This window comes from Diabrotica virgifera, chromosome 6 (genome assembly GCF_917563875.1).
Source record: "Diabrotica virgifera virgifera chromosome 6, PGI_DIABVI_V3a".
NCBI lineage: Eukaryota > Metazoa > Arthropoda > Insecta > Coleoptera > Chrysomelidae > Diabrotica > Diabrotica virgifera.
This window is the reverse complement of record NC_065448.1, coordinates 175794257-176002286: the sequence shown is the minus strand read 5'-3', so window position 1 is coordinate 176002286 and position 208030 is coordinate 175794257. Positions and strand designations below refer to the sequence as shown.

General features: G+C 33.5%; 2 protein-coding genes across 2 annotated transcripts; one reads left to right on the top strand and one right to left on the bottom strand.

Moving 5' to 3' along the window:
- Window positions 1–17289: 17289 nt before the first annotated feature.
- On the top strand, window positions 17290–18295 carry LOC126886243 (uncharacterized). Its single transcript, XM_050653108.1, has 2 exons — window positions 17290–18171; window positions 18284–18295. The coding sequence occupies exons 1-2, from the start codon at window positions 17290–17292 to the stop codon at window positions 18293–18295; spliced, it is 894 nt and encodes a 297-aa protein (XP_050509065.1).
- Window positions 18296–22060: 3765 nt separating this feature from the next.
- On the bottom strand, window positions 22061–197521 carry LOC126886442 (uncharacterized). Its single transcript, XM_050653380.1, has 8 exons — window positions 197216–197521; window positions 194786–195027; window positions 112527–112599; window positions 99352–99533; window positions 36635–37245; window positions 33204–33253; window positions 28997–29361; window positions 22061–22206 (listed from the first exon to the last, which is right to left on the bottom strand). The coding sequence occupies exons 1-8, from the start codon at window positions 197511–197513 to the stop codon at window positions 22144–22146; spliced, it is 1884 nt and encodes a 627-aa protein (XP_050509337.1). The 5' UTR covers window positions 197514–197521; the 3' UTR covers window positions 22061–22143.
- Window positions 197522–208030: the final 10509 nt, after the last annotated feature.

The window sequence follows — 208030 nt, the reverse complement described above, 5'->3', positions numbered from 1 at the left end:
ATATTTTGAATATTTGTCAAATTCACCACATATTTGTATAATATGGTGAAGTACGATTATGGAGACTTGGTAATAATATGAAAATTTATGTATGATTTACATTTTTAGGTATATTTTGAACCGTATTAAAAAGAAGCCATATCTCGACAAAAGGTGCCTTCTCGAAAAAATACAAAGAGGCAAAAATTTTTAAAAATACTGTGTTTAACTAATGGTACCACAGCAATATTTTAATTGGAACGTACACAAACATTTGGGGGTTTAAAAGAGCAAAACCCCCATAACATTTTTATGTAAACATATTAAAAAATAAGCCTCAACTCGATAAAAACTGCCTTATCGAAAAAATACTAAGAGGCAAAAAGTTTTAAGAATATTAAATTTAACTAATGGCACCACAATAATAATTTAATTGAGACGTACACAAAAGTTTGGGGGGGTTTAAGGGAACAAAACCCCCATAAAATTTTTATGGGGTGCACAAATTTCACTATAATTTTTCTTTAAGATGCTCCTGCCATAAAAATACCACATATCCATTTTCAATAAAAAATCTCTAATAGTTTTCGATATATTTGAAAAAATCGAGTTTCATTTTGTAACTTCAAAGGGCTATAACTTTTTTTATGTGCATATTTGTACTAAGGTAAGTTAGGTTCATTCGAACTATTTTTGGTCCCAGAATATGTTATTTAATTTATGACCTGTATTTTTGTTACACCCTGTATATTGTCTACTAGATATATAAATAATCATAAACATTTCAATATCCAATTAAATATCAAATGCCTTTATATTTCAATATCCATTTCAGTAGTTTATTTTACCGCATACTCTATGAATAATTTGGGTATGTATTCATAAAAATAATGATGAGCAAGATATCGATAGGAAAAAAAAATTAGAACAACATATTTTATTATTTAATCTTGTTTATAAAATTATCAATACATACATTATGATAAACAGAATAGAAAAATATAATACAGGACATCGTACAAATATATTTTTTTAATGTAAAACATATTTCATCCAATGTGATATTTGTCCATAAAACAGTTCAGTTCTTATTTTGTTGTTTTTGACAATAATCATGTATTTCGTACGCGCAACGCAGAATGAAAGATTGCATTATTACCGAGGGCCGAAAATCCCCAAAAACTTTTATAATGTTTGTTTTAATAAGTTACAGGGGCAAAAACAGAGAAAATTGAGTGCGATTTTTAATTTTAAATATCTCATTCAAAAGAAACTTTTTATTTATTGGAAGGGACTTTCGGCCCTCGGTAATAATGTAATCTTTCATTCTGCATTTAAATTTTTCAAAAATATTATTAGAACGCCTATATTATATTTAATATCTAATACACTTAAACTAAAAAGGGGTTAGTAAAAACTTAAAATAGTTAAACAAACTGGAACATGAAGTAAAAAGCACTTCTATGTAAAAGGTATATTTACTAAAAAATTTTAAAAATCCCAATGGATTCAATAAATTGTGTTCATCAGAACGTTTTCAAACCTATCGGTCCATCATCAGTGAATTTGAATACTTGCAAAATAGCCTCAGAACCAAACAATTGTTGTGATTTTAAATAAATCTACATTATGTTAAAATAAAATTAAAAAGGCTAAACGCCGATGTATAGGGATTAAACCTCTGGGAACATAGTGAAACTCTACCCGAGGACCCAATAAACCATCTTAGGTTAACGATGACTACTAAGTGTCAAAGCTGTGTAAGGAAATGCTTGATGTGACATTGACAGTTGAGGAAGAAGGTAGTCGATTTTCAATGGAATTTAAAAACAAAGTCATGATCTAAGACGAAGATATGGTAAAGATTTTAATATCTGAAAATGTCTATTATTTAAATCTATTGTTTTTAAAATTAAAAGAAAATGTGTTTTACAAAATAAAAATTATTTTAACTGTAGGTAACTACAAATTGACTGTATCAAATAAAATTAACCTGATCCAAATAATTAAAATGAAAAAGTGAGTTGATTAGTAGTAATGACAGAAATAAAAATAAATAAGTAGGTGGTGATATAGAAGAAGTTTTAAATTTTGAATTGGGATATTATTATATCAAGAAATTAATATGTCAACAGTATGTATATTGATATTGTATTGGTGGTTGTATAGGTAGAAGGGAAATTTTTATTTGAATGTAGGTGAAAATTAAAATTTTTTAAAATAAATTGGAGGTAAGATATAGTCAATCTGATAGTAGAAAGTATGATGTAGGAATGCAATTATTATGGAACAATTTTTTATAAAATTGAGAAAATTGATGAACACATTTTATTGAATCCATTGGGATTTTTAAAATTTTTTAGTAAATATACCTTTTACACAGAAGTGGTTTTCACTTCATGTTCCAGTTTGTTTAATACACTTAACTTATTTGCCCAATCGAACTTAAACGATCCTAACTTAAACAAATATATCAATCTATTCTAATAAGGCTTTTCATCGATTGTCATTTGTTTCGAGCTTCTGTCATGTCTCACATAATATTAATATATTTACGTCATACGTCTTCGGTTTGTATTATTGTAGATACAAATAAAGTATGTCGTAGATATATTAATATTATGTGACACATGACAGAAGCTCGAAACAAATGACTGTGAATGAAAAGCCCTATACTAGGGTGGTCCGATAAGTACTTAGCTTCTCCGCCATATGGCGCATTTGTCCCAAGAGAAATGTACCATCGTGTAATACATTCTTGTAGACGGCCTGTTCGCTCCGAGCGTTAACAAAGTGTCAAAGCAAAATCGACCGACTTGCTCATGGTGGCGGTTTTTTGAAATTTTATAAGGACGCTTTGTGTATGTTTAAATGAGACATTTAAAAAAATGTCGTGTCCCGCTAGTGATATTATGTATTAATATAAACAGAAAATAAAAACGCACTATAAATTCTTCACTTTCCAATATTGATTATCAGTTTGATTTTGTATGCGTAACCTCACTATCGCAGTTTATGTCAATAAATATTTATTAACGAAAAAGAAAATATTTTGTTGCACTATAAATTACAGTATAAATTAATAACTAATGAATTCTAACAATTGTATTCGGTTATTATCACTACAAAATAAAATATTCAAGTTTAACAAAATAATCCCATAAGACTCGATGTTAAAACGTCCTTACAAAATCTGACAGCGTATCACGTGACTGTACGTAGAGGGGAGACGCACGGAGCCAATGGAAAAATATCAGTCAAATCCGACTCGTAGTTTTGTTTTGACCGCGTGTATAAGCGGGCGTGTTTGGGGATTTTAGAAAAATGACAAAAGAGCAATATCAGTCGGTGATTCGACTCTTCTTTTTAGATGGGAAATCCCGCAGCCAAATGAAAAAGTGCTTGAATTCTGTAAACGGTAAATCTTTTCCTTCCATGCAAACCATCAAAAACGAGTTTCAACGTGGTGTTTCGTCGGTTTTTGATAAGTCACTCCCAGTTACCCCGAAAACGGCTACCACTGAGGATGACGTGAAAGAAGTCCACGATCTCGTATTGCTATACCGCCAACTCAAGCTTCGTGAGATAGCTGAGACAGTAGGCATCTCAAAAGATGTCGTTGGTCATATCCTGCATAAAATTTTGGGCATAAAAAAGCTGTCGGCGCCATGGCTGCCGCATTTTCTAACTCCGAACAATAAACGAAACCATGAGACCACTTCGGAGCAATGTCTTATGCTGTTTAAGCGTAATCAAAATGAGTTTCTATGTTGTTTCGTAACCGTCGACTAAACATGGTTCCACTGGTATACACCAGAGTCCAAGGAACAGTCGATACAGTGGACGTCACCCCGTGAACGTGCTCCGATAAGGGCGAACACTGTCCAATCGGCCGGAAAGGAGATGGCCACCATTATCTGAGATTCACAAAGTGTGATCTATACCCACTTCCTGAAAAAGGGCAAAATGATCTCAGGGCTTTACTATGCTGCATAATGGGCCCGATATCACGCTTAATTTCAGAAAAAAACAGTCCCAATTTTGAAAAAAAAACTCTTCCACCAAGACAACGTCCGGCTCACACCTCCGCCATCGCCATGGATACATTGGTCGAATTGGGCTACAAACTGCTGTTCCATCCAACATATTCTCCAGATTTGGGCCTGTACGACTTCTTTTTGTTCCCAAATTTAAAAAAGTCACTCGCAGGGCAGAAATTTAAATCGAATAAGGAGTTCATCACCGCCACGGCAGCCTACTTTGCAGACCTCGAGAAAAGCTATTCTTCAGGCGGGTTAAAGAAGGTGGAGCATCGCTGGTTCAAGTGTATCGAGCTAAAATGAGACTACGTTCAGAAATCAATCGCCACTTTTCAAAAACTTCCGTTTTTCTTTTGAAGGCTAAGGACTTATCGGACCACGTACATGTACATAAACCTAACCTATCATAATCGTTTTAAATCACTTTCTTCTGTTTGTTGGTTTTAGATTTGAGGTTTTTGGTTGCATTGATTTTGTGCACTTGACGTGCCTTTAAAATAAATTCCTCATAAATAATTGATTACATTAATATAGTATGTAATTCACACCTAGTGTGTCGAATCCAAAATTTTGATATTTGATGTTTTTATTTTATTAAAAGCATTGTAGAATTCTTCAGTTCCAGAATAGAGCTTTATGCGCCAAAACAGCTTAAAATTACTATTTAAAAGTGTATTGAAAGAATACATTTATTTCCAAAACGTCTCATCTCCCAAAATCATGGAGAAGATCGAAAGTAATACCCTCATTAAATCTAGGAAAGGACGCAGACAATCCCAGTAGCTATATACCTCATGTGATATTATTATACAGTATGGTGCAAACGTCTGGAATACATTCATTATTTCGGAAGCCAGCGACTTTAATGAAAAAATCCTGAAACAGGTCGATTTTTAATTTTAAATTATGATTGTTTGACATATATCGTCATCCATCTGGGAGTAATGACGCAATCGATGATTTTTTTTAAATAAGAATGGGGGTCGTGTGTTAGCTCACTTAAAAGGTTATTCAATTCTCTATTCAGTAATATAAACACTGACATAATTATTTATACCCAAGAAAAATTATTTTTCCACCTACCTCTACCGAAAGTATACTTTTCCGGACCTGATTGTAGGGAGCAAAGTTGTACTTTTCCTCCCTAGGGAGGAAAAGTAAAAGTGACGTCATGGTATTTCATTCATGAAATATAACTTATTGACGCCCTGTCAATATCTATTTTCTATTACGTAAGTATCTATACATTTTAACGTTTATTTATAAAACACCCTGTATTTTGCAGAATGATAAAAAACAGTAAATTATTATTTTGATTTAACAATGTTTACATTAATAATTTGACTTATATTTGACAGTTGACAGTTATATTGTACCTACTTCTTAGTTTTAGTTTTAATAAATTTTGTTGGTTAGTTACATAAATAAATTAAGTAATAAAAAAATGCGAAAAAAATTTTTTAGGAAACGCTTTTGTTAGTTACGAGTGACTAAAATTAAAAATATAAAAAAATTAACTAAAAAGCAAAAAATAAAAAAAATTGAAAAAATCTAACACATTCGTCAAAGAAAAGCGTGGCGCGTCTTCATCGAATAAACGGTTTTCGCACTACGCTTTTCTTTAACGAATGTGTTAGATTTTTTCAATTTTTTTTATTTTTTGCTTTTTAGTTGATTTTTTTATATTTTTAATTTTAGTCACTCGTTAAAAGCGTTTCCTAAACATTTTTTTTCGCATTTTTTTATTTTTTACTTTTTAGTCTTACACTTTTCAAACATTAAAATATATCGTCATGTTTTTTAAAATAACGAACGATCCACAATTATTGGGATCAAAAGCTATCCGTGAAAAAAATTACGTATGTCTTGTTTTAATCTGAAAGACCGTTGGAGTGTGACGTCGCGGCTAACTGCGGCTATAATCAGTGTTGTTATGATCACTTTTCTAAACAAAGAATAAAAATTGAAAACGCGTTGAAAAGATACCCAATCCGAAGACCTTTTAATTCGTATAAAGTTAAAATTTTGCTTATTCTGCTACTTTTTATTTTAATTATAAATAGTGTTCTTTAAGTTGACGTACGTACTACTGAGAATTATCTGTCAAAGTTGACGTAAACTTGAAAGTATATCTGAATTAATAATAGACATGCACTGTATAGCTATCTCTGTCGTTCAGAGCCACCTATGGTGACAATAATTTTGGATCACAGGTTATGTATAAAACATATGATGCACTAACATGAAAAGTAGTAGGAATCGTCAAAAAATTTGAAACTTTATTGTTTATTTATGAAGCATAACGTAAACAATTAACGTAAAAAGTGAAATTATGTATAGCTCATATCAGGCACGTAGCCAGGAAATGTGCTAGAGGGGGGTCCAAACACAACTCAAAGTTTTTGTTAGATTAGACGGTAAGGTACCTATTGAAAAAATATATTCAGACTAAATTTTAGATCGATATGCTAATTTAAAAAAAAACTATTTTAACCCTAGAATACTAATAAAATACTCGTAAAATATACGACGTTGAATTATTTGCAGCGAAATTTCTTAACAACGGAAAATCCCAGGAACTTAGTTCCGGGATTCCATAGTTCTTTAGCACTGGAGTACTTAATTGTTGGCGTATAAACGTCAGTTAAATTTTGTGCGGAAGTGTGTGAATTAGGTATCCTGTCATAAATATAGGGCTTTTCATCGATTGTCATTTGTTTCGAGCTTCTGTCATGTGTCAAATAATATTAATATATCTACGCCATACGTCTTTGGTTTGTATCATTGTTATATACCAATAACGTATGACGTAGATATATTAATATTATGTGACACATGACAGAAGCTCGAAACAAATGACTGTGAATGAAAAGCCCTATTACGACGCTTGAACGTGTTAACGATAGTAACATAAGCTAATATCTAAGTACAGCATAAAGATTGCTATGCTTTTCGATTAATTCTCCAAATTTATGACTGATGTCAGTCCCTATCTTGGCAAAAACACCGATACCGGAATATTACCTCTTACAAATTTTTATGTGAAGGAATTGACAAAATCGGTCCATGGTAGTAACCGTAACATTAACATTGATACTATGTATTTTTTATGGAATGATAAACATAAGTACTATCAATTCGTAGGTATGTGATATACTGCCATAATTCGCTCAAAATAAATAGGAAGCCAGTTTTCCACTCTTAGTTTATGATTTGGGCAAAAGCCTTGCTGAATCATAGATGCGCGATTAAACATATCAAAAGAAAAGAAAATATTAAACATATCTTTACGGAGAAATATTCTACAGGCTTATTAAACTTCATAACTATTAGAACTGGATCCCGCGTACCAAAAAAAGTTGATTAATAGCAAGCTGAAAATTTGTTAATAGCTTAACGGTGCCTAGCCGGACAAACTTTGATATACGGGAACATTGGTACAGGGAAATTTTTAATTGTGGAACAGTTTAAAAATTTGAAATGTCAGATTACGAAAACTTCCCATGTATTTTGTCGGACAGAACATCCAATTGATTTAATACCCTTTCATTAGACTCCCATGCAAAGATCAGACTGCTATTACTAACCAACATGATTCCTGTCATTTGACATATTCTTTGTGTTCCACTAATTCAAATGCCCAGTTGGTGATAAACGCCAGTCTGATTATTGCATGAGAGTTTAACGAAATGGTAACAAATCAATTGGAAGTTCTGTCCAACAAAATACATGGAACGTTTTCATAGTCTGACGTTCCAAATTTTTAACCTGTTCCACAATTAAAACTTCCCCTGTTCTAGTGTTCCCATACATCAAAGTTTGTCCGACTAGACACCGTTAAGCTATTAAAAAATTTTCAGCTTGCTATGAATCAACTTTTTTTGGTACGCGGGATCCAGCTCTATATGTGAGAATAAAAATTTTAGTTTTTTTTTAAATGTGTTTTAAATAATGTACATTTTACGATGTATTGGTATTAAAGGATATTCAAATCATAATAGTTCTCTAGGGTTAATATTTTAAAAATTACAATTTGTTGATATTTTCCCATTTCATTAAAAATATTTTGAAATTTAAAACATTTTAACCATGTAAAACTTACATTTTTAAACTTTTTCTAAATTACTTTTACAAAGTGCAAGACAGAATCTAAAAAGGGAAAATCCTATAATTCGTTAGTACTCACTACCATCATCAACGACGCTAAAATTATATTAAAGATACAATGGTGAAATTAGGTATTAAAAACAACTTACTAGGGTCAGGTATACCATCTACATATATGACGACAATCTCACCCTAGTAAGTTGTTTTGAATACCTAATTTCACCATTGTATATTTAATATCATTTTAGCGTCCCTGGTGATGTTAGTGATTACTAACGAAACATAGGATTCCGTAGAAAAGAGTACACCTGGTCTTCTATAAAAAGTAAAAGGCAAAATACTTGAAATACTGATATAATACTTTCGTTTTTGGTAAATCTGATTTTTAAATTATATATAATAATTTTCCGATATAATACTGAATAAAAACAGAAATAATCCTAGAAAAAAATAATAATTTCGTTCACTTTTTCAAAAAAATAATAAAAACTTGGGAATAAACTTGCTGCCTTGGTACCAAAGCCGAGACAGTTTTGGGAGGGGTCTGGACCCCATGGACCCCCTCCTTGGCTACGTGCCTGGCTCATATCATTAGCTATAATCCGTGAAAGTTTCAAGTTTTTACATTGTAAAAAACAAGAGAATTTAAGCATTTTCCATTAAAATCTTTTTTTTTATTTAAACAATTAATAAACATAAAAAAAATGTATTGGCTATTCGTGTATTGTTCCCGCGAATGCATATGTCTGCAAATTTTCATCCATTTGCATTGGAGAGAAGGCAGCAAAATTAACGTCAGAAGATTTGACGCAAACTATTGAACTAAATAAAAGCGTTTAAAAAATGAAAAATGACTTGCTATTAATTTGAGGAAGGTGGAAAAACCATATGTATAACATGGGAGTAAAGTGCCTTTCCCCCCCTTGAATGATTACTGCCCTCCGCTACGCGTCGGGCAGTAAACTTCATTCTCGGGAGGAAACGTAACACTTTCCTCCCTTGTTATACAAATAGCTATTGAATTAAATTAATTGACACAAAAAGAAAGAAATATGTAACTTATTTTTGAGTTAAATTAATAGACACAAAAACAAGGAAATATGTAATTTATTTAATTCAAAATACATTCTATTGATGTCAGAAAACAGAAAAAAAAATGTTTATTTCATAAACAAACATTGCTTTTCGCTTAAATTCAATCTTAAAACTGCTAAGAGGCAGATGGGTGGTAGCTTGAACATTGAAATTAAGCGAAAAGCAATGTTTATTTATCAAAAACTTTTCTTTTCTGTTTTCTGACAGCACTAAAGTGTATTTTGAATAAAATAAATTACATACCATCTTTTTGTGTCAATTAATTTAATTGAATTTTTTTTTCTTGGACACCCTGTCTAAATAATTTGTTACTTAATATTTATATCACCGAATAGAGAATTGAATAACCTGCTTTCACATGGGCTAGCACGCGAACCCTATTCTCATTTAAAAAAATCATCGAAAACGTCATCACTCCCAGATGGATGACGTCACTAGTATGGTATGAGTCGTATAATTCCAATATCCGCCAACTCCACTTTTTGCATATTTTGATCTTTTTTTGTTTTTAGATAGTCTGTGCAATTTTTTAAATGTTATTATGTTCATTTTGTACCTAAAACCGCCAACCAGCTCCCGACTAAATTTGACAGTAACGTTAAGAATTTTTTCCAAAACCCGCCAGTTCCTTTCCCGCCACTACTCTATTCTGAAGATTTCAATATGGTGTTACAGTTCAAAACTGTTTGAATATTGTTGTACGTAATTTGCATTTATTAATTAAAATAAGGGAAGAAATAACTAAACAAGTTGCAAAAGTATGACCTAATAAAAGAAGAAAAAGGAAAATTCGTTAAATTCATCTGTAGTTGTATCCAAAATCCGCTATTTCCACGCTAATAACTCCACTGGTTAGTTTCAAAACCTGCTAAATCCACATTTTTATACATAAATAAATTTTTATCTTTTGTTTTATTAATTAAATTACGTAAATCAGGGTTATCAACAAATTAGAATTATCCCTAATGGAATAATTTCAATTCATTTAGACAGGTGATCTGAAATAATAAATATAGTTTTTTGCTTTTACTGAAAATGTGTTGCGTGTGGAGTTAGCGGATATTGGAATTATAAATATAATATACATTATATTATGTCAAAAAATCATAATTTAAAATTAAAAATCCACCTGTTTCAGGATTTTTTCAAAGTCGCTGGCTTCCGAAATAATGAATTTATTCCAGACATTTGCACCATACTATATGATCTGTATAATAATGCACGTATAGTTGATGACATCATTAAGTCAATTTCTAAATATTCTTCCATATATTTATTTGTCTAAGGGCCGGTTGTTCGAACGCTAATTAACAATTACCCAAGTAGCAATTTTTCGACGCATTGGTTGTCAGTACAAACAAATGCACTGTATACAACGTTGCCTGAGAGCATTTTCAGTTGTTTCGGCCAACGTCCCCTACCCCGACTGACATTACGATGTTACAACCTTAGTTATACGGGCAACTAATTTATTACCATTGTGTCACAATGATTGTGACAACTACATAATATCACAGTTCAGTGTGGTTCAGTTTTTTCAACAATCACAACGAGTTAAAAATGTTATAATGCTAAACTAATTTACGCCCTGGCCGACTCTATAGTTGTAGTTGAGTAGTTATCTGTCACGTCACGACCCTTGTGTTGTTCTAGAGGTGTGACACGTTTGCGGCAACTAGGAGAAAAAGAATTTACTTTATAACCTTATTTTTTTCTTATTATTATATATTTTATTTTGATGGAAATTTTTGATTTATTTAACAACCTGTTTATTTGTTTTTTTAATAGCTGGTTTCCATTCCATTGTTTTATCAGTCAGTAGATTTGAGATTTGATAACCTAATCTTTGTATCAGCTTTCGTAGACAGGGTTGCCAGGTCAGTTTTTACTCTTTCAGTAGTTTTGTTTTCACAAAATCAGTAGATTCTAAATGTCCCAAGAGGAATTCCACAAAATTGGAAACCTAATTATTCCAAACCACCATTGGTATACAAAAATGGTAATTACCATTTTTTAGCTAAAATCTACTAAATCAAAAACTAAAATATACTTAAGGATTTTTGGGATATATTTGGGATTTTTTATACTAAAAACAACAGCTAACTTAAGGGGATAGGCGCAAAATCTCGTCTGTTAAAATGTTCAATGTATTTTAAATGTTTTCATTTTTTGCGAATCCTTAGAAAACTAATAAGTATTTTTGAAAAATTTAAAAGCACAAAGAAAGATTACGTTATTACCGAGGACCGAAAGTCCCTGAAAACTTCTATAATGTTTATTTTAATAAATTACAGGGGTGAAAAAAAGAAAAAATTTAGTGTGACTTTTAATTCCAAATATCTCGTTCAAAAGAAACGTTTTGGTTTTTCTAAATAATGCAGTCTTTCATTCTGCGTTTAAATTTTTCAAAAATAGTTATTATAGTTTCCTCATGATTCGAAAAAAATGGATCAAATTCTGTTGAAATATACCAAAAATCTACTAAAAAATATTGCCTACTAATGGTTTGTTTTTAACCAAGAGGAGTGATTCAAATTTACTGCGCTGTAATGCTTGTTTGTAATTGGTCCAACTGCAGGCAAGTTTACTCTTACTCCACTCTTATAAAATTTTGACATTAATGACATTTATCAAATTTTGACCCTAGTGGAATTTCATAGAGTTAAGATATACCGGCGATTTTTTGTGTTATCTGTGTTACTCCTTTAATTTTTAAATTGTTACGTCCGGTTTCATAATCAACTTAAAGTGAACATTAACTAAAGTTCATCTTAAAGTTGACATTTACCCATATGAATTGCATTGATAAAGGTACCAACTTAAAATTTAAAGTCCACTTTAACTGATTATGAAACCGGGCGTTAGTCTGCTTTTATATAAAAAGCAATCGTTTTTAGAACTCTTTAGCGACGTATTAATATAATATAATATTCATGAATTACCGTTGAGGGCCGACATGATCAACCAAAAAAGAAGATGTATTTGGTTATTATTCTAGTGACTTTCTTAGGCGTGAATCTGCCTTTTAAGTTTACTCCTCCTGGTTAAAAAATAAACTATAGAATTTTTTAAAAAAATATCAAAATCTACCAAAAAAGTAGAAATCTACTAAATGTGGCAACGCTGTTAATGAGAATGATACACTTTTGACACTGGTCACATGACCTCTGTCACCCAATAAGAGGGTGCGTTCTAAAATGGTTTTGATAGTCGGCGCAGCCGGGTTTGGTTGGCGATTGGATTTCTAAGTTGGCTTATCCGTCGTAAGGTTGGTGATAAGGTATTTTTTTAGTAATTTTGGTAATATTGTTTAATGCGCCATTTTGGTTTTACTTGAGATTTTTGGGATGTAAAGAAAATGAAAACACAGAATATAAAAAATGCAGGCATTTTCTGATATCTTTAAAAGCACCATAAATACATTAAATTTATACAGAACATCTTTAACATAAATTTTGAGTTTTATATTCAAATTTGATTTTTTAAATTTGCATATTTTTTGTCAAAAATGTCATAAAAAAAGGAGCGCGTGTGTTTTTTAAAGGTGAAATATCCATATTTGACGGTAATCTGAGATGCGTTTATAAATTTCACATCAGGTAATGTCTTTTATGTATTTATATAAATTTAAATACCGAATACGATGTCAAAACAGTTTACTTTTTGGTTTTCGCATTCACCAGACAGGTGTTAAAAATATAGGTAAAAAAACATAACTAGTCTGACTCCTTGAGCAACTTTTTATAGTCGCTACAGTTGTCTTATAGCCACTTTACACGATGCAAGTAATTGCGAAATTTATTGCACAAGTTCTTGCAGCAAGAACTTCTGCAATAAGTTGCAACTAGCTTTCTGCAATAAAGTAATTACACGGTGCAAGTAATTGCATAAACTGACATGAAATGGACAGAAACTTTGACATACCATAAATTTTAGGTTATGTTGTTTTTATAAATTAAAAATGTAATTTTTTGAGTAGAGTTATCAGATATATTAAATTAAAAATGTTAGATTAAAAAGGGTTCAAGGCAGGTTTTGTTTATATTCGATTCAGAGTTGGACTACCATCTCCATATAGCAACTATTTCAGCATCCTTATGCATCATCAGTGAAGATTGTGCAGTCACAACTCTGAAGGGAATATAAACATTCTGCCTCTTTTAAGGCAAAACATCGCGATGCAATGAACCCACCTTTTGAGACGCAAATCAGCGACATCTCTCGTATTACGAGGAAAACAACGAAAAGCCCCAGATACAAAGTTTACTACTTTTTAAACAATTAGAATAATTGAAATAAAAATATAATAAACAATATTTTAAAAAATGTTAGATTATAATTTGAGAAAATTATAATATGTATTATGTATAACAAAATCAATTAATACCTAATGCAAGTATACCTATAATACGACATTATTCATTTACAAAAGGAAACAAGTTGTTAAATACAAAAGAAATAGAAAATAGTTTCTTTAATCCCTATGTTGCATAATTAAAGTTATCCACCAGAATAATGTTATCTGTGAAGCGTGAAATTGGTAAAAAGTTCCTATAGTTTTGTCAAAAATTGTTTAGTTTGAAATTTACAATGACAGAATGTCAAAACAAACAGTGTAGCCTTAAAAGTTACTAAAAATATAACCAAATTGCAGAAAAAATTGCATGAAAAATAGGACATGTTCTATTTAGCTGCAACTACTTGCAGCAAGAAATTGCTGCAAGAAGTTGCAGCTTTTCTGTGCAATTCGCGTATGACACGATGCAATTTCTATTGCTGCAAGAAATTGTGCAATAAATTTCGCAATTACTTACATCGTGTAAAGTGGCTATTATGCAACGCGTAAGAAACGATGTTGCTTAAACAGGAGGTTGCCTAGGCAACGTTAAGACAACTCAAAAATCGTCCACCAAATCAGTGCAGAATAGGGTCGTCTTCTAGGCAATAACAACGTTGTAAGAAAACGTTGCCACGCGGTAGATAACGTTGTCGCGTCGACAAATTGCTAGTTGGGTATCATTATCAAATATTTAATTACTGTCACCAAACTGTCAATGTCAATTTTGTTTGGGTTGCTGAAAACATAATTAATTAAAATTATGAGATTTATTATCAATTATGTTAATAATTATTGTTATATTAATTGATTATAGTCTCAGAATTGTAATCAATTATGTTTTTAGCAACCCAACTGTAGAGTCAGCTCAGTATGCAACCACTTATACGTTTCCTTCAGAAACGTAGTCGGTACTTGAGACAGAACCTCTTCGGGGAGAACGACAGGATGTCAAGAAGGTAGTCATGCCCTGCGAACTCAATGGAAAAAATTGGTTCCATATATATAGTGAGCTTCCGGAATTAGAGATGGCGACACATAATGTGGATCGCTAATATATGTGGTACAAGGCTAATTGAAAAGAAGAAGAATATTTTTTGAGTTGGACAGTTGTGTTTATTTTGTAACAGCGTTGCCACATTGAGCAGATTTCTACTTTTTGGATAGATTTTTGATATATTTTTTTTTTAATTCTAGTAGGCAATATTTTTTAGTAGGTTTTTGGTATACAGTGATGAGCACGCTAATAACCGGCAAAAAAGCTCAAAAGATGGAAAACATAATACATTGCGAAACAAAAAGAGATGAAACTAGTGGAGGTGGAAATTATCGTTATAAACGTATTAATTAACATTACATTACATAGTTTTCCACCTGTAGACGTCTGTGACAGGAGTATTTTATAAAATTCTACTCTCACAGTGACAGTTGTCATACCTCTGATACGTCTAAAGGTGGGAAACTATGTAATGTAATGGTATTTTAGACGTTTATAACGATAATTTCCACCTCCACTAGTTTCATCTCTTATTGTTTCGCAATGTATTATGTTTTCCATCTTTTGAGCTATTTTGCCGGTTATTAGCGCGCTCATAACTGTATATCAACATTTTCTGTGCTATGCATTATGACTAAAATGAAATAGGGCTTTTCATCGATTGTCATTTGTTTCGAGCTTCTGTCATATGTTGTATAATCTGTGTACAATATTCATATACACGGATTATACGACATGTGACAGAAGCTCGAAACAAATTACTGTGAATGAAAAGCCCTATTAACTCTTTAATAGTATTTACATTTGACATTTTGTTACAATTTCCTAATGTCATTACCGAAAATAAGATTCAGGACGTAGGTATGAATACATAGAGATTAGAGAAATGAAACTGGAGTCTGATACCAAACTTTCTTGTTTCAAGCAGCAGTGCAGTAGTGTTTCGGGTAATATTTATATAACGAAGAGTTTTGACATTCGGTGAGGCTATTAAAATTAAGCTAACGACGGAAAATAAAATATGTATGTAAAATGTAACTTTGCAAAAATAATGTGTTTACCCGTTTCTATTAACGTAAAATGAGAAAGATTTTTTTCCGGTTTTAATCGTATTACAACTGATGATCGCAATAAACTTTTGAATAAATAGTTATTTATGATATAAGTGTTAAAAGTACACGTTTAAGGCACGCATGTGAAAGTTTGCAGAATGAGCGAAGCGAGTTCTGCAAATTCACATGAGTGCCTTAAACATGTACTTTTTAACACGCATATCATACAAAATTTTTTCTACAAACGTAATTACAGGACAATATCTACAAAAACTTTTACTTGAACTTGACGGAAATTCCATTTTTATATTTTTTTGACATTACATCAAATTGCCTATACGGTCAATACGAACTGCAGTGCCTTAAAATTTTTAAAGTACTAGTTCCTTGAAGTAGCATTTTTAACGCTCGTATGGAGTGCTAAAAATTGCATTTTTAACACGGTTGTAGAAAAAAATGTATTTTCATGATTATTTGTCAAAGAATGAGGTTGGGAATTGTACCAAATTTGATCCAGACATGCATATGTTAAAATCAATGGATGACAAAATATTATATAAAAATATTAAATATAAAACTGATAAAAATTAATTAAGTACCTAGGTCATTTTGTTTCCCTGTTAAACTGTAAAAAAAGTTTGTTTTTTTTTACATTCACGTTATACTTATTTATTTCCAGTTAAGTTAGCTGCTGTTTTTATTATAAAAAAACCTAAATTATATTCAAATAAGTTAATAAAGTTTCAATTCTTGATTTAGTAGATTTTAGCCAAACATGCAATATATTTCCTAAATAAAATACGGCAACGTTGTCTTGTATTGAATTGAGTGCGTCATTTTGTAATTGTTGTGTTGTGTATGCGTTTTATATCAATTTTATATTTGTGTATTAAGTTTTTATCCCGTACCCAAGTGATTAGTGAAGTGAATGTTTCATATTTTAGTTATTAATAGACATTTTTTCAGTGTATAAATTATTTTTCTTCCCTCAACTGTACCTAGTTGTTTTCAGGTAATGTTAATAATTCCTAAGGTAGAAAGACAATTATTTTACATTATATGTTATGCAAACAATGAATTCATGTCAAAATTTATATAAATAATAATTATTACTGTCATTTGTTGGTTTCATTATTGTTCTTACATACATACTTATCATTTTTTAAATATAATCGCTGCTCATGCTAAATTCTATGCTTGTGCATGTTATTAATTTTTTGTTTTTGCAATAATTATTTTTATTTTTATTGTTTCTGTAATAAAAATATTTTATTGCAAAAACTAAAAATTAATAACGTGCACATTATAGAATTTGGTATGCCTAGCGAAGCTTTCAAAACGGTACAGATATCTTCCAAAACGTTACAGAGATCTTCCAAATCGTTACAGAAATCTTCCAATTTAAAACGCTTAGTTGGCTTCCAAAAATATCGATGGTGTTGGAATACGGGACCAGTTCTGCCTATAGAGTTCCCTTTCTACCCCACCCACTCTTCTATGAAGGTAGTAGAAGTTAGGTTAATAATATGGATTGTCGCTTGGAAATATAATTGTAATAAAGTGCTAAATAAAGATTGTCTCAATAATTCTACATGGTGGCAGCGAACTTGCAAATACTCCGAGGAATATTTGGCAAGTAGAACCTTCTTCGAAGAGCAGAAATAGAGTTAAATAATTCCAGGGATGGCAGAGAATCAAGCAGGAAGCCATGTGCTTGCCAACATGGCAACAGTATCAGCTCCTTCTGAGTTTAATTTCTCCCTTCCAGGATCATGGAATCAGTGGAAAAAGAGGTTAGAAAGATATATGTCGGTTAGTGGTTTTATAAACAAACCAGAAGCTGAAAAAATTGATATGCTAGTGTATCTAATGGGGGCAGAAGCAGAGGAAATTATAACTCAATTTAATCTAACACCCGCACAGCAAGTATATAGTATTATTATCGAGAAGTTTGACGCTCATTTTATACCCCAAAAGAACGTAATATTTGAACGATTCAAGTTCAACACACGTAGTCAACAGCCAGGGGAGTCGGTGGATGCATATATCACTGCACTTCATAGCCTGGCAGAGCATTGTAGTTATGGGGCTCTAAAAGATGAGTTAATAAGAGACCGCATAGTAGTAGGAGTTTTAGATGTAAAAGTAAGTGAGAGGTTACAACTCCAAAAGAACCTAACATTAGGGGAAGCTGTATTAACAGTACGTCAAGCCGAGCTGCAGAATTCTCAAAACAGGATTCTTAGGCAAGAACGAGTACAAGAAGTAGCTACGGTCAATGCACACAGAGGTAACTACTGGTCACAATCACAAGCAGAACCAAATAAATATGGACAACAGAACACATGGGGGAAATCCAACAAAAACTACAAATGTACATACTGTAGTGTACCAAGCTGCAACAGCCGAGAAAGATGTCCAGCAAAAGATAGTCGTTGTCGATTATGTGGAAAGAAAGGACATTGGCAAGCTAGATGTAGATCCGGCAGGAATGTAAGAGTAGTTGAAGGTCAAAACTGTGCTGAAAGTGAGGTAGGAATAGAAAATGAAATGGAAAACTTACAGGTAAATAACTTTGATTTTCATCTAGGACACATTTACACTAATGATAAAGATCAGTGGTTTGCAAAAGTTTTAGTTGACAATAAATATGTTATGCCTTTTCTTGTTGATACAGGTGCTGATGTAAGTTGTGTCTCTAGAAATATGTTGTCTGATTTCTACAAAAATAAAATGTATGTTTGCCAGGAGTCCATAGGGGGCCCTGATAATAAAAAACTAGAAATTGAGGGTAAAATTGATGTTAATTTGACTTATAATGACAATATGTGTTCAGAATCTTTATATGTTGTAAAAAATCTAAAGGTGCCTATCCTTGGTCGGCCTGGAATTATAAAATTAAAAATGCTTAATATTAATAAAAATAGTTCACGTTATATTAATAACTTAGTATCTAAAAATATAAATGCATTTGGGGCAGAATCAGAGACCTACAGTGCTAGCAAGTACTCATTAGAAACGATAGCTGAGTCATTTCAAGGAATATTTGATGATATTGGGGAATTTAAAACAGAAATGAAACTTGAGCTAAAATCTAATGTTCAGCCATTTGCTCAGTCAGTACCACGAGTAGTTCCATTACCACTCATGCCCAAGTTAAAAGTTGAGTTAGACCGTCTACTTCAGTTGGGTATAATAAAACCAATTGAAGAACATACCAGGTGGGTAAGTCCTATTGTTTGTGTACCAAAGGGTGACTCTGTTAGGTTGTGCGGAGATTACACAAAACTTAACCAAAGTGTATTAAGAGCTTATTTCCCACTTCCAAAAACAGAGCATACTTTGGCTCAACTGAAAAATTCAATAATATTTTCTAAGCTCGACACAACTAGTGGTTACTTCCAAATTAAACTGAAACCAGAAAGCCAATTGCTAACTACATTCATCACACCATTTGGTCGATACTTTTTTACACGTCTTCCCTTTGGAATTTCATGTTCTCCAGAATATTTTGCACTTAGGTTTTCTAAGATTCTTTCAGGTATGAAAGGGGTAGTCTTTTATATGGATGATATTTTAATCCATGCTAGTTCAGTCAAAGAACATGACGAAATTTTAAACCAAGTTCTAATAAAATTACACAGTGAAGGTATAACCCTTAATAAAAACAAATGTGTCATTGCTGCTAAGTCAGTCAAGTACTTGGGGCATATCATCACTACTTCTGGGGTTAAAATAGATCCTGAACGGGTCAGAGCAATTAGAGAATTCCCAGAACCAGAAAATAAAACAGAACTTTTAAGATTATTAGGTATGATTAATTTTGCGGGTAAATATATTAAAAACAAATCTGAAATTTTAGAACCTTTAACATCTCTTCTAAAAAAGGACTCAGTATTCTTATGGGGACCTGCTCAAATTCAAGCTCTAAATACTCTAAAAAAATGTTTAGAAAGTTCCCCAAATTTATCATATTTTGATGCGAACAAAACTATTGTTGTAAATTCAGACTCTAGTTGTTTTGGCATAGGAACTTGTCTGATGCAAGAAAATCTAGATAAATCTCGCGAAATAGTGGCATTTTCATCTCGATTATTAAGTCAAGTAGAGGGTCGATACGCGCAGATAGAAAAAGAAGCCCTGGCAATTACGTGGGCAGCTGAAAAGTTTGCTGATTATATAACAGGGGTCAAAGATTTGATTTTTGAAACAGACTCAAAACCCCTTGTTCAAATTTTACAGACGAAAAATGTGGATGAATTATCTCCTAGGTTGCAGCGGTTTCGGATGAGATTAATGCGTTACAATTATAAAGTAGTTTACATCCCAGGAAAACAGTTGGTTGTGTCAGACGCACTAAGTCGAAGTCCCATAAAAAAATCTGTACCTAGTAATGATGAGTTGACAGGTATTGAAGTCGAGGGGTATGTTAAATCGGTAATCCGTAATTTACCCATAAAAGATCGGTTTATAAAGCAAATAATCGAGGAACAAAGCAATGACCCTGTTTTACAAATAATAAAACAATATACGTTGACTTCATGGCCAGAAAAGTCTAAAATTCCTGTGCATGTTTTGCCATATTTTCAATTCAGATATGATATATCATTTTGTGAAAATTTGTTATTAAAAAGTTCTCGAATTATTATACCAGCAGCTTTACAACTTAAATGTCTAGAATATATTCACACAGGTCATCTGGGGGTAGTCAAGTGCAGGGACAGGGCTAAATCTACAGTGTGGTGGATCGGGCTGTCTTCTCAAATAGAAAAAATGATTAGAAATTGTCCCAATTGTGTGGAAAATCGTGAAAATAGAAAAGAAACTTTTTACAAAGAAGAATCATGTACACGACCTTGGGAAAAGATAGCGCTAGATCTTTTTAAACTGGATAAATGGTTCTTGATTGTCGTGGACTACTACTCCAGATATTTTGAAATATTTGAGCTCAGTTCCATGACTGAAATTGTTATTATAAATCACTTGAAAGGTTTATTCTCTAGATATGGTATTCCCAATATTGTGCGTAGTGACAATGGACCACAATTTTCAACATTATTTAAGAAATTTGCTTCAAATTATAATTTTATTCATGTAACTAGTAGCCCATACTTTGCACAGAGCAATGGATTAGTTGAACGGGCAGTTAAGACTGCTAAAGAACTAATCAAAAAGAATAGTGAAGATATATTTTTAGCGCTCTTAGCCTATAGGGCTACACCTTTAAGGTGTGGACTTTCACCAGCAGAGCTGTTTTTCTCTAGAAAATTAAGAACTAATCTACCACAGTTGTCATTAAATTTGGAACAATCGGTTGTTAAGGGGGGAGTGTCATTAAGAGAAAGGGAAAATAAGGAAAAACAAGCAGATAATTATAATAGTAGACACCGAGCCAAGGATATGCAACCTTTATATGTGGGCGATTCTGTCTGGATTATTGATATTAGGCAATATGGAAAGGTAATTGAAATTTGTGAAGAACCACGCTCTTATGTTGTTCAAACTAATAGTGGTCAATTCAGACGTAACAGATGGCATTTGGTCCAGGCACCTTACTATACTCCTGATACCAGTAACCAGTTAGTTCCTAAGAAATTTGTTGACGGCAGCGACTTAGCAACTCCAGGCTTCTCCCACAAAGAAAAGGAGAATGAGAATATAAATAATTCCTCTGATACTTTAGAGACTATACATGGGAGTCAGAGTTGTGGAGTCGATGCTTCACCAAATAAAAGTGATGTCCAAAGTGAACACTTACCTGTACAGGAACCTGATCTGTTATTGAGGCCTAAAAGGAACATTAAAAAGCCAATTTACTTGTCCGACTATAGTTGTTAAGTTATGTATATTATGTTATGTTATGTATTCATTCTATATTTGCTGGGGTCCTGGAATTCTCATAGAGAGCTCTGTGGCTTACCTCATTTAAAAAGAGGAGAATGTAGAGTCAGCTCAGTATGCAACCACTTATACGTTTCCTTCAGAAACGTAGTCGGTACTTGAGACAGAACCTCTTCGGGGAGAACGACAGGATGTCAAGAAGGTAGTAGAAGTTAGGTTAATAATATGGATTGTCGCTTGGAAATATAATTGTAATAAAGTGCTAAATAAAGATTGTCTCAATAATTCTACACCAACCAAAGTTGACATTGACAGTTTTGACAGTAATTAAATATTTGATAGTGATCATTGTTGATTAGCGTTCGAACAACCGGCCCTTAGTATGTATGCGAGTTGGTGTGTTATGAATAGGATCGTATCCAACTTGGTGTCTATGCATTTTGGAATTAGTTATCGTAGTTACGCATGACGTTGCAACCCTGACAGAAATAGTGGTGACATCTGGTGACTGTCTCAATTAGAATCAAACAAATTTATTCATTGCGTTGATCAACTATTAGGTACTGTGTAAACAATAATGATAATACTATTTTGCAAATTAAGAATAAATACACAATTTTCATTAAAATTATCCGATATTTGAGTTTGCTTTGGAATTATTGTTGCTGTTGAAATGGAATCTTGACTTATGGCAAATTATTGTCTTCGTGGATCTGGAAGTGGTCGTTGGCGTGGTAACTGCGGTGAATGCGCCGAAATCTAAAACAAGAAATACATAGTGAGTCATAAATAAGATACAACCGAACCCGAAAGTATTCCTATAATGGGGATATTCTAATAACCGATCATTGCTTGCGAGTATAAACGTTTCGGGACCTCAAATTTATATTCCTTAAACCGGGATATTCCTATAACCGGTATTCTAATAAGCAGGTTAGACTAAACTATTTTAAGCGGTTCAAACCGTGACCCGTCAAAATAGCCCGGTCAAAACAGCCCCGTTAAAAAAGCCCCGTCAAAATAGCCCGAACACAAAATAACCTCGACAAAATAGCCCACAAACAAAATAGCCCCGACAAAATAGATCGCACACAAAATAGCCCCGGTCAAAACAGCCCCGGCTAAAATAGCCCCGGCTAAAACAGCCTCTTATAAACAATTACATAATTGGTACAATTACAAACAAACAATTACATATAAATGGTTATTCATTTTTTAATTACATAAATATTCATACAAGGTGTCCAAAAACTTTCTTTTAATTTAAATTATTTGACAAAAAGGAAGAATGTATTTAATTTATTTAATTTAAAATGCATTTTACTGTTGCCCGAAAACAGAAAAAAAAATGTTTATATCATAAATAAACATTGATTTTCGCTTAACTTAAATGTTCAAACTTCCAAGAGGCAGGGAAGACAGGACTCGAGTTCTCTGAAAAGACCATTTTTATTTAGTGTGGTTAAGATAAACATCTTAATTGAGGATAATTACCATTTCCGAAAAAATGTATTTTTAAGGAATGATTTCATGATGAATTCTGAAGGGAGCTTTTTTGTCGGGGCTATTTTGTCAGCGGGCTATTATTCCGCGGCTATTTTGTCTACAGGCTATTTTGTCGGAACTATTTTGTGTGCGGGATATTATGTCGGGGCTATTTTGTCGGAGCTTTTTTGACGGGGCTATTTTGACGGGGTACCGGTTCAAACACCCTGCAGTTCATTATTATACACTGTATACAGGGTACAGGTGGATCATAAATTAAATCACATATTCTGTAAACCTAACTTCGTTCTTGTTTAGGTACCTTCTCCTCTAAGAAGGTTGGTAATCATCACAGCTATTTTCACTTTTGAGATTGCAGCTCTGAATAAGTCGACGGAACTGCAATTATACTTATATTTCTCAGATTGTTGAGCCAGGAGATGCGTCTTCTTCCAATAATTCGTTTTCCCTGTATTTTTCCTGCATTAAAGTTTGTAGCAACAAATATTTATCCCCTCTCATAACGTGACAGAGATATTGTAATTTTCTTATTTTAATCGTATTCATCATTTTCTTTTCCGTTCTCACCTTTCTTAGTAACATTTGTTAGTTAACATTTGTTATTGGGTAAAATAGTGGTTGAATGCCCGAGTATATGAGTTTTACGAAATACAGGGTGTTTGATTGGGAAACGGAAATACTTTAATTGTGAATAGAGGTCATCGAGGCGGTTCTAGGTACACTACATTTTTTGCCATACCGACTTTTATAACCGAGTTACAGGGTGTTTTATCGATTTTGCCAATTTCTTTCCTAAGCCATAACTTTAGAATCACCCTGTATATTTTTTTGATATTTGGTACACATGTGTCTCATTCAAAACCCAAACGACCGACATACTAATCATAAGAAAAATCCAGGTCCGGATTAACAAAAAATTATAAAGTAATTGTGACCTTAAAACAACACCATGTATATTGAAATTCTGAAAATCTGTTTGCATATTTGAAAAGAGCACAAAAAATTAAGTCTAATCGTTTGGTTCAATTTTTCGGCCAGACAATTTTATGACTTTAATTTTAAAATTATATTGAATTTTTTAAGAACTCTGACATTAAAAAGAAGGTATAATTAACTTTTAATTATAAATTATTAAAGCTATTGAATAAATACTTATTTTAAAATAAATCAATACTTATTGACTACATTGGAACGACCCAATTATTAATCACAAGAAAAAGCCAGGTTCGGGTTAACAAAAAAAAAAAATAAAGTAATTGTGATCTTGAAACAACACCCTGTATATTGAAGTTTTCAAAATTTGTTTGCACATTTGAAAAGACCACAAAAATATTTTATCGGTTTGCTTTAATTTTTCGTGAAGGAAATTTAATGACTTTAATTTTAAAATTAAATACATATATTGATAATTTTAAGAACACTGAAATTAAAAAGCAGAATTTTAAAGCACTTTTAGCAATAAATTATTAAAGTTATTAAATAAATATCCATTTTAAAAATAATCAATACTTATTTACGACATTCGAATGACCCACTTACAAATCACAACAAAAATCCAGGTCCGGATTAACAAAACAATATAAAGTAATTGTAACCTTGAAACAACACCCTGTATATTGAAATTTTTAAAATCCGTTTCCACATAGTTATGAAAAGAACACAAAAAACTAAGTTTAATCATTAGCTTACATTTTTTGGTCAGACAATTTAATGAATTTAATTTTGCAATTATGTCGAAATTTTTAAGAACTCTGGGAATTCATAATAACAATTTCGGTATAATTTCAAAAGTAATGTCATTAAATTTGTCTGCACAAAAAATTAAAGCGGACATTAAACTTAGTTTTTCGTGTTCTCTTCAGGTGTGCAAACGTATTTTAAAAATTTCAATATACAGCGTGTTTTTTCAAGGTCAGAATTACTTTAAGTATTTTGTTGTTAATGCGGACCTGGATTTTTCTTGTGATTAGTAAGTAAGTTCTTCTAAGGCTGTAAATAATAACTGATTATTTTTAATATTAGTATTTATTCATTAACTTGAATGATTTATTAATAAAAGTGCTTTAAAAACCTGCTTATTAATTTCAGGGTTCTTAAAAATTTGAATATATTTAATTTCAAAATTAAAGTTAATAAATTTTTGCACAAAAAATTAAAGTGAATCTATAAAATCGGATTTTTGTGGTCTTTTCAAATGTGCAAACAATTTTTGAAAATGGTAATATACATGGTGTTGTTTCAAGGTCACAATTACTTTATGCTTTTTTGTTAATCCGGACCTGGATTTTTCTTGTGATTAATAATTGGGTCTTTTTAATGTGGTAAATAAATATTGATTCATTTTAAAATGAATATTTCTTTAATAAATTTAATAATTTATAATTAAAAGTTAATAATACTTGCTTTTTAATGTGAAGTTCTTAAAAAAATTCAATACAATTTCAAAATGAAAGTCAAAAAATTGTCTGGCCGAAAAATCGTAGCAAACTATTAGACTTAGTTTTTTGTGGACTTTTCAAATATGTAAACAGATTTTCAAAATTTCAATATACAGGGTGTTGTTTTAAGGTCACAAATATTTCATAATTTTTTGTTAATACGGACCTGGATTTTTCTTGTGATTGGTATGTCGGTCGTTTGAATTTGGAATGAGAGATATGTGTACCAAATATTAAAAAAATATACAGGGTGGTTCTAAAGTTATGGCTTCGGAAAGAAATGAGCAAAATCGATAAAACTCGAATATAAAAGTCGATAGGGCAAAAAATTTAGTATACCTAGAACCACCTTGGTGACCTCTATTTACCATTAAAGTATTTCCGTTTCCCAATGAAACACCCTGTATAAGGCAGACATCGGCACTGAATTTTATTTAATCTTGCCCAAGTATATTTTCGGTCCTAGAGCATCTTCAAGGGCATTTCGTCAAGAAAAGGAAGGTATCCTCGAATGTCATGTATTGTCTGATTGGTGACAACTTAAATGAACATATATCTAACAAATACTTAACGTACACTACACGAAGGACAAAGAGATAGATTTGAGTGTCGGTAATTTTGGTACTTCTACTGTTCAATCTCAAAGTAATCCCTTAATTTGTAATCTCACATTTTTTCTTAACTTCCTAAACTTTTATAGTTTCACCATGTATAATTGAAACATTGGGAAACATCAAGTAATATTTTTAATAATTAGAGTCCATTCAACCTGCAAACTTAGTAAATTGCCAAATAATGTATTTTCCAATTGAACTTTAAGTTTTGCAATAGCTTCCTTTAAACTGTAGTTGCAACCTTTCAAAACGCAAGGTCCGTGGTTCGGTTGTCATGCAACTTATTGATGAATTGCATATTTTGACGAGATTATAAATTTACCAAGGGGACTATTTTGGGTTGCAGTCTATCATAGAAAGTTACCTGAACACCATCTATAGTGTAATTACGTAGCTGTCAATAAAACCATATTTTTACTCCACACTCACACATTTATTTACCATCGTCGATCGAGAAGAAGCGGACAAAGGGGCATTACTAAACAATTCGATCCTGAGATCTACGTCGAATTGTCCATCTACAATAAATGTTTACTGTGCATTCAAATTTATCTGTTTGTCCTTCGTGTAGTGTACCTACGTTAAGCATTTGTGAGATATATATTAATTAAGTCGCCACCAATCAGACAATAAACGACATTCGAGTATACCTTCTTTTTCTTGACGAAATGCCCCTGAAGATGCTCTAGGAGTGAAAGTATACTTGGGCAAGATTAAATTAATTCAGTGCTCGATATCGGCCTTTTATTTCGTAAAATTAATTTGTTATTCGGTCATACTGTATACACAGACATACTGTATAAGAATTTTCAAATTGCGATGCCATATTCGGATTCAGCATAATCAAAAACAAAATAGAAACATATTTGATCGCAGTAAAATGATGAATTCGACGATATTTCTAAAATTATTTATACAAAAATCTGTGAGTAGACCAGTAAGGATCTGCGAAAAAACGTCTATTTTTGGATGTGAGATGTGGCATTCGGATTTTTGCAGATCAAGTTAAGTGACACCTTCAGTAATAATAATTGACTTATGCTCCTTCTCAAATATGCCCGGAACAATAAAAAAATTAAAATATTTAAAAATTTCGAAATACATCGATTTTTTTCTGCATTCTTTGCTTATAACTTTAAAACGATTCATTTTAGAACAAAGTCGTACAGAAATTAAATAAAGATAATTGAATTTTGTATGATATACGACTGGTAAAAAATGTCTTAAGGTTTTACCTTTTCTGCAATATAGCAATAAATACAAAATAAAGGGGCAAAATAAGTCTGTTGTTATTCAATATTTTTTAACCACTTAGAACTTAGAACTAAGGTGGCACTTAGAACCTTAGTAATTCGCTTAGGAAATTCTTTGTAACATACTTAAATCGTGTACCAAATTTCATTAAAATCGGCATAATAAATTTTGCATAATAAATTTGCAATCTAAATGTTTTTAAAAAAGTTCAAATTTTTTAAAATCTCTCTGAACAAAAAGTAGACCATTTAGAAGTTGGCTTTTTTTACATATAAAGAGGTGCTCTACCTATCTAATACACTTTACAGAATTAAAATCTAATTATTTAAGGGGCCTCAGCAATGTTATAAATTTATAAACAATTTTTTGGCTTATAAACAAGTAGCTTTGCTTAATAATAAAAAAATAAATTTTTAGCAATGCAAATAATTAAAACCGGTAAAATTTGACTTAAACTTTCAAATGCTGTCAGCAGAATTGCTATTTTATTTTTTAATCAAACGTTATTCGCGTTCAAAAAAAAAATTGCAGTTTCTCGATTTTTTGAAAGTTCCACCGCGTTTATATCGAAAACTATGCATCCTACGAAAAAACTTGTAAGAACATTTTTTGCTTAGAATTACCCAAGAAATGCAAAAAAATATTTTATTTTGCGAAAAATCGATGTTATGTAATTCCTTCAATTCTTTGTTTATAACAATCTTATCGACATCCGGATCAACTGTTACCCAAAAAATTCGTGTTCTACGGGTCAAAATACATAAAAAAAACTTGGGTAAGTCCATCTATATAAAGGAGCCCGTAGCACCCCCTCCTGGCCACAGTACTAATTTGTTTATAAGCCAAAAAATTGTTTATAACTTTAAAACATTGCTGAGGCTGCTTAAATAATCCTATTTCAATTCTGTAAAGTGCATTAAATAGAAGGAGTACTTCTTTATAAATATGTAAAAAAATTGACAAATCTTTGTATGTTCTAGTTTTTGTTGGGCAAGATTTTAAAAAAATTTAATTTTTTAAAAAAAGTTTAGATTGCAAAATTATTATGCAAAATCTAGTACGTCAATTTTAATGAAATTTGGTGTACGGTTTTAACACATTACAAAAATTTTCTAAGCGAATTAGGAAGGTTCCAAGTGTAACCTAACTGATGGAAAATCATTGAATAAGGACAGGCTTGTTTTGCCCCCTTATTTTATATTTATTGATATTTTGAAGCAAGGGTGATAAATTAAGACATTTTTAACAAATCGCATCTGATAGAAAATTTAATTATCTTTGTTTTATTCCTATACGACTTTGTTCTAAAATTAATAATTTTTAAGTTATAAGCAAAAAAAGTAGAAAAAAAAACGAAATTTTTTGAAATTTTTAAATATTTTATTTTTTTCTTATTAATGTTCCGGTCATATTTGAGAAGGAGCATAAATCAATTATTATTAACGAAGTTATCACCTAACTTTATCCGCAAAAATCTGAATGCCACCTCTCACATCCACCTAAAAACAGATCCTTACTGGTCTAGAGTAGAACTTTTTACCTTGCCTTAACATGTATATAAACTAAAAAAAAAGAGTTTTGGAAAAATATAAGCTTGTTTGAATTTTTCTGAAACAATGCATGTTTTTGTTCTATATTGACTCCCGATATACTAATATGTATCTGGAAAACGTAGTAAGTTGGAAATATTTATAATACAATTTATATCACTATTTTATTCTGTCATTGTGTACTTACATCCCGCTTCCTCTGGAAACATTGACTAGTACCGGATTTATTATCAAATGTCTTTAACTCGATAGCTTCTACATTTCTGGGTCGTGATGAATTGCCGTGCCTTGATGTACTTGCGTGTCCTGATGTACTTGCCTGACCTGATGTGCTTGCCTGACCTGATGTACTTGCGTGACCTGATGTGCTTGCCTGGCCTGATGTGCTAGCCTGGCCTGATGTGCTAGCCTGGCCTGATGTGCTTGCCTGATCTGATGTGCTTGCCTGCCCTGGTCTGCTTGCCTGCCCTGATGTACCTGGTCTGCTGACGTCATCATTTGAAGTAGTAATTGGTGAAATATCGGCAAAAACATCCAAATATTCATTAGATTCTGCATAAAAATAATTGATAATAAAATCAGTCGTGGTTTAAAGTAAAAAATTCGTTTAATTTTATATGTTTAGAACACAAATGGAAACAACATTCAACATTTTTATCGAACATAAAATTGGAGCAATATTAAAGGAAATTAATTTAAAAGACAAGTAATTAAATTTAAAAGTATCTATGTGAGGTCCACTGTACATGGCTTAATCCCAATTCGGACATCTTTAACTGGTTTTCACGATACTACATATGCAACCTATGTTACATACCACATAAATATGTATGTAACTTCGAGGTGGTTAAAGAATTTACATAAATATCTAAGAGCAACAATCACCAATAGGGCTTTCCATCGATTGTCTTCTGTCATATGTTATACAGGGTGTTTCATTGGGAAACGGAAATACTTTAATGGTGAATAGAGGTCACCAAGGCGGTTCTAGATATACTAAATTTTTTGCCCTACCGACTTTTATATCCGAGTTACAGGGTGTTTTATCTATTTTGCTCATTTCTTTCCTAAGCCATAACTTTAGAAACACCCTGTATATTTTGTTAATATTTGGTACACATATCTCTCATTAAAAACCCAAACGATCGACTTACTAATCATAAGAAAAATCCAGGTCCGTATTAACAAAAAATTATAAAATAATTTTGACTTTAAAACAACACCCTGTATATTGAAATTTTGAAAATCTGTTTGCATAATTGAAAAGAGCACAAAAAACTAAGTCTAATAGTTCGCTTCGATTTTTCGGCCAGACAATTTTTTGACTTTAATTTTGAAATTATATTGAATTTTTTTTAAGAACTCCGCATTAAAAAGCAGGTATTATTAACTTTTAGTTATAAATTATTAAATTTATTGAATACTCATTTTAAAATGAATCAATATTTATTTACCACATTGGAAAGACCCAATTATTAATCACAAGAAAAATCCAGGTCCGGATTAACAAAAAAACATAAAGTAATTGTGACCTTGAAACAACACCCTGTGTATTGACATTTTCAAAAATTGTTTGCACAATTGAAAAGACCACAAAAATCCGAGTTCATAGATTCACTTTGATTTTTTGTGCAAAAATTTATTAACTTTAATTTTGAAATTAAATATATTCAAATTTTTAAGAACCCTGAAATTAATAAGCAGGTTGTTAAAGCACTTTTATTAATAAATCATTCAAGTTAATGAATAAATACTAATTTTAAAAATAATCAGTTATTGTTTACAGCATTAGAAGGACTTACTTACTAATCACAAGAAAAATCCAGGTCCCTATTAACAACAAAATACAATGTAATTCTGATCTTGAAAAAACACATTACTTAACTGTATATTGAAATTTTTAAAATACGTTAGCACACCTGATGAGAGCACGAAAAACTAAGTTTAATGCCCCGCTTTAATTTTTTGTGCAGACAATTTAATGACATTACTTTTGAAATGATATCGAAATTTTTATTATGAGTTCCCAGAGTTCTTAAAAATTTCGACATAATTTCAAAATTAAATTCATTAAATTGTCTGGCCAAAAAATTGAAGCTAACGAATAAACTTAGTTTTTTGTGCTCTTTTAATACCTATGTGCAAACGGATTTTGAAAATTTCAATATACAGGGTGTTGTTTCAAGGTTACAATTACTTTATATTGTTTTGTTAATCCGGACATGGATTTTTGTTGTAATTTGTAAGTGGGTCATTCGAATGTCGTAAATAAGTATTGATTATTTTTAAAATGGGTATTTATTTAATAACTTTAATAATTTATTGGTAAAAGTGCTTTAAAAATCTGCTTTTTAATTTCAGTGTTCTTAAAATTATCAATATATTTAATTTCAAAATTAAAGTCATTAAATTTCCTTCACGAAAAATTAAAGCAAACCCATAAACTTAGATTTTTGTGGTCTTTTAAAATGTGCAAACAAATTTTGAAAATTTCAATATACAGGGTGTTGTTTCAAGGTTACAATTACTTTATATTGTTTTGTTAATCCGGACCTGGATTTTTCTTGTGATTAATAATTGGGTCGTTCCAATGTGGTAAATAAGTATTGATTAATTTTAAAATAAGTATTTATTCAATAGCTTTAATAATTTATAATTAAAAGTTAATAATACCTTTTTTTTAATGTCAGAGTTCTTAAAACATTTTTGTTTTGGATGAGACACATGTGGACCAAATATCAAAAAAATATACAGGGTGGTTCTAAAGTTATGGTTTAGGAAAGAAATTGGCAAAATCGATAAAACACCCTGTAACTCGGTTATAAAAGTCGGTAGGCAAAAAATGTAGAACCGCCTCGGTGACCTCTATTCACAATTAAAGTATTTCCGTTTCCCAATGAAACACCCTGTATAATCTGTGTATAATATTAATATACACGGATTATACGAAATATGACAGAAGCTCGAAACAAATGACTGTGAATGAAAAGCCCTATGACAACAACATAAATCAAGAAGTTGAAATGAAACATCCAATGAAGTCAAAACTTTTCTCACGAGGTGCAAAAAATCCAGGTATATAAGACCATAATACGAGCAGCAGTTGCATATGGAAGCGAAACATCGACGATAACAAAAAGATTAGTAAATAAATTGCTGGTGTGAGACCGTAAAATCCATCGAATGATATATGGCCCTTGCTAGGGATGGCCACAAGCTCGAGCTTAGCTCGACTCATTTGACGAGCCGACCTTCGAGCTCAAGCCGGTTTGTTTCTTACGAGCCGACCTTCGAGCTGTATCAAATTCTTTTCGAGCTGAGCCGACCTTTGCGACTCACACTTTTGTTTGAGAATGAGTAATTTAGACTATAAATAGTTATTTTCAATATACAGTGTGCCCATAAATTACTACGAATGTTAGGTACGTTTTACATTCATTATTATGTTGTCGAGCTCAACTCGGCTTCCTTAACTGTGAATGAAGTTAACTGTGTATATAAATTAATGGCAAAATAAAATACACTTACCATAAAATTTCAAACTCTAATATAAAATTAGTTGTGAAAACAACTGTTTGTGTAATATAAATAAATTCTAAATGCAAAAATAGGACTCAAAACAGCAAAAATCCAACAAACTGACAGTGACAAGTAAACAAACCAGAAACGTGACAAATTGTACTTAAAATCTGAAAACGTATCCAAGCGTGTTTTTGTGCCTATCTCTTTTCGATGTACTGAGTCTAGAGCGTTAAGAAAAATAACATGTGTCTTTACTTAATAACAGGCGGTAGAGTCCTTTTCATGAGCATTTTTCAGCGCGTCACAGTTTTTCGATTTCTTTCTAACGCATTAAAGTGTATGTGACAGAAAAAAGGCACGTCTGTGATTACAGACATTTATAACATTTAGTTATTCTAGTTGTCGATAGATGGCGCTATAATAGAAGAAAAAATTATTTACGAATTTTTATATAATATATCTACGAATATAATCTGTACAATGTATAAGACTACAAATCAAAGAAAATACCATTTTATAAATGCAATAAACACAATTGTTTTGTTTTTATGCCAAATTGCAAATAAAATGTGACAACTGTCAGATTTAACTAAAATGTCATGTTAGAATAAATGTCATAAATGTGTATTATCACGGACTTACCTTTTTTTCTATCATTTGTAACGCACTAAAAGATGCTCACGAAAAGAAGCATACAAAGGACTTTAGCTGGTGTGTCTTTAGTTTCATGAGTGGAAGACAATAATGCTAGATAAAAAGTATAAATATATTTTATCGTGCCAGGTATTAATGACGCACTGTATATCAAGACCCAACTGTATATCAGGAAACAATAAAAACATTGAATTATATTTCATAAAATTTATACTTACGTCGCCGTCTCCATATATTTCGACAATTAGGATATTTCTTCACGAGATAACTGAAAAATTTAAATTTACTTTATTCAATTCATTTCAAAACCTTAGGTTTTTGTAGAAATAATAGTCCAGTTACTCACAGTTTTTGCTTCAAATTTTAAAGAACCGCTTGGATTGACATGGAATTTGACATACTAACATGTCACAGAAAAAAAAGTGATATTGTGCCGTTACCTATATGCTTTTACCCTGGGGGTGAGTTTCAGCCCTTCTTGGGGATGAAAAAACATACGTCTAAGTCCGGAAATGGATAAACTGATAAATTCTAAGCACCTTTTGTTCTATAGCGTGTTTTCAACAAGTCAATACTTTTCGAGTTATTTGTGAGTGAATATGTTCATTTTTCAACAAAAAACCACGTTTTTATACGGTTTTTCGCAAATAACTCAAAAAGTATGTTTTCGAAAAAACATTGTTAGCAAAAATATAGCTTAAAAAAACTAAAAAAAGTCTCTGAACCCAGTAGAAGCAGAATTGTAGCTAATGAAAAATAAATTCATATTCATCAAATTCCAAACCGAATATTTCAACGTGAAATAACTAAAAAAATTAAGCATTTTTTGTCGAAAACTCATTACAACTGATCAAACTTACTTCATACAAAATATTAAGTTTTGTTTTCCTAAAAAGTTTCGAGCATCAAAAGTAAGTAAGTTATGCTCAGAATAGAATCGGTCCCTTTTTTGTAAAAGAAGAATAGAGAAAAACACTTCGACTTGTATCTCAAATGAAATTCGTTACCGCGTCACAAGTTGCTTTACTTATGTATTATTTATAAGATCATATTATGTTGTTCTGAAGCTATTTCCTTGTGGCATTTTTATGATTAATTATTTATATGGGAAATAAGCCACAATTAAAATGAAAAAATAATTTTATTAACGTTTCGACGCCCAAATCGGGTGCCGTTGTCAAAATACAAAATATTCTGTATTTTGACAACGGCACCCGATTTGGGCGTCGAAACGTTAATAAAATTATTTTTTCATTTTAATTCTGGCTTATTTCCCATATAAATAATTAATCATATTATGATCTGTAAGTTTCATCACTTCAAAGTGCTTATTTTTGAAAATTTTGTTTTGAAAATAGAACTTTTCTAATTTTTATTTTTGAAAATAATGCCTTTTTTGTCAGAATAACTTAAAAATTATTAGTGATACCAAAAATCTCAAAGAGTAAAAAAAATGTAGCTATACTTTTCTGAAAATTATTTTTTTATAAGACAAAAATTGGTTAAGATATGGCTGTTCAAAATTTGCTTACACTCGTGATTTGTGACTTTTTCAAGCCGTTTCAACTACAGACCTTACAAAAATAAGCACTTTGCACCGATGAATCTTACAGATTATATAAATAACAGCAACTTGTGAAATTTTATTTGGGATGCTAATCAGGGGGTGATCATAATTGTAGTGAACATATTGATTGGAAAATTACTCAAATAGTATGAAGAAGTGAAAAAACGATATACAATAAAAGTTATTTAGAATTGGTCAGTTTATCCATTTCAGTACTTATTTTAAACGTATATTTTTTCACCCCCGTGCAGGGGTGAAACTTACACCCAGGGCAGAAGCACACATTGGCACAATATCACTTTTTTCTTTGACATGCTAGCTATGTGTATCCAAATTTCATGTCAATCCAAGTGGTTCTTTAAAATTTGGAGCTTTTGCAATATTTTACCGTGAGTGAATGGACTATAAGTGATGGATTTGACCACTCCTTGATGGAAGTTCATTTTATCTAACAATAAAACACTGAAAACATTTTTTTACAATACTTCCACACAATTTAACTCTACTCCCCTTTATCAAGCAGAACTACCAAAACCTACAAATCTGACTGTTCTACTATATTTCTTACTTACCTATACTATAACTTTGACTATCTTATTATGCTATTTCAGGGAATTCTCTTTAAAGACCTGATCGAGTATCTATCCCTAAGCTCTAAGCCCTATCATACTGATCGAGTAAAACATATTGAAATGATTGCCCTCCTTCAGCAGGAGGGAATTGATGATAAAACCTATGCATTATTAAAAAATCTTTGACATCAACTTGCAAAATCACGATTGGCCGGGACACTTCTGAAGAGTTTCAAATACGAAGAGGTGTAAGAAAGGCTGGATTTTGTCCCCACTAATATTTAACATCTATTCTTATTTTAGCTTGTTTTTAATAAAGCAGTGGATATTGTTCAATGTGGTATCAAAAAGAATTACGTCAATATTAATAATTTGAGATACGGAATGACACGGTGTTAATTGCAAGCAATTACTTAGAACTCCAACATCTGGTTAATGGGATTACCACAATGTGTGATGAATATGAACTCGAGCTAAACACCGCAAAGACAAAGGAGATGGTTGTAAGTAAGACGCCAATACAACCGGAAGTGGTAACAGCTTATGGTGAACAACTGGAGAGAACTAACAGTATCACCTAAGGGAGCGTTCAAGTATTACGTAACGCGATTTTTGAAGATTTTTTACCCCCCCCCCCATGTAACGCACTCTTATGGGAGTTTAACATAACATTGGCGTAACGCAATTTTTGAAGATTTTTAACCCCCCCCCTCAGCTGCGTTACGTAATACTTAAACGGTCCCTAACTTGGTTGTAATCTAAATGAGAACTGGGACATGAGCAAAGAAATTAGAATACCTATAGAGAAGGCCAGAGCAGCATTGTTTAAGATGAAAAAATCTTATGGGGAACCCATATTACTTTGAATTTGACAATTAGATTAGTGAGATGTTATGTGTTTTCTACTCTTTTATTTGGTGTCGAAGGTTGGACTTTAAACAGATACACTTCTCCAGAAACTGGAAGCCTTTGAATTCTGCTTCTATCGGGGAATCTTACGAATAAGTATGGTGGACAGAGTTCGTAACGAAGTTGTTTTGCATCGGATGGAAAAAGTAACGGAAGTAGTCAGAACAGTTAACAATTGAAAACTTGAATGTTTTGGCCATATTATGCCACATGCAGTGAGATATAATATAGTTCATTTAACAAGGCAAACTAGACGAAAGAAGCGGGCCAGGTCGAAGAAGAACGTCATGGCTTAAAACCTGAGAGAATGGTTTAGTTTAAGAGATCCTCTGCATCCCTTCTTCGAGCTGCCGTCAACAAAACTATTATGACCAATTTGATAGCCAACGCTCGATTATCGAGCACGGCAAATGAAGAAGCAAAATACGCCATACGGCATACCTAATAGTAGAAGCAGTTTTGCTTTTGTGGTTTTTATATGAAATGTCAATGTAATACTTTACTATTAACCGACTAATTTAGTTAGTTAAATTTAAGCAATAATAAACAAATATTTAAATAATTATATTGAACATATTTAAAAACAATTGTATGCACTTACCAAAAAAGACCAATATCGCAAAGTAGTAATAATGCAAGAACACCCCATAGAACATTCATTACAATATTTCTGGATCTTCCAGGAGTCACAATCTTTCTAGATCTTCCATGAGTAGGAATTTTCACAACGGGTAAAACTCGATCACCCTTGGTTCGTACAAATATTTTTTCCCTTGCCATTCGAGTTATATTATTACAGGTATTTGCTAGAACTACTGTTATAGTATAATTTGTTCCTGGATCCAAAGGAGAATTGATGGTACTATCATTTTTTCCAATAACAAAATTGATGGTTGAATTAATATTTAAAGATGTGTTCACCAATTTCAAATGATTTTCCGAAGCAAATTTATAAAAAAAGAGTTCTAATTCATCTACTTCATAGGGATTTAAAGTATAAATACTACAACTGTCTACTCTGCTTTTTTGTCGTATTTTAACTTCCAATGTTATTGTAGTATTGGTACTGTTCCTCACAATGCTTTCAATATTTTTCGGTAAGGATGGCGGTGTATCAACAGCAATAAATGAGAATTCGCCTTTATTATATATATTATGGGCTCGAACTTTCAGTCTTAAAGTGTTGCATTTCATAAATGGCGGAGAATCAATCTGCAAAAAAAGCATTATCTTAACATACAGAACAAAAGTTTGCTATGATTGTTCTCAGATTCTTATTTCATTGCCCCACGTCTGATATGTATAAGGTACATTCCTTGTCAAATCACTCGGATAAAAACTTTTGGATCTCCGATGTGTCTGAAACTTGCTGTATACCTTATGTTGAATGTAAAAATTAGCTCAAGCTGAAACATTTAATGCCGAACAATATTCTTCTTTTTTTTTTAGAAAATATCATTTTTAGCGATTTTACAGTGATTTTGTATTTATTTAAACAAAGTGTATTATATCATAAAGTACCAATGAAAAAAAAAATAATTTTTTAATAGAAGGGACTCAAAAATGCCATTATAAGGCGCTATAAGTTATTTTAATTCAAAAACAAGTTTTTGGTCAAATTTTAATGTAGAAAACGTGAAAATACCGTTTTTTATATTTTCCTTCTTTCCCAAAATACATCATCTTCAATTTGGCTGAAAATTTGCCCACATATAGCAAAAACACAGGACTTTAAGTGGTTAAAATTATTTTTATAGTTTTAGAATATAAAAAAAGTTGCATGCAATAATATCAGACTCTTACTCTAGTAAGGACTAAAATTGTTGAAAATACGATTTCCTATTATTTTTCTTTATTACAAATTATTTTGTGCTTGTCGATATTCTCCGAGAAGGGGGAAAATAGTGACAGAGCATAATTATTCTCCATAATCTCGTTTATTATGAATTTACTATGAAAATGTACACATACAAAAATGGAGAGAATTAAATTTTATACAATTTTGATCCCTGTCATTTTTTGCCAAAATCAATATTGAATCTAGTTCGTATGCGGTAAAGGCGCGAGCATAAGACCTGATTGGTTTTATAGCAGTTATTTTTGTTAAATATTTCCGCCATTTTCAACTTTTCTACAAAAATGGTAGGAACTGAAATTATTCCAGGTAAATTGTATTTACAATTATTACAATTTATTTTTAACACTTTTTGTCGTGAGGTGGATATTTTCCGAGGTGATTGTACTTAACAGTAGACGCCTACATTTTTGACTCTGATATTATTACATATAACTTTTTTTGTATTGTAAAACTACACAAATCCTTTTAACCACTCGAAGTTCCATCTTTTAGTTATTTGTGGGCAAATCTTCAGTCAAATCGAAGATTACGTATTTTGGGAATAGAGGAAAAATGTAAACAAGGTATTTTAATGTTTTCTATTCGCTCCGTGAGTGATTATGATGGGGATACACGAAACTATGCTTGCGTCCGTAGCGACGAAATATGACAATTTTGGCGAATTTTTGTAATGTCAGTGTCATTAAGTTCATTCACGGACCCCGTCGGTGACTCTTAGTCCACGACAACGCATGCGCATTTTAATTCCATATTATACTATTTATTTAATGTATTATCGTTTATTGACAAATATACCAGTACATATATTAATAATTAATAATTAATTAATAATTTTAATTAAAAATTAACTAAAACTTAACTAAATTAAAAATTAACTAAATTTAATTAAAAATTAACTAAATTAAAAATTAAAAATTAACTAACTTAAAAATAGTTTAAAATAATATTTTAAACCGTAATTACGTTATATTGATGTCCGGTGTGGGAGTGTAAATAAATTATATATATATATATTATTGTGTTTGCATTTTATCAATCAAAAGCAAAATAAAAATTAAATTAAATTTTTTTAATAACGCGGGCACATAAATTTGATACACCCTGTATATTGAGCTGTTTTAAAATTTATTAGAATTTAGTTAGGATGTAAATAGATTTCTTTTTTAACGAGCTTTCCGAGGAACCATTAAAGACTTTTGTGAATAATTAAAGTGAAGAGAACTATGTATTTAGATTTAAAATGGAAAAAAATTGTTTACTGTACAGGTAATTATCAATTTCTCGAAATTGATAATGGAAAAGAAAGTTGGAATTTTAATATCTTCATTTCAATACGAGTATATGTGGGAGAGTTTCTCCGAAAGTAATTAGGATTGTCGGAACAAATTTGAGGGTGACTGGTGTTTGTCAAATGGAAAAGTCAATGTTCTGATTCTTGGAATGTGGAAGGGGAAAAGATGGATTGGATGATTGAGAGAGGTTGAAAAATTAATTCATTATGTTGTTGGCAGCGAGAAAGAGCGGTTTTCGACGTGTTAAGTGCAGAGATAGTTAGCATATATCAGTGGCTGGTTGATAGTGGGGAATAGTGTTGAAAAGTGGAACGAGAGACAGATCAAATCGAGACGAAATACCTCTTTGATTCTGTATTATTGTGAGAAGGAGAGCAGAGAATTTTTGGAGTTTTGTTTGAATCGAGAATGTGTCAAAGAGACACGGTTTGTTGGAGAATTAGTGCTGGTATGCTGATAGTTTTGAAGCTGGACAACGGAGAGAGGCTTTGATGAGTAGCCTTTAACATAATCAACGAGGGAGAGCTGTTTGGGGTCACGAGAACACATCCGAGTGAGAGAAGCAAAAGGTCAGTCAATCTATGTGAAAGAGATTTTATGTTCGGGAAATAAATTTTTGAGTAAAAAGCATATGAATTAAAATTCCAATATTTCAAAATATAAATAGTAAATATAGGTAATCTTGCGAAGACATAAATTTGTTTGGTTTAGTTTGTTTTACCAAAATCATCGGGAACAAACCGATAAATTGTTTTTTTGTAACGATAATAAATTTAAGCGGTATAAATTTCATTCGGACATCTGTGTCCACAGGTTTTTAGATTCGATAGATTTCAGAGTATTAATTTAATAAATAAAAGACAATTCTGTATTTTTATTTTAATATTTTGCTTTATTTCTTTTCCCTATTTTATCCCGATTAGGATCAATTCAGAGATACTGAACCCACGAGAGAAGATAAGTATAACGTGAGATAATTTGGATTTTTTTTTAATAGTATAAAAAAGCACCCTGAGATTTTTTATTCAATTTTGATGTATGATTTGCGACAATTAAATAATTAATCAAATAAATAATAATTAATATAAAATAAATAAGAAGCAGATCACAACAACATGGCGAGCCAACGTTAGGGCATTAAAGTATCTCTGGTTGTGAATTTGAAGGGAATAGGAAACGGAAAAACAGGTGAAGGAAAATTTATTTGCCCGTCGGAAAAAGTTGATATATTTAAAATTTTTGAAATATTTGTGTGACATAATTTTTTATCTAGGTACAGTTTTTACATATTTATTTTATTTTTGATTGATTTGAGATTTGAAATATTTAAAAATTTGTGGGATAAATTGATTATATTTGGGGAGAGAAAAATTTTCGTCTCGTCAGCATACAAGGTATTTTCGAATTTCATATTAGGCGGGGATAAATTTTAACTACATGTCGATAACAACCAGAAGCAAAAGCAAAGAAAACAAAAAACAAGAAGAACATTTGGAACAAGAAGAACTTATAGAACAAGAAGACATTTTCGAAACAACAATCATGGCATCAGAAAATCAGGAATTATCAGGAATAGATAAACTATTACAACTGATGCAACTCCAGTCACAAAAACTGGATGACAATCAAAGAGAAACAAAACAAGCAATGGATGAAGCAAAAAGGACAATGGATAAAAATCAGGAGGAAACAAAACAAGCAATGGATGAAGCAAAAAGGACAATGGATAAAAATCAGGAAGAAACATCAAAGAAAATGGATAAAGTGGATCAAAAAATGGATGAAACACAACAAAAAATGGATGAAACACAACAAAAAATGAAACAAGCAATAGAAGAGAACAACAAGAAAATGGAGGAACGCATAGGAAAGTATGAAATGAAAATTAAAGATCACATGCAAGAACAAGAGATAGAGATTAAAGAAATCAAAATCAAAATGAAGGAGATAAACAATTGCCAGAAAAAGGAACTAGAGAATTTGGAAACCAAATTTGAAAACGCCTTACAAGAAGACAGGCGAGAAATAGAAAGACAAATGGAGGAAATCAAGAATCAACAGAATTTCGGAGAAAGAAGAGAAACGATTATCCATAGTACAGAGGATGTGAAAATAAGATTTGGCGGGGATGTAAAAAAATTACACCCAGTAATTTTCATAAACAATTTGAAAAAGAAAATACGACACATCGGTAACTTCGAGACAGCCAAAGAAACGATAAGGAACCATCTTAAAGATGAGGCAAGTTTATGGTTCGATAGCAAAGAAGAAGAATTGGACAATTGGCATAAATTCGAACAAAAGTTCCTGAGTTATTTCTGGGGAAAAATACAACAGCTAGAAATAAACAAGGAATTGCAAAATGGGAGGTACCATGATAGAATGGGTATTTCAGAGAAAACATATGCACTACAATTATATAATAATGCAAAACATCTACAGTACAATTATTCGTCCGAACAGCTAGTAGAACTGATAGCCAGACATTTTGAAGATACTTTAGAAGATCACATACCTTTACAAAACTACAAAGATATCGACAGTTTGTGCCAATTCTTACAAATACGAGAAGCAAAAATGAGAGAAAGAGAAATAAGAAGATCGCAAGATAATTATAGACAACGCGAAAATCGAGACTATAGAGATAGAAGACAGAACTTTAGGAGAGATTATACAAGAAGAGAAAACGAAAATAGAGACAACGGAAGAGGAAACTATGAACAAAGAAATCGGCAATGGAACGAAGACAGATATCGAGAAAACCAGAATAGAAATAACACCCGCACAAATCAAGAGGACAGAAATGATAATAGAAGGAATCAACAGGAAAATCGTGGAAACCGATACGGGTCCGACAGACAAAGAGAAAACAGAAGAGCGGTAAACAACACGCAAATATATGAATATGAGGATGAGAGACAAAGCGACGGAAGAAGAAGCGAAGAAGAACAGCAAGCGTCTTTTCACGAAAGCGCTCACTAAAAACAAAAGAGCAAACAGGAATTTTTTGTCACCCGAAGAAATTTATTAAATTAGCAGGAAATAATGATAAAGGAAGTGGATCTAATTTAAAATTGGTAGATGGTTTTATAAATGAGAAACCGATTAAAATTATGATTGATACTGGTTCAGAAATTACTTTGATTAACAGGAAAGTAATAGAAGAGGTTGATTTGACGAATTTGATTTACAAAATTCCCAGGGTAAATTTAGTGGGCGCAAATAAACGGACTTTGGCAACAATAAATGAAGGAATACGAATAAGGGTTCGATTGGGGAAGAAATTTTATGCACTACAATGTGTTATAATGCCAAACATGATGCATGATATGATCGTAGGAGTGGGTGAATTGTCAGAAAAACATGTGGTGATAGATTTCAAAAATAACACGATGAAAATCACAGATGGAAAAGAAGAAGAACCTAACATTCTGGAAATGGACAAGGAACATGAGAAAGGGAAAAGGATAATGCAGACAAAAAACAAACGGTGGAAATGAATTTGGCAATTAAGCAAGGACAGAAAAAGAAGAAAAGAAAGAAGGAGAAGATAAGTAAAAACAATGAAGCTCGGGATTCCTCAAAAGAAGAGATGAGCCCAACAGAAGAAAAAGAAGAAGAAAGATTGACACAAGAAAATGAACATTGGGATTCCTCGAAAAAAGAGATGAGCCCAGAAGAAAAAGAGATCAGATTAGAAAAAGAGGGTGAAAAAAATACCATGGAAACTGTGGTATTTGAAGAAGAAGTATGCAAAATGGAGGAGGCTGAATACACAATAAACATGTGTAAAGAATCGGAGGAGAAAGAAATAAAATTGATATGTGGAGAAGAAAAGGAGAAGGAACTGCGTGAAATATTGAGGGAGTATGAAAATTTAATAAATGAAGAAAACAGAGTAGCCAAAAAGTATGAACATTCATTTGAGGTGAAAGACTTAGGAAATTTTCGATCGAAAACTTACCCCATCCCATATAAGTACCGACAGGAGGTGAAAGGAGAAATCAATGAAATGTTAGAAAATCAAATCATAGAGAGATGTGACTCTCCGTATATCAACCCAATCGTGATTGTTAAAAAAAGCAGTGGAGAATTGAGACTATGTTTGGATGCCCGGAATATAAATCAACACACGGTATCTCAATATGAATCACCTCTCAACATCGAGGCTATTTTTGGGAGAATTACAGGATCACATATTTTTTCTAAAATTGACTTAAAACATAGTTTTTGGTTGATACCTTTAGCAGAAAAATGTAGAAACTACACCGCTTTTTCGATCGATGGTATTGTGTACCGATTTAAAGTAGTGCCTTGTGGGTTACAAAGTGCTTGTGCAGCACTGGTAAGAGCTCTGCATACAATATTAAACAGGTATGAAGATTTTATAGTACACTACATTGACGACTTACTAATATTTTCACCAGATAAATCGAGTCATTTAAAACACATAAAAATTATATTAGAAGAGCTGGACAAGGCCGGATTAAAATTGAATATTGAAAAATGTCAATTTTTTCAAAAAGAAGTGACATATTTGGGTTTTAAATTGGAAACAAAAACAGTTAGTTTAGCCGAGGACCGGATAAAACTCATAGATGAATACCCAAGGCCAACGAATTTAAAAACATTGAGAGGTTTTCTTGGTACGATCAACTATTTCAAAAAACTAATTCCTGATTTAAGCCAGAAGGAGATTCCATTGATAAAATTACTGAAAAAAGGTGTTAAATGGAATTGGAAAGAAGAACAAGAGAAATCTTTCCAAATATTAAAAGAAGAATTCTCGAAAGGAACTAAAATATATCATCCCATGTACAATTTACCTTTCATATTACGAACTGATGCGTCCATCCAAAAATTCGCGGGAGTTTTGTCGCAGATACAGAACAATCAAGAAGTGCCAATTTGTTTTATTTCCCGGGTGACAAAAACACACGAAAGAAAGTACAGTGTGACTGAATTAGAGTTTGCTAGCGTACTTTTTTGTGTAAATAAGTTAAGGTTTTATCTATTGGGAGCCAAATTTACAATTGAAACAGATCACGCAGCTTTAGTGCATATCATGAAAAATCGACTGGTTAACAATCGTATACATCGAGGAATTTTGTTGCTGCAGGAGTATGATTTTGAGTTTCGATACATAAAAGGAAAAGACAACATTATAGCCGACGCTCTCACACGTGATGAAGACACTGGAAAAAAGGAAGGAATTGTTTTTCAGGTGGGACTAAATATCTTGACACAAGAGGAAGGTTTATTTTCGTTAAACGAAATAAGAATAAATCAAGAAGAACTGGAGGAAAAAGAAAAAAAAAGAGCGGAGAGAGAAAATGACATATTCTTCAAAAGAATCGATGGAAAGGAACTATATTTGGTAACACAGACATTGGCAGAGAGGATCATACAAAAATTACACAATGACAATGGGCATATCGGTAGCAGGAAGGTATGGCTGGTTTTTCGAGAAAACTATATCTGTCGAAAGGATTACCGGATTGCCAAAGAAGTGACCCAAAAATGCGAAATATGTCAAAAATATAAAAGCAGAAATTTCAGAAATGAAAATATGGCTAAAAATATTGTATCCCGTCAAAAATTGGATATTCTGGCAATAGATATGTTAAGTGACCTGATAATGACCACGCAAAGGAACAAGCATATTTTGGTGATGGTTGATATTTTTTCAAAATACGTAAAGTTATACAGTTGCCGTACAACAAAGGGGGAAGAAATAATGAGAAAGGTTGACAATTTTATAGCCACCGTAGGAACACCAAGAAGAATTATTTTAGACAATGCGACGTATTTCCGGAGTGAGCGTTTCAAGGGACAGCTTCAAGACAGGGGAATAGGGACAAATTTCGTCAGTATCCGACATCCTCAAAGTAATCCTTCAGAGCGTTTTATGCAGGAGACTACGAAATTCCTTCGCATTGCTGCAAATGGACAACATAGACGATGGGACAGGAAAGTGGCAGAAATAGAAAACTACTTAAACACGATTCCAAGTACGGTGACAAAAGAGACTCCGAAATATATCATGAAGGGTGTTATGCCATGACGGCCATGGGAAGAACCTGAGCAGAGGGAATACCAACGAGTTTTGGAAATTGTGCAAAGGAGGCTGCAGCGCAGTAATGAAAAATACCTCCAAAGACAAAATCATAATAGGAGACGACGCCCAGTGACTTTTCAGAAGGGAGAAAAGGTGCTGGTAAGGGCATTACGAGTATCAAATCTCACTGGGGACGTTTGCGCAAAACTAATGCCTATTTTCGAGGGTCCATACATCGTGCACAATGAAAATGGAATAAACAGTTATGTCCTGAGGCATGTGGATTCAGAAAAGATACGAGGAGTTTACAATATCCATGATATGTACAAATACCACGAATAAAGACAAATGCATAAAATTTAAGGTAGGATAAGAGAATTAGGTTAGGATAATATGATAACAAGAGAAAAGTGTTGTTGTCGAGAGAAAATCAAATTTTTTTTGTTGCACTTAATAATACTGATTTTATCTCAAAACAAGGCGGGGATGTTATTGTGTTTGCATTTTATCAATCAAAAGCAAAATAAAAATTAAATTAAATTTTTTTAATAACGCGGGCACATAAATTTGATACACCCTGTATATTGAGCTGTTTTAAAATTTATTAGAATTTAGTTAGGATGTAAATAGATTTCTTTTTTAACGAGCTTTCCGAGGAACCATTAAAGACTTTTATGAATAATTAAAGTGAAAAGAACTATGTATTTAGATTTAAAATGGAAAAAAAATTGTTTACTGTACAGGTAATTATCAATTTCTCGAAATTGATAATTGAAAAGAAAGTTGGAATTTTAATATCTTCATTTTAATACGAGTATATGTGGGAGAGTTTCTCCGAAAGTAATTAGGATTGTCGGAACAAATTTGAGGGTGACTGGTGTTTGTCAAATGGAAAAGTCAATGTTCTGATTCTTGGAATGTGGAAGGGGAAAAGATGGATTGGATGATTGAGAGAGGTTGAAAAATTAATTCATTATGTTGTTGGCAGCGAGAAAGAGCGGTTTTCGACGTGTTAAGTGCAGAGATAGTTAGCATATATCAGTGGCTGGTTGATAGTGGAGAATAGTGTTGAAAAGTGGAACGAGAGACAGATCAAATCGAGACGAAATACCTCTTTGATTCTGTATTATTGTGAGAAGGAGAGCAGAGAATTTTTGGAGTTTTGTTTGAATCGAGAACGTGTCAAAGATACACGGTTTGTTGGAGAATTAGTGCTGGTATGCTGATAGTTTTGAAGCTGGACAACGGAGAGAGGCTTTGATGAGTAGCCTTTAACATAATCAACGAGGGAGAGCTGTTTGGGGTCACGAGAAGACATCCGAGTGAGAGAAGCGACAGGTCAGTCAATCTATGTGAAAGATATTTTATGTTCGGGAAATAAATTTTTGAGTAAAAAGCATATGAATTAAAATTCCAATATTTCAAAATATAAATAGTAAATATAGGTAATCTTGCGAAGACATAAATTTGTTTGGTTTAGTTTGTTTTACCAAAATCATCGGGAACAAACCGATAAATTGTTTTTTTGTAACGATAATAAATTTAAGTGGTACAAATTTCATTCGGACATCTGTGTCCACAGGTTTTTAGATTCGATAGATTTCAGAGTATTAATTTGATAAATAAAAGACAATTCTGTATTTTTATTTTAATATTTTGCTTTATTTCTTTTCCCTATTTTATCCCGATTAGGATCAATTCAGAGATACTGAACCCACGAGAGAAGATAAGTATAACGTGAGATAATTTGGATTTTTTTTTATAGTATAAAAAAGCACCCTGAGATTTTTTATTCAATTTTGATGTATGATTTGCGACAATTAAATAATTAATCAAATAAATAATAATTAATATAAAATAAATAGGAAGCAGATCACAACAATATATATATATATATATATATATATATATATATATATATATATATATATATATATATATATATATATATATATATATATACAAATAGTATCTTAATTTTGACTTATTAGGAAATACGAATTTCACTATTTTTGGGTATAGAAGTCAAACTGGGGCCTTAAAGTACACTATTATCCAATATTCAAGCTTTCGGAAATGTTTATTTCCTTTCTCAAGAATTTATACAATGCAATAAGATAAAATTTAGAAAATATGTATGAAAGAATAAAAAATATTAATGAGTAACTTACCAGAATTTAGATTATAAAAGAATGTTGATTACAATACATAATTAAAAATACTATTACTAAAACGGCTGTTAAACATTTAAAAAAAAAATAGAAACAATAAAAATTCTTCAGAAAACATTTTAGAAAAGATTAAAAAATTGATTAATTTTGAAGTTTTGATCTAATTTTGATTGACTTTTTAAAATTTATTTATAAATTCTAAATACATGGCTGACAAAGATTAAATGTAACTATGGTCATAGCATATCGGTGTCTACATCTACAAGGAATTGAAAACATTTTTTGATAATAAAAATAAGGAAATGTTTAAAGGCAAAAAAAAAATTAATTTTAAATATTGGTGATATTAATTAATTTTGTTAACATTTAATGCCAAATTATAAAGTGTAGATTAGAAAAAAATAATAATGATTTGATATAACTATGATTATTTTTCAAAAGAAAGGATGTAATTATAAATTTTGCTAAGATTGTCAATTTCAGATTTTTTGTTCATTGTGTTCGAACCTTTGCTGATATGAACCATCTCAAGAAAAGTACGTTTATGTTTATTGTTTTCAATATCTAATATTTTTGGATCATGAAAATTCATAATGTGGTTATTTTGAATAACGTGCTCTGCTAAGGCACAATTTAAGTGTGCCTTAGCAGAGCACGTTATTCAAAATAACCACATTATGAATTTTCATGATCCAAAAATATTAGATATTGAAAACAATAAACATAAACGTACTTTTCTTGAGATGGTTCATATCAGCAAAGGTTCGAACACAATGAACAAAAAATCTGAAATTGACAATCTTAGCAAAATTTATAATTACATCCTTTCTTTTGAAAAATAATCATAGTTATATCAAATCATTATTATTTTTTTCTAATCTACACTTTATAATTTGGCATTAAATGTTAACAAAATTAATTAATATCACCAATATTTAAAATTAATTTTTTTTTTGCCTTTAAACATTTCCTTATTTTTATTATCAAAAAATGTTTTCAATTCCTTGTAGATGTAGACACCGATATGCTATGACCATAGTTACATTTAATCTTTGTCAGCCATGTATTTAGAATTTATAAATAAATTTTAAAAAGTCAATCAAAATTAGATCAAAACTTCAAAATTAATCAATTTTTTAATCTTTTCTAAAATGTTTTCTGAAGAATTTTTATTGTTTCTATTTTTTTTTAAATGTTTAACAGCCGTTTTAGTAATAGTATTTTTAATTATGTATTGTAATCAACATTCTTTTATAATCTAAATTCTGGTAAGTTACTCATTAATATTTTTTATTCTTTCATACATATTTTCTAAATTTTATCTTATTGCATTGTAGAAATTCTTGAGAAAGGAAATAAACATTTCCGAAAGCTTGAATATTGGATAATAGTGTACTTTAAGGCCCCAGTTTGACTTCTATACCCAAAAATAGTGAAATTCGTATATATATATATATATATATATATATATATATATATATATATATATATATATATATATATATATATATATATATATATATATATATGAAAGGAAACGGCGATTGCATTTTATTTCACTTCGACCACCACCGATATTCTACACGACGTGTTTCGAGCTCATGTCAAGCTCTCGTCAGGAACATCTAGGTGGATGGTCGAGGTGTGACAAAATGCTTTTGGCCTTTCTGGTAATAATAAAATAATCAGACTTCAGTACACTTGGTACGACATGTATATGAATTAAACGAAAAGATTTCTCTGGTATACAGAAGAAATCTTTTCCGTAGCGGACGCGAAAATGTAAATTTCAAAGTCTTCATAAAAGACGATGAACGACAAAAGACACCTCTTTGTGTCACAGATTTGTCTACAAAGCCACGTTATTCGCTACACATTCGTCAATAACGGAGAAAATCCGTGATATGAAAGGAAACGGCGATTGCATTTTATTTCACTTCGACCACCACCGATATTCTACACGACGTGTTTCGAGCTCATGTCAAGCTCTCGTCAGGAACATCTAGGTGGATGGTCTAGACAAATCTGTGACACAAAGAGGTGTCTTTTGTCGTTCATCGTCTTTTATGAAGACTTTGAAATTTACATTTTCGCGTCCGCTACGGAAAAGATTTCTTCTGTATACCAGAGAAATCTTTTCGTTTAATTCATATAGATGTCGTACCAAGTGTACTGAAGTCTGGTTATTTTATTATTACCAGAAAGGCCAAAAGCATTTTGTCACACCTCGACCATCCACCTAGATGTTCCTGACGAGAGCTTGACATGAGCTCGAAACACGTCGTGTAGAATATCGGTGGTGGTCGAAGTGAAGTAAAATGCAATCGCCGTTTCCTTTCATATCACGGTTTTTCTCCGTTATTGACGAATGTGTAGCGAATAACGTGGCTTTGTAGACAAATCTGTGACACAAAGAGGTGTCTTTTGTCGTTCATCGTCTTTTATGAAGACTTTGAAATTTACATTTTCGCGTTCGCTACGGAAAAGATTTCTTCTGTATACCAGAGAAATCTTTTCGTTTACCTAATTCATATAGATGTCGTACCAAGTGTACTGAAGTCTGGTTATTTTATTATTACCAGAAAGGCCAAAAGCATTTTGTCACACCTCGACCATCCACCTAGATGTTCCTGACGAGAGCTTGACATGAGCTCGAAACACGTCGTGTAGAATATCGGTGGTGGTCGAAGTGAAATAAAATGCAATCGCTGTTTCCTTTCATATCACGGTTTTGAAGAGGGTAGGGGACAGGCAGCATCCCTGTCTTAGACCCTTGTTAACCTGAAAGTATTCTGAGTGTCCATCTCTCGTTTTTATATAACTACTGTTTCCTTGGTAAAAACTTTTCACCGCATTAATGTACTGTGGGTGTACATTGTTCTCTATTAGAGATTCCCAAAGTCTATTTACCGGTATACTGTCATAGGCTTTCCTCAAATCTATAAATACTAGATGTATATGTTTTACCTGTTTTATACAAAACAGGTTATCAATACACGATCTTCCTGCTCTAAAACCACTCTGCTCCTCCCAGTCCTCATATTGACTTTCTATTCTATCTCGTAGTATTCTGCCATACAGTCTACCTGCGGAAGCTATAACACTGAGTCCTCCGTAGTTTGTGCAGTCATGTTTATTCCCTTTCTTGTGTATGGAGCTTATGCTTGCAGTTTTCCATTCGGATGGTATCTTTTCTCCATTCAGGCATTTATTAAATATTTTCGTTAAGTTTTCCAATACTACATCCGGGGAAAATTTAAAGAGTTCCACAGGTATACCTCCGGGCCCAGGAGCTTTATTGTTTTTCATTTTCGATAATGCTTGTTTTATTTCCTTTAGTGTAAATGGATCACAGTTATTCTGAGTCATTTGGAAGTCGTAATTAACATTCTTAAATTTCTCTCTTTTCTCAGTTAGTAAGTCTGCATAATAGTTTTCCACGTTTCTTGTCCAATTGGGTCTATTGTTACTTTTTCGTTTCTATTAGTTTTGAGGGTTCTTACAGTTTTCCAGACTTCTCTAGATTTTGAGCTCCCTAATAATCTGTCGATCTCATGGCATTTTCTGTCCCAGAATTCGTTTTTTGTTTTTGCTACTTGCTTCTTGACCATATAGCAGTACCTTTTGTACATTTGTCGGTCTTCTAGGTCTTGTGAGGCTAGCCATTTATTATAAAGTTCTTTCTTTTGTTTTATAAGATCCTCTAGTTCCTCGTTCCACCAGTAGTTTTTCCGTGTTTCTACTAATGATTTTTCTCCTACAGCCTCATTTGCCGCTTCGTGTAGATACGTTTTAAGAGTGTTATACATTTCTTCAGGCGATCCTGTAGGTTCGTTTTTCATCTTTTCGGCTAGTCTTATTTTATACAAGAAGACTGTGGAGTCGTTGTAAAAACTATCTAGGTTATATATAGGTTGTCTAGATGGAAACTCAGGTCTTGATTTTTCCTCTTTTTGCGTTAAATGTTTGTATTTTATGAAGGTTACGGTTTTGAGTAAGTGGTGGTCTGATCCACAGACTGCACCTCGTTTCATAATGACGTCAATTATTTTTGTTTGTGATTGTTGTCTGGTTATACAGTAGTCAATGATAGATTTTAACCCCCTTGTTCTTTGTTCCCAAGTGAATTTGTGGATGTCTTTATGTCTAAAATATCCATTTTGTATTTTTAATGAATGTTGCTGACACAGTTCTATAAGACGTGTGCCATTGTCATTTAGCATATCTTCTCCGTAGTCTCCTATCACTGCACTATGTTTTTTCCTTCCAACTCGTCCATTAAAGTCCCCTAGTAGGAATATATCTTTCCGATTTCCAAAACTGCTTATTAATTCACTTAATTCTTTAAAGAAATTTTCTTTCGCGTCAGCAGTTGCGTCATCGTTTGGAGCGTATATACCTACTATTATTAGGTCTTGTTCTCCTAGTTTTAGTTCCATTGTGATTATTCTTTCGTTGATGGCAGACCAGTTCTTAATATTTTTCAAATACCGTTTCTTGATTGCTATGGAAACGCCCGCTTTTGCTCGTTTTTCTTTTTTGACTCCGCTGTAGAAATGTACATAATCTCCTTTTATTTCGTTACCTTCTCCTTTCTTCTTTGTTTCACTGAGAACTACGATATCCATGTTGTATGTTGATAGTTCTTTGAAAACTTCAGTATCCTTTGTTCGAATTCCTTGTACGTTCCAACAACCTAAATTCATGTACCTTTTTCTTTGCCGTGTTCGTTGTAAGTTTGTTTCAGTCCATATCCGAGGCTTGTTCGAATTTTTTGCAACTATAATTTTTCCGGAGAATGAGGAGCAAACCCATCGCTCCAACCCCCATTCTAGGAGGACCCGGAAGATTTCTGTAGGGGCCTTCTACCCTTAGCCGATATGTTCCAGTTTTATGGCGCCAGAAACTCGCCTATCACCCTCTCTCGTCTGCTACATACCGTACGCATCTAAACATTCCGAATATGTATTTGGACCATAGGAGTTTTCTATTGGTTCGTTGCAGCACGCGGTAATATTTTAACCAATAGGCGGCGAGGTTCCAGATGCATATACGGAATGTTAGTCGGTCCCAAATTCATATACGGAATGTTAAATATCGTACACCGAAAAAGATAAGTTTTTTTAGAGTCTTTTAAAATTAGATTGATTTTAAAATACTTGTTACTGTATTATTAAATAAAAATAAAACAATTATAGTATTTCGAATGTTATTTGGTGCGAAATTCATATGCGGAATGTTAATTATTCGTAGACCAAAATAAATATATAAACCAGAATAAATAATATTTAAAACACAACCGCAAACGTTATAACCAAGTTAACATTTATTTTCGTCTGATAGCACACAGCCCTAGCCCTAAACTTCAACAGAATTGAATTGAATAGCTGAAACAGATCTAAACATACTTAACAACACGTGCAAATCATTAAAAATTCTGAGAAAGCGAAACCTTAGTCAAATAAAGAAATATGTATTTCAAATCTATACCATCCCATTTATGAATTTCGCACCAAATAGGTACCTAATCATTGTTTTATTTTTCTTTAATAATACATCAATAAAATAGGTATTCTAAAATCAGTCTCCCTTAACTGATTAATAAAAAGCCCCATTTTTGGTCTACGAATAATTAATATTCCGCATATGAATTTCGCACCAAATAACATTCGAAATACTATAATTGTTTTATAAAGTAATAAGTATTTTAAAATCAATCTCCTTTTAAAAGACTCTAAAAAACTTAACTTTTTCGGTGCACGATATTTAACATTCCGTATATGAATTTGGGACCGACTAACATTCCGTATATGCATCTGGAACCTCGCCGCCTATTGGTTAAAATATTACCGCGTGCTGCAACGAACCAATAGAAAACTCCTATGGTCCAAATACATATACGGAATGTTTAGATGCATACCGTACACCCATTGTACGCCATGCACCCAGTGGTTACGCGACATAAATGTCTTCGTGGACGTGAGAGTAGGATTTGTTGGCAGAGCTGAGTTCTATTCCAAGAACCCCCAACTAAAGTCGGGAATCAGTGGGCATTTCTCAGAGTTTTATTGCAAAAGGATTATCGACAATCTCCTTTGCCTCCAAGACCCCTTACCAACCTTAAACCACTATAAATAAATTAAAAGTGAAAAAAAATACTTTTGAACTTTATTAGTCGGGAATAATCGGAGTGCGTTATTTGTTCGGTATTCGGAAAGACTTTTAAAAGACTTTTGAACTTTATTCGTCGGGAATAATTAAAGTGCGTTGATTGTTCGGTATTCGGAAAGACTTTTAAAAGACATTTTGGAAAGTACGTGTGTGCCGACCAAAGATGTTGCTACAAGAACTTTCCGTAAAATAGCTCCGTGATCAGCTAGAGGAACGGGATGAAGACAGCAGTGGGTGCAAGATAGTCCTACAAGCACGACTCAAGGATGTCCTCACGAAGAACGGAGACGACCCAGAGACGTTCCACTTCCAGTCAGCAGAACAAGCAGTCTTATCGAAATTAAAAACTGTTTCTGAAACGATCGATGATACTTCTAAGACAAATAATGAGAAATTAGAAACCATTTCTCAAAAGATCAATGAAACTTCTAGAAAGAACAATAAGAAACTTGAAGAAGTTTGTAAACAGAACAACGAGAAATTTGAAAGTGTTTCTCAAAAGATCGATGAAACTTCTAGAAAAAGCGACGAGAAATTTGAAAGTGTTTCTCAAGTAATTAAAGACGTTTGTAGACAGAACGATGAGAAAGGACCAGGCAACACTCCTTATGGAAAAGTGGTCCCGGTCAAATTTGATGAAAGTTTGGTCAATGATACTTCTTGATGTGTAGATTAAAAAAGTCCATGGCACCTGGGTCTGAATAACTACTATTCTCGAGTTACAGCCTTTTGAAGTTATTGGATTCGGGTGCTCGGTTTACGTTAAGTGCACTAATTTACGGTCAAGTGAACGAAAATATTTATTATTAGAAGAAGAGAAACTCATGTTCTTCATACATACTTGCGTGTTGTATATGAATTTGTGGTCAAAAATAGTTGGATCGTATTTTAGTCTTCAGAAAACCTCCGAAAAGTCTTCAGAAAACTAAAGAAGTGCGGTATAAAATGTGCTGCTAGATCGATATAAGCATTATCATGTTTTCATGAATGCTTCTCAGTTATGCAATACCAGCAAAACTGCAATTCGGCTTTATCTTTAGAAAACTACTGAACAGTGACGGATCTAGGGGGATAGGGTTAATTCCACCGGTAGCATGTTCCAGAATTAATGAAATAACTTTATTTAACAAAAATGAACGAGATGGAGCCATCAAAACACATTTATAACCAAAGAGCGGATAGTGTGACGAAAAGATGTAAGCCCAGAGCACGGGCGTCCATATAAAAATTTTTAGAGGGGTGGCAAACGTGAAGATGTTGCACATTATATTTTGTATACTTTGAATAACCATATATAATTCAAAGCACCCGAAAAGCTAGGGGGGTCACGGCCCCCCTGCCCATGGGTATGGGCGCCCATGGCCCAGAGTACGATTTGAGGACCAGAGAAGATGAGTTACGGGTGTTAAGAGTACGAAATTGGAAAATCAAGGCGGAGGATAGAATGGAATGGAAGCTGATTCTCGAACAGACCGATGTCCACCAGGAGTTCTACAGCCAATGGTGATGAGCTTTTTAATACAAAATATTATGGAGAATAATTTTGTAGGGTTATTTTTATAACAACTATAATATTCATACTTAGGTATAATCATATAGAAGAAATGGCCAATGGAGAGGGCTTCATAATCATGATTTTGCTAACTTTCCTGTTTTTTTAACTTAGACTACCTAAAAGACCTTACGATTGGGATATAGCAAATTAAACTGGCACCATCTTACATACAAGATAAAATAATAAGAGGAAATGACGAAGAGTTTCAAATTGATGAGAATATGGATAAACCAGGATTCATAAGAGTTCGAATATTTTCTAGGTTTCGGCAAGCTATAAAACACCAAGTATTCATTTCCTATACGATTGATGAAGATAATAATGAAGATGAGCCTGTAGAAGGACCGATTAACGGGTACTACTGTACCTGTCAATCTGGTGCGAGAACTGTAGGTACTTGTGCTCATATCACCAGTGTGTTATGGTTTTTATGCTTTGCAAGACATCAACCCAATGTTAAGTATCCTGACAGGTCGTTAGTTAACACGACGTATGATGCATCTAACCGAAATCAGCAAAATGTTAACATACGAATAGTCGAAGATGATTTAAACCCAATTTTTCCATAGATAATTGTAATTAATATTTAACATTTACAAACTACCATTTACTTTGTTTTTCTTTGTATTGAAATCAAGTCCATGTTCTTTACCTGTCTTATATCTGATAATCCGGGACAAGTTTCATGTCAATTAATGTATTTTTTTATGTTTCAACAATTTTTTCTTAAATTATTCTGGAACATGTTACCAGTGGAATTACCCCCATCTCCCCTAGATCCGCCACTGTTCAGTAGTTTTCTAAAGATAAGGCGGAACTGTAATTATGGAACATGAAAACATGATAATGCTTATATCGATCTAGCAGCACCTTTTATACCGCACTTCTTTAGTTTTCTGAAGATTTTCGGAGGTTTTCTGAAGACTAAAATACGATCCAACCATTTTTGACCACGAATTCATATACAACACGCAAGTATGTATGAAGAACATGAGTTTCTCTTCTTCTAATAATAAATATTTTCGTTCACTTGACCGTAAATTAGTGCACTTAAGAGGAAACAGTAGCGATCAACAGGTAGCGAAAACGCGTTCCAAGATTGCGGCTGTAATTTTGAATATTTTTTCGAGATATTTGGCACACGTACAGGGCCGCGTTTAGGTCAATTGCCGCCCTAGGCAATTCTCTAGTAGCCGCCCTTCAAACATGTACCATTTTTGCGAAAAAAAAAATGCAAGCAAAATTTTTTATTTAGGGAGCGTTCAAGTATTATGTAACGCGATTTTTGAAGATTTTTGAAGATTTTTGAGCCCCCCCCTCCCACCCCCTACGTAACGCAATTTTTGAAGATTTTTGACCCCACCTAACCTGCGTTACGTAATACTTGAACGGTCCCTTAAATAAGAAATGTATTGTTTGGAAATGTATTAAAATGAGGAACATAGAATTTATAAAAAATAATATTTTACACAAGTGAGAAGAACAAAAATCACACTGATCACAGTATGGTATGAATTCACTTTTGACCGGTGAAAATAAACACAGAATGTTTTACATAAAAATGAAAAATTATGATTATGTATAATTTGCAATTTGCACTAGTATAAGATAGGAATGTGTTGCGATAGCAGTAGCCGCTATTCTTTAACTGTTATTTCACTGAAGCTATTTCACACTGTTACATCATTTTCATAATAACTGAAATATTCAGGTAGCTGACTACTTTTTTAATTATTGTAGACCTATAGCAAGAAAACCTACCCGTGTCCTTTCTAGAGTTCACGTCCGTTTTTTTAATTATTAACAATTTAATTTGTATGTAATTTCTACATACATTACATATAATGCAATTTTATTATAAATGTATTAATTAATAAAGGGTCTACTTTGTTTAAACATTTATTGAAAATTTTTTTTTTTCCAAATACCTATTTTATTAATCATATCATTATAGTATGGTATAACTAGATCCAAACCCAGACATCCAAAGTGAAAGTTATTTTCCAGCACAAAATTGTTCTATATGGTCTACATAATGTTCAGAAAAAAGTCACACCATTTTGAGCGTCGGGTTTGGGGGGAGAGGGGGGAGAAATCGCTAAATTCGTAGTTTTTTAAGTTTTTCGTCAATATTTCTAAAACTATGCGGTTTAGCATGAACAACCTTCTATACAAAAATGTTCTACATTAAATTTGAAACAAAAAAGGTCCTCTGCATAATCCGTCTAAAATGAACGGTTCCAAAGTTATGGAGGTAGTATAGTATAATTGGTCCAAAAAAGGCCTAACCCAGACATTAAAAGTAAAAGTTTTCCTCCAACACCAACTTGTTCTATATGGTCCAGATATTATTCAGTAAAAAGTTACACCATTTTGAGCGTCCAGTTTGGGGGTAAATAGGGGAGAAATCGGTAAATTAGTAGTTTTTTATGTTTTTCGTCAATATATCTAAAAATATGCTTTAATGTTCTATACAAAAATGTTCTACATTAAATTTAAAACAAAAAAGGTCCTATACATAATTGTTATAAAATCAACGATTCCACAGTTACGGAGGGTGAAAAGTGGAGGTTTTCGATACTTTTTATATTTTTTGAGCAATTTATAATATTTTTACTGATTGAAAGAAATTTTCTTTAACAGGATTTGCTATTTCAGTGGCCGATGGTATGTTAGTGATAAGCCCTTGAAGAAACGTCAACCTCACCACCCAAAATCATCTTCAATTGCCCAAGAAATATAAAAAGTATCGAAAACCTCCACATTTCACCCTCCGTAACTCTGGAACCGTTGATTTTATAACAATTAAGGATAGGACCATTTTTGTTTTAAATTTTATGTAGAACGTTTTTGTATATAACATTGTTTACGCTTAAACATAGTTTTAGAAATATGTATTGACGAAAAACGTAAAGAAATAACTAATTTACCGACTTCTCCCCCATCTCCCCCCTAACCGGACGCTCAAAATGGTGTAACTTTTTACTGAACAATATGTGGATCATATAGAACATTTTGGTGTTGGAGGAAAACTTTTACATTGGATGTCTAGGTTAGGCCTTTTTTGGACCAATTATACTATACTACCTCCGTAACTTTGGAATCGTTCATTTTAGAAGGATTATGTATAGGGGCATTTTTTATTTAAAATTTATTGTAGAACATTTTTGTATAAAAGGTTGTTCATGCTAAACCTCATAGTTTTAGAAATATTGACGAAAAACTTAAAAACTACGAATTTACCGACTTCTCCCCCCTCTCCCCCCCCTAAACCCGACGCTCAAAAAGGTGTGACTTTTTTCTGAACATTATATGGACGATATAGAACAATTTTGTGTTGGAGGATAACTTTCACTTTGGATGTCTGGGTTATGTCATTTTTTTAATCAATTCATCATACTATTAATGATCATAGAAAAAGTTATAGTACCTATATTTTAATAAATAAATTATTTTTATTAAATAATAATTTATTGCACATAATTTATTCATTACAATATACCTTAACTTTTTCTATGATTAATAATGATAGTATCATTACAAAAAATGGATTTTTGAGAAAATATTATTTTTTCAAAAATTGTTTAAAAAATTAGACTGTTTATTAATTAATAAATGTCTAGACAAATTGCATATTTGTAATTTACACAAAAGTACATACAAATTAAAAGAAGAAATATCAAAATTCATTGAGTAGATCCCAAGATATAGAAAATGGTAGTAGTTTTAAGTTGCTTTTTTAGTTTTTGAACTCGGGCATTTTTCGGCTCCCGCCAGGTAGCTGACAACTGTTTTAATTGTTGACCTATAGGATGAAAACCTACATGTTTCCTGCCTAGAGTTCGCGTTCATTTTTTAATTATTAACAATTTAGTGCAATCAACGCAGAAGCTATCCCTTCACTTACTATGACTAATCATCATTTGAACTACATTTTTAAAAATTCGAGTAAAATATCATCTTTCCGAATACCTATGTAAGATGTTTTGTAAATGTTTATAAACTAGTATTTTTTACTATATTAGATAATTTTTTATCTTTTCTTAATACATTTTGATAGGATCACTTTTCTACTTTCATTTGGCATACACAGAATTGTCCTATCTTCATTATTTTCTGTCATTTGTTATTGCAAAACAAAGGTCTCTGGGATAAACAAATAGAATACCTAACTTTTAAACTAATTAATGGATCGGTCTCAAATTTTGGGAGTTTGTTATGTACCCCAATACCCAACTTTGAGTAAAGCGAAACACTACAGTTCTAAGTTAGTTTTAGGAAAAGTTATTAATAAATAACGATTTTCAGTTATTTTGCAGTTTACGAAGCAACAAATTAACTTTTTGACTTTCAAAAATCGTCATTGTGAAGGTTTTTCAATGTTCTAAAAAAATAAATTTTGTAATTTTATGTCAACTATTTAGCTTTTTAATTGAGTGCAAAAAATGGAAAAAATCGCATTGATTGCACCAAATTGTTAATAATTAAAAAACACGATCTCTAGGCAGGAAACATGAAGGTTTTCATCCTATAGGTCAAACCACAATAACTAAAAAAGTAGTCAGCTACCTTGATATTAATTTCATTGTCCCGAACATGGTCTATTTCTTGCTTATTTCCCTGGCTGGAGTATTATATCAGTGCGACGACACGAATGTTATCTCCTTGTAATAATATATATCAATCGGTTTTAAAACGTCTTGCGACGTTGTCCGATGCCTAATTTCCATGACACTCTATCAGCCTCCTTGTAATAATACAGTTTGAAAATCCCAACTCTAACTCGATTTCCTACTGGTAATCTTTAGTTTCTGCAATATGTGCAATATTGATGTTTTCACTCAATTCACCGTGTTTGCGGAGCTTCTGGCGGCCCAATAATCACTAAATTTATGACTTCCGTTCTTTTTGGATGAATAGTGTTAGGTTTAAGATAACAGAATGCTATGTTTGTTTTATTTTTGATATGAATGCCATTTCTTTTATTTAGAAACGAACGCCCACTTCTATTTCATTGATGGATGAATGATGAATATACATATTTGTTATTCGATTTTAATTTTTAAATACAAATATTTTTTTGTACAGTATTTTTGCCGCACCAGAGGCGTCATTTGATAGGGTTAGGGGAGGCAGTTGCCCCCTCCCCTGAAACTGAAAATGACTGAAATTTACAAAAAATACTTTCAGTTTTCATTATTACATCATATAATATAATGTATTGTATATTATATAATGCTTGCCCCCCCCAATCAAAATTTCAAGCCCCTGTGCCGCCCTCTCACAATTTGCCGCCCTAGGCAGCTGCCTATATTGCCTAATGGATAAAGCAGCCCTGCACACGTATTCGTAATATAATAAAGAATGGCGGTACAGAACCCAATTTGAAAAATATATTAATATATGGAAATTACTCTGTAATTAAATACAATATTAAAAAACGAGCCTGTACCACCATTAAGAAGAACAAAAAAATACACTTTCTTCAAATAAACTTTTTTATCCGATGCCTAGATTTTGTGTCATTTTGGAACTACTAATGAAATAAAAAATTTTAGTAGTTCCAAAATGACACAAAATCTAGGCATCGGATAAAAAAGCTTATTTAAAGAAAGTGTATTTTTTTGTTCTTCTTAATGGCGGTACAGGCTCGTTGTTTAATATTGTATTTAATTACAGAGTAATTTCCACATATTAATATATTTTTCAAATTGGGCTCTGTACCGCCATTCTTTATTACATTACGAATACGTGTGCCAAATATCTCGAAAAAATATTCAAAATTACAGCCGCAATCTTGGAACGCGTTTTTGCTACCTGTTGATAGCTACTGTTTCCTCTTAACGTAAACCGAGCACTCGAATCCAATAACTTCAGAAGGCTATAACTCGAGAATAGTAGTTATTCAGACCCAGGTGCCATGGACTTTTTTAATCTACACATCAAGAAGTATCATTGACCAAACTTTCATCAAATTTGACCGGGACCACTTTTCCATAAGGAGTGTTGCCTGGTCCTTTAAAGAAGTTTCTAGAACATTCGATAAGATACAGGAAAGTGTAGATGACAATAAAGAAATGTTCGAAGAGAAGATCAAACAACTAGAGACTATGGTAACCAATATGAAAGTTCTACCTTCAGTTAATGCAGTAGTTTTGGCCGTAGAAGAGAAGATCAAAGAATTAGAAAGCATGATAACCGGTACAAAAGTGCAACCGTCAGCTCATGCAGTAGCTTTAGATCCTGTAGTGAAAGATGAACTAGCGAGAGACGAAATGTCGCATAATATGAGATTCAAATTACCACCATTTGATGGAAAGTCCTCTTGGTCCATATACCTTAGACAATTCGAAGCTATTGCGACCGCCAATCATTGGACAGAACAAGAAAGGGCTATTTCCTTCACTGCTGCTTTACGAGGTGATGCTGCAGATATATTAAGATCAATTCCTAAGGGCCAAGAAAAATGTTACCAGACCTTGTTCACTCGTCTAGAAAAACGCTATGGAGATGCCCATCTACAACAAGTATACAAAGCACAGCTGCGAAGTAGAAGTCAACGAGCAAGTGAGAATCTGCAATAATTTGAAGCAGATGTGGCTCGTGTGGTGCGGTTGGCTTATCTGGAGGTGCCAGACAGCGTTTTAGAAGAAATTGTGGTAGATACCTTCGTCAATGGGCTGAAAGATAGTGAACTACAGAAAGCTTTACGACTAGCAAGACCGAAAGTTTTAGATGAAGCACTTGCTATGGCATTGGAACACGAAACGGCTAGTCAAACTTACCGAAGCCATAGAGTAAGAACCATTGAAGAAAAAGACGAACACAACGATGAACGTCTGGAGGAAAAGATACGGAGAGTATTTCGTAACGAGATGCCAAAGAGACGTGAGCCTAGATGTTGGAATTGCGGCGACGTAGGCCACATTCGTCGTAATTGTAAGAAGATCGTACAGCCGTCGGAAAACTAGAGCGGGTCGACACCAAGGGGCAACTGCCGACCTCGAGAACTAGAGCCCCCATAGCAACTGTCAACCTTACGTCCTCCGGTGGAATCCATAACTTATACATCGAAGGTCGTACCAATGATAGATGTAGATCGTTTTTGGTGGATACAGGTGCAACGAAAACTATCGCACGTCCAGACGTAGTATGAGGCCATCATAAGTTATCACCTGCAACAGTAAAGCTTAGAACAGCGACTGGTGAGCTAATTAATACATATGGCGAGGCTAGTATGTCCATATCCATTGGCCAGACCACAGTTGAACATCAAGTATTAATTGCCGAGATCTCCGACGAGTTCATATTGGGGATGGACGTACTAAGAAAAGTAAGGGCAATATTGGATGTTCAAAATGAGTTGCCCTTTCACGACGACAAAGAAGATGTCATCCGCTTACTAACTGCATGCGACGTAACCATACCCGGTAATAGTGAAAAAATTCTGATGACCATGCTTGATGGACACTGCCGAGAGGGAAATTTAAGGATGGTCGAAGATGTGGAAAATGTCGAGTTCCTAACGGCGAAAACTTTGGTAAGAGTTCGAGATGTCATCCCTGTAAGAGTTATGAATTTAAGGGAAACTGCTATCAAGTTAAGTAGAGGAGCTTTGATCGGACAGTGTATTCCCGTGGCTTCAATTTGCTCTATGAATACCAATGAGATATCATCGAAGTCAAAGTATCCAAAAGACCTTGTCGAGATGATCATTGAAAGATGCCAAGATCTTGATCATGAACGAACGAAAAAAGTGAGGTCTATGCTGATAGAGTATCAAGATGTTTTTGCTATTGATAAGAAGGATAAGGGCAAAACAAGCATAGTAACGCATAAAATAAATACCGGAGACGCTCAGCCAATCAGACAACGGCCTAGACGACTTCCATTTGCGAAAAGAGCTGAGGCCGAAGAGATTATCAAGGATATGGACAAACAAGGGGTAATTGAACCATCGAACAGTCCATGGACATCACCAGTAGTTCTGGTAAAGAAGAAAGATGGTTCAACGCGTTTTTGTATCGACTACCGCCAGCTCAATGCGGTAACAAAAAAAGATAGTTATCCTTTGCCCAGAATAGACGATACATTGGATACTCTCTCCGGTTCTCGTTGGTTTTCCACACTCGATTTAAAAAGTGGATATTGGCAAGTAGACATGGAGTCAGCTGATCGAGAGAAAACCGCATTTTTGATAGGATCAGGGCTTTGGCAGTTTACGGCTATGCCGTTTGGTTTATGTAATGCCCCTGCCACATTTGAAAGATTAATGGAGGCAGTTTTAAGAGGTCTAACATGGAAAACATGCCTGGTTTAGTTGGATGATGTAATTGTGGTTGGAAGGTCCTTTGATGAACATGACAATAATCTAATAGAAGTCTTTCAACGATTGAGGGCAGCGAACTTGAAGTTAAGTCCGAAGAAATGTCACATGTTTCGACGAGAAGTTAAGTACTTGGGACATATTGTATTGAGTAATGGTGTAACAGCTGATCCTGAAAAGATTGAAGCAATTAAAGATTGGCCAGTACCAAAAGATAAACATGAAATTAGAAGTTTCCTTGGCCTATGTACATATTACCGACGATTTGTCAAAGGATTTGCCAATATCTCCAAGCCCCTAACAAAGTTGACGGAAGAGGGCAAAGAATATACATGGAGTGAATAGTGCCAAAAAGCTTTCGAACAACTACAAAGGGCTCTGATCAGTGCAACGATATTAAGCTACCCGGGACGGGCAGGAAAATTTGTTTTGGATACCGATACACAACAGTGCCATAGGAGCTGTTCTCTCCCAAATCCAAGATGGGCAGGAAAAAGTCATCGCTTATTTCAGCAAAGTCTTGTCGAAACCAGAAAGAAACTATTGCGTTACCAGAAGAGAACTGCTGGGTGTAGTGAAGGTTTGCGAACATTTCCATAAATACTTGTATGGCAGAAAGTTCCTTCTTCGAACAGATCACGCTGCTCTAAAATGGCTCATACAATTCCGTAATCCAGAGGGCCAGATGGCAAGATGATTAGAACGATTACAAGAATATGATTACGAGATAGAACACAGGGCCGGAAGAGTTCATTCAAATGCTGATGCCCTTTCGAGACGACGATGCAGTGCAAATTGTAATCACTGTGCCAAATTAGAGGAACAATTTTGCCCCGTGAGACGAATCACCGTAATTAATGAGCAATGGCAGCCCCAACAGTTACAAGACGCCCAAGAAGATGATCCATGTATAAAAAGAGTATTGGATTAGATGCGGCAAGGTGAGAGACCTAGTTGGCAGAACATTAGTGCATGTAGTCCAGAAGTCAAGGCCTACTGGAGCCAATGGAATTGCCGGGTACTAAAAGATGATCTTCTGTACAGAACCTTTGAGAACAATGATGATACAGAATCTAAGCTTCAGTTGATTGTACCTAAAAGTAAAGTCAAGTATATTCAAATGGGAAATAAGCCACAATTTTACCAAAAAAATAATTTTATTAACGTTTCGACGCCCAAGTCGGGTGTCGTTGTCAAAATACAAAATAATACTAAATAAACAAAAATGTTGTTGCTTAGTAAAATATTCTTCTAATAATTTATTTAATCTGACTCATTTATATCGGCAATTCAGACACGTATTATACATTTTAAAGTAGACGACTTTAAAATGATATTGCCAATATTGATGAGTTGCGTTCCTGGGACGACTTTACTAAAAGATAGTTCATTCGATTACATGAAATCAATCCCAACTCAAGAATATCCGCCACAAAAAATCATAGCATGTGATCTGTCTTTAAAAAGACAACCAAATGCAACAGTGGCACTGAAATTCTCGCATCCCGATATCGTAAGTATTTGGGTTTACATTTAGTTTACTCTCAAAACTATGTAATACCAAATTCTGACTTGATATTTTCAATTTTAAATAAAACTAAAATACTAAATATGTACTAACTCTATATGTTACTGATTTACTAATTGTGGTATTTTCTTTCTATTGACTTCCTCCTTTAATATGGGTAACCACATCCTACTGCATTCTACAGAATGTACTGTGGTATTTTCTTTCTATTGACTTCCTCCTTTAATATGGGTAACCACATCCTACTGCATTCTACAGAGAGATGTGGTTACCCATATTAAAGGAGGAAGTCAATAGAAAGAAAATACCACAATTATTAAATCAGTAACATATAGAGTTAGTACATATTTAGTATTTTAGTATTATTTAAAATTGAAAATATCAAGTCAGAATTTGGTATTAGTTTTGAGAGTAAACTAAATGTAAACCCAAATACTTACGATGTCGGGATAGTATCACGAGGTTTTTCCTGGTTTTCCCTCGTGATTTACTATGGAATCTCTAGCGCGAGAATTTCAGTGCCACCGTTGCATTTGGTTGTCTTTTTAAAGACAGATCACATGCTATGATTTTTTGTGGCGGATATTCTTGAGTTGGGATTGATTTCATGTAATCGAATGAACTATTTTTTAGTAAAGTCGTCCCAGGAACGCAACTCATCAATATTGGCAATATCATTTTAAAGTCGTCTACTTTAAAATGTATAATACGTGTCTGAATTGCCGATATAAATGAGTCAGATTAAATAAATTATTAGAAGAATTTTTTACTAAGCAACAACATTTTTGTTTATTTAGTATTATTTTGTATTTTGACAACGACACCCGACTTGGGCGTCGAAACGTTAATAAAATCATTTTTTTGGTAAAATTGTGGCTTATTTCCCATTTGAATATACTTGATTATAAAAATGCCACAAGAAAATAGCTTCAGAACAACATTAAAAGTAAAGTGTCTAAAGTATTGCGTCAGTTGCATGACGGTACATCAGGTGGACACTTTGGTATTACGAAGACTCTGCAAAAGGTTCGAGAACGGTTCTATTGGGTGAACTGTAAAGATGATGTAAGAAGATGGTGCCGAAAATGTGAACTGTGTGCATCCGGTAATGGTCCAGTTGGTAAAAAGAGAGCACCCATGAGACAGTACAATGTTGGCAGTCCTATGGAAAGAGTAGCAATCGACATTGCAGGTCCATTTCCAGAAAGCTATGCTGGAAATAAATACATTCTGGTAGCCGTGGATTATTTTACGAAATGGACCGAGGCCTATGCATTGCCGAATCAAGAAGCTGCTACCGTTGCAGAGGTACTTGTTAAAGAATTCTTCAGCCGATTTGGTGTTCCCTTGGAGATCCACTCCGACCAAGGGCGAAACTTTGAGTCAGCTCTTTTCCAAAACGTTTGTAAACTGATTGGTGTCAATAAGACCAGAACAACACCCCTGCATCCTCAATCAGATGGGATGGTCGAGAGGATGAACCGAACGATGGGTAAACACTTGTCCAAAGTTGTATCTGAACATCAGCGAGATTGGGACCAACACATTCATTTATTCCTGATGGCCTACCGCTCGGCCGTGAATGAAACTACAGGTCAAACACCAAACTGCCTGATGTTGGGTCGTGAAGTTCGTTTGCCCTGCGACCTAGAGTTTGGCTGCAGACCTTTCGAGGAACATGTTGCAGGCGAAGAATACGTCGACCGCCTGAAGTTACGAATGAACAACATTCGTGAACTTGCCCGACAACACATCCAGATAGCCAGTGACAGAATGAAAGATCAATATGATTCTCGATGCAAGAATGAAAGCTTCGAAGTAGGTGATCTTGTCTGGCTTTATAATCCACAACGTCGTCAAGGGTTGTGCCCTAAACTGCAAAGACAATGGGAAGGTCCATATGAAGTTAAGAAGAGAATAAATGACGTAAAATACAGAATTAAGAAGTTGCCAAACGGTAAACCAAAAGGTATTCACATAAATCGTCTTGCACCATATGCTGGCTCAAATGAAACAGAAGAAGCCCGAGTCCTCCAACAGGAGATGAATGATGCCGCACCGCCAAGTTTTAATCAATTTATGTCAAATTATGCAGAGAGAAAGAGTGCTAGATTCGGCGTGACCACAGAAGTTCAGCAAGATCTGTTTGGTGTTCCAAAAAACGTCTCTCTAGCCCACTGTGTTGTCCAAGACCTCGAGATGACTAAAGGAATCTCGTCCGTATTCAATAGAAAGTTCGGCCGCCTGGACGAGTTAAGAAATCAGCACCCTAAAATTGGAAGAGTACTGCGATCGGAAGATGGTCCTCGATCTTTGCTGTATATGGTGACCAGGAAGTCTTATACGGACACGCCAAGCTACGAGAACATATGGCGTGCTCTAACTAATTTGAAGAAAATCGTGTGTAATTATGACATCAAAGATTTGACTTTACCAAAAATAGGCCATGCAGTAGAAAATCTGGATTGGAAGATTGTGAGAAGCATGCTTGAAAAGATCTTCAGAGAAACTGGCGTACGAATTACTGTGTGTTGCATGAACCCGAAGATGTCATACCCTTCAAACCAGTGGACTGTTACTTCTTTTCTAGGGGTGTATGCAGAGCTGGAGAATCCTGTAGATTCCTCCATCCTGGGCCATCTAGAGTTGCTGATCGGGACGCTCAGATCTTAAGAGGGGAGCAATGTAGCAAAACAATGAGTCACCGGCCGCAAGTAGCACCTCGAGACGGAAGCCGAGATAATTCTGGTCGAAGCACGATATACGTGGAATCTACGTGCGGTATGCGGAAGGTCACACGATAGTCAGAGAGCTGGCTTAGCCTGGAATGATCGAGAATTACGGCTAGAGTATATAAGGATACGAATTTTGTAAATAGAGTTAGTTGATAATATAAATTCGATCTGTAACTTGTGTAAATAAATGTATAAACGAACCGAGTGTATTATTTTAAACCGTAATTACGTTATAATATCATGTTATGTGTATATTATGTTTAACGTGAAATTGTGGTCGCCAAAAATGTCAGGCCACTACGCTAGGTGTCGCGGCATGCACGGAGCGAATACTAAAATTTATTCAAAAGCTTGTTTTTGAAACAAAATAACTTGTTATACTCGTAATGCCTTATAATCACATTTTTGAGTGCCTTCTATTAAACTATTGTTTTTTAACTGAGACACCTACTTTATGATAAAAATATACAAATTTGTTTAAATACAACATCAAATCACTGTAAAATCGCTAAAAATAATATTTTGGGAAAAAAGAAGAAGCCTGTTCGGGCTTGCATGGTTCAGCTCGGGCTTGTTTTTACTTTCCGCAGAAGCTATACACTATACACCAAGTTTCAGACTAATCGGATCCAAAAGTTTTTTTTAATCACAACTGAGTGGTTTGAAATAAATCACCCATAATATTTAGATATTAATATTGCAACGAAAATTAAAAAAGTTTCATTTCGAATGACCTCACGTAATAGTTACAACTCAACCATATTCACGCTTAACGTACGTGCACGTCTAAATTTTTCTTGACCAGTGGCGGCTCGTGATTTTTACAATAGGGGAGGCTAACCTAACTGTAAAATATCTAGACAAATTTGCACTAGCAAAAAAAATGCGCCAAAAAAATGTAATTTAGGGCCCCATTTTTTATTTACATTTCATAATGTCATCATAATTCATAATTTCATGATATCATATTTTAAAAATAGTTAGTCTAATTGTAAAAGTTTAATACCAAAGTTTGTGTTGTTTATTTGTTAACAATTCCATCTTTGTAAGTAGATATGCATATCAAAATAAATACAGATTTGAAGTTTTGCAGTCCATACAGGATGAAGCTTCACATTTTTTAAGATACTCAACTGAGTTTTTTAATTCTAAACGCGGCCTACTGCGAATTCAAAAACACGATAAATTACCGATATTTTGCTTTGCGTTACAGATATCGGAAAAGTTATTTGAACAAGTTGTTCAAAATATTAGTCTAACCCCACATACCAAATTTCATAACAAAATTCGCATTTTAGCTTTTTCATTATTTTTAGGCAGGACCCTTAAACTCGTTGTCCCGAGATACACGCAACCACGCAACGGAGCCGAGAAGCTACTCTGCCTTCCTTGGTATATCTCCGGGCAGCGTGTGATGGCACCGTAGGTGCCACTGTAAGGCCGCGTCTCCTTAAACGCCTGCTGCGCTGCGCGGTGCATCAGTTACGGAGGCTGCTTCGCTTCTCGGCTCCGTTCATGTATCTCGGGATAACCCAGGGTCTTGCCTACACCTACAATAATAATAAATAAAGTGAGACGCAATCATGCGTTCTAATGCTAATGCTCCCTGCGTATGGATATTTAGTGATAATATGGAATTTACACGTTGTATAATAGTGAGAGTGCTTGTTGTTTTCGCGATTCATGATAAACAAAACAGTGTAGCGTGTGTAAAAAATTTATGGGGAGGCTAAGCCTCCCTTGCCTCCTCTGACGAGCCGCCACTGTTCTTGACGCTACTAGAACCGGCTGGATGCAAGGTCATGAGATAAATAGAGTTGGCGAACCTTCTGGAAAATAACCTGTTTATTCACAAGCACAAACTTTAGAAGTAATTTAATAATCAAAATAAATTCGATTTGTGAACTTGTTAAAGTAAATAATATACATAAATATAAACAAACCGATAATTTTATTGCTACATTGGTGTTACGGTGTGTGAAGTAGTAATAGGTCTGGATCCAGCGTATGAAAAAAAGCTGATTAATAGCAAGCTGAAAATTTGTTAATAGCTTAAGGGTGTCTAGTCGGACAAACTTTGATATATGGGGATATATGAACTATGATATATGAACATTTGAACAGGGGAAGTTTTAATTGTGGAACAGGTTAAAAATTTGGAACGTCAGACCACGAAAACTTCACATGTATTTTGTCCGACAGAACTTCCAATTGATTTGTTACTCTTTCATTAAACTCTCATGCAAGAATCAGACTGCTATTTATCACCTGTCATAATTCCTGTCATTTGACATGTTTTACGTGTTCCACTCACTAAATGCCCATTTGGTGATAAATAGCAGATTTTTGCATGAGAGTTTAATAAGAGGGTAACACATCAATTGGAAGTTCTGTAGGACAAAATACATGTGACGTTTTCGTGGTCTGACGGACGTTCCAAATTGTTAACCTGTTCCACAATTAAAACTTCCCCTGTTCCAGTGTTCCCATATATCAAAGTTTGTCCGACTAGACACCCTTAAGCTATTAACAAATTTTCAGCTTGCTCTTAATCATCTTTTTTTTTCATACGCGTGATCCAGACCTATAAAATATGCTTGACTATGCTGCTAGTAGAACTTTCCGTACAACAGTTGCGTGAACAACAAAACTGCCCCAAGTGCCTCGTTTCCCTTCAGGAAGAGTGCCACGAATCAATTATTGTTTTAAGAGCTATCTCAACAATCTTTTTTAGATGTTTGTGGTGTAGACCAACAGTCAGGGATTGTCCCACTGCGGTCAAGAGGAATGATGTTGTGTTGATGATGTCCCAATCTTTTTGATTTTTTTTTGAATGCCCTCAAGAGGAGACGAGCCTCTGGAAGTAGTGTAGGGGACTCCGCACATCTGGTCTCTAAAACAACTCAGTTTGGCTCACACCCCAGTTCTTTAAACTGTTTTACCATGTTAATAAATATATAATTTTTTTTATTGAAAGGACAGGTTAAAGATCCTTTTTACAAATGTTTACATGTCGTGTGTCAGTTCGACATAGAACTAAAATTGTTTTTTTTTACCATTTTTTGATTGGATATCTTAGGAAGATGTGCAACTTTCGTGTATATGCTGAAGGTGATGGAAATTGTTTTTTTATTTTTTATTTTTTTTTTGTTATCTAGATCGATATTAGAAAGTCCTTTGTTCAGTTACTAATGATAGTTCATCATAGAACCTATTCATTTTGCTTTACTTCAAGGACCTACGAATTTCAGCCCCCTATATTGAAAATATGTTATCTAACCTCTTGCAGTGTGAATGGCCAGATATTGAGGAAGGTGAAGGATGAAGTTATCGGATTCCCGATAGTTGACTCATCGGAATGAGAAGCCATTCATAATTGAAATTTAGCAACAAACCCAAGTGCGATGGCCTCCTGTGGCATTTCCTAAACTTATGTTTAGTTGTGTAAGCCTGAATATTAGTAGTCTGGGCAGATTATCGGAGAATAGGCCATTTTTGTGAAACGTTATTTAGCAGCAATTTTATTGCTGAAATCGAATCTTATTATGATTGTATATAGTCCAGGACGCATCTGTTTTGAGATGGACGTTGAGAGGTGACCCAAATTTTTTTGCAGAAATTGCTTGAAAATAAATCAAATAATAATATTTGAGTTATCCTCCCTCTCAAAAAGGTCCGGAACATTGTTTAAATAATCAAAATGTCAAAAATTGAAGGAAAAATTCGATTTTTTTCTTCGTTTTTTGATTATAACTTTAAAAGTATTCATTTCCGAGAAAAGTTGTACTGACATAAAAGTTGCGTAATTTCCTACAATATAGAATTGGTTAAAAATTTAAAAAATAGTCACCCTAGTTGCAAAATAGCAGTAACTGCGAAAAAAACATACAAAAACAAGTATTCGCATTTTACATTTTTCAACCATTTATGCTACACTTAGGACATTCATATTTCACCCAGAAAAACTTTATGATACAGTAAAACAATACTATAAATTTAATTAAGATCGGTTTAATAGATTTTGCAAAATAAATTTTGCAATCCAGCTTTCGCAAAAAAAATTCATTTTTTCAAAATGTTACAGTACTGAAAATAAAGCAGATAGTAAGTTGAAATTTTTTGTGCTTATAGAAGTGTACTGTACCTTTCATTTGCAATTTTAAAAATTAAAATCGATTAATTACCACGGCGTCAGAAAATTTTTGAAATAAACAATAATTTTTGGTGCTACGCGCAGGACAGCGTTGTTCGATTCACACAAGTTGATTTCCACCAAAATTTCTTCCAATCTTTATCTAATATATTATTTTCTTACTCTATATTTTGTTGTATTTTAATATTTTAATTCCACAAAAATCCAACTAATTTTATTATTGTTTGTGAAATATTGTTTAAACAATTGCATATGTTTAAAAATAATAAACTTTTATTATTTAAGTTAAAATATATGAACAAAGAAAGTTTTTGCTAATAAAAGTGTTATTTCAAAGGATAGAGTATATGTGTTTTTATTTTGCAATAAACAAATTTATTTATTTATATCGAAATGTAATAAAAATTAAAATGTATCAATCATTATCAAAGGTCATTGGAATGTCCAATCAGATCAAACTATCCGCTGTCCTGCGCGTAGCACCAATAATTAATGTTTATTTAAAAAAATTCCTGACGCCGTGGTGTTAATCGATTTTAATTTTGCAAAATGAAAAATGAAAGATACAGTTCACTTTTATACGCAAAAAAATTTTCAACTTGCTATCTGCTTTATTTTCAGTCCTGTAACATTTTGAAAAAATGAATTTTTTTTACGAAAGCTGGATTGCAAAAATTATTTTGCAAAATCTGTTAAACCGATCTTAATGAAATTTACAGTACTGTTTTACTGTATCATAAAGTTTTTTAGAGTGAAATATGAAGGTCCTAAGTGTAGCATAAATGGTTGAAAAACGTAAAATGCCAATACTTGTTTTTGTATGTATTTTTTCACAATTATTGCTATTTTTCAACAAGGGTGACTATTTTTTAAATTTTTAATCAATTCTGTATTGTAGGAAATTTAATTACGCAACTTTTATGTCAGTGAAACTTTTCTCGAAAATGAATACTTTTAAAGTTATAATCAAAAAACCAAGAAAACAATCGAATTTTTCCTTAATTTTTTGACATTTTGATTATTTAAACAATGTTCCGGACCTTTTTGAGAGGGAGGATAACTCAAATATTATTATTTGATTTATTTTAAAGCAATTTCTGCAAAAAAAATTGAGTCACCTCTCAACGTCCAAATGTACTAATATTTTTACAGATGCGCGGTCTAATATGTTACGGACAATGACGTAAATCCGGCCAATAACGTTATTGGCCGGCCAATAACGACAATGGCCGGTTAAATTGGTCATTGTCGACAGTGGCTGGATATTAACGTTATTGTCAATAGAAACTGGACATTGATGATAATTTTAAATTCTTAATAATATTTAAATCACTGCCCGGCCAATGTCGACAATGCCCGTTGTTAATCGGTCAATGTTGAAATTTTGACTAAAAGATAGGTTATGTGTAGGTTTACTATTGTTTACTTCATGTGTGTATATTATTGTGTATTGTTTTCGTTCTGAAATTACTCGTAAATTTATTTAATAAGTGAATTTATCATGGATATCAACGATGTGCTCACTCGTTTTAATAATTATATAAACTTAATAGTGAAGTCAAAACGTGATGACAATAAATCATTTTTAAACTGTGACGAATACAACAGCCGAATAAGTGAAACGAAAGAAGCGTTCTTTAGTACATTCTTCTTTTTTTTTGTTAAATAATTAAATAAAAAAATTTTTTGGACACCCTTTATAATTAACTATGTAAATGCTTTTGTTACTGAATAGAGAATTGAATAAACTTTCAAATGAGGTAGCACACGACCCCTATTGTCATTTAAAAAAATCACCGATAACGTCATCACACCCAGATGGATGACTTCACTAGTATGCCATATATGCCAAAATATCATAATTTAAAAATACAAATTTCCTGAAAAAGACCTGTTTCGGGATTTTTCCTTAAAGTCGCCGGTTTACGAAATAACGAATTTATTCCTTTCATTTGCACCATACTGTATATAAAAATATTATTATTTCCTTGTTTGTATTATATGAATATGTTACCCATATTATGATAAATAAAGACGTTTTATTTGTTTTTAATAACTACTTATAACTGCGACCGTAACACTGCGATGAATGACGTCATAAAAAACTGTACCACGCAAAATAATAGCGGTGGTTTCCAAGGATGCGTTGGAAGCCACCGCTTGCTGAGTTTGCACATTCCATTGCCGCAGTGAAGAACCTTGAATTTTTCACCGTAATCTGACGTAATTCATCGCAGTGTTACTGTTGCAGTTTGTCGGTGCCGCTTTCGAGGAAACCCAGGCTTTACACCGATTGGCTTCTGAGGCATCGATTTATTAACATTGGCCATTTGCTTCTGGCCACTGTCTTTATTGACCGGTTATTGATGAAAAATCTAATTTTACCTTAAGTTTTTACAACATTGGCCAATATTTAAGGTTATTATCGTTAATAGCCGGGCATTGTCGTTAATAACCCAGGAAAATGGACATTCACGACAATGCCCGGCCATTAACGTCAATGTCCAATTTACATCATTGACCGTAACATATACATTAATAATATAGGTATGCAAAGTCCGCAGATAGTGTGCTACTTTTTTTTATAAACAAAACGGCGCCCGAAAATCGTGTTTTTTTAATTTTTGCTCTATAAAACTTCAAAGATTTTAACTTTACACCAAAAACACCCAAATAAAAATTCACCGTAATTAAATTCTGCATAGAGACGTGTTTTTCCCGATTTTCTTCGACGAAAATTTTCCCCGGAAAATGCGGGTTTTTTCAACAACATCTTTAATTTTCAACTAAAATTTTAGATGAGTAATTGTTTATCAATAATTAAATAAATTGGTAATATGAAAGCTCTTTTTGTATAGATTATAATTCCAGAAGCCGATGGAAATTGAATAAACAGTTTAGCAACAATTGAATTGTTAATTAAAAATTTACGGTCGCTATAATAACCACAATAATTATGATACATAAGAATAACTATGATTTTTGTATAAAAAAAACACTGTACCTATTTAATGTACATTACAGAATTGAAATTGGACTATTTAGGCGGCCTCAGGAATATTTTAAAATTATAAACAATTTTTTGGCTAGACAAATAGAATATCTCCGGAAATATTAAATTCAATTACATCATGAAAACGGTATTAACCGGTCACAGTTGACCGACTTTTACGGCAAAGATATAAACAATAGGATCATAATTTTCGAACCATCATCTTTTTATTTCGATCCTTGCTTATATCTTTGCCGTAAATGCCGGTCAACTTTGTCTGGTTGTCTCTCAGGAACCTCTCATCGCAATTAAACGTTTTCTCTTTTAAAAGAAGCGTCCTGTTCCTTTCTTTCCGTTACCGTTTTCGTAATTTAATCTAATTTAATATTTCCCAATTTCAATTCTGTAAAGTACATTGGATAGGTACCTACAGTGTCTTTTGATACAAAAATCATAGATATTCTTATGTATCTTAATTATTGTGGTTATTATAGCGATCGTAAATTTTCAATTAACAATTCAATTCTTACTAAACTGTTTATTCAATTTCCATCGGCTTCTGGAATTATAATCTATATAAAAAGAGCTTTTATGTTACCAAGTTATTTAATTATTGATAAACAAATTACTTACCTAAAATTTTAGTTGAAAATTAAAGATTTTGTTGGAAAGCCCCGCATTTTTCGGGAAAACTTTACGTCGAAGTAAATCGGCAAAAACACGTCTCTATGCAGAATTTAATTGCGGTGAATTTTTATTCAGGTGTTTTTGGTGTAAAGTTAAAATATTTGGAATTATAGAGTAAAAATTGAAAAAACACGATTTTCCGGCGCCATTTTGTTTATAAAAAAAGTAGCACACTATCTGCGAACTTTGCATACCCATATTATTAATTTATACAATCATAAGATTCGATTCCAGCAATAAAGTTGCTGGTAAATAACTTTTCCTTGTATTTTGCTAATTAGCACAGAGTATAGACCCTACTGATCATGACCCTACCTAAATGAACGAGATGAACAAAGCAGGGGGTTCAAGAAGACCCTTCAAGAACTACTGAAGGATGTTATCAAAAGGAATGAAGATGACCCAGAGACATTCCACTTTCAGTCTTATCAAAGGTAATTGATGGGAAATTGATGATAATTCCGAGGCTGATTGTATTTTTTAGGAGTTGAGCCTCTGTAAATATTTTACTCTTCTTAATTATTATTTTTACTCACCGGAGGGACCGCAGACGTTCGGATACAATTAGCGTCTCTTTGCAAAGACAATGACGTCGACTTTGCAAAGTAACAAGACACTTACTCAACACACACACTACACATTACGCCTGACTTAGTGATAAGTTCTACAATTACGTGGCTAAAGGTTCTAGTTAACCAAGGCCAGAATCAGAGAAAAAAAAAATATTATTTTTTCTTATTGCCACTTTTTGTCTTAGTAATCGCATGCGATTTTTATATATATATATATATATTTTTTTCTATTATTTCCATTTCCATCGTTAAAACAATAAAATGTAATTTGTATTTTTGTAATTTATATTGACAATATATATTTAAAGATGTACTATCAATTATTGGGCTAAACCACAATATGGCACGGCTGAAATCTGAAAGAAGGGTGTGAGAAGAATCATAATGTTTGTATTATATTTTGATAGAGTATCTTACGCGAAGTGAAAATAATATTATAAACATAAACTGTATGGTATACGGACATGTATTCTACAGACCGTTTAGTTTTTCATTAGATATAAAAAACTGAAGGAAGCACTAAAATCGGCAACATTGCTGTATACTATAATAATTGTATTTTACTTTGTTAATGATGTTCAAAATGTATCTACTCGTTCCGATAGTAACAGTCAGGGCCGCCGCTGAGGTGTTGGCCGCTCGTGTGCAACTTAATATTTGCCGCCCCCTTCCAACACTTTAGAAATATGTACATACTAGTATTTAAAGAAATGTGCAGAAGGTGCATAACAATAATAAGTTGTAAATAGATAAATACTTGAACAATTGGAGTAATATCCATGATCCAACGCCCATTATAATATGTATATTGTATATCCTAATTTAAACTTCCATATAATTAAAATAAACCGTGAATAATATAACATAAACACATAAAGAAACTAAAAACAAACTTTTCTGGCTTCTGTTTCGGGAAAAATTTTGACAATGTCTTTGTTTTTAATATCCAATGTCGCACACACTTCATGTTCGATAGATAACATTGCTAAAGCAGAAAGTCTATCTTGCTTCATTGAAAACCGAAAATCATTTTTAATAATTTCAAGTTTTAAAAACGACCACTCACCCTTAGCTACAGTAAAGGGTCGAGTTAGGAATATACGTACGATTATAGTTAAGTTTGGAAATGTTAATGTTGATATAATATTATTTCGTAAATGTATTCAAGATTATTACCAGGACGTTTTCCTGCGGTAACATATGGTTGAATAGCTTTAATTTCTTCATATAAATCGGTTGCACTAATGTCAGTCTCTGAGCTGTTTATGTCTGTAAGGGCTTTATACAGTTTCTCACAATTGAATATGTTTATCCATTGAATTTCCAAATTCATATCCCTTTTGTTATCGTTTTGCAATTCTTCTAAAGCATCATATATTTTACTTATCTGGGTTTTTAATGGTGCGATTACATCGATCAGACTCTCCCATCGCATGTCCAACAATGCTTTTATTGTCCACTTTGGAAGGTGCTTTAATAAAATTTTCCTTCAAATATTCGAAGAAGAAAAAAATACATAGAGTTCCTGTACCTACAGTATTAAAACATTCCACCCACTCAAAACTTGATTTTACTGCATCATTCACCACCAGATTTAAACTATGTGCAGAAAAGGGAATAAAAAATTATCAAGGATATTTCTCTCGAGGATTTTCTGCAATCCAATGTGTCTACCACGCGTATTGGCTCCATTATCGTAACCCTGTCCACGCATATTATCCATAATATTTATATTTAATTCTTCAAAAAGACTAAGTTTTAACTCTAATGGCATATAAAATAACATAATGCTATTCTACACTCCACCAGAATGAAAACAATGGGAACCTTCTCTGGTCACACCTCCGAGGCTTCTACAATTTGCAAGCCATACGGATGCTGAGATTAAGGAAGATGAGGGAATTCTACAATTTACAATTCACGTCCCATCTGCTCAGCGCGGTAAAGTTCCAACGAGAATGGTTCCCTTCATACTCAAATCAGGGTAAATTTAAATAAAAAATGAATAACCATTTTCAATTTCGTTGCAAAACGAAAATACAGCTAAACCATATTCTAGTCCAATCAGAGAGTGCAGCAAGCACCTCTACCGGTTTCGAAACTTATTAGTCTCTCATCAGGAGGCACATATGCTGCTCTCTTTGATCCAACCAAAACAAACCCCAGCGTGCATTCCCGGATTGCAACGAACGAAATGGCATAGATGCCCTAGCGGCAACTGCTAGCAAAAAGACTAAGTTTTCACTCTAATGGCATATAAAACAACATAATGCTATTCTACACTCCACCAGAATGAAAACATTGGGAACCTTCTCTGGTTACACCTCCGAGGCTTCTACAATTTGCAAGCCATACGGATGCTAAGACTAAGGAAGATGAGGGAATTCTACAATTTACAATTCACGTCCCATCTGCTCAGTGCGGTAAAGTTCCAACTAGAATGGTTCCCTTCATACTCCAATCAGAGTAAATGTAAATAAAAAATGAATAACCATTTTCAATTTCGTTGCAAAACGAAAATACAGCCGAACCATATTCTAGTCCAATCAGAGAGTGCAGCAAGCACCTCTACCGGTTTCGAAACTTATTAGTCTCTCATCAGGAGACACATATGCTGCTCTCTCTGATCCATGCACGCTGGGGTTTGTTTTGGTTGGATCAGAGAGAGCAGCATATGTGCCTCCTGATGAGAGACTAATAAGTTTCGAAACCGGTAGAGGTGCTTGCTGCACTCTCTGATTGGACTAGAATATGGTTCGGCTGTATTTTCGGTTTGCAACGAAATTGAAAATGGTTATTCATTTTTAATTCTTCAAGTTTATTGTCTATACATTCAAAGAGACCTTGTCCAGTTACGTCAGTTTCAGGAGAAAAAAATATCCGAACTGGTGTTGAAGTTGAAACACATCTTACTACAATAATTTATTGTTATTTATTTGTTTTACGTGCGTTATATCTGGGCTGCAATCTAATATAATAGAAAAATATTTAGATTCGGGAAAAAAAGCACTATAAATGTTAAATGAAACGCGTTTTAGTATTATCAGGTAATAATAATAATAATTATTGTTTGGAATATTAGACTTTAGATTTAGAATTATCTGAAACATTACTATTTAATTATTTGAACTTATTTGCGTTTAAAAAAAAATAGTATCATCAGTGGCCTGCTTTTGGCCGCCCCTATTGTTGGCCGCCTGTGTGCGATGCACACTTTGCACACATGGTAGCGGCGGCCCTGGTAACAGTATGTTATTAAAATCACTTTTTCTCACTTTTCGTTCGGCCCCTAAAGATGATTCTAAATTCAAATTAAAGCAGCCAGCCCAAAACGCGTCGTCACGTCATATGATTATAATATTTACACTCCGCACCATTTATTCATTAGGTTTGATATTCATTTACTTGATGTCATCATTTTATGGTGTATTTATATATATTATCGGTTTACAACGTTCTCCGTCTTCCGATACCCGTTCGCCATTCCTCTCTGTCCGCACATTGATCTACTTGCAAAATTCTTTCATCCATGGCTTTGTTTATTCCTGCCTGCCAACTTTTCCTCGGTCTACCTCTTCTTCTTCTACCTTGCGGTTTCCAGTTTTGTATTTGTTTTGAGATTCTGTCTTCGTGCATTTTTTGTACGTGACCAAACCATCGCAGTTGTATTTCATTGATCTCGTCATTTATTGTATGTGTGACCTTCATTATTTCTCGTATTCGTTCATTGGTGACATGTTCTGTTCTTGATCTTCCTGCAGCTCTTCTCCAGAAATCCATTTCGGTGACCTCTAACATTCGTTTGGCTTTTTCCTTCATAGGCCATACTTCGCAGCTGTATGTTATGATGCTTTTTACTACGGCGTTATAGATCTTATAGCGATACGCTTTAATTACTATTTTTGCTAATTTTAATTTTAATATTTTTTCTCAAAAACGAAACAGCGTTAGTCATTCAAATACAAAATGTTAAGAGACATGGCTTGGCCCTGTTACATCTGTTTTTCGTCTGTCGGTGCAACAGGCTGCACCCTCATTAATTGAGTACTTTATCAGACAGTTATTGTGTCAACAGCTCGCTATGCATTCGAAATTGTTTTTCTTAAAACTGTAAAAGTAGATGCCAGACTTAGTGATTTATTTGCTCATCTGGTCAAGGGGAAAGGAACACAAACATTATCATCGTTTGTGGTTGTTTTCTTTAGTCACTACGCAGCATGCGAACCATTCACACACACACACCGACTCGACCCTCTCCGAGAGACCCAAACGAACACATTTTCGTTACAACAATAAAATTACCGTTTGTTTTATTATATTCATTTTTTAATTAAATTCCGGCAACTCACCCATCGGAATATTGGTGACCCCGCGAGTATTTAAAACGCCGCGAAAATTTTAAAAAAGTTAGTGTTAATAATATATTTTTGCCGGTTAATAATATACAGTGAACATCAAAAATGACGACCAGTGCCAACAATAGTGTTTCAGATCGGATTGCAGTGGCCATCGGGAAATTGACAGCCGAATTAGCTGACATGAAAATCCAGCTAGCTAGCTTGTCGCATGCTCGAGCACAAGCTAACACATACCGTCGAAACCGCAGCAACTCAAGACAAAGACCACATCCTACAGACAGTAGCTACAGTAGTGAACATAATAGTGACATTTGTTGGTACCACTACCGTTTTGGTGACCAAGCTCAAAAGTGCTCTCCTCCGTGCAAGCTCCAGGGAAACATCGCGGGCAGTCGGTAAATGCGGCATCCGATCGAAGCCCAAAGTCTCGCCGCCTTTTCGTAACAGACTATGATACAAAAAAACAGTTTTTAATCGATACCGGTGCCGATCTGTGCGTTTTCCCGCGGAAATATGTACGGGGTGCACGCGAAAAGACTTCATACGAACTATACGCGGCCAATGACACTCAAATCGCGACATACGGCTATGTGAACTTGACATTAAACATCGGACTACGGCGTGATTTTACGTGGCGATTCGTAGTGGCGGACATTTCAAAGCCCATTATCGGAGCCGATTTTCTTTCCCATTTCGCGCTCCTAGTGAACATTGCTAACCAGTGCTTAGTAGACAGTACGACAACCCTTCGAACAAAGGGACTCGTTAAAGAGTGTTTCGACGGCAGCGTAAAGACTATCGCGGAAGCGTCGCGTTACCATGAACTGCTGCTACGATTTCCGGAAATCACGCGACCCGCCGGTATCGTGAAAGACATTCAACATCAAACTAAGCACCACATCGATACAACACCAGGTCCACCCGTTTTTTCGAAGCCTCGACGATTAGCACCTGACAAACTGCAATGGGCTAAAAAAGAGTTAGAAAATCTTCTACGACTAGGCATCATAAGACCTTCGAAAAGCAACTGGTCTACTCCACTGCACATGGTCCCGAAGAAAGGTGAGGAATGGAGACCCTGCGGAGATTATCGACGTCTCAACCAAAAAACAGTTCCAGATCGATATCCAATTCCGCACATTGAAGATTTCGGTCAGGCGCTAGCTGGTAAGACAATTTTCTCTACAATAGATTTAGTGAGAGCATACAACCAGATACCAGTAGCCACCGAAGACATACCAAAGACCGCCGTTACTACACCATTAGGGCTGTACGAATACTTATATATGCCTTTTGGTTTACGAAACGCAGGACAGACATTCCAGCGTTTCATAGACGAGATTTTACGTGGTCTAAACTTCGCCTACGCCTACATCGATGACATTCTCATTGCATTGAATCCGAAGAGCAGCATATGACGCATTTGGAAGAGATTTTCAAAAGGCTCAAGCAGTTTGGCGTTGTGATAAATCGAGCGAAGTGTCAATTCGGCAAAAACGAGATTAACTTTTTGGGATACATAGTATCAGACGGAGGACTCACACCTCCACAAGAAAAAGTAGCAGCTGTACAAAATTTCACTCAGCCAAAAACAGTGAAAGACCCACGCAGATTTCTAGGCATGTTAAACTTCTACCGAAGGTTCATACCCAATGCAGCTGAGCTACAAGCACCACTACATGATGCCCTAAAAGGTAATGTCAAAGGAAAAACACCAATCGAATGAACACCACAGCGAATCCAAGCCTTTGACGACTGCAAAAACAGTTTAGCTAACGCTGCTTTACTGAGCCACCCTGTAAACGATGTTGATATCCATCACTTGTGACGCTTCTGATTTTTGTGCAGGAGCTGTACTACAACAAAAAACGGATACAGGTATGAAACCTTAAGCTTTCTTTTCTAAGAAATTCTCACCTAGCGAAAAGAAATACAGTGCATACGACAGAGAACTATTAGCTATATATCTGGCCATATAACACTTCAGACATATGATCGAAGGCAAGGACATAACGATATACACAGACCAGAAACCAATCACCTTCGCCTTTACTCAGAAGCTAGATAAATGTAGTCCTAGACAGTTTAGATATTTAGACTATATAGAACAGTTTTGCACTAACATTCAGCACATTTCTGGTTTAACAAATATTGTGGCAGACGCACTATCTCGAGTCGATAGCATCAAGAAAAATATCGACATCACTGACTTAGCTCTCGCACAAGAAACTGATCCAGAACTGCAAACTTTTTTAAGTGAGAAAACATCACTACAAATGAAGAAAATACGTTTTTCCGAGCAAAACTTGAGTTTGTACTGCGATATATCAACATCTAAAGCCAGACCATTTGTACCGAAACCACTTCGAATGGCAATTTTTCGCACCATGCATAACCTAGCACATCCCAGAATCAACAGTTCTGTGAAGATGATCACACAGCCATATGTTTGGCCATCCATTAAATCAGATGTGAGGAAATGGACTCGAGCGTGTCTACAGTGCCAAAAATCGAAAATATCGCGCCACATTGTTTCACCTACTGGAAGTTTTTTACCACCTTCCAGCCGATTCGAACATGTCCACATAGACATTATAGTGATGCCGGTTTCAGAAGGAAACAGATACTGTTTAACATGTGTCGATCGTTTCACACGTTGCCAGAAGCTTTCCCGACGCCTAATCAAGAAGCAGACACAGTAGCCAGAACATTTTTTTCTGGTTGGATAGCTCGTTTCGGCACGCCCAAGCGCATCACAACAGATCAAGGCCGACAATTCGAATCGCATCTCTTCAAATCAATATGCAAATTAACTGGAACTTCCCATTTAAGGACAACCGCCTATCATCCGCAAGCAAATGGTATGGTAGAAAGGTTTCATCGACAGTTAAAAGCAGCAATTCGATGTCATGAAAACATCCGATGGACCGAAAGCCTACCTTCAGTGTTACTGGGCATACGAGCAGCGTGGAGAGAAGATTTAGGTACTTCAGCCGCCGAACTCGTGTACGGAGAACCATTGTGTTTGCCAGGTGAACTATTGTTTTCGTCACAAAGAAACACCGACGACAATGCTCACAAAAACGCTTCGAAACCATTTCGAAAACCTCCGTCCTACGCAACCGGCGCATCATGGATCCAAAAGTACCTTCATTTCCAAAGACATGAAAACCACCTCTCACGTTTTCATCCGCCGTGATACAATCAAAAGCAGCTTAGAAAACCCATATCACGGGCCTTTTCCAGTTGTTAAGCGAGGTGACAAGACTTTTGTCGTCCGGGTAAATGGAAAACAATCAACAATTTCCAGAGACAGATTGAAACCAGCGTACGAGCTTCACGACTCTACCCATCACGAAACAAAAGAAATGACAGTATCCAGCAAAAGAAACAACAGAAGAGCAAGATTTACAGGAAGTTACGAAGAAAGTGTTAGTTCACAGTGATTCTTTGGTTCACAGTAATTCACAGTGATTTTTTTTCTTTCTCCTCGTATAAACTTTGTATTATTATTTTTTTTTCTTCCTATTTTCAATTTTCATTATATGTAATTTGTATATGTTGTTCTGAAGCTATTTCCTTGTGGCATTTTAATGATTAATTATTTATATGCGAAATAAGCCACAATTAAAATGAAAAAAATAATTTTATTAACGTTTCGACGCCCAAATCGGGTGCCGTTGTCAAAATACAAAATATTACTAAAATAAACTAAAGTGTTGTTGCTAAGCAAAAAAAATTCTTCTAATAATTTATTTAATCTCACTCATTTATATTGGCAATTCAGACATATATTATACATTTTAAAGTAGAAGACTTTAAAATGATATTGCCAATATTTATAATTTATAATTTTATAATTTAAAATGATATTGCCAATATTTATGAGTAATTTGTATATATTATACAGGGTGTAACAAAAATACAGGTCATAAATTAAACCACATATTCTGGGACCACAAATAGTTCGAATGAACCTAACTTACCTTAGTACAAATATGCACACAAAAGAAGTTACAGCCCTTTGAAGTTACAAAATGAAAATCGATTTTTTTGAATATATCGAAAACCATTAGAGATTTTTTGTTGAAAATTGACATGTGGCATTCTTATGGAACGAACATGTTAAAGAAAAAGTAGAGTGAAATTTGTGCACCCCATAAAAATTTTATGGGGGTTTTGTTCCCTTAAATCTCCCCAAACTTTTGTGTCCGTTCCAAATAAATTATTATTGTGGTGCCATTAGTTAAACTCAATATTTTTAAAACTTTTTTGCCTCTTAGAATTTTTTAAATAAGGCAGTTTTTATCGAGTTACGGCTTCTTTTTTAATATGTTAACATAAAAATTTTATGAGGGTTTTGTTCCTTTAAACCCCCCAAATGTTTGTGTACGTTCCAATTAAACTATTACTGCGGTACCATTAGTTAAACACAGTGTTTTTAAAACTTTTTTGCCTATTTGTATTTTTTTGATAAAGCATCTTTTATCGAGATGTGGCTTCTTTTTTAATATGGTTCAAAATATACTTAAAAATGTAAATCATAAATAAATTTTCATATTATTACCAAGTCTCCATAATCGTACTTTACCATATACAAATATGTGGTGGATTTGACAAATATTCAAATATCTCGATAAAAACTGACTTTTGGAAAAAGTACTAAGAGACAAAAAAGTTTTTAAAAACTTGTGTTTAACTAATGGTGCTACAATAATAATTAAATTGCAACGTACACAAAATTTGGAAGGGGGTTTAAAAGAACCAAACCCCCATAAAATTTTTATGGGGTGTCCAAATTTCATTATCATTTTTTCTTAAAATACTACTGCCATAATAATGCCACTTATCCATTTTTAATAAAAAATCTCTAATAGTTTTCGATATATTGGAAAAAATCGATTTTCATTTTGTAACTTCAAAGAGCTGTAACTTTTTTCCGTGCACATTTGTACCAAGGTTTGTTAGGTTCAATCGAACTATTTTTGGTCCCAGAATATGCGATTAAATTTATGACCTGTATTTTTGTTACACCCTGTATATTATCTATCGTTTTAGTCTCTCAGAGGGGGGTGTATAGCGATACGCTTTAATTACTATTTTTGCTAATTTTAATTTTAATATTTTTTCTCAAAAACGAAACAGCGTTAGTCATTCAAATACAAAATGTTAAGAGACATGGCTTGGCCCTGTCACATCTGTTTTTCGTCTGTCGGTGCAACAGGCTGCACCCTCAATAATTTAGTACTTTATCAGACAGTTATTGTGTTAACAGCTCGCTATGCATTCGAAATTGTTTTTCTTAAAACTGTAAAAGTAGACGCCAGACTTAGTGATTTATTTGCTCATCTGGTCAAGGGGAAAGGAACACAAACATTATCATCGTTTGTGGTTGTTTTCTTTATTCACTACGCAGCATGCGAACCATTCACACACACACCGACTCGACCCTCTCCGAGAGACCCAAACGAACACATTTTCGTTACAACAATAAAATTACCGTTTGTTTTATTACATTCATTTTTTAATTAAATTCCGGCAACTCACCCATCGGAATAATCTTTTTCTTGATTTGGTTTTTTGTCTGCTTGTCCCAGAGTACTGAGTTTAGGAGCGTAATTGCTTTCCTGCCCTGAGTATTTCGTTCTTTAATGGCTCCGTCCAGTGTTCCATCCTTCATCCATCCATCAGTCGTGATTTTCATACCCAGGTATTTATATTCGTTACATTTACTGATTGTTCTCTCCTTCTAGTATCAAGTCCTGCTGCATTCCACCGATATTCATATATTTGGTTTTTCTTATGTTGATCTCTAGTCCCCATTTCCTGTATTCCTCTATTAGCTTTCTTGTCATGTAACATATATCATCGTAGTCTTGTGCTATTAGTATTTGGTCGTCTGCGAAACAAAGAGTATATAGTGTATGGTCATTTAGTGGGAGTCCCATGTTCTTGCATTTCCGTTTCCAATTTTTAAGAGCTTGTTCCAAATATATTTTAAAAAGTGTTGGAGAGAGGCAGCATCCTTGTTTGAGCCCTTTATTTGTCAGAAATTCTTCGGTGAGTTTGTTTCCTTGTTTAATTCTCGTAGTCGTGTTGTTATAAAAATTTTTAATTATTTTTATGATTTCTATGTTTATATTTGTATTCTTCATTGCCTCCCATAACTTTACTAAAGGTATATACTAAAGGCATACTGTCGTATGCTTTTTTTCAGATCAATATATACGAAATAAATCTCTTGGTTAACCGTTGTTTTCTTTTCCATGACTTGTGTGATTGCAAAAATGTGGTCAATTGTAGATCATCCGGCTCTAAATCCTGCTTGTTCTTCTGCCTCCATTTCCTTGTATTCGTCTTCTATTCGTTTTTTAAAGATCCTTCCGTATATCTTGCTGATTGTTGGTGTAACGGAAATACCCCTGTAGTTATCACATTGTTTTCGATCTCCTTTTTTGTATATTGCTGACATATACGATAATTTCCATTCTTGTGGGACTTCTTTGTTGTCGATGCATCTTTGTAGTAGTTTACTTATGTGCTCGTAAAGTCTTGGAGTTCCGTTTTTTATTAACTCAGCTGGACTACCCCCAGGTCCTGGTGCTTTACCGTTTTTTAGTTCGGTACATACTTTCTTAATTTCATTGGGGGATAGCCTTATTGGAGATCCTGTTACTCCTACTGTGTACTGGGATGGTTCTAATGTTTCGAATTCATTTCTTTTTTCTGTCGGTAGGTCGCTGGAATACTCCTTCCACTCATTCGGTTATATTGCAGTTACAAGTTCTTTTCCTGTCTCTTTGCGTAGATTTCTAAGACTTTTCCAGCTCTCAGTGGATTTCCTACCTCCGATGTATGTATTGATTCGTGTACACTGATTTTCCCATTTTTTGTTCTTGCTCTGCCTAATCATTCTGCGTACTTCCTTATAAGCTAGTTGGTCTACTACATCTCTTGTACTCATGTATTTCTGGTATTTCCTTCGCTTTTCTTCTATTTCTGATTCAACTTCTTCGTCCCACCAATATGGTTTGTTTTTTGTGTTCTTTTCTATCTGCCCTAAGGCTTCTTCTGCAGCCGAGTGTATACATCCTTTTAATGGTGTATTTCAGTTTTATAAATCTTTAGATAGTTGCTGTGAACTATTTATATTTCATAATATTTGAGTGTTTTTGTTAACCTTCCGATGACCAACCTTTTTTTGTTACACGGATGACCGAGGGGGGGAAAATGACCCCAGGTCAAAAATTACAATTAACAGAAACATAAAGTCTTTTTTTTTTATTTTTTTTTGGCATGGACTTTATGTCATTCAGCCAGTCACAACATGAGTATTAGTGTCATGTGTAGTGTGTATGTTGAGTAAGTGTCTTGTTACTTTGCAAGGTCAACGTCATTAGCGTAAAACTACTTGTAATTACACATAATATACGCTATTTAACTAAACATCAACTTCAGAATACATTTTTTACTCGTAAAATAGAGGGAATTTTTTTTATTTAAAAATATGAGGATATCTAGAATGATATTAAAGTCAAATAAAAAAAAATGAGTTAAAAATTGAAAACATTTTTGAATTTATTAAAGAAAAACATACGCTGGGGTCACAATTTCCCCCGCTTGGTCATCCGAAGGTTAAGACATTTTTTTTAAATATTCGAAGAGGGTTTTATAAAGGGCACTCTGATAACTTACCCATTGTAAATATGTTTATGGTTTCCAGGAGGCCACACATTTTCAAAGGGATGAAGTGAAAACTCGTCGTTTATACCCCGTTTAGGCTTAAGCCTCTTCAGGGTGAGGATCCTCCTTTTCAGGAGTGTGGGAGATTGCGTCGATGGTATGTGGAGAAGCAGAATTGCTAGTGGATTGGGTTAATAAGGTGGTTTTAGCGCAGAAGCTGTAGAAGCGAAAGATAGAAATTGCCATGCTCAGCAAGCGACCAGTCAGTGAGGGGGTTCCAAATCTGTCACCTTAGAGGAACGGCTCTTAGATCAGCGTGTGGGGATGCAGTTGTTTATCTGCGATACATTAAGGGAGTTTGTTCAAGTATTTCGTAGTACTCATCGGGAAGTTCGTTTCTGGCCAATTGTAGAAGATTGGCCGGAGGGAATGGAACTTTGTTTTTGGGAGTCCCGGTGAATATATGCCCTCGCCGATTGCAAGGGGTAATTAGGACATTTTTAGCCCTTTGGTTGTTACCATTAATCGTTCGTATGACATATTTGTTGCTGAGAGAATGGATTCTCTCATTTATGGGGGGTAGTTTAGCGAGTGGATGTACCAATACCGACGGATATCTCCAGTGTTTCCTGAGGCACTTTCTGAGAATTCTACGCTCGCATCCGAGGATTTTATTAGTATATTGTTGATTTAGCGAAGCATAAAGGAGCGCTCTGTAGTCGATAATGGGCCTTATGAAGGTTTTATAGGTGTGCAGGAGAGTCTTGCTAGATGTGCCTCCAAACGTTCCAGATAACGCCCCAAGGAGTTTAGCTCTGTTTCTTACCCTGTTTAGGGTGTGTTGGATGTCGATGTTCCAATTGAGTGTCCTGCTGAAGTGGACTCCCAAGTAGACCACCGACGGACGATATTCAAGAGTTTCTCCTTGAAGGGTTATTCTGGTTGTTTCGTACCTAGCACTACGAGGGTGTCTGAAGGCAATAATTTGTGTTTTGGCTGGGTTGAGGGTGACTCTCCATTTATTGCACCACCTCACTACCTTGTCTAATAGAGTTTGGGCCCTATCGAAGGCAGAGGGCCGTCCTAGCGTGCCTCGTGCAGTGCCTGCAGTGAGCAGTGCAGTATCGTCGGCGTAAAGTAGGATTGACTCGGTTCGATTAATGGGATGGGGAATGTCACTGTTGTACGCTGTGTATAGTATAGGAGCTAATATGGATCCTTGTGGCACTCCTGCTTGAGGAGTAAATGGGGTGGATAATTGGTTAGCGACTTTGACGCGAATTGTTCGATTTGAGAGGTAGGAATGAATAAGTTTGATAAATGTTATAGGCAGTCCAAATCGGTGGAGTTTTTTGATCAGGCCTGGGTGCCAGACCTGGTCGAAGGCCTTTTGGACGTCTAGGAAGATGCCTATAGCATATTTTCTATGCTCATTAATGGTTTGGGAGATGAAAGTAGCTGCTTCAATCAATGCGTTACGTGTGGAATGTTCAGCTCTGAATCCAAATTGAAAACTGGGGAGAATGTGGTTTGTCTCTAGGAATTCTACGAGTCTCTCCTTGAGGATTCTCTCGTAGACTTTACCTAGAGTGTTAAGAAGAGAAATAGGTCTGTAGGATTCTGTGCTGGTAGGTGGTTTCCTAGGTTTAGGAATCATGACTGTGTTGGCTACTTTCCATGAAGTTGGAAAATAGCACAACCTGAGACATGCATTGATTGTGTTTGTAAGCAGGGGTATAATACTCTCTGGAAGTTTTTTGAGGCACCTTCTGTGGATACCATCTGGGCCAGGAGATGTGTTTTTTCCTATGTTACACATCTGCCTGACGGTTTCCTCCTCCACAGGAGCCACCATCGGATGAGGGTAGGCTGCCATGTGTTGGGGGTTTTGGAGTATTTCTTCCACTCTCCTTTCGACATTGCGTCTGTGTCGCTCGTTGAAGTTTGGGTTGTTGGGTGAGATGAAGGCTGTTTGGAGAGAGCTTTTAAAAGCTTCGGCCTTATCTAGTGGATTATTAAGGATGACGTTATTGACTACAAGATGTGAATGATGTTTAGACTTTTGTTTCGTTAGGATTTTGAACTTGTTCCAGAATTTACTCCCTTCTCTATAGTCCAGCTGAGAAGTAACATGCCTCCACTGAGCTTGCTTCAGCCTGTTGACCTCCAGCCTGATGGACGCTGAGAGTCGGTTGTATTCTGTTTTGATGAGGGGGTCTCGATATCTTTTATACTCTCTGATTAGTCGTCGCTTTGTTTTGATGTTAGCGATTATTCTGGGAGGTAGAGTTGGAGTAAAAAGATTGTATCGAGTTACTGGAATTGCTAAGGATGAGGCCTCCCGTAGAAGGCTCTCGATTTTAGAGATTCCTGTGTCAACTTCGTTGATGGTTGACATATTACCTAACTGAGGAATATTATGATCGATATAGTCTTGGAATAGTTCCCAATTAGCTTTACGATAATCTTCCCTATATATAACAGGTCTTATTTGCGGAGGTTCTGTGAAGTTAGTTTTAACTAACAAAGGAATGTGGTCAGAGGTTATTGAGTCAGCAATGAAGCATTCATCATCGAACATGCCCAGCACATTATCTGTGCAGAGGATATGGTCGACGATGGACATTCCAGCCGGCCCAAAAAACGTGACTTCGGAGTTGGTGATTCTGGATATTGGCAGATCAAGAAGTAAGTTTGAGAGCATTCTGCCCGCTGGATTTATTGTACTATCACCGAATTGGGTATGCCTGCAATTAAGATCGCCCATTAACACTGCTGAGTTGAGTGTGGAAAAATACTCTAACAGCAGGTTGGAAAGGGGTTGATTTGGATGCTTGTAATAGGAGATTATCGTAATTTTGATGTTATTTTGTACGTATATGTCAACTGCCAGGAAATCCAGGTCTGGAAATTGGATGTGGGGGGGGGGGGGAAGGATGTGTGGGGAGGTAGGTATGCTGTTATGTATCAGCAAGCCGTTTCCACGGCTGACCTGGCTTTTGTGTAGGTGATATGAAGTATAGCCTGTAAAGTTAGGCGTGGTTTTGGACAGGGTATCGGTGAGGGATAGGATTTGTATGTTATTGTCAAAGAGCATTTGCTTAATTAAAGCTCTCTTTCTACCAATACCCTGACAGTTGACTGTACCCAATACACAGTTGAATGTGACTTATTTTATTTAGCGGATGGGAACAAAGGTTATTTCTAACCCTTTGTTCTTAGGATGAGGTACCATACGGTGACCAAAGTAAGTTTCACAGAGTTGAGATGCGAACTTGCCAATGGAGTCTCTTCTGTCAGGAAGGACATTGAGCAATAGCATGGTGATGATTTCCATCACCATTTTCGCATCCTCTGTTAGGTTGGCTGAGGGAACCTTTCTCTCAGCAACAATCGGTTTTAGCTCCTTATATGAAGCAGCAGGTTCCTGCCTTTTGGGGCAACTCGGATGCCAGGCAAGGTGTTTGCCCTTGCAATTCGGGCATGTCGGGTTGGACTGAGTAGCGCACTCGGTGGACTTGTGCTCGCCACTGCCGCAATAAGGGCAAGTCACTTGCCTTTGGTGCACTCCGCGATTTCATGGCCGCTTTTACAGCAACGGCTGCAATATTTGGTTACTGGGCGGACGAAATTAGGATTCCTCGGTGCCTCGCAAGGTCTGACCAGCCCGTCGATGACGATGCCACTGGACAGAGCACGCTTGAAGTGCACCTCGGAATCGAGGAATAGCCGGACTAGCCTCGTAGGTTTGTCGAATTGTCTGGAGACAATTCGACGAAGTTTATTGAAAGGGAAATTAATTTCTTTGAGGCTTTGGCCTAAATCCTCTTCTGTGATATCTAGGTCAATGTCTGTGATGACTAATTGAAAGTCGGATAATTTGGTGGACGAATTTGGTTTGGTATTGTGGGACCGAGTAGGAGGTGAGTTTTTCAACTCTATAGCAATGCTTGGGTCGCCAGTGCATGCTTGTAACCTTCTGGTTACTTCCTTGAGGTCAACCGATTGGTTGGTCTCAAGGTACGCGATCTTGTCTTTAAAGACAAGTCTAATGTTGACCATGACACCCCTCAGAATCTCGTGGGTATTAACCAGCAGAAAGAGCTTCCTCTGGGTGTCATAGGTTACTGGAATATTGATAATTTTGTAGTAAAAACGTTTTTCAGGCAGACTGGCTTCCTTCGCATTTGTCGAGATCTGAGGGACCTCATTGACAGTAGTGGCAGGAAGGTTTGTTGAAGAAGAAGTTGAAGGTATTTGAGAATCGCCAGAGTGCGTCCGAGTGCTTTTCTTGGCTTTCTTGGAGGATTTACTTGGTTTGGGTTTAGCTTGCTTAGGCAAACTAGTAGGTGCTCTTGACCCAGAACGAGTTCTGGGCCTAGAAGGTTTAGAAGGTGACTTCTTAGGAGATTTTGTTTCCTTGGATTTCCTTCTAGAGGTTGCGGCATCTCCTGATGGAGATTCCTCTTGAATGGGAGGGAGAGTAGGAAACACATCATTGTACTTGAAATCAAAATCTAGATCAATGAGTGGAGAAGATGCGCGTGAACTGGTTCCAACCTCCGATGGTGTTGGAACTTTTTCATGGAGCATTTTAAAAATGCGTGGTAGTGCATTCGGATATTTTTCATATGCCGAACACAAAGTTTGTGAGAGGTTTTGGAGGAATTTTTCCTCCTCGTGGACTGGTTCGCTTTCTGATTGCACGGTCTCTTGAGACGGGGTAGCCCCCTGAGACGATTGAGTCTCCATCTCAGGGGCCTGGATTATCTCGTGAGGCTTGCGCCTATATGGGGGGAGAATAGTTAAGAAGAGCGGATATTTTTTTATCTTTTCCTGCTAGCCGGTGGCAGACTCACCTAGTACCGGCGACGAGAGAACCTCGTCAGACTCGAAGAAGTCTTGTCCTTCGCAGGATGAGATTTAGCGCTCGCTAGGCGCCTACGACCCACGCGACCTATCTATGGACACCCTCGAGGGACGTCTAGAAGCAGCAAGCTGCCCCCAGACCACTACCCAAGAAGCTGACCAGACGTACACCCAGAACTCACCAGTTTGCTTTGAAATGCCTCCTATTTACTTGTCAGCGACCGTTACTTCCAACAGTTACAATGTAACAGTTCCAGGCAACGGCCACCTCTAGTGGTATTTTTGTAGGTGGATTCGTTATTGGTTTATTCAGGTGTTGTTAGCCTCTTCTGGCTAGATGGCTTTTTGGTATGGCTATTTTCGCTGTCTTCGACTATCTTCTATAGCTTTTGTCTTCTACTAGCCTACTCTTGAGAGAGTGTGAGCACAGTGACCCTCTTCTTTCGGCTATTCGATGTAGACTGTCAAAGGGATGAATATTTTTGACGGAATTGATATTGTTTGAAATATAGTTTTAGTTTTAGTTGTTATGAAAAAGAATACGAACATTCGGCTAACTTCTTTTATATCATGTCCGTCTTGTTATCAATTTTAAACAGTAAACTATTAATTGTTAAAATAAAAATGTATATCATTTTTATTCAGTTGCAATGCGAAGCCATAAAAGGCTTTTTTTGAAAAAATCAGTTTTTTGACTATAAAACGTTTCTTGTGTATTTTAGAGAAAAATGTTTTAAATAAATGTTGCAGATGTTAAAAAGTTCTTTAATTTGATAGTATGTATGTTGAACTACATAAAAAATTTAAGGAGATAATTGCAAAAACCCCTCTGTTTTACAATAATTTATAAATATAACTATATTTTTTGCATAATGACACATAATTTAACTATTTTAAATTATGCTAATTAAGAGTTATTTATGTATGCTAAATTTCAACCGAATCGGCCAAATAGTTTATAATTTAAAAAAAGACAAAGTTTTTTTAGACATTTTTGAGTTTGTAAGTTATTCAATATGTTTAGGGATGACAGTTTTTGACAAAACACCGGTTTTCAGTTATACCGTTTTTTTTTGCTTACGGTTTAACCTGGCGGTTATATCCGAAAAAAAAAACTGGTTTTTCCAAAAAACCGGTTTTCGTTTTTTTTTAATCCAATAGGTTACAATGTTACATTTACAATGCACTTTAGTTTGCGATACTCCACTCGACTCGATACTCGATATCAATATGATTAAAATTAATACTATCGAAAGAACATTAATATCAATATAAATAAAACACAATTTTTAGTAAAAACCATTTTACCGTGCTGGACAGGCGAGTTGTGAGATGCAACTTGATAGATCTCCCTCGGCCTTTTTGCTCCGGCGATTCATTGGCTTGCAAATTTTAGAAGCCATGAATGGTGTAACCAGAAGATTAGTTCTGATAAAGTTTTATTTTTAATATTGTTAATATTAACAGTAAAACTTTTGTTAGTCTTTAACAGATGCCGCCACGGCATCCATGTCATGATAATCTTTCGTTTGTGGTTCGAGCTGACGTATGACGGCCAGAATTTTGGTGGTTTAGAGAGAATCAAACATGTGCTCTCTGAAGAAACTCTAACAAGAGTTGAAACTAGTTAGAGCACTTTTGGCGCTCTCTAAACTAACTAAGATAAGACTGCTTTTGTTTCGATTCACAGCGAAGTGATTATATATATTATAAAACCATTTTAGTCTATTAATTATTATATTTGTTTATTATTTTATCATTATTATATATTTATTGATTATTATTAAATATAATATAGCGTAAGAATAATATATACATATTGCAATAATATACAATTTAACTCATCTATTTCAACTTATTGCATTATTCCGATATTAACATATGGGGCACAAACATGAACAATCACAAAAAAGAATATGAACATACTGAGAGTCACTCAACACGCGATGGAAGAGCAATGCTTGACATATCACTTAAGGACAGGAAAACAAACACAATGAATATACTCTGGGCTAATTAGCAAAATTCATGGAAAAGTTATTTACCAGCAATTTTATTGCTGGAATCGAATTATAAGATCCTATATATTAATAATATAGGTATGCAAAGTCCGCAGATAGTGTGCTACTTTTTTTATAAACAAAATGGCGCCGACAAATCGTATTTTTTTCAATTATTGCTCTATAACTCGGAAGATTTTAACTTTACAACAAAAACACCCAAATAAAAATTCACCGCAATTAAATTCTGTATAGAGATATGTTTTTCACGATTTGCTCCGACGATAATTTTCCTCGGAAAATGCGGGCTTTCCTAACAAAAACTATAATTTTCAAATAAGGTTTTAGGTAAGTAATTATTAATCAATAATTAAATAACTTAGTGCCATCAAAGATTTCTTGGTATAGATTGTAATTCCACAAGCCGGTGAAAATTAAACGAATATTTTAGCAACAATTCAATTGTTAATTAACAATTTACGATCGCAATAATAACCAAAATAATCATGATACATTGATTAAACTTATAAAGATTATAAAGATGAGATGCTTGTTTAATATTTTATCGACAAAATATAAATTTTTCTTTTTTTTTGCATAATCTTTAAATTTTGAAACAAAAAATAGTTATAATACGTAGTCTAATTAGTAAAGTACAAAGAAAGGTTATTTACCAGCAATTTTATTGCTTTAGTCGAACTATAAGATCCTATATATTATTAATATAGGTATGCAAAGTTCACAGATAGTGTGCTACTTTTTTTATAAACAAAATGGCGCCGACAAATCGTATTTTTTTTAATTATTGCTCTATAACTCCGAAGACTTTAACTCTACACCAAAAATATTCAAATAAAAATTCACCCCAATTAAATTCTACATAGAGGCATGTTTTTCCCGATTTGCTCCGACGAAAATTTTCCTCGAGAAATGTGGGTTTTCCCAACAAAATCTCGAATTTTCAAATACATTTTTTGGGCCAGTAATTATTTATCAATAATTATATAGCTTGGTGAAATAAAAGCTTTCTTGGTATAGATTATAAATTCAGAAGCCGTTTAAAATGAAACGAATATTTTAGCAACAATTCAATTGTTAATTAACAATTTACAGTCGCAATAACAACCAAAATAATCATGAGACATTGATCAAACTTAGAAAGATTATAAAGGTGTGATGGCTATTTAATATTTTGTCGACAAAATATAAATTTTTCAGTTTTTTCCATAATCTTTAAATGTTTAAAAAAATTAACAACTAACAAAAAGTAACAAATTAACATTTCTTAGAAATTGTTTATTATATTCTAATTTTAAAAAATACTTAAAATGCGTATTTCATAGGTCTTGAAAATGAATGCTTTAAAAAAATTTTCCAATCATTTGCAAAAAAGTTAGGAAACAGCAAAATAAATATACGATATCTCCATTGTTTATAATTTGTTTTAATTGTTTCAAAGCTTAAAAGTGAGTCTATGGTACAATCTAATTACTCACAAAGAATGTCAAAAATTAGTGCAATGGTTATATTTTAATCAAAGATTAAAAATACTTTTTTTTTGTAATTTTTAGCGCGAAAGTAGGCTTGATACAGAGCCGGAGATAAAATGTTCACTCGAAGCGACTGACACACTTAAACTCGCGCGAGTTGTGTATGTGGGCGGGTAGCTACGGTACTGTATTATTCTACTTTCGCGCGTGTAAATTACAAAAAAATATATTTATAATCTTTAATTAAAATATAACCATTAAGCTGATAATCGATATTGTTTTATAAATAATTAGCTTGTACTTTAAACTCACTTCTACGCTTTGAAAGAATTAAAAAAAATTATTAACACCGTAGTAATCGTATGTTTACTTTGCTGTTTCATAACTTTTTTGCAAATAGTTGCAAAAAAGTTTTAAAGCATTCATTTTCAAGATATTTGAAATGCGCATTTTAGCTATTTTTTAAAATTATAATATAATAAAACTTTCTGAGAAGCGTTAATTTGTTTATAACTATTTTTTTTAAACATTTAAAGATTATGCAAAAATATAAAAAATTTATATTTTTGTCGACAAAATGTTAAATAGGCATCTCAGTTTTATAAGATTTCAAAGTTTGATCAGTGTATCATAATTATTTTGGTTATTATTGCGACCGTAAATTATTAATTAACAATTGAATTGTTGCTAAAATATTCGTTTAATTTTCACCAGCTTCTGGAACTATAATCTAAACCAAGAAGGCTTTTAAGTCACCAAATTATTTAATTATTGGTAAATAATTACTTATCTGAAACTTTATTTGAAAATTAAAGATTTTGTTGGGATAACCCGCATTTTTCGAGGAAAATTTTCGTCGGAGCAGATCGGGAAAAACACGTCTCTATGCAGAATTTAATCGTGGTGAATTTTTATTTGAGTGTTTTTGTTGTAAAGTTAAAATCTTCGGAGTTCTAGAGCAATAATTGAAAAAAACACGATTTTCGGGCGCCATTTTGTTTATTCGCGGTGTGCAAGTACTTGGAAGGGGAAACGAGAAACGACCCTGCGCGAGTCGCGGAGAAATATTGCAACTATCTTAAATAATTCATATTATCAATTGAAATTGTCAAATTGACGTATATTTCATACCTTCTGTCAATGAAGCAGAAAAATTATATATTGCTCCACAATATTGATATGATATGCAATTATTATATAAAGGTAAATTTAATTAATTTTATTTTGCTTGCAGTACTGCATTTTAATAACTAATTTTATTTACTACATACAATTGTTGACGTTTTCATAACATAACCTGAATCTTATTTTTTCTTCTTATTATTTTTTTGGACTATGGCCTTGACAATTATCCAGTAACCAGGACTAATATATGTGGCCAATATAATTAAAAGTGCGAATTTTAGTATAGAGCGTAGAAATAGGGGTCGCTTTGCCGAACTTGCACGGTCCCAATAAGAAATGTAGCACACTATCTGAGGACTTTGCATACCTATATTATTAATATATCGGATCTTATAATTCGATTCCAGCAATAAAATTGCTGGTAAATAACTTTTCCCAAAAATGGCCTATTCTCCGATAATCAGCCCAGACTAATAAGACAGAAAACCAAAGTCACCGATGTGGTACAAAAATCACTAAAATTGAAATGGGAATACGCTGGACATGTAGGTAGGAGCGATCTTAACAAATGGCATAGAACAATTCTAACCTGGAGACCATACGAACACAAAAGACTCAGAGGCAGACCTCCTATGAGATGGACAGATGATCTGAAACGAACTGCCGGGAAAAATTGGCTACAAGTAGCGTACAACAAAAAACAATGGAAAGGAAGACTTGAAGAGGCTTATGTTCCGATGTGGACGTGAATGGCTACACGAAGAAGAAGAAGAAGAAGATTTCAACTTATAAAAAATTTCCCAGACTCTTTCAAATGGGATTTAAAAAATATAATATCAACATAAATATTTCACTTAAAGATAAATTGGATAATATAATATAATGCAATTTATCTTTTATTTTTACTACCATCAATAAAAATTTATCATGTATTTCTTTTAACACGTTTGTATATTTGTATAATAGGTACATTGTAACTTATTTAATACTTCCTGTATGGGTGTATCGTTTTGAAAACGTAAGGAAATTCTTGGAGATTCGTATTCGTAATCGGTAATTCGATATTCATAGTCAGAACATTATTTTTGGTAATCAGAAAAAGTCATTCACCTACTTTCAATGTCAAGAGTCAAGTGTGAAAAATAGATGATGTTTGCGTCTACTTCAACCAGATCTCTTCTTATGTAAATATTATGATTACAAATACCTTTTCAACGAAATATTTTAATAAAACTTAATTGTTTCTGGCTGATGTGAGTTTGCGCTTTCAGTTTGCTTCTGTATTTATAAAATAAAATTTGAATTATGGTTTTGTTTGGAATAATTACTTGAGAATAATAATTATGATTTGGATCCAAAGTAATACCTAACCTAATCCTAATCACCGTAAAAACCTAATAACAGGTTTTTACTTTAAAAAGAAAAAACCGGTTATAACCTGGACAAAAAAACAACCGGTAAAACCGGTTATTTCGAAGTAAAAAAACCGGTTTTAAGTTAAAACCGGTAGGTTTTTCCCATCCCTAATTTGTTTATCCCAGAGAGCAATTGTTTAAACAACTGTTCTTGCCCTAACAGCGATTTTAGAGATATTTAGCAGATCGCAATCAATTATTTGAGACTTAAATAAAATTTAATAATGTTAAACCTTGTCAGTAAGCACTATATTGCGAATGATACTATGTATTTACTTACTTGATATTGGTATATAGGCATATATTCTGTAACAAATTGCCTTATCGGAAATCTATCATTATCGTTAATTATTATTTCAAAGCTTCGAAGTTCTCCATTAGTATCGTTGGGATGGTAAAATGAAATATTTAAATCATTTTTTGGCGTCCAAATAGCTTCCAAGTTATATACCTTGGATGGTCCTAAAATTAAAATATTATTTACCCAGTTTTCTTTTAAAATATATCGGATGGAACGGGTTAACTTTAATTTGCGGTTAGGTAATATGGCACTAGATAAAATGTCTACAAATTAGCATGACATTACAAAATTTAGAGTGTATTCTTGTTTAGTCTCTCTGATCCTAGAGTAGTACTAAACTGACATCTACTCAATTGGTTAGAAAGGTATCAGGTTCGTTAAAGACTACTGCGTCTCCTGGATCGGAAAATATTCCACCATGATTAAGTGCAAAAAATTTAGCGGCTCCAATAGTATACTTACTGGCCAAATCTTTGCAAACAAATTCAATCCCAACTTCATTGACCGCTGGTATAGTTGTAAGGATACAAACACAACTCATTTTTTATATTGCATCTTCTGCAGCAAACATTATCTTTCATATTTTACTCTGTATATCATACGAGTTTTATTGTAATAAACTATTGTAGTACCCATTAAAAAACTACGTAGTGAAAAAATTGCTACGTGATATCTTCTACACCTTATAAAAATCCTTGTTTGATTTCCTAATGGAATTTATGAAGAAACTTTTGGAATAAATAATGAGCAATCTTTTACGTTTTAAGTCGTAATGGAATTGAACCATCTTTATTAGTGCGAATCTTGGGAATGTAAACATTGAAACTAATATGCTCTATTCTGAGTGGTTAATATTTATCATCTGAGTGTTGGATATCTGAATGTAATTGGCTGGACTAAATATTTTGTCATTATGTTTGAGAGAGGTGGTATTTTTTGGCATCGGAAGTGAACCATGGCGATCTACAAAAGCATTATCGAGTAGACCTGCAGCGGTGCTCAAACGTTCGATCGCGATCGACAGATCGATCGCCAAAGTTTTTGAAGTAGATCGCGATTCACGGAAAAGATACACATGGAAAATGTGGAGACTGCGCTAACTTGTAGGTGATAATATGATATGCAGTGCCATGCACTTCATCCAAGTAAAATTAAGTTGAAAGAATTGTAACAATTGCGACCGTTGTAGACACTTAGGTAACACTTAGTAATAACGTTGTACACACTTTAGTAACGTTGTAACACAACTCGAAAACGAAGCATCCTTCGAAACATTACCAAGAAAGAAAAATTAGTTATTTCGATGACGTGCGTCTGAAAAATTTATTCGAAGCGATTGAAGAAATTGTTTTTTTTTTTGTTATAAGCTATTTGTTAATAACCATTTCCGGCCCACTTGGAAGAATTAAAAAGAAAATAGACTGGAACTTTGAAAGATATACACAAATAAACAAAAAAGGTGTAGTGCGGTAAAAATGCAAAAATATTGTGGATATTTTCTGTTTCTCAGCGTCTTTAAGCCTCTAGCAGACCAATTTTATTTTCGATGGAAAAATTCAAAACTTGATAGCTTTTGACTAAAAAGAGCCAGTCAATTACCGTTAACCAAATATGTACAAGCACACTCAGTATGCAACCAAAGACGGGTTTGCATGCTGCAGGCGTAAAAATAGCTGAAATAGCTGAAAAACTGCTGAAAAATGGCTAGAAATTAATTTCTAGCCTGCTAGTAAGATCTTGCCTGCTAGAGGGTTGGGGTGTATAGCTCGCCTAAAAATTTTTAATCGGAATATAAACTGTCGTGTGAATAAGTTGTATAAATATAGGGTTGGCCCCTCAAGAGCCCACCCTAATTTTTGGCAATATTTATTAGATTTTTTTGAAAACGCTAAAACGCAGGGCCGGCGACAACGGGCCTGCAAGGGATGCACTGCAGGCGGGCGCCCCTGTTTGGGGGGCGCCAAATTGGGCTTTTTTTCTGCTGGCGCTGTACAAAATACTAATTTAAAAGAAACCGAAGGGCGCCTATGCTAGTTTTGCAGGCGGGCGCCTTATATCCTAGCGCCGGTACTGCTAAAACGAATCGATTTTTTATTCCAAATGTAAGATATTTTGACGATATTGATATGTATCTATCATGGTAGGGGAGAACAAGCGGGATTTTTTGCAGTTACTCGAGCGCGTCAGATTATCATATGGGGAGAAACCAGGGCCTCGATTTTTGACCCTTCGCTTCGTTATCGAACGTATGCGCTAAGGATCAAAAATCGAGGCCCTGGTACCCTGCAGATATATATACCTCTACCATATATTGGCTCTTAACACAGAAGAGTTCGTTAAGGGGGGCCCGAAAAAAAATCTGCCCTTAAAAATACTCGAAATTGTCAGATTAAGATAAGGTAAGTAAAGTACATGCAAAAGAGTGTATATTTAAAAAATCTGACGATTTGAGCGGGGCGTAAGGAAATGGGTGAATCAAAAAGTTTCACAAAAAAAAACCAATATTTTGCGAAATGAACGTCAGATCGGAAAAATAAAAACTACGCTTTCAATATTTTTCAAAAATCCATATAATTTTACCAAACATGACACCCCACAGAGAGTGGTGTGGGGTAAATTTAAAATTTTAAATACAAATCCCGCGATATTTCGCAAAATAAACATCAGATTGAAAAACTGCAAAATACACTTATTCAATATTTTTGAAAAATCTATCGAATGGTACCAAACACGGCCCCCAAGGAGGTGGGGTGGAAGGTTACTTTAAAATCTTAAATATGAGCCCCAAATTTTTATTGCAGATTTGGATTTTTTACGTAAACTAAGCAACTTTTATTCGAAACATTTTTTCGAATTATATATAGATGGCTCTATAATCGGAAAAAACGATTGTTGGAAATGGAAAATTAAATTAAAAAATGGCAAGTCCCCACCAAAATGGAAAATTTTACTTAACTTTTTTTGGTTTTAGGACCTAATAATCACAACCTAATAGGTTACAACCCCTACCATCATTTTTCACCTCAGTATGACAAATTTTGCAGGAGAATTCAGACATGTGATTTTTTCCACAATATCTCTATTCTTTTAGTATCAGTTTATTGAAAGTGTTTCACAAATATTATGAAAACTAAACGTAACGTATGTTTTGCTAGTGTTATATTTTTCCCAGTGAGGCAATGACGAGACTGGTCTCTTCGTATTTGAGCAATCGGTGTTTCAGAGTTCGTATAGGACAAGTCCTGTCCGAGCTCGAGACTCCGGAGGCTGGACTATCACAGGGAGCATTTCTGTCGCCACTACTGTATTCAATTTACACCGCCGACGTTCCAAGAACACCCGGAACTCTCCTGAGATTTTTTGCCGATGACACAGCGATAGCGGCCAAACACCGAAACATAGATATAGCAGTGAGAAACCTGCAAACAGCGTTAGATGACATTGAAGAATGGAGCATCAAATTGAAAATAGCTATAAACTCAGAAAAACACAAGCTGTACTGTTCAAGAAAAGAAGGGAACGGCTATAGGACCAACTGGAGGTGCAAAACAATCCCATCGAGTGGAAAGATGGTGCAAAATACCTAAGAGTCACCATGGATAAAAAACTAACGTTTCAAAAACACGTAGAAGCCACAATACAAAAAGCTAACATGGCCAAGGCATCAATAAGAGGACTCATACGCAGAGAAAGTAAACTAAGAATAAACACAAAGCTAAGGCTAATAAACAGCATAATAATACCAACACTGACATATGCATCTCTGGCATGGTAAACCGGGAGATATTAACAGAAGTTCAACCACGATTTTCTAAGTCCTGCCCTTTGCAATAAAGGAAGGTTAGAGAAGGTACTTACAATTTGTGGAAAAATCCACTGGTTTCCTGTGACATTTTCCTGTGAAAATTAGATTTTCCGTTAAAAAAAAATTGGGAGTTGCGATGAATTTTTAAGTCCTGCCATATCCATAGAATAACAGGATACTATCTATTTTATGAAGAAAATTTTTTGGGCAGGACGGTTGCAAAAGGACTAAGGGAGTATACAGATATACAAACATGTAATGAAAATAATGAAATTTTTATAATTTTCTAAGTCCTGCCAACTTAATAAATTAATCATATTTATTTCAAAATGACCAAAAAAAATGTTGGCATGACGTCACCTAATGTTTAACTTCACTTGTTTCTTGGAAAATTCTGTATAAAATTTTCACTCTAATTCCGTGATTTTCTAAGTCATAAAATAAATTTTGTTATAAAATAAATAATTTCAGTAGACATTATTCAAAATGGCAGGATGTTTAGTTACACCTTTTCTACTATATATAGTTAAAAATGTGTAAGAAAATTCGTGCAAAATTACACGAAGTCATGCCATTTCGCACATATCTCAAGAAGGTTAATATAAATCTATTTTCAAAGAGGCAGGATGGTTGTATAGTTATTTCGTATAAAAAAAAATTAAATTGTGTGTCTGTAAAATTATTTCAGGGTGTTATACAAACATATTCATATCACCACAATTTTCTGAGTCATGCCATGTCGAGTATGCTTAAAAAACACTAATCTAAAACCGTTTAAAACTTGGCAGGATAACCGCAAAGATGAATAATACAAAAAATTAATTTGTATATCATTAAAACAATCGTATCCTATTAAATATTATTTTCCTGAATAATGCCTCGGAATTTTTACACACTTTTCAAATCTAATAGCAAATTGTAACATCTTTATTTTAAGTGATTAGATCATATTTTTATCTAAGTAAACGCAATAAAAGTAAATAAACAATTTTTACAATTTATTGGTTATAGTAGGAAATTTACCTACCTATTATATTATACAGGATGTCCAGAAACTCTCATAACAAACGAAAACCGGAGATTCCTCAGATAATTTTAAGAAAATTTAACTCAATTCACCTAGTTCAAAAATGCTTCCGTGGAAAGCTAGAGCTCTTTAAAGATGGCGTCTTGTAATTCATCATCGTCATAATTCAACCCGGATCTATCCACTGCTGGATATAGGTCTCCCTCAGTCTTCTCCATGCATTTCTGTCCTGTGCTGTCTGCATCAAGTTTCTGTCGATCCGCTTGATGTCATCAGATCATCTGGTTGGCGGACGACCTCTACTTCGATATGCTTCGTCTAGAAGCATATCGAAGTCTTGTAATTAGTTTCTTTAAAATAGCTCCAGAATGCTTTTATTTGGAAAAACGAAAACTGGTACACTTATTGATCTTCCAGAGGTCAATTGTTAAATGTCAATTATCAATTGTCAATTTTTAGTACCGGTCATAGGGGTCCGTTTTGGGTACGAAAACGGATATTTTATCGAATACTTTTCTGTCTAACTTTTAAGCATTTCTGACACTGTATTATTAAATTCTGGGATAGTTTTGTACTAAAAGGTATTTTTGCTTTAACTCAGAAGAATACGCAGTTTGCTAGGAAAATCGATTTGGAAACTTTTTCGTTTTTTGGTTTTTTGAGTTTAAAAAAATTTAGAAAAATTCTATTTAGGAAAACGAAAACTGCTACGTTTATTTCTCTTCCAGAGATGAATCGATTTTATCAATTGTGAATTTCTAGTACTGGTCATAGGCATCCGTCTTGGGTAGATCAAGGGATATTTTATCTCATAACTTATTGGTCTTTAAATTTTTAGACATTTTTGAGAGTACAGTATTAAATTATGAGGTATTCTAGTACTAAAAGTTACTCTTCATTGAGTCGGCAAATACACCGTTTTTTTTTTAATTTTTTTAAAATTTTTTCAAATTCAACCAACGAAAAATTTTAAAATGGATTTTTCCAGAAAACCGTGCATCCTACTGACTTAAAGCAGGAGTACCTTTTAGTACTATAATACCTCACAATTTAATAATCTAGTGTCAAAAATACCTAAAAGGGAAAGACAAAAAAGATTCCTATGACTGGTACTAGAGATTCGCAATTGATGGAATCGATTTATCTCTGGAAGAAAAAAGGCGTACCAGTTTTTGTCTTTCGACATGGAAGCGTTCTGGAGATATAAAAAACTAATTAAAACGCGCCATCTGTAAAGAGCTTTAGCTCCCTCAGGTACATCAAAGAAACATGAAACGTAAATCACGTTTCATGGAAATAAAACACTGCTAAACAAATAGACGTCCGGCCATTTATGCGACTCTCCGAAAATAAAAATGTTTTATGAGCATGAATCACACTCGTTTCATTGGTAGGCGGACTTTAAGATTTGTTTAGCCGTGTTTTATTTTCATGAAACGTTGTTTTTTGTTATCAATATATTTTTATTGCATAGCAATTTTATCCCGCCTTCTTACTTCCCACAATATACACACGCATGTAACAGGCGCTAAGTTGCCGCACTCAACTGGTTTTCCTGATATTGTAGGATTGTAGATATTGTCCTGATATTGTTTCCTATATTTAATAGCAAAATGTCCTAACACTAACAACACCAGAATAAATAGATTTTTAAATACAGCACCTATCTACTTGCAACTTTTTGCATTGTGTTCAGGATAACATCAGGAAAAGGTGTACAATATAAAAATGGGTGGAAATTGCATTTTAGTGCATAACATGCATCCAAAAGTGCATAAACCTGTCAAAATCAGTGTATTAAGGGCAACATTTTGTTATTTGGGAGGTTTATGGAGTTACGAATACGCAAGCAGAACCGACCTCCGAATCACCTAGTGCCCAGAGTTGCTGCTAAGGCATGTCATCTGGAGTTTCGTGGGATATCGGCAATAAATTAAAGCAAACAGATTATTCAAGGGTTTTTGGGATGGCCAAACACGAATATGATATTACAACCGACCCTCGGAGCACCTGGTGCCCAGGGTGACTGATCTCGAATTTAGAGGGTTTTTGGAGGTCGATTCTGATGGCGTATTCATCTTCAGCAACCACAAAACTCCTCGAGTAATCTACTTGCATCACTTTAGTGTCTGAAAGCCTCGAAATTTAAGAATATGGCGTGTATATCAGTCACTCCGAGCACTAGGTAAAGATCTGTTCTAATGTGACATTCTTGTTCAGAAACCCCAAAAACCACCTGAGTAATCTGTCTGTATCAATTTACTGTCGAAATTAGTATATAAATATGGTATAGAAAATGCTTAACAAATAAAAAGGTACCATAAAATATCATTTTATTATAATACTAAAATACAGGGTGTCCTATTTAAGAAAACTCAGAAAATACTCATTCCGAGTTTCAACCAACCCCGTATACTAAAATTAAACATTTTGGTATACTATTAATAACTGACAATAGTAGACTATATTAAAAATCGTTTAAACATAAATTAATAGAAGTTTGGATATCAAATCACTAACAATATGTATAGGGTGTAAATGTTCCTACAAAATTAACAAAAAAACGTAATTATATTTTAAATTACCTTGTATAATATTTCAAAACACTATATTTTATTACAGAGAACATCGAGTAGAATCCAAAAATGTAAAAATATACAGGGTATTCCATTAAAAAAAAACATATATTTGTGTCACCCTGTCAAAACGGGTAGCCCTGTATATTAGAAAATACTGTTAAATCATAGTCCTATCTGTGGCCTATGTTTTACCTAAATAACTTTTTTCGTATATCTTACGACAAACGAGTAATTGGACTTTGTCACACTAATGCCCCACCCTGTATACAAAATAACCATAAAACCATCCTGCCTCTTTGTAAATAGACTTATATGAAGATTCTTGAAACATGTGCAAAATGGCATGACTCAGAAAATCGTTGACTTTTTCACGAATTTTCTTACAAATCTAGGACTCCTGCCGTCTTACAAGAACCATTTAACCTTCCTGCCGAGTACCGAAAAGGTATTGATTGAATTTAAGTATTATAACTTTTTAAAGGCAGGACTAAGAAAATCACGGAATCAGGGTGAAAATTTTGCGCAGAATTTTCCAAGGGACAAGTATACTTAAACATTAGGAGACGTCATGCCAATATTTTTTTTGAGCATTTTGAAATAAATATGTTTAGTTTATTTAGTTGGCAGGACCTAGAAAATCATGAAAATTTCATTATTTTCCTTACATGTTTGTATACATATATACTCCGTTACCCCGTTTGCAACCCTCCTGCCCAAAAAATTTTCTTCATAAAATCGATAGTATTCTGTCTATCTACGGATATGGCAGGACTTAGAAATTCATCGCAAAACCCTATTTTTATTTTTTGGGAAAATCTCATTTTTACAGGAAAATGTCACAGAAAATTTGTGGATGTTTCCACAGATTGTAAGTACATCGTCTATCCTTCCAGTATTGCAAAAGGCAGGACTTAGAAAATCGTGGCTGAACTTCTGTATAATATCTCCCAGTCTATGGGGACAAGTATGCAAAACAACAAATAAGAAGATACAAGCGGCACTCAACAGCAGCCTAAGAAAAGCAGTAACTGTAGTAACTGTACGAAGATACGTATCTGAGAGATTCGGAGAGATTATTTTTCAGAGAATTACAACAAGTAAGGCTAACTGAAGTAATGAAAGAATAAGCACGGACAAAATTCCCTGAACTGGAGGATCACCCAAGTCCCATACTGCGAGAGATAATGAGATACGACACCTTCCACCGATGGAAGCACAACCGTCTTAAGCAATAAGTGGTGGAATAAAGTACAAAAAAATGCAGAGAGAAAATAAAGGAAAGAAATAAAAACTAGAGAGAAATAAAAATAAAATAAACTAAATAAATAAATATTATCATCAGTGGCTTTACAGCTCTTTATTTGCCAAAGACTTCTTTAGAAAAATCCTCCATTCGTCCCTGTCTCTGGCAACTCTTCTGTATGTATGCTGTATGTCCTATTGGCCCTATCTTCAAATAAATACATACTAGAAAGAAAATAAAAATAAGAAATAAATAAACTAGAGTGAAAATAAATAAGGAATAAAGATCCTAGAGGGAAAGTAAATAAGAAATAACAAATAAAATAAAGAAGATAGTTCATAGCTCTATATGTAGCACATACAAAAAAAACACAAAACATAAAAAACGGTCTCGACCACCAGAAAACCAAAAAAATTCTAGCAAAAACTAGCGCAAGCCGCCAAAAAAACTAACAAACAACAAAAAACCTGGGCAAGTAGGGTCCAAACTCTTGAGCACCAAGTCCCCTGAACCGGCCTAAAAAGCCGCAGTTTCTCTTATGCGATTGTCGCATGCGTTTGACGCAAGCAGCAGTCGCAAGCGATGTTCTGTGCACTCCTCAAATGTAAACTTTATGCGGCCGGTCTGTCTTGTGCGTCCGACGAGAGGAATCGCATGCGCCTGCTGCATCGACTGGTGATGATAGCAGTGCTTTGCAGTGACTGCATGCGTCCATTTCATAAAACAACAAAAAATTTGACATAGAATTTAAAAGTTTGTTGTTTATTGTTTATCAACTTATGATAACGAGGTTCGAGGTTAAGAAGCTTTGTTAACTAATATTTTAATAATACGTAATTTCCAGATATAAATAAGCAATATGCTGTTGTTTTCATAATTGCACAGAGAATAAACATTTTGCACTTTAATGTGACACCAAGTTTTTCTTCCGGTGTTATCACTCTCTTTACCATTCTTGTAGGAGATTTCGTTATGTCTTCCTTAATAGCACATAACAAGAAATTAATGGAACTGGTTCTTCGTCACGCGAAAGAAACTATGAAACTTGGTCTCATTATCAACCATATATTTACTTATTAAATTGGTTTGGTATCCTTCTTCAACCCTATTCACATACATTTCATCAGTTTTACTCTTTTTTGGTTTACCTTCATATGAGAGCATCATTTTTAAAATGTTCTCCTCCAATTCTTGCTCTTTTAATATGTGAAGATATACCTGTCTCTGTAGATACCCCATTATTATTATCACTAAATTAATTACTACTTACTATTACCGTTGATTGATAAATATAGAGGGGTATATTCATCCAGTATATTCATCAATAAACGTTATTACTATTACTACTACCTACTAATTATAAATTACTAAATATTACTATTATTATAAATGACTAATGAATATTATTAATTATTAAGGATTACTATTATTATAAATTACTAAATATTCCTATTATTATTAATTACTAAGTATTACTATAATTATAAATTATTAAAAATAGTATTATAAATTACTATGAAGCAATTTTACTGTTATCGGTGCTATCCTTTATCAGATAATATATAACATAACCTTTAACCTATTATTTTTAAAATTCCCGCTTTTCATCAGCTGTTCTATCTGATGCGTCTAAACGCACAAGAGAGACCACCCCAACCACTGCGTTAATTGCTTGCGACTACTGCTTGCGTCGAACGCATGCGACAATCGCATAAGAGAGACTGCGCCTTAAGAGAGGTTTGGGGCCCAAGCAAGAAATTTTAGTTACGACAAGAAGATAACAGGCATATATCGCCTCACGCTGGCCTGAATTTGCAAATCGATTAGGGCACGACGTTGGAATTCTATTACCCAGGATTCCCAGGTGCTGATTGTTGTGACATCAGAGTGCTATATAGGGGAAATGGGAGGGTCTGGAGCATTGGAGCGCGGTGGAATGATTCCTGTTTCTTAACACGAGTTAATATACTTCGCTCCAATTAATTGTTATACCCGAATGTCATTTTCTAAGAGTGAACATATCTGACAGGCTGGGTTAAATCAAATTGCTTTCTTGCAGAAAGTTAGTTCGAGCTGGAGAACGGATATGACAAGAGCTCAGCTGGTTACTAGAAATTGCCAGGTGGCCAACCGAAATTTAATGTATTGAGTTAAAGCTAAATCGTGTAGCGGTTCAGATATGATGAATCGCTCGCGGCCCGTTTGTATCCGAACCGCGAATTGAACGGTTACTCCCATCTTCTTCCTTACTCCCTTTGTCGATTTTTGTGAATGTACTATAAGCAGTGTATTTTTAACGTCTATTAGTAATTATATTTTGTTTTTTATTGACAGACAGCCGACTGAAAATATTATTCAAACCTGTGCTGAGGATTAAAAAGTATTTTGTTATTTTAATTTTATTTTGTTGGTTTACAAGACAATATAATATGTTTATTTAAATTAAACCTGAGTTTTACTGAGTTTGTTGTCTAACAGAGCTACTCGTCACAAACTAAATTTCATAATAACGAATTCAGGATTCCAAACAATTACCTATGTCAAAATTCTTAAGTATACCAGAGATTACTACAGTGTATTAATAACCTATTCGTCCTTTTTAGTTCTTTCAATAAAGTAGACATGGTATTAAAATCCTTGCTTTTTATATAACCCCTTATAAAGAAATCCAGGGAAGTTAAATCGGGGGGTCTTGCTGGACATTCAATACAGCTCTTCGTCTAAACCATTTCCTAGGAAACCGTTCATTAATGTATCGCTCTACTTTTATTCTATAATGCCGTCTTAACTTACTTATTTATAATTCTAGCTATTATCTTGTAGTGGCCCACCTGCCAATGGGTTAATCAATAAAGTGTAACCTTCAGCTTGATCAGTTTTTGAAGATGGATCACAAAATAAAATATTTCTAAATAAGCTACCGATAAAAAAATAATGAATTAAAGACGAAGAGGGGAGGAAAGTATACTAAATTTGAAGTGACTCAAGCGCTTTGGGGACCTCTTGGTTTGTGAAGAGTAGGCCCTAAAACCAAAAAAAGTTAAGTAACATTTTTTATTTAAGTGGAGACTTTTCAATTTTTTAATATAATTTTTCATTTCCAACAATCGATTTTTCTCGATTATTGCGCTAACTATCCATAATTCGAAAAAATGTCTCGAATAAAAGTTACTTATTTTTAGGTAAGGAATCCAAATCTACAATAAAAAATAGAGGCTCCTATTCAATATTTTAAAGTAACCCCCACCCCACCTCCGTGGGGGGTCGTGTTTTGGTGTCACTCGATAGATTTTTCAATATAATATGTGTGTACATTGCAGTTTTTAGATCTAATAGTAGGGGAGCAAAGTATGCTAAATTTCCAGTCACTCGAGCGTTATGGGGACCTATTAGGTTGTGATTATTAGGTCCTAAAATCAAAAAAAGTTATATCAAATATTCAATTTTAGTGGGCGCTTGTCATTTTTTATTTTAATTTTCCATTTTCAACAATCGTTTTTCCGATTATAGCGCCATCTCTCCATAATTCGAAAAAAATGTCTCGAATAAAAGTTGCTTATTTTTACGTAAAGAATCCAAATCTGCAATAAAAATTTGGGGGTCCCATTTAAGATTTTAAAGTAACCCCCCACCCCGCCTCCGTGGGGTGGGGGGTCGTGATTCGTACCATTCGATAGATTTTTCAAAAACATTTTGAAAGTGTATTTTGCAGTTTTTCAATCTGATGTTCATTTTGCGAAATATCGCGGGGTTTGTATTTAAAATTTTTGAATTTACCCCCGACCCCTCTCCGTGGGGGTCAGGTTTAGTACCATTCGATAGATTTTTGAAAAATATTGAAGACGTATTTTTTAGTTTTTCGATCTGACGTTCATTTCGAGAAATATTCGCTTTTTTTGTGAAACTTTTTGATTCACCCATTCCCTTACGCCCCGCTCAAATCGTCATATTTTTGAAATACACTCTTTTGCATGTACTTAACTTAACTTATCTTAATCTGAAAATTTCGAGTATTTTTAAGGATAGATTTTTTTTTCGGGCCCCCCTTAACGAACTTCCCTGTGCTAAGAGCCAATATATAGTAGAGTATATTCGATAGATTTTTGAAAAATATTGAACAGATATTTTTTAGTTTTTCGATCTGACGTTTATTTCTCGAAATATTCGCTTTTTTCTTGTGATACTTCGACCCACCCTTTACGCACCGCTCAAACTGTCAGATTTGTGAAATATACACTCTTTTGCATGTACTTACCTTATCTTAATCTAACGATTTCGAGTTTTTCTAAGGACATTTTTTTTTCGGGCCCCCTTAACGAACTCCCCTGTATTCAGATCCAATATAATAGTTAGGGGTACAATTACAAGGTACAAGGTTTCTCCCCATATGATAATCTGACGCGCTCGAGTAACTGCAAAAATCCCCTCTTGGGCTCCTTTACCACTACTATAAACGAACTAATTCTAAATACGAAATATTAAATTACAATTGCATATTACCCTGTTCTCCTATATATACTTTAATGGGATCTGAGTAGGGTCCATTTGCTTGATCCTTATTTACTGCAGAAACCTAAAAAATAAAATTAGTGACATTATTTGATAAATTGGTAACAGAAAAAATATTATAAAATAAATTTTAAAATATAGTAGCGGTACATATAGAGTATAAAGTCCAGAATTATGGTGTAAGTGTAAATAATAGTAGGGAAGAAAAGTATGCTAAATTTGCAGTTACTCGAGCGTTATGGGAACCTATTGGGTTGTGAAGATTAGGTGCTAAAACCAAAAAAAAATTAAGTTAAGTTTTTCAGTAAGTGGGAAACTTTCCATTTTTTAAATTAATTTTCCATTTCCAACAATCGTTTTTTCCGATTATAGCGCCATTTATCCCTAATTCGATATGGGCTCCTATTTAAAAGTCTAAGGTAACCCCCCCCACTATCGTGGGGTCGTGTTTGGGGCCATTCGATAGATTTTTCGAAAATATTGATTACGTGTATTTTTCAGTTTTTCGATCAGACGTTCATTTCGCGAAATATCGCGGGGTTTGTATTTAGAATTTACCCCCCCCCCCTCCTTGGGGGTTGTGTTTGTTGTATTTCAAAAGGTGGTCAAAATAAGCATGGGAGACTCGCTGGTGATATTAGTCTCGAGATCAAGACAATTATGTGTCAACTAGAGAGTCAACACACAGTCCACTATGTGACTTCATCGAGTCACAATTTTTTAATTCTTCAAAATGGATTCACGTCAGGCACTAGCTTTTATATATTTGTTCCATTTTATCTTGCCCACACGTCATGATTCATTTTCAAACAAGTTAAATCAAAACATTAATTGGAACGTACGTCCATGTGTAATATCATTAATACATACAACATTACAACAAACCGGCATATTTATGTTTCGTAGACCTTAAGAAAAAATTTGACAGGGTCACATTAAAGGACGTTATCCATTTCTTATACTCGAGAGAGGTACCTCTAGGAATAATTAAAACGATCGAAAACGTCTACCAGAACAACACAATAAAATTAAAAGTGGAAGATCAACTAACTGACTAAACTGACCCAATTTTAACCGGCAATGGATAAGACCTTGATAATTGGATAAGATTCCTTGAGTCCTTTATTGTTCAACCTGATCATGGACGAAATAGTAAGAAAAGTAAGAACTAAAAACGGATACCAAATGGAAGAAAAACAACTTAAAATAATCTGCTATGCAGTATGCAGACGATGCAATGCTAATCTCTCAAAGTGACGATGATTTACAACGTATGCTGCACCAATTCAGCGGCGGATTCAGCATCGTTAAGAGGGGGGGCCGATTGGCTAAAATGAAAATCGGATCGAAGAACTGAAAAATACCTGTTCAACAATTTTTAAAAATATATCGAATGACACCAAATACGACCCCCTACTCCAACCCCTAGAGGTGGGGTGGGGCTCAATTTAAAATCGTAAATGGAAACTCCCAGTTTTTATTGCAGATTTGGATTCCTTATGTAAAAGTAAGCAACTTTTATTCGAGACATTTTTTCTATTATATAGAAATAGAATAATATAGAAATAGTCTGTATAAAAAACTAAAAAACACGTGTTTAATATTTTTCAAAAACCTATCGAATGACACCGTGTAGTGTTTGGTGGCATTCGATTCGATAGGATTTTGAAAAATATTCAACTTGTGTTTTTTGATTTTTCATATGAGAATGTGTTTCTATAGATATTAAGTATCACGATAAATCGTTTTTCCGATTATAGCGCCATCTATCCAGAATTCTAAAAAATGTTTCGAATAGAAGTTGCTTACTTTTACGTAAGGAATCCAAATCTGCAATTAAAATTGGGGGTCTCCATTAAATATTTTAAAGTTACCCCCATCCCACGTAGGGGGTCGTGTTTGGTATCATTTGATAGATTTTAAAAAATTATTGAACACATATTTTTCATTTTTTCGATCCGATGTTCATTTCGCGAAATATGCAACGGTCCGCTACTTTTGGGTTGGGACACTCTATATATAAAGTTGACGAAATAAAAATTAATATATGTAGTGAATTATCATTAAAATTTAAAAAACCTACAAAATGAGACTTTATAAGTTAACAACTTACAATAGTTTCGGAAATGTAATAATGAATTAACCGAATGTAATTTTCAAAAAATCAAAATACTTTACTTTTTTCAAGGCAAAAAAATTCATGTCGAAATAGTTTTAATTTTATTTCGTAATGGGAAAGTACATCATGTGACACCTCATTTAAAATCGTTTGAAATACTGATTACAAAAATGTATAATGATGACGTCACTAGTATTCCATATGTGCCACAATATCATAACTTAAAAATAAAAAAAGACCTGTTTCGGGATTTTTCCTTAAAGTCGCCGGTTTACGAAATAACGAATTTATTCCTTTCATTTGCACCATACTGTCGGTGGAAAATAGTGTCGCGCACGCTTGATTAGAAATTAAAAAACAAAGTTGTTTTGAATATTGTATTGCAAAAAACCTTTCGGGATTTCATCAATTGATGTTTAAAGAATATCTACCTACCTTGGCAACATTCAAATTTTCAGTTTTTCATATAGTTTTTGAGGGTTAAAAATGGCCGATTTCTCAATTTTTCAATTTTTAATCGCTTATATGACAAAAACTATCATTTTTAGAGAAAAGTCACTAAAAACCTTTTCTGTTTGGAATGATCCAAAAAACCTAAAAAAAACTTTATTCCATGCAAAAAAATAATTTTAGGAAAAAAACAAAAAAAAAACGTTTAAAAAATTTTTGACCACCTTTTGGTCCTGGCAACATGCAAATTTGTTAAAAGGAGTCCTTTTTGAATAAGATTGTGCAAAAAATCCGAATCAGAATATTTTTCCTAGCGGATGCGCAGTGGCCTTCTGGACTACTTGTACATATTTATTATCATCATTACTATTAATATTATCACCCAAATTATTTCACAATGGGAGAATCGACAATTGCTAGGCAACGTGACGTCGTGACGTCACTAAAATAGAATTCTATTTGGCGTGCTCTCACACCAGGTGCGGGAGCATGCCAAATAGAATTCTATTTTAGTGACGTCACGTTGCCTAGCAACTGTCGATTCTCCCATTATAAAATTCTATTTTGTGACGTCAGCAAAATAGAATTTTATAATGGGAGAATCGACGGTTGCTAGGCAACGTGACGTCACTAAAATAGAATTCTATTTGGCGTGCTCCCACAGCTGATATTATATCTGCAAACAATTTTATAATTATACGTGGAGATGCTTAAGTTGCGTTCACAGTATATAGCATTACATATTTTTTTAAATATGCTTATTGTGATCATTTTTAATTCTTAATTTATAAGGATTATAAATTACTCATTTCCAAATACACTGGCGTCAGGCCCGCTTTAGCCAAGTCCCATACTAATAAAATATATTTATATGTAATTTATAATTCATATAATATTGTAATTTTGACATGTATAATTATGACATTTGAAAAAATAAATAAATATTATTGTAATCTTTATATTATAATTAAAAAAATAAATCACTTGGGTTGAGAGGGGGGCCGATCGCCCCTATCGCCCAACAGTCATCAGACCAATAATGACATCTGCGGCAGAAACACGACCCGACACAATCCGCTCGAAACGGCGGATATGAAAACCCTTCGAAAAATCGATGGTAAGACTCTATGGGACAGAGCTAGAAGTACAGATATACGACGGAGATGCAAGGAGGATAACATTAATAACTGGGTAAGAAACAGAAGAATAGAATGGAGTGACCACATAAGCCAAATGACAACAAATAGGATAGTCAGGACAGCGCGAGACGGTTCCCCAATACAAAGACGATTAGTGGGAAGTCCACGAAAACGATGGAACGGCAACCTACTAGAGGCACATTGAAAAAAACAGACAGAGTCATGTCTATACAAAAAAAAAGAAGAAAAACATTAAACAGCTTAAACATCATACCGACTATTACTAGTATAAAGATAAATATAGAACGGTACTAAATAAGTTAAAAACAAAACAAAAAGTTAAACAGTTATCTCGAAAATAAACAGATAGGTTTCGGTTCGACATAACTATAGTCGCAATCATGTAGCATAATGACAATTTGTAGGTTATAAAATATTACTTGTCACATTTGTGTAAAAAATAGGTTTACCAGAAGTAGTCAAATTAAGAGAGCAAGAGTTAGTAGGGGTCGACAAGACAAGAATTCTTGTCTTGACAACAACTTCTTGTCTTGTTTTGAGAAAAAATCAAGAAATTTAAAAAAATCTTGTCTTGACGTTTTCTTGGCATCTTATATCTTGTCTTGACTCAAGAAATAACAAGATCTTGAAATTTCTTGATTACTCGGTCCGGTGATTCCTTGTCGACCATTTTATTGCATTTCGTGCTAACACGGCCTCCACTGCCACTGGGGGAATCCCCGATTTGCATTTGTTTCCTGACGAAAGCAAAATTGATGTGTAGTTGCATGCTTAAATTAAGCATTTTGTATGTTTCGAACATATTATAAACTTAGCTGCCCAGGATTTCATAAAAATTGTTGAGCCATATCGAAACAGTTTAGATATCAAAAAGATTTTGATTATTTGGAGGATGAAATCGAAGTAGAAAATGATATAAGTGATACTTAGATTTTTCAACTCTCCTGTTAGTAAAATTAACTACTTTGTCAAAAAAATCAAAAACTCAGTACAAATGCAACTTAAACTTAACAGTGCTTGCGAGGCCATAAGTTGTAAGATGACTATGCCAGAATTAGACGTGCCTACAAGATAACTTTCAATTTATATAATGAATTGGCTAAAAACGCGGTGACAAAAGGAATATTAACACATTATCTTTGTACGTCTGGAGATATTGAATCAGATTTATTCAAGGAGCTTAAGAAAGAATGGAAAGAAAGGTATATTGATAAGAACATAAATACAGGAAATCACTACAGATCAATCAGAAACTATATCACAGATAAACCTTGGTTTTCTAAAATGGAGTCGACAAAGGATATGACAAGAACCATATGCAGAATGAGATTTAACCACTGTCTTACACCATCATATATATTTAAACTTAATATAGCTGATAGCCCTCAATGTATTTGTGGTCAGTTTGGTAACCTACAACACAAAATTTTGACCTGTTCTCTTATTTCTAATAAAGTTAATATGTTTTTAAATTCACTGTATTCTTTGTCTGATGTCCACCATCCCATTAATTTAAATTATTTATTAACATTAGAAAATAATGAGTTGGTATATCGACTATTGTATAAACATATTTTAGATATTAAACTTAAGTTGTAATTGTAAAATATAGTGTAAGTATTTCTTGTAAATTGTTATATATTAAAAGAAAAAAGAAAAGAAAAAAAAAATATAAATAAAAAAAAGAAAAAAAATAAAAAAAAGAAAAAAAATATATATAAAAAAAAATATAAAAAAAATAATAGAAAAAAATATATAATAAAAAAAATGAATGACGAACTTGGACAGTCCATAGTAAAAAGCTTTCGAATGAAGTAGAGGGCTAAAGAAGAAAAGAAGAATGTTGCAGTTTTTACTGTGGAACTCTGAGAACATCATTTAGAAAAAAATAAATAAAAAAAATATAATAAAAAAAATTATTAAAAAAAAATCCAAAAATAATTATTTATTAGTAGAATTGTTTATTAGAGATTAATATTAGTATTAGTTTTAGGATAAGATACGAAAAAATGACTAATAAAATAAAAAATAGCAAAATTGGCGAATGGCCTTAGTGTCCGCAGTCATATAAACCCAAATAAACAACAACAAACTTTCAATTTTCGAGATGCTAACTTGGGGTTTAAGTGTAAAAAATGCTTTAACTATATTTTGCCACAACAACGAAAATCTAAATAATTGCACAATATTAGATAAAGAATGGTTCTGATCAGTAAATTTTGTCAGTATCTAAGAAGCTTTAAAACACTTTCTTCAATTCTCGAAGGGGAAAAATATTGCACACTCCCATTGGTGGTAATTGGAGTTATTTTACTTTTAGACAAACTGGAAATATGGGTTCATGAACTTAATAATACAATTGATACAGACGCTGTATACACACACTGTATATACTGTATAGTTCTTTTTTTGAATTACATATACAGGGTGTCCCGAAAAGATTGGTCATAAATTATACCACAGATGCTGGGGTCAAAAATAGGTTGATTGAACGTCACTTACCTATATACAATAGTGCACACAAAAATAGTTACAGCCCTTTGAAGTTACAAAATGAAAATCGATTTTTTTTCATATATCGAAAACTCCTAGAGGTTTTTTATTGATAATGGACATGAGAAATTTTTATCGCAGCAACATCTTAAAAAAAATTATAGTGAAATTTGTGCACCCCATAAAAATTTTATGGAGGTTTTGTTCCCTTAAACCCCCCAAACTTTTAGGTACGTTCCAACTAAATTATTATTGTGGCACCATTAGTTAAACACAATATTTTTAAAACTTTTTGCCTCTAAGTACTTTTTTGAGAAGCCAGTGTTTATCGAGATATTTTGAATATTTGTCGAATCCACCACATATTTGTATATGGTTAAGTATGATTATGGACACATGTTAATAATCTGAAAATTTATTTATAACTTAAATTTTTTGGTATATTTTGAAAAAGAAGCCACATCTCGATAAAAGTTGACTTATCAAAAAAAGAGTAAGAGGCAAAAAAGTTTTAAAGACACTGTGTGTAACTAATGGTACCACAATAATAGTTTAATTGGAACGTACACAAACATTTGGGGGGTTTAAAGGAACAAAACCCCCATAAATTTTTTATGTAAATATAGTAAAAAAGAAGCCGCATCTCGATAAAAACTGGCTTATCGAAAAAATACTAAGAGGCAAAAAAGTTTTAAAAACGTTGTGTTCAACTAATGGTATCACAATAATAAATGAATTGAAACGTACACAAAAGTTTGGGGGGGTTTAAGGGAACAAAATCCCCATAAATTTTTTATGGGGTGGACAAATTTCACTATAATTTTGTTTTAAGGTGGTCCTGCCATAAGAATGATACATGTCCGTTTTCAATAAAAAATCTCTGAGGGTTTTTGATATATTGAAAAAAAAATAGATTTTCATTTTGTAACTTCAAAGAGCTGTAACTTTTTTTATGAGCACATTTGTACTAAGGTAAGTTAGGTTTAACCGAACTATTTTTGACCCCAGAATGTGTGGTATAATTTATGACCATTCTTTTCGGGACACCCTGTATAGTTCTTATTTCCTATTTCAGAAAGCTGATAATGATGACTTACAATCTTGGAAGTATGAAATTGAAAAATACTTAAATGAGCCTAGGTCAGAAGATTCTGAGAATATACATACTTGATTGACGGAGAGGCCACGAAAATATCTACCAGTCATTATAGAAAATGGCCAAGGATTTTCTCAGAACGCCAGCAACATCTGTACTTGCGGAAAGAATATTTTCAAGAGCAACATTAAGAATAACAAAGCCAAGAAATCGGCTAGGTGTTGACTCCATCAGAAGGATTATCTGCCTTAATTCATGGCTTATCAATTTAAAAGGGTGCTAAATTTGTTATTTAAAATAAAATCTAGATTTTATTATTAGTCAAGATATTTCAAGATTTTTTGTTTTCTTGACAAGAAATCTTGGTATTTCTTGTCTTGTCTTGAAATTTAAAATTGCTTCTTGTCTTGATCTTGTCTTGAAATCAAGCCAAGATCAAGACAAGATCTTCAAATTTTCAAGAAGTTGGCGACCGAATTTCACAAATGTGGTCTCGAGGCAACAAAGTACAAAAAACTCAAAGAAGTATCAGAAAGTTTTTTTATTAAAAATATCAATATAAGTTGACGCGTTTCGGCTAAACAAGAGCCATCATCAGCATATATATTGTTATGATCTGCTTCTTATTAATTTTATATTAATTATTACTTATTTGATTAATTATTTAATTGTCGCAAATCATACATAAAAAATGAATAAAAAATCTCAGGGTGCCTTTTTATAATAATATAAAAAAAAAATGTCTAAATTATCTTACGTTATACTTATCTTCTCTCGTGGTTTCAGTATCTCTTAGTTGATCCTAATCGGGATAAAATAGGAAAAAGAAATAAAGCAAAAATATAAAATAAACATACAGAATTGTCTTTTATTTATCAAAATCAATACCCTAAAAATCTATCAAATCTAAAACCTGTGGACACAGATGTCCGAATGAAATTTTTACCACTTAAATTTATTCTAGTTAATAAAAAAGCCATTTATCGGTTTGTTCCCGATTACTTTCGTACAACAAAATAAACAAAACCAAATTATGTATTCGCAAGATTAGCTATACTTCCTATTTACTGTTTGAAATATTGGAATTTTAATTCCTATGCTTTTTACTCAAAATTTTAGTTTCCGAACATAAAAATATCTTTCACATAAGTTGACTGACCTTTTGCTTCACTCACTCTGATGTCTTCTCGTGACCCAAAACAGCTCTCCCTCGTTGACTATGTTAAAAGGCTACTCATCAAAGCCCTCTCCGTTCTCCAGCTTCAAAACTATCAGCATACCAGCACCAATTCACCAAAAAGCCAGGCCTCTTTTGACCAGTACTCGATTCAAAACAGAACTCCAAAAATTCTCTGCTCTCCTTCTCACAATAATACAGAATCAAAGAGGTATTTCGTCTCAATTTGATCTGTCTCTCGTTCCACTTTTCAGCACTATTCTCCACTATCAAACAACCACTGGTACTTGCTAACTATCTATCCACGAAAAAACGTCGAACTGCTCCTCAGCGATGCCAATCACATACTGAATTCTTTCTCAAACTCAACTCAACATTCAAACCATTTTTCCCCTTCCAAATTGCCAAGAATCAAAAACATTTCTCTTTTCCATTCGACAAACAAACAGTCATTCTTTCAAAATTATTCCGACCATCTTAATTACTTTCGGGGAAACTCTCCAACATTTACTCGGGGTGAAACAAAGATATTAAAATTCCAAACTTTCTTTTAAACCATTTTTCTAGAAAATTATAATTACCTCTACCTGTGGATTTTATAGTTCCCGTAATAAACAATCTTTTTCCATTTTAAATCTAAATACATTGTCCTTTTCACTTTAATTATTCACAAAAGTCTTTAATGGTTCATCGGAAAGCTCATTAAAAAAATCCACTTACATCCAAACTAAATTCTAATAAATATTTACAGATCAATATACAGGGTGTATCAAATTTATGTGCCCGCGTTATTTAAAAAAAATTTAATTTAATTTTCATTTTGCCTTTGGTTGATAAATTGAAAACACAATAATATGTATAAGTACAGGAACAAGTACAGGAACATAAACATCAAGAACTTACCAGAACAGGAAGGAGGAAGAATAAACTAGTTTAAGGGCAGCCAAAGCCTGAAAATTGAATTTTTTAAGTTTTTTGGGTTATGATTGAAAATTATTATCTGAAATTTTCTCTTTCCAACGATATATAACACATGATAGTATAAAATATCCATGGTTACAAAACTATTTGTTTTCTGAACGTCTGCACTCAACTTACCGTGTACCAGTAGGTTCATAGCCTATTAGAGTGTTTCATGTTTTTGCGATTTCCCGAATACTAGGTTTTTAACTTTTGATGTCAGATATCTCTGAATTTTTAGATGATATAAGGTTCAAATTTTTACAGTAGTTGTAGATACATAATATCTAGTCCCGCGTAAAGTTTTATTGAAACATGTACAAAAACAAGTAAAATAAAAAATTAAATTTAAACTTTTTTGGGTTTTTTTTGTAAGAGTATTTTAAAAAAATTTAAAATAAATGCTTATTTCACTCTAACTTTACAAAAATCTACGCGGGACTAAACAATGCATGTAGTTTCAAAATTAGGTCTCTAAGTGCTTTGGTTACAGAGCTATGTGACATAATGTTAACATTGTCGTTAAATGGGACTTTGGGTGCCCTTAAAAGACAAACATTACTGCACAAACGAGGAGGTGTTAATCAAAACCAATCTTGTCCACCTTAAGTAGTTTTAGGGAAACCGCAAAAAACGTTTTAGTAAATAACCTTGCACGGAAAATCGGTAAAATTAACATATATCATTTTATTTAGTGAAATTAACTTATTATAGTAAATATTTCAAATCTAAAGGTATAAAAATAAACCTGTAAATACGTTTAAAAGAAGGACATGTTCTTATATGATTCGATTTCGTGGACCTGATCTTTTTTGTTTGAAGTCTAATGAGACATGTTTGATTTTGGTTGCTCTCCAGTAAGATGGAATAGAATATCATTCTATAATATGTTTACTTTTCTATGATTTTTATTAATATTTTAATCAAGTGACCAAATCCGGGCACTGCTATTAGCTAAATGGACACGTGGTTTTATGAATTGAAACTAGCTGTGGACATGATTTCATTTAATTTGGAACTGGGACCCTAATATTGTGTATTCATTTTAAACAGGACATCATTTTTTTTTAACCAAACCGAAAACATCACAGAATAGGATCCACCATTTTTATTATGAAACAGCTGCTAACTCATTTTTGATTTTTATGGACATGATTGATTTTGATTGACACCTCCTCAAAAACATTCTTTGGTTTTGCTGTTTTGCTGTACAATATATTATAAATAAAAAAGTAACTGTGTAAGAACATCTTCATGTGGATGAACCATCTTGCGAACCCATCTTGTTCGCAATATGGTTCCTCCACATGAAGATGTCAGTACACAATTACTTTTTTATTTGTAATATAATCGCTGATCGTAAAAATCGCTTAACAGCAAAACCAAAAAATGTTTGTACAGTAATGTTTGTCTTTTAAACTAGTTTATTCTTCCTCCTTCCTGTTCTGGTCAGTTCTTGATGTTTGTGTTCTTGTACTGGTACTTATATGCTGATGATGGCTCTTGTTGAGCCGAAACACGTCCAATTTTATTGATATTTTTAGTAAAAAAACTTTGTGACATTTCTTCGAGTTTCTGTAATTTGTAAAATTAAAATGACATACACAAAGACTAAAAGTTTTTATGAAATAATTTGAAAAACCAAATAAACAACAAATTCAAATAAACTAATAAACACAATGCGCTAATGTCACTGCCAATGAAAATGGTCGACGTCAAAATTCATAGTAAACACGGTATTAAAGATATGCCGTATTATTTATCCTTGTTTAACTTATTGCGGTTGCTATGGACAAGCGGCTTAATTTTGCGATACTGTTTTCTGTGGGTAAAAGGAGACCTAGTATAAAAAGCAATTCGTAAATAACTTCATGTATAGGAAAATATAGATATACGATTGTGCATACGATTGTGAAAAACCGAAAAACATAATAAAAAAAAAAGAAATGTTGGATGAGAAATTTTATTTTTTTTATGCTAATGCCTCGACAACTAATGGTCATTGGCATGGTAGGTACGGTGAATTTTTGCAGTTAGGTACCTAGTGTCATGTGTAGTGATATAAAATTTCCGTGAAGATTCGAACGCCGGAAACTTTCCGGAAATATTGGAAACTTTCGGAAACTTATGGAAATATTGCATTTGTATCCAAATTATTATAATAAATTATACAAATCAGTAGTTAGCTTTACTTATTGTTGTGGAATTACGACTAGAGAAAAAATCTGTTAAAAATTAAATGTCCAAAAATACTTTTAAAATTCATTTAACTTAATTAAAAAAAAATACTCTGAATATATTAGTCATTATAATTAAAACTAAAAAAGTTATCTCATTTAAATAGTTATTTATGATATAATTGTTAAAAGTACAATTTTAAGGCACGCATGTGAAAGTTTGCAGAATGAACGAAGCGAATTCTGCAATTCACATAAGTGCCTTAAAAATGTACTTTTTAACACGTATATCATTCAATATTATTTCAACAAACGTTATAAATTTATAAAATACAATGTTTTTGTTAATTTCTGAAACCATGAAACCTATGACCCGTAAAAGGTAGAACTGGTTGTCTACATTCGAGGGGAATGTCTAAAAATTCTTAGCGAAAATACTATACCGTTACATAAACAAGTTTTTTCTACAGACGTGTTAAAAATGCAATAATACAGTTTAAATTAAATTTTAAAAAACCTTTTAAACCACCTTTTTGGAATGGCGCAAGTTGTACTATTAATATTAATGTTAATAAATGAAATATAAGTATTTTGACGTTTCACAATTTGACAATTCACTTTTAACTGCAGTGCCTTAAAAATTTTAAAGCACTAGTGCTTTAAAGTAGCATTTTTAACGCTCCTATGGAATGCTAAAAATTGCATTTTTAACACGGTTGTAGAAAAAAATATTAAAATAAAAAAGATAACATACAATAAACAACCCAATATTGTTTATATAGGAACTTACTTCGGGTAATAAATATGTATTCCTATATACCTAGTATTAAAGCAGGAACTTTTTTCTTAAATAATAATAACAAAAAACACTATAAAATTCTTAGGAATTATAAAATAATATATAAATAAGTAAGAGTCTATTCTTATGAGCCAGAGAAATTTTCTTCACACAAGCTGAACTCTGTATTATGAAGAGAATGTAATGAAGAGTCTCTCTCCGTCTTGCTTAATCTTTCATTTTATGACACGGATTTATAGGCTTGCACTGGTTCCAACAGATGAGTTATAGAAAGACTCTCATCACGTACCATTTTCCCATGTTTATGATCTTTTAGAAGTTTTTCATTATTGGACAAACTGGGGGTTAAATTCCCAATTTGTTATTGACTAAATAAGGTCCCAATGACCTCTGTGGACTGTATGTTAGTTACCAACGCTTTGGTTCAAAAATCACACCCCATAAAGAGGTGGTAAAAGGTTATATCTAATCCTTTAACTAAGATTAAATTAATAAAGCGAGTTGAGAAAGTAAAGGTTTAATTATCCTAGACAAAAAAAGGTTACAAAATAAAACAATAATTAAATTAAAAAAAAAGAACCAATCTAAACGTGTATTGAATATGGAGTCAAAATTCAAAATGTCTATGAATGTAAATTTATTTGAAAATGTTTACTCAAAAAGTTCTGTATAGCTACCATAGTCCCATTATTGCACTTCCCGGTGGCTGGTTTCAAGTCAAGGAACTGCTGCTGGTCGAAGTAATCTGCTGGTCTCGAACGGTCACGGCTCAAACTTAGCCCAAACACCACAAATCTGGTAGTTTTTTGCTGAATTTGGCGGTAATAAAATCACAAATAAATAAGTAGACTCCAATATAGTCTACTACAAACTTAACAGTTATGTGAAATTTTGTATTTACTCCTGTATAAAATAAAGGAGTTAAGAAACAATAAATGATTAAACACACTTATTCAAAACAACAAAATACAATTTTTACGTATGGTCTACAAATTTTTAACCACACATAATATGTGTACAACTCTAATTGAGTCAGGGTACTGGCGATACATTTTTTAGCGAGTTGACGAGACGAGGACAATTTCTCGCCCGTCGCGTCAGGTCAATAAAAATGGAACAACGAATCGACAATTTCAATGTATGGCGCGCTAATATTTAATTTAGATTTTAAATACGCGTTTCCGGAACATTCTCCCCCCGCTGGCTTGTCCAGAGAAAACAATATTCAACTCAACATATATGCCTCACCAGAAGCCGCCAAAATTATTCCGAGTCCGGCCCTGTCCAGTTAAGTGTAGACTTGATTCAAGGCTTACAAAATATACTAACTAGAATACCTTACTATATTATGTATTGAATTACGTTAAACCTACAAAACGAAACTATACTAAAACAATAAAAAATATATATAAAATATAAATATGTACAAAATTCTGTAGAACTACAAATCGGAAGAAGGTAATCGACAAATCTTGGTGATTGGTCTCACATATTCTCCCGTCCGAGTTTTTACCTTGACGGACCTAACCTTTTGATCTCGTCCCATATATGTTTCAACAATACGGCCCAGAGGCCAAAGTAATGGAGGATTTTCCTCATTTTTAACAAGAACCAATTCATTGACCTCAAGATTTTTAGTGCATGTTCTCCACTTTGGTCTATGCTGTAGCTGATTTAAATAATCAGTAACCCATCTGTTCCAGAACAATTGTTGTGCTTGCGAAATCTTTTGGTACACATCCAATCTATTTTCGTTGACCAAGGTAACATCCAACTCCGGGTATGCAGTTAAACTTGTGCCAATCAAAAAATGTCCCGGAGTGAGACATGCCATGTCGTTTGGGTCATTCGATAATTGTGTAAGGGGTCGTGAGTTTAGAATGTCTTCAATTTGCACGACCATTGTATAGAACACTTCAAAGGTAACAACATTTTTACCAAGTAATCGATAAATGTGAAACTTAGCGCTTTTAATTCCACTCTCATGTAAACCTCCCCAATGTGGAGCATTTGGAGGCAAAAATTTAAATTCTATTAAATTCTCTAGACAATAATCTTTTATACTACCATTTTGTTCTTTACTTATCAAAAATTCGTGCAATTCCTTAAGCTGATTACGTGCTCCAAAGAAGTTAGTTGCATTATCACTATAAATAACGGTAGGGTTTCCCCTACGGGAAATAAAACGTTTCAGGGCTAATAGAAAATCCTGAGTAGTCAGACTTGAAACCAATTCCAAGTGGACTGCGTGAGTGACTAAACAAACAAAAATAGCTATATAAGCTTTTGTAATTGGTGCTTTTCTAAGGTTAGAGCTTTTTATTAAAAAGTATCCACCATAGTCAATGCTTACCTTTCGAAAAGGTCTAGAGACAGTTACCCTATCTTTGGGAATGTCTGCCATAATTTGGGTCATTGGTTGACACTTAAAACGAAAACAAATCATACAGCGGTGTATCACTGTTTTAACCTCTCTTAAACCATTAAGAGGCCAGAATTTTAGGCGAAAGTTTGACAGAGTGGTTTGCGCACCTGCATGTCCTAATTTTACATGCATTTCTTTCAACATAAGCGAAACAATACGATTATGAGCTGGCAACAAAATAGGATGTCTCTGATCATATGGAAGGTCAGCATTTTCCAATCGTCCACCCACACGTAAGAAGCCGTCCTCTAGAGTGTACATGGGCGTCAATGCAGCTAAATTTTTATTTGAACAAACTTTATTTACTTTAAGGTCAGAAATTTCTTTACTAAAATATTGTTGTTGAAGCTCCCGTACTATGAGATTTGTTGCACTATCTAGTTCTCTGGGAGTTAAAACCTCCGGTAATCGATTTGGATCAGTTTTCGACAACCTACAGTTTTTTACAAATCGTAAAACGTATGCAAAAATACGTTGAGTCTTTTTAAGCGATGAATATCTTTCCGAAGCTAATAACCAAAAGCTATTTTCTACTTGAATATTAGACAATACGACCTTCTTTTCTTCGGAAATATTCTCCAAATCAAAATTCATTCTGAATTGTTCATAATTTATCTCTAATGACGATAAAAATGGAGGACCACGCCACCACATATGCGAAGGGACCAACAGCTCTTTCACTACTACACCCCTACTAGGCAAGTCTGCTGGGTTCCAATTAGATTTAACATGATGCCAAAGAAAACTTTTCTTGAATTAACTTGAATTAACCCAATATAATGCTATCTCTGAATCCGATCATATATGACATTCGTCAATCCTAACACGATCCTTAAAAATATCTATAAGAGAACTAGCCAACTGCGTACCCAAACTTATTGCACACAACTCTAATCTGGGAATCGTCATTTTTAACAAAGGTGCGACTCGTAATTTTGACGTAATGAATACCGAAGAGATTGATTCATTACTGTAAATCGTTCTCATATATACAACTGCTGCATATGCCGCTTCACTTGCGTCACAAAACACATGCAATTCTATTTTACAAGTGTCTGAATTTGTTAAAACGTAACGAGGAATACTTATTGTTTTTAACTGAATAAAGTCCGAGCAAAACTCTTCCCAAATCCTTAACAAATGCGGTTCTGTGATTTCCGAATCCCAACCAATTTTCAATAACCAAAGCTTTTGAATTAAAATTTTTCCTCTAACGATAAATGGTGTCAACAAACCTAATGGATCAAAACATTGAGCAACCAACGATAAAATCTTCCTCTTAGTGATCGGTTTACTTTCCGCAATTTCCGGTACTACAAAGCTCAAAACATCAATAGATGGATTATATCTTAAACCAAGCACCTTATTAGAGTGTTCCTTTGACAGATCTATGTTCTGTAATTCGAAACTGTTTGAAACATTCTGATCCTTTTGTAACAACTCAGTAAAGTTTGAAACAATTTTGTGCAATGTAAATCCAGATCCATTAAGCACTGTACTTAAGTCATTATTTAGCTTATTCAATTCACTAACAGAATCACAACCCGCCAAGATGTCATCCATATACGTTTGTTCTGTTAAAATGTGCGAAACAAAAGGATAATTCGCTTGATTTTTATTTGCGATATCTTTTAGTACTCTAGTAGCCAAAAAGGGCGCGCAATTCGTGCCGAATGTTAATCTTTGCATCTCTATACACGATAGTTGTTCACTAACGTTATTTCTCCATAAAATATTTAGCAAAAATGTTTGATTTGGATTAACTTTTATTTGCCTAAACATTTTTTCAATATCTGCTATTAAGACAAATTTAAAAGTGCGAAATCGTAATAAGATATCGTACAAGTTAGGTTGTACCTGATACCCCTTTAGCATTATGTCGTTTAGTGAGAGACCGGTAGAGGTTTTCCCACTAGCATCGAAAACAATTCTAACTTTAGTCGAAATACTGTCTTCGCGTATGACTGCGAAATGAGGCAAAAAATATTTATTAAAATTTTTATATTTTTTCAAGGGAATCACTTTGGCGTGATCTAGTTGCAAATATTCGTTAATAACCGATTTATACTCGTCGAAATGAGATTTATTTTTACCTAACTTCTTTTCTAGATTAAAAAAACGGTTCTTAGCCATAGCCAGCGAATCTCCTAACTTTCCAAAAGAGTTAGGAGTACGAAAAGGCATATCTACTTGATATCTTCCATCTGGAAGTACAACTGTGCTATCTACAAATATTTTCTCCGCTATTAATTCATCGGAGTTCAAACTTGGCTTCTCTCTCGGAACGTCCTCAGTGCACCAAAATTTTTGTACAATGTGCTCGAGAGTCTCAGAATTTCCCGAAGAGATACACAATGAAACGCATGGCGATGCATCTTCACTTGTGTGAATAGACTCCAGTTGTTTAGTTCCAAAACATGCGTGAGGTGCATGTGAATTCTTACTCGAAGGGTTTTTTATAAACGAAGTTGGTATTGTACCGGCTATAATCCATCCCATTCTTGAATTTTGAAGGGTTGGCATGTTTTCTCCTATGTGGTGCATACCATCTACCAATAATTTATAGCAATAATCTGCTCCAATTAACAAATGTATATCCGACGTCACGTAATATTGAGAATCTGCCAAAACAAAATGAGAGGGAATGCAAAGCTTTTTACTATCAATTTCAAATTGCGGTAATGGATTTGTTATTTTGCTGAAAATACCACAAGATATTCTCATTTTTTCTGAATTTACCGACGAATTTATTACGATATTGACCGTCTTTTGTGACCTCGTTAAACTAATTCCTAAACCATAAATCGACATATTCTTTTCCTGCGTAGGATATTTTAATCTATTTGCAAGCTCTTCGGTTATAAAAGATAATTGACTACCCGGATCAATTAACGCTTTGACCGAAATTTTACAACCATATTTTGAATATAAGAAAACATTTTATAGTTCCCAACAGGACAACCGAATTTTTATTAGACATTGTCAAAGTCGTAAATTCGATACTCGCGTTATTACCATTACTAACATTTTTATCGTTTGCGAGGCTCGGAGAAGAATTTAATGTTTCCAATTGGGAACAAGGCGACAACGATCTCTTTGAAAAATGTAATAATGTCGCATGATTTTTTTGACATACTACGCAAGATTTTTTACTAGGACAAGCCGAAACGTAATGTTGGCCTTCAAGGCAATTAATACAAAGTTTATTTGTTTTAACAAATTTAAATCTATCAGAAACCGACAATTTTTTGAATTTTCTGCAGTCGCAAATTAAATGATTCTGTAATGAACAGAAGTTACACGATATTTTTCCACTGTCTGTGGCAGATAAAACTCTATTATTCATTCTATTATAAGTGGGAGCTGCAGACTTATTTTTATTCGATGTAGATGCATCAAAATGCTTAACCGGTACTAAATTTTCGAGATGTGTTGCTCTTTCCTGAATTTTATTTAAAAATTTCTCAAAGGTAACTTCTGCCTTTTGTTCCCGTGAAAACTCCAAAGACCTTAGCGTAGCGCTATCAAGTTTTTGTTCTACTAACAATATAAGTATCCAATCTAATTTATCCTTATCAGTTAGATTTAAATTATCCAAAGCTTTAAGTTTATTAGACACATGAATATATAAATCTCTAAGTTGTATGTGATTTGCATTTTGTGGTACCTCAAATTATATTTATTTCCATAGCTCTCTACTAGAGTATCCAAAGCTGACTTTAAATTTTTTGCAACAACCGGAAAATTTGATATTAATTTAGCCGGCTCACCTCTAACATATGATTTTAAATACATCAGTTTTTGAATATCTGATAATGAATCATTTTTTAAAATTGTTATATCGAATATTTGAAAAAACGAGTCCCATTCCGTTATTTTACCTGAATACGGTTGGATTGAAAACTCCGGTAGTCTAACGGCTACTGGCGATACATTTTTTGTTGAGCTTGTGCTAACTGACTCTAAATCTAAACTATCTTTAGACAATAAATCTAGTTTCGTGCTTAAAATGTCAAAACACCCCAAATAAAGCGCGTCGGTCTCTTCTCGCGTTTCTAATTTGCCTCCATCGGGCAATGTGCCTTCTAAGTAGTTATAACCGTCATTAAAATTATGAAATGCTTCTTTTAGCATATCTAGTTTCACGACTATTGCAAATTTACTATTTATTTGATCTAAATGATCACTAATCCAAGTTTCTACGCGAGTAATATTCGATTTACCCGTCTTTTTCTTTGAACGAGCCGTTGCTTCATCCATTTTTATCAACCAAAATATAAAATAAGTATAAATTGAAAATTGGATATAAAACATGTACTATTTCTCAAACTCTATCGTTTAGATCCGACTCGAAGGATCATGGACAAACTGGGGGTTAAATTCCCAATTTGTTATTGACTAAATAAGGTCCCAATGACCTCTGTGGACTGTATGTTAGTTACCAACGCTTTGGTTCAAAAATCACACCCCATAAAGAGGTGGTAAAAGGTTATATCGAATCCTTTAACTAAGATTAAATTAATAAAGCGAGTTGAGAAAGTAAAAGTTTAATTATCCTAGACAAAAAAAAAAAGGTTACAAAATAAAACAATAATTAAATTAAAAAAAAAGAACCAATCTAAACGTGTATTGAATATGGAGTCAAAATTCAAAATGTCTATGAATGTAAATTTATTTGAAAATGTTTACTCAAAAAGTTCTGTATAGCTACCATAGTCCCATTATTGCACTTCCCGGTGGCTGGTTTTAAGTCAAGGAACTGCTGCTGGTCGAAGTAATCTGCTGGTCTCGAACGGTCACGGTTCAAACTTAGCCCAAACACCACAAATCTGGTAGTTCTTTGCTGAATTTGGCGGTAATAAAATCACAAATAAATAAGTAGACTCCAATATAGTCTACTACAAACTGAACAGTTATGTGAAATTTTGTATTTACTCCTGTATAAAATAAAGGAGTTAAGAAACAATAAATGATTAAACACACTTATTCAAAACAACAAAATACAATTTTTACGTATGGTCTACAAATTTTTAACCACACATAATATGTGTACAACTCTAATTGAGTCAGGGTACTGGCGATACATTTTTTAGCGAGTTGACGAGACGAGGACAATTTCTCGCCCGTCGCGTCAGGTCAATAAAAATGGAACAACGAATCGACAATTTCAATGTATGGCGCGCTAATATTTAATTTAGATTTTAAATACGCGTTTCCGGAACAATTATGAGCTATTATATATTAACTTCTCTGCTCTATCTATAGTCAGTCTATTTCTCCTATTATTATGTATGAAAGAGTATGTGCTATAACTACGCTCTGTTTTGAGCGTAGGAAGCTGGTAACCCCTGCATTGTAATTGCCAAATCTTTTAAAGAAGTTTTCGTGGACATTCCTTGTCACCAGTTTATACAATCTACTGCAATCTATACACTACATAGCTAATATACAGAGAGAGGAATAAATTCAATATCTCAAATACTAATTAGACCGATACTAATCGATGGGTCTGAGCATTTTTCAAAAAAACAATTTAGACCGGGCAGTATCGTCGCCCCCGCTAGCGCAATTATTCCGATTCTATTTTTTTTGCACAAACTTACTCAAAAAGAGGTCCTTATAACATATCCACAGGGTGCCGGGCGGTGCCGTGGTCGAAAAATTTTTTAAACAATTTTTTTTAAACAAATTTACAAAATTCATTTTTTTATTTCCAAAAATTTTTTTTAGATAATTTGGTCAATCTGAGCAAAAAAGGTCTCTTGTCATTTTTCTCTAAAATTGATTGTTGTCGAGTTATACGCGATTAAAAATTTGAAAAATGCGAAAATGGCCATTTCAAGATGTCTATTCTCTGCCAAAGCCATTTTTGAAAAAAAAAAGATGTCTATCAAGTTAGCCCCCGAAAATTAAAAAACATTGTTTTGCTTATGTTTTTAAATTGTGCTAATGTTGTGCTAATTTGTGCAGATATTATTTTAATTTGTGCTGACACGAAAACTCAATTACACTATGATTAACATTCGGGGGCCAACTTGACTCTCAGCTCCCGGGTTTTTTAAGAATATAAATTTATTTTAATGGTACGCAATTGTGCTCGATGTATCTTGAATTGTGCCGTTGGAATTTTTGAAAATGCTTCAACGTTACGCATTTTATTTAACACTTAAAGCTCGGGGGCCAACTTGACCCTCAGCCCCCGGGTTTTTTTTAAGAATATAAACTTATTTTCATGGTACGCAATTGTGCTCGATGTATCTTGAATTGTGCCGTTGGAATTTTTGAAAATGCTTCAACGTTACGCATTTTATTTAACATTTAAAGCTCGGGGGCCAACTTGACCCTCAGCCCCCGGGTTTTTTTAAGAATATAAACTTATTTTCATGGTACGCAATTGTGCTCGATGTATCTTGAATTGTGCCGTTGGAATTTTTGAAAATGCTTCAACGTTACGCATTTTATTTAACATTTAAAGCTCGGGGGCCAACTTGACACTCAGCCCCCGGTTTTTTTTTAAATGTGAATTTATTTTTGTGGTACCCAATTGTGCTCGATGTATGTTAAATTGTGCCATTGGGATTTTTGAAAATGCTTCAACGTTACGCATTTTATTTAACATTTAGAGCTCAGGGGCCAACTTGACCCTCAGCCCCCGGTTTTTTTTTAAATAAACTTATTTTAATGGTACGCAATTGTGCTTGATGTATCTTGAATTGTGCCGTTGGAATTTTTGAATATGCTTCAACGTTACGCATTTTATTTAACATTTAAAGCTCGGGGGCCAACTTGACCCTCAGCCCCCGGGTTTTTTTAAGAATATAAACTTATTTTAATGGTACGCAATTGTGCTCGATGTATCTTGAATTGTGCCGTTGGAACTTTTGAAAATGCTTCAACGTTACGCATTTTATTTAACATTTAAAGCTCGGGGGCCAACTTGACCCCCCAGCCCCCGGGTTTTTTTAAGATAATAAACTTATTTTAATGGTACGCAATTGTGCTCGATGTATCTTGAATTGTGCTGTTGGAATTTTTGAAAATGCTTCAACGTTACGCATTTTATTTAACATTTAAAGCTCAGGGGCCAACTTGACCCTCAGCCCCTGGGTTTTTTTAAGAATATAAATTTATTTTAATGGTACGCAATTGTGCTCGATGTATCTTGAATTGTGCCGTTGGAATTTTTGAAAATGCTTCAACGTTACACATTTTATTTAACATTTAAAGCTCGGGGGTCAACTTGACTCTCAGCCCCCGGGTTTTTTTAAGAATGTGAATTTATTTTTGTGTTACCCAATTGTGCTCGATGTATGTTAAATTGTGCCATTGGAATTTTTGAAAATGCTTCAACGTTACGCATTTTATTTAACATTTAAAGCTCGGGGGCCAACTTGACTCTCAGCCCCCGGGTTTTTTTAAGAATATGAATTTATTTTCATGTTACGCAATTGTGCTCGATGTATCTTGAATTATGCCGTTGGAATTTTTGAAAATTCTTCAAGTTGACGCAATTTAGTCAACACTTAAAGCTCAGGGGCCAAGTTGCCTACCATCCGCGGGGTTTTTTTAAGAATGTGAATTCACTTCTATATTAAACAATTATTGTACTCTATTTGTATCTGTTTACATTAATCATGATCATGCGTTGGGTAATTTTTGTTGAATAATTTTAACTTTATACAAAGTGAATCATAAAGAATGGACAATATTTTACGTGCCGATACATTAACGTAAAATATTAATATTTTACAATGCAGTTGAAGTAAAAACTTCTGTTGTATTTAGCTATATGAATATACTAGGTATTTTACTTAATAAACGAGGGTCAAATATTAGTACGTACTGAGATACAGGGTGGTAAAATTATAAAAATAATTATGTTATGTTGTTAGGTATATTTGTCGGTTCTTTTACACATAAACATAAAAATTGATACAACACCTCTGTACAACATCTATGTCAGTATGTTTCACTTATTGTCATAGTAAGTACACTTTGTTAAACATTTTTAACATCTACCTTTTAATCAATCAGGATGTTAGTATTACTTCAGCTAAGTGAAAATTATGCATTTAAGGAGAGAGAACCAGTGCAAAAAGTAAAGTTGTTAAGATTTATACAGGGTGTTAGTAAATAAGTATGAAACATTTTAAGAGCTAATTCTACATGAAAAATTAATGCCAGTTTGCTTTATAAACATATGTCCGAAAATGGGTTTCGGAGATACGGGGTGTTGAAATTTTTATTTCAAACTGCTAATTTATTTATATCTCTAAGACCAGTTGAGCTATGAAAATGAAATTTGGTGAGTTTTAGGAGGTAGTTATAACAAATTTTATGACATACAATTAAGAATTTTGTATTCATCATTGGCGCGCCTACGGGCAATGGTCTGAATTATTTTAAAGAAAAAAATAGTACGCCACTGAGATATTTCGAATTAGAAATTATTTTTAAATTCCACGTCTAATTTATGATAAAAAACCTTTCTTGCCTTTTTTATATGATGCACCGTTTTTATACAGAAAAATAAAACATCTTGGCGCATATTTTTCATTTCTTAATACATACATCATCAAGAACTATCGAATATAATAATACTAAACTAGAACAATAACAGAAAATATTACTAATACCATTTAAACTAGTAGTCCTGTCGCCAGGGGAGGTACAACAGCCTTCTTAATTCAGATGGACTTACCCAAGTTTTTTTTATGTATTTTGGCCCGTAGAACACGAATTTTTTGGGTAACAGTTGATCCGGATGTCGATAAGATTGTTATAAACAAAGAACTTGAGGAATTACATAACAGCGATTTCTCGAAAAACAAAACATTTTTTTGTATTTTTTGGGTCATTCTAACCAAAAAATGTTCCTTCAAGTTTTTTCGTAGGATGCATAGTTTTCGAGATAAACGCGGTTGAACTTCCAAAAAATCGAAAAATTGCAATTTTTGGACCCGAATAACCTTTGAATAAAAAATAAAATAGCAATTCTGCTTACAGCCTTTAAAAGCTTGAGTCAAATTATATCTGTTTTGAATATTTGCGTTGATAAAAATTTATTTTTTGATTGTTAAAAAAAGCTATAAACACATAGTGTTTCCCGTGCCTAATACATGCGTTTTAATGCATGCTACATAGAAATAGCCCCGCTTGCACTTCTACCTCTACTACCTACTCGTTCGATTTTAAATGAGAAATCATTGAAAACATCACTCAAGCACTAGCTGTTTATAGCTTTGTTTAACAATAAAATAATAAATATTTAGCAATACAAATAATTAAAACCGATAAAATTTGACTTGAACTTTCAAATGCGGTAAGCAGAATTGCTATTTTATTTTTTAATCAAAAGTTATTCGGGTTAAAAAATTGCAAGTTTTCGATTTTTTGAAAGTTCAACCGCGGTTATCTCGAAAACTATGCATCATACGAAAAAATTTGTAGGAGCATTTTTTTGTTAGAATGGCCCAAAAAATACAAAAAAATGTTTTGTTTTGCGAGAAATCGCTGTTATGTGATTCCTCAACTTCTTGGTTTATAACAATCTTATCGACATCCGGATCAACCGTTACCCAAAAAATTCGTGTTCTGCAGGTCAAAATACATAAAAAAATCTTGGGTAAGTCCATCTGAATACAGGAGGGCGTTGTACCCCCCCTGGCGACAGGACTATACGTGCAAAGCTGCAAGAAATGTTTAAAATGATCTCCTTTACAGGTAACAGAAGAATTTTATATTCATCATTGGCGTGCGTACGGGTAATGGTCTGAATTTTTTTAAGAAAAAGATAGTACGCCACTGAGATATGTCAAACTAAAAATCATTTTTGAATTCCTCGTTCAATTGACGACAAAAAACCTTTCTTGCATTTTTTTCATATGCGGCGCCGTTTTTTGCAAAAAAATTAAACATCTTAACGTATACAAAGTATTTGAACTAAGTTTCTATGCATATGGAAACTACCTCAAATACTTGGTAAGCGTTAAGATGTTTTATTTTTTTGTATAAAAACGGCGCCTCGTATGAAAAATACGAGAGAAAGATTTTTTGTCGTAAATTGAACTAGGAATTCAAAAATAATTTTTAGTTTAACATATCTCAGTGGCGTACTATTTTTTTCTTCAAAAAATTCAGACCATTACGCGTACGCGCGCCAATGATGAATATAAAATTCTTCTGTTATCTGTAAAGGAGATCATTTTAAACATTTCTTGCAGCTTTGAACCTAGTTAAAATCTTATTAGTAATATTTTCTGTAATTGTTCTAGTTTAGTATTATTATATTGGATAGTTCTTGTTCTTGATGATGTATTAGGAAATGAAAAATACGCGCCAAGATGTTTTATTTTTCTGCATAAAAACGGTGCATCATATGAAAAAAGGCAAGAAAGGTTTTTTATCATAAATTAGACTTGGAATTTAAAAATAATTTTTAATTCGAAATATCTCAGTGGCGTACTATTTTTTTCTTTAAAAAAATTCAGACCATTGCCCGTAGGCGCGCCAATGATGAATACAAAATTCTAAATTGTATGTCAAAAAATTCGTAATAACTACTTCCTAAAACTCGCCAAATTTCATTTTTAAAGCTCAACTGGTCTTAGAGCAATAAATAAACTGGCAGTTTAAAATAAAAATTTCAACACCCCGTATCTCCGAAACTAAGCATTTGCGGACATATGTTTATAGAGCAAACTGGTATTAATTTTTCATGTAGAATTAGCCCTTAAAATTTTTCATACTTATTTACTAACACCCTGTATATGTATCTCGATAACGGTTTATTTTATAAGGATAACACATGTACCTATTCCATTTTTGTTTAAAAATATAGTTTGAATACGAATTTTACAATGAAATTATAAATGGAAAAAGTACAACAAATTTATGACGTATTTTGTTAAAAGAAGAGAGCGTATGCAGCGCTCTCTTTGCGATATATTAAAAGCGATAATAGTTTCGAACTTCTAAGGTCAAAAATCCTAATTATACGAATTTTTTTGTTGATCTGTTAAAAAATAACTGAAACACAATGACGTAACTAAATTATTTTTACAATTTTAACACGTCTCAAGTACGTTTTAATATTTGACCCCCATTTAATAAGCAAAAAATAGTATTTTCCGCTAAGGAGTCATCATGTAAAATATTACCCACTCTTTATGACTCACCCTGTATACTATGCTAATATGATCAATATAAGTAGAATTAATAGGAATAAATTTAATAAATACGACAATAATGTAATAAATTTTAATTTACAATTCCAATATAAATAATAGCCCCGACACATACATTCTCGCTATCCAAACAAAACCTCTTCTCCTTTTGAATATCATCATAGATCTCCCACTTACCATTTAATCTAAATGCGTATGCATTAAAATGACCTAATAATTTTAAATCATTTGACACAGAGTACCTTGAGTACGAAATCAACCCACGTGACACATACTCTTGATTATTAAATGCAATTAAACGAGGTATATTACTAAGTTTTTGAGGAGTGTTGGACCCTATTTCAAACAATAAATAATTTCTATTCACTTCAAATGTGCTGTCGATTATACCGTTGCAACCCGCAGTGGTACATTTCTTGTGTGATGGTATATAACGGCTTAAAATTTCTTTTTCTAAATTTAAATTTAATTGAGGCGCAACTGGAGTAATAGGGGTTGATAGAATTCTTATTTTGTTACACTTACTACAAAAATGTTTTTCTATTAACGAATGATCCAATTCCCCGATGTTACAAAGGGACTTGACTATGGATTCAATTGTAGTTTGTGTATCGATTTGAATAAGATTTTTTGAAAGTTCGTGCTTGCTAGCGGTGTTGTTAAATATTTTTAATAAAAGTTTTGCTCTGAGTTTGTACAAACCTACGTTAATAGTTTTGAAGCACATTTCTATAATTTTTGCCAAACAGTTGTCTTTTAGTTTTAATATATTAGCAATTGCAGAATAATCACACCAATTACAAGCCAATAAAAGAACAATTGAATCAAAGCCACAAGTATTTGTTAAAATATGCTGTTGCCCTCGAATACTAACGGGTTTTAAATCAGGGCAACTTCCATTTCTTAAAATGTTAATTGCTAATGAGCGCTGACTTTGGTTTAAATCCATTGCTAACCATTCGGAATTTTTTTGCAAATGTGAAGTTCTTTTTCGTTTTTTAATGGGAAAAACTGTTCCTTTCCAATTTTCTTCAGCAGCAAACTCATCTGTGTTGTTTGTAAATTCTGCAATAAAAAACTGATTAAACCATTTGTACACGTACACTCCACATACCAGCAGTGAATTCAAACGTATACATTGTGTTCACATTGGCATCGGAATTATTACGAACTGTGTTATTGTGTAAGATGCGAAGATGAATGAATTAGCAAAATATTAGCATTTTTTGTTGGGCGTCCACAAATTAAGCACCAAAGGTAAAAATAAGCCCAGCCTATTCGACAGTAACCTAACTTTATATCCGACAAAAATAATGGTTTTAATTTCGGTGCTTAATTCGTGCCCGACCTTTTTGTTGTGAAAAACAATTACAGGGGATTTTCAAGATATCCATTATATAAATCTTTTTCTGTATTAGAGCATTCCTTTCACATATATTAAAATTCTGAATAAAAAATATTTAACATCGCACTACTTTAAATTTTAAGAATAGCTAAGCTATTAACGTAGTTATACGGACGATCAAATAATTCGTTCTTATTTATCTATACTTAATATAATAAAGTCGTTATGAGACTGACTGACTCATTATGACCCAAGTCAAACGGCTTGACATAGACACCTGAATTTTGGATACAGGTTGAATTTGGGTTGTAGGGGGTCGATAAGAAGGAATTTTTATAAACTCTTTATTTTAAGGGGTTCAAACAAATCCATAAATAAGTAAATATTTTTTATCTCAAAAACTATTTGTTGTTTTAAAAAATGGCAAAACACGTCAATTTTAGTTTATATTTTTATGTAATATACTGCTTTTTTTATGTTTAAGAAAGGATGGCAAGGAAGTGAAAACTAACCAGTATAAAATTTTGTTTGGAATTTTTTACACTACAATATTAAGTCTTGAAATATATTAAAACAACCCTTAAAAAATAAAAATGTACGGAAAATCAATGTACCTAACCGCTAAACCAACAAAGTTTTCTAACATTTTTAAAGTATCGCGGGCGAAGTCGCGGGTGCCAGCTAGTCTACAGTATAAACTAATACAACTTATTAGGATAAAATTTTGTGCTCCATGTCTTGATACGATTGTGTCAACAACAAAGGTATACAGTGAAGGCTAAAAGTCCAGAATAAATGCGATTTAGATTGAACGATTAGTTTTTCAGCGAAAGACTGAAACACGTCAATTACTGTTTATTTTTGCGCATTTTTTGGCATAAGAGACAAATATACGGGGTCACTCATCTGGAAGATACATATCACCATCAACATTTTCCTTATAGAACCCCCTGTACATTACTGCGTTTTTAAATTTTTAAATGCAGTAATTTATAGAGGGTTCCATAAAAAAGTTGATGGTAATATGTATATACTAGATGAGTGACCCTGCCAAAAAATGCGCAAATAAAAACAGTAATTGGCGTGTCTGAGCGTTTCGTTGATAAAGTATTCGTTCAATCTTTATCGAATTTATTCCTGACTTTTGGCCCTCATTGCAGCCCAAGTACACCCTGTATGTATTATTATTTGTGACGTGAGTGATACATTACCCTGTATTTGTTCGGACTGCGTATTTACTGGAATACTTGAATTGTGGCTATAACCGTGAATTTTCTCTACATCGTGTTCATTGGTGGTAACTGAAAAAGTAGCACAGCATTAATTATTTTGATCTATATAACATTAATTTGATATAAACTTACCTTCCGTTTTTTTAGTAATCTCTTCTATCTTTGCTGAAGCAAGCTTCATGGTCCCTTGCAGCGCCAATATATGCTTGGATAAAAATACATCTAATCGTAATGGCAACACTTCATTGGAGAAAATTTGATTCTTCAGTTCGTTAAAATTACTTTCAACGGGGGCACTTGAGGCAGTCTTTTTTTTGCGGTAGGAAAGGCCACTGATAGAACATTAAACCACAATGGTAACCACTGTAAAAAATTTATAATTCTTGAAACTACTTCAGGTAGATACTGTGCATTGTCAAGGTTTCCAGAAAAAGTCGCAATAGTTGATCGTACTTCATTTTCTATTTGTTTGCCCCATTGTACAAAGTTATTGGTTTCTTTATTGTTGTCACTTTCCTCTTCATTAATGTCGGAATCTACGTCCAATTTTTCATCAAACATTTCTTCGGTTCCTAATTCATCACCAATAAGATTTTTTAGAAAATGTTTACTTGTCTGACAAGGTGTTTCTTGACGACACATCACACCATCACTTTCCGAAAGAGCAACTGTACATATTGTATTCAAAATCTTCCGAGCTTCCAACATAGTACTCACTTGAATGAGTTGACCCAAACATCTTTTATAAAACAGTCTGCTTCGCCTCATAGCATTTTTAAGGCATGCCCAACGACAGAATATGTGCACAACATGAGCTACATCGCCACGTACATAGCACGGTACTTCAAAAACGGGTTGTGATTCCGTTAGAAAGTCGAAGCAATACTTCAAATATTTTTTAAGCGAAGAAAACCCAGTAAATGCTCTCACTATCGCCGATAGCAAAGTCAGCGACATATCGCATACAATTTGGTCAGGAATAGTTGCTCCGCCACGAATCCAAAAATTCAACCAATGCACAATACTGTCGGAGTCATGCCTTTCTGAAATCATGTTTGCAACAGAGTATTGCATGTTTGTTGAGGTATCCGCAACAGTTATGTCATAGATCAGTAATGATTTGCATTTGGAATTATTCGGCCGTACCAGTTTTTTTACTACTCCTCCTGTTGCATCTATTAATACTTTAGAATAGCGAACTTTTTTGCAATAATGATTATATACATGAATTTGGGGAGTACTCCAATAATGCACGTAAAACCGGTCCAAACCTATATCTTTAATGTAGTTATTAAACAGGAATTGATACTTCAATATATACACTAAAAAAGCTGGATCATTATGAAGTCTGTCTTGTTTTCTATCCTGATAAACTGCATTTCTTAATACATTGCTACCGGGTAAAATGTTAGGTTCCATTTCGCCATAATCAATCAGAGAATTGGCCATATCTTTCCCAAAAACCATTAACCGTAAATCGTTGTGAAATAATTTTTTTTGCGATTATTTTTCGTTCGCTTCCCCTAAGTTGCCTTTTTTTCGTGCTTTGACATGAATCAAAGTTACCATCATAATTACAACGAATAACAACTCTACTAATCCCCTGAGGGACTACATTTACCGTTCCCGTCAGTATGGATTTGCATGTAGAGCATGACCCAATAAATTTTAAATAATTATCACCTTCATTAACTTTGGCTCGTTTGAAGTTTAAGGTACAATTTAACCTTGTTACGTCCCAAAAGTGAGAAGATAAAACACCGGCCCACTTTCCCGGTGGTAAAATCTCATAACACCTTCTATCCTGATAAACTTTAGATTCGGGATGAATATCTAACCATTCTTGGAGAGACAATGTTAAAAAAAATTTGAAACTTTTTACATCTGTTTCATCATTATCATTACAATTATTCGAAATGTCGAGATCTAGCACAGAAGAACTTTCATAACTTGTTTCTTGTTCTCGGTTTGGTTGAAGTTTACTTTTAAAGTTATAACGATCGGATAAGACTGCAGTATATAATAGTTTTGGATTGTAAACATAATTTAATTCCTTTGCAATGATTGTCCAAACAGTGTGGGAAGGAGGATTTACTTTTCTTTTGGAAGTAAATAATTTGTCCTTATATTTCTCAAAGGCTGCAAATTCATTAGCGATATTCGATCTTCTTGAGCACATATTTGAAGAGTATCTCTTCTGTAAATAAGTAATATACCTTGATATTTTAAAAGTTAAATAAATTATTTCATACTGACCTTTAAAATGTAGGTATATAAAAGCACTATTTCTATTGGTAGGTATATAATACAATAATAAGTCCAAGTAAAAAACGCGTATCAAAAACTAAAACTAACTTTATTAAATAAACTCAATAAATCCTTTTTTTATATAAACGAAACTACTATCCACTCGGAGGCGTTTGACCAGTTCACAAAAACCTATTTATCCACGAGTGATAAACTTCCCTATGAACTCGTAATACAAATAATAAAACAAATTTGAAATCACACTTAATACGATGGAAGTTAAACTGGAAACTAAAAATTTTTGTTTATTTAAGTCTATAAGTACCCTCGGTTAGACTACAGTATATAATAGTATATAATAGTATATAGGTAGTTTGTTTCCTCAAAAATAAGACACCACTTCCAGGTTTATGACATTTACCTAGAAAACTTAGACTTATTAGTAGACGGTTATAATTGCAGCATATATTTTTGTGCCTCTAAGAATACAAAGGTATATTTTTGAAAAGTTATAGTGCGTTTATAACTTAATCCCTACTTAACCTATTGATAATTTTACTTAGCCCTCAACTTTTTCACCCACGGTGGAGGGCGGAGGGTGTCAGATTAGGAGTGATAATTAAACGCTTAGACAGGTAATGAATTTCTAATCCTACCATTGATGGATTTCTGAGGTGAGGTTATTCCAGGAACATGTTGGTACATAAACAAAAACATTTCACAGAATTACGTTACTTATTTACCAAGCGACGAAAGAGTTTGTAATTTTCGATAATACCTATGGTACATAAATATAATTTTGATGATGTGCCAACTTTCTTCTTGTAATACTGGTAGCTTTAAATATTCTGCTACTAATGCTTGTGAATCGTTTAATTCGCAATTCAATAAATCTGTTTATAATTCACATCCAAATATTGTTCAATTTAATCATAGCCCACGCGAGATCTCTAAAAAATTGTCAAAGTTGGTTGTGGAGAGTCGGAGCATATATTTTGGATCGAATGGCTCGGAAATATTATATAGAATAAGAATTTAAATATGCGCCAGTTGAAAAACCTGTGCGAAACTCAGAAAAATTCTTGTGAGTGAAAAATTCACTTTCTAGATCCCTGTTGTTTGATATTTGATCCGAAATATTTAGTAAAATATTATACCTACGACTGATAATCCGGTCAACTTACGACATCAAAATGCTTGGCAAATAACAAAAATTGCCGGAGAGCCAAATTTTGGTGGAGAGCTAGGGTATACCATAACAAATAAAGTTTAAAAAGTCCCCATCGATCCCATGTGTGCGTCAAAAGTTATTCGGGGTCAAAGGTCAAAATTTGAGATTTTTTGGATTTTTTTCGAAAACGGTAAGTTTTATCAAAAAAAAACTCAAACCAAAGTTGTAGATCTTAACATTCTCTACAAAAATTGTCCTTACAATTTTTTTCCTAAGAGTTACCATTCCTGAGATATCGCGATTTTAAAAGTTACTTTGTACATTATATGCACATATAAGCCACGTATATATATGTGGCCCTTAAGACAAGTATAATTGCCTATTTGTGTCTCTTTTATATAGTATATTATACTATTCTGAAAATATTTGTTCAAAAGGTAATCAGTCCCAAACTGAATTTCCTCTATCCACGTGGCCTTGAAAAACATTTGGCTATACCATTGTTTAAAAAAGAACAGATTGTCTATTATAGGCAATGGCTACAGTATTGTCCGTAGGTCTGGTTCATAATATTATCTGTTTCTTTTAGTGCTAAAGGTTCAGTTCAAGTAAATATAAGTACTTATTACAAGCGTGTACCATTTAGTACCGTTACCGTTATTTGTACAATTTTATAGTTTTAAAAATGTCTCAGTTTTGCTTTATTTGCAATAAACTTTTAAGTGAAACTAAAACAGTTGTGGTTGATCGTGGAATGCCAAATTTAATCGAGGCTAGTGTCGAGAGAGGTGATGATTTGATTGAGTACTTAAGAACTCAAAAATCCGTTACAATACACGTGAATTGCAGAAAATCATACATTCGGAAAACTTCAATCGCTGCAGTGAAAAGACAACGTGAGGAGGAACAGGCTAGTACTTCAAAAGTAAGTCCACCTCATACTAGAACGCGAGTAAGTAAATCACATTTTTTTAAAAATACTGTTTATTTTGTGGCAATGAAGACAATGAAGAATCTGAGATAAAGAAAGCACAGCATCTTCGAAAAGTAATTCGTAACGTGACTACACTAAAATTCAAAGAATCCCTGTTGAAATTAGCTAAAGGTCGTTCTGATGATGTTTCGAAGGCTGTTCTTGAACGTATTAATTTTGAGTATGATTTATGATTTAGTCGCTGCTGATGCAAAATACCATGACAGTTGTTACAAATCTTTCTTAAAACCTAATAATTACGGAAGGAATTCGCTTTCTTCTTGCGGTTTATGGAGCTCCAAAAAAAATTATTTGTCTTGATAAATACCGATACTTAACTTTTGTAAAAAATACGCGAAACAAGAAACAAGTACAACTATCATGTCTTCCTCCAACATCAGCATCTGCTTTTCAACATTTGTATCGAGTATATTATCAAGTTCAAACATGGCTAGGCAATGAACTGAATCCAGAAGACTGGGGTTGGAAATTAGTAGATAATAGTCTGGAACCGATTAAAACCTTACTCCCACCTGCTCCAGAAAAACTCCTTAACACTATTTTTTGCAATTGCAAAAAAGGTTGTAGTGCCAAATGTGGATGTAAAAAAGTCCGGTTGCTGTGTTCTCTAGTGTGTACCAACTGCCAAGGTTAGTCTTGCTCAAATGTCCAGTTTAGTACAACAGAGGAAGACTCCTGTGATTTTAATGAAGAGACCAATGACTCAGTCACATTTGAACAATTTTTGAACATCCAGCAAGAGGAAGAGGAAGAAGATGAAATCGAAGAAGACTTGATTGTTGAAGTAGACTTTCAAGAATATGAATCTGATTAAAATATCTAAAGAAATCAAAATAATAGTTAACCTAATAATCAATAGCAATATCAATAATCAATATCAATAATAAGGTAATATCTAGAACTTGACCGGTATTGTTTCCTTAAATTATCCTAAAATTGTCAAAACAGTTAGTGGAGTAGGCCTACAGGGGAAACCACGGTAAAAAAGAACGCGCCGAGTACACTACCTCACAGGTGGTGTGGAAACGTGTGCATATCATGTATAATGTGACTCTTTGAATCGCGATATCTCAGGAATGGCAACTCTTAGGAAAAAAATAGTAAGGATTATTTTTGTAGAGAATTTTAAGATCCTAAACTTTGATTTAAGGTTTTTTTTGATAAAACTTACCGTTTTCGAAAAAAATCCAAAAAATCTCAAATTTTGACCTTTGACCCCGAATAACTTTTGACGCACACATGGGATCGATGGGGACTTTTTAAACTTTATTTGTTATGGTATACCCTAGCTCTCCACCAAAATTTGGCTCTCCGGCAATTTTTGTTATTTGAAATGTCTATATAGACCGGGTTATGATAGTTAATTGAAAATATTTTGTCCGCAATGAAATTTCCTGTCGATATATGTATAAAAAAATCCATCATACGAAAGTAAAAAATTAAAAAAAAAAAGGTGCAAAAATAGTGTTTTTCGGCCAAAAATTAAATCGAAATTTGAATTGTAGCTGTTACGGCAATTTTTATTGTAAAATAAATTGCGTAACGTTGAAGCATTTTCAAAACCTCCAACGGCACAATTCAACATACATCGAGCACAATTGTGTAACACAAAAGTGGATTCACATTCTTAAAAAAACCCGGGGGCTGAGAGTTAAGTTAGCCCCCGAGCTTTAAATGTTAAATAAAATACGTAACATTGAAGCAGTTTTAAAAATTCCAATGGCACAATTTAACATACATCGAGCACAATTGCGTAACATGAAAATAAATTCATATTAAAAAAAAACCCGGGGGCTGAGAGTCAAGTTGGCCCCCGAGCTTTAAATGTTAAATAAAATGCGTAACGTTGAAGCATTTTCAAAAATTCCAACGGCACAATTTAAGATACATCGAGCACAATTGCGTAATATGAAAATAAATTCATATTCTTAAAAAAAACCGGGGGCTGATAGTCAAGTTGGCCCCCGAATTTTAATCATAGTGTAATTGAGTTTTCGTATCAGCACAAATTAAAATAATATCGGCACAAATTAGCACAACATTAGCACAATTTAAAAACATAAGCAAAACAATGTTTTTTAATTTTCGGGGGCTAACTTGATAGACATCATTTCAAGGCTTCATAACTCGATTAAAAATGATTATTATGAAATTCAAAAAGTGACAAAATCAAGATTGAAATACCTTCTTCAGCGTCCTGAAGACATTTTTGTCATTATTTTATTACAAAGCTGTTATTTTTAGTTATTAACAATTAGCGGTATAGTCCAACTGTATCGTCGCCCCCGTTAGCGGAACTATTTCGAACAAACTTACGCAAAAATAGATCCTTATAACATATCCACAGAGTGCCGACCGGTGGTCGAAAAATTGTTTAAACAATTTTTAGACCACGGCACCCTGTGGATATGTTATAAGGACCTCTTTTTGAGTAAGTTTGTGCAAAAAAAATCTAATCGAAATAGTTCCGCTAACGGGGGTGACGATACAGTTGGACTATAGCGCTAATTGTTAATAACTAAAAGTAACAGCTTTGTAATAAAATAATGCCAAAAATCTCTTCAAGACGTTGAAGAAGATATTTGAATCTTGATTTTGTCACTTTTTGAATTTCATAATAATAATTTTTAATCGAGTTATGAAGCCTTGAAAATGGCCATTTTCGCATTTTTCAAATTTTTAATCGCGTATAACTCGACAACAGTCAAGTTTAGAGAAAAATGACCACAGACCTTTTTTACTAACAATGACCCAAATTTTCTAAAAAAAAATTGTCGGAAATGAAAAAATTATTTTTGTGAATTTGTTTAAAACATTTTTCGACTACGGCACCGCCCGGAACCCTGTGGACTGTGGATATGTTATAAAGACCTCTTTTTGAGTAAGTTTGTGCAAAAAAATCGAATCGGAATAATTGCGCTACCGGGGGCGACGATACTGCCCGGTCTAAATTGTTTTTTTGAAAAATGCTCAGACCCATCGATTAGTATTTTAAATTGTCCTTTTTCACGTACAATAATAATGTATATAGGGTGTCCCAATTTAGAGATATGACGTCATCGTTGATTTTTTTAAATGGCAACACTATCATTTTGATAGCTATATTGATAGGGTGTGTAAAGTTATACACAACTGCAAAATATCAAATTTTTGTTCTCTACCATTTACAAGATAATAGAAAATAACAAAGTTATATCTGTAATTTGGAATAAATTCAATAATTAAAATATTACTTGCTTTTTTGCAAAATGCTCGGAACCGTCGATTAATATTTTAAATTGTCATTTTTGACATATAATAATAATGTATACAGGGTGTCCCAATTTAAAGATATGACGTCGTCGTTGATTTTCTTAAATGGCAACACTGTCATTTTGATAGCTATTTTGATAGGGTGTGTAAAGTTTACACAACTGCAAAATTTCAAATTTTTATTCCATACCATTTACAAGATAATAAAAAATAAAATTATGAAAAACAACTAATCAAATAATAATAGAATTTAATTATTTCAAATAAGCAAATGCTCACAACGTTGCCCATTGACAATTTGACAATAATTGAGGGCAACATTATGAGTATTTCCTTAATTAAAATAATTTATTAAATTCAATTATTATTTGATTACTTATTTTTCATAACTTTGTTATTTTTTATTATCTTGTAAATGGTAGGGAATACAAATTTGAAATTTTGCAGTTGTGTATAACTTTACACATCTTATCAAAATAGCTATCAAAATGACCGTGTTGCCATTTAAGAAAAACAACGATAACGTCATATCTCTAAATTGGGACACCCTGCATACATTATTATTGTATGTCAAAAATGACAATTTGAAATACTAATCGACGGGTCTGAGCATTTTTTCAAAAAAACAATTAGTTGGTGTTTTAATTACCGTAATTTGGGGTAACTTGAGACGATGGGGTTACTTGAGACAATTTGGAGACACTATTATTTTTCGTCGATTTGGCATCCCGGTTAACATTGATAGTGTTGTTTTGATAGCAAAAGGTAGCAAACGTGTGGTTGTTGACCGTTTAGTAATTCAATTCTTTTGTCTTATCTAAGGTAAGTTGATAATTTTTTAATAAACGTCAACTTTAAAACTGCCAAATTTCATATAGTACATAACTTATATAATAATTCTATGACTAATATCCGAAAACAAGCAATTGTTATAGAAAACATAACCTCTAATATTAATATTGGTGTGCCGTAAATTTCATTGCGACGTTGCGAAGTTTATGGCTGCTATAAAATATTAATTCTCAGCCTGACCTTGGTTGGTCAACTTGAGACAACTGTCTCAAGTTACCCCACCACAAATTAGATACTGTAAAAACTAGTTTCTAACCTACCTACTTACCTACCTACCTACTTACCTATCTACTTACCATTGTTTCATTATTGTTTCAGGCTCAGGTATGGTTCGAACCCAAAAAAGAATTTTGGGATCTAGAAAATACCGAAATTTCTCGGAGGAGCAACTTCATAAAGCAGTGGAAGCTGTTAGTTCCGGGATTTCTTTGAGGAAAGCCGAAGAAAAATTTGGAATACCACGATGTTCTATAAATAGAGCAATAAATGGAAAGAACACAGGAAAGGTCGGTAGACCATTTGTTTTAAATGAAGTTGACCAAAATGCTTTAGTAATGTGTCTATGTTCAGCTGGGGATTGGGGCTTTCCTCTCACACTATACGATATTAGACTCATTATCAAAGCATTTCTCGACCGATCTGGAAGAAATGAACATAGATTTAAAAACAACATGCCAGGTAGAGATTTTGTCATGTCTTTCTTGAAGCGTCACCAGAACACTTTGAGTAATAAAATGTGCCAAAACATAAAGAGATCTCGAGCCAAAGTCGACCATAACGCCATAAATATTTACTTTGATGAGTTAAATCAGTCAATGGAGGGAGTTCTTTCTCATTCTGTCATTAATTATGATGAAACAAATATGACAGACGATCCTGGTCGTAAAAAAGTTGTTGTTAGAAGAGGGTGTCGACAATATTTAGAAGAATGTAGAAGGAAAGAGACAGATGGTTTAAGAAAACAAAAGAAAAAGAAATTGAATGTTCCTGCTGGTAGAGGAATCTGTGAAGAGGATATAGTAATTTTGGAAGACAAACCAAAGCCAGAAAAAAAGAAAAGAAGCCAATTAATGGAAAAAAATAAAGAAAAACCATCATCCAGTAAGAAAAGGCAAAATACAAGTAAAGTAATTATGTCTAGTGAAAGTGACGAAGACAGTTGCAATGAGGTTGTATTTGACGACAGTTCAGATGATGACTGGGATTCATTTCAAGCAAAACAGATTGACATTATTGAAGACAATATTACTGAAGAGACTAATGACCAGGATAATATTTACTCTCATCAAGAAAAACATCCTCTGCAGCCAATAACGGCAATAACTAAACAAGTTGGATGCTTTGTCATAGTTAGTTACGACTTAAATTTTTATCCTGGGGTAATTGAAAAGATTGACAGTAAAGGCGCAATAATAAGTGCAATGACAAAGACTTCACGGGAAAACTGGAAATGGCCCAAACCTAAGGATGAACTGTATTATTGCTGGCAGGACATTGTAGGTGGTATTAAACCGCCTAAAGCCCTAAATAATAGAGGTATTTTTTCAGTACCCGAACTAAAATTGCTGTAATTAATTGTTTTTAAATAAAAGTTTTGAGCTCTCTGTCTTTCTTATTAACCCAAAAAAATATTCTGAATGTCTCAATTTAACATAACACTTTATAATTATATTTTCGGTGTCCCAAGTTACTCTATCAAGGCGTAATTTGAGTCACTTGTTGAATTTATACGGCTGTCTCAAGTTACCCCATTCTAGTGTGTAACTTGAGACAGACATAAAAAAAATTGAAAAAACTACTTACGACAAAATAAACAGAAATATTCTATAAACATATCATAGTTACCTATGCCACTAATGTTTTCAAATAGTTTTTGAACATAAATTTTTTCTCGGTATGTAATAAACTTCAGGTTTAAGTTAAAAGTGTCTCAAGTTACCCCAAATTACGGTATTGAATTTATTTCAAATTACAGACATAACTTTGTTATTTTCTATTATCTCGTAAATGGTAGAGAATAAATATTTGATATTTTGCAGTTGTGTATAACTTTACACACCCTATCAAAATATCTATCAAAATGACAGTGTTGCCATTTAAGAAAATCAACGATGACGTCATATCTATAAATTGGGACACCCTGTATACATTATTATTGTACGTGAAAAAGGACAATTTGAAATACTAATCGACGGGTCTGAGCATTTTTCAAAAAAACAATTAGTATTTGAAATATTGAATTTATTCCAAATTACAGACTCTCTCTGTATACTCTTCACTTTCAAAATGACTCCCAAATCATGATTTACAATCTATATACATTGTAAATCCCAAATCATGATTTGCAAAAGGTATACATGGTAAATCATGATTCGGGAGTATTCCTCGTAACATTCAATGTGTATTGGTTTGTTTATCTCTAGTGCATCTTTATTGTGACTTGAGTATAGCTTTAGGTATTTTTAGTATAAAAATAATGAAGGTAATTTTAAAAACAATGTTCTTTTTGTACTTGGCAGTAGTATAGGATCGCCGCGCGCGCCGGCCGTGTGAATTATAGCGCTACTTCCATGTAAATTCAAATTATGTGACTGACTCGTTATGTCCAAAAGGCTCTTGGAAATATTCTCAAAAGTTCTCGGACATATTATGGAAAGCTCTAGGAAACATTCTTGAATGTTCTCGGAAATATTCTCGAGAATTTTCCATTGAAAGTTTCCGGGAATATTCGCGGTCAGAGGAACATTTCCATTTTTTATAGGCGAATGTTCTCGGAAACTTTCCAATGTTCGCGAATATTCGCTTGGAAATATTCTCGACTTACATCACTAGTCATGTGTAGTGTGTGTTTTGAGTAAGGGTCTTGTTCTTTTGCAAAGTCGACCTAATTGCTTTGAAAAGAGAGGCTAATTGTATCCGAACGTCTGCGGATGAGAAAATTGGTGGATCATCGAGTTGACTTGGGAGCCGGATAAGCTCTCGTAAGTGAGATGCGGTCAGAGGATGCACATCAATTCAAAAATTTTACTCGAATATATGCTGTGTAGTTTGGACTGCTTTTAGATTTAATAAAACATAGACCTGGATCCCGCGTACCGACAAAAAGTTTACTATGGGTCATTCCACGAATATACGTCTGTTCCAGACCATCGCGACAACGAATATTTTAGTGTGCAACATAAAAAGTACGAAACTTAATTGCAAAGTACATTCTTGTTTATTGGAATAATTTTTAAAGCCATTCACTTTCGTACTTCTTATGTTGCTCACTAAAATATTCGTTGTCGCAATGGTCTGGAACAGACGTATAGTCGTGGAATGGCCCATAATAGCAAGCTAAAAATTTGTTAATAGCTTAATGGTGTCGAGTCGGACAAACTCTGATGCACGGGAACACTGGAACAGGGAAAGTTGTAATTGTGGAACAGGTTACAGGTTTCGAACGTGAGAGTTCTCACTATTGTTCCCGTAATACTGGAACAGGGGAAGTTTTAATTGTGGAACAGGTTACAGGTTTCGAACGTCAGACTACGAAAACGTCCCATGTTTTTTGTTGGACAGAACTTCCAATTGATTTTGTTACCCTTTCAGATGCAGATTTGGATTCCTCACGTAAAAATAAGTAACTTTTATTCGAGACATTTTTTTGAATTATGGATAGATGGCGCTATAATCGGACAATAACGATTGCTGGAAATGGAAAATTAAATTGAAAAATAAAAAGTCCCGACTTAAATGGAAAACTTTACTTAACTTTTTTTTGGTTTTAGGACCTAATCTTCACAACCCAAAAGGTCTCCATTGCGGTCGAGTAACTACAAATTTAGCATACTTCCCCCCCCCCTACTATTAGATGTCGAGATCATAAATAAAAATAAGTTAAGTGCACTTTACATCAACAATAAATTGAACAATAAATTGACCAAGTTATTCAAGGCCAAATTTGACGTGTTCTCAAAGCACAATTTGACATCCAAGTTTGTTCGTTATTAACTTGACGCCAATAAATTCGTGAATTTCTTGAAAGCAAAATTTTCTTGTCCTCAAAAAAATTGAAGGAACTTGGAATAAATGTTGTAAAAATGTCAATATTTTCAGTAGTACCAATGCAATGATTTTTTTTATTAGAAGCTTTTGAATGTCGTTTGTTTCTTTGTTTGAGTAAAGTGTTTGATTTGAAACAGAATAGAATAGAACAGATTAATAAAATAAATAAAATAGAGAGATAGATTAGAATAGATATATAGTATAAAATAAACTGAAATAGAATAGAGTAGAATATAATAGAATAGATGTAATATATATGTAGATACTTACTAATAAAGTAGGTATTTGATTTAAAACAGAATAGAGTAGAATGTAACAGATTAAATGAAATATATAGATAGATTAGAATAGATATATAGTATAGAATAAAGTAAAATATAATATAATAGGTGAAATGATTGTGAAAAGCAATAGTTTTAAGTACCTAGGATCGGTATTACAGAGTAATGGAGAAATAGATGGAGATGCATGCAGTAGAATTAGGGCTGGATGGATGAAGTGGAAAGAAGCGAGTGGTGTGTTGTGACAGAAAAATTCCAATGAAGCTGAAGGGAAAATTCTATAAAACAGCCACAAGACCGGCTATGATGCGCGGAACTGAATGTTGGGCAGTGAAAAAGAAAGCGGAACAACGAATGCATGTGGTGGAAATGAGAATGCTTAGATGGATGAGTGGAGTGACAAAGAAGGATAAAATTAGATATGAGTATATTAGGGGAAGTCTAGGTGTGGCACCAATTGATGCCAAAATGAGAGAGCATAGGTTAAGATGGTTTGGTCATGTTCAACATCGAGACGTTAATCACCCAATACGAAGAATAGCTGAAGTGCAGATTCCTGGAAGGAGTAGGAGAGGAAGACCAAAGAAGACGATAAGGCAGGACATGTTGGTAAAGGGGATTAACATTGATATGACTCAAGATAGAATTGTGTGGAGAAATGCAATTAGGGAAGCCGACACTGCATAGGGATAAGGCAAAGAGAATGATGATGATGATAATAGGTGTAATGTGTAGATACTTATATAGAATAGGTTTGAAATAGAGTAGAATATAATAGAATAAAGATACTATATACCTACATCCCTAATAGCACAAGGATGTCCTTCACAGACTTTAGGGAGGTCCGTTTTCGTCCAAGGAACGTCCTATTTTGGTCCAAATGTCGCGCTACCGAATGTCTGTTGGACGTCCACTTAAGGTCCGAAGGGACGTACATTGGACCTTAATCGGACGTCCTAGGGGACGTAAATTGGACCTTAACAGGACGTCCTATTTTGGTCCAAATGCCACGTTGCCAAACGTCCAATGGACGTCCGAGGGGACGTTCAGTGAATGTCAATTGGACCTTCATAGGATGTCCCAGTTTGGTCCAATGTCTTGCTGCCGAACGTCCATCTAACGTCCTGAGAGGACCTCCGGTGGACGTCTAGCATCGATATTTAGACCTGTGGAGAATGTATGGTGGGAAATAAAAAATATATTTTTAAGGAACTTATATTACATCTTATATTAAATACAATTATTGGATATTACATTATTTACATTAAATTACAATACACTTCTCCAAGAAATTAACGCACCACCTTAAAAATAGGGCATTTTTGATGTCTCGAATTTTCTAAACCTGTTGTCTCATCTGAGTGATTTTTTTATAATATAGCCTAGGCTATAGGTTACATCCTTAAGCTTGTCATGCACTGGTAGCTATACTGTAATATATGTATATTATATCATATCGCTCTCTATAGTAATGAGTGAGCCTGCAGACAGGGAACTAATGGTTCCGTATGTGCAGGCTCACTCATTACTATAGAGAGCGACGTGATATAATATATATTACAGTATAGCTCCCCGTGCATGACAAGCATAAGGCAGTAACCTATAGCCTCAGGCTATATTATTATAAAAAAATCACTTAGATGGGACAACAGGTTTAGGAAATTCGAGACATCAAAAATGCCCAATTTTTAAGGTGGTGCGTAATGCACTGTATATATAGGTAAACTTATATACAGGCTGTAACAAAAATAAAATTTTTGTGTTTATTTAGTTGGCTATCTATTATAGTGTACAATCATCTAGAATATTTTGAACAAACTAAAAACATGAATATATCATCGAAAAAATAATAAAAAGGTCTTAAAATGCTTGGTTAGATATTAAGATCTAGTTAAAAAGAAACCAAAAACTGTATATTTTCTACAGAACGTAGATTATGAATTTTTAAGCCAGCTAATCCCATTTATTATACAGGGTGTCCCGAAAAGATTGGTCGTAAATTAAATCACATATTCTGGGACCAAAAATAATTTGAATGAACCTAACTTACCTTAGTACAAATATGCACACAAAAAAAGTTACAGCCCTTTGAAGATACAAAATGAAAATTCGATTTTTTCGAATATATCGAAAACTATTAAAGATTTTTTATTGAAAATGGACATGAAGCAATATTATTGCAGTAACATCTTAAAGAAAAATTATAGTGAAATTTGTGCACCCCATAAAAATTTTATGGGGGTTTTGTTCCCTTTAACCCCCCCAAACTTTTGGGTACGTTCCAATTAAATTATTTCTGCGGTACCATTAGTTAAACACTGTGTTTTTAAAACTTTTTTACCTCTTTCTATTTTTTCGATAAAGCTCTTTTTATCAAGATATGGCTTCTTTTTAAAATGGTTCAAAATATACCTAAAAATGTAAATCATAAATAAATTTTCATATTATTAGTCTCTACAATCGTACTTAACCATATACAAATATGTGGTGGATTTGACAAATATTCAAAATATCACGATAAAAACTGACTTCAAAAAAGTACTAAGAGGCAAAAAAGTTTTAAAAACATTGTGTTTAATAGTACCACAATAATAATTCAATTGTAACTTACACAAAAGTTTGGGGGGTTTAAACGAACAAAACCCCCATAAAATTTGTATGGGGTGTCGGGTGTCCAAATTTCACTATACAGTGGAACCTCGATTATCTGTCTCTCTATTAACTGTTAACCATTTTGTAAGAGAGACTAAAAACTTTTTTTACAGTCACCTCCTGTTTTCATATGATATTTTTTGACATGTTTTGTAGTAAATTCAATTATCTATTTACTACAAAACATGTCAAAATTTACATGTGAAAACAGATGACCCTAAAAATGGTTTTTCGTCTCCTACAAAATTCATGAAAAAGCAGATAGGAGGTATTGTCACATCACCGACGATATACCAGAAGTATATGTGGCCATACCAAATAATACATCCTTGATAAATATAAACATTTTTATTGCACAAAATATATATATTTCTATATATATATTTTTTTTCCATAATCATCACTACGATGATGATTCATTTGTATTGAATTGTACATTGCAATTCTCTGATGTTTGGGAAAAAGGGCTTAAGTCAGAATTGCACATCGATAATGTTTTGATGATTTCTGGACCAGAAAAATCGGCTCTTTTTATTGGTACATACAGTTTAAGTCTGCAACACTTTTTTTATGGTCCAGAAATCATCAAAACATTATTGATGTGCAATTCTGACTTCAGCCCTTTTTGCCAAACATCAGAGAATTACAATCTGGTCATAACTGACCAATGAGCAATTTTAATTTAACCTAAATTACTACTGTTCCTTAAAATGAAGAGCTTACCCTATAGCGTCTCTTATCTAATCTAACAAGATCGTGCACTATTCTAACATACACAGGCACACAAGCACTACGCTCTGCTTTTCACTATCACCTATCACTCAAACTAGTTCAAAAGGCTTTGTCCTCTTCAATCTTCTAGTTTGTCCAGTAGTAGATATCGAGGAGCTGGATTTCCTCAATATTCTCATACTTATGAAGTTGTTGTTGCTCATGACCTCCTGCTATCTTCTTGATGACTATATTATCCAGGTTCCATTCCTAGGTCTTGATATTTGTTTATAAAGTAATATCTTATTATGCATCGACAATGTGGAGTTTCTTCCAACTAGTCAATACACTTTTTATAGGTATCTTTCTTTTGCCTTTCATAGCCACAACAAGGCTATAATACGTTTCCTTCCTGGTTTTTTTGTAGACCACTTTCAGCTGATTCTAAAAAATTAAAATGAATGGTAATTTTTCTATTCTTTACAATTAAAAATCAAAAGAAATAGGAAATAGGTACTACTATTTACAGGTAATAATATGCATAAATAATTCGTTTCCTAAAGAATACAGAAAATTGAAAACGTTTTTATAATACTTACATAATTGTTTAAACAAAAGAGACCTAGCCAGAGCAAAACTAACAGACAGAACTGCAAAAAAGCCACTAATTTCCATTTTCCCACCCCCTTATCTTATATGCATTTTCCAATCAAAATTTTTAGGTTGTCATGAACATGAAAGACTCAACCTCAACAAATAATAATAAACAAAAAGCTCTACAGCTCTACTTCCACTTCCCGCCAAATGGACACAGGTTGGTGACACTGAATTCACGCCAAATAAATGAAAAAATAGAACAATTTTCTTTTTCGTCAATTTCTTCACGTGAAGTTTATAACGAACAAACTTAGATGTCAAAGTGTGCTTTTACACGTCAAATTTGGCCTTGAATAACTTGGTCAATTTCTTGTCCAATTTATTGTTGATGTAAAGTGGACTTTATGTCCACTTGTGACAAGCGCAGTCTCAGCGACAAATCACACTTGCGGTTAGCGAAAACCAAATACCTTAGCTGGCGAGCTTATAGACAATTGACAGTCAGTCTCTGGATTTGCCGGGCAATTTGAAAAGCTTATAAACTGCTCGTCAAAAGTTAGGGGTACAGAAAATTCTGCTGAATTTTTATAGTAGATTTTTCGTGAACAGATCAACGGATTCCGTTAATTTTTTTTTATTATTTTAGACTTTTTTTAGTATTTACACAGTTATGCAAAGGTTTACTAAATCTTTTTTTTACTTATACCGGTTGGAAGAAAAGAAATGTTTTTCTTATGTTAAGTTTCAGGTGCCCTGTAAGGAGGACGAGGTACAAATGGGAGTATAGGTATATCGAAATCGTATTGTAGTCTTATATTGTGTGAACATTTTGTTTTTTGAATTTCCCTGATATCTTTAGAAATAAAAAAAATAGACGGTATTGTAATTTTACATGTGTTTTAACCGAAACAAAAGTTTGAGACACCTTGTAGGGAGAAAAAGGCACAAAGGTGAGTATACCTTGATATTTTGTTGTAGTCTCATATTTTGTGAATATTTTATTTTTTTAATTTCTCTGACATCTTTATTAACAAAGAAACTAGACCATATTACTCTTTAATATGTGTTTTAACTGACGACATGCGTCACATCACACAATAGTCTGCTAATTTTATTGCTGGAATCGAATCTTATTATTGTATGTATTAATAATATAGGTATGCAAAGTCCGCAGATAGTGTGCTACTTTTGTTATAAACAATATGGCGCCCGAAAATCGTGTTTTTTTCAATTTTTTGCTCTATATCTCCAAAGATTTTAACTTTACACCAAAAACACTCAAATAAAAATTCACCGCAATTAAATTCTGCATAGAGACGTGTTTTTCCCGATTCACTTCGACGAAAACTTTCCCCGTAAAAAGCGGGTTTTTCCAACATAATCTTTAATTTTCAACTAAAATTTTAGATAAGTAATTGTTAATCAATAATTAAATAACTTGGTAATGTAAAAGCCCTTTGTGTATAGATTATAATTCCAGAATCCGATGAAAATTAAATGAACTGTTTAGCAACAATTGAATTGTTAATTAAAAATTTACGGTCGCTATAATAACGACAATAATTATGATGCATAAGAATAACTATGATTTTTTCATAAAAAGACACTATACCTATCTAATGTACTTTACAGAATTGAAATTGGACCATTTAAGCGGCCTCAGGAATATTTTAAAATTATAAACAATTTTTTGGCCTATAAACAAATAGAATATCTCGGGAAATATTAAACTAAATTAAATTGTAAAAACGGCATTCGAAAAACAGCGACAGTAAACTTCTTTTAAAAGAAAAAATGTTTAATTATGATGAGTAGCTCCTGAGATACAACCGGTCAAAGTTGACCGGAATTTATACCGGCAAATATATGAACAATAAGATCATAATTTTCAAACCATCACCTTTTTATTTTTTTCCTCTTTCTCCACACCAATTTTCATATCCTTAAAATACTCATAGCATATATTATTATAATAAAAACTATCGATAATACGTGTGAAAATTGCCAAAAATAGCAAAATTCCAATCAAAAATTAGGTTGGATAAAATGTAACCCTCAAAGTTCAAAATCGGTATACGTTAAAAAAATGCATTTTCTCGGCTTCCCATGGAGCAATTTCCTTCATTCTTTTTTTGTTCCCAAGTAACTCGAGTAGAACCATCGAACTAACGCATTATTAAATGTCAGACTTGCTTTTGTTTTGTTATAATTAATTAATTTATTTATTATAACACAAAATTTTAATTTGTTTAAATAAAAATTGTTTAAATAATTATACAGCTTTCAAATGAGAATATTTATGTTTTTAACTTTAAAAGGTACATTTGTAGTAAGTTTATGTAAAAAAAAGCCTACAACTGGAAAAATATGTAGTTTTCTGTTCTTATAATAAATTAATCTATTATAACAAAACAAAAGCAAGTCTGACATTTAATAATGCGTTAGTTCGATGGCTCTACTCGAGTTACTTGGGAACAAAAAAAGAATGAAGGAAATTGCTCCATGGGAAGCCGATAAAATGCATTTTTTTAACGTATACTGATTTTGAACTTTGAGGGTTACAGTTTCTCCAACCTAATTTTTGATTGGAATTTTGCTATTTTGACAATTTTCACACGTACTATCGATAGTTTTTATTATAATAACATATGTTATGAGCATTTTAAGGATATGTAAATTGGTGTGGAGAAAGAGAACAAAAATAAAAAGGTGATGGTTTGAAAATTATGATCCTACTCTTTATATCTTTGCCGTAAATTCTGGTCAACTTTGACCGGTTGTATCTCAGGAACTACTCACCATAATTAAACATTTTTTCTTTTAAAAGAAGCTCCCTACCACTGTTTTTCGAATGCCGTTTTTAAAATTTAATTTAGTTTAATATTTCGCGAGATATTCTATTTGTTTATAAGCCAAAAAATTGTTTATAATTTTAAAATATTCCTGAGGCCGCTTAAATAGTCCAATTTCAATTCTGTAAAGTACATTAGATAGGTATAGTGTCTTTTTATGAAAATATCATAGTTATTCTTATGCATCATAATTATTGTCGTTATTATAGCGACCGTAAATTTTTAATTAACAATTCAATTGTTGCTAAACTATTCATTCAATTTCCATCGGCTTCTGGAATTATAATCTATACAAAAAGTTCTTTTACATTACCAAGTTATTTAATTATTGATTAACAATTACTTATCTAAAATTTTAGTTGAAAATTAAAGATTTTGTTGTAAAAACCCGCTTTTTACGGGGAAAGTTTTCGTCGAAGTGAATCGGAAAAAACACGTCTCTATGAAGAATTTAATTGCGGTTAATTTTTATTTGGGTGTTTTTGGTGTAAAGTTAAAATCTTTGGAGTTATAGAGCAAAAATTGAAAAAAACACGATTTTCGGGCACCATTTTGTTTATAAAAAAAGTAGCACACTATCTGCGGACTTTGCATACCTATATTATTAATACATACAATATTAAGATTCGATTCCAGCAATAAAATTGATGGTAAATAACTTTTCCTTGTATTTTGTTAATTAGCCCAGAATACAAGTGAAACATAGAAAAAAACATATTACAGAGTAATACCGTCTAGCTCCTTTGTTATTAAAGATATCAGAGAAATTAAAAAAATAAAATATTCAAAAAATATGAGACTACAACATAACATCGGGGTATACTCACCTTTGTGCCTTTTTCTCCCTACAAAGTGTCTCAAACTTTTGTTTCGGTAAAAACACATGTTAAATTACAAAACCGTCTATTTTTTTGTTTCTAAAGATATCAAGGACATTCAAACAACAGCATGTTCACAAAACATAAGACTACAATATTATTCTGATGTATACTCACATTTGTACCTCGTTCTCCCTACAGGGTGTCTCAAACTTAACACAAGAAAAACATATTTTATTCTTCCACCCGGTATAAGTACAAAAAATAAGTTTGAGTAAACCTTTGCACAACTATGTAAATATTAAAGAAAAGGCTAAAATAAAAAAAATAGCGGAATCCGTCTGTTCGCAAAAAAATCAACTATGAAAATCGGCATAATTTTCTATATCCCTAACTTTTGACGAGCAGTTTACTACACTTAATACATATCATTAAGTTTAACACAGTAATAAATGAAAAACCTCATTTCGCTTGGTCGATTATCTATAGGTTTGTTCCTACAAAGAATCATAAACTAGTTTATGACAGTTTCTGACTGCTGCACAATACGCATGTGCGAATTCAAATAGCCGCGAACTAGTTTGTGATTTTTGTTGGGACAATATTCGACCGAGCTGGCAAGTTGTCTAAGAGCAGTGCCCAGAGAAAAGAAAATAAAGAAGAAGGAAGCATTCAGGAAAACGAGGCAAAACCGGCAAAACGAAAACTTTAAACTTACTATTTTACCAATATTCCATATTTTACCACAGACCACAACATAACACGAGCAACGAGCACACCTTTAACATATCGTCGTCGTCAAGGCAAAACTCACTAAGTCCACTTTTGTCTAAATTGAGTTAAGTGTCTTGATTGATTGACAATATCAATTTTCATATAGTGGCAAAAATAACGAATCCTAGAAACTATCTAGAGATGGTTGCCTAAGTCACTGAATATGCATAAGTCCAAAATTATTATGTTGTGTCAGGCAGAAGTCACTAAATGTTCGTTTTCTCAAATCTGTTGTTTTGGACTTAGTGTCTTTTGCCTCGACGACGACGATATTATTATTACCTCTTTAACAATTTATTTAAATAACCAATAATAAAAAATTTATTGCACATGTCCGTGATTACCAGTTTGCAAAAAGTTCGGAAACTTTTCAAACTGTCAGAAACTAATCTCAAACTGATTAAATATTTCATGGAACAAGTGTACTTTGTTGACTAGTAATCAGAAAAAATCTTGTTGGAACGGCGAAATTAGTATTGCGCATGCGTCTGACAGTCGGTAACAGTTGGAAACTTCTGTAGGAACAAACTTTATATACCTAAATGAAATTCAAAATATACTTATTTACCGAAATATACAGGGTGTCCCGAAAATATTGGTCATAGATTATACCACAGATTCTGGGGTCAAAAATAGGCTGATTGAACCTCACTTACCTATATACAATAGTGCAGACAAAAAAGTTACAGCCCTTTGAAGTTACAAAATAAAATTCAATTTTTTTTACATATATCGAAAACTCTAACCCGTTGCCCTAGGTGAACGACAAACGCGACAACGCGACACGACGCGACGCGACGCGACGCGACGCGAAAATATCAAGTAATGGTTGTATTTGTGTGTGGCCTACGTTTTCGGGTTAATCAATCTACGACAAGACGCGACGAAGTTCGAATTTGTTTTGTTCGCGATGAGACACGACGCAGTGTCAGTGTCAAGCTTGCAGTGTCAAGTGCAAGTTTCTTTTTTCAATTCAAATTATGCTACTCAATAGTTTATTAAATAAATAAAAAGTAATATGTATAGTACCAGTGTTTTTTCATTAACATACCTTAAAGCCAGTAACAGCGTCTCCTCAATAGAAATTGGTTTTTGAAAATTACTTATTGACAGTTGAATATGTACTGGGTTTAACAGCTGCAATAATATTATCGAAATTGCATGGTAATAAGCCACAATACATTTTAAACCAACGTGGATTATTTATTAATTTCGAATATAAATGATGAAACTCTCCAAATTTATTTCGCTCTAAATATATAAGTAATATTTGTTGTCCTTCTTCTTCGTTTATGGATTTTTTTAAAGCTAAGTATTTAATATGAATTTTTTAGTAAAACTGCCGTATACTTCCCCATACTTAAGATTAGGAATAAATTGACATCGTCACGTTTGTCCTAGATTGAGCGATGGAAAGCGACGCTACATAAGCCACACGTCGCGTGACTTGCTGGTGGCATCGTATCGCATCGTACCGCATCGCGTCGCGTCGTTTTCCGTCGCTCACCTAGGACAACGGGTTAGAGACTTTTCATTGAAAATGGACATATGGCATTCTTATGGCAGCAGCATCTTAAATAAAAATTAAAGTAAAATTTGTCCACCCCATAAAAATTTTATTGAGGTTTTGTTCCCTTAAACCCCCCAAACTTTTGTGTACGTTCCAATTTAATTATTACTGTACCACCATTAGTTAAACACACTGTTTTTAAAACATATTTGTATATGACGATTATATAGAGACCTGTTAATAATCTGAAAATGTATTTATAATTTACATTTTTACCTATATCTTGAAAAAGAAGCCACATCTCGATAAAAGGTGACTTATCAAAAAAAGACTAAGAGGCAAAAAAGTTTTAAAAACACTGTGTTTAACTAATGGTACCACAATAATAGTTTAATTGGAACGTACACAAACATTTGGGGGGTTTAAAGGAACAAAACTCCCATAAAATTTCTATGTAAATATATTAAAAAAGAATGTTGTTCTGAAGCTATTTCCTTGTGGCATTTTTATAATTACGTATTTTTTTATGGGAAATAAGCCACAATTTTACTAAAAAATGAATTTATTAACGTTTCGAAGCCCAAATCGGGTTTCGTTGTATTTTGTATTTTGTATTTTGACAACGAAACCCGATTTGGGCTTCGAAACGTTAATAAATTCATTTTTTAGTAAAATTGTGGCTTATTTCCCATAAAAAAATACGTAATTATTAAAAAAGAAGCCGCATCTCGATAAAAACTCGCTTATCGAAAAAATACTAAGAAGCAAAAAAGTTTTAAAAACATTGTTTTTAACTAATGGTACCACAATAATAAATTAATTGAAACGTACCCAAAAGTTTGGGGGGGTTTAAGTGATCAAAACCCCCATAAAATTTTTATGGTGTGTACAAATCTCACTATAATTTTGTTTTAAGATGATACTGCATGGACTGCAAGGACTACATCCTGCCATAAGAATGATACATGTCCATTTTCAATAAATAATCTTTAATAGTTTTCGATGTATTGAAAAAAATCGATTTTCATTTTGTAACTTCAAAGGGCTGTAACTATTTTTATGAGCACATTTGTACTAAGGTAAGTTAGATTTAATCGAACTATTTTTGACTGCAGAATGTGTGGTATAGTTTATGACCAATTTTTTCGGGACACCCTGTATAGTATTAGCAATATTTTAAATAAAAAAAACATCGTTTATGTTATGTATAGGTTACCTATATTATAGGTTATAATTATTGGGACTTAGCAATTTTTCACCAGTAGGTATTTTGAATTTCTCTAATAGAACGTTTGTTTAAACAATAATTTTCCCTTTTAGGGTTTCTCTTATTAACTGCAAGTAATCACTTTGTTTAAGAAAATTTTTATTATGTTGAATATTTCTATTTTCCATTGGTAGTACTGTTCTTTAATGTGGTAATAATATAACTTTTATATGATTAATTATTTTACTATAATTTATAACATGGTTAATTATTTTATAGAGAAATTCAAAATACTGGTGTAAAATTGTTGTAAAATTCAAAATATACAGTATTTCACATGATCATCTTTCAGTGCGTCACAGTTTTTCGATTTCTTTCTAACGCATTAAATTGTATGTGACAGAAAAAAGGCACGTCGGTGATTACATTTCGTCGGTGACATTTTTGTAACATTTATTCTAGTTATTCTAGTTGTCGATAGATAGCGCCATAATAAAAAAATATATTTTTTAATTAGATAATAATATTACAAATATAATCTGTATAATTTATAAGACTATACAAATCAAAGAAAATACCATTTTATAAATGGAAGAAACACATCTGATTTGTTTTTATTCCAAATTGAAAATAAAATGTGACAACTGTCAGATTTAACTAAAATGTCATGTTAGAATAAATGTCATAAATGTGTATTATCACGGACTTACCCTTTTTCCTATCATTTGTTACGCACTGAAAAATGATCATGAAAAGAACAATACTTACTAACCTAATTATACAGCATGAGCAATATTTTAAATAAAAAAAACTTCGTCATGTATACGTAATAATAATATACAGTGACGAGCACGCTAATAACCGGCATAATAGCACAAAAGATGGAAAACGCATTAAGTTGTGAGATAAAAAGAAATGAAACTAGTCGAGCTGGGAAATTTAGCGAGGTTAACCATAAAATTTACATTATACATATTAATTGATTCCCACCTTTATACGTATTGGATGAGTTTGGCAACTACCACTGTCACTGTGACAGTTTTAGTTGACATACTCCTCTGATACGTATTAAGGTGGGAAACAATCAATATAATGTGAATTAATGTGTTAATATCGCTAAATTTCCCAGCTCGACTAGTTTCATTTCTTTTTATCTCACAAATTAATACATTTTCCATCTTTTGCGCTATTTTGCCGGTTATGAACACGTCATCACTGTATATTGTTATGCTCTACCTTTTCTATTTATTTAGATTAATTAGCAAATTCTTAATTGGATTGATCATCCAATTATTTTATTTATTGCCTATGTAAAGACATAACTAAATTCCAATTAAATTTTCCAATCAATTTTATTATCAGGGCGAATTTTGTATTTGATACAATACCTGTAATCTGTGGCTTCTAGTATTTCTAGTTGCTTACTTCTTCCAGGGTAGTAACAGGGAAATTGATAACACTCACATTCATATAAATGTAATCTATTGTTTTTATCAAATGCCGTGTACATATGATTCAAAAATATTAAAATTTAACTTTGTTGCAACAATCTTTTAACTTAATAAATTAAAACTCTAACTTTGATATCTCCTTGTTTTGACAAAATTATTTATTTAATTAATTTCTTATTTACTCATACTAAATTGAAGGAATTTTACTTTTCTTCTTTTGAATTGATTTCTCAAATTTGAAATGACTAACTGCGTTACAAAAAAAATTTTTCAATAAACAAGTAAACAAATATGGTCTTGATATAAATAATTTTTCTCCATTCAGACAAATGATTTGACTAACCTTTTATTCTTCACTCCCTCGTTTTCTGGATTGCGCTGTCCTTGATTCTCTCAACACGTACTCTCTGGTTGTTGCGAAAAAATCCCCCTCGTCAAAACTGCTTCCAAGAAAAACACACAGGACTTGCTCGAATATCTAGTGCAAAAACGGATAATAATCAGCTACTCGTTCTAGACAAAACAAAGGAATCTCCCTCGGACCAGGAAATTAGCTCTTCAACTGGTCGACGATTTGGTTTCAACTTGATTCTGCTCGCAAAGGCTGATCACCCCAACTCTACACTGATTCTACACTTTTAAAAAACTCGGCTGCCTTCTCTCGATTTCCATTACACACTGACTTTCTTTTTTTCTCCAATCCATACTCTCACATCCATTATCCCTTCTCCCGATATTTTTCGTCCACTAAACAACAACCTCTCTCAAACCATTTATTTCTTAAGAAACCCAATATTCTTCCACACAACTTTTTCCAATTTGTCAAATTTCAAGGAAAATCATAATTAGTTATTTTCTACTCTCTACTTTTACAACTAAAATAATAGTTTGTATACCACATTAAAGTACCTTCCCGGAAGGATCCGAAAAACGTTATTGCCCCGTCAACGCTCTCTCCACTTTCTAATCACCGAAATGTTTTGTTAATGTCCCGACCATTTCGTCGAATAATTATCACTAATCGTTTTAATTTTTCCGAAACACTTGTTCACTAGTAAAATTAAATTCTAAATAAATTTGGCCATATACAGGGTGATGAAAAACTATCATTTCATGGTCGTTGATATAAATTTAATTTTTTTGAATTTCCTTAAAAAAAAAAACAATTCCACAACAAAATCCCCGCCTTTTGAATTCGATAAAATTCTTTGCATCTGCAACCGATTTTCTCGAGGCAAAACAATTTTCCGGTAGACCTACTTCATTATACTAATTTATTTCCTATTTCCTACCTTAACTATTTACTATGTGCCATTCCTTCCTTCACTCATGATATTTGTACACATCGTGAATATTATAAATTCCTCTGATCTTTTCCGAATCAATATATTTCAAAACATAGCTATTCACCCCATTTTCGTTATCTACTATTAATATAGGACCCTCGAAAACAGGCATTAACTTCGCACAAATATCGCTAGTGAGATTTGACACTCTTAAGGCCCTTACAAGCACCTTTTCCTGGCTAATTGGCTCTGCCAAAGCCATTTTTCAAAAAAAAGCACCTTTTCGCCCCTATGGAACGTTACTGGTCTCCTTCTTATATTTTGATTTTGTCTTTGAACATATTTCTCATTGCTTCGTCTCAGCCTTCTCTGTACAGTTTCCACCACCTGTTGGTATATTCTTGGCTCTGGATCTTCCCATGGTCTTCTCGGCATGACACCTTTCATTATATATTCCGGTGTCTCTTTGGTTACTGTACTTGGGATGGTGTTTAGATACTTTTCGATTTCCGCTATTTTCCTATCCCATCGTCGATGTTGTCCATTCGTCGCAATACGGAGAAATTTTGTCACTTCCTGTATAAAACGTTCAGAAGGATTGCTTTGAGGTGTCTGATGCTAACAAAATTTGTCTCAATTCCTCTTTCTCGCAGCTGTCCTTTGAAACGATCATTTCGGAAATACATTGCATTGTCCAGGAGAATTTTTCTTGGTGTTCCCACTGTAGCGATAAAATTATCGATCTTTCTCATTATTTCTTCTCCTTTTGTGGTGCGGCGACTGTATAACTTTAGATATTTTGAAAAAACATCCACCACCACCAAAACATGTTTATTCCTTTGGGTCGTCATGATCAGATCACTTAACATATCGATTGCCACAATTTCCAATTTTCCATGGGATACAATATTTTTTGTGATGTTTTCATTCTTGAAGTTTCTACTTTTGTATCTTTGACACATCTCAAATTTTTGCGTAACCTCCTTAGCAATGCGGTAGTCCTGTCGGCATATATAGTTTTCTCGAAAAACCAGCCAAACTTTCCTGCTGCCGATATGTCCGTTGTCCTCATGTAATCTTTTTATGATTTTCTCGGCCAATGTTTGCGTCACCAAATAAAGTTCCTTCCTGTCTATTCTCTTGAAAAATAGGTCGTTTTCCCTCTCTGCTCTTCGTTTTTCTCTCTCGTCCAGTTCTTCTTGATTCATTCGTATTTCATTTAAAGAAAACACACCTTCTTCTTGGGTTGAAATGTTTAATCCCACGTGTAACTTGATTGCTTCTTTTTTCCTGGTGTCTTCATCTCGTGTTAGAGCGTCGGCGATGATGTTATATTTCCCCTTGATATATCGGAACTCAAAATCGTATTCCTGTAATAACAAGATGCCTCTGTGTATTCGGTTATTCACCAATCGGTTCTTCATGATGTGGACCAACGCTGCATGATCCGTCTCGATTGTGAATTTCGCCCCTAGCAGATAAAATCTTAATTTGTTCACACAGAATAGTACGCTGGCAAACTCTAGTTCTGTCACACTATACAATGTGTCCAGAAACTCTACCGACAAACGAAGACGGAAGATTCTTCAGATAATTCTAAGACAATTTAACCCTATTCACTTAGTCCGAAAATGCTTCCTAAGGGAGCTAGAGCTCTTTGAAGATGGCGTCTTGTAATGAGTTTTTCTTAAATACCTCCAGAACGCTTCTATTTAGACAAACAAAAATTGGTACGCGTATTTATTTTCCAGAGATAAATCTATTCCATCCATTGTGAATTTTTAGTACCGATCATAGGCGCCCGTTTTGGGCAGGGCAACGGTTATTTTATCGCATAACTTTTTTGTCTTTAATTTTTAAGCATGTTTGACACTGTATTATTAAATTGTGAGGTATTCTAGTACTAAAAGGTACTCCTGTTTTAAGCCGGTAGGACACACCGTTTTCTAGAAAAATCGATTTGAAGATTTTTCGTTCTTTGAATTTCAAAAAAAAAAAAATTTCAAAAAAAACCTATTTAGAAAGACGAAAACTGGTACATTTATTTATATTCCGGAGATGAATCGATTTCATTAATTACGAATTTCTAGTACCGGTCATAGGCGTCCGTTTTGGGTAGGTCAACAGTTATTTTATAGCGTAACTTTTTTGTCCTTAATTTTAAAGCATTTTTGACACTAGATTATTAAATTATGAGGTATTCGAGTACTAAAAGTTACTCCTGCTTTAAGTTAGTAAAATACATCGTTTACTTTTGAAAATTTTTTTCAATTTTTTTCAAATTCCAAAAACGAAAAATTTTCAAATCGATTTTTCTAGAAAACGGCGTGTCCTACCGACTTAAAGCAAGAGTACCTTTTAGTACTAAAATACCTCACAATTTAATAATCCAGTGTCAAAAATGCTTAAAAGTTAAAGACAAAAAAGTTATGCGATAAAATAACCGTCGCCCTACCCAAAACGGACGCCTATGACCGGTACTAGAAATTCACAATGGATGAAATCGATTCATTTCTGGAAAGTAAATATGCACACCAATTTTCGTTTTTCTAAATGGAAGCTTTCTGGGGTTATTTAAGAAAAACTAATTACATGACGCCATCTTCAAAGAGCTCTAGCTCCCTTAGGAAGCATTTTCGGACTAGGTGAATTGGGTTAAATTATCTTAAAATTATTTAAAACATCTCCTGTCTTCGTTTGTCGGTAGAGTTTCTGGACACCCTGTATTTTCGCTCATGTGTTTTTGTCACCCGAGAGATAAAACATATTGGCACTTCTTGTTCGTCTTGTCCTTGAGATAGTACTCCTGCAAACTTTTGGATGGACGCATATGTTCTAAGTATGAATGGTAGATTATACATGGGATGATATATTTTTGTTCCTTTTGAAAATTCATCTTTGAGAATTTGAAAAGCATTCTCCTGTTCCTCTTTCCAATTCCATTTTATCCCTTTCTTTAGTAATTTTATTAAAGGTATTTCCTTTTGACTTAAATCGGGAATTAATTTTTTTAAATAATTGATCGTACCGAGAAAACCCCTCAGTGTTTTAAGATTTGTTGGTCTTGGGTATTCGTCAATGAGCTTGATTCTGTCTTCGGCTAAACTAACTCCTTTTGTGTCCAACTTAAAACCCAAATATATCACTTCCTTTTGGAAAAACTGACATTTTTCGATGTTCAATTTCAATCCGGCTGTATCCAATTCCTCCATAATTATTATTATATGTTTCAAATGGCTCTGTTTATCTTGTGAAAAAATCAATAAATCATCTATGTAGTGAACTATGAAATCTTCATAGCGGTTTAGGATGGTGTGTAGTGCTCTGACCAATGCTGCACACGCGCTTTGCAATCCAAAAGGCACTACCTTAAAACGGTATACAATACCATCGATGGAAAATGCTGTGTAATTTCTACATTTTTCAGCTAAAGGTATCAACCAAAAACTATGCTTTAAGTCAATTTTAGAAAATATGTGTGAACCCGTAATTCTTCCAAAAATGGCCTCGATGTTTAAAGGTGATTCATATTGTGATACAGTGTGTTGGTTGATATTTCTGGCATCCAAGCATAGCCTCAATTCTCCACTGCTTTTCTTTACTATCACGATTTGATTGATATAAGGTGAGTCACATCTCTCGATAATTTGATCTTCCAACATCTTATTAATCTCTTCTTTCACCTATTGCCGACACTATCGGATATGTCTTCGATCGAAAGTTTCCAAGTTTTTCACCTCGATTGAATGTTCGTACTTTTTTGCCACTCTATTTTCTTTATTTATTAAATTTTCATAGTCTCTTAAAATCAACCGCATCTCTTTTTCCTTTCCTTCCCCGCAGATAATTTCTTTCTTTTTCCTTAAGTTCTTTACACATGTTTATCGTATATTCTGTATTCTTGTTATCACATCCCTCTTCTTCAAAGACCACTGTTTCAAATGTATTCTTTTCGTCTATTAATCTCGCTTCTTCTTTTTCTGAGCTCATCTCTTCTTTTGAGGAATCCCAGTTTTAATTTTCTTTTGTTAGTCCCATTTTCTCTTCTTCTGGGCTCATCTCTTCTTTTGAGGAATCTCAGGTTTCATTTTATTTTATCTTCTTCTGCAGCCTTTTTTTCTTATTGACTTGTCCTTGTTTCGTTGCCAAATTCATCTCCACTGTTTGTTCTTTATCTGATTCGTACATTTTCTGTTTCTCATGTTCCTTGTCGTTTTTCAAACTTTCCTGTTCTTCTTCATCTTCCTTTGTGATTTTCATCTTGTTATTTTTGAAATCAATTACTACATGTTTCTCTGTCAATTCGTCTACTCCGACGATCATGTCATGCGACATATTTGGCATTATTACACATTGTAGTGCATAAAATCTCTTGCCTAATCGTACCTTTATTCGTATGCCTTCATTTATTGTTGCCAATGTCCGTTTATTTGCGCCCGCTAAGTTCACCCTAGGTATTTTGTAAATTAAATTTGTTAAATTGACTTCTTCTATTAATTTTCTGTTGACCAGTGTTATTTCCGAGCCAGTATCTATCATAATTTTAATTGGTTTCTCGTTGATAAAGCCATCCACAAATTTTAAATTTATTCCATTTCTTTTTTCACTGTTTCCTGCCAGTTTTATAAATTCCTTCGGGTGACAAAAAATTCCTGTTTGGTTCTTTGTTTCTAGTGAGCGCCTTCGTGAAAAGACGCCGTTTGCTCCTCGTTGTTTGTGTTTTCGTAGTAGTGTCTCTCTTCGTCATATTCTTCTGCCTGGGTATTATTTACCTCTCTTCTATTTTCTCTTGGTCTGTCGGATCTGTTTCGGTTTTCTCGATATCCCTGTTCATTTTGTCTACCATTATATCTGTTTTCTTGATTTGTGGGTGTGGTGTTTCTATTCTGGTTATCTCGATTTCTGTCCTCATTCCATTGCCTATTTCTTTGTTCATAATTTCCTCTTTCGTTGTCTCTATTTTCGTTTTCCCTCCTGGGATTAAATTCTCGTCTTGTATAGTCCCTTCTATTATTTTGTCTTCTATCTCTGTAATCCTGTGTTTCTCGGTGTCTGTAATCTTCTTGCGATCTTCTTGATTTTCTTTCTCTTTGACGTGATTCTCTTATTTGTAGAAATTGGCACAAACTATCTATGTCTTTGTAATTTTGCAATGTGATATGGTCTTCTAGCGTTTCTTCGAAATGTCTTGCAATCAGTTCGACTAATTGTTCTGACGAATAATTGTATTGTAAATGTTTTGCATTATTGTATATTTGTAATGCATATGTTTTTTCTGAGATACCCATCCGATCATTATATTTCCCATTTTGTAATTCTTTGTTGATTTTCATTTGTGGGACTTTTCCCCAGAAATAGTTTAAAAATTTTTGTTCAAACTGTTGCCAATTGTCAATTTCTTCTTCTTTGCTGTCAAACCACATACCTGCCTCATACTTAAGATGGTTTCTGATAATTTCTTTAGCTGTTTCAAAATTTCCAATGTGTTGTACTTTCTCTTCCAGGCTATTTATGAAGGGCACTGGGTGTAATCTTTTTTCATCCCCGCCAAATCGAATTTTCACGTCATCTGTGCTATGTATAACCATTTTTCTTCTTTCTCCGACATTTTGTTGAGTATTGATTTCGGTGACTTGTTTTTCTATTTCTGTAATTCTTTTTCCACTTCTTCTCTGTCTATTTGAATAGCATTTTCCAACTTCTTTTCCAAATTTTCTAGTTCCTTTTTCTGGCAATTGTTTATCTCCTTCATTTTATTTTGAATTTTCATCTCCTGTTCTTTCATGTGATCTTTCATTTTCATTTCTTGTTGTTCAATCTCGTTCTTCATTGTTGTCAAACATCCTTTTATTTCCTTTTCATACTTTTCTATGCGTTCCTCTATTTTCTTATTGTTCTCTTCTATTGCTTGTTTTGTTTCCTCCTGATTTTCTCGCATTACTCGTTTTGTTTCTTCCTGATTTTCTTGCATTTTCTTTGATGTTTCCTCTTGATTTTTATCCATTTTATCCATTTTTTGTGGCTGGAGTTGCATCAGTTGTAATAATTTTTCTATATCTGACAATTCCTTTTTCCTGTTTCCATGATTGTTGTGTCTAAACTGTCTTCTTGATCTGAATGTTCTTCTTGCTCCAAATGTTCTTCTTTGCTTTTGCTTCTGGTGATCGGCATGTAGTTAAAATTTATCCCCGCCTGACACGAAATACGAAAATACCCTATCTGTTGCAGACACGAAAATTTTCTCTTACCCAATGTAATATGAATATTTCAAAAATTCATCAAATGCAAATATCAAATAAATAAAATCAATCATTAAAATTGTACCTAAAGGAAATTTATATGTCGTAATTCAACTATATCAATTTTGACCACTCAATATAGATTTTCAATCACCTGCTTTTCCTCTGTCTTCCCTTTCAAAGTTGCAACCAGAAACACTCTCTTAATGCATTATCAGTTGGGACGCCATTTGTTAAGGTCTACCTTTTCTATTTATTTAGATTAATTAGCAAATTCTTAATTTGATTGATTATCCAATTATTTTATTTATTGCCTATGTAAAGACATAACTAAATTCCAATTAAATTTTCCAATCAATTTTATTATCAGGGCTAATTTTGTATTTGATACAATACCTGTAATCTGTGGCTTCTAGTATTTCTAGTTGCCTTCTTCTTCCAGAGTAGAAACAGGGAAATTGATAACACTCAAATTCATATAAATGTAATCTATTGTTTTTATCAAATGCCGTGTACATATGATTCAAAAATAATAAAATTTAACTTTGTTGCAACAATCTTTTAACTTAATAAATTAAAACTCTAACTTTGATATCTCCTTGTTTTGACAAAGTTATTTATTTAATTAATTTCTTATTTACTCATACTAAATTGAAGGAATTTTACTTTTCTTCTTTTGAATTGATTTCTCAAATTTGAAATGACTAACTGCGTTACAAAAAAAAATTGTTCAATAAACAAGTAAACAAATATGGTCTTCATATAAATCACTTTTCTCCATTCAGACAAATGATTTGACTAACCTTAAATTCTTCACTCCCTCGTTTTCTGGATTGCGGTGTCCTTGATTCTCTCAACACGTACTCTCTGGTTGTTGCGAAAATATCTCCCTCGTCAAAACTGCTTAAAAGAAAAACACACAGGACTTGTTCGAATATCTAGTGCACAAACGGATAATAATCAGCTACTTGTTCTAGACAAAACAAAGGAATCTCCCTCGGACCAGGAAATTAGCTCTTCAACCGGTCGACGATTTGGTTTCAACTTGATTCTGCTCGCAAAGGCTGATAATCCCAACTCTAAACTGATTCTACACTTTTAAAAAACTCGGCTGCCTTCTCTCGATTTCCATTACATACTGACTTTCTTTTTCTCTCCAATCCATACTCTCACATCCATTATCCCTCCTCCCGATATTTTTCGTCCACTAAACAAACCACTTTCTCTCAAACCATTTATTTCTTAAGAAACCCAATATTCTTCCACATAACTTTTTCCAATTTGTCAAATTTCAAGGAAAATCATAATTAGTTATTTTCTACTCTCTACTTTTACAACTAAAATAATAGTTTGTATACCACATTAAAGTACCTTCCCGGAAGGATCCGAAAAACGTTATTGTCCCGTCAACGCTCTCTCCACTTTCTAATCACCGAAATGTTTTGTTAATGTCCCGACCATTTCGTCGAATAATTATCACTAATCGTTTTAATTTTTCCGAAACACTTGTTTACTAGTAAATCTAAATTCTAAACAAATTTGGCCATATACAGGGTGATGAAAAACTATCATTTCATGGTCGTTGATATAAATTTAATTTTTTTGAAATTAAAAAAAAAACAATCCCACAACAATATGTATCTACCTATATGTATGTTACTTGAACCCTCCGACTAACGGTCGTCCTGTAAGGCTAGAAATTTGTCTAGTGATAATTCATAGCACACCAAGGCTAAAAACCATGACCTGGCAGGCATCAGCCGTGCACATGTATCTACCAGGTTAATCAAAAAGTGCAAATTTAGGGGGTAAAATAAACTTTCTCCTGTAAAGTTTAAATTTAAGTATGTGTTTGAGTAAGTCATTTAGAAGAAATGTGTACAATGACAGGCGATTCTGAAGAGCATAAGACCTTGCCAGGCGAGGGGAAAGATTATGGGTTTTTCCTAAAATTATTTTTTTGGCATCGAACAGTTTTTTTTTGGTTTTTTGAATTATTCCAAACAGAAAAGGTCTTTGCTGATTTTTCTCTTAAGTTAATAGTTTTAGGGCCGGTTGTTCGAACGCTAATCAACAATGATCATTATTAAATATTTAATTACTGTCACCAAAACTGTCAATGTCAACTTTGTTTGGGTTGCTGAAAACATAATTAATTACAATTATGAGATTTATTATTAATTATGTTAATAATTATTGTTATATTAATTGATTAGAGTCTCAGAATTGTAATTAATTATGTTTTAACAATTGACATTGACAGTAATTAATTATTTGATAATGATCATTGTTGATTAGCGTTCGAACAACCGGCCCTTAGTTAAATAAGCGATTAAAAATTTGAAAATTGCGAAATCGGCCATTTTTAACCCTAAATCGGACATTACACTAAAAATTTCAATGTTGCCAAGGTAGGTAGATATTCTTTAAACTTTGATTGATGAAATCCCGAAGAGTTTTTTGCAATACAATATCGAAAACCCCTTTGTTTTTTAATTGCTAATCAAGCGGGCGCGACACTGTAGTATAAATGAGGACGTTTGAGTTTGCATAAATTCATTATTTCGAGAATGGGCAAATTTGAAGAGAAATCCTCAGACATGTCGATTTTTATTTTTAAATAAGGACTTTTTGGCATATATATATAATACTAGTGACGTCATCCATCTGGGCGTGATGACGTAATCGATGATTTTTTAAATGAGAGTAGGGGTTGTGTAATTGCTCATTTGAAAGGTTATTTAATTCTCTATTGAGTAGTATAAACCTTAACATTATTATATAAACAGGGTGTACAAACAACGTTTTTCTTCTTTTTGTCTAAAGTAATTTAAAAAAAATTGTACACCCTGTATAAATAATTATGTTAATGTCTATATTACTGAATAGAAAATTAAATAACCTTTCAAATGAGCTATCACACAACCCCTACTCTCATTTAAAAAAATCATCGATTACGTCATCACGTCCAGACTGATGACGTAACTAGTATTATATATATGCCAAAAAATCCTAATTTAAGAATAAAAATCGACCTGTCTGAGGATTTCTCTTTAAATTTGCCCTTTCTCGAGATAATGAATTTATGCAAACTCAAACTTCCCCACTTATACTAGTGTCGCGCCCGCTTGATTAGCAATTAATAAACAAAGGGGTTTTCGATATTGTATTGCAAAAAACTCTTCGGGATTTCATCAATCAAAGTTTAAAGAATATCTACCTACCTTGGCAACATTGAAATTTTTAGTTAAATGTCCGATTTAGGGTTAAAAATGGCCGATTTCGCAATTTTCAAAATTTTTAATCGCGTATTTAACAAAAACTATTAACTTAAGAGAAAAATCACCAAAGACTTTTTCTGTTTGGAATGATTCAAAAAACCTAAAAAAACATTGTTCGATGCAAAAAAAATAATTTTAGGAAAAACCCATAATCTTTCCCCTCGCCTGGCAAGGTCTTATGCTCTTCAGAATCGCCTGTCATTGTACACATTTCTTCTAAATGACTTACTCAAACACATACATAAATTTAAACTTTACAGGAGAAAGTTTATTTTACCCCTTAATTTTGCACTTTCGATTCACCTGGTAGATACACGTGCACGGCTGATGCCTGCCAGGTCATGGTTTTTAGCCTTGGTGTGCTATGAATTATCACTAGACAAATTTCTAGCCTTACATGACGACCGTTAGTCGGAGGGTTCACTAGCTCTTAGACTATACACATAAACGATGTTTTTTTTATTTAAAATATTACTAAAACTGTATAATTAGGTTAATAATTTGAATTTTATTTATAGATAATCGACCAAGCGAAGTGAGATCTTTCATTTTGTTGTCTTAAACTTAATGATTAACTATTTAGATGGGAAATAAGCCACAATTAAATTGAAAAAAAATATTTTATTAACGTTTCGATGCCCAAATCGGGTATCGTTGTCAAAATACAAAATACTACTAGTATTTTGTATTTTGTATTTTGACAACGATACCCGATTTGGGCATCCAAACGTTAATAAAATTATTTTTTCGATTTAATTGTGGCTTATTTCCCATCTAAATAGTTAATTATAAAAATGCCACAAGGAAATAGCTTCAGAACAACATTAAACTTAACTTAATGATAATGTATGTACAAATAATATGCTTTTCAAATTGTTCGCCAAATCCAGAGACTGACTAGAAGCTCGCCAGCTAAAGTATTTGGTTTTCGCTAACCGCAAGTACAAATCACAGCTGTCTCGAAAAGTTCTCCCAGAGCCATATTAGTCGAGGCATTGAAGCACAAAAAAGGCTTTACTGTCGATTTTTGGCGCAGTAAGACGGATTTTAATGCAGTTTGGTGCGTTGGATTCGTAAGAATGTCAGGAAATTTTGTGAACTAATGTAATGAATAAGAAATTTCAAATTGCATTTGTGCATAAGAAAAATGCATTTCGGTAAATAGTGGGAAAAATTGACTAAATTTTCTTACTCGGGGGTTTTTGGGGTCGCTGAAAACGAATATGAGGTCGGCGAGAGTGTGCAAGCTACTGTAAGTCAGACTGCGGCAACTCATGCAGGTGCAGGAAGCATGAGTTAGTTTGTTATTTAGGCTGTGATTGCACAAATATTGCATTAAACTCGAGAGAGGAAGGCAATAATGAAGAAGAAGATGATAATGATGAAGAAAATGAATTTTAAAGATAAATTACGATAAATTTTGTATAATGAACTTTCTTAACCATAAATATACTATAATAATAAAAATTGATGTTTATTTATAATAAAAATACCACCCTTTTCGATCACTATAGTTACATCGAAGAAAATAGATTACCCCAAAAACCCCCCGAGTAACGAGTTTAAACTAATTATATACATACATTTGTGAGTGGAAGTGCAGTCTAGCAGTGGCGTACTGAGTATAGTTCCGCGGGTTCCGCGGAACCAGGGCCCGGGCCCCGCAGGGGCCCACTCTAACGTGCTTTTTGCTTTTTTTGTTTCTAATTTGTTTGGCACATGTTGAACTACACAAGTACACACTACGAAATTGCTTAATAAATTTTAATTTTTTTGTAGGTATTTATAAATAAAAACAAAAAATATCTATTCATCAAAAAATTTGAAAACCTTCATTAAGAAATACAGAAAACGCGATTGTAAGCTTCCTTCGTTTTACCTGCTAAACAAAGCCCTTGTCTCAACACTTGTTTAGAATAACCGCCGTTGCCTGCCTAAATACGTGCTAACACAAACACTTTTGTATTTTTTAAATTAGCACGATCTATGAGTAAGAGTTGTAAACTGCAAAGTTACAGTAATTAGGAAACAGTTATTCAATGAAAGCTCTATACGCTGGGTCATAAAAATAATCCCAAGGTTCCTTTTGTTCGTATTTATAGCACCCTCATAACACTGCATAAATATAGTCAATTATAATGGTAAGGATAATAACTGTAACTAATTTACTGCTTTAATAGTCCATTCACTCACTGTAAAATATGCAAACCAACGGCTCCAAATATCCTTCAAAAATTTAAAGAACGGCTTGGATAGACGTGCAATTTGGCATACACATAGCTAATATGTCAAAAAAAAGTGATATGGTGCCGATGTTTGCTTTTGCCCAGAGGGTGACTTTCGGATCTTCTGGGGTGAAAAAATATACGTTCAAAATTAGTCCTGAATTGGATGAACTACCTAATAATTCTAATCAACTTTTTTCTATACTGTTTTTTCACTTAGTGATTACTTTTCGAGTTATTTGCGAGTGAAAATGTAAATAAGTTACGATCAAAATAATGTTGGTCCCTTTTTTTACTAGTAACAAAAATCGTGAAAATCACCATTAGGATGCGAAATAATATTAATCGTTACCGCTTCACAAATTACTTTACTTATGTATTTTTTTAGCTCTACCCAAGTAGCAAAGCTTAAATGGAAGTTCGCCGGACACACCCTACGGCACAAGGATGAAAGATGGACTAAGATGGTAATACATTGGAGACCATGGAACCACAAACGAAAAAGGGGAAGGCCACAGATGCGATGGTCAGATGACCTGAAGAAACACACTGGGTCAAAATGGATGCAAATTGCCCAAGATAGAGAGGCATGGAAGAAGGAAGAGGAGGCCTATATCCAAGGATGGATGTTTAGGGCTGATTAGATAGATAGATAGATGTATTTTTTATAAGATGTGTAAGATTCATTGGTTCATAGGCTCCTTGGTTCATATTTTTGAAAAGACTGTAGTTAAATGGGCTAAACGAGTCAATAATCACGAGTGTATACAAATGTTGAATAACCATTCATTAACCAATTTTTGTCTTTAGGAAAACAAAAAGTCCAAAATATTTACAATAGCAAAACTTAGATTTTTTTACTACTTGAGATTTTTGGTGTCACCAATCATTTTTAAGTTATTAAAAAAATTTTTTTTTCATAATTAAAAAAACAATCTTTACTCAACCAATTTTTTTTCAAAAATGAGAACCGATAAAACTTACAGATGATATTATATAAATACGACATTTTGGGTCAAGTAACTTGTGAAGCGGTAACGATTAGTTTCATTTGAGATGCTAATTAGGTGGTGATTTTTACAATTTTTTTTACCAAGAAAATTAACAACTTTGTTTTTATCGTACCAACCTTGTTTACTTTTGATGCTAGAAACTAAAAAAAAACAGAAATTCAGCTTTTTTAAATACTTTAAAAAAAGTGTGATGAGTTAAAACATTCTATTTGGAATTTGACGAATAAGAACCTACTTTTCTTATTCTTTAACCGTTCTTTAAAATTTGGAGCAAAAACCGTAAATATATATATATATATATATTTCCCCTTTTTATTGACTCCAACCTACCGAAACTAGAAAAGTGTTTTATATATATATATATATATATATATATATATATATATATATGTTATATGAGAAAATATTAACCTTGAACTAGCCTAAGTTCGCCGACTTCATATTTCATCATACCATTCCCACAGAAACCGCTGAGCAAGCAGCAGAGGAACTTTGTACGAACCGTTGGCCAACATTCATGGGAACAGCGATTCAGCACTTTATACCAAACCTATAAATTACCATTTTCAGATGCCGGGACCACTCTTAGCTGCAACTTCGACCAGTCCAGTTATTGTAGTCATTTTAAATTAATTTAACTTTGTACTATTATGTAAACTTATTGTGTAACAAATAAAATTCTTTTTTTAAAAAGTCAAATACGTGATCAGTGATTTAACAATTGGCGCAGTCAGTAGGATCCGTTTAACGTTGCTAGAACACGTGTATACTCACTGGCAGCGGCGGATTCTTATCCCTTAACGGATCAAAGAATCTACGGAAGTCCTCACTCCTGTGAACTACGGAAGGAACACCCAGTGAAGCCCCTGGTAGCCGAGCAGAGAGAACAAGACGACCCTTAAAGAAGAAAGCATCTCCGAACAACCTCACTCCTGTGATCTACGGAAGGAACACCTAGTGAAGCCCCTGGTAGCTGAGCAGAGAGAACAAGGCGTCCCGATGTTCTTCTTTATGTAAGTGGATTTTGAATCATCTCGTTAATAATTTTGTTTTAATAATTTACGAAATTGACTATACTGCAAGTCAATTATTAATCAAGATACATAAAAAAAATAAAATACAATTTGATTATCTAATATTTGAAAGTATATATTGACATTTTTCTTTATACTATTTTATACTGATATTTTATTGACATATTTTTATTACTTGGTATATTTCTACCATATTTTATTGATATATTTTTACTTGCTATATTTTTGGTATATTTTCTCTTGATATTTTTATTGATATATTTGATACATTTTTATTGATATATTATTTGATATTTTTATTGATACATTTTGTCTCTATATAACATTTTTATTTTTATTGATACATTTTGCCCTTTATATACCACTACATATTTTTTTTTCTCCCTTACATACAGATATTTTATATTTCTCCAGACTTCTTTTTTCATATTCGTTTAAAAATATCCCGCAAAATGCCCGAGACACGTTCCCAAACTCAACAAGAAATCGAACCATATAAGCTTTCGGAAATTTTTTCCATTATCCCAGAATTTGAAGGCGATCCGATTTCTCTTTCAACATTTTTAGATGCGTGCGACTGTGCTATTAAAATGGCTACAGGCGATCAGCGCGTTCTTTTAACGATTCACATAAAAAATAAACTCAAAGGTAAAGCTGCACAGCTTATTAATTCTAGAAAACCACTTTCTTATAAAGAAATAAAACAATTACTAAATCTACATTTCGGAGACAGTAGAGACCTGACCTCCTTAATACAAGACTTACAAAGACTAAGACAACTATCTAACGAATCTCCTCTAACTTTCTTTAATCGCTTACAAGTTTTGAATGCAAAAATGTACGCCTCGATCCAAATTGCAGATTTATCCGCAGAACAAAAAACCGCCCAATGTGACTTAATCGATACCATGGCCCTAAACACACTTTTAACCGGTTTAGAACCTCGTCTAGGACAAATTATTAGGGCTAGTAACCCTAAAGATCTCATTGAAGCAAGCAATCGTATCCGACGCGAACTTCAATTGTCATATTTTGAAGAACAAAAATCCAATTCTAAGACAACTATTCCTAAACCCTCTCAGCCAATGAGAAGACCCTCGTCTCAATTTACAAAATGCACAAATTGTGGCCGAATAGGTCATCAAAATTTTGAATGCCGTTCTTCCCGTTTCGTACAACCAAATCAATCTTTTTCTAGGCCTAACGGTTATCAAAACCAATATAATAATGGACCTAACAACTATCAAAACAATCAAAACCCTAATAGGAATCAATATTCCTCCAACAATCCAAATTTCAACCAACAGAGACCTTCCTTTTCATCTCAAAATCAAAATCAAAATCGTCCATCCGTTATTCAAAGAAACCCAAATTTTCAAAGGGCACATGTTCTAAATGAATACCCTGATGAAATGACGACTAACTATTATACAGACGATTACTATACAGATAATAATTATTATAATACCGATAACTACGAAAACTATGAAACAGATTATTATACAGAAAATAATCCACAAACAGATAACTTTTACGAAACCAATAACACACTCGACACAGAAAATTATCAGGATTTTCTTTCACTTCAGAATCAAAATCATCCTCCCAACCATACGAACCATTCAACGGATATTACGAATATCCAAGAACAAATCCAGGCACTCAACTTAGACAATTTTCATCCGGATCTAAATTTTCCCGAACAAAGGTTCCTGTAACCCCATTTCATACCATGAGTTCCAAAAATTTATATTACATTAACGATGCTACCAACACTTTTAAACTTTTAATCGACACAGGTGCTGGAATCACTGTTTTCAAAGAAAACACAGCACGCAATTATCATAATAGATTTCCTGAAAACGTTACTATCCAAGGTATAACCGATCAAAAATTGTTAATAACAGAATCTGTCCTTATTCCTTTCACTGACGATAATCCCCACAAAGTCTTTATTTTCAATTTAGACATTGACTTCGATGGCATAATAGGCCTAGACTTTCTAGATCATTATGAATGCGTAATAGATCTCAAATCCCGACAGTTGCATACAAATTTTAAAACTCTCACCCTTCACAAGGTAGGACACGATACAAACACACCTCCTAAAGACATATCACCGACACACCCTACGGAAACAAGACAAAACGAACCTAAAATAAAAATTAAACCAGATTCTAAACAGGAATCAAATTTAAAATACCAAAACCCTGTGAATGAAAAATACACTATCGTAAATAACCGAGATCAAGACAAAAATCTTGAAAGACCGGAGAGAAAACGAATAAAAGGAAAAAACATAATTACCATTGACAGCCGGACCGAACAAATATGCAGACTAAAATGCAACTTATCAAATACAGATGCCATATTATCAGCTCAAGAAATAGAAAAAGTTAGATTACCTCATGCATTAGTTTATGTAGACGAAAATGGAGAATTCTTAACTTCCGTCCTAAATGCTAATGCTATGCCGAAGACTATCGAATTTTCAGACATTTCAATTGAACCTTTCAAAAATTCGGAGACACTCCTAGCCTACAACGGAAATGATTTTGGAGAACCCGTAGTAGATAGAACAAGAATAATTAAAGAACAACTAAGAATTGATCACCTAAATTGCGAAGAACAAGAACTGATTTTAGATATCTGTACTGAATATGCAGATATATTTTATGTCGAAGGCGACAAATTGACTTTCACAAACGAAATCAAGCACAAAATCGATACAAACAACGCTAAACCTATCTTCACTAAATCCTATAGATATCCTCAAATACATAAGGAAGAGGTAAAGACGCAAATTAATAAAATGTTAGAAGAAGGAATAATCCAGAAAAGCGTGTCGCCATATTCGAGTCCAGTCTGGGTTGTACCGAAGAAATTGGATGCCTCAGGGAAACAAAAATGGCGAGTTGTTATTGATTATCGCAAGCTTAACGAACTGACAGTACAAGACCGTTATCCTCTACCACAAATATCAGAACTATTAGACCAATTAGGAAGATGCCAATACTTCACAACACTAGATTTAGCGTCTGGATTTCACCAGATTGAAATAGAGCCACAAGACATCCAGAAAACGGCCTTTTCCGTCGAAAATGGGCATTATGAATTTGTTCGCATGCCATTCGGACTAATGAATGCTCCATCTACTTTCCAAAGAGTAATGGACAACATCCTCTTGGGAATACAAAACGAAAGATGCCTAGTATACATGGATGACATAATTATCTACTCACCCACTATCCATGATCACATGTCACGACTAACAGAAGTTTTTAAAAGGTTACGAAAAGCAAATTTAAAAATACAGCCAGACAAATGCGAATTTTTAAGAAAAGAAGTGGCATATTTGGGCCACCTTGTAACAGAAAATGGTGTAAAAACAAATCCAGCTAAAATTTCTTGCATCAAAAACTTCCCGGAACCAAAGAACACCAAAAAAATAAAATCATTTTTAGGCTTAGCCGGTTACTACAGAAGATTTATTCCAAATTTTGCAAAAATTTCTAAACCACTTACGAAACTACTCCAGAAAGACGTACCTTTTATCTTTAATTCTGAATGCAACGAAGCCTTTAACGAACTCAAAAATATTCTAACATCAGATCCAATACTCATATATCCGAATTTTGAGGAACCATTTTTACTAACAACTGACGCTAGTGCATTCGCGATTGGAGCCGTTCTATCACAAGGCCCAATAGGAAAAGATTTACCCATAGCTTATGCCTCCAGAACGTTATGCGGTGCAGAAACAAAATATTCAACCATAGAGAGAGAATTACTAGCTATTGTGTGGGCAGTCAAACATTTTAGACCATACCTTTTTGGCCGAAAATTCACACTTATTACCGATCATCGACCCCTTACATGGCTTTTCTCGATAAAAGATCCCGGAAGCCGATTAGCGCGTTGGCGCCTAAAACTCGAAGAATACAATTATAAAATAGAACATCGTGCAGGAAAAATAAACAGAAACGCTGATGCCCTCTCAAGGATTAAGATTAACCATTTTAAGGATTGTGCAAACTTTCAATCGAAAATCACATTACATGCATCGAATGAAGACGACACGGACACACAAGAAAACGAGGAAGACAACGATGAAGAAGATATAGAAAAAATGTCCGAAGAACTTGACAAGTTTATCGAACTTTATAGAACTAAGTCGATAATCGATTATTCTAAAGTTGAAATATCGAATACGGACTTATTAGACAAATCTAACAAAAATATTGTTACCTTTTTCTGGCAAAATAAACTTGAAGAACTTCACGAGAAAATAATGAATGACATATTCGAAGAAAACATGGAATATAGTAACAGAAGAATTAATATTGTACACAGCAAAACAGTAAAAGATCGAAAATATTTTATTATACCATTACCTTTTGATCCCGAACGAGTAATATCACACCTGTTTCTTGTATATATATATATATATATATATATATATATATATATATATATATATATATATATATATATATATATATCGGTTTTAAAACGTTCTCCTACGTCTTCCGATGCCTAGTCGCCATTCACTTCGGTCCATCCAAAGGTCTTCATCCAATTCTCTTTCTCTCATTTCTCGATTTATGCCTTCTCTCCAACTCAGGCGGGGTCTTCCTCTTTTTCGTCTACCATGAGGGGTCCACGTTAGGATTTGTTTCGGGAGTCGTTCTTCGGACATTCTTTGTACGTGTCCATACCATCTAAGCTGTTTGGTACTAATGTCATCTACTATTGTGTGTTTCACATTCATTATTTCCCTAATTCTGTTGTTGGTTACCCTTTCTAATCTTGATTTTCCTGCTGAGCGCCTCCAGAAATCCATTTCTGTTGCTTCAAGTTTTCTCTTGTATCTTTCTTTTATTTGCCATACTTCACTGCTGTAAGTGATTATACTCTTAACAATTGTATTGTATATTCTATGTTTGTTGTTGTTTGATATTGACTGGTCCCAGAGGATGCTATTGAGAAGGGTAATTGCTTTTCTTCCCTGGTTGTTTCTTTCTTCTATCGTCCGGTCTACGCTTCCTTCTTGTGTGATGGTCATACCAAGGTATTTATATGCGTCGCAATGTTTAATAATTTCGCCATTCCCCAGTGTAAGGTCCTGCTGTGTCCCACCGATACACATATATTCGGTCTTCTTTATGTTTATTTCCAAACCACCTTTTTTGTACTCCTCTATTAATTTCCTTGTCATATATTCTATATCATCGTAGTCTTGCGCTAGTACAAGTTGGTCGTCTGCAAATGACAAAGTGTATATTGTATTGTTGCTGATCGGTAATCCCATGTTTACCTGTTTCTTGTACTTTTTGCAAATAAAGATCAATTCGATGAATCAAAAATATATTGTGTCGAAAATAATCTCGAACTACCTATTCTAGAGATATTTTCTTATATTTTTGCTGACAAAGAATTAAAATTAAGAATCTGTCAAAATATAATTAAAACAGCCAGCGAAGACGAAATCCCTCAAATTTTAGATCATTACCATTGTGGTAAAAATAATTTACACCGTGGAATAAACGAAACTGTCAGAAGAATAAAACAAAAATATAATTGGAAAAATTTAACAAAAGATGTAGAGAAATTTGTAAAAGCATGTGAAATTTGCCAAAAAGTTAAAATTTGTAGAAAAAACTTAAGTGGACCACTAGTCATAACAGAAACTCCAAAAACACCATTCGAAAGAATCAATATGGACATATTCGAATACCCAACTAGAAATTATGCATTAACTGTTCGTGACGAACTGACAAAATTCACACAAGCCTATCCTTTAGAAGACAAAAGAGCAGTAACAGTAGCCAAGACACTTTTACTCTTCTTTCAACACTATGGAACACCATTAAGAATTCATTGCGACTGCGGTCGAGAATTCGAGAATGCTATAATCAAAGACCTATGCGAATTATACGACATCAAACTAACATTTTCTAGTGTTAACCATCCACAATCTAATGGATCCGTAGAGAGATTTCATGCCACACTCTCAGAAATGATTAGAGCAAATCAAGCCGAAAACCCAAACGATCATCCCTTCACTATACTTCCTTATGCAATAATATGCTATAACAACACAAAAAATAAAACTCACGGTTTTACACCATATGAACTTATATTTGGGCACACTGCAGGCCGACCACCAGAAACTCTATACAATCAAAAAACACTAATGAGTAAATATATTCGAGACCTGAATAATCGCATGGAATATTTTTACAAAGTAGCCAGAGCAAAAACAGAGAGACAGAAAGAAAAGGCGAAAGTAAGATTTGACGAAAATATTTCAGCACAAAGACCTGATTTTAAAATTGGTGATAAAGTCTACGTAAAAGAATCCCAAATTAAATCAAAATCGGAAAATCTTTTTAATGGACCTTTCGAAATTCAAGAAATTTTTACAAATTCCGCAATTATCCTAAATCCCAAAACTAACCAAACTTCTAAAGTAAATTTTGACAGACTAAAACCTTATTTTGAATAATTTTCCTTTACAGATTCTATGGACTCCTTTCTATCGTCCAATCCCAAATTCTCCTCACTCCCATTAATAACACAATTGGAATATTTTTCCATGAAAAAGGAACTATACGAATATCTAACGACAAATGGACTTTACTTGTTTACAAAGAATTATTGCCTATCAAAACTACAATATCCAACAATGACAAAATTTTGGAAAACCTATTAGAAAAATTTATTAACGTGGATACACCGAGAAAACTTGCCTTTCAAGCCGAAGTACAGACACATGTTAGTCTGCTAAAACAAATCTCAAACTCCGTTAACTTAAAATATAAAGAAATAACCTCTGACACAGTACCTTATAATAAACGCGTAAAACGCGGTTTAGTAAATGGTATTGGAACAATATGGAAATCCATTACTGGAAATTTGGACGCCTCTGACGGCGAATACTTTAATAAATGTATAAATAAGATAAACTCCGATGAAACTCAAATTGAAAATCTCTTAAAAAATCAAATATCTGTTACCACTTCAATTATAAAAACTTTCAACACTTCTATTCAAAAATTGCAAATAGACGAAGAAACCTTTAACAACGACTTAAAAACTATAGAGACTACACTTCTGGACATTAATAATGACATCTCCTTTTACCAAGCACAATTACAAATACTAGATTTATGTGAGTCCTTAATGGAAAGCTACGTATTTTTAGAAAATTATTTAAATGATATACTAAATTCTATCACATTCTCTCGCCTGCAAATTTTACATAGTTCTATTATTTCACCCATAGACTTAATGGAAGCATTAAAAGAAATCTCACAGTCATTACAAAATAACGTTTTGCCTCTACCCACTTATATGTCAAATATAGCTCAGTATATTGACATAATAAAACTACAAGCTTATCAGCTCGATTCAAAAATTGTTTTCGTTCTCGAAATTCCGTTAGTTGATCCCGAAATCTTCACTTTGTATCAACTATATTCAATACCAATATTAGATAATCAAACTGGTTTTCATCATATACTTTCAACTGTTCATAAATACATAGCGCGAGATGATGATTCAATTTCATATGTCTTACCCATGGACACCGAAAAATGCAATCAAATCAGTCAAAACCAAAGAATGTGTACAGACATTCTTCCGTACCCCATAGACACCGATGCTATATGCGAAGCCCAGCTTTTGAAACCTCTCAGCAACTTGCCAAAAACTTGCCAGATGTCCATGCTCTTGGCACAAGGTTACAACGTTCAAGAAATTGACCGAAATTTATGGTTGCTAACCATTTCCGATCCATTACCAGTAACAATCAAATGTGCAAGAAAAGATGTCACTACACGAATAATCAAAACAAATTCAATCTTAAGATTAATTCCCGAATGTATTGCATTCATTGGCAGTACCAGAATTCATGCCAAAGACCAAATCGAGAAATATACAAATATTACGTATAAAAGTCACCCAGTTAACGTACCCTACAGATGCTGTGACCATTTTGAGACAAAGAGTCACCTATCAAAATTGAAACCGCTAAAACTCAGTAAGATCAACGTAGATGACTTAAATATTGCACAACACAAATTGGACCAATATTCAGAAGAACTGGACCATATCATGAGCCAATCATTCATCGAGGAACATTTACCCTTATTCACCATATCTACCTTATCCCTGATTATCATCCTAGTTATCTTATACCTTTGCTGTAAATATCGAACCAAAATATTCCCAAAAATTGCAATCTCCTTGTCCCAGGATCAGCCTCCAACTTCAGCACCACGCAGGAATTCCATTAGACAAAAACTTCAAAGCTTAACCTCCTTCAGAAGAAGACCCAATGTCCAACAAGAAAGCGAAGAAGAAGAAGAAACACCAATTTCTCTGTAAAAGTCAAAGCAATGGCATTGACTTTTCACTAATAAGGGGAGTTGTTATATGAGAAAATATTAACCTTGAACTAGCCTAAGTTCGCCGACTTCATATTTCATCATACCATTCCCACAGAAACCGCTGAGCAAGCAGCAGAGGAACTTTGTACGAACCGTTGGCCAACATTCATGGGAACAGCGATTCAGCACTTTATACCAAACCTATAAATTACCATTTTCAGATGCCGGGACCACTCTTAGCTGCAACTTCGACCAGTCCAGTTATTGTAGTCATTTTAAATTAATTTAACTTTGTACTATTATGTAAACTTATTGTGTAACAAATAAAATTCTTTTTTTAAAAAGTCAAATACGTGATCAGTGATCTAACATATATATATATATATATATATATATATATATATATATATATATATATATATATATATATATATATATATATATATATATATATATAATCTTTATCCCTTCTACCCTGAGGTGTAGGGATCTGTTTCTGTTTCTTTTATTCTTTTTTGTTCTTCGTAAATTTCTTCCATATCTTTCTGTTTTCTGTTAGTTTTTTGGCATCGTTCCATGTTGTTCCCCTCTTTTCCAAAATATCCATTATTACTGCATTCCATTGTTTTCTTGGTCTACCACGGTTTTTCCTTTCTATATTTCTGCTTTCCCAGATTCTTTTAACAGGTATATTATCACTCATTCTTTGAAGGTGTCCCCACCAACCCAGCTGTCTTTCTTCTATATAAGTTTCTACTGGTTCTATTTCTAATTCTTCTCTTATTTTTATATTCTTAACTCTATCTCTTCTTGTCACTCCCATTACTCTTCTTAGATATTTCATTTCTATTGCCTGCAATTTACTTTTATCCCTTTTTGTCAATACCCACGATTCACATCCATATGTAAGTACAGGTCTATACACAGTTTTGTATACACTCATTTTCGTTTTTCTTGATATTTATCGTCTATTTACAAATCCACTGTTTATTGCATAATATAGTCTATTTGTTTTTTGTATCCTATAATTTATATCTATTTCTTGTTTTCCGTTTTCTTCAAATATTACACCTAGGTATTGATATTTACTGACTTGCTCTATTTTTACTCCATCTATTTGCACATTTATCCTTTTCCTATTTCTATCTATTACCATTGTCTTTGTCTTACTCTTATTCGATTTCATACCGTATTTTGTTAATACCTCATTCCATACTATCAAGCTTTCTCTTAGGCCTTTCTCGTTTCCTGCTGTAATAACCACATCATCGGCAAATGCACATTCTGTCATCCCTATTTGTTCTAATTTCCTATATCCTATGTATATTGGTTTAGTTCTTTGTTTCGTTTCTCTTATTATTTCATCCATAAATATTATGAAAAGAAGCGCACTCAATCCCCCTCCCTGTCTAACTCCCACATTTGTAGCAAATTTTTCTGATATCATATTATATCTTATTACACAGTTATTTGTTTCTTTATATAAACTTTGTATTACCCTTATTAGTTTCTGATCTACATTTTTCCTTTTTAAACATTTTCAAATTATTTCTCTATTGACTTTATCAAATGCCTTTTCCATGTCCATAAAGGCTAAATATATGGGTTTTTCTGCTATCCACTTCCTGCTAATAACTTCTTTCAAAGTGAATATATGATCCTGTGTACTTCTACCTTCTCTAAATCCACTTTGAGATTCTGTTAATGTGTTTTCTGTGATCAATCTCAATTTTTTCTCTATTATTTTCTCGTATATTTTTGTTATTGTGCTTAATAATGTTAGTCCCCTATAATTGTTACAATCTTTGTTATCACCTTTCTTGTGTATTGGCAATATTAAGCCCATTTTCCAATCTTCAGGCGTTGTTTCTTCCCTCCATGCTTGTCCATATATATCTAATAATACTAGTTTTCCACTATTTCCCATATATTTTATCATTTCCGATGTTATATTATCTCTTCCTGGTGCTTTCCCGTTCTTTAGACTCATTATAGCTTCTTCTAACTCTTCTCTAGTTATATCTTCATTTATTACCTCTCTTTCTACATTCCATTCTTCCTCTTCCATTTCATCATCTTGATTGTCTGCTTTCTGTTCTGTGTTTAGTAGATTCTTGAAGTATTCTTTCCATCTTTCCATTATCTCTTCCTCCTCGATCAGTATCTCCCCAGCTTCGTTTTTTATTGCACTTGCATTTATATCTACTTTTTCTTTTCTCAGATTTTTGAGTACTTTGTAGAATAGCTTCTGATTACCTTTATTATCTCTTTCCCATTTTTTCTCCAAATTCTGTCCAACTTCTCTGTTTCTCGCTCATTACCATTTGTTTTACTATGTTTCTCTGTTCCTTGTAGCTTGTATAATTTGCTTCTGTTCTATTATTTAAATATTCTTTCCATATTTTCTTCTTTTTTCTTACTTGTTCTTTAATTTCATTCGTCCACCAAGATGTTTGTTTCTTATCGTTGTCTTTATTGTAAGTCCCACAGACGTCCTTTGCTGCTTGTAATACAATATTTTTAAAGGTTTCCCATTTTGTTTCTAACGGCCTCTGTATCATTTCTTCTTGATATTTATTTATTTCTCGCGATACTATCTGTTGATATTTTTCTGCTATCTCTTTATTTTTTTTAAGTCCTTATTCTTATATGTCCTTTTTTCTTTTCTTTGAATGTCTCTGTTCTATTTTCTTCGCTTCTGAATTTAGCTATCAGCAAGTAATGATCACTATTTATCTCATAGCTTCTCTTGACTCTAGCATCCCTTACTAAATTTCTATTATTTCTTTCTACCAATATATAGTCTATTATTGACTTTTCTCCTCTGCTCGGTTCTTCTCTAGTAATCTTATGAATATCTTTATGTTCAAAATAAGTATTTGTTATTATTAAATCATTGTTAATACAAAATTCCAGTAGTCTTTTCCCAATATTATTTCTTGTATTTTCACCGTGTTTTCCGATTACTGCTCCATATATATCATCCTTTGTTCCAACTCGTCCATTGAAGTCTCCAGCAATATATATTTTTCCTCTACACTCTTCTATAGTCTCTTGCAGTTCATTCCAGTATTTATCTTTCTCTTCCGTTTTTTCATTTTCATCTGGTCCATAAGTTGCTATTATTGTCTTGATGTGTGTCTTGCATTTTAATTCTATCATCAGTATTCTTTCACTTATGGCTTCCCATTTGTTAAGTGTATTTTTGTGTTCTTTCTTTATTAAACATCCCACTCCTGCTGTCGCTCGTACATTCTTTTCCACTCCACTCCATATGAAAATGTGGTCATTGTCTGTTTCTACTATTCCTTTATTCTTTTTCTTTGTTTCCGTTATTATCAATATATCTAAATCCGCTTTTTCAAATTCTTTGTTTAATTCTAATTCTTTTCCATTAATACTTCTTACGTTCCACGTTCCTATTATAAAATCTTTTACTACTAATTTCTTTCTTTTATTCTCTTCTACTTTTTCTTCAATTTTATTCGTTTGTCCTATTCCACTCCTGTCCATTTTCCGTTTTTCCTTTCCCGTCTGTTCTTTACTTAGTTTTTTGAACCATCGGCTTTTATTTCTTTTTTATCTCGTTTTGGAGCTCTTTCTATTATTTCCTTATCCTTATTCCATTTCCATTCTTCACTTTCGATCCTATTTTTTGATAACCCATTTTGACTTTCTTTCCCTTATTCTTCTCCTCAATCGCTATTTCCTTCATTTGTCTTTGTATACGTTTTTCACTTACAGTCATCTCGTTATTAATATATATATTTCTGTTGGTTGTATTCCTTAATTTGTTTCTGTTTGTCATTACTTTGATTTTATCTTCTATCTTATTGAATTCCACTAAACAGGTCTTATATCCTATCTTTTTTGCTGTTTTTATCTCTACTTCAATTTCCAAATTATTTTGTATAAAGGTTTTCATTTCACATTCTAAAATATTCGATTCGTTCGTGTCTATTTTAACTCCTTGTATTACAATATTATTGCGCCTTTTTTCTTTGTCTATTTCTTCCAACTTTTCATTGATTACTTTTATTTCTTCTTTTAAATGCATATTTTCTTTCTTTATCGCCTCATTCTCTTCCTTCACCTTTTGTATTACTTTAATATATTCTTTTTGTCCCTCTCTTATCATTTTTATCTCTTGTGTTAATACTAATAAAGTTTCCATTATTTTATCTATCTTATTTTCTTCTTCAGAGTTATGTTTCTCTTGTACTTCCATCTCTTTTCCTACTTTTTTTAATCTGTTCGATTGCCTATTCCAATTCTACTTAACGCTATATCTAAATTGTAATTACCCTATATTATCTTTCTAAATATTACCCAACACCAGCATAAAATTAAAATTAAAATTAAATGATTAAGATTAAATGAATTTTATGATATATGAGGATCTATATTCAATGTTTATTAAAAACTTTTGATAGGTATACAATGTGTGGTTTTATTGGGCAGGCGGACCCGCATCCCAACTGGAACCAGGGCCCGCTGATCTATGAGTACGCCACTGCAGTCTATAGACTACTCTCGAGACTATTTTATCTCAAATGGACACTTAATAGCTTAAGGTGAATTTTACGTAGTATGTTGACGTATAGGCAAACGAAAAATATAGTGTACTATATACCCCTTCAATGAAAATAATCGACAAGAGTTTGAACATTTATTAATTCTAAGGCAGTACAAAGTTCGCCAGGTGAACTAGTGATTTATAAAAAAACTTATAAAATTTACTTACTTGTATCCGGTATGCATTTTTGAAGGAAATTTGTTCATCTATCGTTGCACAATGATACCCTTTCCAAAATGTACATTCTGACCATTCTGTAACAGGTACATATTCTATTCCTGTTCTGCTTGTGGCGTATAGAATAGAATATTTGTCTAAAATTCCAGTGGGAGGGTACGGTGGTTTCCAGCGTAACGAAATTGAGTTCTTACTATTGTTGTACTTCTCTAAGCCATAAATTTTATTGGCAACTATTACAAAAAAAAGCAAATGTCTTTAAAATTATATTTTTTAAATAATATATAATGTAGATGTTATGGTTAGAAATCTAAAAATATTTATATCGATAGGCTTTCTAAGAGATGGAACATCCAGACACAGATGATATATTGATCTGGAGGGAAATCAGAGCCGCTGAAACCGTTCAGTCCGCCATCCGGTAAAAAAATTATTACCTAATAAAAATTTTTAAATTGTTTAAACAAAGAAAATATTTGTAATTTACTATTCTAACGGGAAATAAGCCACAATTTAACTTACAAAATAATTTTATTGACGTTTCGACTTCCACATCGGACGTCGTTGTCAAAATACAAAATATTACTGTTATTATTATCAATAATATGTTGTATTTTGATAACGACGCCCCAGGTGGAAGTGAAAACGTCAATAAAATCATTTTAAGTTAAATTGTGGCTTATTTAACAGTTTGAATAGTAAATTACATAAATGCCACAAAGAAATATCTTCAGAACAATATTGAGAATATTTGTATTTTGAACGTTGAAAGGTACGTGTGTTAAGGTTAAAAAAAACTACAACAGGAAAAAATACAGTTTTATTTTGTTATAATTTTATTATAACAAAACTAATATAAAGCATCTTTGGTATTTGATAATGCGTTAGTTAGGCAGTGGCGGATCTAGACATTTGCCTTGGGAGGGGAAATTTACTTTAGGGGGGAACTTTCAATGAAACACCAACCACAAGACATAAAAAAAGATAAACTCAAACTACATAAAACACATAAATAATGACTTACATGTATTAAGTCTTCTTGATTTTTCTAACTAGCATGTTTATTGGGTTTAATTTGTCTGTACGTGGTTTAAGTTTCATGTCAGCTAATATATTTTTATGCTTCAACAATATTTTTCTTTAATTTTGGACTATCTTAGGGGGAAAATTTCCCCCTTTTTCCTCCCCGTAGATCCGCCATTGTAGTTAGGTGACTCTATTCGAGCTACTTTGGATTGAAAAAAAATGAAGAAAATTGCTCTATGGCACCAGAGACATTTTTTACGTAGGTACATATCTATTTTGAACTTTGAGGTTCTATTTTCTTCAACCTAGTTTCTTTTGGTATTTTTAATATTATTCATTCACGAGTAATGCAGATCGTTTTATTATTATGTTATAGTTATTAGTCTCTTGAAAATATGTAGGTATGGAGAAAAAGAACTGAAATAGAAAGGTAGCGACAATATTTTGAAATAGTACAATGATAATAACAAAATTAATAGAATCTTCGTTTTATTTAATATCATCCATCAGTTTTATTTAAAATCCCTAATTTTTCATGCTTGAGTTTACTATTGGACAAGAACAGCTGAAGTTTCGTTTATAAAACAGAGAGATTTGAGCATGACTTTGTAGTAAGTTCGACTTGGCGAAGTAATGCTCGAGCATGAAATTTATACATGCAGACTATAATGGCTCCTCCAGACTACTCGCGACGTTACTCGACGAAGTCCTAGGGAAAATTGTCCGAAGTAGATCGCTACACACTCGTTCAACTTCAAGGAACACATTCGCGCGGGGAGATACTAACTTCGAGTCCTTTGACTCGGTCGCAAAAACCGAGAAGTGGAAGTGGTCCTAGGCGAGCCAAGATTGTACTACTCTCTTCACACTATCACAAAAGTGTGGAGCTAGCTTAAATATGGGCATTAAGCTAGCTCTACACTACTCGCGAAGTTTCGAGGTTAGGCTAATAGGATAGTGTGAAGAGGCCCTTGATACAACCTTGACTCGCCTCGGACAACTTCCACTTGCTAGTTTTTGCGATAAGGACTCGAAGTTAGCATCGCCCCGCGCGAATGTGTTCCTCAAAGTTGAACGAGTGTGTACATAGCGATGTACTTCGGACAACTTTCCCTAGTACCTTGTCGAGCAAACTTCGGGAGTAGTCTGAAGGAGTTTTAGGTTTAGTCGCTCTCTCTCTGTCTGTTGGCACACGGCTGGCGCTTAGAGCTTTGAGAGTGGCAGAAAGACAATCTTTAGTATGTTAGTATTTTATCAATTATCATATTCGCTCATATTGGCACATTTCTTGAGATATCCTGCACATTTAAAATCAATTTTAAAATATACTCTTTATAAACTTTACACACTAGATCGAAGAAAAAATTTCTATATCCCAATTAAATTTATATTTACCTGAGGGTAGAGTTTTAAACTCCTTATAGTCAACAGCATTCCTAACGGTATATCTGTGAATTATTACCGCTATAGCATAATTTGTGAAAGGTAGAATGGAAGAGCCACTTACATCGAAGTTAAAATTAGTTGGATTATACGACCTATTAAACTTTGTAGGTGCTTCTGTTCTGCACCAATCGCTGAGGCAAGTTAACTCGAATTGTATATCTAGTGGTCCGAACAATGATGAACAGCTTAAATCAACAATTGTAACAGTTGCTCCATCAGATTTTGGGATGATGTTTTTAATCGACATCGTTTCGGTGATATCTAAAATAAAAAATATTGCATGGACGAAATAAAAGTAATATGAATCGATGAGAATTAAATTCAGAATTAAATTGTTTCAGCGTCAAACTGTTCGTGCTGAAAATTTTTTTCTGTACAACATTATAATAATATATAAATGTATTCATGTATCGAGTATTGCACATGATATCAATACAGGGTTATTCGTTAAAAATGTCCAATCTCTGAGTTATACATTTTTGACCGCCAAATCATAAGATTTAACCCAAATCACTTAAATAAAATGTGCCTTGTTACTGAGTTACAGGGTGTTTTATTTAAAAATTTAATAACTATTTTTACCAAGTATTTTAAAACTATTTGACATAATATCCTTGTCATACTTTGCAGAAAGTGTAGTAACCGTATACCCTACTAAATTATGATAAACAAACGTTTCTGGCTACTATCAGAGGAGTACGGCAGGGGACAGTGAATGGCTTGCCCTTCGCAAATTCTGCGCCACTGGCGGAATTGCTATTTTAGCACAATATTTCGATTCTCCAATAGTTTCTATGTAAATAATACACTCCTCATTCGTAACGTTAAAGTCGTTGGTTTTTGAGATATTTGAAGTTGAAAATGAAACGGCACAGTTATTTTGATTAATGTATTGTGCCCCTTCATTTTTAACTTCAAATATCTCGAAAACTAATGATTTTATGGGTACGAATGAAAAGTATATTATTTACATAGAAAGTATTATTGGAAAATCTAAAAATTATGCTGAAATAGCAATTCCATCAGTGGCGTAGATTTTGGGAAGGATAAACCATTCATTTTCCCCTGTACGCCTCTGGTAGTACCGAGAAATGTTTATTTTTGTAAAGTATGATAAGGATATTTAAAGCATTTTTAAAGTACTGTGTATAAACAATTTTTAAACTTTTAAATCAAACTTCCCTATTACAAAAATATTAACTATTTGTATCCAGTACTATAAAAGTATTTGACATATCCTTATCATACTTGGCAGAAAGTGTAAGTACTTTGCACCCTACTAAAATATATTAAATAAACCTTTCTGGCTACTATCAAAGGCGTACGACAGGGGAAAGTGGGACATCTTCCCACATTCTACGTCACTGGCGGAATTACTATTTTACTGGAATTTTTCGATTCTCCAATACTTTCTATGTAAATAATATACTCTTCATCCATACCGATAAAATTACTACTTTTTGAGATATTTGAAGTTAAAAATGAAGGGGTACAATACATTAATCAAAATAGCTGTGTAGTTTCATTTCAATTTCAAACATCTCGAAAACTAATGACTTTATGTTACGAATATAGAGTATTATTTACATAGAAAGTGTTGGAGAATCGAAATATTGCGCTAAAATAGCAATTCCGACAATGGCGTAGAATTTGCGAAGGGTAAACCATTCACTGTCCCCTACCGTACGCCTCTGGTAGTAGCCAGAAACGTTTATTTATCATAATTTAGTAGAATATATAGTACCTACATTTTCTGCCAAGTTTGACCGTGGATATGTCAAATTGTTTTAAAGTACTTGGTAAATAGTTTTAAAGTAGGTACACACTTTCATAGATTTTGAGAATGCCTTCGATAAATTGAGACACAAAAGACTGTATAAAATCCTAAGAAGCAAAAACATCGACAGTCGAGATATTAACATCATATCGAGGTTGTACTGGGGACAACTAGCAAAAATCAAAGTTGACAATGAGTTAACCGAAGAAATTGAGATTTGTCGACGTGTGCGTCAGGGTTGTGTGCTTTCTCCACTGCTATTCAATATATATAGCGAAACAATATGTCAGGATGCGATCCTATAGCAAATCATTGGCATGAACATTAACGGAGAGTTAATTAACAATATTCGATACGCTGATGACACGCTAATAGTAACAGATAACCTAGCCAATTTACAATATTTACTGGAAAACATAAACACTCATACCAACAATTATGGTCTAAAACTGAACATCAAAAAGACTAAAATAATTGTAACAAAAAATCTATACACCAATGTGAACTTAACCATAAATAAAGAGTTACGTCTTACAAATATTTAGGGGTTTGGTTCACTGATACTAATGACCAGACAAGGGAAATTAAGAGGCGAATAGAAATAGCGAGACAATCATTTATCAAAATAAAAAAGTTCCTATGCTGCAGGAGGTCATTCAGGCCAGGCTGGCTGGGGCCTCCAAGAAGAAATTAAAGGATCTGGTGGGAAAAGGCCAGGATTACATTGAAGCCAAACGCTCGGTGATCAAGGCCAATTTCACCAAAGTCCTTGGACGGCAGGAGGACAGTCCCCCTAAATCTAAAGAGAAGGCGGAGCAAAAGCTGGAAATGGCTACGCAAAAGCCTACAAAGAAACGACAAAGGTCGGAACACAGTACGCCGCCAGCGGAAGTCAAAAAGAGGCCGAGAAAGTCAGAAATGACTTTCACACAAGCCCATTGCTCGGCAAAGGTAGCGGTAGTATGTGATGGCTTCCCCGAAGTCAAGATGGAACCCACAAAGCTTAAGGCCATGCAAACATCCATCTTGGAGGCTTTGGAGAGAACGCCAGAAGGAGGTCCGCAAATCAGGCTGCTAAAGAGCACGTTCAAACCCGGTTACCTGGTAATAACGTGCGCGGATAGTGCAAGCGCACAATGGCTCATCAATGGCTCATCGACACTACTCCCGCTCTAAAGCCTTGGGAAGGTGCAAGCCTCCAGGCTAAGGACGAGAGTGAAGTCGAGAGGCCGTGTTATTGCACTGTCTACATCCCAGACGAGGACGGAAAGAGGTTGGAGGCGGAAAGTGTGCTGACTCGATTAAGGGTCAGCAACCGAAAGTTCAATACTCTTTTATGGACCGTTTTGGGCAAAACACCTGCAGAAAGAGGGCAGGTATCGGTCTTCTCAATGGACAAAAAGTCCTTTGAGAAACTCAAAAAACTTCAAATGTGTCCTTAATTTGGCATAGGAAGAATTAAATTCCGTGTCAAGGATGATGGGCACATTGAGAAAGTTGCAGAGGCCGGACCATCGGGGTTGCAAGGCGTATCTGCCACAACTTCGGCAGTTAGGTCTAAGCAAAAAAGAAAACAAGTCAAACCTTCAGAGGCGCAAAGCTCTAAAGTAGCGCCAAAGAAGGTTAAGACTTCGACCAAAAGCAAGGCTCCCCTAAGGACGATAAGTCAAGGGAAGGAGCAAAAGAAGGAAGAATCCCGGAAGAAGTCCGCACCGACTTGCAGGAGAGTGCTACAGAACTGCCCAGAAGGCTAGAAGCCACTGAGCGGGTGGTCGCTCCCATGGAAGGGGTAGAGGACACGGGAAAACCCGAAAGATAGCCTTCAATTTAGAGGAAGGCAGAATAAAGGCCCTGCAGGTCAACCTACATCATGCCAAATCTGCGTCGGCGGTTTTGTGCAGAAGGTTTGATATGGAAGGCCTGGACTTGGCCCTACTGCAGGAACCATAGCTCCACGGAGGGAGAGTTGCAGGCTTGAAGCCGCAACAAGGTAAGTTACTATACGATGCGAAAGGAGAGACACCTCGAGCATGCATTGTATATGGTAACGGAGTAAATTGTACACTGATTCCGGATCTTTGCTGTGGAGACTTTGTTACAGGTATTCTAACCGCTTCCACCGAGGAAGGTAGTAAAAGATGGTTGGTCTGTTCTGCCTACTTCGCTGGAGAGAAGGTCTGCCGCCCAAGCATAGTAGAGGACGTTATAACCTACAGTCGAAGGGAGAACCTTCATCTAATACTGGGATGTGATGCCAATGCCCACCAACTGGCACGAGGGAGTACGAACATCAACAGTCGAGGTGAGTCTTTATTACAGATCATCTTAAGCATGGGTTTAGAAATAGCAAATATAGGAAATAAACCTACCTTCGTTACGGCCACGCGCAGAGAAGTCTTAGATGTAACACTTTGCAGTGAAAAAACGTACGATACTATAAAGAATTGGCATGTGTCAGAGAACCTTCATGTTCCGACCATAGGCACATTCGATTCGATTTAACTACTTCGATTCGAATGGTGGCAAAATTCAGGAACCCGAGAGAGACGGATTGGGAAGGCTATAGAGGCTCACTCGAGAAGTCTCTTGAGGGAGGAATCGGCACCATAAGAGATATGGAAGATCTCGAACTGGCAGTTGAAACGGTGAGCGGAGCTGTTCTGGCCTCTTACCAGGAGAATTGTCTAGAGAGAGAAAAGAAAGAAAAGAAAAACACACCCTGGTGGAATGAACACTTACAAAAGCTTAGGGCAGATGTAAGAAGGCTATTCAATAAAGCCAAATTCAACTAGGAGGGGTCCATTTATAGAGAAAAACTGACGCAATATAATAAGGAGATCCGAAAAGCCAAAAGAGACTCGTGGCGAAAGTTCTGCGAGGAAGTCGAACAGGCTCCCACATACTCCAGAATCCACAAGGTCCTGGCTAAGGATGGTATTGTGAATCAGGTCGGCCTCTTGAAGAAAGAGGACGAAATGTATGTGGAAACCCTGGAGGAAAGCTTAATAATGCTCACCAAGGCACATTTTCCCGGCTCATCTATTGACAATAATCCTTCGGTAGAGGTAGCTTATCCCAGAAGGCCTACTAAGGCGGACTGGAAATTAGCTACCGACATTACTAGACCGAAAAAAGTCAGGTGGGCGATCAATAAATTCCAGCCATATAAATCACCTGGAATGGACGGGATCTATCCAGCCTTCCTACAGAAGGGACAGGATGTGATTATGCCGCATCTAACAAAGATCTTTAAAGCTAGTTTGGCATGGAGATATATTCCAACTGCATGGCGAAGGGTGCAAGTCACATATATCCCCAAGGTTGATAGGGTAATGGACCAGGCCCCCAAGTCATAAAGACCAATAAGTCTATCCTCTTTCCTAGCAAAAACGCTGGAAAGATTGATAGACAGGTATATTAGGGACGATATGCTGATGGAAAATCCACTTAGCGATCGTCAATATGCATACCAGCCAGGAAAGTCAACTGACTTGGCACTGGATGATCTTAACAGACTGCTTTCAAAGTCGCTAGATGACAAAGAGATAGCGGTGGCGACGTTTCTGGACGTGGAGAGAGCGTTTAATAACGTCTCCTTCGAGTCTGTAACGGAAGCGCTTAAAAGGAGAGGGGTTTATATAAATTGGGTAATCAGTTTGTATAAATTGGGTATAAAGTCAGTTTGTTGTAGACCCCGAAGAAATAATTTTTAAAAATGCATTCACTGAAAAACAAGAAGAAATAATTGTGAACTGCGGACGACATAGTACACCTAGTTTTAACTCAACCAGATCTGCAAACATTACTTGACAGTGTCGTTGAGAGCTCTCAGGAAGCTGGTCTAGAAGTACATGTAACGAAGAAAGAAGAAACAAGAGAATATAAAACGGTCTGTATATATAAATAGTACCAAACTTAAGCCACTTGATACTTGATTCACTTGTTTACCTTGACGAAGAGAGTTATGATAAAATTATATCTAAATATCTAAAATTGAGCAGACCAGAGCCGCTTTTAGAAGTATTTTTAAGGTATTATGTAACAGAGACCTAAAATTGGAATTGTAAGTAAATGTAATAAACAAACAGAGAATATAAAACGGTCTGTATAAATATATAAACAAGAATAAAAACCGCTAAACGCCGTAAAAATCAGTGGCGCATACAATATTCCAGCTACAAAAGTTCTGATATGAATATTACGTGGCGCTAAAATGTATTTTTATTTTGATGCAAAACAAAATTCTAGTTTTATTTTAAAATATTTTTCCATAACATTTGCTAAATTTAAAGTAAACGCGCCACAAGAGTTTCAAATTTCAAACTGTATCAAAGTTACTCTTTTGTGGCGCGTTTATTTCAAATTTGCACCACAACACCACAATTGCTAGGTATGATCATCCAAGCTCAGCTCATGTAGGCACCCTGATTCTTTCTACGAGCAATGATTTTTCTTTGGTAACAAAGTATGACTTTCTGTTAAGGGAAGCCTTCTTTGAGTTTTCATTAGTTTACAATAAGAATCTCAATCTTTATACTATTTGCATTTATAGATCACCTGACTCTTCCGTGGAATTATTTTTTCAGAACCTGCTAAATTTATTAGATGACCTACCCCATAAAAGTAGAAAAATTTTATGCGGGGACTTTAACATTGATTATGATGCAGCTTGTGCTACACAAACATCCTTGATCAACATATTTGAATCGTATAGTCTAACAATGCACGTTGATTCCACTATAAGGATTACAAAAACTTCATCTACCATAATTGATTATACTGTCTAAGATTTCTCACCCCTTGATGTCCACTCTACAATTATTAATGCTGGACTATCGGATCATGAAGCAGTTTATACGAAGTTTATTATCTTTAGCACACCCTCCTCGAAAACCCGACGTTTAGGCAGGATTTTTTCTACCCGGAACTTCCGTAATTTCCAAAATTTATGCTTAACCTCTGAGTGGCGCTTTCCTGCTATGGACGTGGATAATAATTTCAGTTATTTTTTAGATAAGCTTGTCTGAATCTTCAATACAGCATTTCCTTTAATTCCAATTAAGCCAAAACATGGCAAGCCTTGGACTTCTAAAGGTATCCGAATATCTTCCAAGAATATGCGTTCTTTACTCTACATCAAGAAATTTACTACCAACGTCTCTATCACTGAATATATCACCAAGTACAGAGCAACCTATCTTAAACTTATAAAATCAGCTAAAAAAGTCTACTACCAAAACCGTCTGGGAAGCTCTAAGTGCTGCAAAAGAAACTTGGTCCAAAATAAACGATCTTCGAAAAAAAACCCACACTACTCAAGCATTTTTCCTTCCAGACCCTGAAAATCTAAATGAATACTTTGTTAATGTGACTAAAAATATTACATCAACTATTCTGCCACAAAAAGATCTCATTTCCTATCTCCCTAATTCAAGAAAGGTCTCGAATTCATTCTTTATAAAACCAGTCAATAAATCTGAACTGATCCAAACAATCAATAGTATCAAAAGCAAATCTTTGGTATCAGAAAATGTGTTGGAAGTTCTCATCTCACTGATTAATGATTCTTTTGAGAAAGGCAAATTTTCAGAGAGCCTAAAGACTGCCATCATTATTCCTCTTCATAAGGGTGATGAAATATCTAATACCTGCAATTATAGACCTAGTGCACTACTACCGGTACTCTCCAAAATTATTGAGAGACTCATAAAAGCCCGACTTATGTCCTTTCTCGTTGTAAACAACATTTTATCACAAAATCAGTTCGGCTTTTTAAATAATAAATGCACCACTGATGCCATGTTTTCTGTACTACATGAGGTTTATCAAGCACTGAACAATAATCTTCACACTGTCACCGTTTTTTGTGACTACGCGAAAGCTTTTGATTGTGTTAATCACAATATTTTGATAAAAAAACTAAATTTCTACGGAATTCGAGGTATTTCTTTGAATTGGTTCCAATCTTACTTGGATGATAGGAAACAACTGGTTAGAGCAAATGATACAGACTCTAGTCTCAAAAACATTGTATGTGGGGTACCTCAAGGATCAGTATTGGGTCCTTTACTTTTTCTTATCTTTATTAATGACATCACTAGTTTAAAAATCGATGGAAAAATCTTTCTTTTTGCTGATGATACCAGTATCACTTGGAGCAACTCAAATATTGCAACTCTTCATGCTACTATAACTTCTGATCTACTTACAATAAAAACCTGGTCTGACCCTAATTTACTCTCGTTTAAAGTAGATAAAACAGTAGCCTTATCTTATAAAGAAGCTCTTCAACCCTTACCTCTTAATAACAGCCAGATCAGTACTGTTGATTCTGTAAAATTTCTTGGTACTTTTTTTAAACAGCAACCTTAAATGGTCGCTCCATATTAATTTGTTAAGGAAGAAACTATCTTCAGCTTGCTATGCTATAAGATCTGTTTCGAATGAACTTAATTTAGCATCTTCCAAAATAACAAATTTTTCTTTGTTCGAGTCAGATCTTCGTTATGGTCTTCCTTTTTGGGGTTCTGGTACAGCTGCCCAATTCGATGTTATTTTCAAATTACAAAAAAGAGCAATAAGATATCTGTTTGGCCTCAGAAGAACAACACATTGTAGAAGTTACTTCAAAGATCATAGAATTTTAACCCTTTCATCTTTATATATTTTAGAAACTGTTTCCTTTATTCGTAAACATCTACATGTCTTTCCACCAAGACCTAATCATGACTACTTCACGAGAAATTCTACCTTTGACGTCTATTTACCGACCCCGTCATCTGAGTTAGTAAAGAAATTTGTATTATATTCCGCAAAAAAACTTTACAACCATCTCCCTCTACAACTTAAATCTGCAGCATCTTTCCCCAAATTCCGTAAACTGACAAAAGCCTACCTATCCGAAAGACCATATTATGCAGTAGAAGATTGTCTTAATCAATAACTAAGAAATCACAGTACCCTTTGCACAAGTAGTATTTTCATTATTATTTTTCATCTATATTTGGGTGTCATATGCAGCAGCTTAACTTTTAAACTTATTTATTTACTAGGCAATAAATTTGCAATTTATTTAAATTTTTAAATTTTGAAATTGATTAACTGTTTCACTTCATTATTGTTATTTTTTTTAATTTAAGCTGACGATTTATGTAATTTTAGTAAATTGAATTGTTATTGTTTTGTTTTCTTGACATTTTGTAAGCTTTGTTGATAAAATTGTACAATTTTTCATGACAATAAAGCATATTTCTATTCTATTCTATAAATTTAGCAAATGTTACGGAAAAATATTTTAAAATAAAACTAGAATTTTGTTTTGCATAAAAATGAAAATACATGTTAGCGTCACGTAATATTCATATCAGAACTTTTGTAGCTGGAATATTGTATGCGTCACTCATTTTTACTGCGTTTAGCGGTTTTTTTATCCTTGTATCAAGAGTTTTTTTAAAGTTATTTATAAATTAAGGGCCGGTTGTTCGAACGTTAATCAAGAATGATCACTATCAAATATTTAATTACTGTCACCAACTGTCAATGTCAACTTTGATTGGGTTGCTGAAAACATAGTTGATTATAATTATGAGATTAGTTAATCAATTAACATAACAATTATTAACATAATTGATTAACTAATTTCATAATTGTAATCCATAATTATGTTTTCAGTAACCCAAACAAAGTTGACATTGACAGTTGGTGACAGTAATCAAATATTTGATAATGATCATTTTTGATTAGCGTTCGAACAACCGGCCCTTTAATGTATTAAGTTGAATGTAATGTTTCTCGATTACATGCCTGTAATCGAGATTTCATTTACGCCGGTAAATGAAATCGGATTGCCCGTTGCCAGGTCAAATTTAGCGTCGTAACCACTACAACTACATAAACCATTTCGGGAATAATCGTTAATTTGATTATACTTTTGTAGCTTAATAACTTCTAAACGGCTTAACCGATTTTGATCACTAAACATGAGTTTGATACGTCTTGACCATTAGTATCTGATGCATTCAAGGTCAAGTATGGTAACTGAAGCTATTACAGGAATTATTGAGCTTGAGAACCCGTTTTTTCCCATAGGAGATAGATTTGATCATACTTATGAAGCTTATAACTTGAAAATTCGAATTTTCCGGATATCAGGTATACACCGTTAGATTCGTCTAGAGCCCTTCTACAAATGCTCAGTTATTGGCGCAATTCGTAGGTTGAAATTTTCAGTAATTGTCGAAAAACCAAAATTCTCAAAGTTTAGTTTTTCAGTTTTTAGGCTATACTGAGCCGTGTGTATGTTTGAGCTAGATCGCTTAGGCACCATTTGCAAGCTTAACTCAACCCTATTGATTTGGTGTATTTGCGGTTTTCCTGTCTCTCCTTGAACCTAAGATATATACGCCCAAAAATTATGCCATTTTGTATCTACCTAGTCCTATAGCTGGCTTACGGGTAGTCAGAAGTCAACAATTACACCGGTTTTGAATCGGCCCTCACACCCTCTTGAAACACAGAAAAAAAATTCAGATCGGTGTAACTTTTCCACACACATTTTCTCATTTTTAAATAAAAATTGAGTCATATTTCTGAGCTCGGTAACTTTTGAATGGTATAACCGATTTTCAAAATTAAACATGCATTGGAAAGGTAATGATCTGTACTATCAGAAGCCGTAAAGGACTTATGTTTTTGTAATTTTTGGGAGTTTTGGGGACGAGAACGAAAAACTGCCCCTAAATGGGAAGGGCCGTAAAATCCACGCCCTTGGACCAAAATAAAGAGGCAACATATGGATGGACGAGTCTTTTCCTAAAATTTAAGATGGGATTTGGCCCAATCTTCAATTCAGTCAGGTTTAGAAAATCGAAAATTTCGTGTATATACATATAGGGTGTCGTATGTAGGGGTGTTGTGCGCCACTGGCGAGAACTGCAGTTCTCTGGTAATAGTACCAAACTTAAGCCACTTGATCAACTTGTTTACTT

What these genes read in the sequence shown, in the direction of transcription:
- LOC126886243 (XM_050653108.1), top strand. Translation starts at nt 17,290, where the DNA reads ATGGCAGAGAATCAAGCAGGAAGCCATGTGCTTGCCAACATGGCAACA.
- LOC126886442 (XM_050653380.1), bottom strand. Translation starts at nt 197,513, where the DNA reads ATGTCGATTAAAAACATCATCCCAAAATCTGATGGAGCAACTGTTACA. An exon ending in TGCGATATTGGTCTTTTTTG is followed by an intron (nt 33,254 to 36,634) that starts GTAAGTGCATAC and finishes TAAATTTTTCAG; the next exon opens with TTATCTCGTGAAGAAATATC. An exon ending in AAATATATGGAGACGGCGAC is followed by an intron (nt 29,362 to 33,203) that starts GTAAGTATAAAT and finishes ATTTTTATGCAG; the next exon opens with AATCTAATGAATATTTGGAT.